This window comes from Halichoerus grypus, chromosome 6 (genome assembly GCF_964656455.1).
Source record: "Halichoerus grypus chromosome 6, mHalGry1.hap1.1, whole genome shotgun sequence".
Taxonomy (NCBI): Eukaryota; Metazoa; Chordata; class Mammalia; order Carnivora; family Phocidae; genus Halichoerus; species Halichoerus grypus.
The window spans coordinates 169,261,118-169,542,980 of NC_135717.1; the positions used below are offsets into that span (position 1 = coordinate 169,261,118).

Below are 281,863 nucleotides of genomic sequence, written 5' to 3' on the forward strand. Positions count from 1 at the left end.
CACATCATTGCAAATGGCAAGATTTCATTGTTTTTGATGGCTGAGTAATATTCCATTGTATATATATACATACATACACCACATCTTCTTTTTTTTCTTTTTTTAAAGATTTTATTTATTCATTTGACAGAGATAGATACAGTGAGAGAGGGAACACAAGCAGGGGGAGTTGGAGAGGGGGAAACAGGCTTCCCTCTGAGCAGGAAGCCTGATGTGGGGCTCGATCCCAGGACGCTGGGATCATGACCTGAGCCGAAGGCAGATGCTTAATAACTGAGCCACCCAGGCGCCCCACACCACATCTTCTTTATCCATTCATCTGTCAATGGACATCTGGGCTCTTTCCATATTTTGGCTACTGTGGACATCAAGCAACCTTATTCTAATTCCATATTCATCAAGCAACTTTAGCTTCATTTGAACTTGCTCACTGAGGCAATGGGTAGTGTAGGTCAATCTTGACATCTGATCAGCTTGCCATTATAGTCCATTCTTCAATATCACTGGCATTCTGGTATACTCTACTTGGCAGCTTGTGTGCTTAGTCAGAAGGAGCTATTTCTCTAGAAATTAATCAATACTGGAGAACTAAATACATTGAAGATGAAGGCTGAAGGCCTGACCCTAAGGCATGGAACATTCACCACCATATGAGACCTTTTGAGAAAATTCCAACTAGCTTTCCCAGGTTGAAACTCCTTTCTCTGTGTCTGCCTTTAGACTTACATAGTCTTAAAAATGTTATTTAAATCCTGTGTTGCTATTTAACTTTCTAATAGCTTGTGTCTCATGTTTCTGACCATACTGTAAGCTCTTGAAGATGAATTCGCCCTACCTACAAAGGCCCAACATAGTACCCTGTAGAATACTGTTACACTGATGGCTTCCAAGGAACCATAGCTCCTGGCATTCAAGCTCCTGTGTAGTCCCCTCCCACAATGACTCTGCGCTTGGTGCATGACTTGCTTTGGCCAATAGGACATTAGTAAGCATGAGACAAGTAGAAGCTTGATAAGCACTTGCCTTTCTGGAACGCAGGTACCATGTAGAAGCTCAGGCTAGACAACTGAATGATGACAGAGAGAAGTCCCACCCTTTCATCCATCCCTGCCATGACCCTAGACACATGGGTGAAGCCATCTTAGACCCTCCAGCCAACCCATGAGCTGAAGGCAGCTGTGTGACTGGGTTGTTTCCTTGCTCTTTTATCTAGATGTTGTCATATTAGGATGTGAAATAGAACCCTATAACCATCTTTTGACTATGAGGGGAGCTTTTGGAGAATGAACCAGCACTGAGGATGGGAAAGTGAAGAAACAGAAAGAACCTAGACCCTTGATGACATTACATAGTTGCTATTAACTTAAGTACTATATTAATTATATTAATGAACTGACTAGTTAATTAATTAAGGTCAACTTCTGGACTTTTAATTATATGAGAAGACATATTTCCTCACTGCTTAAGTTCCTTTGAGTTGGGTTTTCTGTTACTTGCTGCTGAAGGCATTCTTTTTTTTTTTTTTAAAGTACTCTCTACATCTGATGTGGGGCTCGAATTCACGACTCTGAGATCAAGGGTCTCATGCTCCACCCACTGAACCAGCCAGGTGCTCCACAGCTGAAGGCATTCTAACTGATATATTCCTCAACCAGCTCTACCGGTACAAATAGAAAACCCCTGAAATGCCCTGCATTGTATATAACAGACCTTCAATGAGTTTGTCTTTGCTGAGGAAGTAAAAGATTTTGTGGTAGAGACTGCTAGTTGCTTACCCAACAACTGTTCTCCCTTTCCCCCTTACTTACAGAACTCTCAGTTCTAGCTGGGCATATTGCTGTCTAGAACAAAAGAATAGTTCCCTACTTCTTTGTGTGTAGATATGGCTTTGTGACTGAGTTCAGGCCAATGCGATACAAGCAGAAGTGTGTGGGAGGGGTGCTTCACAGGGGCTGACTCGGCTGGAAGGAACCTTTTTTTTCTGCCCTTCTGCCTTTCATCTTTCTTCCCCCAGCTTGGTTTCACTGACAAGAGTTCCAAGCACTATCTTAGGCCATAAGGTGACCCTGAGGATGGAAACCAAGAGCAAGAATGGTCAAGCAGAAAGACAGAAGCCTGATGACAAAGTAGGGGTCCCTAGGACAAAGTAGAGGTACCATAACATCTCTGGACTGCCTGGCTTCAGATTACTTGTCAATGAGAGAAATATAAACCTTGATTTTGTTTAAGACACCGTTATTTTCAGTTTTTCTTTTATATTCGGCCAAGTAAAATCCCAAATTTCCTTTTTTTTTTTAAAGATTTTATTTATTTATCAGAGAGAGAGAGAGAGTGCACAAGCAGGATGAGTGGCAGGCAGAGGGAGAAGCAGGGTCCCCGCTGAGCAAGGAGCCCAATACAGGACTCGATCCCAGGACCCTAGGATCATGACCTGAGCCAAAGGCAGATGCTTAACCGACTGAGCCACCCGGGCATCCCCCAAATTTCCTTTTAATATATTAAAGACTGGGGCACCTGGGTGGCTCAGTAGGTTAAGTGTCTGACTTTTGACTTCAGCTCAGGTCTTGATCTCAGGGTCATGAGTTCAAGCCTTGCATGGTGCTCCACACTGTGCATGGAGCCTACTTAACAAAACAAAACAAAAAAGACTGGTATAGAAGAGTATATGAAGAGTATGAATAATGAGGAATCTCTCATCTGGGTGTTAAGCAAGCCCTTCCTGGCTTCTTTTTTCTCCATTTCCCTGAAGCAGCATTTGGGAATCACTTTCTCTGTGCCTTGGTTGGAGTTCTAGATTGCAAGTAGTATGTATAGTCCAACTCTGGCTAGCTGAAGCAAAGGAAAATTTGTCAGAAGGACATTAGGAGTCATTGAGTTGGCAGGAGGCTGGAAAACCACCCCAGGGATGGACAGGAGTTTGAACAACACTGCAGTTGAGGAGTCAGAAACCTGCAGTCTAGCAGCAGGAACAGACTGCCAGGTCACCGCCACTGCTGCTGGCTCGGCCACCCTGCTGTCACTGTACAAATGAGTGGCTTCTAACCCATGTTTCAATCCTTGCAACTATCACTCAGTATCCAATGTCTCAGGATAGACTACATGAATTGGGGAGAGAGAACTCTTTAAAAGAAAACCAGAGTGTTATTATAATAGAAAAATGGAAACTGTACAACCAAAAAACTATAAACATTCACTATATCCAAGCCAGAGTCAGGTGAAGAAGACTTGACCGGGTGCAGCTTGGTGTCCAAGGTCCCAATCCCTCTTTTCGCCATAAAAAGATATCCCTTCTCAGGTGTCTAGTCTATTGTATTCCCTATTTTTGGCTTGGCCACCCCATTCTAATCGGGCTTTCTATCCTTGTTTTTTTCTTTTCTGTTTAAGGAATGATTGAACAGGAAAGTTAGAAAGGAGTGGTAGAAATATTCTATTTCACCCTCTTCATTTTCTAAGTAGATACTAGGTTTCCCTAGATCTTGACTTACATGTTTCTGACTGTAGCCTGTATTGAGCACAGATTGTGTCTTGTGCATCCTGGTGTTTGTTAGGGGAGGTCGCTGAGAAGACATGAATGCCTGTTGACCTGTGAGCTAGACTCAGGCAATCGGAGCTCCTTACCCCCTCCCCCATCCTTAGAGTATGGGTTTCACTTGTCTTTCCCATTTTTCTAAGGATAGACTTGAGATAGTGTGGTGTTGAGAACACCCGTATGGTGTTCTTGGTCTTCTCAATGTGACTGAACCCAGTTAAGGCCTCTCCATAAACTTTTAAGATTTGGTGGGCGGGTGCAGGGATCCAAACTTGTCTTGCTGCTGCCTGAGACAAGCCTCATATGTAAGTTCCTTTTGCTTATTAAAATGGCCACCCACCAAGAGAGGGGTCTGCCTCTTTCTTCAGTCTCTCCCTATCCTCCACCCATGGGGGCAGATTTCAGATTACCTCTGGGAAGCTCTTTAGGAGGTTATGGGCCAACAATGTTTGACCCTTGACTTTACCTGATTCTTACTAACTGCTATGGTCCCTGTCCCCACTAAAATTCATACATTGAAGTCCTAACCCCTAATACCTCAGAATGTGACCTTATTTTGGAATAAGGTCATTATAGATGTAATTAGTTAAATTGAGGTCACACTAGAGTAGGGTGGGCATCTAATCCAACATGACTGGTATCCTTATAAAAGGGGGAAATTTGAACACAAAGACATACACATAGTAAGAATGTCATGTGAAGATGAAGGCAGAGATGGGGTGATTCTTCCACAAGCCAAGGAATGCTGAAGGTCACCAGAAAACCAGCAGAAGCTATGGAAGAGGCAGGGAACAGATTCTCCCGCATGGACCTCAGAAGGAACCAACCTTGACCTTGGACTTATAGCCTCCAGAACTGTGAGACAATAAAATTCTGTTGTTTAAGCCATCCAGTTTATGATATTTGGTTATGGCAGTCCTAGCAAACTAATACACAAACCTTCCCAGGTAAAAGCCCTAATCTCTATTAGCCACTTCCTCATTCCTGATCATGATACAAATATAATCTCCTTTCATAGGTTAGAGAACTTTGTCAATAGTCACCTGTGACTCTTCTTCTGTTTTTATTCAATCTCACACCAATTCTTAACCACCTTCTTGAAATGTCTATTTCACTGCTACTCCAGTCCCAGTATTTACCATCTCACAGTTTAATTTTTGTAACTGTTTCCTAAAATGTCTCCCTGATGCCAGTGTTATTTCCTTTATCCATTTTCTATGTCTCCATCAGATTAATCCTCCAGCTTCCCCATGCCAACAACTTCCAATCAGAACACATCTAAAGCCTTTCCTTCTTCTACTATAAAGCTTTCCCATTCCTCTGCCTGCCTTTGAGTCTCTACGAAAAGCAAATAGAGGTCACTGACTCTCTTGCTGTAGCAAACTCTGAGTAAATAACCTCTGTTCTCATTTGATAGTCTTTGTTTGTTTGTTTTTTTCCACAGAATGAATAATCTATGGAGGAAAAAGGCATGCTTTTTCTAGTGGGTTTTCTAACTTAGTGGGATGTAAGCCTAGAGCCTCAAGCAGCATCTTGGCTACTATGTGGGGAAAGCCTGTCTGCGAACAAGAGCAGCATGGAAATGATCAGAACCCGAAAAGGAGGCAGGTCCTGATGATGCTGTTTGAGATCTTGGCTCCATCTGTGGCTAAAGTCAGCACTACTTCTGGACTTTTCGGTTTCATGAGCCAATGAATTCCTATCTTCCATTTGCTACTTTGAGTTTCTGTGGCTTGCAACCAAAAGAGTCCTGACCAAAAAAAGCTCGTTTTTTAGCTTTTCTGTCCCTCTTAGAATAAGGAGTGAGAGCTGTTTCAGGAGTGAGAGGAGGGGGAGGACTGGAAAGCCCCAGCATACTGAACCCTGGCCTAGCAGAGTTCCATGGGCACCGCACAATCTGCTGTGCTGTCCCAAAGTTGGGCCCCAAGGTTACAGCTTCTTAGTTCACTGTTCCCAGCTACTGTTCTCCAAAGCAGGACACATAGAGTAGCTGGACCCAGAGAGGTTTCCGGCTTTAGCCACATGCCATATTATAACTAGCCTCCCCACGGAACTGTAGGCCCTTGGATTAGGCGCTGGTTTCCAAACCTACTGCCCACCTCTCGGTAAATTCTCATTGGTGAGGGGGTTACTCAATTTAATCCAGAAAATTTTTCTGAATCTCAAATCTTGGGACTTATATTTCCTTTCCTACCAAAAGGCTCCGGGCTCCTATATAAATTAGTCCATTGCCCTCTAGTGCTCTGCATACCAGGGAATCTTTAGCTGTTGCTCAGTTTTTATCAAGTAACAAAATCTTCCCTTCCCCAGGACAAAAAGTATGCATTTATATTTGTATACCAAAAGAAGTCATTTAAGTGACTTTGCTGAATACAGAAAATCTGCTCCTAGATGACTTATCTCTGCTTCTTCAGAAAGCAGCTTCTGTGGTATAAAAAAAGTAAAAACAAAAAAAAAGCTCTTATTTCCCAGTACCCCACACTGAACAATTTCTGCTTGTCAGGCTGGTCTCTGTTTCCAAATCCCAGCTTCTCTGCCTTTGCACATGCTGTCCCACAGCTTAACCTTTCCTCTCCCATTTTTGGAATCCTATAATCCAAGACCACACTACTGATAAATTAATTAAATAATCATTTGCTCTCTTTCATTCTTTCATAAATATTAGTATTTTCTCTTAACTAGTGTACACATTCTTTGGGGGCAGGAACCATACTTTCCTTGTCTATTTTTTAGCTCTAAGCGTTGCTGAGTGAATGAGAATGGATAATCAAATATCTTTTGTAACAAATGGTACTTTCAATACTTGCATTTTCATACAAGGTGATGCAACGTAAGAGATGAAATCTTTTTGAGGTCTATAAAGATTGTCATTATAAATATTATTAGTATTTTAATTTTGAAATACTTTTATCATACATTCATTCTGAAAACTAGATTTTATTTTTGTTTAACAGAAAAAAACTATATTCTTTTGCACATTTCTAAATTTAGTGTTCAGAAATTTTACATGTAAATTAACTTTAATATTTTTTAAAAAATATTTTGAATTCTCTACCCCAAACTTAAAATATAAAACTCATGCTACACTGATTACCCCAAACTGTAAATTTCCTAGTTACCTTCCTCTTTATCACCCCATAAAATATGTTTGAATCAGAAATACATTTTTTTAAAAGTAATTTCAACTTGTCAAAAAGTCAAATGGTTTAAAATTTAGTTTAATTTAATATTTCTTTTCCATTGCTATAGAGGTGAATGTACAGTTTGATGTTGTAAATAAAAAAAGCTTTTTTGTGTGTCCTGTAAATGGCTCCCCCTCTTTTGGAAGTGTGTCCACCCCTGTAAGTGTTCAAGGGGAAATGATAGGAGAATGGTGCATTTCTGGGCTCTTAGATTTTCTGTTTAGTGGCTGACTTTGGACAGCTAAAGTGATAGGATCAGGTACCCCTTCCCAATTAGTTTTCAATAGCTTTATTCATATATACACATGTATGAATATATATATATATATATATTTTTTTTTTTTTTCCTGAATTGACATACAATGTATAGTGATTATACATCAGGGACTTTTAGGATAAATATAAGATTTAAATTCCTTTTGTTGACTTTCCTGTAATAACATGTGAAAAAAACAAACTCTTACTTCAAGGTCTGAAATTTGAGACTGCTCTTCCATTTCTTCAGCTCCTAATAAGCACTAAGAAGCAATCTGCCTCAATTCGCCGCCTACTCCTTGGCATCCCCAATCCCTCCAGCAGTTATTGCGAAGGTGGCTTCATTTTCAGGCATCTCAGGGCTAACAGAATACAAGGGAACAGAAGTTTAAAAAAAGCTCTATTTCTATAAATACCATATTCATGTCACAGGCATCACACCCCTATCAGTCTGAGTCTCCAGAGACATTTCAGAGTTGCTACAGCTAAATGTGGACTATAGAATTTACCTACAAGGATTACCAACCCTCACAAACACCGAACAACTTGCATTTCTAAGGTTCTGAATGTCAAGAAAAATGACCCCAAACTTGGAAATAGGCAGAAGGAATAACTGGGTGTTCTTCCAGTATACTCTCAGGCAACAGTGTGGCAGGCCTTCAGGGGTCTGGGTCAAAAGGGGGGGGGGGGTGCATGTTTCTGCTGACTAGGCCAATGCAGGGCAAAATTGTGAAAGGCTCTGAAGTGAACTAAAAGATTGCCAAGTACCTTCAGTGGAAAAATAGGTTGCCCAGCACATCCTTCCAGGTTCCCCAATTCTGTGAGGACTCTGCTTTTCGTTGTCTTTGAGCTACTTGACAACTCTGCAAGTTGTAGGTAACCATGAGTAATACAAATTATTCTTGTCCATAGAAATGTAAATTGTATGAGGAGGAATGCAATTGATTCTTGTCCTATGGATATTGACCTGTTTTTGATCAATTTCTAATTCATTTTAGCATTCCTTATTTGGCTCCATATGTGTGTTAATTTGATTTTTTCTTTGATCTGATTATAAAATCTTATTAGTTCCTGCATTAATTAATGACTTAAATAAAATCTTTGACATTTTATATTTGTATGTGATTATATGATCTTTTAGGTTTCACCTTTTACTTTATTCTACAACACTGCAGGAGTAGAGGTTAATTTGTGGAAAACTGATAGCAATGCAGGTGATTCTTGTCTGAGGGTGATGCAGATGATTCCCGTCTATAGCACTGGAAATGAATTTCATTGTGTAGAGAAGCAATTGATTTCCCTCTAGTAGAAAAAACAACTTCAAATGTTACAATTTATTGCCTTATATTAACCAGTTTTTCATCTATTAACAAATTTATTTCAGCATTCCTTTGATTGACTAAATAAATCTCTTTCAAATTATCCTTTGAATCAGTTTCTTCATTACTTGAGTTGAATCAAGTTTTTGACACATGTTTATTTTATATTTATTTGCAAGAAAGTCATGTTTTCAACTTGTGAAAATCATATGTTAGTATGTACTAAACCCTACAGATTTCACAAAAATGGGACTGAGTCCCTACTCTCAAGAAGTCTAACAGGTGAACTATGTATGACGTATGACAAATATGCAAAGTAAGCTAAATTTCATAAAGTCAATATATATGTTACAGAACTCTAAAGAAAGGAGACATTAGGGGCGCCTGGGTGGCTCAGTCGTTAAGCGTGTGCCTTTGGCTCAGGTCATGATCCCAGGGTCCTGGGTTCGAGCCCCACATCGGGCTCCCTGCTCGGTGGGAAGCCTGCTTCTCCCTCTCCCACTCTCCCTGCTTGTGTTCCCTCTCTCGCTGTGTCTCTCTCTGTCAAATAAATAAATAAAATCTTAAAAAAAAAAAAGAAAAAAGAAAGGAGACATTATACCGGTGAGGTTGATTAGGAAAGGCCTCATGGATAATATTTGAAGAGACTTTTGAGGCAGAAATGGGGGCATTCTAGGCAGAGGGAATAGTATAAACAAAAACATGGGAATAGATACTTGTGTTATAGATAAGAAAGAGAAGAATAGGGGCATCTGGGTGGCTCAGTTGGTTGAGTGTCTGCCTTTGGCTCAGGTCATGATCTTGGGGTCCTGAGATCAAGCCTGCATCAGCCTCCCTGCTCAGTGGGGAGTCTGCTTCTCCCTCTCCCTCTGCCCCCCCACCACATTGTGCTCTCTCTCTTTTTCAAACAAATGAATAAGATCTAAAAAAAAAGAGAGAGAGAGAGAGAGAAGAAGAAAGTTAGGTTTAGGTATGTTGTGTTTGAAGTACCTGTGTGATAGTCCTGTAGAGGAGTTCTGCAAGTAGTTGGAAACGAATATCTAAAACTCAAGTAAAAGGCTAAACAAGAAATAAAAATTTGAAAATCATTGATGAGAGAAAGAGCTACTGCTATTTTGTGCTGTTATTATATCCAGGTTATGGTGATTGTTTAGTAACATTAATAGCTTTCATTTATTAAGTATTTACTAATTACTACATGTCGGTCTCCTTTATATTATTTTATTTTAACTTTATGAGAACTCTTGGGTCTATATTATTATCCCCATTTTACAGATGAGAAGATCGAGGTTCAGAGAGAAGTAATTTGCCCAAGGTCACAATTGCTGGTAAATGAAGATGCTGGATTAGAGACTAAGTTATTTGACTCCAAAGCTCAATGTTGTTGTTGTTCTTTTTTTTTTTTAAGATTTTATTTATTTTTTTTGTCAGAGAGAGAGAGAGAGAGAGAGAGAGAGCACAAGTAGGGGGAGCAGCAGGCAGAGGGAGAAGCAGGCTTACCACTGAGCCAGGAGCCCGATGCCAGACTTGATTCCAGCGGAACTTGATCCCAGGACCCTGGGACCACAATCTGAGCGGAAGGCAAACGCTTAACCGACTGAGCCGACCAGGCGCCCCCAAAGCTCATGTTCTTAACCACCAGACTTTATTGCCTCTCAAAGCTGGTTTTTGTTTTTTGATTTTGTTTGTTTGTTTTGTTTTATTAGAGGGGTGGAGATTAGGCACTATACTCTGAGCACACTATGGGTTAGGTTACGTCCCTTAGGAAATAGCAGCCCCCCCCCCCCCGCCGAGGATAGTAAATGGGCTATAAATAAGGCCGGTCTTGCTAAACTAAAACTAGAGCTGGATAAGAAGGCCTGAGCTGAATCAGAAAATAACCTTTTGGCTTTGATGGAAAATACTCAGTTGGCCACTTACAAATGGCAGGAAGCTAAGGAGATGAGAAAGAGGAGGACCAAGCAAGGTATCTGCAAAATTGAACTGGGATTTGTTTGCTTTTTTGGTTCTAGAAATAGAATCAAAAACAATTACTTCAGAAACTTGACCATTTGGGTGCCTTTTCAGTTCTTCTTTAATTATTTAAAATTTGTTTTTTCTTCGAATTCAGTAGAGTTCTTTGTTTTTAATGTCCACCAATCTCAGATATGCTAAGTGGAATAAAATAAATGGGGTTTTTCTTCACTCAAAAGTTTTAAAGAGAGCGGGGCGCCTGGGTGGCTCATTCGGTTGAGCAACTGCCTTCAGCTCAGGTCAAGATCCCAGGGTCCTGGGATTGAGCCCTGAGTCGGGCTCCCTGCTCAGTGGAGACCCTGCTTCTCCCTCTGCCTCTGCCTGCTGTTCTCCCTGCTTGTGCTCACTCTCTCTGTCAAATAAATAAATAAAATCTTTTTAAAAAAAGTTTTAAAGAGAGAAAAATGCAGACTGGGGGCCAGCTATAATTACTTAGGGAGGCTGTAACTATAGTGGGATCATGACCTGAGCCAAAAGCAGACGCTTAACCAACTGAGCCACCCAGGCGCCCCCTATAGTGACGTTCTAGGGAAAGAGCTTAGTTCATTTTTGTAGTCACTCTTGTATATCTGGGAATTCTTCCGATAACCTTTTTCTGCTCAATTCCTTGAGAATTTTGTGTTTTCTCTGAACAAGAAATGTTTTTCTCTTACATCTGTGTAAGTTAGTCGTTGAAGCCATGGCAGTAACTAGAGCAGATGTTATGACTGTCCAAAATAGAGCATCTTTAACAAACTGAGAAACAGTGTAATGATTAAAAGTGTTGGCCCTAGATTCAGACAGTACAGATTCTAATCCCAGTTCCATCTTTTATTGATTGTGTGATCTGGGCAAGGCCTTTCATTCATTCACTAAGAAAGTATTTATTGAGCACCTGCTAAATCTTTGTTGTAGGCACTTGAAATCTAGAAGTGAAAAAAATAGACAAAGATCCCTGTCCTTGTGGAACTTATATTTGGGGAGAAGAAGAAACAGATAATAAATAATGAACATAACAAATATATTATGTAATATGTTAGAAGATGATAAGTGTTATGGGGAAAGAAAAAAATAGAGCTGGGTGAGGGACAGTAGAAGTGTGGAAACTGGGAGGAGTTGCAATTTTAAATAGGGAGATCTAGACAGGTATTGTGGAGAAGGTCATATTTGATCAAAGATTGGAGGAGGGGAGATTGATAACCAGAATGAGGGCTACGTGGGGAAAGATGATTCTAGGCAAGTACAAGGCCCCTAAGGTAGAACTGTGCCTGGCACGTTTATAGAACGTCAAAGTGCCCACTGAAGTTGCAATGCTGTGAGAGGAGAGCAGGGGCAACAGGATAGGGACACACATGTAGTGCTAAGTAAACCACTATAGAGACTCGAGCTTTTATTCTGAGTTAAGATGGGGAGCCATTGGAGAGTTTTAAGCAGAAGATAGATATGATCTGACTCAATTTTACAAGGGATCACTCTGGCTTCTGTGTGTTTTTTTTTTTTGTTTGTTTGTTTTTTTAAGATTTTATTTATTTATTTAATTGACAGAAAGAGAGAGGCCCTTGCCTCTTGGGGACACCCTCTCCCTCCTGTTCCACAGCTTTGGGGGACTCCCTTTCCCCAGCCCATAATAAGTACTGTGATTCATAGCAAAAACCAGATTAAGAGCTTATGTGATTTCTTTTTGGTTGATTTTTCCTCCCTAGGGTAGAGTTATTATAAATCTGCCCTGTTGCTCAGGGTTGGCTAATCAGTCAATCACAAATATTGTACATCTATTATGTCTCAGGTACTGGGAATACAGCAGTGAGCAAGAGAATCATGTCCCTGTCCTCGGGGTATTTGCTGTCTAGCTGGATGGCATGCATTACATAAATCATTACCAGTAGAATATAAGCTCTATGAGAGCAGGGCCTTGTCTTTCTGTTTTAGTCACTACTCTATCTCCAGAACCTAGAACAGCTGGTGTGTAGTAGGTTTCTTGTAAAAATGTATTGTTTATAATTCTTATTAAATAAGTAAAGTACCGTGAGAGAATATAAATTATAATATAGGGTACAGCTTAGACTGAAGGGTTAGGGACAGGTTCCCTGTGGAAGTGATGTTTAAACTAAAACCTAAAAACAACAACAACAACAAACCCCAAAAAAACCCCAAAAAACAAACCTGGCAGAAGAAAGAAGAATATATCTCTACCATATTCTATACTTTCCCTGCACTGACCACACTTCAACTGGAATCATTCTTTTGCTATCTAGCTTCACTGTAAGCTTTGGAAGGTCAGGGACCAAGTCTATATGTCAACAGAATCCCTGAATCCCTAGAACCTAGTCCATAGTAGGGACTTCCCAATGGAGTGAATACTTTTTGAGAAGGAAATTCAGACATGTAGGATCTGCTAGCGGTATAATTACAGCCTCTCAGGAGAGGCAATTCTATTTAATGCCATATGCCCAAGAAACTGATTAAAAATAAGAAAATATTTACCTGTCATAAATCTTGGCAATTCTCAGTTCTCCTCTTCCTTTTCTCAAGCTTATTCTTGTTGTTGAAGCATGAGCCAGGATGTGTCCCCCGATGGGTTTTTTGGGGTCTGCCTGAAAACTGAATTAATAAAACACCTTTTTAGGTTTCATCATAGGGACTATATACAGTAAAACCTGCAATTATAAGGCAACTTTTCTGTGGAGCACAGCAGGAGATGGGGTAGGTGTGTGTTCTACGCAAGCATAGGCTCGTTCGTTAACTATGGAGTGGGGTATGGATTGGAGCTGCTCTATACCCCCTTGCCATCCTGTTTAGGCTTCTGAGAGTCCTATGATGTACAGTTCATGTTTTGATTGCTTTTTTAAAAGGAAAAAACACAAATAAAATGTTATTCATTGTCTTAGGATAATTCTTGGGGGTAAGAAATTTTTCTTCTTTACAAAATACAAAGACTGAATTTATTTATTCATTCATTCATTTATCAGAAATATTTACTGCTTTCTCTTTTTTGCCACCATCCTGCTCTGTGTGGCTGGCTGCTTCTCACCATGTCTTCTCACAAGACTTTCAGAATCAAGCGATTCCTGGCCAAGAAACAAAAGCAGAATCATCCCATTCCCCAGTGGATTCGGATGAAAACTGGTAATAAGATCAGGTACAACTCCAAGAGGAGGCACTGGAGAAGAACCAAGCTGGGTCTATAAGGCGTCACACATCATGAAATGACACACTTAATTGGCACACATATTTAATTAAGCTGCGTGAAGATCATGTGTTCTATCATTCCGTAAACATCCTTCCTACCTAGCCATAGACTTGTCTTATCATGGAAATGATTTTTCTCTGTGACTATGTCTCTGCACCAGTAGGCTGGTTCAGTAATAAATGTGAGACCTTTCGGCTCTACTGCTGTTGTGTTTCTGATTTGTGAAGGACTGAATTCCCCCACCTGTCAGATCATGCATAACACTGTCAGAACTTTCTGCAGTGATAGAAATGTCCCTTGACAACCAAGTATGTAAAGTGTGGCTAGGGGGCGCCTGGGTGGCTCAGTGCCTTAGGCCCAGGTCATGATCTCAGGGTCCTAGGATCGGGCTCCGCACTGAGCAGGGTATCTGCTTGCCCCTCCCCTGGCTCAAGTTCTCTCTTCTCAAATAAATAAATAAAATCTTAAAAAAAAAAAAAAGAAATATTTATTAATGGCCTACTATGGGGCACCTGGGTGGCTCAGTCGTTAAGCATCTGCCTTTGGCTCGGGTCATGATCCCGGGGTCCTGGGATCCAGTCCCACATTGAGCTCCCTGCTCAGCAGGAAGCCTGCTTCTCCTTCTCGCACTCCCCCTGCTTGTATTCCCTCTCTCACTGTCTCTCTGTCAAATAAATAAATAAAATCTTTTTTAAAAAATGGCCTACTGGGGCACCTGGGTGGCTCAGTCATTAAGTGTCTGCCTTTGGCTCAGGTCGTGATCCCAGGGTCCTGGGATCAAGCCCCGCATCGGGCTCCCTGCTCCGCGGGAAGCCTCCTTCTCCCTCTCTCTCTCCCCCTGCTTGTGTTCCCTCTCTCGCTGTCAAATAAATAAATAACTAAATCTTTTAAAAAATGGCCTACTATGTGCCAAGCACGATTTTAGTCTAATGAATAAGAAATGCCCAATTATCCCTATGAGGTCATGATGTAAATGAGAACAGATTGAGAACCTCCTTCTTGTTCAGTAACTGTATGTTGGAAGCCTTCAACTTCGCACTCGTTATGAATTTGCAGTGAGAATAATTTTGGAAATGGCTTTGTCTTTATCACTGATGCTCAAAGTTTATTCTTCTAAAGGAAGATACAGAAAAGATAAGTTTTTACTATGTCTGAATTCAAAAAATATATTATGATTGCAAGGTAGTTACAAATATTGTTGATACTCATCTTGAGAGATATATTCACTAGGGGACTAACACTCACTTGGCAAGAAGTGAAGTGTTCTTAATAACCCTAATAGTGAATCCTTTAAAAAAGCCTAGGAGCTTTAAAGCATCAACAAAATACCAGCAAACCAAATCTGGCAGCATATTAAAAGGATTATACATCATGACCAAGTAGGATTTATTTTAGAAATGCAAGAGTGGTTTAACAAAGGAAAATCATCAGTGTAATATACCAGATCAAAAGAATAAAGGGGAAAAACCCCCACATAATCGTCCCAGTTGATGCAGAAGAAAACCTAGGCTTTGAAATCATCAATAAAGGGAACTGAATATAAACTAACAGGTTAGGGGCGCCTGAGTGGCTCAGTCGTTAAGCGGCTGCCTTCGGCTCAGGTCATGATCCCAGGGTCCTGGAATTGAGCCCCGCATCGGGCTCCCTGCTCCGCGGAAAGCCTGCTTCTCCCTCTCCCCCTCCCCCTGCTTGTGTTCCCTCTCTCGCTGTCTCTCTCTGTCAAATAAATAAATGAAATCTTAAAAAAAAAAAAATTTTTAATAAAAAAATAAACTAAGAGATTATACTTGATCAAAATAAACTGTGACATAGCCTAATAACCTCAGCTCTGGGAGAATATGGTTACAAGTCAGTTTAAATTCTGCTTGTTCCTTGAAGGTGTTCAGGATTCTGGTTACTCTAAGTATGAGGCATGGTGTAGTAAGGATGTAACTGACTGGCATGAGGTTAAATAGATTGAAGGGTGGTGGGGGTAAGAAGCTGTCTGGTAAAGGAGTCTGCTGATAACAGCATGAGTCTGCTTATAAACTGCTGCTTGGTTAAATGGCTCAGGAGTTCGGACCAGAAGATCCCTGGCTGGGGCTGGATAGGATTCGTTAAGATTCAGCAGGTCCAACGTTGAAACAAACACAGAAAGTTAGTTTTGGAGTGAACCACTATCAAGAAAGTAGTAGCTGGGCAGTTGAGACTGACAGCAGTTAAGAAGTCAGAAGGCCATATACTACATCTTTATCCATTTATCAGTTGATGGACATTTGCACTCTTTCTATAATTTGGTTATTGTTGATAATGCTGCTATAAACATCGGGATGCATGAATCCCCTCGAATTAGTATTTTTGTATCCTTTGGGTAAATACCTAATAGTGCCATTTGCAATGACGTGTATGGAGCTAGACAGTATTATGCTAAGCAAAATAAGTCAGTCAGAGAAAGACAAATACCATATGATTTCACTCATATGTGGAATTTAAGAAACAAAACAAATGATCATAGCGGAAAAAAAGAGAGGCAAACCAAGAAACAGACTCTTAACTATAGAGAACAAACTGATGGTTACCAGAAGGGAGAGGTGGGGAATGGCTTAAATAGGTGATGTGGATTAAGGAGGGCACTTGTGATGAGCACCGGGTGATGTATGCACGTGTTGAATCACTAAATTGTACACCAGAAACTAATATTACACAGTATGTTAACTAAGTGGAATGTTAATAAAAAAAATAAGTCAGAAGGCTAGGTTGCTTTCTGCAGGCCGCTGAAGGGGTAAAGCAATAAAGTGATCTCAATTGGATGAAATAGCTAGAGTTGAGTTGTCTATGTAATGCTTACAATTCAACGCCACTCTTTTTAATGGAATGGCTCCAAATTTTCCAGGTGATCCTATGTTATCGGTGGTTCTTCAGGGTCTTAAAAGAATCCTATGCTCTATACAGATGTGCCCTGATGATATCAAACAGGGCTAGGACTCTGAACTTGCAAATACTATACTTACGCTTCCCTAATGTACGTTTCATATTGTGCCTTTAGTGCTATTATTATTCACCTTCTATATTTCCCTTCAATCTCTCTTCTATTAGCTGTCACTAAGCTCCTTAAGGGCAGACACAGTATTTAACAGTGTAGCAACCAGCTGTATTTAACTTTGTATTTAAACACTGTATTTAACTTTGTGGCAACGAGCTACACAGTGGGTGCTCAAAGATATTTTTGAACGTAAAATATGGATGTTATAAAAATATCAAGGAGAATACTGGACTGTAGAAAGACTGGTGCTTCCACAGAAGGTACACCAATTAGAAATTTCTATCAAGAGGAGACAAGAAGCTAAATGGGTGGAGAGAACTTTCAACAGCTATGTTACTGCTTCTCTCAGATGGTCTCTCAGTACTGCTTAGTAATTCTCCTACATGAGCATGGTTAGTCTCCTTAAGCCCCCTTTTCCATTCTTGTCCCTTCATCTTGGATGACAGAGCTTGCTTCTTTTTTTTTTTAAGATTTTATTTATTTTGGGGCGCCTGGGTGGCTCAGTTGTTAGGCGTCTGCCTTAGGCTCAGGTCACGATCCCGGGGTCCTGAGATTGAGCCCCGCGTAGGGCTCTCTGCTCAGCAGGAAGCCTGCTTCTCCCTCTCCCACTCCCCCTGCTTGTGTTCCCTCTCTCGCTGTCTCTCTCTGTCAAATAAATAAATAAAAATAATAATAAATAAAAATAAAGATTTTATTTATTTTTGCAAGAGAGGGGGTGCAGGCAGAGGGAGAAGCAGACTCGCCACTGAGCAGGGAGCCTGACCTGACATGAGACTAGATCCCAAGACCCTGAGATCATGACCCAAGCCAAAGGCAGATGCTTAACCGACTGAACCACCCAGGCGCCCTGACAAAGCTTGCTTCTTTGTGAAAAAGAAATGAGTGTTCTCAGGAAAAAGTTCCCTCAATTTCCCCTTCTTTCTATTTGCTGCTTATATACTTCTCTACAGTTGTAGTCATCCTTTCTTCTTCCCTCTCAAACTTTGCTTTTTCCTTCTTCCAACAAGTCCTCTTACACCTTGATGCCGTTGCACACACAATTCCCTGTAAATGAAAGCTCTTTTCCCACTGTGTTTGTTCATTTAGTTCCTACTCACCCATCCAGTGTCATCCCTCTTGGAAACCTTACTTGATCCTCTGAAACAGAGTACAGCCTTCTTGTCCGTGCTCTCATACCACCGTATATTCCTCTTTGAAAGCACACTACATTGTAATCTTTTTTTAATTAAGTAGGCTCCACACCCAATATGGGGCTTAAACTCATGACTCTGATATCAAGAGCCACATGCTCCACCAACTGAACCAGCCAGGCACCCCCACATTGTGATTTTTAATTTATAGTTCTCATTCCCCTACTATACTCTAAATCCTTATTCATCTTTGTAACTCCAGTGCCTAGAAAAGTGCCTATAATATAAAAGGCACTGTATAAATATTGGTGAATGAACAGAGGAGAGGACAATTTGGGTCTCCCTGATCTACATTCTTTTGGATACAGATTTGTATACACATCTTCAAAGAAGCTATAATTCAAGGAGCTTCTGACAGAAAGGCAAATGTAAAAGGAGAGAGAATTTCTCTTTAATTGAAGTAATCCTATTCCCACCCCATTGCTGATAATCTAAAGAAGAGCAGGAAGGTGGAGCTTTTAGATGTATAGCCATGATTTTTTTTAGCAAATTATTGTTTGCTGTGACCAATGTGGTACCTTGTGCACAAAAGAAAATAGGTGCTACTGCTTGTTACTGATTACTCTAGGTGAAGAGCCTGGATGTTAAGAATGTTATCTCAGGGGCGCCTTGGTGGCTCAGTCGTTAAGCGTCTGCCTTCGGCTCAGGTCATGATCCCGGGGTCCTGGGATCGAGCCCCACGTCGGGGCTCCCTGCTCTGCGGGAAGTCTGCTTCTCCCTCTCCCACTCCCCCTGCTTGTGTTCCCTCTCTCGCTGTGTCTCTCTCTGTCAAATAAATAAATAAAATCTTTAAAAAAAAAAAAAAAGAATGTTATCTCAAAAAAAAAAAGTTATCTCCAAAGGGAGATGATTTTGAATGAACTAAATGGGGAAATACATTATAGAATGTCCAAAAGTACTAAAAAAACATATAGGAAATATATTATTGGAAGAAAAATGTCCTCAAAAGTGACTCATAAAGAGGTTATACTTAATCAAAATTGATTACCACATTCTATAACAACCTTAGCTCTGGGAGAATATCAAGCCAATTCAAATTTTACTTGTTCCATCAAGGTGTTCATGATTCTGTGTAGAATTTATGGCTCTTAACCTTTCTTATAGGTCACTAATGCTTTGATAATTTAATAAAAGATACAGACCCTCCCCCAGAAAAATGCACATATGTATATACATGAACTTTTCATGTAAGTTTAGGGGATTCATGATTTCTCTCTCCTCTGATGCAGATGGGCATTAGTAATAATAACACCTAGGATTTATTGAGTCCTTACTCCATGGCAGATGCTCTTAACTCATCCAAATATTTCCTTTTGCTTCGATTCCATATTTAGTGAATAACTTTAGATTAAAACTTGAATTCCTATAAAGGTCTGCCTACAGGTAGAGAATGCACTGGTCAAGAAACTCAAATGTAGTTACATTTTTCATTGTCAGTAAACTGGCCCTCTGCTCTTTCACTGAGTCTCTTGAGCTTGATTAATGTGAATCTTCCCCTAAGAAATGGATTGGCTCTCAGTAGGTGACCAAATCAAATCTCTGCCTATAAGGCTGAGAGTCCTGAACTCTGGTCAATTCACCAGGGTAATGGATACATCCTGCAAAGTTTCTCAACAGCTTGCCAACCTCTCTCCAGGCATAGATGGCCTTGATGTACTGTGTGGTGTATGAGCTTTGGAGTTAGACCGGGTTCAAGTTTTGGCTTACCAGCCAGCCATGTGACTTCAGGAAAATTGCTTAAGCATTGTAAGTGTCTGTTTCTTTATTTTATTTTATTTTATTTTTTTAAAGATTTTTATTTATTTGACAGAGAGAGAGACAGCTAGAGAGGGAACACAAGTAGGGGGAATGGGAGAGGGAGAAGCAGGCTCCTTGCCGAGCAAGGAACCCGATGCGGGGCTCGATCCCAGAACCCTGGGATCATGACCTGAGCCAAAGGCAGACGCTTAACGACTGAGCCACCCAGGCGCCCCTGTTTCTTTATTTTAAATGGGGAGTAATAATGGTCCCTAACTGGTAGGGTATTTGTAAGAATAAAATGAAATAGTTTAAGTAAGGCATTAGCCCAGTGACCATAATTATCTGCTTTTCCAATCCTGACTCAAACATGTATGATCAATGTTACCTTGGGCTAGTTACTTACCTTTATGAACCTCGGTTTCTTTACCTATAACATGGGAACAAAAAGATCTCACCTCTTAGGGCTGTCATAAGGACTCAAGATATAGTTAATATAACTCATTGAGAGCCTACTACATGCCAGGAGCTGTGCCAGGTCATTTATGTACATTAGCTCTATCTTAACACTAATCTTGGCACATAAGAGATACTCAATAAATGGTAGCTATGGTTATTTAATTAAATGATTCAGTTAAAACAGCCACTCTTTCAGTGACATGTAGACCAAGAAATTTTCTTAAAGTTTCTTTGAACCTCGAGTATTCTAGCAATTATAACCAAGGCTTGAGGTAAAGTACAAGAAGATGTAGCATTCCGCATCCTTTTAGAGGGCTTTAATTTACTTCTATTTCTGACCTAGTAAAACAGCTTCAGAAAACCACCCACATTCCTCCTTCAGCCTATTCTTATTTACCCTTCTTTCATATTTTCTTCTCCTTTCCTCCTTTTCTCAGGGGATGGGAGAGTATGATGGGTAGGAGGAAGAGAGAGGCGTGGATATTAGGAATAAAGAGGGGCCAAGAGAGACTGTGTCATTTATCCCCATCTGATTGAACAGGACATAGTGTATTACATCGTTGAGGGTAAGACCCAGAGCAGCCTGACCTCCCAACTTCAAACCAGCATGCTGGGGTCATGAAGTACAAAATTATGGTGATGGTAGGGCAGGTGATATTTTCCTAGGAGTGGGATAGGGAGGGTAGCACAGCGAGGTTAAAAGAGCATTAACTCTGAAATCAAAGATACCTGGGTTCAAATCCTGGCTCCCGTTTTTATTTATTTATTTATTTAGTTAGTTAGTTAAATGTCCCAGACTTGGCCAGAGGGAGCCCCTTCATTTTTTATTTATTTTTTTTCAAAGATTTTATCTATCTACTTATTTGACAGAAAGAGAGGGAGTGGCAGACAGAGGAAGAAGCAGCCCCCCCCGCCCCCCCCCCCAGGAGCAAGGAGCCGGATGCCAAAGCGGAAGGCAGATGCCTAACCAACTGAGCCACCCAGGCACCCCCAGGCTCCCATTTTTAAACTGGATGATTGAGGGGTGCCTGGGTGGCTCAGTCGTTAAGCGTCTGCCTTCAGCTCAGGTCGTGATCCCAGGGTCCTGGGATCGAGCCCCGCATCGGGCTCCCTGCTCGGCAGGAAGCCTGCTTCTCCCTCTCCCACTCCCCCTGCTTGTTTTCCCTCTCTCGCTGTGTCGCTGTCAAATAAATAAATAAAATCTTTAAAAATAAACAAATAAACTGGATGATTGAGGAAGTAGATACTCTGAGCCTCTGTTTCGTCCTTTTCAAATTAGGAATAATAATAGTATCTACTTCAACTACTGGTTGGAGTGGGGACTTTCAGGGGCCCGCACAAAAATTGGTACTGTCCCTGAGGGACAGCTGGAACTCCTGGTACTTTGGACTTGCTGCAGGGTAAGCTTTTGGATGGAATTTTTGAGAACGGGTCTATTGAGGAGAGAAAGGCTGAGTGAACATGCCCAAGAATGAGGAAGATTCTTTGAGATTAGGGGAAGATAGGGAAAGAAGAGTACTGCAAAAAGAGAAAATTTGGGGGAAAGAAGAGACTTTTTTTTTTAATATTTTATTTTTAAGTAATCTCTACACCTAATGTAGGGCTTGAACTTATAACTCTGAGACCAAGAGTTGCATGCTCCATCAACTGAGCCAGCCAGGCGCCCCAAGAAGAGATGGTTTTTGAAAAGGGCTATGTTTAGGGACACTTGGGTGGCTCAGTCAGTTAAGTGTCTGACTCTTGATCTTAGCTCAGAGGTCTTGATCTCAGGGTCATGAGTTCAAGCCCTAAGAGTTCAAGCCCTGTATCGGGCTCCACACTGGGCATGGAGCCTACTTAAAAAAAAAAAAGTAAAAGAATAATAAGGGGTACGTTTAAGAAGTTTTGTTAAGTAATCTCCCCACCCTGCCATTTTCTCATAAAATATGCAGAAAAATTCTGGGGCTTGGGGGAGGGGCATAGAATGTAGCAACATTCTGAGACCGGCTTCATAGGAAGAACAGGGAGGCCCAAGGAGGCTGAGTTGGGGTGATGAGAGAATTATACAGATAAAGCATAAAAGCACCTGGCACATGGTAAGCAATCAATAAATAAAAGACCTCTTAATCTCTTAATGGAGTTCATATAGTTTATTTTTACTTACTTATTTTTAAAGTTTTTCTTTTATTTAAGTGGGGCTCAAACTCACAACCCCAAGATCAAGAGTCACATGCTCTTCTTTTTTTTTTTTTTAAAGATTTTATTTATTTATTTGAGAGAGAGAATGAGATAGAGAGAGAAAGCATGAGAGGGGGGAGGGTCAGAGGGAGAAGCAGACTCCCTGCTGAGCAGGGAGCCCGATGCAGGACTCGATCCCGGGACTCTAGGATCATGACCTGAGCTGAAGGCAGTCGCTTAACCAACTGAGCCACCCAGGCGCCCCGTGAGAGTCACATGCTCTTCTGACTGAGCCAGCCAGGTGCCCCTGAAGTTCAAACAGTTTAAATGACTTACTCAAGGTCACCACGCTGGTGAACTTGGCTTAATGTTTTTTCTTTAACCATACTGCTTCTTAATTTACGCAAATGATGTTGGATCAGTGGGTGACACCCTTAGAGAACAAACTGACTGCACATTTACAAGACTGCAAATGTTCTAAGATAACTTTTTGTTTTAGCTAAACAAATACACAAAGTAGGTGGCTACATCATGGTCTTATTTGTCACTCATATCATCTGCCCTGGTGTGGAGCTTCGCAGGCTGATACTTTTCACTTTTTATCTCCAGGCCTTCATCAGCTGGATCATTTTAGTTCTAAAATCTGTATCTGTAAGCCTCGTCTAGGAGCTAATGCTCTGCTGTATCATACAGCAGCTCCTCGCCTCTATAATTTTGTTCCTTTTTAATACGATGTGCCGTCAAGTATAATGCATGGGATATAAGCCTCAATTATTGTCAGCATACTCGGGGACTCATACCAATTACAGTGATATTTCTCTGACAGGTCCCAGGCAAGCTGCAGCTTGGAGTTCTTTAACACTGAGAAACAAAGATTTGCTTTATGGGAGGTTTTCTAATAGCATTTGAGAGTCTTTAGTTTAAAACTGTACTGTTTTTTATTTCTTTTTCATTTAGTTGCGGCAATCTGTGTGCTTTATATAAAGACATACATTTAATTTATATTGTTATAATTTAATATACTTTAGAATATACTAATCATAATTATAGTGAACCTTGATTCCTCACAATTTGGCTTGGTGGGGGAGATGAAGTTTCAAAGCAGAGTCACCCAACAAAAGTCCTAGCCTTTGCTATCTTGTCTGGCTCTCAGCTCACTTCACTATAAATCTCCCCTCTCCAGCTCCTACAATTGTTTCTTTCCATCATATCTCTATGTCTCCTTTCGTTGTTTTATTGGAGTCAATTCAAAATGGTTTTACTCTTTTTGAAATTTTCTACAAATATAAGAAAAAGAACCCCTATCTGACCTAATTTCCACAGATTTCCTTTGCCTTCTAACCCCAGATAGACAGTTTTGGCCTCTGCAGTGTTCCCTCCCCACACCTGAAGAAAGAACATTGCTCTTTAACTTGTACTGTTTTATTTGAATGCAACCCACTTCCTCCCTCTGAGCCAATGAGTCATTTTCTCTTTTTAAAGTGAGCCCTGAAAATCTTCCATTTCTCTTCAGTTTAAAATTATTCTCTTTGTGAAGTACTTTCTGTCCTGTGCATGAAAGACACCCTATAAAACGGAGAAGATTGCCTTAACTACTCAAGGACCACAGACAATACCTGACCTACCAAGTCCTCACAATTCTGAGTTAAACGGACATCATTTATTTTCTTCTTTATGTAGGCAAGGCACATAGTGTCTTTTGTGCACTAGTGAATTCCCAGAATCTTGATACATAGATTTTCAAAAAGTATTTATTGGATGAATAAATGATTGATTTCCCCCCCTCAGTCTTTTTAACTTGCTTAATACCATTCATGTAATTAATATTTTTCACATTGGAATCTCCTGTGATTAAGTAGAAAGTACTCATAAAAGGGTATTGAAAAGTGAGATATACATATTGCAGAAGATGCAGCAATACTCTTAGGGTTAGTGTAGAAAATGCCTGAAGTGGGGCGCCTGGCTTGTTCAGTCAGTGGAGCATATGATTCTTGATCTCAGGGTTGTGGGTTTGAGCCCCACACTGGGTAAAGAGGTTACTTAAAAATAAAATCTTTTAAAAAATAAAAAAATAGGGGTGCCTGGCTAGCTTGGTCAGTGGAGTGTGCAACGCTTGATCTCAGGGTTGTGGGTTCGAGCCCCACTTTGGGTGTAGAGATTACTTAAAAATAAAACCTAAAAAAAAAACAAAAACAAAGAAAATGCCTAAAGAGAGACATGTTCGTTTCAGTACGATTTACAAAATTTACATTGGCATATCAAATATCTTCAAACACATATGTCAATGACCCGTTTATCTGCTACTAAATGATGTATTGTCTTGGTTTTAAATAAAACTATATTGCAATCATTAGAGTAATAATTGATTTAAGCAAGAACCTTCAATGGATGCTAAAACCAATTGGTGCGAGCTTATTGCAGAACATGATATTTCCAGGTGTCTCAGATTACTCTTACATACCCCACAAATTACTTATTCATTATAAAGGTGAAAAGGTCTTTTACAATGGGGAAATCTTGTGAACACCATCTTAATCACATGATCAAACTTCACATCACTAATAATGGGACAAACCGCCATCGTATGCCTCCTGATATGATCTATGGAGAAGGCCATAATATTGCTTATGTAATTTTCCTGCCAAAAGTGTTTAACATTTTAAATCATGAGGAAAAATACCCTCCAAATTGAGGGACATTCTGAAAAACCGCTGGCCTGTGCTCTTCAAAACTGTCAGTGTCATAAAAGCTTAACAAACGCTGAAGAGCCGTTCTGATTAAAGGAGACTAAAGAGACAAGACAACCAACTCCATGCAGTGTTTGATACTCAATTAGTCCTGAATCAAAAACAAAATTAAAAAACCCCGGCAACTATAACAGACATTTTTGAGACAATTGGAGGTGCTGGAATATAAATGTATATTAGGTAACACTAGTGTGCCAGTGTTAAATTTCTTGACGGTGATAGTTATACTGTGGTTGTGTAGGAGAATGTTCTTGTTCTTTTTTTTTTTTTTTAAGATTTTATTTATTTGACACAGAGAGAGAGACATAGCAAGAGAGGGAACACAAGCAGGGGGCGTGGGAGAGGGAGAAGCAGGCTTCCCGCCGAGCAGGGAGCCGGATGCGGGGCTCGATCCCAGCACCCTGGGATCATGACTTGAGCCGAAGGCAGACGCTTAACGACTGAGCCACCCAGGCACCCCTAATGTTCTTGTTCTTACAAGAAATATGCTCAATTATTAAGAGGGGAAGTGTCATAATGTCTGTAAATAATCCTCAATGGTTCAGGTGGAAAACCTCTCAAATGGTTCACAAAAAATACACACATATATATTTGAGTATGTGTGTGTACGTACGGAGAAAGAGAGTTTACACACATGCACACACACGGACACACAAAACACGAGAGAGAAAAAATGTGGCAAATGTTTACAATAGAAAAACCTAGCTGAATGATATATGTATATTCGTTGTACTAATCTTGCAACTTTTCTCTGGTTAAACAATTTTCTAAATAAAAACTTGTTGGAAAGATTGACATCATGAATTCAGGGTTATTTTGATTGCTTATTCAGATACATAATGCTCAAAATGTTTGATGGTGGCAACTAATCTTTCTTTGAATTTTCTGTTTTCATCATCCTACTTTATTTAGCTCTCCTTGCCTTTCTGTTCACTGCCATCTGTCAAGCAGAGCCATCAATAAGTATGTGATGTGCACAAACACCTCAACAGATTCTGAACATGCCTAAGTGTGAACTGAAATTCTGTTTCTTCTAACAGGAGACTTCTCTCATAGGACCTCTTATAAATGTATCTCTTGTATATCCTGCAGAGAGCCTCCTTTTTTTGTTTTTAGGCTGGTAGTTTATCATACTGACTAGAAGCCATTCATGTATATGGAATATAAATTTTTATCGTTTTCTTTTTGCTCTCCAATATCTTTTCAGCCCTAGACAAAAGGGGAGCCCAAAGTATCTCTAAAAATGGTTAAACTATTGCTTTATTCTATAAAGAACTAGAGAAAAATAGACTCTGGATAACAAGTGATATTTGCAATTATGAAGTAATATTCACTGAGCAATAGAGTGATTTGTGATATATTTGTGCCCACATTGGGACTGATCATTTTGGAATTATTTTCTATTCTTCACTCTAACCCTTTTGATATTAACCTTTGTGAAATACAAAAGCAGAATATTGGAGCTTACGTCATAGTTGCTCCTGGATCAGCAGTCATTTGATTGGTCACAAACACAGCCACGTTATATTCTGCACCAAGAAATAAAAGTAAGAAACTAAGGGAATAGCAGTATAAAAAGTTCATTGCTTCGATTTCAGAGTTTAGGAATACTGTGCTACGAATTGATTTTATAAACAATATTACATTCCTATTTTTTCATTGATAACATAAATTAATTTATTTAAAGTTATTATTGTTATTACTATTTAGGTACTTATTGTATTAGAATTAGTATTTTGGTTTAAAAAAAAAAGAATTGCATTCCCATGAAGGTAATTTTATTTTTAAACATGTATTGCCTCCTGACATTATTCTGAGCTTCTCTGCAAAGCCTACTCAACAGTCACAGATGCTATTCCGATAGCACCACTTATTTTAAAAATCTACCTTCTGAGATTTTTTGGAGTCGTGACAACATCTGGGCCAATTTTTGCTGCCGTTCAGCCAACTCCCCACGACCGCTGAAATCCACTCGAAAAAGTGCCATTATTGAATCAATGATCTGCACAGGATTAATGTAAAAAGAAATATGGAAATGGAAAGAAGAAGTTAATTTGGATTGGAATCAATAGAAGAAAAATAATACGCTAAATAGCTGTGTGAGGGAGTGGTATTTAAAAGCTTGTACCAATAGCTTGAAGATGCCAGCTTCTTCATGGAACTTTGCTGCTACATAATCAAGTAGCTCCATCTGATGTTCACCTGGTGGGAAATGCAGTGAGAAAATGTTATAACAGCTAGAAGAAGCAGAGGCTAAGATCATTTATGTTCTTGGAGTCAAGGAAAGAGAGTCATAAGAGGATTTTCTTAATTGTTCATGGCTTTATTAAATATGATCTCACATTCTGCCTTAGCATGCATGCCAAATGCTACATTATCCAAAAAGAATGTTACTCTCCATTTCAAAGACAAGAACAAGAAATCAGTTGAGGACATTTTAGTATCTCAGGGCTTGCCAGATGATAAAATTTGTGGACTGACTAAATAAATTTGGAGGAAAGCAAAATGAAAAGAGAATAGAACAGCATCAAAATGTTGTAAGTATCACTCAAATAGCAAATCAGTGCTGCCAACCTTAAAACAGCCCAAGCATCCAATTACATGGGGCTCTTACTAGTATATGCACGTGCATAAAGGACATTGTCCAGTACTGCATCATGGTCTACGTTGAAGCGGTCAGCAATGTCCCGAAGGCGATCTGGACGGCTGGAGTATGCCAAGATTAAGGATCCAATAAATCAATTCCAAAAAAAGTTTAAAACAACTACAAAAAATAATACCTTAAGTAAGTAAACTAACAGAGAGGCAAACATCGTACCTGCAAAGGTATTCTGGAGGATGCTAATAATCACTTAAAATCTGTATCAGATTTTTCTTTTTCATAAGTGCCCAAATTAATAAATAACTTAGTTAGTGATAACAGTGATAGAAATGATGAGGCAGTGATGAATTTAAATACTAAATACTCTAATCCTTACAATAACTTTGGAAGCTAGTTGTTATGGCCTACATTACATTTTACAAATGAGGACACTGACAAACAGAGATTAGGCAAATGACTCAGGATTATGTAGCAAATCATTTACAAGAGAAAAACTAAAAAATAAGATTTGTGACTCTCTTTTGATCTCAGTTCTGTAAAAAATAGATCTATTCTAGGAAGATAATATCACTGAATTATAATTCAAGTCACTTCAAAGTGAACTAATTCACTCTCTTTAAACTCCTCGCTTGTTCGATATGAAGTAACTTAATATACTGTTAACCATGAGTTGCCAACAAATGATAAATTTGACTACATAAACCAAAGGAGCAATAAGTAATTTCAAGGATCACGGGGTGCCTGGCTCAGTCATTTGAGTGTGTGACTTTTTTTTAACAAATTTTTTTTTTTAAGATTTTTTATTTATTAATTTGACAGAGAGAGACACAGCGAGAGGGGGAACACAAGCAGGGGGAGTGGGAGAGGGAGAAGCAGGCTTCCCGTTGAGCAGGGAGCCCGATGCGGGGCTCGATCCCAGGACCTCGGGATCATGACCTGAGCCGAAGGCAGATGCTTAACGACTGAGCCACCCAGGCGCCCCTTGAGTGTGTGACTCTTGATCTTAAGGTTGTGAGTTCGAGCCCTACGTTGGGTGTAGAGATTACTTAAAAATAAAATCTTAAAAAAAAAAAGGAATCTCAAGGGTCAGAAGGAAATTATCAACCTATTGTTTTCGGTTTGTTTAGGGTTTAAAATCTCCCTTCTTCTAAAGGACTTGTGTTAGCTTTCTGAAATTAGTAAATTCATAGGGAGGCAAATTCAGAGTACCTGCAAAGGTATTTTTGAAGATGCTAATAATCACTTACATCCTATCTAAACTATAAAGGAGCAATCAACATTTTTTTTAGGTCTTTGGTGATTCCCAAATATGCCTACAGTATTCTCTGAAGTGAAGTGAGCTAAAATAAAATCCATGTCTGTGTTCTCATTTCACTTTGTTTACAGTGTTTATATAGTACTGATCACACTATAACTGTAAAATGAGGACAAATTACAATTTTATTTGTGACGTTTACAACTAGCTCCGTATGTGTAGAAGTGGATTGTCTTCACAATTCCCCAGCTGTCTATATCCTAATGCACTACATGTGTTCTTTCCTTCAGAGCTTCAGTGACAACCACTAAATCTTCCATTGCTACTGAGTATACCCAGTAGATGTTTTTGGTGAACAGGTCAAAGACGGCAAAGAATTGGAAGACACAGTAAAAATGCTTTTCAGTATTTCACTTTTTACAGAACCTGGTTACTATGTGACTGAAAGTGTAAAAGTTGGGCTTATGCTAAAGGGAAGTTCAAATCAATTTATAAATATTTGTTAACCGATTACTATATGGAATTGATTACCATTTTAACCAACTATCAATGCTTTGTGGAAGACATAAGGAGTCATAAAACAATCCACATTACAGGTAAATGTAAAACATAATTAAGAAGGCAAACTATAAACATATAAAAAGGAAAATATCAAGAAGAGAGCAGTGTACATGTAAGAGAAACTAAAGGGGGGGTGCCTGGGTGGCACAGTCAGTTAAGCAGCAAACTTTTGGTTTCAGCTCAGGTCATGATCTCAGGGTCCTGGGATCGAGCCCCACAATGGGCTCTGCACTCAGTGAGGAGTCTGCTGGAGATTTTTTCTCCCTCTCCCTCTGCCCCTCCCCCTGCTCATGCTCTCTTTCTCTAAATAAATAAAATATTTTTAAAAAAGAAAGAAACTAAAGGAATGAGAACATTCCATTGGGGCTCTTGAACGTCCTTGTCGTTCCCCCCCCCCACCGCCCCCGGCTGTCCTCCCTCCTCCTTCTTGCATAAGACTTGGCTCGTAACTGCTCCTCTCTACCATTCCTGATAAAATCCAAATTGCCCAAACAGTGGCTGCTCATCTGCAAGAACCATTCCTCCCTTTTCAAGAACCATTCTTAATCAACTATTTCTGAAATGAGCTGAACTCCAGCTGCGCTCCTCTTGCTACAGCCCTACGTGGCATTCCACCCTCCTTCCCCAAGTTTGGAGTCTCCTTCAGAGTCTTCTTATGACTGCTATTTCCAAATAAAGTCTTCTGCACATGGCTCTCTGTTGTTTTTTTTTTTTCCTTCTAAGACGGTATTTTAGGTAGTAAATTCTATAACAGATTAAGAAGGACAAGGTTTTTTACGTTGGGTAATTGGAGAAGATTAGAAAAGGCAGGCCTTCAAAGGAAAGCCTTAAAGGATTTGTATGATTCAGAAGGATAAGGATAGATAGTAGGGATAGACGGATCATATATCCAAGGAGGATAGAAATACACCATGCAAATTTCTCTGACTGGCCAGATTCACATTTAAGAGCGAGAGCAAAATAAAGGCATTTTCAGACATGCTAGGGCTCAAAGCTTACCACCCAGATTACTTTTCTGAAAGAATGACTTGAGTAGGTACTCCGATAAAACAAAGATATAGGAAATAAAATTAGGGATGCAAGAAATCATAATGACCAATTATAATGAATACCTTTATAGTTAAATCTAACTAATTGCTGATGTACAATGTTTTCATGTTTTAGAGACAATAATACTGGACTAGAACAGATTGTATCCCTTTGCCTCTAACAGTGGTAATAGTGAGGAAGGAGCTTGGAGAGCTAGGCTGGGGCTTCATTGTGACTGGCCTTACAAACTTGTGCAAGTCTTTTCTATTGTTAAAAACAATTTCCTCTGAACCTGATACCTCAAACTACTGTATTTCTTCTTCTATTTGTTAGTTAATAACACACTGGCTCCATTCTTTACTGTTTATTTGCAACAAGCTTCCATCATCTTCCTTTACTGCAAATGCTCTTGGATTCCTAATTTCAAACCTCAGTGATCTTTCTCAGTTTGTGCCTTCTTTCTCTCTTCGTGGAACAGTGCTGACTACACTTGTCTTCTTGAAACTTTCCTTTTGCTCAGCTTCTACAACCAGATTTTCTCCTACTTCCTCTGTCTCTATGGCATCCTCTTTTTTAGTCCCACTTCCTAAACTTAGGCACACTGGGAAGTTATGTTCTCAGTTCTCCTCTCTTCTAAGTTCTCTTGCCCTTCTGTTTATTCCATCTATATCTCTGGCCCTACCCCTTCTCAGACAGAGTCCAACATTTCCAACTGCCATGTGGATGTCCTCCTGTTCATATTTTAACACACTGAAATGAAACACACCTTTTGTCTGAAACATGATCTTCCCAATTCTGTCTTTAGAGTCATTATTCTCCCATTATAAGACAAAAAACCTGACAGTAGTTTCTCAAACCTCTCTTTCCTTTGTCTACCAAATATAGTCATCAAGTCCTATCAATTTTCCTCCCCAATATTTCTTGTCCCCTTTTTCTTTTTAAGATTCTTATTTTTAAGTAATCTCTACACCCAACATGGGGCTTGAACCTACAACCTTGAGGTCAAGAATCACATGCTCCATTGACTAAGCCAGCCAGGCGCCCCTTGTTCTTTTCTTTTTATTCCTCCCGCTTCCAGCCTAGCTCAAGCTCTCATTACTTGCCTAGAATATTGCAAAAGTATCAATTTATACCCATCATCTGATTTTAAAGCTCTTCATATCTAAGACCCAAATCAGCTTTCCAGCCTTAATTCTGAAACATCTTACATTTCAATTAAACTACAATTCTTTCTGTGACCCAGTAAGGTTCTGCCTTTTTCCTTTCTGTGCTTTTGTTCTCTTCTTTCCTTTCCCTTTATTTTGAACCATGACTTTGAGTGAGTCAACAATCTTCTTCCTAACTATTAAGTACCATCTTTGGAGAAGTAAGAGGATTAAAAACAAATAAAATAGGGGCACCTGAGTGGCTCAGTCGGTTGGGCGTCTGCCTTTGGCTCAGGTCATGATCCCAGAGTCCTGGGATCGATCCCCGCATCAGGCTCCCTGCTCAGCAAGGGAGCCCGCTTCTCCCTCTCCCTCTGCCTGCCGTTCCCCCTGCTTGTGCTCCCTCTCTCTCTCTCTCTCTGTCAAATAAATAAATAAAATCTTAAAAAAAAACAAATAAAATATAAGTTCCTCTCATGTATTCATTTGGTGAATTTTACACCAAACACATCTAGAGAAGTGAAACTTTTTAAATAAAAAGTGATTTGAAAACTTTACCAACAACTGATTTCCCTGTGGCTTTTCTCATTATTGCTGGTTTAGGGGATGATTATACAAATGATATATTTTACACTTTCTTTGTAGTAACATTACTACATCACACTATTATGCTAGCAACTTATTTAAATAAAAAGGTTACAAAGTATTTTCTGTATCAATGAAGATAATCTTTCCTCCTGAATAGCCACCTGCTCCTGGAAGTTGAGCTGTCACTAGGAAGCAATTAAAAAAATGAAATAATATTAATAGAAATGAATAAATTTTGTACAAGTAAATATATAAATTAACATAGGATTTATGTTGGTTGCAACTCTTTCGTCAATCTGGCAAAAAGTCATGATCCTTTAGTTTCTAAACAGCATATTATATTTTTATATTACTAACCAGTGGTAAAACCATAAGTATTCCACCAGCATGGTAATTCAACAAAGAATGTCAATATATCTCAAATTTTTAGTTCTCCTAAAGAATAGAATTTATTACTTTCTTCCTATAAGAAACAATCACAAATATAATTTATGCTTTATAACTCATTTAAGTAACCTTTCAATTAATGCATGTCAAATTTTAAAATGCATTTTCATTATAAGTATTATTAAATAACACTAAAGAATTTCTTTATATTAGGTTCATGTATTATTTCATTTATTTTTCAAAACAACCCTAAATTTGGCACTATCATTATTCCTATTTTACTGATGGGGAAAATTAGAAAGGTGAAGCAACTTGTCCAAGGTCATACAGTTATTAATAGTAGAGCCAAGACTGGAGCTAGGTATTTTGATTCCAGAATCTGCTTCTTAATTGCGTGCCCATGCTCCTTCTGCTTAGGTCAAAGAAATGCACAGTAACACCTTTGTACAAAAGGAGGTATTTTGTTTATTTTGTTTTAGAAAAATTTATTTTTAAATCTTTCTTAAGGCCAACTTTACTTCATGTAAAGTTAGAGATTCTAGGTCTCAACTGATTTTGTGACATTCTTGTCGATAGAATATAGAAAAGCTGGAATGGGTAAAATGGACAGTGAGGGCCTCTCCCCACCAACAACACAACACTACATTCATATACCCATTCACTTCCTCCTTGTTTCCATTCAGGTGTTCCGAGTGTAGCACATATAACATTACCTCAAGCATCACACATTCAAAGACTGGCTTTGGTATTTGTGTAACCATGGGCAGTTTAGTTTCCTTGTAAATTTCAGATTACATGAGATTATATAAAGTACCAAGTACAAAGTAAATTAGTAAGTGATTGCCATGATTATTATCGTTATTGTGGTTGTTATGTATCCTTACCACAGAGGGTATGAGAGAGCTGGGTTTTTCCAGTACGAAATTCTGTGAAATATAGAAAAAACCAAAGCCACATAGTTAATTTCTAGATATTTTCATAAAGAATGAAATATAGTCTCAGAGTATGATTTTCTTTCCAACTGTCAAATCTTACACATAAAGTACCACTGTGTCATGGATGGATCCTGCAATACAAATAACAGTAGTAAAAATAACTTTTTAAAGGTATCTGTTCACAGAACTGTCCTTCAGAAAAAATTTATTTAAACCAAGTTTTCCTTAGGAGTAGTCATTGTGAGATAATAGAAAAGAGGACATGGAGGCTCCACACCTCTTCCCTTATACCTTTTTCTACTCATCTTTTCCCGCTAAATGTTCATCTGTATCCTTTGTCATATCCTTTAATAAACTGGTAAACATGAGTAAGTGTTTCCCTGAGTCCTGTGAGCTGCTTTAACAAATCAATCAAACCCAAGGAAGGGGACATTGGAATTTTGGACCTACAGCCGGTTGGTCAGAAGCACTGGTAATAACCTGGGCTTGTAACTGGCATCTGAAGGCAGGGGACAGGTAGGGGGATTGTTATGGGACTGAGCCCTTACTTAGCCTGTGGAATCTGATGCTACCTCTGGGTATAGTGTCAGAATTGACTTGAATTCTTGGATACCCTGCAGGTGTCCAAGAATTGCTTGTTGTTGTGGGGGGAAACGTCCATATATTTGGTGACCAGAAGTGTCAGAAGTGAAGTGTTTGTGTGAGTAGTAAAAGAGACTCACAGGAAAAAAATATACAGTAGGAAAGAACTGGGTTTTCCTTTTATGGGGAAAAAAATACTGAGCTTTTTCATCTTAGTCATATAAATGAAAGTTTAAAACCCTACTACAAGGAAGGAGAGCCTAGGGTTGTCCCATTGCACTGAGATCCTCAAAGGAAAGCTGAAGTAGTCTCAGACTGGTGGCATGCCCTACCTCCCAACAAAAGCAAATTCTCTCTGGAGAAAAACTTCCCCATTCACCAGTTTAGGTCCAGTGAGCTCCCATAGATCAAAATCAGGCAATAAGCTCACAAATATCAATAAGTACACAAGAGAGTAAGCCACTAAGCCTGACAGTCAACAGAAATAATAAAAACCAGATTTATTTCTCTATGTCAACAGAAACATCAACAACAACAACAAAAAACAGACTAGTTCCCCAAGGATTGCAGATACTAGAATTGCAGGCACAGCATATAAAACAGCTATGAATGAATTGTTATGAAGAAAAACAGAGGGGTGCCTGGGTGGCTCAGTTGGTTGAGTGGCTGCCTTTGGCCCAGGTCATGGTCTCAGGGTAGTGGGATTGAGCCCCGCATTGGGTCGGGTTCCCTGCTCAGCGGGGTGCCTGCTTCTCCCTCTCCCTCTGCCACTCCCCCTACTTGTGCTCTCTCACCCTCTCTGTCAAATAAATAAATAAAATCTTAAAAAAAAAAAAAAAAGAAAAATAGAAGATAGAATCAGGGAAGAAAAAATCTACTATGTTTCATGGAACATGCATATCCTAGAAATAAGATTGGTCTCATTATCCAACTACCTTCTGAAGGAATGAGAAAAAGAAAATTCTCTTTTCTTCTATGGAAGTCAGAGATAAAAAGACGACAAATGCCAACAAGGCCTCTCTGTTAATGTTGGAATGTATTTTTTTTAAAGATTTTATTTATTTATTTAATAGAGAAACACAGTGAGAGAGGGAACATAAGCAGGGGGAGTGGGAGAGGGAGAAGCAGGCTTCCCGCTGAGCAGGGAGACCGATGCGGGGCTCGATCCCAGGATTCTGGGATCATGACCTGAGCCCAAGGCAGATGCTTAACGACTAAGCCACCCAGGCGCCCGTTGGAATGTATTTTAAGCCCAGAATGATCCTATATTATAATTGATATTTCAACATAAGTTTCAAAGTAGATATACAATGTACTATTGGTTGTTTTTTTATTATATATGTATGTGTGTATATATAATTTTTTTCATATAACAAAATATTAAGTTTCCACCTACCTCCAAAAGCTTCTGTGATTGCCATGCTTTCAATTCCACCTCCTAGCAACTTACTGGAAATAGAAAGTAAGCATTAGTAAAAGAAACAGAAATAGAGAGATCAAGAAAGGAGAAAGTGTACCATTTGTGGCATATCTATCTATCCACCATGAACAGGAATTCTTGGCAGAACAAATGACACTCTACCTCTTTAGACCACAGATTCTGCTGTATATGGGCAGGATGGATCAACAAAACAACATATAAACCCTGCTGTCCTTGCTCTTACTTCGGGGTACCAATAGGAAACGTGCTATATAGACTTAAGTCTCATTATTCTTTAGAACTGAATTGGAGCTTGAACAAATGGTCTTAGTTATTAACTGGGTTGTTCATGTTGTGCTTGGGACTATGTTTCTAAAAGTCAACTGAATATACATTCAGTGGGAGAATAGACAATGAACAGTAATAGGTAAGTAAATAAGTAAAATATGTAGTATGTCAGATATTATTAAATGGTATGAATAAAAATTAGATCCAGAAAGGAGATAAGAAGTGCAGAGGATGAAGGCAGGGAGTTTATTTATTTTATTTTATTTTATTATTGGGAGTTTAAATATTTAAATAAAGTGACCAGAGAAACCTCACTGAGAAGTGGACATTTTAGCAAAGATCTGAAAGAGATGACAGCAAGCCATGTAGATATAGGAGGAAAATGTGTTGCAGGCAGAGGAAATGGTAAGTGCAAAGGCCCTGAGGCAGGAGTGTATCTGGCATGTTCTAGGAATAGCAAAGAAGTCAGTGTGGTTGGTGCATAGCAAACTGAGAAAAGAATAAAGGATGAGATTAGATTAGAGAGGATTTTGGCTTTTGCTCTGAGATGATGAGTCATTAGAATAGTTTTGGGCAGAGAAATGTCATTATTTGACCTAAGTTTGTTGTTGTTTTTTCTTTTTCTAAGAGAGAGTGGGGGGAGGGGCAGAGGGAGAGAATCCCAAGCAGACTCCCCACTGAGCACGGAGCCTGAGAACAAGCTCAATCCCATTACCCAGAGATCATGACCTGGGCCAAAAACAAGAGTTGGATGCTCAACAAACTGAGCCACCCAGGGCCCCTGACCTAAGTTGTAAAGGGATCATTCTGGCTCCTGTGTGAAGAATAAACAGTAGGGGCAAGGTCTGAAAAAGAGAGAAGCTAGAAGTTATAATACTCCAGAGGAGATGTTAATAGGTAATTTAAATGAGTAAGGTAACAGTGGAGGAGGTAGTGGAGAATTAATTGAATTCATTATTTCCTCTTTTTTTTTCTAAACACACATATATACACACTTAGGAAAAATATATAAACATTATAGTGGAAAGTTTCGAACATAAACTAAAGTGGACAAAAACAGTATAATAATGAGCCATCATGTACCTCTCACTTAGCTTCAACAATTATCAACTATGAACTCATGGTCAATCTTTTTTCATATAAACCTCCAACTACTTCCCTCCCTTTTCATATTATTTTAAGCAGATGCTGGACAACATATCATTTCATCCTAAATATTTCAATAGGTATCCCTAGAAGATGAATACTCTTATTTTAAAGATAATCATATTATCATTATTACCTAAAAAAGTAGTAATTCCTTAATATCAACTATATAGTAAGTGTTCAATTTTCCAACTGTCTCATATATATCTTATTTTTTAATACTGTGCTTGAACCAGGATCCAAATAAAATCCACATATTGGGGATTAGGTAATATGTCTTTTAAATCTCTTTTAATCTCTAGGTCAACACTGACTTCATCTGTTTTTTGATTCCTAATAATTTATTTGTTGAAGAAACTGAGTGGTTTGTCGTTGATGGTAGAGCAGACAGGATTCCTTAATGAGTAAGAGTTAGGGTGTGAGAGGAAAAAAAACAAAGTGCCAAGATGACACCAAGGTTTTAGTTCTGAGGATCAGAAAAGAGGCAGATCTGAGATGAGGGACGCTTTGGGAGCTGCAGATCTGGGACAGATAACAGAAGTTTGGATTTGGACCTATGAAGTCTGAACTGCCTGATAGACATCCAATTGGATGCAATATTTGACTATGAAATCCTTTTTTCGTGGAATATCTTGTGAGGACAGGGTTTTGAGGACTATTTTGTGGAAATACTGCTTTTGTTCAAATTGCTCTTGGTCACTCATCTAACCTACAACTAGTAATTCTGCCTAGTAAGGTGGGGGGGGAACCCACAATTTAGACAACTTGCATTAGGAAGATGATAACTATGTCTCAGGAATCATGAGATAGTAAATAAAAAGGGAAGTTAAAGCTGCTCTTGCTAAAGAGCAAAAAAACCACTGGATTATTTCTTCTAAAATATTCAACCTAAATGACTGATTTTTAAGTAAAGCCAAAAGTGAAATGGAATTTCCTTTATCAACAAGAAGAAAAGGAAATGAAAAGTTAAACTGATTTTCAAGATGGTTTTTAAAATACAGGCTGATTCAGAAACTACTTATATTTTGGGTCTGAATTTTTTGTAACAAATTTAATCCTGCTTCTACAAATCGTCTGGAATTTGTTTGCTTCAGTAGACCTTCAGAAAGAAAAAAAACTACTACTTCAGAAAAAGAAGCTATTTCTAACAAACTCAAGAAAAGAGATACAATATTCCCAAGATTGTGTCTAGTGGTTGTAAAAAATATGAGATACACACTCAAATTCCTGGCTCCCAGTGGTGATATGGAAAACCATCTTTCTCTTCTCACTATACTCAAAGGCAGTCAAGAATCCTGGTTCCTACAGAAAGACAAAAGGAAAGGTTCAAAGGGGTGTAAGATGATGGTTTTATTTCAAATGCTGCCCAAAATTCTCTATTTGATTATTAGAGTCATCATTTGATATGAGCTACAGTTCATTTGTCTTTGAAGGCAGCACGAGATCATGGTTAAGAAAACAGGCTCTGGAGCTACCCTATCTAGGTTCAAAATAAGTCTGTAATCTACTTACTAGTCGTATGATTTGGGGTAAACTACTTAATCTTGCTGTACTTCAATTTCCTCTTTTGGGTCAAATCAGGATAAGAATAGTGTCTCTCTCGTAGGGTAGCTGTAAAGTTTAAATGAGGTATATTTATGGCATAAAGCAAAATGGTATTTTACCAAATGATTCCATCGATTTCATTGAACAGCATCACTTTCCCCTAGCTCTGGAAGTTTCAAGGAGCACAGAAATTCCAGTGTTTACTATTCATGAGACAATGTATTGCAATGGTAGAAATACTACTTATTTGACAAATCAATGAACTACAGCTGATGCAGTAGTATATCTAGTGAGAACAAGCCCTGATGTGCTCTAATGACATGGTCTAATGTATTTCCCTTAAAAAAAAAAAAAAAAAAGATTTTATTTGAGATAGAAAGAGAGAGCACATGAGCACGAACAGTGGGGAGGGACAGAGGAAGAGGGAGAAGCAGGCTCTCTACTGAGCAGGGAGCCTGATTTGGGACTCAATTCCAGGACCCTGGGATCATGACCTGAGCCAAAGGCAGATGCTTAACCAACTGAGCCACCTGGGTGCCCCTAATGTATTTCCCTTTTTGTTTTAAACTATGACAGTGGTTCTCAAACTTTGGAGAACTTGACAGGGGGTTAAGAAAGCCCAGGTGGGGGCACATGGGTGGCTCAGTCGGTTGAGTGACTCTTGATTTTGGCTCAGGTCATGATCTCCGGGTTGTGGGATCAAGCCCCATGTCGGGCTCCACGCTGGGCATGGAGCCTACTTGGGATTCTCTCTCTCCCTCTTCCTCTGCCCCTCCCCCATCCTCTAAAATAAATAAATAAATAAAATGTTTAAATTCAGAACTCTTAAGAAAAAAAAAAGAAACACCCCAGGCCCTATCCTATTTCAATGAGTCTGGGCCTATGTGCTCTTTATTAGCCACTCCAGGTCATTCTGATACACACCAATGTTTGGAACCACTGTACTATGAAATTAACCTCTATCTCTCTCTTTTTTCTCTTTCTCTCTCCCCCTCCATCCATCCCTCCCTCTCACTCTCTCTCAATCTCTTTCTAAGAATAAACAGCTTTACTTAAGAAAGGATGCAGACTCTGGGTATAGTAGTGGATGCTTGAGAAGGAGAGGGATTCTTTTCTTTGATAATGGGATTTAGTTTGCAAAGAAAATAAGACCAATGCCTATGAGCTATAAATTGGCAGTTTTGCAAACTCTGGGTACTTCTCTAGGGCAATTGTGGATTTGGCCTGTGAGTATATTGCCTGAGTTTACTCAGAAGTTAGAGCAACTGAGCTGGGTTCAGAGCAGTTCAGCGAGGTCCTCTCCAAGTTCAGGACCATACTGCCAATGTCATCACTCAACTGCTTCTGGGGAAGGAAATCAAATGGCTGTCAGTAAAGAGAGCTTCTAGGACTTGCTGGGAATGAGACCCTTACATACATATGTAGACATGGAGAGACTTGTTCTGCAAAGAGAGAGACTTGGTGCCTATCATTCTGCACATTACTGTTGCCAGAGCTAGTGCCTCCATTGGCCCCCAAAAGTTTAACACAAAAGCTTGAGTCAAAGGCATATGTTTTTGCTTGGAGCCTCTCAGCTGCATGGGCCACTCACAGTCTGTGGGCCAGCTACAAGGTGTGAGTTCAGCTCAGCTTTAGCGCATCTGCCTCAGTGAGCATATTCTTCGTCATATTTATCTCGACTGTACACATGTAGACCCACACTGTTAGTTTATTTCTTTTTTTTTAATTTTTTTTTTTAAAGATTTTATTTATTTATTTGCGAGAGAGAGAATGAGAGACAGAGAGCACGAGAGGGAGGAGGGTCAGAGGGAGAAGCAGACTCCCCGCTGAGCAGGGAGCCCGATGCGGGACTCGATCCCGGGACTCCAGGATCATGACCTGAGCCGAAGGCAGTCGCTTAACCGACTGAGCCACCCAGGCGCCCTTTTGGTTTATTTCTAACCCAATGCTCTCTTACCAATTGGCCTATACCAGGAGAGGGCAACTTCTTTGGTGCTGAGTGCTTTGCAACAACGAAAGATACAATATTTGAGGAGACAAAGCAAAAATAAGGAGGAGTTAAAGCAGAGAAACAGAAAGGGAGAAAAATTAATATAAAAGGAGACCAAAAAAAAGTTTTGGTAAAAATAATTACCTTTATAGTGTTCAAGTCTCTTAACACCTGTCTCAATCTGTCAGAAATTAATTGTTGTTGCTTTGAAACTGAAGTGATAAAAAGTTAACATGAGGATTATAACAGATTGTGATCTCTAGAAATTCAGAGTTCCCACAGTAGTTTCTGGTGTTCATGACAAGTCTCTAGCACTCAATGAGAAAGGCTACAGAGACTCATAGGGCCCTTCTAAGCTAAAACAACAAAGAATTGATTTTGCTTACAATAAGTTTGTTGGCTGCTTCTTTAATCTTGTCCACTTTTGCTTCTGAGAGCCCTTTGACATTGCACAGTGCTCTTCTCGTTGTCATCTGTATCCCTTTGATGGTACAGATTCCTACTGACTTCAGTTTCTTAATGTCAGCCACATTCTGTAAATAAAAGAATGGGTGCAGCAGATTGATAAAATGCCAGCCTGCAAGGCTCCCATACTATGTCATGTGCTTTTGTGTCCATCTCCTTCCACCACGATGCCAATTTTATACAAGCAGCCAGGTGGAACCCACCCACCATGTAGCCAAATGTTCTGGAAATATCTGAGTAGAACATACCCAGCACGCTGCCAAATGTTCTGGCTGTGCCCTGATTTCCCAAGAATGTTAGTGAGACCATGGCAATGTAACAAGGAATTCAAAAGAAAAGTCTGTTGGTGGAAAAGCTAGCAAATTTATCACACGTTCACCCCCTCAGTTCATCTCTTTCCTTCTAGAGAACTTCATTATGAATATGTTCTTTTAAAATTAAATTTTTTTCCCTCTACCCTTGGGGAATGCAAATAACTACATCACCAAAGGACCAGGATTTTCTCTTGCTCCTATTTTCTAAATCCAACCGAAAGAGATTAAATGTGAGGACTTCAAAAGATAATGTCAGAGAAGTTTTACTATCAGTGAACTGCTATTGAAAGTCATCTACTTACTCAAAGTCCAGTATCAGTCAACATCATTTACTCTAATCACCTGCCACAGAACTGAATTTTCTGTTGATGAAGACAGAGGTAGGTAGCTCTGAATACCTCAGTTGGACCAGTGGTTCTTGACTAGGGGCAGTTTTGCCCCCTTAGGACACTTGACAATGTCTGGAGAAATTTTTGGTTGTCATAACTAAGAGGGGTGCTACTGGCATATAATAAGTGGTCAGGAGCCAGGGATGCTGTTAAACACCCTACAAATCCACAGGACAGCCCCCCCCAACTAAGAATTGCCCAGTCCCAAATGTCAATAGGGTCAAGGCTGAGGAACCCTGAACTGAACAATTTCATACTGAAAAATTACTTACATTGAAAATTGAAAAAATACTTACAATTCCATGTTTTTGTAACAGGTCAATGTCTTGAAACAAAGATTCCTGAAGGAGATGGAACAGAAAAAAAATGGAGCTTTGATTCTTCATATCCAATTGTATCATATCTTTTAAAGAGTTAATTCAATATTATGAGTCACTCCAAAATGCCTCAAATTCCACTTCTCTAGACAGATCGAGTTATGATCAATAAAGTTTTTTCAAAAACATTGTTACAGAGCGCCTGGGTGGCTCAGTTGGTTGAGCGACTGCCTTCGGCTCAGGTCATGATCCTGGAGTCCCGGGATCGAGTCCCACATCGGGCTCCCTGCTCGGCGGGGAGTCTGCTTCTCCCTCTGACCCTCCCCCCTCTCATGTGCTCTCTCTCTCATTCTCTCTCTCTCTCAAATAAATAAATAAAATATTTAAAAAAAAACAAACAAAAACAAACAAACAAAAAAACATTGTTACATACTTAGAAGATGCACCAACACTGAAAGGGCTGGGAAGCCCAACATTTTTGTCATGTCCTGTCCAGATTTTTAAGACCTTAACCCAAAGGAGTGGAACAACATTTAACCTTTTAAAAAAATATGTTTTCTCAACTTTCTGCCCCACCAGACTTTGAACTCCTTCCTCTGCTATTCAGTACCAGCACGCATTGATACCATTACGGCTGTACCAGTTGTTAGGTTATTAAAATACTTTCATGCTAGTTGCTAAGTAGCTAATCTTAGCACCCCTTGCCAAACAAGTTGTTACATATTTGTAATATTGCCTCTCTCTAGAACTATGCTTTCTTTCCACTCTCAGTTTCTAAAAATAATAGCAAACAGAGAAGGAACTTCATTTTTGTGGAATGACTGAACGTCCACCCATATTTCAACATTCTAGCCGTACCTCTTCATCTTGGAATCCTGGTTCTTCCAGCACAACTTGATCCTCCTTCATCTTGAAAGGTGAGCAGCAGAAAAATAATCACTTCTGGGAAAATAAGAAATATTATTTAAGAAGTATAGATCATATAGTACAAAACCCTTTGCCCAGAGACTTCCTTGAGCAATTAGAGAAACATTTAGTTTAGAATGACTGAGCTGGCCTATCTTCTTTTTGCTGGGCACGGGACATTATTTCTTTCATGGGTGTATGTATGTGAGGGTGGGGACTTAGTTTCTATTCCTTTTCCTGAAAATTGGTTACCTTTTCTCATCTTTTGATTTCCTATAGCACAGATATCATGACTGTCTGTTTTCTTGGAATGCTATTTAGCATTGCATGTTGCAGTTTAACCTTTCATGTTTATGTTAACAACACCTCACGAATTTTGACGTCATGTCATTCTTCCTGCATCTTCCCTGGCTCCTAGAACTTAGTCTACCCTTAATCAATAGATTTTATTTTTCTCATATATGATGAATGCCTTCCTGCTTCCCAATTATGAATGGGCTCTCTTGCAACATATCTCTTTGTTTCATAAAACATTAGATCTATTTTGTTTTATAATATTTACTAGTCTCTAAATTTTTTTAAGGTTTAAAATTATGGTAGATACCCAATATTATGATAACATGAGGGCCAATAAGCAGATAAATGGAGCCTTTAACATTGTAGTAGTTGTTTTAAGATCTCAGGAATCCACAAGGCATGACTGTAGAATAAAATGTGGTCCAAGTTATCAGTTTTCTTGGTTTATTGACTTTTCTTGCTTCCTACCAAAGTCACGGTTGGGGCCTGGCAGAAGGGAACTAAGGTAGAGGTATGATTGCTATCACCTAATTCCGCTAAACAGCAAAATATCTGAGGCAAAGAGGAGACAATGTGAATGGGATCTTCGGGAATATTGTCCCCCAGACAGGTAATCATATATAGGACTACCTCAAATTCTACATTGACTGTTCTCATTGAAGAAAAAAATCGTTCATGTCTTCTCGCCTTGATAAAAAGAAAGATAGCCATGGATGGATGGAAGAGCTGGATCCTAAAGTAGGCTCCCTGACACCTCGGTTTCAGGGGTCGTCGCTGGGGAGCCTGGTCCATGTCCCCCGCGCCGCCATTGGCATTTTCGGACACCCGGTTCCCTCCTAACGAGGCCGAGGAGGCCGCATGAAGACTTAGGTCCGCCTTGCTTTAAAATAATGCTGCTGGAAGTCCCTCGGGATCACTGAGATTTCCTCCCGGGGGTGGGGACAGAACGCATAAAGTCACTAGCCCAGGGCCCAGCGACGACGACCAAGCACCACCCAAGAAAAGAACCCTTGGGTTTCCCCTCACATTCTTCACACGCTTGCCGTTTTTGCCACAAACCCCGCTCGTACCTACAGTCTCCCCGAGGTTTTCAAGGTGACTCCCTTCCGCCCCCCGCCCGGGGTTTCCCGTCCTCAGGGATTCTGACTCCGAACCAGAACGCTGAGACTGGCAGCCCTCGCGTCACTGACCAGGAGGTTTGGCGCCAACGGACAAGAGTTTGGGCGCGTATCCAGCGTGGGCGGGGCCGGGCGATGGCCGAGGGGGCGTGCCCGCAGGGGGCGGGGCGGAGAGTTAGTGGGCGTGTCCACGGGGGCAGGACAGGGTGGGGCTGAGACTAAGACCGGGCGGAGATAAGAGGGCGGGCCCACATTGGGCGGGGCATGGGGCGGGGCGGGGCCCCGGTGGGCGGGGCCTCGGTGGGGTAGGTATGGGGGAGGAGGAGCTAGGAGCAGAGTCTACACGAGCCTCGCGGGATGGCTCGCTGGGGTGAGGGAGGGAATCTGAGGCGGAGGAAATGGAGGAGGGGCTGTGATACCAGGGGAGGCTGGGGGCCTCCCTTGAGCTGAGGGAGATGCTGAAGTCGGGGAGAAGACTCCAAGGTGGGGGCACGGAGGAGAAGCGTGGAAATCAGGGGGCACTGAGGTGGGTGCTGAGGTGAAGACAGGCTGCTGTGAGAAAGAAGGCCCTAAGGTGGGGGTTGTTCCGAAATGGAGAGAGGCCGCTGGGAAAGGGTCATGAGGTGGAAAACCAAGGCGGGGAGGGGTGCTCAGTGGAGGTGGCTGACGTGGCGGCGGGTGCTGCGCAAAACGCTTATCTTGTTCGGCCCCCTCGGGTCGGGAGGTCGAATATGGGATCTTCGCTAACACCTCAGCGTTCCTAATTTCTCTCTTCTCTGTGACTCTCATACCATCAGCTGCTCTCTAGTCTGTGAGTGAGGCACCCAGGGCCCATTCAGGATGGAGAGTAATTTTTCTGCGTCTTAACTTGAAATTTTAAATAGGCAACAGAAGCCAAACATATTTTGGTCCAGCTTTTAAATAGAAATTTGGGGCCCGCCTTCTTGCCAGCACAGCCGTCTCTGGCAGCGTCATCTTGCTCCCCTTAAATGGAGACTGACTGTTGATGAGAGTCATGAAACATTTGAAAGAGCATCTGTTGAGGTGGAGGCTATGATGAGTGTCTGTGCAAACAGTTCTTTGAGTTCAAGACCTAGTACAGGACGACCCTTTTTCTTCAGTGTCTGAATCACTTTGCTGGAATAAATAGCAAAAAAAAAAAAAAAATCCCACAATAGCAGTTGGCATTTTGTAGGCCATTTTCCCCCCAGAGTGGATTGTTTAAAAAGCCAACAAATATCTGCTGTAGCTCCTTCAAAATTTTATTTTCCAGAAGCATCGTCTATCCTTTAAGTTTAAATGGAAATCAGTGCCCAGTCTGGGGATGAACTGGGTAGAGATGATAGGCCTTCACGTTGAGACCGCACCTAAAATAACTGTAGTAACTTCTTTTTTTTTTTTTTCCAAAGATTTTATTTATTTGACAGAGAGAGACAGTGAGAGAGGGAACACAAGCAGAGGGAGTAGGAGAGGAGAAGCAGGCTCCCTGCTGATCCCCAGGACCCTGGGATCATGACCTGAGCCAAAGGCAGATGCTTAACGACTGAGCCACTCAAGCGCCCCCTGTAGTAACTTCTGAGCAACTTGTGAGGTGAGGACATCAAGTGTATGAAGAGCTGCAAAGAGCACAGCAAGACGATTTAGGGAAATATAACATATGTAGTTTGGTGTAGTGACAGCTGGGAGAGAGAAATGTTCATAATATTTGAAGGTTGTGTGCACTACACTTAAAGAAACAGAAATGAGCTTGGTAACGACAAATTCATAAAATGAGGATAAAAATTGTTTGGATATGATATTGATGGTTATATGCAACTTAAAAAAATTTTTTTAAACCAAAAACTGGGGGTAGTTAAAAAGTATACTTGAAGACTTTTCCACTCAAATCAGGACCAAAAAAAAAAAGGACTAGTCTTTCATATCATAGAAAAATTTTGAATATGATGATGGTGGTATTTCAAATCAGTGGGAAAATGATGAATTCAGTAAATGGTGTTGGAACAACTAGGTAGCCATCTGGAAGAAAAATAAAATTGGAACCATACTTCACACCTTATACCAAGATAAATTCCAGATGGATCAAGAGATTAAATCTGAATGTAATAATAAAAGTGCTAGAAGAAAACGAGACAATTTTTCATTATCCCAGAATAAGAAAAATCTTTTTAAATATGACACAAAACTCAGAAGCCATAAGAGACTTATAAAAACGACTACATTAAAAAAAAAAAAACTGTGTTGCAAAATGCTACTTTCCTATTTTAGATAGAGAGTATGGGGAGCCAGAGCTTTTATATCAATTAGTAACTAATTAGTAATTATGTCAAATAGCTTTCCCAATTTCTCAAATTCTTCGGTGAGTCCACAAATTCTCTACAAAATTAAAAAAAAAAATTGTATCATTTTTATGGTATTCTAAAAACAACAAAACCAGGCAGTGGGATTACCTGATTTAAACCATTACACTTTACTGCCCCTCTGTGGACAACCACCTTATAATCAAGTAAAGGCATATGATCCCAACTGTCTGCAGTTGGGTTTCCTCAAACTGGTGCCTGTGGATACATATTCTTGGAGTTTCAAGAACTCAGATATGAAAAATGCTTTAGTACAGAACTTAAGAATGAAAGATCATCGGGCGCCTGAGTGGCTCAGTCGTTAAGCGTCTGCCTTCGGCTCAGGTCATGATCCCGGGGTCCTGGGATCCAGCCCCACATCGGGCTCCCTGCTCAGCAGGAAGCTTGCTTCTCCCTCTCCCACTCCCCCTGCTTGTGTTCCCTCTCTCGCTGTCTCTCTCTCTGTCAAATAAATAAAATCTTAAAAAAAAAAAAAAAAGCATGAATGAAAGATCATCACACAAAAAAGAATTTCACTGGGTATCTCCCCTTAAACATTTAATTCATTCAAAAGATGTTTACTGAATCCCTACTATTTGTCAGACACTGTGCTAGGTGTTAGGTACTAGGGATTCAACAACCAACAAGATACAAACCCTAATGGGGGCTGTAGATTGGTATGTATATAGGCAATTGCAGTGAGACACACACACACATACACACACACTCACCCCCCCCCCCCCACACACACACCAGTCATTTGGGGGCTTTCTCATTTATTTAGATTGCCAAATTTGAAAAATTTCTGACTTCAGCACATAGCTGCCCAGAGAGGCATGCCCCTGACAGGTTATTTAACCAACATTTACTAAATACAGCTTGATGGGTCAACTGGGTGGCTCAGGTCATAATCCCAGGGTCCTGGGATCAAGCCCCACATCAGGTTCCCTGCTTAGTGGGGAGTCTGCTTCTCTCCCACTCCTCCTGCTTGTGTTCTCTCTCTCTCAAATAAAATAAAACCTTTAAAAACAAACACAGCTTGATCCCAGCTCTCCGCTGGATAAGGACATGAAGAAAGGTCTCTGCCCTTCAGGAGCCATGAGTCTAGTAGGGAAGATAGACACCGAAACATAATCACAGAGGCTTATTTAGGGAACTGCAAGTGGTTCTGCTGGGGTGGAAGATGCTAAGGAGAAAGCAGCTCTCAGAAGTGCAGGAGAGAAGCTGAAGGTAACATCTGATGACAGCCAACAATTATAGCACTTCCTCCTTTCCACAGATTAATGGCAACCACTCATCACAAAGACACCATGAGATAGGAACTATTATTACCACTATTTACAGATGGGGGGACTGAGGGACCACAGGGTTAAGTAACTTGCTTGAGGCTCACAGTCTGGCTCCAGCATCCATGCTCTTAACCAATATACTAAACCAGTATACGGCAGACCCTGTATATTCATATGTGATTTTCTTTTCCATTTATAGAAGTATGGTTCCAGCACACATAGTGGCATCTAAACCAGGCTTCAGAGTACAGTTCAGCCAGTTACTAGCTGTGTTGTCTTGGAGAAATTATTTAACCTCTGTGCCTCAATTTCCTCATCTGGAAACCAATAATAATAGTACTGAGTTGTTGTGAGAATTAAATGGGTTAATACACACAAAGTATTTGGGCTGCTGTGTGAATAATGGGCTGAAGGAGGCAAGAGAGAGACCAAGGAGTAATCCTAGGAGAAAATTGTGTAAGTCAAAGCCAGGGGTGGCCTCAGCCAAGAGAGGCCTCTTGAAAATGGGGAAAATTGTACCTCACTCACAGAGCTATAGTGAGAAGACAATAAAATAATGTGCAAATATGCTTAAATGTGTTTAGTTCAGGGGCATCTGGCTACTTTCCTGGCTCAGTCGGTGGAGCGAGTGACTCTTGATCCTGGCTGTGAGTTCAAGCCCCACATTCGATGTAGAGATTTCTTAAAAATAAAATCTTAAAAAAAAAAAGTGTTTAGGGGCGCCTGGGTGGCTCAGTTGGTTAAGCGACTGCCTTCGGCTCAGGTCATGATCCTGGAGTCCCGGGATCGAGTCCCACATCAGGCTCCCTGCTTGGTAGGGAGTCTGCTTCTCCCTCTGACCCTCTCATGCTCTCTCTATCTCATTCTCTCTCTCAAATAAATAAATAAAATCTTAAAAAAAAAAAAAAGTGTTTAGTTCATAGTAAAAACCTTGAATTAGTTTATTATGCATAACTTCTAATATATACAAAAGTAATACAATATTTTCAGAACCCAGCTTCAACAACTTTCAACACATGGACAACCTTATTTCACTTATATCTCCATCCACTTACTCCTTCTCATATCATTTTGAAGCAAATTCCATACATCATATAATTCTGTGAATATTTCAGTATGTATCTCTAAAAGATAAGGACTCTTTTTAAAAACATAACCATAATGCCATTAGTACACTTAAAAATTAATAACTTTTAAAATCAAATATACAGGCAGCATTCAAATATTCAATTGTCTCATCAATGCCATCTATTTTTTTTTTTTTTAAGATTTTATTTATTTGACACAGAGAGAGCACACAAGCAGGAGGAGTGGGAGAGGGAGAAGCAGGCTCCCCATTGAGCAGGGAGCCCGACGTGGGGCTCTATCCCAGGACCCTGGGATCATGACCTGAGCCAAAGGCAGACGCTTAACCGACTGAGCCACCCAGGCGCCCCAATGCCATCTATTTTTTTAGTTTGTTTCAACTGGGATCAAAAAATGTCTACATGTAGCAACTGGTTGATGCTTTTTGACCCTCTTTTGAAAAATCTATAGATTTCCTTCTTTTTCCCTTGTGACTTATTTGTTTAAAAAAAATGGAGTCATTTTTTAAAAGATTTTATTTATTTGTTTGAGAGAGAGAGGGAAAATACCGGGGGGTGGGGGGGAGAACAGAGGGAGAAGCAGACTCCCCGCTGAGCAGGGAGCCTGACTCCACTCAGGGCTCATCCCAGGACTCTGGGATCATGACCTGAGCCAAAGGCAGATGCTTAACTGACTGAGCCATGCAGGCGCCCCAAAAATGGAGTCATTTTTCAAAATGGAGTTTTCCAGAGCCTGGATTTTGCTGACTCCATCCTGGTGTGATATGCTCTCTGTCCTCTATATTTCCTATTACTGTAGCTGGATGTAGAGTCTAGATCAGATCCGAGTTTGGTTATTAGGTAACGATTATTTTATAGGTGGTCTACCATTAGGAGGCATTTAATGACTTTTTATCTTTTGGGGATGTTAGCAGCTGCTACTGATCAACCTAGATTAGTTCATTAGGGGTCACAAAATAGTAATATTTTAATTCTATTGTTCCTTTTTAATTTATTAAGTGGAATACTTCTAAAAGAGAAACTTCCCCTCATCTACTGTTTACCTGGTAATAAGGTTTGTATGGAAATGGCATGATAAATGCTGATTTTTCCCTTTATTTACCAGGTTTCATAATAATGAATTGGTTCCCTAGTATCTTTCAATGGTGATGAGTTAATCTTTTCAAAGCAATAATATGGGCAACCCTCTAGGGTCCCCTCCCTCTTCGGGAGCCTTGTACTATCACTTTACCATCGCTCAATGAACCTTGCTTTGCTGCCCACCAAATAAATAAATAAATAAACAAACAAACAAATAAAGCGATAATATGAATGTATAAGTGAAAATGTATTTGATGTGCTTCAATCCATGGCAATTATTATTATTACAATGTTTAAATTGTCCCAACCTTTTTTTTTTTTTTTTTAAAGTAAGCTCCACGCCCAATGTGGGGTTTGAACTCATGACCCTGAGATCAAGAGTCGCATACTCTACTGCCTGAGCCAGCCAGGTACCCCTAAATTATCCCATCTTTAGCCAATGAGATCCCAAGTTGGCTCCTGACTTTTTCTGGCCGGACTCTATCTCTAGTAGCTTTTTTGTTGTCTAGTGTAGCAAGAGCCTGTGTGTTCATCTCATGACTTCCCTGCCCTAGACCACTAACCAGACATTTCTTCAAGGATCCCTGAATCCTTTTAGTGCAAATAGTATTTCAAGACACAGTCTGGGGCATTGCTACTGCAGTCTTTATTTCTAGGTCATTTCAATGGATGGACTTAGGAAATAGGTTTTTTGTTTCTGTTTTAAATAGCTTGAGGTGTAAGTAACATACAAGAGAGTGCACATACTTAAATGTGTCTACACCTGAGAACCTTTCATCACAATGAAGAGAGTGAACATATCCATCACCCCAAAAGTTTCTTCAGGCTTTTTTTTTTTTTTTTTTTTTTTTTTATAGATTTTATTTATATATTTGACAGAGAGAGACACAGCGAGAGAGGGAACACAAGCAGGGGGAATGCGAGAGGGAGAAGCAGGCTTCCTGACGAGCAGGGATCCCGATGTGGGGCTCGATCCCAGGACCCTGGGATCATGACCTGAGCCGAAGGCAGACGCTTAACGACTGAGCCACCCAGGCGCCCCATCTTCAGGCTTTTTTGTAACCCCTTCCATTCTCTCCTCCCCTCCCCTCTCTTGACATCCCTCCTCTCGGTTACTCAGGCAACTGGTTTTTTTTTAAACATAATACACATCCTTAATTCATCATCAGTTCAAAATCAGGACAGTAGGATTTTAACTTCATCTCTTCTAGTTTAATGTCTGAATTTCCTTTCTCCAATGGTGAGGATGCTGGTTCTCAGCAACACGGGGAATGACAGAATTGGAGTATTACACAATTATTTATTTGTTTTATCCATTATAGTAAATGCTTCTTAAATATTAGTTCCCTGCAGTGCTCTACCCCCTTCCCCTTATAAAGGGCAAAGTATTCTTCACCATAATTTTCCCTTCTAATATTTACAAAGCACAGAGATAGGTCTTTTCATCTTGAACTCCTGAGAGGCCTACGGTTAGGAGTCCTCAGTAATTTCTGGAAGGGGTCTGTGCAGAGATCCTGGCCCCAAGCTGTGCAAAGGATTTTCCTGAAAGACAGCAATGCAGTTTGCCCTGGGTCCAGAAAACCAGGAGACCTTCTTCTGGGTGGGGGCTAGTAGAAACAGATAGGTTGACAGGCCATTACATCCACTATGGTAACTGCCACCATGATGGAGGGGCATGAAAGGCTGTGGGAGCGTATAGGAGGGGTCCATGTGCCAACTTTGCTGGTGGTGTATCAGGGAAGGCTTCCTGACGGACAGGATGTCTATGTGGGGTCCTGAAGGAGCAGCAGGAATGAGTTGATGTTGGGATTTTTAGGTACAGAAGCAGCAACAGGCGAAAGGCCCAGAAATAGGAGAGAGTATGGCTCCTTAGAGAAAATGTAAATAAAGAGCTAACTGTAATTTGAATAGTGGGAAGGGAAGGCGTGAGAAAGCCCTGGTTATCTCATATGGCGCCTTGCACATGGCAAGTGCTCCGTACGTCCTGGTTTCAGGAGGAGTATATTTATTAACAGCAATGACAACAACAATAGCTGGTAGCAATGACCAAGTGAAATACCCTGTGCCAGGAACTTCGCATAAATTACCTCATTTAATGATCACAACACTACTGCTAGGCAGGCATTCCCTTTCTGCATTCAAGAAAACAAGTTCAGAAAAAGTTCAGCTACTAGGCCTAAAGTCATACAACTATTTTGAGGAAGGGTAGAGGCTCAAGCCCTGAATTTTCTGGGGCCAAAGCTTGAACTTCTTCCTTATCACCCTTCCCCCACCCCTTTCCCGGGACTATTCAAGTGAATATACATATCTGTGGGAGACACTGGAGATCCCAAGAATGCACTTATTTTCTTCTTGGTTCAGGCAAATAGCCATCTGCTTACTTTCTTCCCACTTGGCATTGCCAGGCAGACTGCTCTAACACAGACCAGGTCACTCCCTAGTGCCCTGAGGTCCGAGGGATAAAAGCCACCCCCATCAGCCCAGCTTCTTCCACATACTGGCCCCCATACCTCTGAGTCTCAGGGAAGCCACTTTCCATTTGGTTTTTCTTGGATTCCACACAGATTTCTAGCAAAGCATTAATGTATTTATTGGCGTCTACATCCTTTCCCCTCTTCCAGACTGTGTGCGCCTTGAGGCCAGGGACTGCGGCTTTGTTCATCTCTGTATCCTCAGGGACTGCTGCAGGCATGGTAGAAAATAGACATCTAGAAGGCTTGCTCAACCCCTCCAAGCCCCAGTGTCCTCCCAGGAGAAATGGAGGTGACAATACTCACCTTGTGGGGAGCCACTAGGAGGGTGAACCAAGATAATGTCTAAGCAGGACTTACCAGAGTACTCAGCACATCTGAAGTACTCAATAAACGTCTCAGAAGTACTCAATAAACGTCTCCTATGATTACGATTACCTGTTATATAATAATATGAAATCTTCCATAATATTACTACTAATAAGCCTATTTAAGGAAGAGGACAGAGCAATGAATACTTATTAAAGTGAAATTAATTAGTTGTTTTCTTCTTCCATTCTGAAATATTAGAATGTCAGAAACAATAGTATTTATAAGCCCCTCTTAACCTGAGAGATTCCATAGCCCAAACCAGTGGGGTGAAAACCATGCCGCTATATTCCAGTTTCAGTGGCTGTTTCTCTAATCAAAGGAAAAAATAAATTGATAAAACTTTTCTTCGTATTAAGTTTACTTCTTAACACTTCCCTTAAAAGTAGGCTGTAGGGCAGGCCCTAGAGTCTGGCTGCTGGTTTCAAATCCTGGCTTTTCTGTCTGCCGAAGGCGAGAGCTTGGCAGTAGTCATTAAACCTCTCTGAGCCTCAGCTGCCTCAGTTATAAAATGAGGACAACACCCCATATCTTACAGGAGTGCTGTGGGGATTAAGGCATACAAAGACCACGCTTAGAACAGAGTAAGGACCTGGCCAGCACGACTCTGTTAGGTGCCCTTGCTTAAAGTGATAAAACGAATGAATAAGTAAAAGTTCTAATGAAGAAAAAAAATTAATCTGTAAAAAGTTGTAATTTCTTAACATATTATATGTTACTTTAAGATACCAAAGTTTGCAGATATACTGAAGATCCATATTTTATGCTACTCAATAGTCCTTTATTTGGGTGCCAGAATTTAAAGCGGTGATATTTTTATGGGCTTCTGCAAAGAGCACCACGACTTCTGGATGTCTTGTCCCCAACACATGGGAGAATCAGGGCTCTGAGCTCAGGAAAACGCCTTGCCAGCCTCTTCCTCCACCCCAGAGCAGTAATCCTGTAAAACAATGGCTAGATGGTTTCTCCAAATTGGGTCTGCCCCAAACTTCCCAGTTCAGACTGGTCCAATGTACAGTTGACCTATAAGGAACCTGGGCCTCGACTCAAGCGAGCCTCAGCTGCCTCCTTTTAAAAACAGGAAAAATAAAATTTACCTAGACTTGAATGGAACAATGGAATATTCCTAGCCTAGGGCCAAGACGACTTCCCTCAATTCCCCTTCCAGCATTTGTAATAGGAGGAACAGGCCTGCTCTTCTTCAGGCTCTGAAAAGTCTGGGGTCGCCAGTCCTTAGTGATTTCTGAAAGAAGTGTCTGGGGAGACATTTTTGGATCCTGGCTGTGCCCTCTCTTAATGTGAAACTCATAGGGACGCCTGGGTGGCTCAGTCGGTTAATTGTCTGCCTTTGGCTCAGGTCATGATCCCGGGTTCCTGGGATGGAGTCCCACATCGGGCTCCCTGCTCAGCAGGGAGTCTGCTTCTCCCTCTGCCCCTCCCCCTGTTTGTGCTCTCTCTCTCTCCCTCTCAAATAAATAAATAAAATCTTTTTAAAAAATGTGAAACTCTTGGAGCTTGGAGGCTCTTCCCTACAGGTAAGAATTTGTGTGTTTTCTGGAGCTTCACCATTTCGGTGCCCGGTGGTGGCTATGTAGGGTAAGGACTGCCCTAAGAGGTAAGAACTCAGCTGGCCCAGGGCCCAGAAAACCCGGGAGTCCTTCTGGGCTGGCCTGGGCTAGGCCAGTGGTCTCAAACAGGCATGCTCAAAGATGTCCTGGATGAAGGAATGTAAGAAGCTTTATGAAACTGATACAGTGACTATTAATAACTACCAGGTTCTATGCCAGGCTCTTTATATGGGTTAGCTCTTCACACATAACAACCATCCACATTTCTTAGGGAAAAGGAAACAGGCTCAGAGAATGAAGGTACTTGACCCGGGGTCACAGAAGGAGCAGAACAAAAATTCAAAACCCCAGATCTTTTTAGAATAAAAGTCTACTGTACTTTCAGAGTCTGCTGCTTTATCTGCCATCAGGACTTTTAAAATCCAAATACTTTTAAAATCCACAACTCCCCAAGACTTAGAAAATAAAGTGCTTCATGGATATCCCTTCCTGAGTTGTTAAGGGATCTTCTCTGTGTTCACCTCTCCTGGAACCCCCTCACACAGTTTCTTGATCCCCGCCATGTTAATTCCTGCCTCTAAGCCTTTGCCTTTGCTGCTCCATCCGCCAAGAATGCCAGTCTCTTGCCTCATCCTCCTCCTTTGGCCTGGCAAACACCTTCTTATCTTTTCCAGATTCAGGTCAAGGAACACCACTTCTGTAAAGTGTTTCTGGGGGCGCTGGCTGGCTCAGTCAGAAGAGCGTACAACTCTTGAGCTCGGGGGTTGTGAGTTTGAGCCCCATGTTGGGTGTAGAGATTACTAAAAAAAATCTTTAAAAAAAAATGTTTCTGCATGGCTCCTGGGGTCCCCTCTGTCTAAAAGCACCTCCAGAGCTTAGAGTGTTTATTTGTTGATACATTTGCCTTCTCTCTACCAGACTATGAGCTCCTTGAAAATAAGGACTGTGTGTTAACTACGTTATTTTACCCAGTGTCTATTGCAGGGAACTTCTGAAACCTCTTCTTTTCTTCTTCTTTTATCTTATTCTATTTATTTATTTAGAGAGAGCAGGGGGAGGGGCAGAGGAAGAGGGAGAGAGGGAATCTCAAGCAGACTCCGCACTGAGCGCAGAGCCCAACACGTGGCTCCATCTCACAACCCTAAGATCATGACCTGAGCTGAAATCAAGAGTTGTACGCTTAACTGACTGAGCTGCCCAGGCGCCCCTGAAACCTCTTCTAACCTGGGCTTGCTGCTGTGTAAAATGCAGTGGGTATTCTGCATGGAGCACTGGGTGTTATGCACAAACAATGAATCATGGAACACTACATCAAAAACTAATGATGTATTGTATGGTGATGAACATAACAATAAAAGTAAAAAAAATGCAGTGGGTAATGTCTACCTCATATGGCTGTTATAAAGGTCAAAATGAGGTGATGTTTCTCATGCGTTCAGCTTACTTGTTTAGTTAACAACTAAAGCCATTATTATATTATCCTTTAATATTGTTAGTTTTAACATTTTAAATAAAATAATGGTAAAAGAGTAAATCCGTGAATAAATGTAGTGACCCAAACAAAAACCCCCACTCCTGCTTTTTGCTCAGCCTAGGAAAAACTATAATGGAATATTTCCCCTATCCTGGGAATAGCTATTTCTGTTTCTCAGTCTTTGGTCACAGTTTCCTTTTTCTCCTGTTGTTTTACCCTACCTGGTAGAAATATCAGGGCTCCTGCCAGAGCTTCCCAGTCCCAGGGGAGAGAATTAGTCAAGGTCTGAGAGTGACAAGAGAGAGCAGTCCAACTTCATTCTTGCTTCTCTTTCCCTCTCCTCCTTTTCCTTCCTGTGGGGGAAATAAAAAACACTTAACAAAAATTGGCTCAAAAATTCAGGGTGATTTCTTCAAAGGTGTCACTGGAATCTTGATAGATATTGAAAGGAAAAGTTTACAAAGGAACCAATAACGGCAACAGCAAATAACCAGAACAGAATGCTGAACACACTGCACGATCCCCTCATCTGTCTTCTAAGTACTGTTGGATGCCAGGCACTGGACTTGGCCCCGGGAAAAGAAGATCACCCAGGGCAAGATTCCTTGAGGCCAAATCTTCAATCTAGGGAGATGGACAAGCACGTCTATGATTGAGTAGGCTAAGATCTGTGGAGCACGATCAGGAAAGCACAGGGCACATAATGGGTTCCCTGAGTAAGCAAGTCAGGGGAGACTTCCAGGAGGTGATGCCTGAGCTGGGTTTTAAAGGTCAGCAAGGAGTTAGTAAGATTAAGAGGTATTTGGAAGACAGTCAAGTCTGAGGGAACAACAATAATATTGGTAAATTAAACTGCGTTGGCTTAGATTTCTGAGAATCTAAGGTGGATGTCAGAAAGATTGTTTCTGATAGATCAGTTGAGTCACCACTGATCCTATAAGATTCCATGGCTCAAACAGGTGGGTCTTAAGCTAAACTGCGATTATAAAAAAATTGTGGTCTTCTCGATCAAAGGAAAATTAAAATTGGAAGACTTAAGATTGGAAGGTTTCCTTGGGTAAATTTCTCAACTCATTAAGCTTTTCTTCTTCTCTAAAATGGAGACTGTAACACCATCTATCTGTGATGAGATGGTTAGTTACCAACCCACCATCTGCTCTCCCTTTTTCTTTAGCAATGGAGCCAGTTTTTGGTTAAGATGGCAATATGCCCAGAGTTTTTTTTAATTACATTTCCCAGCCTCCTTTGAAACTAACATCACCATGTGCCTAATATCCGACCCTTGAAATAAAGTGGCAATATGAAATGGTATTTCCAGGGAGGTTATTAAAAAGGGAGAGGGTAACAGGGATTGACTACAACTGAGCATAAGGGATCTTTCTGGGGTGATGAAAAAGTTCTAAAACTGGATTGCAGCAACTGTTGCCAAACTCTGTAAATTTGCTAAAATTAATTGAATTGTATACTTAAAATGAACAAATTTTATGGTAAATTACACCTCAATAATGTTATAAAGTAATAATAAGTATTATAAAACATCATTTAAAATGGGTTTTTTGGGTTTTTTTTAAAGGAATGTGTTTATTTTTTTTTTTTTAAAGATTTTATTTATTGGGGCACCTGGGTGGCTCAGTCATTAAGCGTCTGCCTTCGGCTCAAGTCATGATCCCAGGGTCCTGGGATTGAGCCTCGCATCGGGCTCCCTGCTCCGCGGGAAGCCTGCTTCTCCCTCTCCCACTCCCCCTGCTTGTGTTCCCTCTCTCGCTGTGTCTCTCTGTTAAATAAATAAATAAAATCTTTAAAAAAAAAAAAAAAGATTTTATTTATTTATTTGACACAGAGAGAGCATGAGCAGCAGGGAGGAACAAGGGGAGAGGGAGAAGCAGGCTCCCCGCTGAGCAGGGAGCCCAATATGGGGCTTGATCCCAGGATCCTGGGATTCTGACCTGAGCCGAAGGCAGACACTTAACTGATTGAGCCACCCAGGCTCCCCAATAAATATAATCTTTAAAAAAAAAAAAAAAAAAAAGAGGGTGGCTGGGTGATGGACATTGGGGAGGTATGTGTTGTGGTGAGTGCTGGGTGTTGTATAAGACTGATGATAACAGAGTGCATCGGGCTCCCTGTTCAGCGGGAAGTCTGCTTCTCCCTCTCCCACTCCCCCTGCTTGTGTTCCCACTCTTGCTGTCTCTCTGTCAAATAAATAAAAATCTTAAAAAAAAAAAAGGCTGATGAATCACAGACCTGTGCCCCTAAAACAAATAATACATTGTATGTTAATAAAATATAAATTAAGAATTCTGACAGGGGCGCCTGGGTGGCTCAGTCAGTTAAGCATCTGACTCTTGATCTCAGCTCAGGTCTTGATCCCAGGGTTGTGAGTTCAAGCCCCATGTTGTGCTCCACACCCAGTGTGGAGCCTACCTAAAAAAAAAAAAAAAAAGAAATTCTGACAGTGTTCATATTTCCAGTTTTCCATGGTCTTTGTCAGAACAAACCTGAAAAGAAACGCAGTCTCCCTCTCAAGACTTCCTCCAGATTTCTTGTCAGGGAATTCCTCAATGAAGGTTGAAGGTGGGATGAACATGTGGTTTGCCTTCTTTTTATCTAATGCTCTTTGATCGATATTCTTCACCTCTCTGTGGAGAAATCACAAAGGCACGTATGGAAAAATACTGAAAACTCAGCATGATCTTTTCACTCCTATTTTCATATGTAAAGAGAGACAAATATTTACAAAGTTATTCATTCAAGAGCAACTGACTGAAGTAGAGAGCTGACTACACAGCAGCTACTCAGTCCGGAGCCCCTGCTGTGTGCTAGGGGGCATATCAGTCCTTGGAGACACAGAGAGGAATAAGATGTGGTCCCCGAATTCAAGGAACATGTACTCAGATTAGGAGGACAGGAAAAGAAATCAACAATCTGAAAGAGGGGCCCCTGGGCGGCTCAGTCAGTTCAGCGTCTGCCTTCGGCTCAGGTCACAATCCCAGGGTCCTGGGATCGAGTCCCGCATCGGGCTCCCTGCTCAGCAGGGCAGTCCGCTTCTCCCTCTGCCTGCCACTCCCTCTGCTTGTGTGATCGCTCTCTGACAAATCAGTCAATCAATCAATCTTAAAAGCAAACAAACAAAAAAACAATCTGAAAAAAAGCTGAATTTTGAAGGCAAGCTGAATTCAAGTTGGGGATCTGCCGCTTACTGTCTGACTTTGGGCAAATTACTTAACCTCTCCCTGCCAGTGTATCACCACCAACTTGGTGATAATAGAACCTAGGGATGCAGTGAGGATTCATTGAGTTACCACAGGTCAGGTGCTTAGCGCAGTGTCTGGTACACAATAAATAAAGGAAGCGCTCTAGAAATGTCAGCAGCTGCTGCTGTTCTTATAGAAGACAGTTTTCAGCGGAGTGTGCTCAGGTAAGCATGGGGTACACAATGGGAATGCCGAACTGGGTGATATACCAGCGGACTTTTGAAATGTAAGTAGACATTTACTTGATGAAGAAGCAGGTTACGGACACTCAAGGTAGACAAAATAGCAATAAAAATGTATTTGTGTGAATTAAGATTCTGTCATATACTTCTCTGCTGATGGAGGAGAGATGCAGAAAGACCGGTATTAAAAGACCAGCATTGGGGCGCCTGGGTGGCTCAGTCGTTAAGCGTCCGCCTTCGGCTCAGGTCATGATCCCAGGATCCTGGGATCCAGCCCCGCGTCGGGCTCCCTGCTCAGCGGGAAGCCTGCTTCTCCCTCTCCCACTCCCCCTGCTTGTGTTCCCTCTCTCGCTGTGTCTCTCTGTCAAATAAATAAATAAAATCTTTAAAAAATAAAACAAAAAACCAGCATTGAACTGAGGTAGGGAAGCTGAAGGGACTCCATTTTATTTTATTATTTTATTTTATATATTTATTTTATTTTGTTTTGCTTTTTTTAAAGATTTTATTTATTTATTTGACAGAGAGAGAGAGGGAGAGAGAGCACAAGCAGGGGGAGCAGCAGAGGGCGAAGCAGGCTCCCCGCTGAGCAGGGAGCCCAATACGGGACTCAATCCCACGACCCTGGGATCATGACCTGGACCAAAGGCAGATGCTTAACCAACTGAGCCACCCAGGTGTCCCTATATATTTCTTTTAAAGATTTTATTTATTTATTTATTTATTTGAGAGAGTGTGAGCACATGTGCAAGTGGGGGGAAGAGTAGAGAGAGAGACAAGCAGACTCCATGCTGAGCATGGAGCGTAACGCAGGACTCGATCCCACGACCCCAAAATCACGACCTGACAGACAGACAACCGACTGAGCCACCCAGGCGGCCCTGAAGGGACACCATTTTAGAAAGGCTCCATCTCTGCTATTTTTCTGCTAGGCCCCATTTCAGAATAAGTCAAAGAAGCTATGTTCCCACTTTGAGGGGGAAGCAAGATAGTTAATCATTCTCTGAATTTTGTCCTAGGCCCCAAACACCTAATAATGTCTAAGAAGAGCCAGATCCCAAACATGTTCCAAGCTGACACTGGCAGCAATACCTCTACCTTCGGGAATTTACGGAATAACACCCGTTGTTCACCCACACGTACCTCTGATTGGGCCCTACCCTGGACTCCTGAGGGAACAAATACCCTAGGCCCCTTTCCAACAGAAACCCCTAACCTCAGGCAATGACAAGACTCCTTCTCCTTTCCTTTCCAAGTCTCCCAGACATTCTGTCTGCTATTCTCTACCTGTCATTTATACTCTTCAATAAACTCTGTTTTCACTTTCTCTCTTGCATTTGATTTCTTTTTCTTTTTTTTTTTTTTAAAGATTTTATTTATTTATTTGACAGAGAGAGACACAGCGAGAGAGGGAACACAAACAGGGGGAGTGTGAGAAGGAGAAGCAGGCCTCCTGCTGAGCAGGGAGCCCAATGAGGGGCTTGATTCCAGGACCCCAGGACCATGACCTGAGCCGAAGGCAGACGCCCAACAACTGAGCCACCCAGGCGCCCCTTGCATTTGATTTCTATCCTACGTAAAGCCAAGGACCCTCTTGGCTGGTCCTGGGGGAGCCTCCTCTGGATCCTCAGACTCAACCAGGCTGTATCAAAACCCATGGTTATTCCAACAATGGGCAACTTCTCCCAAGTCAAAGGAAGAAATTCTGTCGACACAATGTTCTTACTTTGGGATCTTCTGCCACAACTTATTCTTAACCCTGGGGAGCCTGCTTCTGCTTGCAACAAAGAGGGAAAGAACAGCAGCAGATTGCATTTGTCCTTGTTATGATCACATTTTCTTTTCTTTTTTTTAAGATTTTATTTATTTATTTGAGAGAGAGGAAGAGTGAGCAAGAGAGAACACAAGCAGGGGGAGGGGCAGAGGCAGAGGGAGAAGGAGGCTCCCCACTGAGCAGGGAGCCCAATGCAGGACTCGATCCCAGGACCCCAGGATCATGACCTGAGCCAAAGGTAGACATTCAATGAACTGAGACACCCAGGCACTCCAGACATGACTCTTAAAAAATGAGGTAACTACGGGGTGGGGTGGGAGGGATGGGGTGACTGGGTGATGGACACTGGGGAGGGTATGTGTTCTGGTAAGCGCTGTGAATTGTGCAAGACTGTTGAATCTCAGATCTGTACCTCTGAAACAAATAATGCAATATATGTTAAGAAAGAAAAAAAGAAGAAGAAGAATGTAGCAGGAGGGGAAGAATGAAGGGGGAGAAATCGGAGGGGGAGAAGAACCATGAGAGACGATGGACTCTGAAAAACAAACTGAGGGTTCTAGAGGGGAGGGGGGTGGGAGGATGGGTTAGCCTGGTGATGGGTATTGAGGAGGGCACGTTCTGCATGGAGCACTGGGTGTTATGCACAAACAATGAATCATGGAACACTACATCAAAAACTAATGATGTAATGTATGGGGATTAACATAACAATAAAAAAATAAAAAAAAAAGAGGCAACTACAAAACCATTATAATATCTATAAAGAAAAGGAATACACCAATATAAGGAGTTCCTTAATATGTTCCTTTGGAACATAGATACCAAAGAGTTCATAGACTCTAAATGTGCAGCTCAAGCAGTTTTTGTGGACTGAGCACACCCATGTAACCAGCACCCAGATCAAGAAACGGAACACTGCCCGCTCCCCAGAAGCCCCCTCATCCGTACCCTACTCAAACCCTACTCCCCTGAGGGTAGCCCTAATTTTGCTCCCTCTGCTTCCTAGTAGTCTCATGCACCCACAGGGAGCCACAGCTTCCCCCCAGTGTCCCAGGCTCTGGTGTCTAATGTCTAACAGCACAGATGTGGGTTTGGTTTTTTTTTAGATTATTTATTTTAGAGAGAGAGGGACAGTGAGAGGGCAGGGGGTCGGGGGAGGGGCAGGGGAGAGCGGGGAGAGAGAGAATCTCAAGCAGACTTCCCACCGAGCTTGGAGCCCAACGATGCAGGGCCCCATCCCAGGCCCCTGAGATCATGCCCTGAGCCAAAATCAAGAGTTAGATGCTTTACCCACTGAGCTACTCAGGTGCCCCTATCAGCACAGATGTGTTTCAAGGACACCATTTTCTTTCGTAGACAAAATTTTGAGAATCACTTTGTTAACAGAAGGCATCCTGAGCTTCTTGATAATGCCTTATCCAACAAAAAGTGGATATATTTAGCAATGAGATTGCTAACACATAATTATAGTTTCTACTGACTTAAAATACCTATACTGTAATTCACCTGATAAGGATGCCTTTATTAAACAAGGATGTCCTTATATATTTCTGAAATATATACGCGGTAGACTTAATCTTGAATAAATTTAATATTAGCCCTAAATTATTTTTGCCTTGCTCATGCCATAGCTAGGTATAACTATGGGGGCTAAGTTCTGGCCAATGGAATGAAAAATGGAAGTTTCACTTGTGACTCACAAGAGGTATGCATTTCTTTGGACTTCACCTTCCTTTTTCTTTTCTTTCTTTTTTTTTTTTTTAAGATTTTTATTTATTTGACAGAGAGAGACTCAGCAAGAGAGGGAACACAAGCAGAGGGAAAGGGAGAAGCAGGCTTCCTGCCGAGCAGGGAGCCCGATGTGGGGCTCGATCTCAGGACCCTGAGATCATGACCTGAGCTGAAGGTAGACGCTTAACGACTGAGCCACCCAGGTGCCCCTTCATCTTCCTTTCTATTGGCTGGAATATTGACCTGATGGCTGGAGCTTGACCAGCTATCTTAGATCATGAGGCGGAATCATGGGCGAAGGATTATGGAGAAGTAAGACAAAAGGGGCTTGGGTCCCTGACACTGTGACCTGCCATATCTCTTGGACTCCTTTTTAAATAATAAAAATAGATTTGCACCTTGTTTTAGCCACTATTTGGAGTTCTTCTGTCACTCGAAGCTAAACCTAATTCTAAGTGATAGAATTACCTACTATGGGCTTGGTCTTATAAACAGGCTTTATGTGCCTTATTTTACTTGATTGATACAACTCTCCAAAGTAGGAAATACTATCTTCATTTAACCAACAAAGAAATGGAAGCTCAGCAATATATGTGACTGGTCCAATGTCATAGAGCCAGTAAGTAAAAAACCCTAAGCCTCTGCCATTCCAAGGATCCCACCTTCAAGAATTGCTACAACTATTGGGAGAGACAGACATTACAAAACATCTATGTTATAAACAGAACATAATACCCGGTGCATAGAAGTTGCTGAAAATATTTGTTGGAACAATGAGTGAAATATAGAAAAAACAAAGCATAATGAACCACAGTAACAGAGGCAGAAACAAAGAGCCCTAAAGAACAATTCCTGCAAGGGCGCCTGGGTGGCTCAGTCAGTTAAGCATCTACGTTTGGCTCAGGTCATGATCTCAGGGTCCTGGGATCAGGCTCCCCATGTCAGGCTCCCTTCTCAGTGGAGCCCGCTTCTCCCTCTCCCTCTGCCCTTCCCCCTGCTTGTGCTCTCTCTCTCTCCCAAATAAATAAATTAAAAAAAAAAGAAAAAGAACGGTTCCTGGGTCCTCTCCCTTCCCCAGTCCTGACCCTCTCCTCCCTCACCTGCATCTCTCTGACCTCTCCCGCGTCACACAGGCTTGGGTCTTCCACTTTACATTGAAACGGCCCTGTTACTCACCATCCAATCTTGCCTTTTTTAGTTCAGAATTTTGCTCCTTCTGCTTCCTAGTAGTCTCATTCACCCATGGGGAGCCACAGCTTCCCCCTATTGTCCCGGGCTCTGGTATCTGACCTCAGCCCTGTTAAGACCGTTCTCTACCAACTCACCAAACCTGTCCCAGCCCCAGGCTTCTGCATCTGGCACCCCCACTGCTGATCCTTACTTCCCTTAGCCCTTTCTTCCCTCAGCTTCATGGTTGGTGTGCCTTTACATGCAGGCTCTCCTTTCCTTCTGGCCACTCTTTCTCCTTGGCCCCATTTGTCCTCCCCACATATGTGGTGGCCCTCTAAGTTTCTGTCCTTGACCTTGACTTCGGTAAATGGCGATAAATAACTGTGCCTCTTACACACACTATTTTATACCCTGATTTTTTTTTTTGTTTTGGTCCAGTAATATGTTGTGACCATCCCTCCTTATAAAATAAGAATACTAGATCAACATGGCCATTTTTCTTGGCTGCAGAGCATGCACATACAAGAGCTTATTAAACCGGGCGCCTGGGTGGCTCAGTTGGTTGGGCGACTGCCTTCAGCTCAGGTCATGATCCTGGAGTTCCGGGATCGAGTCCCGCATCGGGCTCCCCGCTCAGCGGGGAGTCTGCTTCTCCCTCTCCCGCTCCCCCCTCTCGTGCTCACTCTCTCTCTCTCTCTCAAATAAATAAATAAAATCTTTAAAAAAAAAAAAAAAAGAGCTTATTAAACCAATCACCTTTTTTTTTAAACATTTAAAAAAAATAGTTTATTTATTTATTTAAGAGAGACAGAATGAGAGAGAGAGAGAGAGCACAAGATGGGGGAAGGTCAGAGGGAGAAGCAGACTCCCTGCTGAGCAGGGAGCCCGATGCGGGACTCGATCCCAGGACTCCAGGATCATGACCTGAGCCGAAGGCAGTCGCTTAACCAACTGAGTCACCCAGGCGCCCCTCACTTTTTGATGAACATTTAGGCTAAACTGCATTTTTGTGGGGCTTGTTTTTGTGCGTGTGCGTGTGTGTGTGTGTGTATCATCATTTGGAAATAACTCAACTGTATCACTTTGCAAAATAAATCAGTTACCTATGTGTTCGTTGTTTCCTTTCTCTCTCCTATGATGGCAGATGCCAATGGCTGTCTAGCCAACAGCTATTCACCCTTTCTCCCCTGCTAACCGAATCCAGTGCTATTTTGGGTAATGAAGTGCCCAGCCAGTTCTGCTCTGGTCCAGGCACGGAAATCTCATTTCTCTTTGCCAGATATTTCCCGAGCTTCTTTTGCAGCCCAGATGTCCATGTAAGAGAGTTACGGGAGCAGGCAGAGAAGACATGAGAGAGATAAGGAGCAAACGAAGAAGGTGAGCTCTTCTCTAGAGAAAAAAGTGCCAGCTAATAAAGGGAGAATGGATGATGGAAATAGAAAATCACGATTTTGCAACCCCAACTATTATCATTGGTTCAGGCAAAGACCATCAAAGCGATGCTAAAACCGCTGGGCAAAGGTTTGGGGACAGCAGATTCATTCAGTCTCAGAGAATCACACCACTTATTACAGACTAACTACATAAAACCCCTGGGTCTTACAGTGGAGAGGTCTGGCAGAGACCATCTGTCTGACTGACCCGACACTGAGTGTCTCCTGATGCAGTGCAGTGTGCACACACAACATCATCTATGAGGTGTTCTTGGCGAAAGGATCTTCCCTGAAACTTATCAAGCATCTAGTATCACCCCAATGTCCAGTTTACAAGAAATATAGGGTATTTTGAAATAAGTTAAATGATACCCTGAAGAAATAGTCAGAAAAATCCAGAATGTGGCTTGAGCATTTCAAAAAAGTCTATGTCAGGGCGCCTGGGTGGCGCAGTTGGTTAAGCGACTGCCTTCGGCTGAGGTCGTGATCCTAGAATCCCGGGATCGAGTCCCGCATTGGGCTCCCTGGGGAGTCTGCTTCTCCCTCTGACCATCTCCCCTCTCATGCTCTCTCTATCTCATTCTCTCTCTCAAATAAATAAAATAAAATCTTAAAAAAAAAAAGTCTATGTCATTAAAAAAAAAATTAATAATGTAATCATTGCTTCAGGGCGTAATAACAAAGGTGGGGGCAGGGCACTGTTATCGATGAAAAGACACCAAAGAGATATAACAACAAAATCTAATTCCCAATCCTTGATTGGATCCTGGAGCAGCAAGTAAAACCAAAAAGGATATTTTGGGCACCACTGGGGAAATACGAATTTGACCTAATTACTAGGGAGAGAAAGAAAATACGGCAAAATGTGGATAATTGGTAAACGCAGTGCGGGCATATGGTGTTCACTGCACCATACTTTCAACATTTCTGGAAGGTCTGAAAATTTTGTAAATAAAATAAAAATATTGAAAAAGTCAGAAGGCACAGGAAAATATCCATAATATGCTAAGTGGGGAAACAAAGTCTAAAAACCAGATTGACGATATGACTCTACTACTTTTGTTTAAAGATACACCTCTGTGGGCCCAGGAGTAAAGACTGCAAGGATTTATAGAAAAATGTTGGCGGGGCGCCTGGGTGGCTCAGTCATTAAGCGTCTGCCTTCGGCTCAGGTCATGGTCCCAGGGTCCTGGGATCGAGTCCCACATTGGGCTCCCTGCTGGGCGGGAAGCCTGCTTCTCCCTCTCCCACTCCCCCTGCTTGTGTTCCTGCTCTGGCTATCTCTCTCTCTGTCAAATAAATAAATAAATAAATAAATCTTTAAAAAAAAAAAAAAAGAAAGAAAAATGTTGGCAATGTATACCTCCAGGTGCTTTTCCAGGTTGGTTTATTTGTCTTCACTGAACATAAATGTTTTTGTAGTTAGAAAAAAATAACTTTAAAAGAAAGATCTGATCTCTGTTATTGTGGAGTTTACATTCTGACCACAAGAAATGTGCTTAAGATAGTCCCAGGGCCAGGCCCCCAATTAAAAATTGTCATGTGCAGGGGCGCCAGGGTGGTGCAGTCGGTTAAGTGTCCGACTCTCGGTTTTGGCTCAGATACTCTTGATTTCGGCTCAGGTCGTGATCTCAGGGTCGTGAGACCCGCCCACATCATCCGGCTCCACACAGCGGGGAGTCTGTTCAAGATTCTCTCTCCCCCTCTCCCTCTGCACCTCCGCTCATGCTCTATCTCTCTAAAATAATAAAATCTTAAAAATAAAAAAAAAATTAGGGGCACCTGGGTGGCTCAGTCGTTAAGTGTCTGCCGTCAGCTCAGGTCATGATCCCAGGGTCCTGGGATCGAGCCCCACATCAGGCTCCCCGCTCAGCGGGAAGCCTGCTTCTCCCTCTCCCATTCCCCCTGCTTGTGTTCCCTCTCTCGCTATCGCTCTATCAAATAAATAAATAAAATCTTTTAAAAATAAATAAATAAATAAAAAATAAAATGCACATAAAAATGAAACTGTCATGTGCAGGGGCGCCTGGTCGGCCTAGTAAGTGGAGCGTGCAACTCTTGATCTTGAGGTTGTGAGTTCGAGCCCCACATTAGGTGTAGAGATTACTTAAAAATCTTAAAAAAATTTTTTTTTAAATTGTCATGTGCAACAATAGACAGACACTCAAACAATGCCCCTTCCCTAATGCCCCTTAAATACCTGAGGAAGTTTTCTTGCAGTCCCTTTAGGTACTCATCAAAATAATTCCATTCATTCCTGTGGAGCCAGCTCAGTTGGCGGAGGTTGTCCCTCCGCTTCTTCATGTTGCTCAGGGTCAGGTTGATGACCTCAGCATATGTCAGGACGGACTCAGTGGCATCAGCCGTCAAGGAAAAGCCCATACTCTCAGTTGGTATTGACTGAGCGTTACCAGCAGAACAGCCTACTGCATGGGGCGGGGGCTGGGGGAGGAGATGGCAGAGTGGGGGAAATGACCTCTTTCTGGACCAGGTCACTGAAATCTGGGCAGGAAAGGACTCCTGCTCTCTGGCCATGGCCTACTGGGGAAGGCAAGCGGATATCCTCCCCAATGGCCAGGCCATTCCCGGTCTTTTAACAAAGCCCTTCTCTCCTGCTAATGGAAGGGCTAGGAAATGCTCTTTTCAGACTGCTGTCTAAAATTCTCACTCCACTTATCATGGGAATCACTTCGTAATGTATAGAATTGTCATATCACTATGTCGTACACCTGAAACTAATAAGTTGTGAGTCAACTATACTTCAATAAAAAAATAAGCAAATAAATACAATTCTTACTCTATTATTACAGTGGTGAAGAGGAATGGATTTCAACTGTCAGTCTCAAGCTTCATTCCCAACATCATGGAAGTTGATAAAAGATATTGAGCTCCGAGGTTAAGCGGTGCACATGAGATCTTAAGGTCAGTGGGTTGCTGAGCTGGACTCAAATCTGGGGCTGTGTATTCCCAACCCAGGCTCCTTCCACTATACTACACAGTCTACAGAGCAGTGAGGTGATATATAGGAAAGTGCTATGAAATGTGAGCTGTTAGGCTTATAAATAAGTTTGGGGATATGAGCTCTATAGACAAGTGCTACCTAGTTCATTGGGAAAGCTCCTCCTGATGGGGAGCTATGTGCAGCCAGGTAACGTTTCAAGCACTTGTTACTTCTCAGGCTCAGCCAAGCCTTTATTGTTACTGTGCCAGTACTCTGCAATAACAGCCCTAGAAGGCAGGTGTTGCTATCCCATTTTGTAGATGAAAAAAATGAGGCTCAGAGAGAAGCTGAAATTTGTCTAAGATCACTCAGCTGGTCAACAGTTGAGTTGGTTCTTGAGTCCAGGAGGACTTGATTCCATATTCTGACCCCCTACAGTAAAGTGCTAGGACTTAGGACACCAACATGTCACATCTGTTTTCTTAAGATCTGCGTTGGTTACCAAATCTTTAAAATAAATGCCAGCAGGGCCAGAGATCTGCTGATGGATCTGGAGGAGGGGTGTGTGTGTGTGAGGAGGATGGTAGAAGAAACACACGTCTGGACCCCAAATCCTGATCAATACATACTCTGGGATCAATGAGCATCTGGGAGTCATTACTGAGCTGCAAAGCATGTTCGAGTACCTAGTTAGCATTCTCTCTGGTAGATAGGAAGAGATTTTGCACCCAGGGGAATTTGACTTGCCCAAGATCCCACGCAGCCAGTTCATGAGGCCGACTTGGAACTAAAACGTGCAAGATTCTGAGCCTTAGGCTCGTATCAATGGCTACCCTTGATGGGCACACGCTATGTGCCAGGCACCGGGTTAAGGACTGGGTGCCTTTCCACACCCTTGCTTCTGGGAGGAGGAAGCAGAGGCCTGGAATAATATGTGCCCTGCCCATGGTGGAAAGGATATGGGATGCTCTTGGTTCTTTCCCTCCTGACTATCAACACATCTTTGCCACAATGCTGCAGACAGGCGTAATTCTGGAGGAAGTACACAATCAGAGGGCTCTTCCCATAAAGGTTGAAGAAGTTTGAAATCAGCTCAGGGCTTTTGCAGGCTGGGTGAGACTGAGTAGGAAAGAGAGTGGAAAAAATTACAGATTGTCATTGTTACAACATGGATTAAGAAACGGAAAGGTAATAATGTTCTTTGTCCAGTAACTCCAATTTTAGGATACTACCCTAAGGAAATTACCCAAAGTAAAGAAAAAAGATTTAAGTACTAAGATGCTTGCTGCAGAGACACTGACTATAGCAGAAGATTAGAATAACCTGAATGTTCAAGAAGATACTGATATTTCTATCCCAAGGAATAGTTATGCTGCTATTAAAATGTTTATGAAGAGTTGGTCCTAAGAAATAGCTTCAGATCTAATAGTAGATTTAAAAATTGAGACGCAGGGGCACCTGGGTGGCTCAGTCAGTTAGGCATCTGTCTTCGGCTCAGATCATGATCTCAGGGGCCCGGGATTGAGCCCCATGTCTACCTCCCCGGTGAGCAATGAGTCTGCTTCTCTCTCTGACCCTCCCCACCCTCATGCTCTCTCTCTCTCTCACTCTCTCTCTCAAGTAAATAAATAAGTAAAATCTTAAAAAACAAAACAAAACAAATAGGGCACCTGCGTGGCTCAGTCGGTTAAGTGTCTGCCTTCTGCTCAGGTCATGATCCCGGAGTCCTGGGATCAAGCCCCGCATCGGGCTCCCTGCTCAGCAGAGAGCCTGCTTCTCCCTCTGCCCCTGCCCCCCACTCTTCTCTCACTCACTCTCTCAAATAAATAAGTAAAATATTAAAAATAAATGAAAAAATGAAAAAAATTGAGATGCAAAGTCGGGTAGATAGCATTATATATTCTCTATGAAACAAATCAGTTAAAAAGAAAGATAGGAGGGCGCCTGGGTGGCTCAGTTGGTTAAGCGACTGCCTTCGGCTCAGGTCATGATCCTGGAGTCCCGGGATCGAGTCCCACATCAGGCTCCCTGCTCGGTAGGGAGTCTGCTTCTCCCTCTGACCCTCTCATGCTCTCTCTATCTCATTCTCTCTCTCAAATAAATAAATAAAATCTTTAAAAAAAAAAAAAGAAAGAAAGAAAGATAGGAGACTGGAAGCATAGTTACCAAAATGTTAATGATTCATTCAGCAAATATTTATTGGGTCACTATCATGTATAAACAGTGTTCTAGGTGCTAGAGATTTAACCAAGAAGAGGACAAATTCCAGCCCCCATGCAGCTTGCATTACACTTGAGACAAAGACAATAAACAATTCAACAAATAGAGGAATAGCGTAACATTATGGAATAATAGGTGCTTCAAATAAGAATCAAGCAGGGTGGGGCGCCTGGGTGGCTCAGTCGGTTAAGCGACTGCCTTCGGCTCAGGTCATGATCCCGGGGTCCTGGGATCGAGCCCCGCATTGGGCTCCCTGCTCGGCAGGAAGCCTGCTTCTCCCTTTCCCACTCCCCCTGCTTCTGTTCCCCCTCTTGCTGTCTCTCTCTCTGTCAAATAAATAAATATAATCTTCAAAAAAAGAAAAAAGAATCAAGTAGGGCAAGGGGTGGAGGGTGGTGGGAAGGGAGACTGGGGAGGAGAGGAACCCTTTCCATGGGGTGGTCAGGGAGGGCCATGAGAAGGTAAGGAATGAGGATCTTTTCTAAGTGTGATGGAAGCCACTGGAAGGTTTGAGCTGGGGTTCAACAGATTGGATTAATTTCTCTCCCACTCCTTTTGACTGGTGTGTAGAGAAAGCAGCCGTGAAGAGTGGTCAAGAGGTCTCTGCAGGGGTGGGGGGTGCTGGGCTGGGGCTGAGCTGAGCAGTTGCAGAGAGGGGTTAGAAGCGATGGAATTGGCAATCTGCTATGAAAGCAGAATTGGCAGGATTTGCTGGAGGACTTGACGTTGAGTGTGAGGAGAGAAGTCAAGGATGACTCTAAAGATGTAGGTGCCAGTTGTTCGGGTGGGAGGATCCAGGAAGGAACAGGTTAGTGGGGCAGGAAAATCAAAAAGTCTGCTTCGGTCGTGCTATAGTTGAGAGGAAGTATCTCAGGAAAGAGAATGGGCTGGGGCCAAGAGTGACTTGTTTTCCTTGCTTATTATTCCTCTGCCTTTTTCCAACAATGTCAATAATGAGTATGTACTACTTTTGTATTTAAAGAAACAATACATTTTAAAGAAGCAGATATAATTTAACTAAAAAAGTCTGCCCCATGAATAAGGGCTGTGACAACACCTGAGTGCACTATTCTCTAGTACTTTCCATTTTAATTGCTTCATGAGATTTTTTTTTTTTCTATCTATAGCACCGTCTCTTAACCTCATCACTTTGACATGTTGGGCCAGATAATTCTTTGTGGCAGGAGCTGTCCTGTGCATAGTAGGATGTTGAGCAGCATCCCTGGTCTCTAGATGCTAGTAGGACTCTGTCTCCTCCTTCACCCCCAGTTGTGACGACCTGAATTGTCTCTAGGTGTGGCCAAGTCTCCTAGCAGGCAAACTCGCCTGCAGTGGAGAATTACTATTTAACAGCAAGATCCCACTGGGTTCACAGAAACTTGAGGCTAATAAGGAACCCTACCGCCAAACTGGGGGACGATCTGTGTTCACTGGTCTCCAGTGAATTGCGGGCAACAAGGAAAAAAAATATTGCAATAAATATGATATAGAGTACGATTATTCACTTTAAGGCCTTTCTTTTATTCTGAGATTACCTTTTCTCCTTTTTTGTGTTAATGACCTTTCTTCTATGAAACAATGGTGATGGTAGATAAGCAGTCATTTTGCTTTAATGAACTTTAGTTAAAATTTTTTTTTCAAAGTCTAGAAAATTCCAAAGTGAATCCAGGATCCACTGATTTAGTTCTACATTTATCCTAGAGTTATTCTTTTGGCTGCCCAGAATCCATCCTCCTTTCCTGACAGGCCCTGATTCTTGTGCTTGGGGGAGTTTACCTGCCCTCTACTGCATTTGGGTTTAAGGGGACTGTGAAGTCAAAAGTCCTGCTCCCCCATGAGGGCACTGGAGGGGTCCTCAGAGGCCTTCACAGGCTCTGCCAGGGCCTACCTCCACCTACCCAGCTAGAGCCAGGGCTCATGGAATCAGCTTTGGTCAGTCAAAACTCCTGCTCCTGGGATTTTGAATCTTGAGTGGGGTAAAATATAGACTGAAAACACATGGGGGTTCACCCATCCCAGGCATGTCACCTTGAAGAGATGGTTTGAGGGTTGAAACTGCCATGATTCTTCTCCTGGTGCCTGGACTCAATTTCAGACTTTCTAGCTTACTCAGTGTTCTTCCAGTTTTTGTTCAAGTTGGCCAAGGACAGAGTGGGAAACGTTCAGAGGAGAATCTCTCTTTAGTGCTTTGGAAGAAGGTGGGGAAAAAAGATACTTCTTTGACAATTCCTCAAACAGGCCTGATTTAGTGAAAATGAAGAGCAGGAACACATTCAAACTGTGAAGGGATCCAAAGGCTGTCCTGGGTCAGCAGTGAGCCCCTATCCTAGCTTCAATCCATCCTCAGATGTTGCTGCTTTGCATAATGTGGTAACAGTTAAAGGTGTGGATGAAGCAACCATCATTGACATTCTAACTAAGAGGAACAATGCACAGTCCTTGGCAGATCAAAGCAGCATATCTCCAGGAAAAAGGAAAGCCCCTGGATGAAGCTCTGAAGAAAGCCCTTTCTGCCTAGAGGAAGTTGTTTTGGCTCTATTAAAAACTCCAGCCCAGTTCGATGCTGGTGAACTTCGTGCTGCCACGAAAGGCCTTGGAACTGATGAAGACACTCTGGATGAAATTTTGGTATTGAGAACTAACAAAGAAATCAGAGAAATTAACAGAGTCTATAGAGAAGAACTAAAGAGAGATCTGGCTAAAGATATCACCTCGGACACATCTGGAGATTATTGGAATGCTCTGCTTTCTCTGGCTAAGGGTGACCTATCTGAGGATTTTGGCTTGAATGACAACTTGGCTGATATGGATGCTAGGGCTTTATATGAAGCAGAAGAAAGGAGAAAAGGGACAGATGTGAATGTGTTCATTACCATCCTTACCACTAGAACCTATCCCCATCTTCGCCAAGTGTTTCAGAAGTACAGCAAGTACAGTAAGCACGACATGAACAAAGTTCTGGACCTGGAGATGAAAGGTGACATTGACAAATGCCTCACGACTACCGTGAAGTGTACCACAAGCAAACCAATGTTCTTCGCCAAGAAGCTTCATCAGGCCATGAAGGGTTCTGGACCTCAGAATTATGGTTTCCCGCTCTGAAATCTACATGAATGACATCAAAGCATGCTACCAGAAATTGTATGGTGTCTCTCTCTGCCAAGCCATCCTAGATGAAACCAAAGGAGATTATGAAAAAATCCTGGTGGCTCTCTGTGGAGACTAACATTCCTTTGGTGATCACAAGCTTCTTGATCAGAAGACTTTTTAATCATATCTTTTCATTCTATATCATAGACTTAAACAGGAAAGTTTTCTCAGCAGAATTACAGTCTAGCTAAATGCTTTCTGAAAAATATAGCCTATAAATCATTTTTATATCACAACTCCATATAATAGAAGTTTTTTTAAAACTATATTTATCCCAAATTATAAAAACCTCATAAACAGGTTGTTCTAGTAACATTACCTGAGAAAGATGTTTGTGCAGTAGAAAATAAAATGATTTTGCAGGACAAAAAAAAAAAAGTTGGCCAAGGACAGATTTTGTTATTTATAAGCAAAGAATTCCAACTAATATACTTGTTTCGATAATATTCTCAACAGGTAATTGTCCATTTTGCTTCCCTAACTTTGAAATAAGAAACATACTACCTTCAGAAACATCCATGTTGGTAAGCATCTAATTTCTCCTCACAGGTGGGAGTCAGGGACGGGGCCTTGGGTACCGGGACCTGGGGATAGGAGCGGAAAGGGCTGGTTCCTAACCACAGCACTGGGCCAAGGCTGGCCAGTGTGCAAGACGAGAAGTTCTGAAACATCAGATCCAAGGGGCAGGAGGAAAGCAGAGTAGGAGCTAGAGTGAAGGGATGGCATCAGAGACCTGGCAGGAGGAAGGAGTTGGTTTGAGATCCAGAGACGGAACAAGACCAGCAGATGGTCTGCAGCAGAGCCAGGGGGTAAAGCTGGTTTAAAATGGCAACTTGGACCCTCAGGATGTTCCTTCTTAGCCTAGATAAAAATCTGACTCTCTAATTCCAACCCATCTTCCTCCAGAACCATGTGTTACAGAATGGTCCTTAAAATATTGGAGAGCCCTTGATGTTCTCTATATCTTGTCTTCTCCAACCTAAACATCCCTAGTGCTTTCAGTAATTACTGGACAGACAGACTCCAGCCAGGCCCCTCCCTCTGCACGCTTGTTCAGTGAAATGTTTTGAAATGGGACTGTCCTCTTTCTCGTTCTGGACCAACAGAACTTCCTTTTTAGAAGTTTTTTATTTTGACACTTAGAGATCATTTTTCTGATATCTCTGAGGATGAAAACCTCTATTACTTTTTTACACAATAAATTCATGTTCACCGTGAGAAATTCATATAATAATTTATTTTTTATTTATTTTTAAAAATTTTTTTTAGATATTTATTTATTTGACAGAGAGAGACACAGCGAGAGAGGGAACACAAGCAGGGGGAGTGGGAGAGGGAGAAGCAGGCTTCCCGCGGAGAAGGGAGCCCGATGCGGGGCTCGATCCCAGGACCCCAAGATCATGACCTGAGCAGAAGACAGACGCTTAACGACAACCACCCAGGCGCCCCCATATAATAATTTAAAAAGGTGAAAAGTAAAAGAGAAAAGTCTCCCTCATCCAGACTTGCAGCCCTAAGAATAAATACTATGAACACTTTTCTGGGTATCCTCCCAAACCTTCTTGTACGCACAGACCAATTTTATACCAAAAATATATTTCAAAAATAAAAATGGAATCATTCTCTACATAATGTCTTACCACTTTAATTTTTCATTCACCAGCACCTAAATACATTACCTGTAATATTCTCTTGATTTATGAACTTTAGATATTGTCAACTAACTTCTTTCATATTAGAAGTTATAAATCCAGGGGCGCCTGGGTGGCTCAGTGGGTTAAGCGTCTGCCTTCGGCTCAGGTCATGATCCCAGGGTCCTGGGATCGAGCCCCGCATCGGGCTCCCTGCTCGGCGGGGAGCCTGCTTCTCCCTCTCTCTCTGCTGCTCCCCCTGCTTGTGCTCTATCCCTCTCTCTCTCTCAAATAAATAATAAAATCTTAAAAAAAAAAATTAAAAAAAAAAAAAAGAAGTTATAAATCTGTCTCACTGGATTCATATATGTTGTCTACCTTGGATTTGGCTTCCTCTGCCCTTCAAAATTCCTATATATATAAATTCCCCAACTGACCAATGTTGACCCATAAGTAGGGACATCTCTATGCCCCTATCAGCAGGAAGAAGTTACAGAAGATAAGACTTTCCACCCTCGGCAACCTTAAAAGATTTAAAGATTTTATTTATTTATTTGACCGAGAGAGAGAGCACAAGTAGGCAGAGCGGCAGGCAGAGGGAGAGGGAAAAGCAGGCTCTCTGCTGAACAGGGAGCCTGACGTGGGGCTCGATCCCAGGACCCCCGGACCATGACCTGAGTCGAAGGCAGACGCTTAACCAACTGAGCCACCCAGGCGCCCTGGCAACCTTAAAAGATTTAAAGGTCAAAACTGGGGGCGCCTGGGTGGCTCAGTCATTAAGTGTCTGCTTTGGCTCAGGTCGTGATCCCAGGGTCCTGGGATCGAGCCCCGCATCGGGCTCCCTGCTCAGCAGGAAGCGTGCTTCTCCCTCTCCCACTCCCCCTGCTTGTGTTCCCTCTCTCCCTCTCTGTCAAGTAAATAAGTAGAACCTTAAAAAAAAAAAAAAGCAAAAAAAGCAAACAAACAAAAAAACCTGTTTCATTGTTTTTTTCTTTTATTATTATATTATGTTAATCACCATACTGTTTCATTGTTTTTAATAGCAGCAGCATCCATATTATGGACATTTCACAATTTATTTTTTTATCTATGGAAATTTAAGTTTTCTTCATTTTTTTTTCTAGTCCAGTTTAATGTAATGGATGGCCATGTATGAACCTTTCTACAGGATAAATTATCTGAAATGGAATTGCTAGGTCATAGGTGTATACATTTAAATTTTAATGGGACACTCTAAACTCATGATAAAACATCTAAAAAATGCTAGTAAATATTTTTAAAATCCTTTTCTTATTTTAAAAAGATTTTATTTATTTATTTATTTGACAGAGAGAGAGAGAACGCAAGCACAAGTAGGCAGAGCGCAAGCAGAGGGAGAGGGAGAAGCAGATTCCCTGCTGAGCAGAAAGACCGATGCATTTGACTTCTTTTTTTTTTTTTTTAAGATTTTATTTATTTATTTGACAGAGAGAGACACAGCGAGAGAGGGAACACAAGCAGGGGGAGTGGGAGAGGGAGAAGCGACACCCTGCCGAGCAGAGAGCCCAATGCGGGGCTCAATCCCAGGACCCTGGGATCATGACCTGAGCCAAAGACAGACGCCCAACCGACTGAACCACACAGGCGCCCCTTAAAATCCTTTTCAATGAATGGAGGAGCTTGCAAGAAAGTAAGGAAAATCCTTTGAGGTCTAGGGAAGTGAGGGAGCCCTGAAGTTGGATGTCTGGGTTGAGAACAACTTCAAAGGGAGGTAGAAATGAGAGTCATTTCCTTGTTCTTGGTGTTAAGCCAAAGGCTCTACTGTTCATTGTTCTGCAGGTTTTTTTATACTAATGTCTCTATCCAGTTACTGAGGCCCGCTTCCATTCCTCCTGTAGTGGGATGTAAAAAAATTGTCTTTGCTGGTACCAGAATTTACCACAGGGAGGGTGATGTAGAAAATGTTGGGGTTCAGAGCCTACAGCCAAGAAAGAATTCTTGGGACATCTTTGGTGCAAAAAGGTGGTTTTATGAAAGCAGGGGGATGGGACCCGTGGTCAGGAAAAGCTGTACTGGGGTCATGAGGAGTGGCCCATTATAGACTTTCAAGTTGGGAGGGGGTTAGGGATAGTGTAAGTCTCTAAAGGAATTTTGGAAGCAAGGTTTCCAGGACCTTAAGGGGCTAGCTGTTGTTAGGAAAAGGCCATTTATTACTGTCTAGTAAAACCCTAGTCATGAGACCCTTCAGACAGTGGGCCATATGCTTGGAGGATGATTGCTAACATCTATCTTGGGGGGTTTAGAGATAAAGGAAGTTTCCAAAGGAATTTTTATATGTTAAAGTAGACTCACAGGATCCTAAGATTGCCTCTGCCCTTAGCAAAGTGTCGACATCGAGGTAGCTGAGCTCCCAGAGGAAGATCACTCTGCCTGTCTCAAAGATTGGTCAATGGGCTGTAAACAGTAAGGAAATTTAATTTTGTTCTTTTGCCTTTGTTTCCCACATCAAGGGGACTGTCCTTGCTCAGGAACACACAGCAATTAGCTACTTGGTGAGAAGCTTAGAGCCAAAGGCAGAGTGAGGGTTAAGCTGCTCTGCATCAGAAATGAGCAGGAGTTGGAGATGGGAGAAACAGAAAGGAGGAAAGAGGAGAGGGCTGGGGATAGGGTCTAACAAGTGGAGCAACTATAGGGTTTGTAAGAAGGGTAACTCACATGACTGTTCTAAGCACCACCATAATAGGGTCCCCCTTCTTCCCACCTCTTTAAACCTAGTAATAATACCTTCTATCCATATAACACACACACAGGCCTGTGTGGGTGGTTTTGCAAAAATGAAGGGAAGAGTTGAGTTCCATATTTGGACTACTGTGGTATGTGCAGAGCACATCTGGGACAGAAGAGGAGCTCAGTGCCAGGAAAAACATAAACCCCCAGAGTTCACAGACACGTGGGGAGAGGACTGGGCTTCAAACATATCATATAGCAAATACTTGAGCCAATCTTTAGCTAAATTCAAAGGAGCAGAGTGACCCCCTGGTGACATCTGGTTATGTGAGTAAAGATTTGCATTGTGAATAGGTGATAATATAAAAATACTGCGGAAAAAGTTGGGAGAATATTTCATATAATATTAGAGCGGTAAAGATCTTTCTTAGTAAGAAATGAAATCGAGAAGCCATAAGAGAGAAGACCAATCAATATGACTGTAAAAAAAATTACAATTTTCTCACAGAAAATACCATAAAGTAAAACGATTAAATAGTAAACGTTTTTGCCAAACATATGACTAAGAATGGAGCTTCTACAAATGAATAATGAGCAAAAGACTAAAAACCTTAACCTCAGAAGTAGAAATATTTCTACTTAGAAAAAAACTAAAAACAAAAGACTAAGGCATTTCACAGAAATATAAGTTCCAAAGCATTATATATATAGAAAAATGGGAGGGTGGCTCAGTTGGTTAAATGGCGCCTTCAGCTCAGGTTGTGATCTCAGGGTCCTGTGATTGAGCCCCGCAGGCTCCCTGTCCTACCTCCCCCGCTTGTGCTCTCTCTCTCAAACAAATAAAATCTTTTAAAAAATAGACTTAACTTCACTCATAATTAAAGCATTAATATTGAAACAATAAAAAGTACCACTTCCCCCTCATGAGAACAGCAACAAGTAATTTGATAATGCATGACATTGGCAAAGGTACATGGAAGGTCTCTCATATGCTGCTGGTGGGAATATAAATTGGCACGACTTCACTGGAGAGCAATTTAAGATGTATTTTGATTTAGCAATTCTCCTTCCTACATGTGTATTTTTAGGAATACAAATGTTTCCTACATGTGTATTTGTACATGTGAGCCTAGGAATGTTTCCTACTTTTTTTTTTTTTTTTTTAAGATTTTATTTATTTATTTGAAGAGAGAGACACAGCGAGAGAGGGAACACAAGCAGGGGGAGTGGGAGAGGGAGAAGCAGGCTTCCCGCGGAACAGGGAGCCTGATGCGGGGCTCGATCCCAGGATCCTGGGATCATGACCTGAGCTGAAGGCAGACGCTTCACCAACTGAGCCACCCAGGTGCCCTTATTTTCCCCATTTTATAGAATAAGGTCAGAAAAGTTAAACAACCCGCTTAAGTAACACAGTTGATGAGATGCAACACTGAGATTTGAACCCATGTCTGTCTGTCTTTTTTATCATGTCCTGCTACTTCTCAAAATTTCATTCCTAAATACTGAGGGGAAATAGGCAGCGGTAAAATATGGAGAAATGAAGAAGGTTCAAGAACTCCGAAGGTGCCATTGATGTAAACGACCATCTGCAGAGTTTTATGGGGAAGTGTTAGGGGAGGGGAGGAGAAGAGGAAAGAACACACATTAATCCAGGGCCTTTCAAGTTCTGGGGACTTTGCTAATGGCAAAGCTCATAGATGAAAAGCTCAGGCTCAGAGTCAGACAGATCTGCATGCAAGACTTGGCTTTATCTATTTACTTGCTTTGTGAATTTGGACAATGCTCTGAGCATCACTTCCCTCACTAATAAACTAAAGAGCAGGAGTAATTATCTCAGAGAACTGTGAAAGTAAAAAAACATACTGCACGTACAGGTTTAGTTTAATATCTGACATATAGTAAGTGTTCATTACATGAACACTATCATCACTACCTCAGGTAAAACCTCATAAGAACACCATGACCTAGGAATTGTCATCCCCATTTTCTAGAGTAGAAAACTGAGGCTCAGGGCTCTCTTTCCATTATGCCAAGGCTCCTGAATTCCAAGCAGTTAACTTAAATCCCTGGAGAAATCCAGATGAAACGTTCATTCAACTAAATGGTACCTACCTCACCCAGGAATTACCCTTGGGAGATTTCCTGACTGTATCACCCTAGTCTATAATCAGAAATACCCCAGTTCTTACCCTGACATCCTCACAGTGCTGGCTTTTCTCACCAGATCTCCTAGCCCCTCTTAAATCATCTCTACTATTAAATTTCCAATCATGTGCTCACCTGCTTGGGAAGCATATTCTCAAGTTCTCTTGCTTCTGATATCCTCTTGACTAGTTTTGCAGCTTTCCTCAAGACCAGAGTCTGACCATGATGCTCTGTCAATGCAATGTTAAAAAGAAGAGGATCATTAGAGCTTTTCAGCTGTGATGAGAAAGTGTGTATTGCACAAGATGTGGTATATATATGTACAATGGAATACTATTCAGCCATCAAAAAAATGAAATCTTGCCATTTGCAACGACATGAATGGAACTAGAGGGTATTGTGCTAAGCGAAATAAGTCAATCAGAGAAAGACAATTATATGATCTCACTGATATGTGGGATTTAAGAAACAAAGGGAGGATCATAGGGGAAGAGAGGAAAAAATAAAAAAGAAGAAATCAGAGAGGGAGACAAACCATAAGAGACTCCTAATATAGGAAACAAACTGAGGGTTGCTGGAGGAGAAAGGGGTGGGGGGGATGTGGTAATTGGGTGATGGACATTAACGAGGGCACATGATGTAATGAGCACTGGGTATTATATAAGACTGATGTATCACTGACCTCTACCTCTGAAACTAATATTATATGTTAATTAATTGAATTTTAACTTAAAAAATTTTAAAAAAAAGAAATTATCCAATTTGTGTTGTATTTTCTGATACCACATGTGTGGTTCTTCCACACCAATTCTCCAATTCTCTGATATAAACTGGGTCTCCAACAATTCAACTGAGTTCCAAATCTACCCAGAGTTAGTCTCAGATCCGACAAGTTAAAGAACTCAGTCTGACAAAACTGTCTCCACTTCAGGCACCAGGTCTCAAATGGGATGCCCAGTTACCCACATTTCTATCCAGTCTATTACAAATTTCAGGGTTCATATGACCCACTCTCAAGTTTGATAATTCACTAGGATGACTCACAGAACTCAGGAAAGTGCTATATTTACTATTACAGATTTATTATAAAAAATGCAGCTCAGAGGGATGCCTGGGTGGCTCAGTTGGTTAAGCATCTGCCTTTGGCTCAGGTCATGATCCCGGTGGGGTCCTGGGATTGAGCCCCACGTCAGGCTCCCTGCGGAGCCTGCTTCTCCCTCACCCTCTGCCACTCCCCCTGCTTGTGCTCTTTCTCTCTCTCAAATAAATAAATAAATAAAATCTTTTTTTTTTAAAAAGGCAGCTCAGAAAGATGGAAGAGATACACAGGACAAGGTATGGGTGTGGAAGCTCTATACTCTCTTCAGCATACCACATTCCCAGCACACTGATGTGCCCAGCAACCTGGAAGTTCACCAAACAACACTGTTCAAGAGTTTTTATAACTCAATCTCCAGTCCTTCTCTTTACCCTGGAGGTTGGAGAGGGTGGGGCTGAAAGTTCCCATCCTCTACTCATGTTTGGTCTTTCTGGTAATGAGAGGCCATCCTGAAGCCCACTGGAGCCCCAACCTGAGTCATTTTATTAGCATATACTCAGGTGTGGTTGAAAAGATGTTCATTATGAATAACAAAAGACACTCCCATCACTTGGGAAACTCTAAGGGTTTTAGGAACTCTGTGTCAGGATCTGGGGATAAAGACCAAACCTGTATTTTTATTATACCACACATTCTGAACAATGTGGAGACAAAAGACTGGAAAAAATGAACAGGGCCTCAGGGACCTATGGGACAATATCAACAGGTATAACATCTGTGTCATCAAAGTCCCATAAAGGAAGGACGAAGAGTATGGTACAAAAAAAATTATTCCAAGAAATAATGTCTGAAAACTTTTCCAAATTTGGCAAAAGACAGAAACTTACAGGTTGAAGAAGGTCTACAAACCCCAAACAAGTTAAATAGAAAGAAACCCACGCCCATACACACTGTAATCAACCAGCTGAAAGACCAAGACAAAGAAAGTATCTTGAGGGCAGCCAGAGAAAAATGCATTACACAAAAGGAGGACTATGTAAATGCCTGGATCTTCTCATCAGACCATTAAGGCCAGATGGCTGTGGAACATTTTAAAGGGCTGAAAGAAAAGAACTGCCGACCCAGAATATTGAGAAAAAATACCCTTCAAGAATGAAGGGGCGCCTGGGTGGCTCAGTCGTTAAGCGCCTGCCTTCGGCTCAGGTCATGATTCCAGGGTCCTGGGATCGAGCCCTGCATCGGGCTCCCTGCTCAGCAGGAAGCCTGCTTCTCCCTTTCCCACTCCCCCTGCTTGTGTTCCCTCTCTAGCTGTCTCTCTCTCTGTCAAATAAATAAATAAAATCTTAAAAAAAAAAAAAATGAATGAAGGTGAAGGGAAGCCTGGGTGGCTCAGTCGGTTAAGCGTCTGCCTTCAGCTCAGGTCATGATCCCAGGGTCCTGGGATGGAGATACGCATGGGGCAGGGAGCTTGCTTCTCCCTCTGCTTGTGCTCACTCTCTCTCTGACAAATAAATAAATTTAAAAAAATAATAAAACCTTAAAAAAAAAAAGAATGATGGTGAAATAAAGACATTCTCAGATGAAAGAAAACAAAGGGGATTCACTGCCAACAGGCCTATTGTAAGCGCTTTTGTTTTTTGGGTTTTTTTTTCACATAGAAGGAAAATGGTCCCAAAGGAAAACTTGGAACTTCAAGAATAATGAAAAAAATGGGTGCCTGGCTGGCTCAGTTGGTAGAGCATGTGACTCCTGAGCTCAAGGTTGTGAGTTTGAGCCCCACATTGGGGGTTGAGATTACTTAAAAATAAAAATCTTAAGGGAAAAAAAAAGAATGGGAAAAAAATAGAAATTATAAATATTTAGTTACATAAATATATAATATACATAGTAAATATATAATATATATAGTATATATATATATATATATATGTGGTTATATATGGTACATATAATAGACTATTTTTCTCCTCTTACATGGTTCAAACCGTGTATGATGATCACTTTGGAGGATAGTTTGGCAGTTCCTCAAAATGTCATCATATGACCTGGCAATTGCACCCCTTGGTTCACATATACCCAAGAGAAATGAAAACATATGGCACACAAAATCTTGTACATGGATGCCCACAGCAGCATTCTTCATAATAGCTACAAAGTGGAAACAATCTGAACTGAATAAAAATTAAAAGACCATATCCAAAACATTTGTGAAACGCCTCAGTGTGCAGAGAGAAAGCTATAGCATTAACTGCTCATGTTAGAAAAAAGGTCTCGTTTTCATTCAGTTCAAAATATTTTCTAAGTCTCTTTGATACTTCCTCTTTGACTCATGGGTCTTCATGAATTGATTATATAATTGGCCTTTGTCGTTTTTTTGTTTTTTTAAGTAGGCTCCACATCCAGCATGGAGGCCAATGTGGGGCTTGAACTCACAGCCCTGAGATCAAGACCTGAGCTAAGATTGAGAGTTGGATGCTTAACTGACTGAGCCACCCAGGTGCCCCTCCTTATAACTTCCTTAATAGCATTTTCTTTTTTTCTAGCTTACATTATTATAAGAACACAGCATGCAGGGCGCCTGGGTGGCTCAGTTGGTTAAGCGACTGCCTTCGGCTCAGGTCATGATCCTGGAGTCCCGGGATCGAGTCCCACATCGGGCTCCCTGCTCAGCAGGGAGTCTGCTTCTCTCTCTGACCCTCCCCGCTCTCATGCTCTCTCTATCTCATTCTCTCTCTCAAATAAATAAATAAAATCTTTAAAAAAAAATTAAAAAAAGAACACAGCATGCAATACATGTAACATACAAAATATGTGTTAATCAACTGTGTATGTGGTTGGTGAGGCTTCTAGTCAACAGTAAGCTATTAGTGGTTAAGTTTTGCAGGGAGTCAAAAGTTATACATGGATTTTTGACTGAGTGGTGGGATCAGCATCCCTAACCCCTGTGTTGTTCAAGAGTCAACTGCATGTTTATGTTTTGCAAGGTCTCCTACAAATATACCTCTGTTTGGAATCTGGCTATATCTCTCTGGTGGTTCCCAAGTTGTTGTTGTTGTTTTAATAACAGTTTGATTGAAATATAATTCACATACTCTGAGCCTTCATTTCTCCATCAAGAAAACGGATTGTTTAATTTTTTGGAATAATGATGACATGTATGCAATTGTCTAGAATGATTTAAGAGTTCCTGTTCTTTGTTTTCTTAGGTTCTGTATTTGCCTATTTGGCGTTCAGTAGTTACAGGGCAAAACTAATGACCAGAGTTGTTCATGTCTCCCCTGTGACCCAGAGCCCATGCTCTGAGCCACCCACTTCTCTAACTCTCCCACACCAAGGCAGTTTTCCCCCTGCCCTAAATCACCCCGAGCTCAGGTGCCGGACAACTAGGGACAGCCCCTATGCCCCAGAGCCCACCAGAATCATTCAAACTAGCTAACCCTAACCTGTTTACCCTTACATGCCTAATCTTTTGTAAAGAAATCCCAGTAAAGGCCGTGGCCTATGCCTTCCCCTTGCTCCATTCTGCCTCCTGACGGACCCTGGTGCTTCCTCCCATGGCCCTGTATGACACACTCGGCCTCTGTTTCTAGGAGAACTGTGAGTAGCAAACCTTTATTTCAAAGGCATTGGCCTCTCTGTGTAGTCACTCAGTCTCCTTCATAAATTAACACCTAGACAGAAATCAACTCCTACCTCAATAAATGCTGGTTTCTGATGGGGCTGTGGGGGGTGGGGTGGAGCAGGCCATAATCATGTCTTAGGTTTTTTCTTCCATTGCTAACAATCTCTCTTCCCCACAGATATTAGCACTGTGCTGAACTCATCATCATCAAAGTGGAACTTAATCAGTGCTTGTTGAGCTGAAAAATAAATCTTTTTTTTTTTTAAGATTTTATTTATTTACCTATTCATAAGAGACAGAGAGAGCGGCAGGGAGAGGGAGAGGGAGAAGAAGGCTCCGCACAGAGCAGGGAGCCCCAACGTGGGACTTGATCCCAGGACTCTGGGATCAGGACCTGAGCCGAAGGCAGATGCTCAACTGACTGAGCCACCGAGGCACCTCCTGAAAAATAATTCTGTTCTCTCCTCAATTATTACTTGGTGCCAAGGCCCAGGCTAGAACTACAGGTGTAAACTAGGGTGGCAAATTATGTTTGAACAAACCCAATCAACTAGCGCTTGGGAGATCATAATGAAGTCAAACGCCTACATGTCCCTTTTAGGTAGTTAATGTACCTTTTGGGGCATTCTGTGTTTGTGATCTATCTGCTGAATTCTTGGCCGAAGAGTCTTTTTCAATGGTTGAATTTATACCAGGAGACTACAGGGGAGGAAAAAAAAAAAAAAAGAATAAATTTAGTAAAAGTGGTTGTGAGAGGAATACGAACAGCGTACATGACATTCCCTAGACATTTCTCATTGTTCTTAGAGACAGAACATGCGGAGGGAGACCGTTCATTACAGCCCTAGCACTCAGCCCTCCAACCCAGGAGCATGGCCAAGAGGTGGCAGATGTGGAAAATGCAGGTGCTGGGGATGGAGCAGGCCAGGGTGCCAGTCCCAGTCATGTCCCTCAAAATAGCTGCTAATCTTGGACAAGTCCCTGAACCTCTTGGTGGTCTTGGTTTCCTCCTAGGTCCTTAGGAGGATTAAGTCAGCATGTGCGTGCAAATCGCATGCGTGGCAGCTCATGGAAAGTGTTCTGTGAGCATCACTGCCATTGTTCACACGCTCACTCACCGAACCCCCCTCAGGGGACATCTCCCTGAGCAGCTACCTCGGTGTCTGCCAGTGGGCACACCCTGGAACCTAGGCCCTAACCAGAGGAGCTCCCAGTCGAGCTGCGGGAGAGAGCAGGAAATAGACAGTTACGCTAAGGGGTGGAAAATCTCACCTATTTCTTAGAGAGGTAATGTAAGTTGGGGTGAGTGACAGCGACTCAGAATGACAGTGGTTCCAATTAGGTAGAAATTTCCCTCCCACATAATAGTCTGAAGTTGGGCACTTAGGGCTACTATGGTATTTCTGCTGTGATAAATCCTTAGGGACTCTGACTTCTTCCAGCTTGTGATTACAACATTCCTAAAACAGGAGCCTTGTTCTTAGGGTCCAAGATGGCAGCTAGAATTCTCAGATATTGGGGGACAACTACTAGTCTGCCGCAAGCTGTGCAAGCAGAGTACCATCGGAAGCCAGGGTGGGGAACGCCTGATTCTGTCTGGGGGAGAGCTGGAGGGCTTCCAAGGAGAGAAGACACTTCTGTTCTGTCTTTAAGGATGAGGAGGAGTTGCGCAACGTTGAACAGATGGCCCACCACGCGGCAGACAAGCAGTCCACCAGCCGCAACAACTACTTCGCTTTTATATAAATACGATATTGGAATGGGAAGCACACTGAAAGGACTTCTCGTGTCCCGTGCAGCTGGCTGTCCAACAGCTACTGATTTTTATAGCGTAGAAATGGGTCCTGGGATGTGTTAGAGAGAAAACGCTCCCGGCTCGATGAAGCATCACAGCTCCTTGTTAACCGGCCTCACAGACATCTGTAGTCCAGCAGAGAATAAATGCACTTCACTAGACTCCAATCCTGGGCGTAAGTCCTGGGCGGTGTAGAAGGAGCTCAGACTGACCACATCCAGATGTCAGCTGAGGTCAGCTCTGTGGCCTGGGTTACGTTGTTCGCCTCTTAGTCTATTGCTTCCTTTGTCAAATAAAGATAATTTCAACACCTGCCTTGCAAGGGTGTTGGAAGGCCTAGAGAGGACACATCCCCATTTAGTCTCTTGGGTTGTGACCAGTGACCACGTCCGAGCTGTGAGGCAAGGCGACTATCGTGCGGGTGGGGGGTAAGCTAAGACTGCTCTGGGATCCCCTCCCCACCATGGCCCAGAGGAGATGGAACCCTTCTGCCCCACGTGCTCACCCTGCTGCTCAGATTCCCCGTGCTGAGGGTTCAGCTGTGATGGGACAGGGCGGCCAGGGAGGCCAGGGAGCCTAGGGAGCCTTTTTTGAGCCAATGTGGGATGCAATCTGGGACTGCCCAGAAGTGTCTGGGAGGGCATTGGGCTTTGCAGATCTGGTATTAGCAGGTACGGGCATTAGCTAGAGGGGTTGGGGTCATTACTGTTAATGACCCTTACTGTACCCATGCTCTGGAACTTGGGAAATCTCTGATTAAAATGAGTAGATATTCCAATAGGACGCGACTGAACAATCTCAGGCATTTCCTGTCCTTGGACTGAATCTGCAAGAATGAGTATCATTTGTGATGTTCATTTTGCAGGTAAGAACAGAGAGGCTCGGTTTTGATGAAAGCTGTGCGGTTGAGAGGTGGCATCAGCTGGAGGGAACTTTAGATCTTCCAGAACCAAGCTAATGTGTTTTCCTGCCTTTACCTACGGCTCCATGGTGGTCTTTCACTCCTGGATCCCATATTGTGTCACAGATATGGACAACTTGGGTAGGACTTGTTCTTTCTTTAGCCCAGACCTCTCCTCCAAAGCCTAGTCCTGTAGATGGAACTACCTAAGTGACATCTGCATCCGTACTTCTCACAGGTCTGTTAAAGGTAACAAGTTCAAAGCTGAACTCTTGGTATCTTTCCCCTATCTCAAAAGGCTCCACTCTTCCTCTGAATAAATGGTACCATTCAGATGCTTAAGCCACACAGCAGGCAAGCCTCCTTGGCTCCTTCCTTCCTTTCCCTACCCCCTTCCCCATTCCCAAAGCCAGTTGGTTAGCACCTGCTGAAAGATCTGGCTCCAAAACACACTTCAGGTCTCCACCTCCCACCACCTGCTGTCACTTTCTCTTCCTGAGACAACCACAAAAGCCTCCTAACTGGTCGTCTGTCCCCTTCTGTTACATTCTCCATATTCAGAAGACAGTGGGCTCTTGTAAAAATATAAATCAGAGGGTGTCATCTCCCTGTTTTAACGGATTCCCGCAGCACTTAAATTATATCTATATTCCTTACTGTGACCCTCCCAACTGTACAGGACCTGGCCGCTGCTACTTCCCCAGCCTTGACTCCTGCCCCTCTTTCCCACATGGGCTGGGTGACAGTATCATTGGCCTTCTCTCTGCTCCTTGAATATCTCATTTTTTTGTTTTTGTTTTTTTGCCTCAGGGCCTTTGCACACACTGTTCCCTTTTTCTGGAAGGTTCTTCCATTCATTCTTTTAATGGCTGACTCCTCAGCCTTTGGTTCTCAGCCCAAATGGCTCTTTCTGGTGGTGTTATCTGTCACATGTGTACCCTTCTTTCTCCATATACACAAGACCCATGCCCCAATGTGAAAGACTTAAGCTGCTCCCCCCAGCTTCTTTTGTGGCTGGGATGCAGACATTTCACCTACAGTCTACCCTTTAGACGTGCTGCACCTGCCCAACACTTCAAAGTGTAAATGACCAACATGATGAGGCAGCGCCACGCAGACTCCAGTTTCAGGAAGACTGCTGACAGGAAAGCAAAGCGGACCTCCCAGTCCCCAGGAACACTGGTCAGGGCACAGCCGTGTCCCTTTGCAGAGGTGGGATGGCCTGGGCATTGTTCTTGGTGGCATGGCCTCTGGGGCCCTCCCTGGGGAGTGGTGCACCACTGTTTTCCCTGAATACGTTTCTTCCTGGAGCAGATTCCATTGTTTGCAGGTAAGAATTCTGATGATGATTCATATATATATATATATATATATATATATACACACATTTTAAAGATTTTATTTATGTGAGAGAGAGAGAGAGAGAGAGAGCACAAGAAGTGGGAGGGGCAGAGGGAGGGGGAGACGCAGACTCCCCACTGAGCAGGGAGCCTGATGCTGGGCTTGATCCCAGGACCCTGAGGTGGTGACCTGAGCCAAAGGCAGTCGCTCAACTGACTGAGCCACCCAGGCGCCCCAATGATTCCTCCTTATAAAGACCTTTGATATCTTCTCTACTATTTGTTAAATGAATGAATGACCCCGCCTTTAAAAGGTAGGAGCCCTTATTTATAGCTGAGCCTCAAAGCAGAAGCAGATAGACCGTTAGATGCTTTTTCATTCCCACTGGGGCAAACCCCTAACACTAGGGAAGAGAAGGGCAGACCACAGACTTAAAGCCACTGAACTGCGGACTCTTAGACAGATTGTTGCCATTGAAAAACATATTTTGAACACAGACAGCTATTTCTGTGAGCAAATGGGAGAGTGTGTCTGCTAAAAACAAGGGAGAGGCTCTGTCCTCACCATGGAATTCCACCAGTCCATCCTGGTTCACCCAGTAAGACTTCAGCTGCTTTCACTGTTGGAAAGCATTTGATTATTTCTATTTCTGGGGCAGAAAATGGAATCTTTAGCTGGGTTTCTGAAATAACTGTCAGGAGATTTTATGTATTTCGGTACAAAGAAAATACATTTTGTTTTACACAGTGACAGGCAGTGCAGAAACATTAAATAATGTGATCTTGGCCTCCGAGGGACCGCTATCCGTCTACAAGGCCCGCTTGTCTCCACTTCTTGGGGACGGACACTTGCAGAGAGAGCACCATTATCTGCTAAGCGCGGGACCAAGACGTCACACAGATGGCCCCGTTCCTAGGAGCTGGAGAGAGAAGAGTGAGAAAAGGGGCCCTGGCCTCCTGGAGTTGACATTCTACTAGAGGGAGCCAGACAGTGAACAATCCTAAGTCCCCGGAGAAGAGAGCAGCCCATGAGAAGCGCCATGCAGAGCATTAAAGCAGCCCTGTGATGAGAGAGTAGCTGGGCGGTCAGGACCGGCTTCACTGGGACGAGGTCTGGCGCCGAGGGAGTGAAAGGATGCGAGGAGTCTGGGCAGAGAGGTAGCAGCCGGATTCTGCAGGGCAGTCCGTGGCAGGCTAAGGAGGCTGGACTGGCCGCCAAGTGCACTGGAGAAGCCGCTGGAGGTTTTAAGCGGAGAAGAGTCTCATCTGGTGTACGTGTGTGACAAGGTCACTCTGGGCTGGGGCCAAGGGTAAAAGGGAGGAGCCCAGGCGGAGGCCGCAGCCCTCACACTGGTTGCTGGAAATCAGGAACCTCCTCCCCCCCAGCCATGCCGATGATCAGGGAGAAGGCGGCTAGCTGACGACAAAGCACAAGCTGACACTCTGCAAACCAACGCCCCCAACTCCTGGGTGGGACATGTGTGACATTCCTCCAGGAAACTTCCAACTATCTAAAGGTTAATGCCTTGCTGGAGGGGAAAACAACCTTAATTTGACAATGGCAAAGCCTCCAGTATCTGGTAGGTCCTTGTTAGCATATGAAAGTTCTTTTGAGGGCGCCTGGGTGGCTCAGTCGTTAAGCGTCTGCCTTCGGCTCAGGTCATGATCCCGGGGTCCTGGGATCGAGCCCCACATCGGGCTCCCTGCTCGATGGGGAGCCTGCTTCTCCCTCTCCCACTCCCACTGCTTGTGTTCCTGCTCTGTCTCTGTCTCTGTCAAATAAATAAATAAAATCTTTAAAAAAAAAAAAAAAGTTCTTTTGAAAACCTCCCTTAATCCTTACCTCCCCCAACCCCATCGTATATAACCAATTGCTCCTTATAACCCCGGAGCAGCTCTTTCTGCCCCCAGGGCCTGTCCCCGTGCTTTAATAAAACCACCTTTTTGTACCAAAGACGTCTCAAGAATTCTTTCTTGGCCGGAGGCTCCGCACCCCACCCCACCGAAACTCACCAATATTCCAAAACGTCATCATTGAGATAGCCCCCTGGTGAGGCCCAGGGGGCAGTTGGATACACGAGGGTGGGGAGGGCGATCTGGGCGTTACTGGCATATGGGTGGCATTTAAAGTCAGAGTGATGAGGGAGCAGAAGGCTCGATGAAGACAAAGCACAAGGTGACACCCTGCAACCTCCCCCGACCCCCACTCCTGGGTGGGACAGGTGTAACATTCTTCCAGGACGCTCCCAACTATCTTAATGTTAATGCCTTGCTAGGAGGTGTAAACATTCTTAACTTAACAATGGCAAGGCCTCCATTATCCTGTAGGTCCTCTTTAGCATATGAAAGTAATTTTGAGACCTCCCTTTTCCTTACTTCCCTACTTCCCCCAACTCCCCAGTATATAACCAGCCACTCCTCAAGACCCCCCGGGGCAGCAGCTCTTCCTGCCCACGGGTCCTGTCCCTGTGCTTTAATAAAACCACCATTTTGCACCAAAGACATCTCAAGAATTCTTTCTTGGTCATCGGCTCCGAACCTCACCCCACCAAACCTCACCTATATTCCAGAACCACAAAAGAGGACCAGATGAGACCACTCAGGAAGAATATGTAGGTAGAGGGGAAGGGGCCAGGACAGACTGCCTGACGGAAGGAAGGCACTCGCAAAACTGGCAACATAGAAGCCAAGAGAAAAAAAGCCTCTCAAGAAGGTGGGAGCAGCCAACCATGTGACGTGGACTAGAGTGTGAGCAGACTAGGGTTGGGGCCCCGGAGGCAGGAGCAGCTGCTTGGCTGCACTGAAGGCAGGATCCGTGGGTGCGGATGAGGCTTTGGGAAGGGTGGCAGGAAATGGGGGTGCAGAGGCAAAGTTTTGAGGTGCCAGAGCAGGACTGTTCCACGATGGCACGACCCAACAGAGCAGAAGATGATGATGCAAGACGGCGGGGGGGGGGTTGTGCCCGCCGCAGGGGGCAAGGTCCAGACCCAAGTGCGGCAGGGCCCCTCCTCCGTAGGCACAGGGGGCTGGCGGACGGTCAGGGTACAGATGGGGGCAATCGTCTCGGGGTAGGGAGGTGAGGGCTTTCCAGCTGGCTGCTTCTAGCGGAGGGCCAGTGGGAAAGCGTGCTCGCGGTGCGAGACTTCTGGAAAGGGAGACCAAGTGAAATAAGGGTTGGGGGGAGGGGAGCCCGGACGTGCGGAGGGCCCAGCTGGGACGTGTGGCCGCGGAGTGACAGGGAGCCCGGCCACCCCGGTGCGTGTGCTGCAGTCTTCAGCAGCTCAGGGAGAAGGCCCTGCTGCAGCTGTACTCATCCCACACTTGTAGAAAGCAAGTCCTGGGGAGCTTGAGCTTGTCGGAGGCCGCGCGGCTGCGGTCTGAACCCGGGAGAGTGTACTGTGTGCACGGAGGTTTCTGGGATGTGTCCCGCATATCTGCAGGCAGGCTAAGGCGGGTTTGCGAGACCCGTGCTGGATGAGTGACCGTGGGAGCCTGATTCGTTGACATTAGCTGACCTCCAGGTCACAACGGGCCCTCCTGGTTTGGACGCCAAGAGCTATCCATTTTGCCTTGCATCGCCTCCGGCTCCAGGCTGGGCTGGGCCCCTGGAACAGAATCCGGAGGGGAGGCGAGCACATCTAACCCAGGCTCCCTGAAGACGGAAAGCCATCATAACATAGAAATGCAGCTCTCCAAACTGCAGGTAGGCAAGCAACGTTTAACTTCAGACCCCCGTCATGTGCCCTATAAATAGTCATTTGCCCTAGAAACACGCCCGTACGGGGATGGTCAGTTGGAAGTCTTCGCCTGAAGGGAGGATGCTCCACCCAGGCCTCTCTATTGGGACTCCAGCCGGGGCTGTCTCCACCGCAGGCAGCCGGTGAGAGGCTGGATGTTATAAGTACCCGATTTGATTGAACTTTGTCTTATTCTCCTTTACTGCTTACTATTGTCCTCACCTATGCATGGATTTCCCTTTTCTTTCTGTTTCCATTAGATTTTTATAATATCAGTAAAGTGGTTTTTTTCCCCTTTGAAACTGAAGAGGACGGGGTATGCCATGAATCTTTTCTTCAGAACAGATAGCAGGGTTTTAACCAGAGACCTTCAACCCCTGTGGGGCCACAGAGACTTTCCAAGGAATACTGGGATGGTCAGTTGGAAGAACATCCATTTCCAGATCCCCAAGTGTCCTCACATCCTGTTTTCTTGAAAGTGGTCATCCTGCAGCCTTTATCCCACTTTACAAAAGAAAGGCACAACTTTCACCCATTCCAAACACTGGGTGAACATTTCAGGGTGGAAACACCCCCAACTCTGCACCAAACAAAGGGGAAAGGCTGGTCTGACAATGAATCAAGCCTCATAGGCTACTTAATAAGGACAAAACAGGGTATTAGAAATGAGGATGGCGGTCTACAGCTTAAAGGTTAGTGGGAGAGACAATCATGATCAGTGAATGACCCAGTAATTCCCTAGCTCGGAAGGAGAGGGCTCTGAGTGGGGAGTGGGTAGAACAAGAATGCGGACCTGGGTGGAGACTGCGGACTCTGAGGGCTTCAGCTGAGACAGAAGGATGAATGCGGCTCCTTCTGCAAAGAGCCAGAGGGTAAATGTTTTCAGCTTTGCAGGCCATAAAGTCTGCATCACAACTACTCAACTCTACAAAGATAGTCAAAGGTGGTAGTCAACGAGTGACCTCGGCTGGGGGCCAGTGAGGTATTACTTATAAAAAACAGGCAGCAGAAGTCCTCATTCATGGTTTTCCCAGGCATTTATTTTTTTTCCAGCTGTCTGGAAAAAGTATGCCTTGCTGGTAAGTGTTTGGCAGGTTTCATGTTACCAATGGGAAGAGATGCTGACCATGTGGGTGGCAGTGGGGGGAGGGACCAGAGGGATGGTAGGTACAGAGGCCAAGGTGAAGTTTGGGAGGTATTTTTCATTTGGGCTGGGGGAGGGTGTTTGGGATGGGGGAGTAGGCTGGGGCCCAGGGGTGACATCATAACATAATTAGATCTGCATTTTGAAAAGATTGCAGGGGTTCTGGGGAGGCTGAGGGAGCCAGGAGCCTACTGCATTGGTGAAGGGGCTCAAACTGGACTGTAGGGAGGGGAGGGGAGAGGTGAAGTGGGGTGGTGTTGGAGCTACCTAGGAGGAACATCACAGGGCAAGGCAGAGAGGGGCAAGCTGGTGTGAGAGTGATGTGGGAAACAAAGGCAGGAGAAAAATTAAATTCCCTGACTCCCTACAGCCCACTGACTTGAAGCAGGCAGTTGATCTTCCTCCATGTTACTACTTTGCAAAGGGCAAAAGGCAATCTTAGCCCGACCCCCAGGATCCTATGAGTCTACTTTAACATATAAAAATTTCTTTGGAAACTTCCTTTATCTCTACTCCTCCAAGATACATGTTGGCAATCACCCCCCAAGCATAACACCCACTGATACACCTCTGAAGGGCCTCGTGACTAAGGTTTTACTAGACAGTAAAATGACCTTTTCCCAACAATAGCTAGCCCTCTCAAGATCCTGGAAACCTTGCTTCCAAAATTCCTTAGACACTTATGCTATCCCTAACCCTCCCAACTTGAAAGTATATCATGGGCCACTCCTTACGACCCCTCCTCTTTCTGCCCACGGGCCCTGTCCCTGTGCCTTTTTGCACCAAAGACGTCTCAAGAATTCTTTCACAAGAAAGCCGGCGGCTTTGAACCCTAAGATCATTCCTGCTTCAGATATGACAGCCAGATGTGGGTTTATGATGAGTGATAGGGAGGAAAAGCTATGAAAACACTTTGGAGCTGAGCCTACACTGAGAAACTGCTTCTATCCCCTCTACCCCCCAATCACTGCATTTCTGTGGTGTCCCTTTGGTGCTCTGCTCATGCCCGCAGATCTAGAGGACCACCAGGACCCCTCCCAAGATGATGGACAGGGAGTGCAGAGATGTGGAACCAACTAGAAGTCATTGAAGCTTCTGGGGATGCAAGGGGGTCTGGGTCTGTGCCCCTCTACTCACCTTAGGGCAGGGAACTTTCTTGTTCTGGCGAGGCCCCTGGGAGATACATCTCTTAGAAGTGAACAAAGAAAACTCTCTTTCTAGGGAAGAGAAAAATGGGCTTCAGTCCCTTCTTGTCCGGAGGTGACGCTGCCGACCAGGAGTTCTGACACAGCCCCCTCCCTGGAGGCAACAGCAACAGTAGGACAATGGACCTCAGGCAAACCAGAGCCCCTCTGTCATTCCCTCTGCTGAGTGACCTTGGGCAGGTCACCTAACCTCTCTGATCCTGTTAAAGGTTTGAATACTAAACTACTTTGCGGGGCTGCTGAACCAATTAAAGTAAATAATGTATGCAGAGGGCAGCATACAGGGCAAGCGCTCGACCCATATGAAAAAAAAAAAGTACTGGCTTCAAAAGAAAAACAAAAAACTCAAAACCCTGAAACATCAAAATGAATAAATGTTGGATTAAACACTTAAAGTAACAATCTATCAGCCTCAGGGAGTGTCATTATAGTTGAAGACAGTTTACAGGTTATAGTTTTTTCCCTTTGAAACTTCTGTGTGTCCATGGTGATTGCTGGGAAAGCAAACATATTGAGTGGGTCAGTGAACGTACATGCTTAGAAAAGCAGCAATGAAAGTGCCTGGCTCTGAGGAAGTATTGCTATGAGCATATCCACCCAATAAGTACAATCATGCTCTTCTCTGAGGACTGCCTTCCCTGTGCCCTGGGCCAGTGCTTTGCAAACTGGACGGCGCTCATAGATCATGGGGTGGTCAGCCCATCCAGAGATGCTGACGCTGCTCGTTCTAGGCAGCATGTGGGAGGCTCTGCCAGCGCCCCTCCAGGGTCAGTAAGCTCACCATGGTGTGGACCGTACCGCCTCTCGGGAGGCCCCCCCATCCTGCTGAGTGGCCTCACTTTCCCTAAGGGAGGTAGACTGAGGGGGGGAGACCCCTGTCACTGGCCAGAGAGGCCACCAGCTAACAAGAGCAGGTTGATTAGCCCATCTGAGCAAAACCCTGGCCCCCAACTGTGCCGGGAAACCCTGGGCACAAAAACCTCTCTGCACCTTATCCTGCTATAAGATCAGGGTAACAGCCTCGCTCATAAGGTTTGGGTGAGGAGGACACAAAAGAACCCAAACTGTGGCTGGTGCAAAGAATGGGAGTCAGTGTGCAATAGCATTATTTTTATTGCTAACCAGGGTAGAGCTTTGGCTCAGACTCATTCTTCACAGCATGGGCTGTTTTCAGCATATTTAAGAAAAAAATAATTTTCTCACTCCTGTCTTCCACTTCCAAAGGGTCCTGGGTTGTTAAAGGACTTCATTAGTGAATGATGTCTGCCCCCTGGGTCCTATTGACCTATTAAAGATGGGGCTTCGCTGCATCCCTGGGGTGCCCCCATGAAAAGGGTAGACATCACCCCCTGGAGGAAACATCCGCCTAACCCAGCATTGTGTCTCTCTGGCTTTGCAGTCCTCAGTTTGATCCTGGCTTGGTCACCCACGGGCTGGTTACCCATTACAGTCCTCTCCCGGCTGCCATGAGGAATGCCTCTGGGTCTTATCACACTCTGTTCCCTCCACCTGGAACAGTAATTCTTCCCTTCACTTGCCTAAAATACACATCCTTCAAATCTCAGCTTACGTGCCACTTACTGACCCTCTCAGGGCTGGACTGAGGACCTCCCGCCACCCCCCTCAGCCTGTATGCCCCACCACTGCGCCTAATCCACGGGAGCGTGGCTGCCTGGTGCACAGAGCCCTTTACGTGTCTGTTGCCGCAGTAAGAAAGTAGGCCTTGGGCAACTTGCTTCTCTGAACTCTACTCTCCTTATCTGTGAAATGGATTTAGTGTGTCTTTGAGCTGGTTGTTGTGAGGATTAAATAAAAGGATAAAGAGGCCAGCATGGAGCCTGACCCAGAGCAGATACCTAGTCTCTGGCGTCCATGGGTATAATATCAGCTTCCACCCCTACATCCCAGCAATTATGTTGTGCTGACTCTTAACTATAATTTCTAAGCAATAGCATTTCAGTCATTTTGGTGGCTAGTGTGGGGGAGCGTGAGAGGGAACCTGGCCTGAGTACTTCAATACCAAGGCTCTGCCCTGTCCCAACTGGATGGCGGCTGGGTGTGGCAGGGGCGCAGGGGGGCCAAGTGCACAAGGGGTAGCTTACTCTTTAACAGTCTTCTCTGCAAAATTAATTTTTCTCTGCGGAATCTCTCTGGATCCAGTTCTGAATAGTCCCAGCTGTTATAGCTCTGTAGGCAAGGGTAGATACCTAACAGAGAATGAAGAGTGATCATGAAAACTTCCATAAAAGAGAAAGGAGGCAGAAAACAGAAGACAGAGCCCCGCCCCCTGCCCCCCCCTGCTGGTCCTGGGGCGGGGGGAGCTTCTAGCATTCGCCTCACCCTACGGTGGCCCTGTGGCCTTGACGGAGCCACTTCCCCTGTGGGAGGCTTTGGTGCCTTCCTCTGCAGAAGAGATGGTGAGGTTCGCCCTACCCCCCAACAGCATGGGTCTGACGACTGGATCACACCAGGGCACCTGACCCCGTGCTGTACAGATACGAAGGCATTGTAATCATTCCTTTTCCTGCTTATCTCCTCTGCTGTCGCTGAACTGTGAGCTCCCTGAGCGCAGGACCTGGATCATACTCACTTTTGCACCTCAGGGGCTTAGCACTGGACCCAGCACGTGATAAATAGGAGCTTAGTAAGTATTTGCTCAACATATTATCACACTTAGCTATCCAGAAACTGGCTCTCCCTAAATATTTGATGGTGATGTTAATGGGGCTAATGCTTTTCTTGTAAAGCAAACCATGCGTTTCAGAGTCTTGGCTTCTTGGAACCTGAATCCTCAGATGTTAGAAGGACTCCACTGTCTCCCTCAGTTTTTTGGTTTAGAAAGGAAAAGACCAAGGATTACTTGAGAAATTTTGAACTCTTATGTAAAGATGCTGTCTCCATTGGACAAAATAAGTGGACAGGAAGTTTAGGGAAGGAGGTACAGCCTTGGACAAAAAGGGGAATAGGAAGGAGGAACAGAAAGAAAAGTGTCAGAGAATGAGAGGCAGGATGGCATAGTGGTCAAAGACCTAACTTTGCAGTGGGACAGCCTGGATCTGAATGCCTGCTCTCCCATTTGTTTGCTGCTGGACCTCTTTGATTCTGCATATGTTAAGAGGATTAAATGGGTGTGCCAAAAAGACTTAGCAGGCCCAGGCTGCTATCCTTGGAAAATCTTGCTTGCGAGGTTGGCCTTTGGCCAGCATCTGCAAGTTGGCTGGTAAACATTTCCTTACACTGATACCGCTTTCCCTAATACCTAGAAGTGGATACATTCCTAGAAGTGGATACATTCCTAGAAGTGTACAAACTACCAAGACCGAATCATGAAGACATATAAAATTTGAACAGACCAATAATGAGTTAGGGGGTTGAATCAGTGATCAAAAACCTCCCAAACGAAGAACAGCTCAGGACCAGATGGCTTCACAGGCAAATTCTACCAAATATTTAAAGAATGAACTCCAATCTTTCTCAAACTCTTTCAAAACATTGAAGAGGAGGGAACACTTCCAAACTCATGAGGCCAGCTTTACCCTGATACCAAAGCCAGATAAGGACACTACAAGAAAAGAGAACTACAGGCCACTATCCCCGGTGCATATAGACATAAAAATTCTCAGGAAAATACTAGCGAACTGAATTCAAGAGCACATTAGGAGGATTGCACACCATGATCAAGTGGGATGGATCCCTGGGATGCAAAGATGGTTGAACATCCACAAATCAATGTGATACACCATATTAATAAAAGGAAAGATAAAAATCACATGCTCATCTCAGTAGATGTAGGAAAAGCATTTGACACAATTCAACATCCTTTCATGGTAAAAACTCTCAACAAAGTGAGTACAAAGGGAACACACTTCAATGTAATAAGGGCCACATATAACAAGCCCACAGCTAATATCATACTCAATGATGAAAAAAGTTTTTCTTCTAAGACCAGGAAAGAGACAAGAATATCCACTCTAACCACTCTCACCACCCAGAATAATTAGATGGAAAAAAATAAATAAATAAGAGAGAGGGGGAGAGAAAGGAAAAAGAGAAAGAAAGAAAAAAAAGAAAGAAAAAAAATGGCATCCAAATCAGAATGGAAGAAGTAAATTTGTCTCCGTTTGCTGATGACATGATCTTGTATAAGAAAAACCTAGAGTCCACCAAAAAAACTGTTAGAATTAATAAACAGTATCAGTAAATTGTCAGGATACAAAATCAACATATGAAAGTCAGTTGGGTTTCTATACACTGACAAAGAGCTATATGAAAAAAAATAAAGAAAACAACCCACTCACAATAACATCGAAAATAATAAAATACTTGGGAATAAATTTAACCAAGGAAGTGGAAAATCTATACATTGAAAACTATAAGACACTGATGAAAGAAATTGAGGAATGGGCACCTGGGTGGCTCAGTTGGTTAAGCGACTGCCTTCGGCTCAGGTCATGATCCTGGAGTCCTGGGATCGAGTCCCGCATCGGGCTCCCTGCTTCTCCCTCTGACCCTCCCCCCTCTCATGTATTCTCTCTCATTCTCGCTCTCTCAAATAAATAAATAAATCTTTAAAAAAAAAAAAAGAAAGAAAGAAATTGAGGAAGACACAAATCAATGGAAAGATATGCTGTGTAATGGATCAAAAGAATTAATATTGTGAAAATATCCATATTACCCAAAGCCATCTATAGATTCAATGCAATCTCTATCAAAATTCAAAAAAAAAGGAAAAATTCCAATGGTATTTTTCACAGAAGTAGAGAAAACCATCTTAAAATTCGTGTGGATCCACAAAAGACCCTGAAAGCCAAAGCAATCCTGAAAATAAGCAAAGCTTATTGAGAGTAGACCTTAAGTCTTCTCACCATAACAACAAAATGGTAATTATGTGTGAAGGATGTGCTAACTAACCTTATCATGGTTAACATTCCCCAATATGTACATGCATCGAATCATCACTTTGTGCATCTTAGACTTACACAATGTTATATGTCAATTATAACAATATAGCTGGGAGGAAATTTTCCCGATTAGAATGGCTCACTGGGCCTAGACCATCTGTAAAACGATGTGGCTTCGGCTGAACACCTGCTTTCCTGGAATTTTGGTATATGATAGACAGGTGTCTACGTGACCGGCCCCCAATATAAACCTTGGGTGCTGTGTCTCTAGTAGGCTTCCCCGGGCAGAAACATCACATGTGTTGCTACATCTTTGCTGCAGAGGGATGAGAGTGCTCTGCCCAAGTCCTCATGGAAGGGAAAGAGCAGAAGGAAGCCTGCACATGAGTTCCTCCAGACTCTGTCTTTTCCCCTAAGAGTATTCCCTGGCTGGGTATCCTCACTACACTGCTATAATCTTAGCCGTGAATATAACTACATGCTGAGACTGTGAGTTCTCCCAGCAAATATCCTAATGCTGGACTGAACTTGGAGACCCCCAAGACAGTAGGAAATGTAAAGAAGTGCTTACTTAGCACAGTACTTAGTACACAGGAACCTCTCAATAGGTAGTAGATGTTAATAACCTTATAAAATAGCTAAGTCGAGAAGAGGGGAGTAGGGAACGGGAGTGAAAAGTAGTTAAAAGCAAACATCAGCCTTGCACAGTGTGTGGCAGGGACAAGGGGACCATGGTTAGGCCACATGGGGTCACCGGGGAGTAGAAGGGTGGAATCATCCAACCAGCATCTGCTTTTGGGCTCCTGAGCCTCTGGGTCCATCAGTCCACAGCACATGGCCAACTAACCTCTGCTGAAACCTGCTTCCTGCAGATCACTGGGCACAAAGAGGGGGCTAGGAATGTCTCAGAACTGTTTTTGTTTTTGTTTTTGTTTTTGTTTTGTGGAAGCAGGGTAATCAGTACTCCTGGAGGCTCTAACCGCACACCTTCCCTTCTTTGATGTCAGCAAGAAAAAAGGACAAATGCCTCAGTGAAGGATGTGATGGCAAACCACACACCTAGGCTCAGGCAGAAAAGTGTTTCCAGAATCGCTTTCCCCAGGATGAAGCAGCCCCCTCTTACCTGAAATCCACAGGCTCATCGTGTTACAGATGCTCGATTTGAATTCGTGCGTGTTGAACCAGGATTGCGGGAAGCAGCAACAGAAGCTGGTGTACACAGCTTTACTCAGCAGCGATGGCAACTTCTGGGGGTGGGAGGGAGCAGGGGAGCAGAGCTCAGGCAACATTCTGGACATCTCCACACCCAGAAAAGAGCTCCTGACTGCAGAAAGGATCTGTGATAAAACTCTCTGATATCGCGCTGCCTTCCATTCATGGGCGGGGGCAATTTCCATCTGCTGCTGGCCCACACCTTGGTGGACTCCTTACCCTACCTGAGAACCACACCTCAAACCTCATGAGATGCTTGATCAGCAACCTCCCTCCCCACCCCCCACCCCCGCCCCCAGCTCCTCTGCTCATGGTCGGTGGCTCAGCCCCTTCTGCCACCCAGCCAAAGAGTAGCCCAGAGGACAAGATACATTTGACCTGCCCATCTTGCTACCTCCCAGAGATAACAGGAAGTACTACTACTGTTATTTTTTTTCCCTATGCATAGGTGGTACTGTTGTTCCTTCTTAACTATGGTTGATCGCAAATTAGACATTTATATCTGGCCTTATTCATTTAACAATATAGTATAAGCACTTCCTCGGGTTGTTATCAACTCTTGGGAATTTTTTTTCCCCAAGAATGACCTTCATAATATTGGGCTGAGTAGGCATACCAAAATTTCCTTCTACATCCCCCATCAATGAATGTTGTCTCGTTTCTAAGACTTTACATTACAAATTATGTGGAATAATTATTTTTATTTGTTAATCTACCTCTGTGGCACCTAGCAGGCAGTCAAAAATTCGTGTAAAGCATGAGGGAAAGCAGCTTTTCCTGAGTATTCGATTATGACCTCCAGAAGATGGAATCATGGTAGTAATTATAGTGGCTATGATGCGCTGGGGGCTTCTCAGGTGCTGGGGATATGTGAAGTGCCTTACAAATATCATCTCATTTAATCCTTAGGACAACTCAGTGAGCGAGGCAGTATTATCCCCATTTTATGGATGATGAAACTGAGGCACGGAAAATCTAATTGACTTGGTAGGCGGACACTTAACTAGTGTAAGCACCTGGTAGCAAAAATGTATCAAGTCACTTCTCAGACTGTCAGAGTGCCATTTCCCTAGATCCTTCACAACCCCGGGAATCACTCTTTTTAATCCATGCAATCTAGCAGGTAAAAAGGGGTACCAAATGATTATTGTTTTAATTGGTACATTTGACTATTGTTAAGGGTGAACTTTTTCTCCCCATCTGTATTTCTTCCCTGGTGAATTTCTGGTTTATGTACTTTGTCAATTGGTCTATGGGTTGTTGCATTTTTTTCTTATTGATTTGTATAAGTTCTTTTTTTTTTTTAAGTTTTTATTTACTTAAGTAATCTCCACACCCAAGGTGGGGCTCGAACTCACATCCCCGAGATCAAGAGTCAAATGCGCCGCTGACTGAGCCAGCCAGGCGCACCAATTTGTAAGAGTTCTTTACATTGTGTGATGTATGTGCCACGTGATTTCTGCGGTTTCTCCTTTGCCTTTTAAGTCTGACTGTGGTAATTTAAATAATTTATGTAGTTAAATCGGTCTTTGTGAATATATATATATTCATACTTTTAAAATTACATGCTTATTTAAATACCAAAGAAATATATAAAATAGAAAAGGAAGTCTCTTACAACCTCATTCCCCAGAGATAACCATTGCTAAGAGTTTGGTACGTATTTTTCCAGGTTTTTTTTTTCTATTCATAGGCACACATATATACATACACATAGACATTTTTAAACACAGAGTTCTATAAATTGCTCTGCTTTTCACTTAAAATATACCATATACAGATCTACTTTATTTATTGTAACTGCTGCATTACAAGTCAGTGTATGGATATAGCACAACTTACTACTTACTGCCTCACAGAAGGAACGTTAAGGGCATTCTATTGGCATTAGAAGTGAAGAGATACCTAGTGTGATTTTTTTTCCTCCAAATGGTGCTTGATGCTCACTTTTAAGAGCGCCTCTTCATAGTGGGACTTGGATTCATTCAACAAGAGAAAGGCGTAGTTTTGGGCTATCCGGTCAAATAGCTTATTCTGGATCTCCTTGTTGGGCTACCAGGAATAAAAGTGCAGAAGGAGTTACTAGAGCCCCTGGTTTTAACGGGCAACGGCTGAAATGCTGAAATAGCTACTTCTCTCGTGTTTAGGAATATTATTCTTGAGATGTTTAACCTCATGTTATTTATGAAATAGTACACTAATTTTTAGATTTATAAAATAGATTTATGCGTAGAGCAGACTGTTGAAGCAAGCGCCCAAACTCTGGGCAGGGAGGTCTTGACTCTGCTCCCGGCCTTGTGGATGACCAGCCACGTGACAGGGACCAGTTCCTGACACTCCGGGGCTACAAAACATTGTGCAGTGGCTGAAGCACAGGATGTATGGGCCAGGCGGGGGAGGGAGGAGGCAGATGGGGCTCCAGTGGGGGGGTCCACAGAATCAGAGAGGCTTCCAGCCCACATTAAAGAGGTTAGGGTTTGTTCCACAGAAAAATAACTTGAGCAAGGGACAGAAGTGATCAGATTTGCATTTACCTGGTACCTCTCATGAAAGATCCACCAGAAGCTATCCAGCCATATGGCTCTTGGAGAAGGAGAAGAGAGAAACTTCTCTAATTCTCTATCTGAACAGAAAGACTTGAAGAAAAAAAAATTCACATTATTATTGCTGTTGTTTTTGAAAAAAAACAAAACAAAACATTTTTTCACCTGGAGCCACAGGCCGATTCATAATCCTCTCCGTCCAAGACCCTCCTTTCCTCCTATGTTCCACAGCTTGTTACTATTACTAATCACACCATCTTCCCGCCAGTCACCTTTGGAATTAACAGACTTTGGTGTCAACTTAAAAACAACACTTACCCTTTATTTTTTTATTTTTATTTTTTTTTAAGATTTTATTTATTTGCGGGCGCCTGGGTGGCTCAGATGGTTAAGCGTCTGCCTTCGGCTCAGGTCATGATCCCAGCGTCCTGGGATCGAGTCCCGCATCGGGCTCCCTGCTCCTTGGGAGCCTGCTTCTCCCTCTGCCTCTCTCTCTCTCTCTCTCTCTGTCTCTCATGAATAAATAAATAAAATCTTTAAAAAAAAAAAGATTTCATTTATTTGCGAGAGAGGGAATGAGAGACAGAGAGCATGAGAGGGAGGAGGGTCAGAGGGAGAAACAGACTCCCTGCTGAGCAGGGAGCCCGATGTGGGACTCAATCCCGGGACTCCAGGATCATGACCCGAGCCAAAGGCAGTCACTCAACCAACTGAGCCACCCAGGCGCCCCCAACACTTACCCTTTAAAGAGAGTGCAGGGGCACCTGGGTGGCTCAGTCGTTAAGCGTCTGCCTTTGGCTCAGGTCATGATCCCAGGGTCCTGGGATCAAGCCCCACATCAGGCTCCCTGCTCCGCGGGAGGCCTGCTTCTCCCTCTCCCACTCCCCCTGCTTGCGTTCCCTCTCTCACTGTGTCTCTCTCTGTCAAATAAATAAATAAAATCTTTAAAAAATAATAAAATAAAATAAAGAGAGTGCAGACTATTTGCCTTTCCAGCTGTTTTTACATGCTCTCATTTAACCACTATAATAATCTCCATTTTACAGATGAGGATACTGAGGGCAAAAGAGCTGAAGTCACTTGCCCAAAGTAATACAGCCAGGAAGTGGCAGAGCTAGGATTGAAACCTCTAACTCCAGGCCCCTGCCCCAAGCTCTCACCTACTTCAATCAGCAGCGATCAGCAAATACAGATACTATACAAATGCAAATCACTGCACCAAGAGATTCTGCTGGGTTCCTAGTAAGCCTAAAATTAGAATAGAATTATCAGTGAACTCAGAGGGGCAGAAAATTCAGACTTCGTTGTGATGCAACATGGTCTTGAACCTTACTCTGATTCCAAAGCTACTGTCTTAATAATATAATAATATGTTAAGCGGCTGCTTTCAGCTTAGGTATGATCCCAGGGTCCTGGGATGGAGCCCCACATCAGGCTCCCTGCTCAGCTGGGAGCCTGCTTCTCCCTCTCCTCCCTGCTTGTGCTCTCTGTCTCTGTCTCTCTCTCAAATAAGATCTTTAAAAAATATATATATGATGAGGGAACAGAAGGCAAGCTGAGGACAAAGCAGAAGCTGACACCTCACACCCCCCATGGGATATTTGTGACACTCCTCAGGCACTCCTGGCTGCCTTAAAGCTAAGGAGAGGAAAAACAATTTACAGAGATCACAATCCTGCAAGACTTGAGCCTCACTCAGTTTACAAATGGCTTAGCGATCTACAAGAACAAAGCATTTCTATCAATAACCTAGCTTCCAGAAGGAAATGTAGATACAATTAAATGCCCTTATAACCTGCAACCCACTGATGGCAAAATGCAATGTTCCTCCGGGAAGTTCCCAACTATCTTAATGTTAATGCCTTAACTTGACAATGGCAAGGCCTCCAGTATCTTGTAGGTCCTCTTTAACGTATGAAAATCCTTTTGAAAACCTCCCTTTTCCTTACCTCCCCCAACTCCTGAGTATATATAATCAGCTACCCCTCACAACCCTGTGCAGCAGCTCTTTCTGCCCACGGGTCCTGTCCCCGTGCTTTAATAAACCACCAAGGAACTGGTGAAGAAACCATCAAGAATTCCTTCTTGGTCTTCGGCTCCAGACCTTACCTCACTGATATCCCAAAACCACATCATTCATATATATATATATATGAATGAATATATATATATATTCATATATTTGTTGAATGCTTACCGTGTGTTGGGCATTGGGCTATGCACATTCCCTCCTTATCTCACTTCATTTTCCACAATCTATGTGGTAGATACCACAGGTATCCCCGGTTTATAGAAGAGGGATTTTGGATCGAAAGGTTAAGATTCTTGCCTAAGCTCACATGGCCCGGGAGGCTCTGAAGCAGGCAGCTTGACCCCAGAAACACCACACAGGCTGCCCCTTAGCATTATGAAGAGCAAAGAGATCCCACTCCTGCCCCCCTCCTGGATGCAAAGGGAGAGACCCCTGGTCTCCCCTTGGGCCCACGGAAACGGAGGGCATGGTGCATTGATAAGCAAGCCTCCCTCATTAGCAGGGAGCTCTCTGAGCCCTGCACTTTGCTTTGTCTTTTTCACCATTCCTCCCGTTTCCTTAGAGAAAAAGTAGAGTTGGAGCAGTTAAAGAGCACCGACTCATACCAGACTGCCTGGATTCAAATCCAGCTCTTACACTTAAAAGCTGTGTGACCTTGAGCAACGTTCTTGAACCTGTATACGCTCAGTTTCCCCATCCAGATGAGATAGGGAAACTGAAAGACTCCATAGAAAATCTGCTTTTTGCTCCTTTTCCTGCTTCTATTCTTGCTAGGACGTGCACTGCCCACTTTACACAAGCCTCATAACACAAACAGTGTCCTCCTTGCAAAGGACAAGGAGTTGATGATTTCTCTAGAACAGACGACATCTAAGGAAGGACCAGGTAAGAATGACTGGACATGCCATTATATGCGTGTTCCAGACCACTGGAATTCCCGGCTCCAAGGAATAACATCTGGGCCTTTGTCACTGTTCAAACCAGTTCCTGGCTGCCTGCAAGGACACATACACCAGACCGCCACCCTCAACAAAAACCCCAGACCCTGAACATAGACAAGACTCATACCCCCTTTCCTTTCTGAGTCTCCCAGGCATTCTGTCTCCACCTGCACTCTCTTAATACCTCCAACAAACTCTGCTTTCACTTCCTGCTGGCTTGGGTTTGATTTCTAGCCTGTGAGCAGCCAGGGCCCCTCTTGGCTGGACCCGTGGGACCCCCTCTGGGTCCTGGGAGGCAGCCTGCTGACATCACAGGGAATGGAGAGTGATAGTCCCCACCTCAAGGACTGATAAGATGATTCAATGAGCAAGTGACACATACAAAGTGCTTGGAACAGTGCCAGGCACGGAAACACTCGCTAAGGGTGTGCTAGTTCTTATTTACTCATACTCCTGTTTCCTTTCTTTTTTTTTTTTTTAAGATTTTATTTATTTATTTGACAGAGAGAGACACAGCGAGAGAGGGAACACAAGCCGGGGGAGTGGGAGAGGAAGAAGCAGGCTTCCCGCTGAGCAGGGAGCCCGATGTGGGGCTCGATCCCAGAACCCCGGGATCATGACCTGAGCCGAAGGCAGATGCTTAATGACTGAGCTACCCAGGTGCCCCTACTGTTTCCTTTCAAAAAGGATTTCATTTCAGCCCTTCAACAGTTATTTATTGAACACCTACTAGGTGCTTGGATGGTGATGGAGAGTCCCTGCCCTGGAGATGTTCCCAGCTGAGCAGACATTTATAATCTAGTGTGATGGGTGCCCTGAAAGAAGGAATCCAGGGGGATATGGAGCCCAGCGGGGCAGCTAACCTGTGCTTGGGGTACCGGGAGAGGTTCTGAGAGTAAAAACGACTGCTGAAGAAGGGAGAGCTGAGAGCTGCACAGACAGGAGAAAGCATGTGCTGAGTTGGGAAACAACAGGACACATTTGGGGAACTTCAAGGGGTTTCTGTGCCGTGGAAGGCACTGGGTGTGGGCGCTGGGAGGCCAGGCAGGAGTCAGGCTATGAGGCACCTGGGGGCTGGGACTAAGGGTTTGTTCTGCCACTGGACAGGGGGCAGGGGGACAGCCAGCACTGAAGAATTTTCAATAGGGCATGACCACCATGAAATTGTAGTTCTAGAAAGATCCCTGGAGGCAGCACAGAAGGTGCATCAGAAGGAATTGAGATGGTAAGGTCGATGGCATGCTGAGCAGCAGGTGCAGTGATCCCGACGGGAAAGTGTGGGGCCTGAACTTGGCAGTGGCAGTGGGAAGAGGAGGAGGTAGAGTAAAGGTAGTAGCTGAGTCTCAGTGATGGATCGGATGCAGGGGCGCGGGCCAGGGAGGAGACTGGCTGATGCTCCGGCGGAAGGCTGTGGTTTTCAAGACAGGAGGAGAAGCAGGTCTGATGAGTCTGAGAAGTCAGAGCCAGCAGGGCCGGTGGTGGAGGAATATGGGAGTCGGGAGCACAGCTCAGAATATGGGAGTTGGGAGCACGGTGGGGAGCCTTGTGTGGGGAGAAGATGACTCCTGTCCACCCTCCACTGTCCCCATGAGTCTGTGCAGAGGGAGAAGACAGAGCAGAGGCAGGGGTCCTAAAGAACGTGGGCTTGGAAGACCCAAGTGTGCTGCTTGAGTAGATGGAGGAGCTACCACAGAAACCAAGGAAGGACAGAACTTCTGAGTGCAGGGAGTCGTCCTCTGGGTCAGTTCCACAGAGAGGTCGTCTAAAGTAACGACAGAACACACCCTTTGGATTTGGCCCTGTGAGAGCGAAGGGTGGATGGACTCGGGCCACGTCCAGGGACAGGAACGGGGCAGGCTGCAGCAGCACTGAAAGAGGGCGGCAGTGAGAAGTGAGGGCAGCAAGCGTGGGCAGCTCTTCACGTCCCAGGTGAGGCTCAGTGCCAGGCTGGCGCCCACCACTGAACAAGGGAGACAGGCCTTTGATCCTCGTGGAGCTCATGGTCTAGCGATGGCCTCCAGATTCTCTGAAGCAGAGGCAATTGGGCTGCCAAGAGAGGGGGAGAAGGTGACAGAGGAGAGGGTGTGAGGAGGCAGGGAAGGGCTTGTGATGGCCCTGAGCAGGATGGAAGAGGGTCCTTTTAAAGGTACGACACAGGGGCACCCGGCTGGCTCAGTCAGTGGAGCGTGAGACTCTTGGTCTCGGGGTTGTGAGTTGGAGCCCCCATGTTGGGTGTAGAGATTCCTTCAATAAATAAAACTTTAAAGAAACAATAAAATAAAATCTTTAAAAAATAAAAATAAAAATAACTGTAAGACACAAATTGCCTTGAGTTTCCTGGGAGCTGAAGAAAAGCATTAGTTAGAAGCATTAGTTATAAGACGAAAAGCATGCCAGGAGATGCACAGGTTTTCTGGGGGATTAAGGTCTAAGGAGAACATTCCTCATGGGCCCTCCAAAATGGGACATTAAATAACAGTGGTCACTGTCCTTGGGGCTAGCCACCTTGCAGATGGAACATGAGTGCGTGTGGTTGTGCCAGGGGGCAGGACGGTCATGCAGGGACAGCAGATCCATGAAACATACAATCTATTTGTTCTCAAGTCTTTCTTCTATTTATTTCTTTATTTTAAAAGTTTGTTATTTATTTAAGTAATCTCTACGCCCCTTGTGGGATTTGAACTCACGACCCCAAGATCAAGACTCGCATGCTCTTCTGACTGAGCCAGCCGGGCGCCCCTTTCTTCTTTTTAAAGTACAGAAAAAGGAGGAAGAAAAAGCTATAGCCTTATCACTCAGCGAACATTGGTAATATCTATGTATGGTTTCATCCCCAGATTTTCCCGTGTGTGTACTTATGGAATATCATATTGTAGAGTTTTATATACTGATATTTTTCATTTAACATCACAGCATAGCAAAATGCACTTTTTATAAACACTCGTTTCAATGGCTAAGTAGTCCACGATATATGTACCCAAAATGACTGAGCTGGCCTTCTATTAATCATCCTTAAACTATTTCTAAAAATGCTGATAATAGGGCGCCTGGGTGGCTCAGTTGGTTAAGCAACTGCCTTCAGCTCAGGTCATGATCCTGGAGTCCCTGGATCGAGTCCTGCATCGGGCTCCCTGCTCGGCAGGGAGTCTGCTTCTCCCTCTGACCCTCCCCCCTCTCATGTGCTCTCTCTCATTCTCTCTCTCAAATAAATAAATAAAATCTTTAAAAAAATAAAATAAAATAAAATAAAATAAAATAAAAATGCTGATAATAGACACTACCATTTTTTGAGAACTCATGACTTACTAAGCACTGTGCCAAGTGCTTTTCATTTTTTAAAAAGATTTATTTATTTATTTTAGAGAGAGTGTGTGTGTGCGCGCTTGTGAGCGGGGCGGGGGGTGAGGCACGCAGAGGGACAAGCAGACTCCAGCTGAGCGTGGAGCCCGACAAGGGGCTCCATCCCGGGACCCAGAGATCAAGACCTGAGCCGAAACCAAGAGTTGGACGATTAATCGACAGAGCCACCCTGGTGCCCACTAAGTGCTTTTTATACACTTAAATAAGATCCTTATGGTATTTAATTTTACAATAACACCTCTAGGTAGAGACTACTCGAATCCGTATTTTATAGAAGAAACTAGAGCCCAGAGAGCTACTTTCCAGGTCCTTGCTATCATACATGACCATGCAAGGAACATCTTTTTACATTGTCTGGGGCAAATGTGATGCTCTGAGTGCCGGCCACTCCTCCACCTCCACGCTGGCTGAGGACAGCAGGGGATCAGGTACCCGACCCCAGAGCCACCACTGCCTGGTCAAAGGCAGCTGTCCACTTGCTGACTGCAGCCCACGCTGGACCCAGGCACTGGAACTCCAGCAAACACCATCACCATGCTGGGCAGTGACTGGCCTGAACAGATCATCACTCTTAGGAAGTCTGAATGCCAGACACCGAGGAAAGAGACAGATGGGACTGACTTAGAGGCAGCGCTGGAGAGAAGGCAGCAGGGAGAACAGGTGAAGAAGAGAGGAGGGGGTGAAGGAAGGGGCGGGGAGAGAAAAGGAGGGAGGGAAAGGGACAGAGGGACAGAGGGAGGGAGAGGAGGAGAGAGAGAGAGATGGGGGAGTGAGGGGTTTGAAGCAGCAGTGGGAAGCGCAGGTAGTTAAGACTAAGAAGCTGGGGCCCGGGAACAGTGGGGTGACTAGTTAGGAGCCAAGGGGACACACCAGTTAGTGAACAATCGTGAAGGGCACTGAGGCACAGCTGTAGGGTTACAGATCCCATTTCCCGGGCTTCCTCCCCTCCCCACACCTCCTTACACTCGTCCCCACCCCCAGTGGCCAGTGCTGTCTCACACCTGTTCTGGGCCTCCGAATGCCCCCACCCTGCTTCCTAAGGAACCCAGTGCACTGCGCTCCAAGTGGTAATTCACCCCAAGGGGTACCAAGGGGTGTGGGAGGAAAATTCTAATTAATGTCTAATTTATTTACTTTCTTTTTTTTATAAAGATTTTATTTATTTATTTGACACACAGAGAGATAGAGAACACAAGCACGGGGGAGCGGCAGGCAGAGGGAGAGGGAGAAGTAGGCTCCCCGCTGAGCAGGGAGCCCGATGCGGGGCTCGATCCCAGGACCCTGGAATCATGACCTGAGCCGATGGCAGATGCTTAACCGACTGAGCCACCCAGGTGCCCCTAATTAATGTCTAATTTAAAAAAACCAAGAAATTAAGATTATTAACATACGACGTAGCTATTGACGACAGAGCATGTATATCATATATAAAGAAACATACATCCTCAGGGCGCATGCTCAAAATTTCTTGCTGCTAGGATACCTGATCAAGACAGTCTGGAAACCAGGGGCGCCTGGCTGGCTCAGTCGTTAAACGTCTGCCTTCAGCTCAGGTCATGATCCCGGGGTCCTGGGATCGAGCCCCGCATCGGGCTCCCTGCTCCGCGGGAGGCCTGCTTCTCCCTCTCCCACTCCCCCTGCTTGTGTTCCTGCTCTCACTGTGTCTCTCTCTGTCAAATAAATAAACAAAATCTTTAAAAAAAAAAAAAAAAAAAAAAGACAGTCTGGAAACCAGTCCTCTGTGAGGAAGAATCTAGGTTTCGGAGGTAACGTGTGGGCTTGGGTTCTAATCTTGGTTCAGTCACTTGCAAACTGTGTGGCCTTGGGTGACGTACGTAGTGACGCTGGCTCCGTTTCTTGGGGTATAAAACAGGGACGGGGCGCCTGGGTGGCTCAGTCGTTAAGCGTCTGCCTTCGGCTCAGGTCATGGTCCCAGGGTCCTGGGATCGAGCCCCGCATCGGGCTCCCTGCTCAGCGGGAAGCCTGCTTCTCCCTCTCGCTCTGCCCCTGCTTGTGTTCCCTCTCTCACGTTCTCTCTCTGTGTCAAATAAATAAAATAAAATCTTTAAAAAAAACCAAAAAAAACAGGGACAGTGCGTGTGCCTGCCACACGGGTTGCTACAAAGCCGGGCCCACGGCGGGCCTCACGGAGCTGGGCGTACCAGTGAACTGCCCACTGTCTTTCCTCACCTTGCCACTAAGGGGGTTTCTCTCAGCCCGGACCACGTTGCCCACCATGTCACAGAAGTTCACCCCGTTTGGAAGCCTGTTTGGTGCAGGGCTGTTAGACGGCGTGTACTGGTATAGCTCCGCCAGCAGATCTTTATGGGCTATTTTCTGAAACAAAAAGCAGAGTATGGAAACGAGGTCCGTCATTTGACAGTTTAAAACTAATACTAGGATATCTTCCCTTTTCCATCACGAAGACGATATAAACATCTTCGAAAACACCGAAGAAAAAAAATGGGGGTGCATTCATGACCCCAGCACCTCTTCCCAAATTCCTGTTTGTGTTATTTCTATCTTCCATTTTAGGCTTTGAGCACCTGTATATAAATAGGTATGTGCAACTTCACTCACTTTACAAAACATAAACACACACACACACACTCTTTAGGCCCTGCTTTCTCCACTTTAGATTTTCCACATTGCTACACTGTCTTCAAATTTATCGCTTCGGATAATAGAGCCTGTTAAGGAGATGTGCTATCATTTAATTAACTACTCACTGATGACCTCCAAATAATATTACCATTATTAATGATTTGGAGCATATAGTTTCTTCCCTTTTAGGCTTATTTATTTAGAAATAATTTCAGAAAGAGGCAATATAATAACTATCAAAAATGTGAAAATACAGAAAATTGGAAAGAGGAAACCGATCACCATCACCCAAGGCACCTACTGGAAAGGTTCTGAGGGACTGAGCGACTTTCTAACAGGGCTATGGCCTTGGCATCGGCAGAACTCCCTGATGAACTGCTCTGACCCTGACTCAGACAACCTGGGCCCGAGGTCAGCGCCACCACTGACTAGCTGGGCCACCTTGGGCAGGGCATTCACATCTGCTCGGCCCCCAACAGAGGTAGTCTGGCACTTCTGACCCACTCTCGAGCATCGGGCTTTGTGCTGCGTGGAAATTTCCTAGGCTGAGAAGTGAAAACGTAACAATAACAGATGGTTTTGTGTGCTCTGGCATTTAAAGGTTTGAATATATATGACCTGGGTAGTTGAAAGAGCCAGCTTGGGAGAATCTTCACTGGGTGGCTTCGAGGTGGGGCCAGATTGCTGCTGCAGAGGCAGAAGCCAGCCTGGCCATGGGCGGCTGGCGGGGGCTCTGCCCATCAGCCAGGTGCACGATGCTGGACAGGCCATTGACCTACTCCTGACTGTCAGCTTCCTGCGGCATCCAAGTGACGGACATACGTGCACCACGGTGTGAACGGGTCTCTTGGAGCGGGGCAGCACCAGGGCTCACATGAGCCCACTCTGAACTTACTGTTTCTAAGAGGAACCACCTTTGAACGCTCTACAAATAAACAGACAAATGGCCTCTGGAACACCCCTCATTCTACCCCTTTGAGGGTGGTATGAGAAATTCCTGCATTATTAAGATACCTTAAGATCCTCTAAAAAGGGGCACCCTGAGGTTTTCCTGCACCATCACCAGGCAGGTGCCAAGCGTGCCCCCCCAGGACTAAAATATAATTTCGTGCCCAGCAGAAACCAGTCAGAAAGAGACCCTGCAATAGATCCCTTACCCTTTTAAAAATGAAAGATCTGACATTCCTGGATTCTGAGCCTCTGCAAGTATACTCTGATTTGCTTTGACTCTTGTCTGCAGAAGAATGGAAGAGAAACAGGATGTGAGTAACTGTGGGGTCTGTCCCCTGCTGTGCGGTAATTATAGCTGTGGTTTTTCACTGGGCCTGAGCTGCCAGATGCCGGCCACACTGGTAGGCTCACCGGACCCCACCTGCTGCTGACTCACTAAGATTCCCCTCCTGATGGGTTAGACTCCTTGCCCCAGCAGGAGCAGACAGAGCCTGGGCTGTGAAGGCAGGCTGGGACCCGAATCCAGGACCCACTGCAGACAAGCTGTTCCTTCATCTGTAAACTGGATTCAGTGGCACATAGCCCACAGGTGGGGACATTAGGAAGATCTAACAAGGGAGTCCGAGTTAAGAGCTGTGGAGCAGTGCGCCACATAGCAGGCCGTCTCTAAGTGTGCTGTCCTCTCCTCCTAACTTGCCCAATGCTAGCAACTCAGACATGAGGCTCCTTCAGAGGAGGACAAAAACATCCCCAGCTGAAACGCTGGATTCCTGCTTAACTGCATTTGAGAAACTAACGAAAGCCGAACCCCGCAAAAACACCAGCAAGGCTATGAGAAAGGATTTTTGCCTCTGTCTCCTGGGCCGTCGTGACTTTTCTCTCTCAAAGCCTTCTTCTCCAACTCGAATCTCTCAATTGCCTTCAAAAACCAAAAAGAAAAGGGGCATTAAGGATTCATTAGATCTTGGAGGGGAATGGGGGGTCAGAGACCAGGCCACTTCTCCTGTTGGTGTGCAAAAGGCCTGGAGAAAAGTCGGTGGCACATCTTGCTGTCTTCCCCGTAGGTGCTAGGGCCTCAGTGATCGTTGGTGTCACTGACCTCACCCCCCCACCCCCCAGTGTCACCACCAATACACTCCCCCACCCCTGCCCTCTCTCACGCTGCCCCTCTTCCTGGCTATGCCCCCTCTTATCTACACCTCTGAGGGGTACAGGATTTGGAATGGGGTTCCAATCAAGCTCCGCAGGTTAAAAGCTATTGTTCAGACTCTCTGTAGGGGGGCAATGATACCTACCTTCTCGGGTCCTTGTAAGGATCAGATATAAAGTGTTGAATGCATCTTAAAACTCTAGCACAGAGGCTGCTATCAGATAGGAGCTGCTCAATAAAGGGTAATTATTATTATTATTAATCACCATACCCTTGACTTCTCAAGAGATTTCTCTTGATCTCTGACTCCCCCCACCCCTAATCCCTTCTTGAGGAAAGACAAGGAAAGAAAAAATGAATGTCAGTGACCCAACAAGTTATACTGATTATCAACCATGAGCCCAGCACTGTTCTTGGATAATAAAGTTAAGGAAGAATTAGGACTCTGCGCTCTTGCCCTTAGGAATTTACAATCTATTTGGACAGTCACATCAGCATACATGGGCCAATTAAGTCCTAAACTGCTGCGTTTGGGATTCGAACAAATGAGAGTAGTGTAAGTTGGAGCAGTCTCAGAGGACTGCCCAGAAGAGGTGGGACATGAGTGTTGGGGGACATGATGAGGCATCTGTCTGTTGCACTTGATACACTGTGAAATGCCCCTCCAGCTTCCCATCACCGTATCTGAAATCGGCATGTGTGCGGGTGTATGTAGATGGGGAAAGGGGTCACATTGGTAAGGCTGTCAACGCTGTTACTCCAAAAAAAGTAGTCCAAGAGAAAGCATGATGAATGAATTGGATGGATATACACCAATGTAGCAAACAGCAATGTCTCTGAGCCTTATCAGGATGCCACCGTGGCCAATATTGTGTGGGCCTTGGAAGGATGGACAAGATTTGCACACAGAGCAGGCAGGATAGATGAACACCGGAAGAAAAGCAAGTTTTAGGGGGAAATGAGGAGACCAGCACGGGGCTGTTTGCATTTGCGATGACAGCAGTACCTACAAGTGGGAAGTCAACTCCCAAACCTGGCTGATGACCAGCATGGCTGGGGAATTATTCAGATAGACCAGTTCATTAGAGAAGCTCATTCCTGACATCTGCCTTGGGTCATGAACTGTTTATTTACCAAGGCTCCTGAATAGTTCTCTATTTAAATTTTAAAAACAAGTAAATATTTTACAAGGTACAAAATCAAATAGTAGAGTCAAAAGTCTCCCGCCTAACCCCCCTGGCCCCCCAACACCCTTAGTTCTTGCATAGCCTTCCAGAGAAATCCTGTTCAAATGAGAGCGCACAAAACACATAGTCCTGTGTGATGCTCTTTTCACTTTTAGTTTTTTGTTTGTTTGTTTTTTTAAAGATTTTATTTATTCATTTGAGACACAGAGATACAGAGACAGAGAGAGAGAATGAGTAGGGAGAGAGGCAGAGGGAGAGGGAGAAGCAGGCTCCTTGCTGAGCCAGGAGCCCGATGTGGGGCTCGATCCCAGGACCCTGGGATTATGACCTGAGCCGAAGGCAGACGCTTAACCAACTGAACCACCCAGGCGCCCCACTTTTAGTTTTTTTTTTTAATTTTATTTGAGAGAATGAGAGAGAGAGAGGGAGCATGAGTAGGGCGGAGGGCAGAGGAAGAGGGAGAAGCAGACTCCCCGCTGAGCAGGGAGCCCAACGCAGGACTTGATCCCAGGACCCCAAGATCATGACCCGAGCTAAAGGCAGATGCTTAACCGACTGAGCCACCAAGGCACCCGTCACTTTTAGTTTTTAAAAACCTCCCAGGGGAGTCTGATGATCAGTTAGGTCTCAGTGTCATTGCTCCAGGTAGCTGGGACTATGAGGCTGAAGTACAGGAGAGAAGCTAGAATTTGCAACCATTATCATTCATTCCACAAGTATTTCCTGAGCACCTGCTAAAGGCCAACGCCACGCCCATGTCAAGGATGCAGCGGTGAGCAGTGAATGCCATCCCTGCCTTCCAAGGGCTCGAGGATTAGTGGGGAGAAGCCAGTGATTATGAGGTGATGGGTGCTGCCGTGGGGAGGGACAGGATGCCAGACGTGTGCCCAGGAGAAGCACCTACGCTAGTCCTGGGGTGGAGGATGCGGGGAAGGCCTTTCCACAGTAATGAGCTACAGGCAGAGAGCAGAAGGGAGGAAGGCTGGAAAGGAGAGCTAAGCAAGGTTCATGGCCAGAGATGAGGGAAACCCACACTTAGGGCATGGAAGAGGGAACAGAAATAGGACATGGTCATGTGGGATGCGGGGAGGAGGATTTGGGGCTTACTCATTTATTAGTATGCATTATAAAGTACTTCTTAAGCACCAGGCTCCGTGCTAGATGCCAGCCGGCAGGGCAGCATGGAGGCTGGAGAAACCAGTCTGGCCAAGGTGCTGACTCAGGAGAAGTGGTCACGCCTGGTGAATAGAGGGCAGGGTGAACTGTAGCCAACAGAGATTGGGCAGGGTAGCCTGGGATGGGCTCCAGGGGCAGAAGGCAGACCCGACAGAGCTGACCAGCTGCTTGGGCAGAGAACAGGAAGGACAGGCAAGGGGTCCCTTCCTCCAGGTCATAGGAGGACCCGAGGTTGCTCGGGCCAGTCCCTTCCTGGTTCTGACTAGCAATGGAGAGCACCTGAGGAGATATGCCAAGGCTGGGCAATCTTGAAAAGCCACCGGATCCTGCTTCTGGGAGCAAAACATTCTCTTTCCTGCTTTTTAAAATTATTAAAAAAAACAAAAAACACAGAATTGACATACAAATACATTTCTGTTGTAAAATACCCAAACACTACAGAAGTATTTAGAGTAAAAAACGGTTTTACTCGTCCATCCCACCCCCCTTTCCAGACCTGACCCCATTGACTGTGTGTATCCTTCCAGACTTTTCTCCTACACGTTTGTACATATAGAATGTCCCTCCTGTGAGCCAGGCACTCTTCTCTGCCCTGATTTAAGGGTCTTTGTGAGTTTTAACTCCTCTAATTCTTCCAACAGCCCCGTGAGGGAGATACTTTATGACTCTTATCCTCATTTTCTAGAAAACAGAGATTCACAAAGGTTAAATAATTTGCCTAATGTCACAAGGCGAGAAAACAACAGAGCAGGAATTTAAAGTTGGACAATCTCACTCTGGAGCCTATGCCTCTAGGGCTCTGCCCTCTCCCACAGATACGCGCACATGCACACACAAGGTTGCTTAATGTCCACGCAATCACTCCAAATAGCGGGTGTGTGTGTGTTTTTTGCCTTTACTCACAATTCAATTGCTGGGGGAGGGCGACTGAAACTAGTGGTCTCATTGCTGCAGGAGTAAACAACAGCTTAACCTCTGGGAAAGACAATTTGACTATTTACCAAAATCTGAAATTTCAATTCTAGGACTCTACCTGCAGAAATACTTGCAAATGAACCCCAAGATACATATACAGAAATATTCACATGTTCACTCTGATGAAAATACCACTCAAATATTTATCAAAATGGAATAGTTGAATTAATTATGCCACATCCAACGTATAGAATATTATGCAGCCACAAAAAGAATGGGGCAGGTCAACAGTACTGACTTTGAAGAATCTCCAAGAGATATTTATGCTAAAAGTAAATGAATAAGAAAAAAAAACCAAAGCAGGTTAAAAAACAGTATTTATGGTATGACCCTACTCACATTAAAAAAAGAAAACAATAACCCTAAATATATGTGTTCTACATTTTTAAATGTATAAAAAAACTTCTGGAAGGATACACACCAAGCAATTAATTATGGTCACCTCTAAGGAGGAAAATAGGGCTAGGAGTGAAATGACTTGCACAGTTTACTTATATACTCGTAGATGGTTTGAGTTATTTATTTATCTATTTATTTATTTAAAAAGTATTTATTTTTTGGGGGGTGCCTGGGTGGCTCAGTCGTTAAGCGTCTGCCTTCGGCTCGGGTCATGATCCCAGGGTCCTGGGATCGAGCCCCGCATCGGGCTCCCTGCTCAGCGGGAAGCCTGCTTCTCCCTCTCCCACTCCCCCTGCTTGTGTTCCCTCTCTCGCGGTATCTCTCTCTCTGTCAAATAAATAAATAAAAATCTTTAAAAATAAATAAATAAACAAAAATTATTTTTTATTTTTTAGAGAAAGAGAGCGCGTGAGCAGGGGGTAGGGGTGCAGGAAGAGGGAGAGAGAGAGAGAGAGAGAATCCCAAACAGACTCCACGCTGAGCGCCAAGCTCAATGTGGGGCTCAATCACACGACCCTGAGATCATGACCTGGACCTTGGACATTCAACCAACTGAGCCATCCAGGCGCCCCAGTTTGAGTATTTTAGAATAAACATGCATCCCTTGCCATTTAAATTAAAACAAAACAAAACAAAACAAAACAAAACAAAAAGATGGACTCAAGAGATGAACTGACCCCTAAAGTCAGCGCTAGAAAAGTTGGGGGAGAGGGTGAAGCTGAAACCTGTGGAGACAATCACCAGCTCAGGGCCCCGGGGACAGAGGAACTTGGTGGAAAGCAAGCTGCCGAGGGGGGTGGGGTTAGGAGATTTAATCGGAGTGAACTGGCAGAAAATATTTGCAAAAGACACATCTGGTAAAGGGCTGTTCCCCCAAATATGCAAAGAATTCTTAAAACCCAACCATAAGAAAACAAACAACTCAATCAAAAAATGGGGCAAAGACTTGCACCCCTCCTAAGAAGATTGACAGATGGTAAGCAGGCATATGAAAAGATGTTCAATAGCACATGTCATTAGAGAATTGCAAATTCAAACGACAAGGAGATATCGCTATATACTGATTAGAATGGCCAAGATCCAGCATGCTGACAACACCAAATGCTGGTGAGGATGGGGAGCAACAGGAGCTCTTATTCGTGGCTGCTGGGAATGCAAAGTGGTGCAGCCACTTTGGGAGACAGTTTGGTGGTTTCTTACAAAACTCAACATACTCTTACCAGATGGTCCGGGAATCGCGCTCCTCATTATTTACCCAAATGAACTGAAAATATATGTCCACACAAAACCCTGCACATAGATGTTCACAGCAGCCTTGTGTATAATTGCCAAAACTTGGAAGCAAACAAGAGGTGAACAGGTAAATAAACTGTGGTGCATCCAGAGAAAGGAATATTATTCAGTGCCAAAAAGAAATGAGCTATCAAGCCATGAAAAGACATGGCGGAACCTTAAATGCCTATTACTAAGTGAAAGAAGCCAGCGTACTGTAGGGTTCTAACTCTAGGTCATTCTGAAAAGGTAAAACTATGGAGACAGCAGAAAGTTCAGGTGTGGTGAGGAGTCGGCGGGGGTGAAGAGGAGGAGCACAGAGGATTTTTAGGGCAGTGAGACTCTTCTGTACGATACTACAAAGGTGAATATATGTCATTACACATTTCTCCACACAGAATGTACAGCACCAAGAGAGAACCCTAATGTAAATGACGACTTTCGGGTGATAATGATGTGTCCATGCAGGTTCATCAATTGTAACAAATGTACCACTGTGGTGATGGGGATCTTGCCCATGCGTTGGGACAGGGGTATGTGGGAACTCTGTACTTTCAGCTCAATTTTGCTGTGGACCTAAAACTGCTCCAAAAAAATTAAGTTGGCTAAGTAATAAAATATCTTTGAGATCTCTATTGTGCAAATGTGCTTTCAAATAAATGGGGGAGCCCCCAGAGCCCTTCCTGCCGGGAAGCCTCGTCTCAGCACCCATAACTCACCAGGCTGTTGGCCAACAGGCTGGGACTCAGATCGAGCTCAGCAATCCTTTGGTTCACCCGGTGTATGGAGCCAATAAGGCAGCCTGGGAGGGGGGTCTGCTAAGGAAACACTCTGGGTACTGATCACATAGGCATGGGGCAGGCTAGCCTAGCTCACTCTCTTTCTGAGCTGTCTCTCTACTTAACTATTTTCTTTACAAACATTCACACTTCTTTTATCGTTTTAAATGAGTTGCTTTATGAATTCTAAATGAAAATTAACCATATCCTAGACACCTTAGAAAATATAAAAGGAATCATCCATTATGCTACCACACTAACAACTTCTGTTAGGATTTGGGGAGATTTCCTTCCAGTATTTTTTATATACATACCTTTTTACATAATTATCGTCTCAGTGAATGTCTACTTTAGGACTCTGACTTCTCTTCCACTCGTTATTATGATCATTTTCCATAAAGCTAAATAATCCTAATAATATTTTATATATTTATTTTTTTTTAAAGATTGTATTTATTTATTTGACAGAGAGACACACGAGAGAGGGAACACAAGCAGGGGGAGTAGGAGAGGGAGAAGCAGGCCTCCCGCCCAGCAGGGAGCCCAATGCGGGGCTTGATCCCAGGACCCTGGGATCATGACCTGAGCCAAAGGCAGACGCTTAACTACTGAGCCACCCAGGCGCCCCAATCCTCGTAATATTTTAAATGGCATTATGAATGCATTTAGAGAATGCACCTTAACGCACTTAACTGCTCATGGCTATTGAATATTTCAGTTGTTCATAATTTCTTACAATTAAAAATAATGCCGTGATGCACATAGTCAGAGAGCTGTTTCCGTATTTTGGATAATTCCTTCAAGGGAGATTTTCAGGTGAGGGATGACTGGGTCAGAGGGTATCTCGACCTTGTTTATCACTGTTGAAGTCTCTGCTCAGCTCAAGGGCCCCTCTTGTTACCCTCTCTGTGCTTGCGTTTCTTTCTGTCTTGGCCTCAATTAGTCTAGGATATATCTTTTGTAGAAGCCCCATAATCCTATCACTCCTCACTGCCTCCACATAAAGCAGGGTTCACTCTTATTTCCATTACCCTCAAGAGTTCTTACAGATGGAGGATACTTGACAAATGAAGATGCCAAGGAGGGACATGACAAATCACAGGAAGTGAAATGGGTTAGTTAGGTTGAGATGAGTGAGGGATTAAGAAGAAAGAGGGGACATTAGAAAAAGGCCTGGGAAAGTGAGTCCCTGAAGCAGATCCTGATGGGATCGCTTGTGCTCATCTCGAGAAGGGTCCCTGAGAGGTGCAGAAGAGGAGGCGATGTAGAGGGACACATGCAGCAGCAGGACTCGAAGGTCAATGAGCTCTTGATGAGACGAGACGACCTGGGGTTATTTATAACCCGAGAGGGTTATTTGCCGGATGAGCTCTAAGGTCCTCCAGAGATGGGCTTCTGAGGGTCCCTGGCAGAGAGTTCAGAGTCAGAAGTGAGATGTGGATCAATGAAGGCAGGGCTAGAGAAGTCAGATGCTGGAAGAGCCCGGGGCGGGGGCGGGGGGGCAGATGCCAGAAAGGGCAAACTCTGAGCCCAAGCAGAAGGTGGGGCAGGTGATGAGAAGAGGCGAGGTCAGCTGGAGTGAGAACACCAACAACTAAGTTGGGTCTTCAGCTCACTTACCTGGGGGCAGAGCGCTACACCGGGACTTCTTAGTTGCTATCTATAATTCTTTGGAAGACAGAAGAGAAAGAATGAGACAATGGAAAAAAAAATGAGCTTTTTTTTTTCATCTTCTTCCCCATTCTTTCAACAAATGTTTCCCGTACTTCTTCCTCTGGGGCCCTGATTATCCTAGAAAAATAAACTCAAATCAAACAATCTGTCACAGTCTCACAGGTTCTTTTAGAGGATAGGTAGGGCTCAACTAACTGAAAAAACTTAACGAGCACAGAAGGAAAGGAGCTGATCGTGCGAGTCACAGACGCAGGCGCTGGTTACCCCTCTGTGGCAGGTGCACTTGGCCTGGATTGTAGACGGCACCAAAGAAGGATACAGGGTGGGTTGTCCTCCAGACTCTTCCTCAGGGCATTTTTCACCGCATCCCGTGTCCCAAGGGAGACAGTCAGGTGCTCATCCACGGGCACCACTGGCAAGGCAGTGACATTGATGACATCCATGTTCCTGAAATAAGCCATTGTCCAGTTTCTTGTAAAAGGACAAAACAGTAAGTTTCCACTTAAGAGCCTCCCATTTCCTACTCCAATCTTGTTCTCTGTTCCACCAGCCTCCTGGAAATCACAGATAACATAGAACGTCTTAGAAAACACAACCACGGGGCGCCTGGGTGGCTCAGTCGTTAAGCGTCTGCCTTCGGCTCAGGTCCTGATCCCAGGGTTCTGGGGTCGAGCCCTGCATCGGGCTCCCTGCTCCGCGGGAAGCCTGTTCTCCCTCTCCCACTCCCCCTGCTTGTGTTCCTTCTCTCGCTGTGTCTCTCTCTGTCAAATAAATAAATAAAATCTTTAAAAAAAAAAAAAGAAAACACAACCACGTTCACCTGGTAAAGCGGGGCTGATGGCAAGGCACATGCTGCGTGCCCCGTGGGGAACGGAGGCCATCGTCTGACAAGCCCTTCTGAGGAATTTCAGACATATACACTTTTCCTTTCCTGTTGATGCTCCCCCTGCCCCGCCCTGTTTCCCATGAAAATTGTTCTAGTTTTTAAAATAAGGAGACGAGAGTGATGAAAAGGCCAGGGCTCCAGGCCGCCCAGCAAACCAGTTTCCAAGTTAGAAAGGAAACCAAATCCCCATCTCTCTGAGACTCATCTGCCAAGTCAGAGATCTGGATTAGATTCCTAACACCCTTTTCAGCTCTCAGATGCTAGGACTCTGCGACTCTGGGTCTATCTCCTCAGCATGAGGCTCCTGATCTACCTGAGGCTTCCTACTCCATCCCAGAAAACTGGCCTCCTCACTCCTCTTCCTCCTGGCTTTGGAACACTCTGGCTGGACTGCTCTCCTGGGTCCTTGCTTATTGGCAAGGAGTTCATACTACCATCTGTGGCTCTTCCATGGATGGAGCCCGGGGGCACAGGCCTGGTTCTAATGAAGTAAGACTCAGATCGGCCCTCAATAAGCTCATATGTAATGGAAGGAGAGGGAAAAGGTAGTTTAGTGGGAAAATTACCCCAGGGGCTCACCACATTGTCTTTTCCTCTTCTTGTGCTCGTGCCTTCTGCTCTGGCTCTTCTCCCCGGCCATACATCCTGTAGGCCTGCCTGCCTGAACTTCCTCCTGGTCCTTGCTCTGCTATGCTCCGTGCCTCTATGCCTTTTCACATGCTGTTCCCTCTATTCCACGCTCATCCCACGTGATATATCTTTTGGGGAAAACCTTCTTTTATAAACAGTTTTTTTGTTTTTAAGTAGGTACCACGTCTAGCATGGAACCCAACCCAGGGCTTGAACTTGGGCCCCCGAGATCAAGACCTGAGCTGGATCAAGAGTCAGACGCTTAACCAACTGAGCCACCCGGACACCCCTCTTTTGGAAAACCTTTTTTTTTTTTAATATTTTATTTATTTATTTGACAGAGAAGAGACAGAGAGAGAGGGAACACAAGCAGAGGGAGTGGGAGAGGGAGAAGCATGCTTCCTGCAGAGCAGAGAGCCCGATGAGGGGCTCGTATCTGGGACTCCGGGATCATGACCTGAGCCGAAGGCAGACGCTTAACCGACTGAGCCACCCAGGCGCCCCTGGAAAACCTTCTTGAATTACTCCAGGCCGTTAGTTACTGCCCCTCCCCTGGGAAGTTCGGGATTCTGCTTTCATCTCTCCATTACTGCACTTATAATTCTGAACTGGAATTATTTGCTTCCACATCTTTCTCCATTAGGCAAGTTAATTCGCAGGGATTAGGTACACTCACTAATATTTGATTCCATCTTAGACTCACTCACCGTACTTCTTTCTAGTCTGAAGAAGCTTGGGGCTGTCCCAAGTCAGCTGGATTGCAGGAAAGGCTGTCCCAGGCCCAGGTCAGTACTATTTCCTCCTTCTAGCTCCTAGCCTTTTGCTATGTAGGCAAGGGGGAGAGGGTAAGGAGGAGGCAGGTGCATTGCAGGGCTTCTCACTTTCCTCTCACCCACTCCCCAGCATGACTATGGCATGTTCTCTGAGAAGCAGGCTTAGGCCGACTCTGTCAAGAAGCCTCTTTTTTTTTAAGATTTTTATTTATTTATTTGACAGAGAGAGACATAGAGAGAGAGGGAACACAAGCAGAGGGATTGAGAGAAGGAGAAGCAGGCTTCCCGCCGAGCAGGGAGCCCGAGGACCCTGGGACCATGACCTGAGCCGAAGGCAGACGCTTAATGACTGAGCCACCCAGGGGCCCCTGTCAAGAAGCCTCTTGCTTTAGCTTAACATTCTTACTCATGCCGAATGGAAGAATTGGCTATCATTATGGTTCTTAAAAGAAATGTTTAAAATACACACTCTGTTCTCTTCGGAATTTTTCATCATACCCTTTTAGGTATTCTCTGAAACATGATAAGCCTTTACCGTCACTCCTTGGGGAGGGAAAAAGGATGGGGGACAAAACGAACTTCACTGACTCTCTACCCTGTGGACCTCACTGTGCTGTGTTGGGGGCAGACAAGTGGAAGAATAACAAACATTCCGCCCTTGTGTTGCACATATTCTGACACCTGGGATTTGAATGTCCCCTGTTTAAAGTTAACACGTTAAACAATTTTAATGTTTAAATAAATTAAAACGATGCTGATTTTGGAATCAGACTTTTGTTCAGTTTAAACTTCAGCCACTCAGTGACGATTTACTGAGTGCCCAACACAAGCCAGCAGTGTGCTCTTACTGGGGACAGGGTGGTGAGCTAAGCCAGACTTGATCCCTTCCTTAATGGAGCTTATGTCTACCAGGGGAGACATGCAATAATCAAATGACTATATAAATAATTGTGAATTATTTGCAGTACTGTGAGATAAGCTGGTATTAGGTATGGATCTAGTCAAGGTTTGAAGGAAGAGCAGGAGTTAATTAGATAAAGGGGGACGGGGGAAATACCATCCAAGAAGAGGGGAGCGAGTGTAGACAGGTAGGAAAAGGCTAGATCTGTGTGTCACAGTAGCCACTAACCACATGTGAAATTGAGCCCTTGGAATCTGGTTAGTGTGCCTGAAGAACTGAAATTTTAATTTTAATTAATTTAAACTTAAAAACTGAAGCAGTTGATTATATGTTGAAATGATTATATGTTAACATTGATTATATGTTGAAATGATAATATTTGGAACATATGAGTTAAATAAAAGGCTCAAATTAATATAACCTTATTTTTTTTAATCTTTAAAATATGGCTACTAGAAAATTCTAAATGACACATGTGGCCCCTGTATGTTTCCATTGGATAGTGCTGGGTTAGACCGTGCAGTTTGGTTCTAGGACATAGAATTCTCCCCTTTTCAATGCACTGAGGTGTAGTTGGAAGAAAATTGCACTTGCAGCCAGAGACCCATGGGGTCTGGCTCTCATTGGATGGATGACCTGGTGCACTCACTAGGCACCCAATAAACATCCCTTGAATGGCTCTGAGTTTCTTATTTTTTCAAATGGAACCAATAATACACAGTCAGGACTTCAGGAGATCTGGCGTTGATCCTAGAGTAGTTCCCTGCCCTTGCTCACTGTGCCACTTGAAGTGGTCCCTGGGCCTCAGTTTCTCCTGCTTGTAAAAGCCGATCAGTGTCGGGACGTGGGGAGGTGGCAGTGTGCGGAAGAGGGCAGGGAGGGTCATCGTCTGTCTGTACGTCTTACCTGAAGACACAGGCGGAATCTGACGAACTTGGGGCCGTCTCCGCCACGGGTCGTTCAGCGGACCCCGCAAAGTCCTGGATGGGACATCCGACACCTGTTGCCCCCACATGCACCAGGAAGGGGTGCCCTTTGCTTTGTGGTCGGGGAGGAGGAAGAAGAGGAGGAGGGGCGTCGGGGAGAGGCCCATTTTGCTACTGTGAGTCCTGGCGTTCTCAAGGCAACGCCAGGCGCTGTCACCACTTCCACCTTTCCCACAACAATGGAACCGTGGTGAGCCCCGGCGGCGCCCGCGAGACGCCGTTACCACGGTGACGGCCCCAGGCGGCTGGAGAGACCAGACCAATGGGTTTGTGGTTCCTCTTCCCAGTCTGTGGCACGGGGAATGTAAGTGACTCCAGGAGACATCCCCTCCGGAGTCTCTTTAATATACCGAGGGCAGTCCTCAAGCGTTTCTGGTGCCTCGCGTAGGCTCCCGTTGTGCACCCCACCACGCCGGGCACCCCCGCCTCCCGCGATGGTAGAGTCCGGGGCGGGGTTGCGCATGCGCACACAGGCGGAGGGGGGCGGAGCAGCGCCGGAGCCGTGGTCGAGGTGACGCGCACCCCTGCAGGCAGTTTCCGGCAAGTATTGGTGTGCGTTTGGACCCGGGCTTCTGGGATGCGCTAGGTCTAAGCACAGCGTCGCCCCAGGGCCGGAGGAGGGGTGGGACGCCCGGGCGTTTCCCAGGGGACCCAGGGCTTCCCAGCCGCTGGAGCGGCCCGAGGGCGCGGGATAGGGGGCGGTGGCTGGGTTCACCCCAGGCCGGTCACCGCCCTTCTCGCCTCGATTATAAACTGGGTTGGTAATTCCTCCGGGTAAATCGGCTGCGAAGAGGCTTCAAGGGCGTGCGTGTGAACGTTTGTTCTCTACCGTTAGTTGAGTCCAGCGGCCCGGGGTGGCAGCGTATCTGCGCGGCGCGTACTGGGCTAGCTCTGAACTCTTTTGAGAATCCAGTGAAAGCCAAAAACTACTCCCTCACCTTCTTGTTAGATTAAAACAGGATAATGTATTTTATGGCCCATTGCAAACTGTAAAGCACTGCGCAGTGATGAAGTGATTATTACCAGCGCAGAGGAGTAGACCTTATTTGAAGCCCAATTCCACTACCTTCCCACCGTGTGACTGGGGACAAGTTACTTAACTTTTTAAAGCCTCAGTTGTCTGATCTGTTGCCTGGGACATACTTACCTCGATCTGTTTCTCAGGGTTGTTGTGAGCATCAAATGCCACCGATTTTTATAAACACTATAACAACCTGTAAGTGGGTACTGTTGTTATCCCAGTTTATAAATAAGCCTGAGGCCCAGAGAAGATAAGTCCTGGGGTCCCAGTGGGGCTGCGCGGCAGAGCCATGATTGGAACCCAGATACTCTCCCTTCTCTTTCTTAGAGCTGAGCCCTCTCTCTCCAGGGAGTTTCACTAGAGAGACAGCTGCCTTGGGCCAAGGGGCTCAGCTGGGGCCTCAGGGTCCACACAGTGTTCCAGGATCTTAGGGTCTCAGTCAAAGTTGTTTGTGGATTATTGGGTATGACTTAAAAGGCATCTCGTCCAGACACTTCCTTTTCCTCACCTGTAATATATTGATGATAGTTCTCTGTTTAAGGGTTATGAGAATTAATGAGGTCACAAGGGAAGTGCCCCTGTTAAAACCCTGAGAAAGAAAGTAATTTGGCCAGGGTTTAGCATGCAATTGAGGGGCAGAGCCAGACCTGGTACTTGGTCTGTTGTGTCCAAGTGATAGGCTTAGGCGTAGTACTCTTAGCACAATTGCAGGCTTTGCAAGAACAACTTGGCCAAGTATTTTTCCTTCTTCAGATGTCTCCAGGTTTTTGGAAGGGGAGGGGCTGCTTTTTAGTTGTTTTTTGTTCATTTGTTTTGTTTTTTCATAATTAACATATTATCATTGTAGTAATTTATTAAATCCAAAAGTATATTTCTTTTTGTTAATTTTTTAAATGACTTTATTTATTTGAGAGAGAGAGAGCACAAGCAAGGGGTCGACAGGCAGAGGAAGAAGCAGGCAGAGGGAGAAGCAGGCTGCTGAGCAAGGAGGCCAATGTGGGGCTTGATCCCAGGTCCTGGGAGGGTCCTGGGATCATGACCAGAACGGAAGGCAACCGCTTTACCGACTGAGCCACCCAGGCATCCCAGTATATTTCTTTTTTAAAAGAACGCTCGCACGAGTAGGGGGAGGGGCAGAGGGAGAAGCAGAGTCCCTGCTGAGCAGGGAGCCCGACATGGGGCTTGATCCCAGGACCCAGAGATCATGACCAGAGCCAAAGGCAACTGCTTAACTGACTGAGCCACCCAGGCGCCCCCAGAAGTATATTTATTTAATATAATTCGATATTTAAAAAAAAAATTTTTTTTAAAGATTTTATTTATTTATTTGAGACAGAGAGAGCACGAGCAGGGGGAGGAGCAGAGGGAGAGGGAGAAGCAGGCTCCCCGCTGAGCAGAGAGCCTGATGCGGGACTCCATCCCAGGACGCTGAGATCATGACCTGAGCCGAAGGCAGACGCTTCACCGACTGAGCCACCCAGGCGCCCAGTATAATTCGATATTATTAGAGCATATGAAATTGCTACCACTTGACCACCACTTTTTACCTATAAAAAGATGATTTCACTAAAGCCACCATCCTACTCCCCTTCCCACATTTAACCACAGTGAGCAGTTTGGTGTATCTTTCCAGATTTTTTTCTATTTTTTAATGTACACACCTATATTCTTGCCTTTTTTTTTCTTTCTGTCTTCTCTTACGGCATTATAGTATACACATTGTTCTGCATCTTGCTTTCTTAATGTTTAAAGTGTGTTGGAGGTCTTTCCAGGTCAGTCCATACACAGCTGCCTCATTGTTTTTACTTGTCCTGTTGCATTCCGTTAGAATAATGTGCTACAATGTATTTGGCTATACCAACCATTGGTAGACATTTGGGATTGTTTTTTATTTTTCACTGTTACCAACAGTAGGGAACATATGTATATACATGTCCAATTCTTTCTGGAGGATAAATTTTTAGATTTGGCGGCCAAAAAGTATGCACATTTATTTTATTTTTTTTTTTTTTAAGATTTTATTTATTTATTTGACAGAGACACAGCAAGAGAGGGACACAAGCAGGGGGAGTGGGAGAGGGAGAAGCAGGCTTCCCGCTGAGCAGAGAGCCTGATGTGGGGCTCGATCCCAGGACCCTGGGATCATGACCTGAGCCGAAGGCGACGCTTAATGACTGAGCCACCCAGGCGCCCCAAGTATGCACGTTTAAAATTTTGCTAGGTTTTGCCTAACTGGGAAAATTACAGCATCTTATGTTTCCACCTAAAGAAAACTAAAGTGTCTTTTTATCCACACCCTCACGAGCATTGTATATTTTTCATCTTTTAAGTTTTGCCAATATGGTGGATGAAAATGCTTCTTTTTATGATGTACCCCACTAGTTATTAATATGAGAGTAATTTGATATATACCTTTAGCCAGCTGACCATGGCTGTGGACCCTGGGAAAATTGGCTAACTTCTCCACGCCCTAGTTTTCTCACCTCTGATATGGATAGGAAAACACCTACCTAATGGGGTTGCTGCAAGGAATAAAAGAAATCTATGAAGTGTGCTCAGCATTGGGCCCAACCCATGGTGGCTAGGCAGAAAGTGATACTAGTTTATGTTACTGTGCTCTTTTCTTTTTGGAGTTAAACAATTTCTTCCCAGATATTCTCGTTTCAGTCTTGTTCTGCCCTCTACAGACATCAGATTAATTGTCTTCTCTCTTCCACCCTTTTACTTTTCTCCAGAGAAACAATGCCAGAGCCTTCCACTGGTCTGGATGACACGGTAGCGCAGCTTCAATCTCTCTCAGCATCTTGGTCCCCACTGCTGTCCCATCCACCACCAAGCTGGAAGCATTCTGCTTTGTCCAAGTACTCATATTATGCCCAGGCTCAAATGCCATCCCCTAGGTTGTGGATCTACTGCTGTTTTTAATCATAAATACACACCTACCAATGAAACTCTCATGAGTACACCTGCTCCAAATATCTTTATTTTTATTTATTTATAAATCATACAGACATGAACTTCTGTATTATATAGTAATACCTCCAAAGAACCTTCTAGACTTTTATCATTAATCTTAGTGACATTAATTTCTACATCACTGAAAACAGCACAGTTTTTCGTCACGTTCTCATTGAGGGCGTGTCTTCGTAATTGTGATGGATTCATACAATGAGTTATCTTTTAATGATAGTTGATATAAACCTTGTTTCACATGGTCTTCAGAAGTTCTCTCTTTTTATGGCCAGCTTTTTGTCAGATGTGATTAATTCATTACTGTTTTGGGTTTTTTTAGGATTTTATTTATTTGAGAGAGACAGAGAGAGAGTGCGTGCACACGCACAAGTAGGGGGAGGGGCAGAGGGAGAAACAGACTCCCTGCTGAGCAGGGAGCCTGATGCCAGGCTTGATCCCCCGACCCTGAGATCATGACCTGAGCTGAAGGCAGATGCTTACCTGACTGGGCCACCCAGGCACTCAATTCATTACTGTTTTTATCTCATAATGTGGCGGAGGAAGATTTTATACATAGGAGTAGGAAAATCAAGAGCTCTGTGTCCTTCTGTTCATTTGTGCTTTTGTTATGGTTATTTTCAGTCTACAGTTTCTTAGAAGGAATCTTTTTAAACTACTTGTGTATTATAAATTAAAATTGGGTAATATCTGGGAAGAAATGAACCTTGACCTCTGTCTCACACCTTGTACAAAAATTAATTCCAGATGAATCATAGTCCTAAATGTGAAAGCTAAAACAATAAAATTTGCAGAAGGTTATATATATGAAAATATGACCTTGGAATGGTAAAAAAAAAAAAATATGACCTTGGAGTAGGCAAAAATTTCTTTTTTTTTTTTTTTTTTTTTTTAAAGATTTTATTTATCCAGGGCACCTGGGTGGCTCAGTCGTTAAGCATCTGCCTTCGGCTCAGGTCATGATCCCAGGGTCCTGGGATCGAGTCCCACATCGGGCTCCCTGCTCGGCAGGAAGCCTGCTTCTCCCTCTCCCACTCCCCCTGCTTGTGTTTCTGCTCTCGCTATCTCTCTCTCTGTCAAATAAATAAATAAAATCTAAAAAACTAAATAAATAAATAAAGATTTTATTTATCCATTTGACAGAGAGAGAGAGAGAATGAGCACAAGCAGGGGGAGTGGCAGGCAGAGGCAGAGGGAGAAGCAGGCTCCCCACAGAGAAGGGGGAGCCCGATGTGGGACTCGATCCCAGGACTCCAGGATCATGACCTGAGCCGAAGGCAGTCGCTTAACCAACAGAGCCACCCAGGCGCCCTAGGCAATAATTTCTTAAGTAGGATACAAAACACTAATCATTAAATAAAATTGATAGAGGGGTGCCTGGGTGGCTCAGTCGTTAAGCGTCTGCCTTTTGCTCAGGTCATGATCCCGGGGTCCTGGGATCCAGCCCCTCATCGGGCTCCCGCTCAGCGGAAAGCCTGCTTCTCCCTCTCCCACTCCCCCTGCTTGCGTTCCCTCTCTCGCTATGTCTCTCCCTGTCAAATAAATAAATAAAATCTTTAAAAAATATAAATAAATAAATAAATAAATAAATTGATAGATTCCATTAAAGTTAAGAACTTCTTTAATCAAAAAGAAGCCAATAAGAAAGCAGGAAGACAAGTCCCAGATTGGGAGAAGATATTTTCAGTATTCTCTCTCTACAATAAAGGACTTAAAGTCAGCATATATAGAGAGCCATTACAAATCAATAAGAAAATGGTAGAAAGCCCAGTAGAAAAGTGGCAAAAGACTTGAACAAGCATGTCACAAAAGAGGGTATCTAAATGTCCGATGAGTATATGAAAAGGTGCTCCATTTAAATACTTATTGGGGAAAAGCAATTTAAGCACTCAATGCAGTACAACTACATAACTACCAGAATAGATAAATGAAAAAGATAGGAAATGCCTAAAGTTCAAAAGTTCATACACTGTTAGTAGGACATATAAATTGGCTCAACCACTTTGGAAAACCATTTAGCAGTATCTACTACAGCGAATATATGAATACTCGACAACTCCACAATTCCACCCCCGGGTATAGAATCAGAGAAGTATACTTACTTGTACAGAAGTACATGTCCACGTATGTTCTTAGCATTACTGTTTCTAATTGACAAAAACAAAACAATCCAAATGTCCACTTACTCAGAATATTTTACTGCAATGTGAATGAACAAACTCTAACTACACAGAACACAGACAAGTCTCACAAACATGATATCGAGTGAAAAAAACCAAACACAGAAGAAGACATAGTGCATGAATCCCTGGATATAAAGCTGCTGGGCGAGGTAGGCAGGGTGATGAAATGTTCTGTGTCCTGATCTGGAGGGTGGCTACACAGGAGTCGGGGCGGTGTGTGTGTGTAGTAAAAATTCATGAAGCCATACATTTACAATCTGTATACTTTTCTGTGTTACACATAAATATACAAAAATATTTACCCCACCTCCCCACCCCCAAAAGGGGCAGTGTCAGTAAATCCACTTCACTGGGCCTGTGTGAATTGCAGTAGGTTGCAATGTGCTGAAAGCAAATGTGCGGTGTTGTCAGCCCTGCCATGTGGTGGGCCTCCTCCTTCCACTGGACACCTCACCTGCCACACAGGACAGGTGGCCTTCTGACATAGGACTGAGTGAGGGACGCCATTCTCATGGAGCCTGTGGGGCGCCTGGATGGCTCAGTCGTTAAGCGTCTGCCTTTAGCTCAGGTCATGGTCCCAGGGTCCTGGGATCGAGCCCCACATCGGGCTCCCTGCTCAGCGGGAAGCCTGTTTCTCCCTCTCCCACTCCCCCTGCTTGTGTTCCCTCTCTTACTGTGTCTCTCTCTGTCAAATAAATAAATAAAATCTTTAAAAAAATAAAAATAAAAAGTGGAGTCTGTGCAGGGGCTCTTGCCCTACATGTGATTCTCACGAGCGTCCAGGAACGAGCAAGATTGCATTCCTTGTGCTAGACTGTAAATCTGGTGATGTCACCTCATGACAAAACTTGAAACAGGCAAGTTAGGCATTTGCCCGTGGTGACTAAACTGTAGAGCCCCACAGTCCTGCACTGAAATTCTAGTGACCACTTAGGGCCTTAGTCTTTCTAAACCTCATCTGTTCAATGGGGATAACAAGGGGAGTAAACAAAGCGTGGTTGTGAGAATTGAGGTGTTTCATGCAAGGGGTTCATTGAGCATTCTCCCTAGTGAGCTCTCAACACATGTGCACCATCACCAGGATTGTTAAGAGCCACGTGGTAAGATGTATGTTTTCATGATTTGAGGACGGTGGCGTAAGGTCATTGACCCATCTGTTTGTATCTGTGACTTTTTCTGACGGTAGGAGAAGGGAGCATCGACCTTTCCTTCATCAGGTCCAAGATGCCTCTCTTTGGGAATACGTTCAGTCCCAAGAAGACGCCCCCTCGGAAGTCCGCTTCTCTCTCCAACCTGCATAATGTGAGTATCACTGCTGGGGCCCATCCCAGTGTGCAGGGACTGGAGCATCAAGCCTGGTCTCTGATGGAAAGTGTGGTTCTCCAGAGGCATCCTTGTAAGGAGGACATCCTTCTAATTCATATTATTGCTATTGCTAAAGACATTTTTAACTCCTGGGGCACCTGGCTGGCTCAGTCGGAAAAGCATGCAACTCTTGATCTTGCGGTCATGAGTTTGAGCCCCATGTTGGGTATAGAGATTACGTAAATAAGTAAACTTAAAAAAAAATTTTTTTTTTTTTTTTAAATTTTATTTATTTATTTGACAGAGAGAGACACAGCGAGAGAGGGAACACAAGCAGGGGGAGTGGGAGAGGGAGAAGCAGGCTTCCCGAGGAGCAGGGAGCCCAACATGGGGCTCGATCTCAGGACCCTGGGATCATGACCTGAGCTGAAGGTAGACGCTTAACGACTGAGCCACCCAGGCGCCCCCCCCGAAAAAAAATTTTTTTTTAAAAGATTTTATTTATTTATTTGAGAGAGCGAGAGAGAGAGAGAGTACACGAGCAGGGGCAGAGGGACAGGGAGAAACAGACTGCCCTGCTGAGCAGGGAGCCCGATGTGGGACTTGATCCCAGGACCCTGGGATCATGACCTGAGCTGAAGGCAGACGCTTAACCGACTGAGCCACCCAGGCACCCCCCACAAAAAACCATTTTAAACTCCTGTTTGGAAGTCATCATCAGAGCATGTTCAAGAACCTAGTAAGACGGTCAATCGCAGGATGATTTTTGGCTCCAAATGGTATTATCCAGCTAGCTTTCACTTTATTCCCAAGACCTGGCCAGGAATTGATTTTAATTGTGTCTGAGAATCAAATTCCTTCTCAAAGGATGATGTTTTGCCACCATTAATGGCATTCAAGGGTGTGTTGAAGCTCCAGATGCAGCTCCTAGAGCGCAGGGCTGGTTGTGCTCATCCCGGAATGCCCAGTCCTAGTCCCGGTGCCCCGTGGCTGCTGAGTGAGTTGTAGAAACTCAAAACCACATTACAGACCAGCTACAACTATGGATCGGGAGTTAGCATTTCACGCTTTTTCTATGACCTGTGGAGCTCCATGGTAAGCAACGGATAACGGAGGGGCTTATTACCTCTAAAAAGGATTTTCTACTTTATTAAAAATTTGTAGTAAGATTTCTTAAACTGGGGGCGCCTGGGTGGCTCAGTCGTTAAGCGTCTGCCTTCGGCTCAGGTCATGATCCCGGGGTCCTGGGATCGAGCCCCGCATCGGGCTCCCTGCTCAGCGGGAAGCCTGCTTCTCCCTCTCCCACTCCCCCTGCTTGTGTTCCCTCTCTCGCTGTGTCTCTCTCTGTCAAAAAAATAAAATCTTAAAAAAAAAAAAAAGATTTCTTAAACTGTGAAGTGCCCAGCAGATGTCAAATAATTCAAATTTCAGCATATATAGTTTTTCTGGAAAACATGTATCGTATAATAAAGTGGGAGGTTTCTTCTTATAGTGTAAAAGTTTTTGTTGTACCTTATTTGATTTTCTGACTTTGAACAAAAGTGAGAAAATGTGCTCGGTGATGATTAGAGGAAAGAATGAGTTGCCGGGGTCACACGATTAGTGGGACTGTCTTGTCCACAGCTGGATCGGTCAACCCGGGAGGTGGAGCTGGGCCTCGACTACGGAACCCCCACCATGAACCTGGCGGGACAAAGCCTGAAGTTTGAAAACGGCCAGTGGATAGCAGGTGGGCTGATCTCCTGCCGTGGTGTCCACGGAGAGTGTGGAAGCAAAAGCCCCTGTGTAACTGCCCGTTCTGTCCTTCCCCCAGAGGCGGGGATTAATGGCGGTGTGGACAGGAGGGAGGCCCAGCGCCTCCGCAGGCGGAACCAGCAGTTGGAGGAAGAGAACAATCTCTTGCGCCTAAAGGTGGACATCCTGCTGGACATGGTGAGGAGGGCGATGGGAAGGGACGCCTAGGCTTTTTTTTTTTTTTTTAAGATTTTATTTATTTATTTGACAGAGAGACAGCAAGAGAGGGAACACAAGCAGGGGGAGCCAGAGAGGGAGAAGCAGGCCTCCCGCTGAGCAGGGAGCCCAATGCGGGGCTCGATCCCAGGACCCTGGGATCATGACCTGAGCCGAAGGCAGACGCTTAACCGACTGAGCTACCCAGGCGTCCCTGCCTGGGCTTTTCTTGTGGGGAGGCTCCATCGCGAGTCATTCCATCCAAGCCCGGGTACGGTGCTTTGAATCTAAAGATCCAGATCAGACAGCGCCCCTGCTCTCAAGGGCTCACAGTCTAGCAGGGAGGTGGGCAGTAGGCACACACAGCGACAGGGCCTCATGGTGAGGGCAACGGTTGGAGTCTGCATTGGGCCGGGTGTCAGCACAGGAGGGAGAACAAGTCATTCTGTCGAGTCAGGAGGGTGTCGGAGGAAGGGATACTTGAGCTGAATGTGGAAGGATAAAGGGAGGAATGGAGGATGGGATGAAGGCATTCCAGGAAGAAGGACCGTCTGCCCATGGCTTGGAGGTGTCCCTTATCACGCGGGCTCAGACTTGCCGAGGAGCACGCTCTGTGCTGCTCTCGGTTCCTTGTGGCTGCGAAAGACCCAGCGGGCGGCTGGGCCTGGGGCTGCAGGTGAGAGGAGACTGGGACGCAGGAGAGCCCTTGCTGTCACGCGTTCGGGAGCCAACCCGCCTGGTTCCTTGTGCAGCGCCGCCATTGGTTTTGTGACTTCAGCCAATTATTTCAAGGTGCCATGTGTCGAAACTTAGTGTCTTCATCAGTGAAATAGGCACCAAAAGAGGATCTGCCTCATACTGAGTTAATAGTCCAAGTAAAGCACTTGGAATAGGGAATTGCTCAGAAGTGTAGCTTTTTCCCCCCGCAGTCAGCTGACCTCTACTTTGGAGAGTAAAGTTTCTGTCCCTGTCCTGAGTATCTTCCACTTTCTACTCTAAAGTCCATTGAAAGATCCTAATGAGGAAAGTGGCATTCTTTTTCAAGGATTTTTTCCCCTAATCACCATTATGTGAGCTACGGCTCAGAAACAATTCAGACCCTAATTCTTTAGCCTTAGGATGGCCCATTGTCTGCCTTTTTCATCCTGAGGCCTGCTGTCTTTAAGTCAGCGAATGCCAAGCAATCCTAGGTGACCAGAATGTTGCGAGGGTGGATTGTGGCTGTTCTTTGTGTACTGGAGGCCCTGGGAGTTCCCCAAGGGGTTCCCTCGGTGGAGGGCATCAGTGGTGTGAGAGAGAGGCCGGGGGGTCTTTCCCCAGTGCACGGAGCTGCCCTTGCGAACATGACACAGCCCAGAAGGGTCCTGCTTTTTTTCTTTCTTTTTTTTAAAGATTTTATTTATTTATTTGACAGAGAGAGACACAGCGAGAGAGGGAACACAAGCAGTGGGAGTGGGAGAGGGAGAGCAGGCCTCCTGCCGAGGAGGGAGCCCGATGCGGGGCTCGATCCCAGTACCCTGGGATCATGACCTGAGCCGAAGGCAGACGCTTAACGACTGAGCCACCAGGCGCCCAGGGTCCTGCTTTCTAACAGTCTCTTGCCTTCATTTCAGCTGTCTGAGACCACCGCTGAGTCCCACTTAATGGAGAAGGAATTGGAGGAGCTGAAGAGCGTCAGCCGCAGGAGGAAATGAGCCCCTGAAGATACTCGTTAGGAGAAAAGGACATTCGTTAGGAGAAGTCCACCGACCAGAGGAGTGGGATGTGGCTGAGGGTTTTTTGTAGCCTAACTAGGGGATTAGGTACTGGGAGAGAGGGTCATATAATGGGGCGAAAGGCCCCCCTCAGGTTGGCAGCAGGAAGGTACACCATTGCTGGCAGAAACCAGGACCCCGGGCCAGGGCAGTGAGCAGGAACGAGCCCTGGGGGGCTGCCAGTGGTCACTTCATGTACGAATGTGCCTTCCCAGGTTCCGCCTCGCTGGACTGATGCCGCTGGCCGAAGCAGCTGGACTTCATTGCCTCACCGCTCACGCTGGTGTTTGGGGTGTGGCACGAGCACTTCTAAACAGCTCTGTGTTGGGGTCCTCCGATGAACAGCCCTCCTGGTTCTCTGCCCGCCCCCCCCCCCCCCGGGCTACTCCCTCTGTCCTTTAAAGAATACTTGTTCGCCGAATCCACCCCCCTCTTCTGGCTTCAGCTTCTCAGTGGCGAGCCCCAGCCTTCCACGGCAACACTCTATTTTTGTGCTACTTTTCTGTTTAGTTTCTCAAAATTAAATGATGGTACATAATCTGTCTGTGGCCAAAGTGACTGAGAAATGAAAGTAGCAGTTCTTGAAGAAGTCAGTGGACCCTGGAGTCTAAGCTTCTGTTTGGCTGTCCAGAGACAGAGTTTTTAAGTTGTGGGGAAACGTCACCCCTGCAGGAGAAGCATTCCAGCTTCCTGGGCATCCGCCGAGGCTGACTGGAAACAGAACAGTCTCTCTGCCCAGATTCCTCTGCTGTCCTTCAGAGATTTGGGACTAGCCTGGACCTGACAGGGACCGAGTCGTCGGGCAGTCTTGTCGAGCGGTCGGGGTGGGGGGCTGCATTCCTAGAGAGGGAATTTGCGCCTAAGCCTGTGTGAGCCGAGCTGCTGTGGCTGGAGGAGGGAGTCAGTAAGAGGGAACCCAGCTCCCAAAGTTAAGGGGGAGGGCACTGAGATGGGGACAGAGCCCAGAGCTTTAGCCTGGTGATGGCTACGATGGTCAGCAGTTTCTGAAAGCCTGTGACTTGCGTGGAACAGACCTCAGCACCTTGCCCTCCTACTCTTGTCTCCCGCAGCTTAGCCCTGTGAATGGGGGACTGGCAGCAGGTGTCCTCAGAGGTAAGGAACCAGGTTCCAGGAAGTTCAGAAGCACGTCCAGGATCATACAGAAGTGTGAGAGTCTGCTGACTCCCAGCTCCTGGTGAAAGGGAGGAGCTGGTAGGGGACGGCCTCCAATGGACCAGCTCTAGGGGAGATGGATAGAGGCTCCACCCCATAAGCTCACCTTCTGATATAGGAGAGAATAACTCAGAAGAAATCGGAGGATACAAATGTAAACAGGATGTAAATGCTCCAGCTAATGGCAGCAGTTGAGAGTTGGCTTATTCCTGGCCCCACATCAGGAGCAACCATTTACTGAGTGCCTTCGATGCCAGACACCTATTGTTGAATCTCATAGAATTCAGGTTTGTTATCGTCGCCTGCTTTTAGATGAAACGAGCTCCCTCAAGGTGACACAGCTGGGAGGGGTGGAGCCTGGACCTAAACCCTGGGAATCATGAGGGGCAGGTTTGGTTGTCACAGTGATGTGGGTCCCCGCATCACCCTGCCACCAGAGAGCCCTGGAGCCATTACGTGGGACAGTTCTGCAGTAAAGAAGGACTTCTACTTTGAGTGATAAGGGAAATAAGCTGTCGGTGAGTTTGAGCAGAGGAGTGCTATGATCAATTTTTTTTAAAGATTTATTTATTTTAGAGCGTGTACAGCAGGGAGGGGCAGAGGGAGAGGGGAGAGAACCTCCAGCAGACTCCCAATGCGGGACTCGATCTCATGACCCTGAGATCATTACTTGAGCTGAAATCAAGAATCAGAGGCTCAGGGCGCCTGGGTGGCTCAGTTGTTAAGTGTCTGCCTTTGGCTCGGGTCATGATCCCAGGGTCCTGGGATCGAGCCCCGCACCGGGCTCCCTGCTCGGCGGGAAGCCTGCTTCTCCCTCTCCCTCTCCCCCTGCTTGTGTTCCCTCTCTCGCTGTGTCTCTCTGTCAAATAAAAAAAAAAAAAAAAAAAAAAAAAAAGAATCAGAGGCTCAAGTGACAACCATCCAGGTGCCCCGATCAATTTGTGTTTGCTGATGGATATGAGGAAAAGAGGAAGGTGGCTACATCTCACCACCACTACCTTTGTGTTTTTACTGGGGAGATGCTATCTACTTTCAAGTTTTGTTTTTTTTTTTTTAATTTTATTTATTTGACAGAGACAGAGCAAGAGAGGGAACACAAGCAGGGGAGTGGGGGAGGGAGAAGCAGGCTTCCCACGGAGCAGGGAGCCCGATGTGGGGCTCGATCCCAGGACCCTGGGATCATGATCTGAGCCGAAGGCAGATGCTTAACAACTGAGCCACCGAGGCACCCCTACTTTCAAGTTCTTACCTTTCTAGTCAGATACATCCTTCAGGTTCTGGTTAAAATTCTTCCTCCTTCAAAGACTTTATGAGCCAAATCTGCTACAGATGGGCCACCCAAGTAAATAGTGCTATCTAATTGACGCTATCTCTTGTGCTACTACAACAATTTTGGGAATTTCTGCACTGCGGGTCAAGTTACGGGGCACTGTTATGGGGGAGCTGCACGGAAGCTCTGGGGGCATCAGGGAGGGAGTCCTACAGGCCTCGCAAGGGGATCCGCCTGCACAATTGTGCAGATATAGGCTAATGTGTGTTTTTATGGGAGGGGCTTACAGCTTTTCTAAGATTCTCAAAGGGATCTGTGCCTGCCCACTGAGCCACATCAAGAACCGCTGTATCACCAATTTCAAATTCTGACAGGACAGAAACAGGAAAGGTGAAATCATGGACTCGCGGGATGGGTAGGAGAAGAGCCAGAGGCTGGGGTTCCAGAACACCCCATCTCCATCCAAATGGCAAAGTTAGCTGTGCACCTGCCTGGGCATCCACACTCACTTGTTAGCACCTTTATTTGTCTCCTTACCCTTCCACAGTGCCCCCTGGCCGGGCATCATTCTTGCCTTGCGTCTTCTCTGCTGCCTCTCGGCATTTCTCCTTGCCTTTGTCTTAGTACATTGGCACTGTTCACTTGACCTTTTCCCAAAAGACCAATAAACCTCCAAATATCTAACTCCTACCAAATAACACACCCCTCGGGGAAATGAGACTGGATTAGTGTTTGTCTCAGTGTGGCCCCTGGGAGCTTATTAAAATGCAGATTTCTGGGCCCACCCTAAACCGAAGAGAATGACTACCGCGGAAGGACCGCGACTCTGTACCTGGATCAGATTTCCCAGGTGTTTCTTACTTGGCAGAAAGCCGAAGTCCGCCGGCCAGAAGGCGTCGTTCTTCCGCAGCACTTCAGCCTCCGGCTCCCGGAAGAGGACCTCTGTCCGCCAGAGGTGCTGCACTTGCCTCCTCTCTTCCGCTTCCGGTGTCTCCCTGCAGCCATGGCCGCCGCCGCCGCCGCTGGCGGTCCTGGGGCGCCTCTGTCTCCGGACGAATTGCTTCCGAAAGGCGATTCCGAGAAGACTGAGGAGGAGCTGGAGGAGGAAGACGACGAGGAGGTACTGGGGCCCTGCGGTGTGGGGCGGGGTGCGAAGTTACGGGCGGGGAGCGACCGGCTCGGGGGTGTGAGCTCCGCGTGCTGCGGGATTCGGACGAAGGCGCGTCGCGGAGCCCGGAGAGGTCGGGGGGAGGTGTCTCCTCCGGGAGGCGGGGTTAGGGCCCCCACTGGGCCGCGGCCGGGTGCCCTAGCCCCAGGGGGTGGTTGCCGTTGCTTCGGTCAAGACCCGCGCCGCCTCCACCACAGCTAGATGAGACCCTGTCGGAGAGACTGTGGGGTCTGACGGAGATGTTCCCAGAGAGGGTCCGGTCCGCGGCTGGAGCGACTTTTGATCTCTCCCTCTTTGTGGCTCAGAAAATGTACAGGTAAGGGACGAGGGCGAAGACATTGGGGCGTGCCTGGGGTGACTGAAGTGCCGCGAATGAGCATGGGATTTGGAAGTAGCAGACGGGGGTTGGAGACCAGCCCGCCACCTAGACCACTGAGTGACCTTGGGCTGGTGGGTACCTTAACCTTTCTTGGTCTCCATTTCCTTTCCCTAAAGTGGCAGTTCTTACGGGTCGGGTTGTTGGGAGGATCGTTTCACATTATGTGAGGTAATCAATGTGCTGTATAAGTAGCTTTGTAAGAACTCAGGAGAATGTTGGAACTGCTGGCACGAGATAAACGGCCGGCAGAACTGCTCGTCCTGTTTCTGGTGGGAGTATGGTGCAAGGGTTGGGTAGAAACACGCCTGTCAAAAACACGGGCGCGTGAGAGGTTTGGTTACTGGTTCCTTGGTGAAGCGGGCCCGTTTTTGTGTCTCGCTTTCATGCTCACACTCCCTCTGCAGGTTTTCCAGGGCAGCCTTGTGGATTGGGACCACTTCCTTCATGATCCTGGTTCTTCCTGTTGTCTTTGAGACCGAGAAGTTGCAAATGGAGCAGCAACAGCAACTGCAGCAGCGGCAGGTGAGCCCAGCCCCTGGGCCTGTTGCCAGTGGTGGAGAGGCAGGTTGTTGATTTCCCAGCACCTGCAGAGACCAGCAGTTACTTGTGGGTAGAGATTGGGCTCCAGCCCATGCTTTTTTAGGTACCTGACTGTGCTCAGCAGTTTGTGTAGACCTTGTCGGCCCAGTCAGTTAAGTGGAAATGTGATCCCTAGGCTTGTGTGATGCCTTATACCCCTCCTTTTCTTTTCCAGATACTTCTAGGGCCTAACACAGGGCTCTCAGGAGGAATGCCAGGGGCTCTACCTTCACTTCCTGGAAAGATCTAGATTGCTACTGCTATATGACTTGTCTCGGTGGGACAAGTTTGAAAATTCAATAGTGTTTGAACTGCTGATTATTTGGATTTTTTTTTTTTTTTAAACTTTGGCACATTGATCTATCTAAACCTGGTGGGGAGAATTCTCCCCAGTGTCTCACGGAGACTCCCAACTTGCAACCGTGCCCTCCACGCTGTCCCATTTCTTCTCTTCTCACTCTGATACGAGTTCAGGAATGCAGACGGTTACTCCAGCTCTGGCCATCCCACCCCTTTCACTAAGTCACTCATGACCGGAAGATCTCACTATCCCATTGTGGCATAGGAACTGATGCCACTGGGAAGGATGTACCCCTGACCATTTTCGTTTTTAAGCATGGAGATGTTGGGAAGGGACATGCACACGATATGAAATACACAATGCATTACAGCCGTAGTGTAACACAGCCACTGTGAATTCCTATGTTGGAAAGGAGGGAGGGCCGGGCAGCAGTTTCAACCATAGGATGGACAGAGTAGGAGCTCATTTCCTCTGCCCATTTTGGCTATGAGAGACCTGTGTGTCTGTCTAAAAAAAAAGAAAAGTAAGTGCTCACTTTTTGTATTTAAATATTAAAAACGATTCCAATGGAAAGTGTCATCTATGTACTTGTGATACACATCTCGAAATCACTAGACTGCCCCTCACATTTCCTCTCAGCTCAGCTAGCCACCGCCATTTAACACTGTTTGACCCCTCAGGTCCAAGTTAGTTAAACTTCCAAAGTGAAAAAGATGTTTATTTCTGGCCAAGAACCTCTTAATAGTAATCTTTGCCCTGAATTCAGGCAATCATTTTCAGATCCACCAACAAAGGACTAGGTCCATGTACTTGCACAGTCTACAGTGACATAAAGGATTTATAGGGAATAACATAATACTGATTTCTGGTCTAGGGAGGGAAGGGTGGCAAATAGAACTTTTTTGGTTTGTTCTTTTAAAAATAATTGCTGAGATGAGCTGATTATGAATCCAACTGTAGCCTTGTCTTTGAACTTCGCAGTTTTTCCATTTAACAAATTTTTATTAGCACTGTGCTATTAACAGTACTGAGCCTTTTATGTGTATCATATTTATCAGAATAATACTATACAGTTTAGGGTGTCGTACTATTCCTATTTTACAGAGGAGGAAACAGTCACAGAAAGGTTAAGTAATCTACCAGACTGCATAGGAAATGCTGGATCCAGTACGGCCTCTGCTATGTGATTTTGACCTTGTTAACCAGAGAAAAACACTGGTCACCTGTCAGGGCTGGTAAAGAAAACCTGTACTTAAGATTAGGATTCCTCAGATTGTTGAGCCTAGTTTTTGTAAACTGAAAAATGTCTCAGGCTTTTGAACCAAATCCTACTTAGTGAATATCTTGTCTGGATTTTTGAGGCTTGAGAGGTTTGACCAAAGCACAAAATAGGTCTAAAAAATGGTTTAGAATGGTAGTGAGTTTTTCTTCTAAAGCACTGTTATACTGAAGTTTACTTTTTTCCCCCTCCACATACGTAATTACAGAACTCAGGCAGACAGATGAGATTTATGTATGGAGTTTTCCATTTTTAATATTTGGTTAAACAAAATACATCTTTTGTAAACAAACCCAGCACAAGGCCAACAACAAAAAAAAGGAATAAAAGCAAGAAAAACAAAAAGCCTAGGGTTGCCCCTTATTGGGCATCAGGGTCAGGCCTGCCCCCTTCCTTAAAGGAAGTGGGGCTTTTTGCCCTTGGGCATCAGCATGGGTCCCTGTTCCTAAGCACCAAAATTGGATATGAACAGAGAAACCAGCCCTGAAATGTTTAAGCGTCTTTGCATATCCCATTGGCTCATGGACTCCAAGTGCACGGGGACTCCTCTGAAGTGCCATTTGCACAGGCCCAAGCAGATTGGTGGAGAGGAGTTCCCTGTCCTCCCAGGAGATGGCTTACTATCACTGACAGTGCCCATGGACCCAAGGTCCTGCTTGTGACAATCAGGTTGGCTGTAACTTCTGGCTGGTGGTGGTTGGAATGTCATTGTGCAGGGGTAAAGAGCTCCCTGTGGTGCCAAGCAGGTCTGGTGTGGAAAATGGTGCAGAAGAGACTGCAGCCAGTTGCCGAGAGGGTGTGATGCAGTAGCCGCTTGGTGGCCTGTTATTCAGCATAAAAAACGGCCTTGTTGGATTGAAGATACATGTGCAGAAAAAGTGCTGGTGTAAACATGCACTCCAGTCACAGTGGGGAGAAAGCCTCAGCTTCATCCTGTTAAGCTTGCTCAGGCTTGACATGCAAGCCCCAGGCTGGCTTTGCTGCTGGAGAGACGTCTGGCCAGTGGGGCAGCTCTCAGACCCGCCAAGACCACCGAACTGTAAGGGGTAGACAGGCCGTCTATCCACCTGTCTTGAGGCAACCACAACCACTTTGGTGACACACAGTGTGGTAGGATACTTCCCTTCCTTCTCTTTTGTTTTCCAAAGTTACAGGAGAAAAGTGGCCTACAACTATTTAAAGAGGTAGGGGGTAGATCAATTCTCGTTGATTTGTAAAGGAAACTAAAGAAAGATGACAAATCCAGGTCCTATAACATAATGCACGTAAACACCCTACTTGAGGGTTCTGATTCTTGTCACTATAGTGACTCCGAGCCTAGGACTTCTACCAATTCTAGCTGCTCTTACTCTCTGAGTAGCTTATCTTCACAATACTTTTCCTCACTCAACTTTCTCAAACTAGTGGAATTTGATATCGAAAGCAGACTTGTTTCCTGATTTTGCCGGAGTGTGTCAACTGGAAAAACTGCCCTCTGGCCTGTCTTGTGCCCCAGAGCCTCTGAAATCAATGTAGTGAAGTGGCAGGGACAATGATGGAGTGAGGCCGACAGGCCATCCGTGCCTGCCCCAGTCTGCCTTCTGCCATGTCCTCTTAGGTATCTAGCTCACCCTGTCACACTAGAATATTGCAGGAGTCAACCACCCGGCATGGAATACTAGAGAATGTTTCATTAGAAAACTCCAAGGATGGCCATAAACCACCCTCAAAATGGGGGTAATGGGTGGCATTGGTTGGAGATGGCATGCTGTACCACTGCTGGGGTTTGGGAGATGGTTTCCTGAGAGGCCCTTATGCTCTGGGTCCGTCAAGCCAGTCACATGGGCTGTGCATGTACTATGTCTTCAGACCCACTGGTTGCCAGGAAAGGGGAAGTGGAGGCAGCATCTCCAGGTGAGTCACAGCAGCAGTGTCCTCCAGCAGAGCCTCTGTCAAGTCCTCGTAGGCATGGGGAAAGTAAGATCGGACCCACCTTTCTTCCTCCTCTCTCAAAGAAAACAAGGGTCTTCCACAGCTCCGCCCTAAGCACACAGAGCTCCTACCTTCCTGTCCCAGGAATGAGTAACGCTGGGTGGTGGTTCTTGTAACCGTCCACACATCTGTCTGTCCTATTGCACTGTCAAATCGGAGGGGAAACCCAATGAGATGTTTGGGGGAGTGGCAAGGGCAGACCCGCTGGATAGGCCACAACACATGACAGAGGACTTGGGGGGCCGAAGGGAGGGAAGGTTGGGTAGAACTGCATTACACGTCAGCCCTCCAACTCTGACGGGCCTCCACCTCTTCTGGCACCACCAGCAGGAGTTCACAGTTCTTTCCTCGCAAGTGATGTTTGAGAAATTTCCTATGGGAACAAAGGGTAGATGAGAGAAAATGAAATGCTGGTAAAACTGCAAACTCCAGCCTCGGGGCCGCGTGCTCCCCAGTGACCTCATCATTTATGCCCTTGGCAGTCCTAAAGACACTCTCGGAGGGATCTGTTCTTGCAGGGTTCCACATCTGGCGACCCCTTCAACCTGTCCAGCTCATTGCCAACCTGAATTTTTATACATCCTCATAACTGCCAACAGCATCTAGTTCTGTGAGGAACAGAGCCAGCCCAAAGTACTCAAGTAAGGGCCTTGTCATTGTTTAAAAAAAAAAAAAAGTTTCTTCTTTGGTCTCAGGGAAATTTAGCCCTTTCTGGTCTAAATGTCTGTCTTCCTTCTTCTGAACTGGCAGCTGTACCATCCCATTTGTCTAAGCGTAGAGAATGTTACGATGCTGGTCCTACCAGACCAGGCGGCCAGCATTCTGGCTGCTGGAACTTCTCTACCAAAGGGACTTCACATCCTCAGGGGCCATCAAAGATACAGGTCTTTCAAGTCTGAGACCATGATTCTAAGCAGGGCGGGGAGAGGATCCAAGTCGCTAGGGATTTCATCTCCTTCGTCAAATAACCAAAGATGGGCTCAACTTCCCCAACACACCAAAGGAAGGAGCCCGGCCCATTCACAACAGGTACCTGAGCTCGCTCTCGCCTCCAATCCACTCGGGCATCTTCAGTTTGGAGTCGAGGTTGTAGTAGGCACCTCCCACCTCTCGAACACAGATCCAGTGCTGCCTTTTGAGAGGCAACTTCAGTGGACCCCAGCACAGGCTGGAGGGCAGATTCATGATGAAGCCCATGACGTTCGTGAGAGCAATGGCACTGACATCCCTGCAGAAGAGAAAAGGCGTCAACTCCCCAAGGTTCCCAGCGGGAACACCTCCCCACTCGGGCCCAGGCCCGAGTGCCTGTTCTCACCAAGTCAAGCCTGGTTCAGATTACCTGCGCTTGTCCCACCAGACAGCTTCATAGCCTTTGGTTTGAAGTGCCGCCATAATGACGTTCACATCGTAGTTCCCATTTCCTAGCATGCTCTTCTTGTGGGGGGTCACCATGGTGTTTGGAGACAACCTACAAATGTAAAAGGAGGAGGGCTGAGACGTGTGGGCTGTCCAACTCCTCCTGCCTGCCACCCCACAGACACCTTCCACCACTGCCCCTGGAAGCTTCTTTTCCCCCATTCAGTACAAGGTAACCACTTTTTACCCAAGTATTTTATAGTCTGGACTCCTACTGCCCTAGGGATTACCTCTCCTTTTATGCAAAACATTAATTCCATAGTGGTGGGGCCTACTTGGCTGTCATTCAGAAAGTCAATGGACCCAAACCATGTTCCACAAGAGGTCTCATTTGTGAAACCCTCAGCCTACCTATTTCTGCAGTCTTCTTCCTTGCTGATCTTCCTGCCTTAATAGAGCCATTTTTCTTAAACATTACCATGGGTAGTATCTGTCGCTACTCTTGTTTTCTTTTATAGTTTTTAAATTTTTATTTAAATTCAACTAATTAACACATAACATTATTACTGTCAAAGGTAGAGTTCAGTGATTCATCGGTCTTATATAGTACCCAGTGCTCATTACATCACGTGCCCTCCTTAATGCCCATCACCCAGTTATCCCATCCCCCAACCCCCTCCCCTCCAGCAACCCTCAGTCCACTTCCCATGATCAAGAGTCTCTTATGGTTTGTCTCCCTCTCTGATTTCGTCGTTTCATTTTTTCCTCTCTTCCCCTATGATCCTCCCTTTTGTTTCTTAAATCCCACATGAGGGAGATCATATAACTGTCTTTCTCTGATTGCCTTATTTCGCTTAGCATAATACCCTGTAGTTCCATCCATGTCATTGCAAGTGGCAAGATTTCATTTTTTTTTTTTTTTTGATGGCTGAGTAGTATTCCATGGTATACAGAAACCACATCTTCTTTATCCATTCATCTGTTGAAAGACACCTGGGCTCTTTACATAGTTTGGCTATTGTGGACATTGCTGCTATAAACATTGGGGTGCAGGTACCCCTTCAGATCACTACGTTTGTATCTTTGGGGTAAAAACCCAAGTAGTGCAATTGCTGAGTCGTAGGGTAGCTCTACTTTCAACTTTTTGAGGAACGTCCATACTGTTTTCCAGAGTGGCGGCACCAGCTTGCATTCCCACCAACAGTGTCGGAAGGTTCCCCTTTCTCCGCATCCCCGCCAACATCTCTCGTTTCCTGACTTTAATTTTAGCCATTCTGACTGGTGTGAGGTGGTATCTCATTGAGGTTTTGATTTGTATTTCCCTGATGCTGAATGATGTTGAGCATTTTTTCATGTGTCTGTTGTCCATTTGTATGTCTTCTTTGGAGAAATATCTGTTCATGTCTTCTGCCCATTTCTTGATTGGATTCTTTGTTCTTTGGGTGTTGAGTTTGAAAAGTTCTTTAAAGATTTTGGATACTAGCCCTTTATCCGATAAGACATTTGCAATTATCTTCTCCCATTCTGTCGGTTGCCTTTTGGTTTTGTCAACTGTTTCCTTTGCTGTGCAAAAAGCTTTTTACCTTTAAGAAGTCCCAATAGTCATTTCTGCCTTTGTTTTCCTTGCCTTTGAAGACGTGTCTAGCAAGAAGTTGCTGTGGCCGAGGTCACAGGGTTTGCTGCCTGTGTTCTCCTCTAGGATTTTGAGGGACTCCTGTCTCACATTTAGGTCTTTCATCCATTCTGAGTCTGTTTTTGTGTGTGGCATGAGGAAATGGTCCAGTTTCATTCTTCTGCATGTGGCTGTCCAATTTTCCCAACACCATTTGTTGAAGAGACTGTCTTTTTTCCATTGGATATTCTTTCCTGCTTTGTCAAAGATTAGTTGACCATAGAGTTGAGGGTCCATTTCTGGGTTCTCTATTCTGTTCCATTGATCTATGTGTCTTTTTCTGTGCCAGTACCATACTGTCTTGATGATGACAGCTTTGTTATAGAGCTTGAAGTCCGGCATTGTGAAGCCACCAGCTTTGGTTTTCTTTTTCAACATTCCTTTGGCTATGTGGGTCTTTTCTGGTTCCATACAAATTTTAGGATTATTTGTTCCAGCTCTGTGAAAAAAGTTGATGGTATTTTGATAGGGATTGCACTGAATGTATAGATGGCTCTAGATAGCATAGCCATTTTAACAATATTTGTCCTTCCAATCCATGAGCATGGAACGTTTTTCCATTTCTTTTGTGTCTTCCTCAATTTCTTTCATGAGTGTTTATAGTTTTCTGAATACAGCTCCTTTGCCTATTTTGTTAGGTTTATTCCTAGGTATCTTATGGTTTTGGATGCAATTGTAAATGGGATCAACTCCTTAATTTCTTTCTTCTGTCTCGTTGGTGTATAGAAATGCAACTGATTTCTGTGCACTGATTTTATATCCTGCCACTTTGCTTAATTCTTGTATGAGTTCTAGCAATTTTGGGGTTGAGTCTTTTGGGTTTTCCACACAGAGTATCACGTCATCTGCAAAGAGTGAGAGTTTGACTTCTTCTCTGTCAATTTGGATGCCTTTTGTTGTCTGATTGCCGAGGCTAGGACTTCTACCACTATGTTGAACAGCAGTGGTGATAGTGGACATCCCTGCCGTGTTCCTGACCTTAGGGGAAAAGCTCTGTTTTTCCCCACTGAGAATGATATTCGTTGTGGGTTTTTCATAGATGGCTTTTATGATATTGAGGTATTTACCCTCTATCCCTACACTGTGAAGCGTTTGAATCAAGAAAGGATGCTGTGCTTTGTCAAATGCTTTTTCTGCATCTATTGAGAGGATCATATTGTTCTTGTTCTTTCTTTTATTTATGTAGTGTATCACACTGATTTGTGGATGCTGAACCAACCTTGCAGCCCAGGAATAAATCCCACCTAGTCGTGGTGAATAATCCTTTTAATTTACTGTTGGATCCTATTGGCTAGTATTTTGGTGAGAATTTTTGCATCCATGTTCATCAGGGATATTGGTCTGTAATTCTCCTTTTTGGTGGGGTCCTCATCTGGTTTTGGGATCAAGGTAATGCTGGCCTCATAGAAAGAGTTTGGAAGTTTTCCTTCCATTTCGATTTTCTGAAACAGCTTCAGAAGAATAGGTATTAATTCTTTAAATGTTTGGTAGAACTCCCCTGGGAAGCCATCTGGCCCCTGGGCTCTTGTTTTTTGGGAGAGTTTTGACTAGTGCTTCGATTTCCTTGCTGGTTATGGGTCTGTTCAGGTTTTCTACTTCATCCTGGTTCAGTTTTGATACTTTATACATCTCCAGGAATGCATCCATTTCTTCCAGATTGCCTAATTTGTTGGCATATAGTTGCTCATAATATGTTCTGATAATTGTTTGTATTCCTTCGGTGTTGGTTGTGATCTCTCCTTTTTCATTCATGTTTTTTTTTTTTTTTTAAAGATTTTATTTATTTATTTGACAGAGAGAAACACAGCGAGAGAGGGAACACAAGCAGAGGGAGTGGGAGAGGGAGAAGCAGGCTCCCCGCTGAGCAGGGAGCCCGATGCGGGGCTCGATCCCAGGACCCTGAGATCATGACCCGAGCCGAAGGCAGACACTTAACGACTGAGCCACCCAGGCGCCCCTCATTCATGGTTTTATTTATTTGGGTCCTTTCTCTTTTTGATAAGTTTGGCCAGGGGGTTATCAATCTTATTATGTCAAAGAACAAGCTCCTAGTTTTGTTGATCTGTTCTACTTTCTTTTGGTTTCTATTTCATTGATTTCTGCTCTAATCTTTATTCCCTTATCCTGCTGGGTTTAGGCTTTATTTACTGTTCTTTCTCCAACTACTTTAGGTGTAAGGTTAGGTTGCGTTTGTTTCTTGAGAAAGGCTTGTGTTGCTGTATACCTCCCTCTTAGGACTGCCTTTGCTGCATCCCAAAGGTTTTCAACAGTTGTATTTTCATTTTCATTTATTTCCGTGAGTTTTAAAAATTCTTCTTTAATTTCCTGGTTGACCCATTCATTCTTTAGTACGATGCTCTTTAGCCTTTATGTATTTGAGTTCTTTCCAAATTTCCTCTTGTGTTTGAGTTTGAGTTTCAAAGCATTGTGGTCCAAAAATATGCAAGGAATGATCCCAATCTTTTGGTACCAGTTGAGACTGATTTGTGACCCAGTATGTGATCTGCTCTGGAGAATGTTCCACGTACACTCCTGAAGAATGTGTATTCTGTTGTTTTAGGATGGAATGCTCTGAATATACCTGTGAAGTCCATATGGTCCAGTGTGTCATTCAAAACCCTTGTTTTCTTGTTGATCTTCTGCTTAGATGATCTCTCTGTTGCAGTGAGTGGAGTGTTAAAGTCCCCGACTATTATTGTATTATTATCAATGTGTTTCTTTAATTTTGTTATTAATTGGTTTATATAATTGGCTGCTCCCATGTTAGGGGCATAAATATTTACAATTGTTAGATCTTCTTGTTGGATAGACCCTTTAAGTATGATATAGTGTCCTTCCTCATCTCTTATTACAGTCTCTGGTTTAAAATCTAATTTGTCTGATAAAAGGATTGCTACCCCAGCTTTCTTTTGATGTCCATTAGCATGATAAATGGATTTCTACCCCCTCACTTTCAATCTGGAGGTGTGTGGGTCTAAAATGAGTCTCTTATTTAAGACAGCATATTGATGAATCTTGCTTTTTTATCCAATCTGATACCCTTTGTCTTTTGATTGGAGCATTTAGCCCATTTATATTCAGAGTAACTACTGAAAGATGAATTTTGTGCAGTTGTATTACCCGTAAAGTCACTGTTTCTATATATTGCCTCTGTTCCTTTCTGGTCTATGTTACCTTTGGGCTCTCTCTTAAGGGATCCCCTTTAATTAATTTCTTGGAGGGCTGGTTTAGTGATCACAAATTCTTTTAGTTTCTGTTTGTCCTGAAAGCTTTTTCTCTCTCCTTCTATTTGAATGATAGCCATTCTATTTTGAATGAACGGAGTAAGTATTCTTGGCTGCGTATTTAGCACCCTGAATATATCATGCCAGTCCTTTCAGGCCTGCCAGGTCTCTGAGGATAGGTCTGCTCCCAGCCTATGTTTCTACTCTTGTAGGTTACAGACCTCTTGCCCCGAGCTTTCAGGATTTTCTCTTTGTCTCTGAGATTTGCAAGTTTCACTATTATATGTCGGGGTGTTGACCTATTGTTATTGATTTTGGGGGGGGTTCTCTGTGCCTCCTGGACTTGAATGCCTATTTCCTTCCCCAGATTAGGGAAGTTCTCCAGTATAATTTGCTCCAATATACTTTCTGCTCCCCCCTTTCCTCTTCTTCTGGGATCCCAATTATTCTAATATTGTTTCACTTTATGGTATCACTTATCTCTCGAATTCTACCCTCGTGATCCAGTAGTTATGTTTTTCTCAGCTTCTTTATTCTCTATCATTTTGTCTTCTATATCACTAATTCTCTCTTCTGCCTTATTTATCCTAGCAGTTAGGGCCTTCATATTTGATTGCATCTCATTAATAGCCTTTTTGATTTTGACTTGACTAGATTTTAGTTCTTTTATTTCTCCAGAAAGGGGTTCTGTACTGTCTTCTATGCTTTTTTCAAGCCCAGCTAGTATCTTTATAATCGTTATTCTAACTCTAGTTCCCACATCTTACTTATATCCAAACTGATTACGTCCCTGGCAGTCGATACTGCCTCTTGTTCTCTTTTTTGAGATGAGTTTTTCTGTCTTTGTCATTCTGTCCAGAGAAGAAAAGATGAATGAGAGAACAAAATACTAAAATGGCAACAATGACAGCAGAGAAATATACACTAAACAAATCAGAAGAGACTAAAAACCAAAAAAATAAAAATAAAATAAAATAAATAAAGAAGAGAGAGAATATAATCAGACAGGTGAACTGAACAGAGCAATACACAGGATCCTGTGTGTATTTTGGTCTGTTTGTTAGAAAACTAGATCCCAAAATTGTAAAGAAAAAAAACATACGTACAATATGTACAAAGGTAAAGTTAAATGAAAGAATAGAATATAACCATAAAAATGAAAATTAAAAGACAAAAGAAAAAAGAAAAAAAAAAGGAATATGAACAGACAGGTGAACAGAACAAAGCAATATACGATGTCCTGAGTATATTTTGGTCAGTTTGCTGGAAAAACTACATCTCAAAATTGTAAAAAAAAAAAAAAAAAAAAAATATATATATATATATATATAATTAAATACATTGAAAAGATAGAATGCAACTGTGAAGATCAAAATTTAAAAAGCCTAAGCAAAAGAAAAAAGAAATAAAAAAGAACATGATCAGATAGGTGAAGAGAACAGAGCCATACACTAGATTCTGGGTGCAATTTGGTCTGTTTGTTAGAAGAAACTGTATCCGAAAATTGTAAAGAACGAAAAACATATATAAACAAAAATAAAATTAAATACAATGAAAGGATAAAATGTAACTGTAAAAATGAAAATTAAAAAAGATTAAAAAAAGATTTTATAAAAGAGTTGATAAAATAAGAAATTGGTTGAAAAAGGAAAGGGAAAAAAATTAAAATTGAAAGACAAAAGAATCATGAGAAAAACCCATGAATTCTATATATTATTTTCCCCAGCACTGGAGTTTTGCAGTTCTGTGTGATCAGTAAACTTGGTCTTAGGCAGATGTTCTTGCTGATTTTCTTGGGGTGGGGCCAGTTGCACTGATTCTCAGGTGTCTACCCTGGGTGGAACTGCACCACCCTTGCCTGGGGCCAGGCTAAGTAAGTGGCTCTGGACTGCTCTTTTATTCCCTGAAGGCTTTCCACGTGGCTTTAGAGGATGAGAATGAAATTGGTGGCCTCCCAATCTTCAGCCCGAGCTGAGAGCTCAGGGCCTCATTCCTCAGTGAGCCCTCAGGGAAAAGCAGTCAATCACTCCTGTCTCCCTGGTCTTTGTCTGCACTGCATGCTCACCCAGTCTGTGACCAGACATTTCTGTCTCAGGTACACAACCCGTTTTGAGTCTCCAAACCCTGCAGACTCCTGCAGTGCGCACCTGCACCCCTCCTCCCCAGGGGAGGGGGGAGGGTCTCGCTGAGGTTCTGCTGCTTGCTGGGCCCCTGCTCAGAGAGCGGTCACCCAACCATACTGTGGTTCATGGTATATGGCAACCCCGGCCTGAGAGTCCACTCCTGGGCTTGCTGACTGCAGCCACGGTGCATGGTTTATGGCATCCCTGAGCTGAGAGTCCACTCCTGGGCTCGCTGATTGCAGCCAGCTTCCCCGCTCCGATGTCTGGGAGTTCTGCCATACTCAGGCACTCCTGGTCTTCCTGTGACCTCTCAGATCCTGAGACCACACTGTCCCACCTAGGATTCCACCTCGCCTTGCCACCTGAGCACCTTTCAGGCAAGGACATCCCTCACCGGAGCAGACTTCTCAAAGTTCTGATTCTGTGCTCTGCTGCTCACTTTCCCGGGCCGGCTTACAGAGGCTCCCACCCCTTGCGTTTTATCTTCTGATATATCACTTCGGATTCACTTCTCCGCACCTCCTAACTTGCAGAAGGTGGTCGCTTTTCTATTTGTAGAGCTGCAGCTACTCTTTTCTTAGATCTTCAGTTGAGTTTGCAGGTGTTCAGAATCATTTGATAGCTATCTAGCTGAATTCCTAGGACCAGACGAAACTCAGGTCTCCTACTCCTCCACCATCTTGGACTCTCTTTTTTTTTTTTTTTTTTTTTTTTTACAGTTGAAATGCTTTCTATTTAACGCTTGCACACTTGGTAATCATTAATCCTTAAATACTCCAAGGCATACAGACACGCAGGTAACATAAATGTATGAACTGGGGCCAAATGTAAAGCAGTAAGAAGTAGTAAGGCCTATACTGAACTGGAATGCATGAACCACCTAAAGTATTTCAAATATACGTGTGTGTGTAAAATAACTAAATAAAAAATTTTAAAAAATTAAAGCACAATGAATCAACTGAAAAAAATGAATGTGCCAAACAAAACTAAACTTGCCCACCGAGCTTTAAGTCATTTTTGGCCAGGCCTTATTAGCCACTCCTTCATCCAAGGCAAGGATAGCAGCTCTAAAGGTGTTTCCAGTCCTACGATTTTGCTTTCACAGGCTTGTCAGGCCAGGACCTGAGGAAAGGCCATCTTGAAGGAACGGGTAGATTACTTCCACCTTGTTGTGAAGGGGAAGAAGGGAAATGGGGTGAGTTTCTCAGGAATAAAATTGGAAGGCAGATGTCCAGGAGGCTGCTAAGGGCCATCTCTAGAAGAGAATCATGACTTTAGGTCAACTCCAAACACTCAAGAAATCTTACAAAAAGTTGTTTTTGTTTTTTTTAAACTTCTCTGTACACAGCAACTATACGATATTTTTTTAACATAAAACATTCCTTCCACTATTTAAACCCTCCAATGGCTCCCAAAGCACTTAAATACAGTCTAAATTACTTCCTCTCCCTGCAAAGCCCTCAGAACACTGCTGACCTCATCCCCACCTCTTTTAACACACACACCTGCTCCCTACTAAACACACAAAACTCCTTCTCACCTGAGGGCCTTTGCACACACTGTTTCAGCCGTCTGTAATGTTCTTCCCCTGGATCTACACTTGGTTTGCTCCTTATTATTTGGGTCCCAAGTGTTAGTACCTTAGCGGCCTTTTCTGACCACCCAATCTTCAGTTTCTTCCAGGCACCAGCTCTTACTCCACCTGCTTTAATTACAGCCCTTGTTACAACCAGACATGTGTTTTCCACACTAGAATGACAGCAAGGGCCTTCTCTATCCTGTTAGGACTACATCACCAGGACCCAAGAGTGCCTGGCACATGACAGGTGCTCAAGAAATGTTTACTGACATGTTCGCCATGTTTATTTTGCTACCCTATCTCTTTCTTTGTAAACATTGGTGGCAGACCCTTAAAAAGAGGTTGTGTGTTTGTCTCCAGAGCTGGCAAAGAAGGGGATCAGAGGACACAAAACTTCACTCTGCAACCAAATTGCATTTTACTGTAACAATAACTACCATTTATTGAAAAATTCCATGCCACATTCAATGCAAGATGCTTTTATGTGTATCTCATTTAATTTCCAAAATAAAGCTATGAAGCTATAAATTATTTCCATTTTATAGGCTTAAAAAACTGAAGTTTGATGATTTAAAATGGTGACTTGCCTGTGATCATTTATCTCACAAATGACAGAACTAGGATTCATACTCAGGTTTGTCTGACTCCAATGTTGTGCTTGCTGTCTTATGGTGAGGACCCAAGAACCAAAATGGGTGGTGGTAGTTGGGTGAGAAGAGGAAAGGCCAGAGGACTCCCTGGGGCCTGGACCTAAAATGCAGCTTCAAAGGACAAAGGCTCTCAGTGGGCTCTTGTATTAAATAAGAAAGTATATGAAAGCAAGCCTAGCTCAAGGTATATCAAGTTCCTTCCCCTTCACCAACTTTTCAATAGCTTCTCCTTACTTTCAGTGAAGTCTCTAGCTAGGAGATGCATGAAGGCTCCAACAAAGAAACTTCTGGGTCTTCTACCTTGTTCACCATTTAACTCCTTATCACGCTCAAAACTTGGAGCCTCGCGGGGCACCTGGGTGGCTCGGTCAGTTAAGCAACTGCCTTCGGCTCAGGTCATGATCCCAGGGTCCTGGGATCGAGCCCCACATCGGGCTCCCTGCTCAGCGGGAAGCCTGCTTCTCCCTCTCCCACTCCCCCTGCTTGTGGTCCCTCTCTCACTGTGTCTCTGTCAAATAAATAAATAAAATCTTAAAAAAAAAAAACCAACAACTCGGAGCCTCGCTTTCCTGAGTGTGTTCCCAGATGATCACAGGTGTTCAACACATTAATGGCTGAATGAATCGAGTAAAAAGTTTTCCTGCAGGAATCTGTGGAGTCCCTAATATGCTAATGTTCACCTTGAGTCTTTTTTTTTTTCTTCACCTTGAGTCTTGAGACAGGGTAGATTTCAGATCCCAAACATATATGACCAAATATTTTTTTTGAGGTACACCTTACAGGAGTGTTCCCAGGGTCTCCTCTCCATGTCCCACATCTTCTATCTCAGATTCCAACCCTCTCCTGTCTATTCCCATTTGCTCTCCCCGAGCTGGAGCTTCCTTGCCCCATATCTGGGCTTTTGAAACAGGTTGCTCAAGTGATCTCCTTGGGGCACCTGGGTGGCTCAGTTGTTAAGCGTCTGCCTTCAGCTCAGGTCATGATCTCAGGGTCCTAGGATCAAGCCCCGCATCGGGCTCTCTGCTCAGCAGGAAGCCTTCTTCTCCCTCTCCCACTGCCCCTGCTTGTGTTCCCTCTCTCACTCTGTCTCTCTCTGTCAAATAAATAAATAAAATCTTTAAAAAATAAATAAATAAAATAAAGTGATCTTCTTGTTCCCAAACTCCCCTTCCACCAAGTCACCTAAATGTTCCTGCCACATTCACCAAGTTATCATTTCACTCTCTCATATAAGAATTGCCACTGGAGCCAACTGCCCACTGGCTAACTTCAACCCTCCTGGCCCTACTGGGCCTGCCGTTCCCCCCTCCTTGGGCTTTAGTGCACTTCGTTTTTTTAAGATTTTATTTATTTATTTGACAGAGAGAGACACAGTGAGAGAAAGAACACAAGCAGGGGGAGTGGGAGAGGGAGAAGCAGGCTTCCCGCGGAGCAGGGAGCCCGATGCAGGGCTCGATCCCAGGACCTTGGGATCATGACCTGAGCCGAAGGCAGATGCTTAACGACTGAGCCACCCAGGCGCCCCTTTTAGTGCACTTCAGACACCACGACCATGTGGGCCTCTATTCTTTCATCCTGTTTCCTGTTCCAAGCCAAATCCTAAACCTTCTTCAAGGTCAATGTCACATCCTACTCCTTCCATGGACCCTTTCCTGGCTTCTGTGTAGAAAACACAAGGAGATGGGGAGGACCACACAGTATCCCAGCAAGCAGCAGCAACACTAACTGTGTGATTTACTCTCCGGGCCTGCGGGCTTATCTGCAACAATGGGAATAATCCCCATCTTACAAGACCATTAAAGAATTCCATTATCTTATACGTGTCCAACCAAATAGCAAATTCCTGAAGCACAGGGGATGGCTCTTCTACTCTGCAGCCCTCACGGCAAAGCAGTGGCAACTGAATAAACATGCGTTGGCCTAGATGATATCACTACAGGGAATGCAGAGAATGGCCTCCATCTCATTCCTAGAGTGGTCATTTGAATAAGTGGGGTCCGCCCAGTGGGCCATTATACCAGTACTCGTTTCTATTTAACCCTAACCAGGTGCCCACTGTGTTAGCTACTCTTACGAGCTTTATCTCTTAATCCTTCCAACAGTCTTAAGACAGAACTTAATCCCACAGTGTTAATAAGGAAGCTGAGATGCAGCGTGGCCACGGTGACTTGCACAGCCCTGTGCAGCTGGTGAGGGCTACAGAGCTAGGATCCAACCCCTACACCTAATACACTCAATGGTCTCCCAGACAGTTTGACACACGGGTCCCACTGAACTCCATGGCATCCTGTTCTGTGATTCTTTTCCTGAGACTCCTTGGCAAACTCCTGTTCAGGACGGTCTTCATGATTTGGATAGAAGGTCTGGACTAGAAAGCAAGCCTCTCACTTCTGTTGTCACAGCCACAGGTTAGAGCCATGGGATCTGAAGTGATCTCCAAGTGAGAAAATGGGCTCTAGCCAGGTCTCACTAATGCCTATACCCTGAGGTGAGTTCCTGGTCCTCCCTGGTGGTTATTCCTGTGTCCGGCTACGGTGAGGATTTCAGATTTTAACAAAAAGGAGATGTGGAGACATTCACCAAGATTCCTTTTCTCAGGGCGCCTGGGTGGCTCAGTCATTAAGCGTCTGCCTTTGGCTCGGGTCATGATCCCAAGGTCCTGGGATTGAGCCCCATGTCGGGCTCCCTGCTCAGTGGAAAGCCTGTTTCTCCCTCTCCCACTCCCCCTACTTGTGTTCTCTCTCTCGCTATATCTCTCTGTCAAATAAATAAATAAAATCTTAAAAAAAAAAAAAAGATTCCTTTTCTCTCCTAATTTTCCTTTTTATCACATCTGAAGAAATGTGACCTTAGAAAATATGTCTCAGAACTTCATGATGTGTCTTTAAATTATTAAATATATAAAGCACAGATCACAGGGCCAGGCACATCGATGAACTCTTAAGTACTGGCAATGATGATGATGTGTTTGCCTGGCCCTTGGACAAAATGATTTAAATCTCTAGAGGCTAACACTCTATACCTTTTAGCAATTTACCAACACCACACCTTTAAATGTGGCTCCTTTCACTTGCTCAGGGACCTTTTAATGGGGAGGTTAGACTTCTCCTCTGTGGTAGAAGAATGCTGGTTGTTCACCAATGTCTAAAATCTCTTTGTCCTGTCCAGCTTGCATTAGAGTTTTCGAGTGGTACCAACCTAGTTTTCATCTATTTATATTTTAATAGCTATTTTTTTTTTTTGCAGGGGGGTGCATACCCAGCTGCGAGAACATTTAATCACTGAACAATTGAGATGAGTCTGTGAAAATGGTTTGAGGCTGAGGATTTTCCAAACAACTCAGCAAAGCTGCTACTACATCATTTGACGTCTAAATCCTTCCTTTTTCAAAGCACAGGCACATATATGATGAGATGTACGAGATCAGATATCCACATCTGTGTATGTGCACGATGACAGCTGCCCAGTTTCTGAGCTTTTCTCTAATTTCACACACATGTTGAAAACTGATCCTTTTCAAACCAGTGACCTCTTCTGCCATCACTGTGGTTCTTACCACTATGTTCAAATCCTGGACTGAGACTCTGCCACCTTGACTCCTCTCTTCCCTATCGCCATGCTGCTGGGCCACTGGCTTTAGTTTTTTCTTAGTCTCTACTCATTTCTGTTCCAAACATGAGTCATCTTATATCCACAACTACTCAAACTCCACCCTGCTTTTGTATTTCTCCTTTTTTATCTGGCTAAAATTCAACTGCTAGGATGAACTTCCTCTCAACAAACAGCATTCATCAAAATTTTTCTCCCATTTCTCCCATTCATCAGCCCCATCTTCCAAAGAGCATAAAACTTTGTATCTGAGAATTTAAAATTATCTAGTTTAACCTGCCAACATTACTATTCTTTCCATTAAGATCCAAACAGATCATCTTTTCCCTTTCAAACGGCTCTAAATTCCAAGGTTCTAACTTCACTTAAGTTTATTCTCAGGTCTGGTCAATGTAGAGCCTGGGATGTACTTAGCAGCTGAGTCCTGTTCAACTTGTTTCCTCTACAGTGCCTAGCAGTGCTTGGCACATGGCAAGCCGCTAGTAAATGTTTGTTTATAAAATTCCCTCTTCTCTCTTTCCTCTGATCCCTTTCATGCTTGTTTCTATCCACACTGAATCTTTCCATACAAAATGCTCTACACAGAATTCTGCCTCTGGAGTGGAAGCTGAGTGTATTTGCTATTGCTATTACTTTGAGATGGATCTTTACCTTGTGCTGACAGGAAACTGGGGAGCGTAGTACAAATTTTCTAGAGCTTTAGTAGCCAGGAATAGAACTCTGGTTCCATGTGAGTGTTTAGCAAATATTTAGCATTCTTTCATTCAGGGGAAACAGAACTAACTGAAACGGTTATCCGCAAACAGCAATTATCCACAAACAGCTTATAATCATAGTCCGTATCTTTAGACCCAGGCCCAACTTACTAGCAGCGTGAACGGGTACTGATCATACCATTGCTCTGACATGCCTTTCCAATACTCAGGAAGTAGCAGAGCAGACGAGTTGCTGTGTCCATCCAGACACTGCAGAACTAATTCTCAAACGCTTTGATAAAAGAATTTTAGAACATCAAAGTAGAGAGAGAAAAGGCTGAACTTCTATCAACCTGTCAGGTAGCATTTAGCAAAGTGGGTATAAAAGGCCATCGAGAATGAAGTAGAAAGGAGAAGAGATCTAGAGTCAGCTTCAAATCATAGCTTTGCTACTTAGAAGCTATTTGGGCAAACTACCTGACCTTTCTGTCTGTTGCTCTATCAGTAAAGACAGTAAAATAACTGCTGGGGAGGGCTATACAAAGCAACCTATGAAAAGCACCACGGCCAGCACATGGCTGCATAGAAAAACTGAGCACTGCGTATAGCTGAGCACCTTCCTTATAAAACCCACAGCATTCCACCTCTGAGGAGAGGTGACTGAGTGTGTACAGCTCTCGTCCCCCTTCGGGACTGTAACCGCTTGGGGGCAGGACTTGAGAGGCATTACAGCCTAGTGGTCAACAGCACAGATACAAACCTGAATTCAAACTCGGCTCCATCTCTTGTCATGTTACCTCAGGCAAATTACTTCTCTGAGCCCTGCCTATGTCCATAAAATGGAAATAACACATATTCCATGGGATCGTTGAGGGCATCACACAACTGAGGCTTTTAGCACTGTGCCTTATCTATATAGTAAGTGCTCAATCAACGAGGGTGATTATTTTTCCCATCTCTGCGTCCCTTATAACTGCTAACATCTAGCTAATAATACCTGTTGGTTTGAAGGTTTATGTAGCTGAGACACTGCCCCACCCACAGAAATTCATAAATAGCAAACAGTGTAAAAATGCCAAGGAGAAGGTCCCCTACCTCTGGAAAATCTCTTGCAGCGTTTCCCGGGTGAAAGCATTGCTGTCCTGGAAGACGTTATTGAGGGCATGCAGGGCACAAAGCTCCCTGCGCTGTTTCTCATGGTAGATTTGTGGGGGTGCTGCCTGAGGCAGCTCCAAAGATTCAGATTTGGCCTTGTCTCCTTTCCATGGCACGCAACTCATGTTTTCGTTTTAGGTTCCAGAGAGGGCTAAAAACACCCCACCCTTCCCTCCAGAGGAAGAATGTAAGCTTCTCAGTCTTTTCAGGATTCCTGAGGTCCACCTTATTTTCTGGTCTCCATGATTTATGCTTTGTCACGGGGAGAAAGGTTGGAATCAAAAGGAAAAAAAAAAATCCACCTCCATCAACAGAAAGATCACTTTCGGATTAGTGTATTTCGCCACCACTGTCAAAGTGCAGAATTTTAAAAAAATCATAGACGATCTAAGACCTTGTTTCCCTTCTCCCACCCTCCCCTCCAAAAAAAAAAAAAAAAAAAAAACCAACAAAAAAAAAAAACCCCCACGATTTTCTTGCCGTATTTTCCTCTCTGCAAATGCCAACCAGACCTCAAAGCAGGAGGACCGAACGGAATTGGTCACATCGCTCCTTTTCTTCCATTTCTTTCAAACCGCAACGCCACTGACTCAGGAGACAAGGCCTAGGTGGTGGGTAAAATGCAAAATTCGAGCCGCTAGCGAGGGCCGGCCAGCGTGGGATCGCGGGCCGAGCCGGGGCCTCGGGGGCGGCTCTCCATCCCCTCTGGTGCGGTGGGGCCCCGCAGGACACTGGCCGAGGCGGGGGCGGCTCCCTCGGAACGCGCGGACTCTCACCCTCTCGCCGCGGCCCTGCGGAGGAAACAACCCCGGTCAGCTCCGGCGGTCAAGCGGACCGCCGCTGAGAACCAGGCTGGCGGGGGGGCGGGGCGGGCCCGGCCCCAGCCCGAGGGAAGGTCCTGCGCAGCGACTGGCAGGCCCGCGAGGGGTGGGGTCGGGCCCACCCGGCTCGCCTCGCCGCCCACACCCCAACCTGCCCGCCCGTCACGTGAGTGCAAGCCGACACGCCCTCCCGCCGCTGCCCCCACCCACGCCGCGGGTCGCCCCCTCACCGCTGCAGGCCACCACCTGGCGCTGCGGGCCGCCACCTGGGCCGCGCTCGGGCGGGCGGGCAAGCGCGCGCACCTGAGCCCGACGTCAGCCGCCCTCGCCGGGCGCGTGCTCCGGAAACGCCCTCCTGCGCCGTCCCCGCTCCCGCCCGCCGCGGCGTCACGTATGACGTCAGCCTGTCGTCAGGCGGCGCCGGCTTTAAGGCCGGGGCTGCCACCCGTCGGTTGAGTGGGTGTGGGTGGCCTTGAGGGGAGGCGGCCGGGGGCTGTGGGCTGTGAGCCGTAGAGCGTGGCGGAGGCGGCGGCCGCTAGAGCTGGTGCCCGGCTCCTGGGTTCGGTTCTTTCCGGGGCTGGGTAGGGCGTGGCGGCCGGCGGGAGTCTCGCCTCGACGCCCGCCGCTCCCCACCCCTCCCCGGGCATCGGCGCCGTTCCGGGGCGGCGACCCGGCCTGCGGCTGCACTTCGCCGTCCTCCCCTCCCTTTTCCCTCTGTGGGCCGGGCTTCTCGAGCGGAGTGCTTTCGAGAACCTGGATTAGCTACTCCTTCGTTGACTGTTTTCTGTCTGTCTGGCGCGCTGTTCACCAGGTGACCTGATGCGGCCGGGAGTAAATTGTCTTGGTTAGCGGGCCCGGCCGCCTCGCACTTGCCTGGGAGCGCCGAGGGTAAGTGCCTCGCCTGGAGTCAGATTTCAAGTGGAATGGAGAGTCCTGTTTCAGTGGTGTCGAATTCTGTGCACTACCCACTGACGACTGTCCTCTTGCCCTCGGGCTCCCACCTCACGGTGGCTGACACAGAACTTTACTCCCTGGATTTTTTCAAGGTGTTATCGTGTGTCAGGAAGGTAAACACCCAGTTCCGTGTAGACTTTTTTCCCTTTACCTACTTCTAGGTCATGTGGAAGGCATTATCTACCCTAGCCGCCCTTCTTTGGGATTTTTGTGCAGAGAATTGAAAAAACAGGTTACACAATTCAGGCATTTCTTTAACCTTGCTATACAACACGACTCTCCTAACACCATGACACTCACGACAGTTGCCCCTTTTTTTTTTGTTTATGATTTTATTTATTTGCGAGAGAGAGAGAATGAGAGACAGAGAGCATGAGAGGGAGGAGGGTCAGAGGGAGAAGCAGACTCCCCGCTGAGCAGGGAGCCCGATGCGGGACTCGATCCCGGGACTCCAGGATCATGACCTGAGCCGAAGGCAGTTGCTTAACCAACTGAGCCACCCAGGCGCCCGACAGTTACCCCTTTTAACACACGCCTGAGTGCTTACCATATGGTTGGGAGTCCTGCCCTAATCCAGACAACTTTTGAATTACCTTAAATTTTTGTAATTTGTAAGCCACCTAAGGGTTGCAGTTATATTTTCATAAGATTAGGCTTACAACACAGGTTTGTAAGACAGTGTTGCAAGCACTGTTTATTTATTTATAGCTAACTATGCAGCTGCTTTTTTTTTTTTTTTTTTTTTTCCCAGAGTAGACAACTGAACCTCAGAGTTAATTAACTTGTTTCAGGTCACACAGCTAGTAAGTAGTGGGCCCAGAGTTGGAACCTGAACTCTAGAACGTCTTCAGAAAGAGGATGTAAAAATGGGTAGGGAATTCCCTTCCCAAAATGTAATTTTAGATTTCTCTGTTTAAGAAGCACCTACTCTTTTTTTTTTTTGTTTTTTGTTTTTTTTTTAAAGATTTTATTTATTTATTTGACAGAGAGAGACACAGTGAGAGAGGAAACACAGCAGGGGGAGTGGGAGAGGGAGAAGCAGACTTCCCGCTGAGCAGGGAGCCCGATGCGGGGCTTGATCCCAGGACTCTGGGACCATGACCTGAGCTGAAGGCAGACGCTTAACGACTGAGCCACCCAGGCGCCCCAAGAAGCACCTACTCTTGACAGTGTTTTTTTATGGGCAAGCCCTATAGTGAGAACGACATGGTTTTTTTTAGTCTACCGATAGGTGTCAGCACATTCTGAACTTAAGCTCTTTCTGGAAGAGCCAATCGGTAAGATGGTAAATACCAATTATTATTCTAGAGTACTAAGGCTTGATATTTGGCTTTTCTGCCAAATCAAGATTTTAATGTTTTTAACTACCTCATAGAGGCATATATAGGATAGTGGTGAGCAATTTAGGCAGAAAAAGAAAAAAAAAAAGCATTCGAAGAGCTATTATCAAGACCTTTGGAATTGAATGACTTCTTGTCCCAGATTCCCAGCTGTGTTTGTGCACATAAAACTTGATTGTATAAAAAAAAAAATTGTTGAAAACAGGAGCAAGCAGAGGTTGCCTTTTTTTTCAGGTGTATCCCTGGAACTGAAAGCCATTTTGAACCCTGACTCTTACTAAATCCTGTGTTCCAAACCCTAAATCTTGGCTATGTTACCATCTCAATGGCTGCTCTTTCTTGATTGCTGCCTGGGACGAGTGGCCAAGGCCAGCATTATGCGAATGTTAGCTAATCCCTCATTTTATCAAGCTTTTCAGACTTTATTTTTTTAAGATTATTTATTTATTTGACACAGAGAGAGAGGGCACAAGTAGGTAGAGTGAGAAGGAGAAGCAGGCTCCTCACTGAGCAACGAGCCTGATGTGGGACTTGATCCCAGGACCCTGGAGTCATGACCTGAGCCAAAGGCAGACGCTCAACTGACTGAGCAACCCAGGCGTCCCGCTTTTCAGACTTTTGAGACAGGGAAAGACACCTAAAACTTGTGCTGATGGTATTGCAGATTGGGACTTTCCACAACTGATGATACTCTGGAAAAATTATCCATAGGAAACTACCCTAACAGACCCTAGATCTCAGCTTCACAGTTCACAAATGTGGCGAGGTACTTTGGGCTTGTGTTTTAGCTGATTGCCTCTTTTTGGCCCTGTAATTGCTCTCTCCGCAGAGGCGGTGAATGGAGAATTCTCCCTAAGGTCAGCGTTTAATTAATTGCCTCGCTTTGGCTGCTATAGTATTCCAAGCATCGATCCTTCTTTTTAAAATTGTCTGGAGGTTGCCAGCACGTCCGACCTCGGTCTTCCAGGGACTGCCGGGAGTCACTGAGAGGAGGGAGGCGCCTTGTGCAGTTTACTATCTCGGTGGGCGGTGGCCCGAGGCGCGGGACCGATCGGGTGACTAGATTGGGCCTTGCCCCTGTCCATCATCGGAAGGCTCTCCGCGGTGACTGTTTTGCAGTAAGATTTGGAAACTGAACACCGCCTATGGAAAAGAGGGAGGTGAGGGTAAACGTTGTGCGTATTTCCCCATTCATTGGATGGCTGCTGTGTCAGTCATACTCTGCCCAGTCTCGTTGGCTGGAAGGCTCCAGGCAGGTAGCGTGGACGCGGTGCTGCCCCCTCCTGAGCTGCGAACTAGGCGCGTGACGTCTCAGACATTTGTTGTTGGGGTTTGGGCCTCATTAATTATTCATCAGGTACTTGAAAGGGCTGCAGTGATTGGTAGCTGAGAGGCCTGGTCGATTGTTTCTTAGCTAGAGATACGTGTCACCCTCTACGCGGCTGGAGAAGTTTCGCATAAATTATCCGATGAGGGGCGGGGCGGGGCCACGCATACATTAGGCAAATACGCCGAGGAGGGAGGGGAGGCCGGCTACGAATTAGCCTAAGTTATTAAAGATGGCGGCGGAGCGGAGTCGCTCCCCGATGGACTCGCCGGTCCCGGCCTCTATGTTCGCCCCCGAACCCAGCTCCCCGGGGGCGGCCAGGGCCGCGGCGGTTGCCGCCCGGCTCCACGGCGGCTTCGACTCGGACTGCAGCGAAGACGGCGAGGCGCTCAACGGCGAGCCGGAGCTGGACCTCACCAGCAAGGTAGGCCCGGGCGCCGGCGGCGGCGCTGAGGGGACCGGGCGGGCGCTGAGGGGACCGGGCGGCGGGCCGAGCCGTCTCCGGGGCGACGGCGACGGCGACGGCGCCGGTGGGGGCGGGAGGGGCCGCGCCGAGCCCGCCCACCTCCCGGTGCGGGAAGCGTTTGGGGCTCCCGGGCGAGGGGCGGCCCCCGAGGGCCGCGCACCGCCGTCCTCTCCCGGCGGCGCCTACCCGGCCTCCCGCCGTCCGGCTCCCGCCGAGATCACAACCCCTCGGCTCCGCCACGTGGAACGGGGGCGCCCGACGCCCGGAGCGCCCCGCGCGGTCGCCGTCCCCGGGCAATGCCGACTCCCCCGAGACTGAGGGGTTGGTCCTCTCCCTGCACTGGCCACGCCGCGGAGAGTCGGAGGTGGCTGAGGCAGGGGGAGCGGAGGCGCGGGAGGATCAGGCAACCCCGCGGGGAGCAGGAAGGCCGCCGGGGCTCTTCCTGGTCTCGGAAGAGGAGACGGAAAGTAGTTGCTCAGTCGCGGAGAGGGTTGTCTGAGGAATTCAAAACTGAAAGATGGGCAGGACCCATAATCTCGCCATACTGGGAGTGGAACCTCATCTTGTATGAATGGAATAATGAAGGACCTTTTAAATCGGGGCTTCTGAGCTTGTGAGAAGGTAGGCAGGAATTAAGGGCTCAGCTTCTGCTTGGCATTGTGAGGATGAAAAAGTAAGTATAGGATGTGACTGGTGTTTTGAAGGTGCTTAAAACATCGCTAAAGGAAAGAACGCCAACTTGGGAGTCAGACTGGGCTGGGTTCCCTTTCCTGCCCTGCCACTTAAAAAGGCTCTGTGACCTTGGGAAAGTTTCTTAACCTCTCGCTTTTCCAGCTCCATCTTTTTTAAAGTACAGATGTGTTGTAAAAATGAGAAATGTATATGACATTTAAGAAAACAAAAACAAAAACCAACAGGCCCAAGATGGGGTCATTTGCCCCCTGGACTACAGACCAGTACTTAGTTGCAGCTTCACCCTCTCCCAGGAGTGAAATTTCCTGGTCAGCACTAGCGAGGTAATCTGCCTGATAAAACCCCCTGCCTTTCCTAAAGGGAAGGTAACCGTGCCTGAAATGACCTTTTCTTTTCTTTCCCTAATAACCTTGTCTCACCCCCTTTCTGCCTTAAAATCTTTGGTTTTGGTACAGCTACTTGGAACTGCTTTCTCCTTGCTCAGTAGGGTGCTGCCTGATTCATGAATTTAGAATAAAGCCAGTTAGATCTTGAAATGTACTGGATTGAGTTTCGTTTTCTGTCCGACACCTAGTGCAGTGCCTGATACGTACTACTGAGTAAATGTTTAACGTGAACCAAATAACTGGTAATTCCCTGTGCAGATTCAATAGCAGCCGAGGAAGGGAGAACACCAACGCCGCCTCCTACCTGTTGTTGGATAGTTACAATAAAAAGACGTTTATAGAGCGTTGAAAACATTTGCGAGTTTTCAAGGTCTGTGGTGGCAAAACTGCATGAAACTTGACCCAAACTGGAGAGAAGTTCCCTTGCAACCTAGGCAGCCAAATTTCAACTCTTCTCTCTCCCTCTAGTCGCAGTTGCCTACTAAGAAACCAGCTATCTGCCTTATTACAATTTTCCTGTCTGATGTCTCTACTGCCACAATGAGAATGGCCAAGCTCAGAGGGGGGGGATGATCAGAGGAAGTGTGTGAGGTGATGTGACATGATGCAAAAGACCCAGACAGCACCCAGGTTACAAGTATAAGCCCTAATGAGTCAACTCAGGAAATTGTAAGAAATGCACTTGATTCAAAAGCAGATGAGTTGGATGTCAATTCATGGTCAAGGTGCTGAAGAATCCTGAAAACACAGTGGGAAATTGCAAGGCAAAGTTGCAAAGAGAGTAGTACCTTCATCTCCTGACCAACTTATTTAGCGTTCTGGGATAGGGAAGTGTTACTTCATCACAGAGCTGGGGAAGTCCTCCTCACTGTTTTAAAGTTGAGAAGCTATATGTATATAAATTTTGATGATATTGAAAAGAAAAACTGAGAATGTGGAGGGGGAGAAGTGATGTGTTGAATAGATTGATTCCTGAGGAGAAGCCTAGAAGCTATAAGTTTATACACTTGCTACAATTAGCTGTGGAGACGGAAAGTTCTGAGAGCTCTCAAAGGGAGAAACAATTAGAGGACTGTAGCGGCTAGTTTCATCCAAGAAGGTTTTTCTAGGAATGATTGGGTGAAGGAAACTAATTACCACTTACTGAGGTGTGGACTAGATGCTTTGCATGTTATCTTACTTGGTCTGTACAGTGTGTTTAGGATGCAGGTAGTATAATCTCTATTTGTAGATTGAAAAACTGAGACTCAGAGAGGTTAAGTTCTTTGTCCAAGGTCACACACTAGTAGTCAGAAGATGGAATTGGCCCCCCCAAATAAATAGTTCATGTTTTAATGTTATTGGCAGAAATTTGCAAAATGATGGTGCTGATACCCATCTTAGTGGTAATGGTGTTTTGTTGATGAAGATGAGTCTTGCAGCAGTTTTAACTGTTGATTCCTAAATAATCAAGTTAGCCAAGGCAAGGTGGAACAGAATTCTTTCGTTACTGTAAGAACCATTGGCCTTGGGGGGAGGGCATGGCAGTGTATGAGATCTCTGTCCTGTGAACTGAAAGCTGCAAGGTGGAAGACTGACATGTAGGTAATAAAGCACTGCTCATCAGTTTCTGTCCACAGTCCAGATTCTCAGTTATTGTGGGTCCTGCCCCTCCTGTTAAGCAGCAGGAAGCCGGCTCCTCTCACCCTCTTTTCTGTGGGTTGTGGTTCAGACATACTCATTTTAGTATATCATGTAACTTAACTCATAGAAGGCTTAGGCTCAAAGTCTATTTCAGGAGAGGCAGAGAGGGCATGAGGGGGCTGCGTAGCTATTTTAGATCAGGGTGCTGTGGGGGTTCAGTCAGGGTCTTTGGTCAGGCTCTTGATCTGCTTTGGCTGTGGTGCTCTTCTAGTAAGTGTGGTCTTAAGGCTGTTGGTTTCTCTTCTAGCTGGTTCTAGTGAGCCCTACATCAGAGCAGTATGACAGCCTACTTCGGCAGATGTGGGAGAGGATGGACGAGGGATGCGGAGAGACCATATATGTCATTGGGCAGGGATCAGGTGAGCATAGTTTTCCTTTCGCTTTATTTTTAAAAAATTATTTAGAGCACATTTTCCCTCTTTTATTGACTTCCTGTTCGTGTGTCTCAGTTGCAGTGATTCTTTAGTATCTGCAGAACTGTTTGGGAGGACATTAAAGTACAAAATGATAATGCTAATTCCCACGTTAGTGGTCATAATATGTTTGACTTCAAAGATTCACTTTCCAGGCGGTTTTACAGATGCTTCTTTTCTACCTCCAGTACTCTCAATTTGTATAAAGGGAAAGCACAAAGCAAGGAAACTTCTTATCTCAGGTAATAGAGCAAATCACAGTTAGGTATACAAAAAAGCCTCCCTTGCAAAGCTCTAGGTCTTCCCTCTCCAGGCCCGGTTTACAGATCCCATTGCTACTTATTGCCTGCTTCACAGAGAACCTTTGTGATTCTTCTTGACGTCCGCAAGAAAGGGACACCCAGAATTCCTCTCTTCAGCAAGGCTACCTTGCCTCAGACCACAGTGACCATTCTGTGTGGATAGTTGTGATAACAGAAGTCCTCTTTTCGTCTCTGTGAGATCCTGTCAGATATGTAGCCTTGTTACCATTCTGGAAGGGGCCGATTAATGTCCTCCAGCCTACTTATTCCATTGTAATGGGGTCCACTGTTTTAGAGGAAGGCAGTCCCCATTGCAGATTGTATCTTGGGCTTTTGTTTTTTTGGGTTTGGGGTTTTTTTTTGGTTGTTCCTAGTTTATAACCTCGATACAAGGCCTACTTACCCTTACTTCATTACGGCATTATCTTTGCTGAAGTGGCAGCTGGGCTTGTTAACAATTATGAATTTAGCTCGTACCAGAACTTGTCTCTGTCATCTTTGCAGGATGCAGGAAGCCTTGATGGGCCTTGATGCATCAGTAAAGGAACAGTTCTTTGCTGAATGTAGGCTTTGTGAAGGCAGGTAATAATTCCTTTTAGTCTAAGATGGAGAAAAATCTCAAAATCATTCTTTAACTGTTTGACAGATATCTATTAAGTATCTTCCAAGGGCTTGATACTGTTGCAAAGTATTTTTGGATACTTATAATCTGGTCTCTGTCCCAGAAAGATGGCATATACATAGATAACTTCAGTAGAAAATAATATTTGGAAATGCTGCAAGATTGACACATGGAAGAAAGGTTTGATCTCCAAATACTGCTGTGCCTTCCTTTGAAATGTCTCTCCTATCTATCCCTTTCATTCCATCCTTGCTGCCACCTTCCTGTTTGGGTCTTATCACTTTAAAGAAAGCATGGTCAGAGAGATAGGCAAACTGAGAGGTTGCCTGTCAAAAAAGGGAGGAAATTGGTCAGCATTGTCAAGTGCTAGAGACAGCAAGGAGAGTCAGGTTCAGAAAAAGCCATTCTGTTTGGTGGCTAGGGCATTGTTGGTAGCCTTTTGAAAGCTTTTGTTCAGGTGCACATCTGGCCCGCTGGTAATAGGATGAACCACTCCAAGGCCACTTCATGCTTGTAGAATTGAAGAAACCACATCTAGATCAATTTTGACAAGTGTTGGGACTGTTCTTTGATGATCTAAATTCTTAAGACCCCACCCTTTCCCACTTATTCTTTAATGTAGACTCTTAGTGAATTTTACCATGCCTTGGCAACTCACAACTAATTAACCGTCCAATGGCAAAGCATAAGAAAATGTCAGATATTCATTATCACATCTCCTGTACACCCAGGCATTATCTTTGCATCTACCAATTGGATGCTATTACATTCACAGTGACTCCTTCCTGCTGGAATTCTTTAGAGGGAGAAAGAGATCATAACTAGTTAAACAAGTTGAACATCAGAGGACTAAACCAGGTGCAAGGCCCCCAGGGATCAGCTTCATTACTGACTTCCTGTGCTTGGTGCCTCACCTCTGTTTGTCTCTTCCTTCATTTGTAAAATGGGGATAATGACATACTTACCCACCCTACCTCAGAGAGATTTTGTATGGATAAGTTAGGTGTTAAAAAATTCTAAGCAGAATGGAGCACTGGGTGTTATGCACAAACAATGAATCATGGAACACTATATCTAAAACTAATGATGTAATGTATGGGGATTAATATAACAACAAAAAAATTAAAAAAAAAAAATTCTAAACAGAGTAATGTGCTCTTTAAGTATACATTCCTAATTTTAAAAAGAGGCAGTGTGGCCTGATAGTTCAGGGTCTGGAGCCTGGTAGGTCTGCATTTGCCTGTTGGCTCTTTTCCTTGTCTGAAAATGGGGTTAATAATAGAATCTATCCCATGGTGTCATGGTGAAGATTAATACTTGACATACAGTAAGCATTATATAAATGTTACTTAGTGTTAGTAATTGCAGTAATAATTTTTTTTTTAAGATTTTTTTTTTTTTTTTTTTTTTGACAGAGACAGCAAGAGAGGGAACACAAGCAGGGGTGGTGGGAGAGGGAGAAGCAGGCTTCCCGCTAAGCAGGAGCCCGATGCAGGGCTCGATGCCAGGACCCTGGGATCATGACCTGAGCCGAAGGCAGATGCTTAACGACTGAGCCACCCAGGCGCCCTGCAGTAATAATTTTTTAAGGATTCCAGGTTATAGTTGATTTACCATGAGATTTCTTTCAAGAGCCACTTTGTTCATTTTTCATATTAAGTCATGGCTTACAAGAGCCAGCTACTGTATTAAAAGTTCAGGGAACATAGGAGGAGTGTTAGGCCTTTGTGGGGGAGTCAGGAAGGGCTTCAAAAGACGAGGTGCCCCTTGAATTGATACTAAAGGGTGAATAGGAGTTTTCCAGGTAAATAGAGGCAGTAGTGAGTGAGCAGAGAAAGCCACATGCACAAAGGCACAGAGACATTGGTGATTGTGGAATATTTGGTGGACCAAAAGTGATTCTGTTAAAAATTTATCTTAGAGTGTGTGCTTGCATGGGAGTGGGTTGGGGGAGAGGCAGAGGGAGAGGGAAAGAGAATCTCAAGCAGACTCCCTGTGCTGAGTGCAGAGCCCAATGCAGGGTTCGATCTCACGACCCTGAGATCATGACCTGAGCCGAAATCAGGAGTTGGACACTTAACCTACTGAGCCACCCAAGTGCCCCCAAAAGTGATTCTGTGAAGTGGGAGTATAGAATGTGAGGTTTGGAGTGTCAGGAGAGTAGGCTGGACAGGTCACAGGGCCCAGATCTTGATGGTTTTTGAATACCATATCAAAGAGTTAAGACTTTTATCCTAAAAGCATGTTGAGCAGGAGAGTACGTACAGAAAAGGTAAGTCAGATGGCAGGACAGAAATCTGATTAGGTTTGGACGTGGCTGAATATGTGGCCTTGGGTAATTGGACCTCTGCAGCTTTTCTCCTTGACCTTTGTCTCCACTCCTACAGAGTGAGGAATGCAGTGCATGCTGGAGAAGGGTAATGTGACTGGGAGCATTTTCTGGGAGCTCTAGATAGACAAGGTAACACTCATGATTGCCCCCTGGCACGGAACAGGACCTGAAAGCATTTTGTTGTACCAGAAACTGGGAAGTTGGATAGAATTTGGGGACCTGGAAAGAATGGCAAGATTAGCAGACTTCCTCTTAGGAACACTTTTTTTTTTTTTTTTTTTAAGATTTTATTTATTTATTTGGCAGAGAGACAGCGAGAGCAGGAACACAAGCAGGGGGAGTGGGAGAGGGAGAAGCAGGCTTCCCGCGGAGCAGGGAGCCCAATGTGTGGCTCAATCCCAGGACCCTGGGACCATGACCTGAGGTGAAGGTAGATGCTTAACAACTGAGCCACCCAGGCGCCCCTTTGGAACACTTTCAACAAGCCCTTCTCTAATCTAGAAGAATTCCAGAGCTCAGTTGGCCATGTATTCCTCAGCCCAGCTGCTCCCACTTTGTTCATTTGTTTTGCATTTTGCAAACATTAGAGGACTTGATGGAGGAAAAGCACCCTCATGGGGCATCCAGGGAATGTTTGAGATATACCCTATCCTCAAGATGCCTATGTATAGTGGGGGAATACATGCATCCAAAACACTGTTCCACAAGGGGTAGTATGTGGTGCACTGATGGGCTTTCTAGGATAGGAAATACATAAGCAAAGGTATAGAGCTGAAGAAGTGCAGGGAACATGGGGGATGGCAACTGGGCCACTTGCATTGGGACAAAACTGAGGAGGGGCTGTGGGATAAATGGGGGAGGCCTTTAAGGAATTGGAACTGGATGCTGATGGGTTGGGGGAGCCATTCCAAGGCTTTGAGTTAGAAGTGAAAACATCAGAGCTGTGCCTGGATTAGGAGCTTAAGCTTGTGTGTATGTAGGATGGGCTGCAGGGAATAGAGCCCGGGTATGCTAAGACCAGCTAGGGGTCTTGCAGTGATTCAGGTAGAACGGGGCCTGAGTCAGGCTGGTTTCACTGGATTGGCAACAAGAGAGCAGGGACAAGGACAGAAGAGCCAGGTCTAAAGCTAGAATCTGCAGGACTGGAGGGATGAGTGTTGAGCTTGGGTGACTGGGAGGGGAGGGTGGTGGTGTCATCAGAAGTAAGGAAGGCAAGGGAGGAACTAGTTGGGCACAAAGAGGAACCCTTGCCAGAGGAAAAGCCTCTAGGTTTGGAATCAGAAGACCCAAGCTCACACAGCCCCTTGGCTCTTTACCAACTCTGAGACCTCTTCTGGGTTCTTTTTATCCCACTGCTAAATGGGAACAGTAATGCTTACTCCTTAGGATTGCAGGGAGGTCTAAAATGCTTTGTTAGTGGTGTTAGTTTTTGTGCTGTTGTTTAAAAGGGGGGTGGAGTGGTTGAGGTTAGATGCCATGCTTCTAAGAGTTATCAAACAGGCAATTGGAAATTCAGTCTGGAGCTCTGCAAAGAGGACAGTGCTAGAAATGAATGTTTCTGTAATTTACAAAACTACAGTTTGAACCATGGAATGAGATGGCCAAGGGAAATGTTTAGAGGCTAGAGAAAAGGGCCACTGACTGATTACTGGAAAAAACTGGCATATAGGGGACAGGAGCAGGAAGAGCCAGCAGAGGAAACAGAGAAGAAGGAACCAGAGGGTAGAGAGATGAATCAGGAGAGTTCAGGCAATAAGCAAGCAGAGTGGGAGGGGAGGTACTTCAGGAAGCAAAGGTAGGATCGCCAGCAGTGTCAAATGCTGTCGGGGTCAAGAAAAAGGCATTAGATGAGTGGTTAAAGTCCATTAATGCCTTGAAAATTAGTTTCTTCTGCAGTCATCAGAAATATAGTCAGCAGGTGCAATCACTTTTTTGAGATGCTTGGTGATGAAAGGAGGAACAGGGGAGATGGTAGCTTAGTAAGCAGGGGCAAAGGAAGAGGGGGTGGGTTTCCTTTTTGTGGTTTAAGAATGAGCTTGTTTGTAAGGGGAAGCATGGAAGGAGGGAAGAGAAGGTGAGAAAAGGTACTGCAAGGTCTTTGGGAGGGAATAAAAGAGAAGAAAGGTTGGGCACATGCTGGGGGATCAGCCTAGGGAAGGAGCGGAGATGTTCTGTGAGACACAGAGGCTGGAGGAAAAGCTGAGGGAACTGTTGTGGGCATTGAATGACATCATGTGGAAGGCACCTTGCAGGGATTGCCTTACATTAGGCACTCAAGTGATTGGTTGACTGGTCCGTTGTCTTTCCTTTGGACACCCTTCCTCATCCTGAGCTCAGACTCATTTTTTTCAGCCACTTGCTGGATATTTCACCTGAGTTACCTCAGTTAAAAAAATCTATCTCTGAAATCATTCTGAAATTCTCTCCCCATTTTCCTTTGACTCCTGTCCTCATTATCTCTTGCCTGGATTATTAGAATTATTTCCTAACTGGGCTCCCCCTTTCTGGTCTCTCGCTTGCCAGTGCACACTTTATATTGCTGCTCAAGATATCTTTCTAACCTACAGTGATCTGATCATGTTATTCCCCTGCCTAAACCCCCAAGGCTTCCCACCGCCTGGTACATAATTGTGTTTTGCTGCTCTCTGACGTCTCTGCTTAACAGCTCCCACCTCTTGTGTGGTCTCTCACCACTTGACATCCTGCTCCCCAACATACCGAGCTGCTTACTGGTCCCTGAATGTGCCATGATCTGCCATGCTCCATGCTTTGTTCCTCTGCTTAGGATGTTTTTACTCCTTTCTCTGTAGGTCCATTTTCCACACTTGGAGACCCAGCTTGGAGTCAATACCCTGCAAAGCTGTCCTCAGCTTCCCCAGGCAATGCCAGTTGCTCACGCTTTACATTCTTTTTGTACAGTAATATAGTAAAGCACTCAAGCTGTATTACAATTAATTAATTTTCTGTCTCTCCCGCTGGGCTGTGAGCTCACCAAGGGCACCTGTATTCCCAGTACCCAGCATGCGGCTTGGCATAAAACCTCGGAGAGTCTTAGTGATTACTGTTGAATGAATTAATGAATACCCTGCTTAAAGGGGAAGCCCGTGGCACTGTTATTTATTAACTCCGTGTGTGCTCAAGTTTTTGAAAAGTGTCAGGTAGAGAGAGCCGTGTTCTTCTCCAGTGCCTAGGGTGGGGCCTTTGGTAGGGGTGGTTGACCGGCTGGCTTGTTGGCAGGCTGATGTCTGGGCTCTTGTCACCAGATGGGACTGAGTATGGGCTGAGTGAAGCTGATATGGAGGCCTCCTACGCTACAGTGAAGAGCATGGCGGAACAGATAGAGGCTGATGTCATCCTCCTGCGGGAACGTCAAGAAGCTGGGGGCCGTGTGCGTGATTACCTGGTCCGGAAACGAGTAGGAGACAATGACTTCCTGGAGGTCAGGTGAGGAGGCCTCAGAACAGTTCAGGGGTTCTCTGCAGCATGACCTTGTGGTCTAGGGCTTCGCAGAGAATGGTGATTGAGCCTTTGGCACCTGGCATGTCAGCTTCACTCCTTCCCCTTCTGAGGCATGGAAAGAGTGTCCAGAGATATGATAGCTCCATTTTCTATTTCTGTACTTCCCTATCCCTAAATATTTCCATTTGGTAAGAGTGGGAGGCTAGCCATACATTTGTGGCCATTGTGTGGGCTGTGTTTTCTTTACCTATCAGCCTGTGAGGCTAAAAACCAGGGTCTTGGAGGAGAGCGTTTTGTGCCTCTCTCGGTTTTCGGGCTCCTATCTGGCAGCTTTGAGGAGGCTTATGGAAGTTAAGAGAGAAAGCCATCATGACAGGAGCCTAGTTCCTCCTGAATAATTCTTTCTATTCTTGGGTGTACCTCCAGGGTCATTCCCAATGTGCTCAGCCATGAATGGGAGGAGCGATGAGCTGGAGAGGCTCAGGGGCAAGTCTGTCCTTACAGTTCCAGTTACTCGGGTTCACTTTGCTTTCCTGCTGTCTCTCACAAGGATGTTTGGGTTCACGTACACGCAGGGTAGCAGTAGTAGGCAACGTGGATGCTGGCAAAAGCACGCTCCTGGGGGTCCTGACACATGGGGAGCTGGACAATGGCCGAGGCTTTGCCCGTCAGAAGCTCTTCCGCCACAAACACGAGATTGAATCTGGTCGCACCAGCAGCGTGGGCAACGACATTCTGGGCTTTGACAGTGAAGGCAATGTGGTGAACAAGCCGGACAGCCATGGTGGCAGCCTGGAATGGACAAAGATTTGTGAGAAATCCACTAAGGTGATTACCTTCATTGACTTGGCTGGCCATGAAAAATACCTGAAGACCACTGTCTTTGGCATGACAGGTCATTTGCCTGACTTCTGCATGCTCATGGTAAGTGTGAGGCAGTCCTCAGGAGGGGAGGCTTCAGCTGGGCTGTTTGGGGGGGGTTGCTTATGTGCAAGTGTTAGAAATTGTTCTGTGGCAGAGGCCTGTCGGTTTGGGGCTCTGAGGGTTTAGGAGGGTAAGGATGACACATTTTACAGGGATACCTACTCCTCTGAGCGCTGTGGCCTTCTCGAGGGCTGTACCTTGATCTCTGTCCCTGGTACCATTTGTGGACCTCTTTTATTTTCCAGAGAGGCACAGAGGAGGGTTTCTCCTGGGGCTTACTTACTACCTTCAGAAATGTTTCTCCTGGGGTTAGGCTACTCTGCAGAGGTGGCACCCCCAGAGAAGGGGAGGCCTGGGAAGAAATGGTGGAGAGCACAGACAGCAATCAAGAGGGGCCTGGGAGGTGGCCTCTCTCAAAGCCTGGGAGGAGTGTCAGCCAGTCCAAGGTACTTGTGGAGCGGCTGCTGGGTGCCTGGCACCATGCTGGACCTGAAGATACAGCAGTTGAGTCCAGTGAGAGGAGACTTTTCAGCAGCTAATCCTGTAGATCACCTGAGAAGGGAAGGGAGCAGAGGCTTCTGTGTTGGATCATGTTGCAAAGCTTCCATTTGGGTCCCACTGATCTTCTCTGGACAGAGAATGGGAGTCTGTGGGATCCACAGCCTTGCACACAGCTTCACAGCTTTCACAGAGAGCACAAGTGAGCAAGTTTCCCTTTGGCAAGTCCTTCTCTGAGCCCTTCCCCATTTCCCAGTTCCTCCAGCTGCCTGTATTAATAAGTGTAGTAAACACAGGCATCTGTTGAGAGCGTAATTGATCAAGTTGCCCCACAAACACAGGTTCTCAGGCAAATTCTCCCCAAACTGGAGAGTAAAGAGGCAGAGCATATGTGTGAACACTCTTGTCGGCTCTCTGCCCAAGGTTCTTGGGATCTCAGCATGATTTCATTTCCCGTATCCTTGAACATTTCAAGGGGCCATCACCAACTCAACTGGGCTAAGAAGAGCTGTTCTACAAGAAGGGATTTCAGAGGAGGAGCCATAGGGCATATCGGGGGGAGTTGTTGGGTTTATATTAAGAAAGGTATAGAAACCGGTCTAAAATGAGCATTTTTTTCAACTAAGCTATAGTGAACAAGGCCAATTAAAGGAAATACCTTCACCCTAGATGAAGTGTCATATGTTATCTGAGTTTTAGGTTATAAATATTATTATTTTAATATTTTATTAAATATTCAAATTTTTCTATAGAAAACACTGAAATAATTATTGCCCCATGACAATCAATTTCCAGGAAAAAAAACTTTAAAATATATAGACAACAGAGTGATAGAGCATTCTCTTATCCCAGTTGGGAAGAACAAAAGCAAGTCTGGGATGGATAGGAAAGGTGGTTGGAAGAAATGGGAAGAATCAGAAGGCAGAAAGAGGAGGTATCTTGGTGTGGGCAGAAGGGAATATGCAGGGGACATCGGTGTTGGGGGGATGGCAGCTCACCTGTGACCTGGGATCAAATGAGAACATCGTTTGAAAACCTTCTGGAATGTATTAAACACTATATAAATGTGTCGTGGCAACTTTAATTTAATTTTGTTTTTGTAAGTAATGCATTCATGTGGTACAAAAACAAAAAGATAACCAAAGGGCTTATAGTGAAAAGTCTTCTTCCTCTGTCCAGTTTCCTCTCAGGGGCAACCAGTATTTCCAGTTTCTTAGTTATTCTGAGAGAGATTTTGTAATCATACCAGCAAATGGGGATATATTCTCTCCCTCCAGTTTCAAAACAGTCAGAAAAGTTGAAAGAATAATACAATGAATCCCATAGACCCACCACTCAGATTCAACAATCATTAACGTTTGCTCTGTTCATCTTTATATGTCGTGGATGAGTATGTGTATTTTTTGTTGTTGTCTTGGCTGAATCATTTGAAAGTAGATTATAGGCATTGTGACTCTTGACACCCAAATCCTTCAGCACACAGCTCCTAAAAGTGAGAACGGTCTCTTGCTATTACAGCAGCCGGGAAGATGAACAGGAGTTCCCTAATATCTCGGCTGTGTTTATGTGATCTCAGATGTTCCCCAGATGTCTTCCAGCTCTTACAGCTGCTTTTTTCAAACAATGATCCATTCTACACCCTTTTAATGGTAGCATGCAATATACACCTTGCTTTTTTTCCTCTCTTAAAAACATACATTAGGGGGGCGCCTGGGTGGCTCAGTCGGTTAAGCGGCTGCCTTCGGCTCGGGTCGTGATCCCAGGGTACTGGGATCGAGCCCCGCATCGGGCTCCCTGCTCGGCGGAGAGCCTGCTTCTCCCTCTCCCTCTGTCTGCCGCTCTGCCTACTTGTGCTCTCTCTCTCTGTTAAATAAATAAAAATCTTGAAAAAAAAAAAAAAAAAAAAAACATACATTAGGGATTATCCCATGTCAGTAGATAAGAGTTTCCTCTTTCTTGTCTATAGAACATTTGGTACATTTTGTATGGCACACTTGGACACGTGCCTTCATTTAGCCAACCTTTATGGTGATATTTAAAACCTTTATTGTTACGGGAAGGAATAGTAACAGTAATAAGAGCTGCCATTCCTTGAACACCTAATTCATGCTAGTTGTGTATGGGATCTCTGACATACTTTATGACAGTTAAATCTCAAGAGACCTCTAAAGGGGATGTTACTATCTCTCCATTTTACAGACGAGGAAACTGGGGACCAGTGATGTTAGACTGAATATACCTTGACGACACTAGACAGTTGTTTCCCCGGACTGTCTGGGTTTGTCTTTTTTTATTGTTTCCAAGTCTCTTCAGATTTTGACAGCCCACATAGTTAAATCAGAGGTTAAAGCCGTCTGTGCCCAGCCCAGCTTTCATCTACAGCTCTTTTGTTTCTGGCCTAAGACTTCTGCCCCACGTGTCCTGTTCTGATGGGGGCCTCAGAGGAGAGCTCTCTCTTAACCCAGCCTTCTTTGAGCCCCTGTGCCCACCCAGCAACAACTTCTGTCTCCCTTGTCCTGACCTTTCTTTCTGTGTTGGGGCAGGTGGGCAGCAATGCTGGCATCGTGGGGATGACTAAGGAACATCTGGGCTTGGCATTGGCACTCAATGTGCCTGTCTTTGTGGTGGTCACCAAGATTGACATGTGTCCTGCCAACATCCTGCAAGGTAAGTGAAGCCTGTGTCTAGTAGCAGGGGCTGTCACCCACTGTGGCTCCTTAGTGGTGCTGCCACGGCTTCAGCCCAGAATCTTCTGCTTTTTTGTCTTGTGCTCAGACCTTGGTCTGAATTTCCATCAAGCCTGAATCTTCTGCTTCCTCCTTTATTTAGCTCTTGGTCTAAGCACACCCTAGAATTATCCCTTACTCTTTGTTCCTTCTGGTTCCAAATATAGGATCCTTGAGATTCCTAATCTGGTACCTCTTTTCAGATGGCCCCGGGGCCAGGGGGTTGGGTCTTACCATCTGAACAGGATACATATGGAGGCATTTGGGCAGAGGGTCTGATTGCCTTCTACCACCAAAGGTTTCAGAATAGCCTTGTATTTCTCCCTCATTGCTGCAGATGGTAGAAGAGAAGTGAAGAGGTGTTCTTTTGGAATGCCTCATAAGGGCTTCTGCAGAGGTGTAAATGTCATAGAGACCCTTTGTCAGATGAATTTTTATCCAGGAAGCAAAGCATTCTGAGAACATTGCCTTTCCCATGGACCCCCAAGTCACTTACTTATAGGATGTGGGTCTTTTAGAGACTCTGGAAAAATTCAACAGGTTTCAGATTCGTAACCTTACCAGACAGGTCTTATATGTCTTCCTTTTACTCTAGCAAGCACATACCCACCCCAAGTTTTGATCCTCCTTTTGCTTCTCCAGGCATGGCATTTAACACTGGTCCATCTGTCTCCTGCTTCTCTCAGTAAGGAGTGGACCAGTCTTGCCCTGGAAGCCTGGCCAGAGAGAAAGCTGTGTCCCCCTAATTGTGTTCCATTTCAACCTTTAAGAAACCCTGAAGCTGTTACAGCGCTTGCTGAAGTCCCCAGGCTGCCGGAAGATCCCTGTGTTGGTACAGAGCAAGGATGATGTGATCGTTACGGCCTCCAACTTCAGCTCTGAGAGGTAATGGGGTAGGGAGCACTCACTGCTGGGCTGGCACAGAGATTGGATGGAATAGAAGATTCTGGTCTCAGTACAAGCTCTCCCAGGCCGGCAGTGTTGCCTGGGAGCGATATCAGGCAACCCAGATTCTGAGGTGCTGGCCTTGCTGAGGTTGGATCCCAGCTGAGGCTTCAGTGTCTCTACTTGTGAAATGGGAATAATATTCCCTTCCCCATGGTGGCCTCGTAAGTGTTAGAAATGATGTATGTAAAGCACTTGGCACTGTGTCTGGATGCTGTGTGATACAGACACAGCCCTTTTTATAACTGTTACTAGGAAGTTTTTATACTGTTGTCTCTCAAAAACTCTCTAATCACAGATTAGCATTTGGCTTTTAGTCATTAATGTTTCCTTTGATTCCATAAATATTTGTTGGATGTTCTGTACCAGGCTCCTCATCTAGGCATTGAGGATTCAGAGTTGACTCAGGTATAATCCTTGTCCTCAAGGTGGTCACCTCCTTGGTCAGAGATACTCTCTTGATAATAGTGAACTTTGTTAAGTTTGCCCCTTTTCCCAGAGTCTTGGGGCTGCTTAGGAGCCATCTGCCTCCTGGCTTGGTCAGTATACAGCACCCGGAGCAGGCTGGCGTTTTGGCTGGTGGCTGTGTCCCAGTGCTGCCTTCAGTACCATCAGGCGGCCAGCAGAGGGGGTACATTTCAGCCGGCCCCTTTTCCATGCATTCCTCGTGCCTGTTCTGTGCAGGTGCTACTCTGGGAGCAATGGGGAATATATAATTCCTGATCTTGAAGAGTATGATTAACCCTGGATAGGAGACATAGAGGCTGTTGTGATGACTGACGGAAAATCAGGTGTAATCACGTGTAACAGAGATGCAAAAAGTGCTCCCTAGATCTGGGAGGAGTCAGGAGTGCCCATGTGAGAAGAGTTTCCTGGAAAAATCTGCATTGGAGATGGGCCCTGAAGGAGGAGAGGATTTGTTAGTTGGGTAAGAGGGTAGGAATCCAGGCAGCAGGATCAGAATGAAGAAATACATGGGGAGCAAAAAAAGTAATAGCTTTTGGGAGAAGAGAAGGTTCTGTAGTCTGGCTGGCAGAGAGGAATTTGAGAGAAATAAACCTGCAGAGATGTTGGGAAGAGGGAATTCTGTCTGTCTTCTCTGCAGTGGAAAGACAGGCAAGAATTTTAGGCAAGAATGTGTGTGCTTTAGGAAGAAGAGGCAGTCATACGAGCCCAAAATACGGCAATGGTAGAGGGACAGAGACAAGGGGACAGATTTCAGAGATAAAACTGAATGAAAGAAGAAGGCATTGGAGCAGGTGTGGCCAGCACGTGGAAAGCTGGGGCAGGGGGTAGGCAGTTGGAAGGCTGGAGCAGGCTGGTGAGGGGGCAGCGGGGCCCTTAGCAGCAGCACATGTTCCAGAAGCTCTCCTGTTCCTACTCTGTCACCCGGGAGCTGGCCACCTGAGCTCCTTTATCTTTCTTCACCCTCCACTTAGGATGTGCCCGATATTCCAGATCTCCAACGTTACAGGTGAGAACCTAGATCTGCTGAAGATGTTCCTCAACCTCCTCTCCCCCCGCACCAGCTACCGGGAGGAAGAGCCTGCTGAGTTTCAGATTGACGACACCTACTCTGTCCCAGTGAGTGGCTTCTGGTGGACTGAACAGGATGGGAGGCTGGGTGGGCCCTTCCTACAGGGGCATCAGGGCAAGTATATGGTAGGGAGGACGTAAGTGGGATCGACTTACTGGACCCTGGCCTTCTTTGCAGGGTGTGGGGACAGTGGTGTCGGGGACAACACTGAGAGGCCTGATCAAGCTGAATGACACACTGCTGCTTGGCCCAGATCCCCTGGGTAACTTCCTGTCTATTGCTGTCAAATCAATCCACCGCAAGCGCATGCCTGTCAAGGAGGTGCGGGGGGGCCAGACAGCCTCTTTTGCACTGAAGAAGGTGAGTGCCGAGAATACGAAGAACTCCCCTTGGGTTCGTTACGCTGGGCTCTGGGCCATCTCCAGTCGTCCTGGCTGCTTTGTAAGGCAGGGATTACTGACCTCACTTTTATAGGTCAGAAAACTCAGGCTCAGAGAGCCCAAGTGACTTGTCCAGGAACACACAGTTAGTAAGTTCTAGAGCCAGGACTTGAGCCCAGGCCTGCCTGCCTGCTTCCTAAGCTCTTTTCCTCCTTCTAGTGCCTGAGGTGGGTGCCCCAAGCTCAGTGGTAAGGTCAGAAAGATACCTCCCTCTTGTGCAGTTGGTCCCTCTATATAGGGTCCTTGGGGTCCATGCCAAATCCTCCTCCCAGTCAGCCTTCTGTCCCTCAGGGATTGGGATAAGTGCTAGCTCTAGGGTCACCTACCTCCCTGCCAACCAAATTAACCAGCAGAGTGGGAATTTCCTTATTCCCTCCAACAGTCCCATCGTGCTCGCCCTGTCCCTTCCACTTGAAAGCTTGCCTACCTCTGCCCTCTCACCACCATCCTTCAAGGCCTAGCTGAAAATGCCAATTCCTGCTAAAGGCTTTCCTGACCCCCAGTGGCAGTGTTTAGGCTTCCCACATAGCCCTCAAGTTGGCCCTGTATTGTCCACCCGAGAAGGCCTGTGGTCTAGTACAGTAAGAGGGTAAGGCTGAGTTGGGGTAGTCTCCATTCCCAGAAAGGACTCCTGGTCCTCTGGGACCGGGGGGAAGAACCCCTGGGCATTATTGCCTCTGAGGTCTGGGATTCCCTCTTTCTTTCAGATCAAGCGCTCGTCCATCCGCAAGGGCATGGTGATGGTTTCCCCACGCTTGAATCCCCAAGCATCCTGGGAATTTGAGGCCGAGATCCTTGTCCTCCACCACCCCACCACGATTAGCCCACGCTACCAGGCCATGGGTAGGTGTCTAAGGGCACTGCCAGCCTAGGAGGCCCTCTGCTGTAGCTACCCCAACAAAGTGCTCCAGCTACCCAAACCCCAAGGTTTCAGCTGCAGCCAAGAGTCAGGTCTCCATGCTATGTAGTGATGCCCCCTCTATTCTGCCCATAAGCCTCAGTGTTTATTCAGTTCTGCAAACATTAACCGAGTGCCGCCTCTGTGCTGGGCTCTGGAGACCCAGACTTGCCCTCAAGAACCTCATACTCATTGCTTCAGCAAACGTCTTCTGAATGCTGCTGTGTGCCGCCTGGTGTTGCCAAGGTGCTGGGGACACAGTGCTGGGCAGGGGCTCTGCCGTCAAGAAGCCAGCAGTCTAGAGAAGGCCCACATGCAGACAGAGTGCCCTGTATTTAGGAACCAGGGCCGTGGGTGCAGGGACAGGTGGGGTCTGAGTGTGTGTGACAGGATCAGACCTGAGAGTGGACCTCCAGCTCACTTTACCACACACGGCCCCCTGAGGCCTTTAGCTGACCACAGCTCCAGCATATTCCATGTTCTCACTCCTGCCTCTCCTGCCCAGAGGCCACTGGGCAGCTCAGTCTTGTGGTGACCCCCTGGCTCTCTTGGCAGTGCACTGTGGGAGCATCAGGCAGACGGCTACCATTCTGAGCATGGACAAGGACTGCCTGCGCACGGGGGACAAGGCCACTGTGCACTTCCGCTTCATCAAGACCCCTGAGTACCTGCACATAGACCAGCGGCTGGTGTTTCGAGAAGGCCGCACCAAGGCCGTGGGCACCATCACCAAGGTATGGCCAGGCAGCCCCCCTTTCCCAGCCCCAGGAAGCATGGGGGCCACTCCAGTTTCAGCCTGTGAGCACAACAGCAGAAGCCCTGCAGAATCCCCCTGACTGCCAGGGACAGAGGCTCTAGTTCCCGCCCTGGGAGAGCTGGAACAGTGCTGAAGTGCGGCCTCAGTGCCATTTTCTCTCTTCCCCCTGAGAGGTCTCCCTGGGCTTTGGTGGTGACCATGGAGGAGAGCAGGTGGGGTTGAGGCCTAGCTGTCGTACATAGGAAACAGTGGTAGGAGAGTGTTTGGGCCTTGGTCAGCCTCCGAGATGCCAGGCGCAGGCTCCAGCGGCCTGGCTGGGGTGGCACCCTTAACAGCAGTGGGTCAGGTTAGAGTGAATGTTGGACAGCTAGGGGTCCTAGGCTTGAGTTCCCTTGGGGCTTGAGCCGTCTGTGTGTCCTGGAGCCCACTTCATGCCCTCTGCAGACTTCACCCATGGCCTTGGGTAGGGGCACTTGATGAGTGATTTGACTCTTGCTCTAAGCAGCCTGTGTGAGATCTTGGGGCCACCCTTAGGCTGGCCTTGCCTCCAGAACGGCCTTCCTCAGGCCCATCCATGCAGACCTGATCATGTCCTTGAAGGCCACTTGCCTCTGGGACTGGCTGAGAGTGGCAGAAGCTACCAGCACATGCTGTAGTGCCCTTGGGGGTATGGCAGTCCTCCCGTCTGCTTTGAGATTGAACTTGGGCCACAGGGGAAGGCTCTAAATCAGTCCCTCCTGGGTGGTAGCTCTTAAGATCCCCGATAGCCAGACTCTCAGTGTTTCCAGATGCTGAACACTCACTTGGTCTCTTTGGGAGGCCTGAAGTTAAAACTTGCCCCGGACTGTTATAGGGGCAGTAGGAGAGATGCAGTTGATGCTCTGATGAGTTTCAGCTAAGCTTAGCAAGAACGAGAGCCTCAAGTTCGATACAAGGTTCTGGGCAGGCCAGACTCCAGCCTAGGAGCTAGGCCAGGTGGGGGATAGCCAAGATGCACAGGCTGTCTGTGGGAAGAGCAGCTGGGGCAGGGACTAGGATGGAGCTGGGCTGAGGCAGCTAGGGTAGGGGCAGCCTTGAGACACTGAATGGGGATGACAACGTCTCTCCAGCCCGCTGCCCCTGTCGTGGCCCCCTTGCCGTCCACCTCACTCAGGACCAGCCAGGCCAGGGAGTCCCTGGGGGTGGGGGCACGGGGCCTGGGCAGCTGAGCCGACGTCCCTGCCTGCAGCTCCAGCCTCATCCCCAACTCCTTGGCTCCTGCAGCTCCTCCAGACCACCAACAACTCCCCGATGAATTCAAAGCCCCAGCAAATTAAAATGCAGTCAACAAAAAAGGGTCCCCTGACCAAACGAGAAGAAGGAGGCCCCTCTGGAGGGCCAGCGGTAGGGGCGCCCCCCACTGGAGATGAAGCTTGCTCTCCAGGGGCTGTGCAGCCAGCTTTGTCCAGCAGTCTCCAGCCACAGGTGAGTGTGCTGCTCAGGCTGGTCTGGTCCCCTGACCACCTCAGGGTGGGAGTGGGAGGGTGACTGTTACTCTAGTTGGTGGAGGTGACAGGAGAGCTTTAGGCAGCCTGTGTCTAGCTCCCATGTCTGTATTCATAGGAGATGTCTCCCCCAATTCTTGGCACATAAGTGCTAAGTGTTGTGCTGTTTGTCTCTTAGGGCAGTATTTTCCAGTCTTTGAGCTATGGCCTGCTTAAAGCTGATTTAGTTGGTCCTGATTAGCATTTGGTATTAATGAAGCAAAAGAAAAATGTCAGGGTTTCCATCTCCCAAGTAAGAGCGCGTGCGGTCTGTGGGAGTGGGATGTGTGTGTGGCAGTCCAGAAGGTTGTTGGAAAGATGCTGCCTTAGTGGGTCCTCCTGGGTGGGCATTGGTGGCCTTGGACCCCGTATCAGTGTGGTTCTCACTCAGCATCTCCCTTTAGCTCTGTCCCCTGGTTCTGTCCTGGCACCCCCTCATGTTGCTCCTTCCAGGGTCTTCTCCATCTGACCCCTCTTGGGAGAAGGAAATTTCTGTCTGGACCTGTCCTTTCTGTTCTCTCTCCCACATTGAGCCTTTCTCTTTCTACCTATCCGTGGGGGCAGATGTTGGTTCCTGCTCTCCTTGTGCTTCTCGGAACGGCTCTGTCTCACACCATCACGTGTGCCCCACTTGCTAGGATGGGTGCTGGCTCCATCTGACAGAGGGGGAATGCCATGCTCCAAGTAGTAGATGACTGCTCAGGCTAGGCTGGGACCGTCCTGCCTGCTCGCTTTTCTCCTACCCCTTTTCCTGCCACCTTGCCCCTCTGCTGTCCTACCCTGCTCCCAGTGGGCCACTACTTCTCAAGCTCCTTCTTTCTCCCTTTCAGCCCAAGCCCAGCAGCGGGGGCCGGCGACGGGGGGGCCAGCGTCACAAAGTGAAGTCCCAGGGGGCCTGCGTGACTCCTGCCAGCGGCTGCTGAATCTCCCCGGCCCACCCCCACCACCCAAGGGATCCTTGTACTCTGGCCACTGTTCTACCACGTGGGCCAGAGCAGCTCTGACCACCACCCGCCCTCCCCCAGGCCACAGCGGAGCCTCATCATTCCCCACCCTCCGCCCCCATTTTCCAGGGGGGTTGTAATTTATAAGCTGAGGAAGGTGGCCAGACTTCTGGAGGACTGACCATCATCCACCTTCTTCCCTGCCTTCTTCCTTACTCACATTTTTTGTACATCTGGGCCCTTAGTTTTTATTCTTTTTATTACCTCTCTCTCTCTCTTTAGTGTGTGTGTGTGTATACGTGTGGGTGCGCGCACGTGCGTGCGTGCGTGTGTGTGTGTGTGTCGTGCAGAAGTGTAGCCGGTCAGGGCCCTGGCAGTCTTTCTCCTTTTTTCCTCTGTGGCTGGCCACCAGCCTCCAGGAGCTGGCTGCCTGCCCATCTGTCTATCCGTCTGTGTGTCTGACAACCTTTAGGGGTTTTCAGGAGCTGAAGAGCACCCTCCTCCCCTGTGCTCACCCTCCTCCCCTGTGCTCACTCCTCTGCACCCAGAGCCCTCCACAGAGCCGAACTCGGGGCTTAGGGGCTTCGTAAGTGCTGCTGCCAGAGCAGGGAGCCTTCCTTCTGGGACTGGGGGGCTTTTAGCAGAGTGGAGAGTGGTGGCCTCCTTTTCTCTCTCTCCTCCTCCCCCCCACTTAAGCCCCAAAACAGGTAATGCCAAAATCTCTTAAGTTGTAGCCTGTAGATGTGTGGAGGGGAGTGGCACTTGGATTGTAGGAACCTCCCTGCCCCTAACTCTGACCCTTGCCACTGACCCAAAGACAAATGGTGGTTTTCCTTTCCCCTTGGAGACAATCCTGTGTTTGCCTGGCCAGGCCAGGGCAACTCCCATTGTGCTGATTTTGAGCTGGGGGCTCTGGCCCTTGAACTTTCTATGAATCTTATTGGGCCTTGGGGCACTGATGACCTGGACTGGGATTGGCTTGCTCTGGGTCCCGCTCACCAGCACCTCCTGTTGGTGGGGGTATGAGGTGTTCCTCTGAGCCAGGCCAGGACTGGAACCCCTTCTTCCCCACTACAGCCCCACCATGTTGCCCCAGCATGGCTGCTACAGGGGCACAACAGGGAAGGGCCTGAGCCCCAGTTTCGGAAGCCCCATTTGGGGTGTGGGGAGGGCAGGTAAGGGTAGTGAAAAAGATTCTTCTAGGCCCAGCACAGAACATTAATCCCTCTGGAAGATTCACTGCCTGGGGTGGGGGTGGGGTCAGGGTCACTCAGGCCAGCGACGGCAATGTGGGGCCCACACCAGCCTGACCCGAGCTGTGGCCAGAAGCCCTGGGTTTAGGGTGGACTGGTGGGTGGAGATGTGTTCTTTCTAGCCAGGGCAGACACCCAGCTGGCTGGGTCCTTCCTCAGCCTTGCCTCCCTCCCATCCCCAACCGTCCTCCATTCTTCCTGCTTCTGGACTGCTGGTCCCCTCACCTCCCCTCCTTCCAGCTATTTCCAGTTACCACTGACCCATGGCCATGGACTGACCAGACCAGCACAAAAAATAAAAGTTTGTTCCAAGTTGACAGTGTCCTGTTCCCTGCCCCGGCCCCCCAGGTGGAGGTGCCACCACGGGGAGCGCTGGCTGTGCCTGCCCCCTGAGCCCCCAGCTGCGGCGCAGGGCAGGGGCGGGAGGAGCCCAGCTTCTCTCAGACATGCGTGGCTTCAAAATGCAGGCTCCTCTGGCATGTGACACGGGACAAGTTGCCAGTCTTCCCTGAACCTATTTCCTCATTTAGAGCGAGAGGTAAACAAATGCCTGTGTCGTGGTGGTTGTGAGGGTTCAGCGAGAGAGCGTGTGGTGAGGCTCTGATGTGCCAGCCTGTGGGAGGCGCCGCGGACTGGTCCCCGTGCTGCTGCCCCCCGCGCCGGCTCCCAGGTCCTCGGGGCAGTGGGCAGGCGTGCAGGGAGAAAGGGGGCGTTGACATGTGTCTGTGCTGGGTGTCTCCCTCACTTAGGCGCTTTGATTTTGAAGCTGTCATCTAGGAGAGAGGTGGCAGTCCCTTTTTCTAGTTAAGGCAACTGAAGCTCGGAGGAGCAGCGCCACCATTGGGCATGTTCCTGCCCGCACCAGCCCTCAGCCCCAGCCGTCAGTAGGCGGCCGCTCTGCCCAGTGGCCTTGGGCCCCTGCCTGTCCTTTGTGTGCTAGTTCCTTCTTGCTTTTTGACTCTGGTCCTGCTTATAGGGGCTGTTGCCCACTGGTACCTTCGCAAGAGGAAGGCTGCAGCATGGAGCACCCCTCTGCTCTCTGTCCCCATGGCAGGTGCTGGGGAGCCCGTGTTTCCACAGGACTTCACTAGGGTGGGACCTTGTTTGAACTCTTTTGCCCCTAAGAGCATAACCACTTTCTTTACCTTTGGAAGCTGTGGTCTCCACCCTGGCCTCTGCCCTCAGACGCGCAGGAGGTTGGTTTGGATCTCCGTGGTCACCAGACCCACGCCTGCTAGCAGGGGCTGACTGAATACAGTGTTTTACTGTCATTAACAGGGACTCCACAGGTCCTCTACGGGTCTCAGCCCTACCGACTCTCACTTTGGAACAAAACACCAGCCCTTTTATAGCTGATAAAGAATAAAGTTGTTAATCATCTCGAACGACCGATCCTGACCCTTCTGTATGCACAGCTAGCATTTGTGGCGTCTAGTTCGGTTAGGACCCCTGTTCTGGCTTATTGGCCTCCCTGGCCCAGAATAAGGGAATGGGACTATGCCATGGTGCAGGGGGAAACACAGGTTTGGGAGCATGGGGCATGGAGAAAATGGGGTGAGAGCTGTGCCTTGAGGGGTCAGGAGGATTTGAACATGTGCAGATGGGCAGAGGGTACATGTCTGGCCTGGAGGGCACAACCAGGGGCACTGAGCCCTGACTGTGGTAAGTTCCAGGCACTCATTTAGTGGTGCAGCTGGGGGATAGCTCCTTTGTTGAGAGACGTTCTAGATGCAGAGCAGGTGTTGAGTGAAGTAGGGAAAATGGAGTGGTCACTGGGGGTGAGCCATAGGACCAGCTCTTTCCTGGCATAGAGGGGTGAGGGGTTAACTGGCCCAAGGCCTCAGGGCTGGATTTACACTGCACCTGGTACCCTCTCTTGTGGCAGTTTATCCCTGACCCCTCCCCTCCTGACCCATCCCAGCCTCTGTTTTCTCAGATGTGGTGGGGACCAGCCCTGGGTCAGGTGCCATGGTCAGGAGCAGAGTATGTTGGAAAGCGTGTTTGTGGAACCACCCCTGGCCCTTCAAGCAGCTTATTGGAGGCACTGAATCTGGGGACATATTGGCAGGGAAGGGCCAGGACCTGTTCCTCTGAGCTGGCAGGTTCTGGCTCTTCAGGGGACCCTTCTCTTTGTGCTATCCTAGCATAGGTACAAGGGACAAATGTCCAGTTCCCACTGTGGAGTCCAGTCCCACACTGAAGGCAGACGTCAGTAGTGAAACAGGTAGATTCGTCTACCTTCTGCTCAAGTGACACCGAGAGGCAGGCAAAGCTGCCCACTTCCTACTGGGATGTCTAGGAGGGCTAATAAAGCCACCCCCCTTCTTTCTTCGTCTCCCTTTCTCTCCCCTGAGCCCAGAATCCCAGAGCAGGGCCAGCCTTAAGCCCCGTTCTTCATCCCAGCTGGGTTTTAGTGGAGAAGCCTGGGTTTCTGAAGTTCAGGGGTAAGTCTTTGGGGCATTGTTTTGGTTCAGAGTTCATGCTCTTGTTTTCCCAAGAGCAGAGTCCCTGTGCCAGGGCCAGATAAAAAACTACACACGCCATGAATCCTGGGCATAATTTATTTTTTTTGCATAGGCATAAATTAGAATCTGGAGATAAAAAATTCAGAACCAATAGTGCAGCATTTGTGACAGGAGAGCGCAAAACGAAACCTGGTTGTCTGGGATGGGGCCACTGCCAGAGGACCAGAGGTGGCCTTGGGCCTCCTCTTCCTTCCAGCTTCCTCCCCTACGAGCCCATCTGGGGCTCAGCCCTGCTCCTGGGGCACCTGCCTCCACAGCAGCCCCTCACGGCAGCTGGGTTACAAGGAACTGAAATCAGTCAGTGCCCCACAGAACGGGGCTAGGAATCAAGCCCAAAGCTTTTCAGTTAAAAATCAGACCTTGAAAAATATATACATAATACAGCAGGCCTGCTTGGGTCTAAAAGCCCTATCTCCCCGCTGCCCACCACCCCTGAATGCCACCCCCCATAGAAAATGAGCCAGAAAGGAAACAATCTGAGCAAGAGCTTGAAAGAGTCCCAAGGGGGTAGCTGAGGATCAGGGCCCTTATAGTCAGGGGCCTGACTAGGATGGGGGCCCACAGTAGACAGACCTCTTCCCACCATGACACCTTGAATGTTACCATCATACTCTTTGGACCACCCCAAGAGCCTAGGGAATACCCTGCTCCTCACCCTTTTAAGCTTACCCCAGCTGCTTATGGCCTCAAACTGGTCTAGGCTCCCTTCACCCTGGGGGAATGTGACAAGCTTGCTCTGGGGCACAGGTAGGCCCTAGCAGGAATGGGGAGCAGAATGGGCCCTGGTCCCAGCATCAGGAGAGCGAGAGAAAGCAACTAGCCCCAGCAGAGTGGGAATCCTACAGTTTGGCCCCCTGGCCCCTCAGAGGCTCACAGGAGCCAGACCCTCAAGGGCATGGGAAGCCCAACGGCCCACTGTGACCCAGACCAAATACACTGTAGCGAGGCCTTTGGGGGACCTCATGGGTCAAGCTCCCTCAGGTTGATGGCACTAGACTTCTAGAAGAGCCTGGCTGCCCTGTACAAGGAGCTTCCTGACTGGGGCTCAGTCCCAACCTGCACCACAAGCACTTTCCTCCCAGAGGACCTCACTTCCCTGCCTGCGGATGAGGGCAGCTCACTTGCCCCAGGCCCTCACTTATAGCCCACCCACGGCTTTGGCACCTGCTTCATTCACACACCTACCATCAGCAGCTCCCTGGGTGCCAGCCCCCATCCTGTTTAAGGGGCAGACAGGTTTCACCCACCTTTGCTGGAAGATGTCCACTCATTGCCTCTCTCCCTGTCTTTTAGTCCCCCACAATATGCTACATATATACACCATCCCAAGAGGGTGAAGTAGACACCCCATGCCTGGCACAAGGAGGACAAAGAAAAGGGACACTGGAGCTTGCTGTCCACCTTGAGCTGTCCCGCTGCTAGGAAAGCCCTATATGTTCTCAGCTCCATCAGGCCAGGGGTTCTTGCTCCTGGAAGTCCGTGCGCTGGTCAAGCATGTGGGGAAGTGGCAGGGTGCTGCTCTCCCACTCCCAGAGAAGGGGGCACGTGCTGAGAGAGGCTGGACTCCCAGCTGGCTGGCCGCAGTACAGAAAAGGCCTAGTGGGTGGGTTCCCCATGCACCCGGAAGCGGTAGATGCAGGTATACTCGGGATGGCCCCAGTTAGTCAAGATCCGTAGCTCTACCACCTGGTATGTGGCCATTTTAGTGTCCTGGGTAGAGAAAGGAGAGGTTAGGAGTGGCCAAGTCCTCAAACTCCACTGACAGGAGGGCAGGAAGGGAGACAGCCACCCCCAGGGTCAGATGCCCCCCGCCCCCCCCCCCCCCCCCCCCGTCCATCGGCCTCTACAGAGAAGTGGGCTTCCAAGCTCCTGTCATCAGACCATGAAGCAGTTTCCAGCCTATGAGCCAAGGAGCTCCAGGGGCTTCAGAGGTCCTCCAGGGGCCACTGACCCACAGCCACATACAAATGGCCGTGTAGCTGAGGACCAGCGAAATTCATCCCAAACTGACAGATTCATAGGAGCTATTACTGTCAGTGGACTGAATTACCTTTGTGGAGGGTTTGATAGATGTTGACACTGGAAAAGAATCTTTTTACTCTGAATTAGGCAGAATTATTCTCTCTCAAGTTCTCATCAGGCCTCTGGTTTTGTTTTTTGTTTTTTTTTTTTTTAAGATTTTATTTATTTATTTGACAGAGAGAGACACAGCGAGAGAGGGAACACAAGCAGGGGGAGTGGGAGAGGGAGAAGCAGGCTTCTCGCTGAGCAGGGAGCCCGATGCGGGGCTCGATCCCAGGACCCTGGGATCATGACCTGAGCCGAAGGCAGATGCTTAACCACTGAGCCACCCAGGCGCCCCAGGCCTCTGGTTCTCTTTGCTCAAAAAGCCACAATTTTTGAGTGAGCTTTTGGAGCAAATTTGCCCTGGTTTGATGCCAGTAGGCACAGTGCTTTCCTATTCTTCCTGTCTCCTTCTGGCCTTCCACACAGCCTCTTGTCCTCTACCTTCTCCTAAAGGCTCAGTCTACACCCATCCCTGAGCACTCCGCTGGTTCAGTTACCACCCTGGAGCTGACCGCTCAGTCTTTGTGTCTAGTTCCCCTGATCCCTCCACTGGACCATCCCACAGGTGCCTCAGACTTGGTGGCCAAACCCCCCTGCATTAGCCTGCCTCTTGGCACCTCTGGAAGCCATCCCCTTCTTCCCCCTTCCCCACTTCTGTCCAGCCTGACCCTTGGCCTCCCAACTGTGTATCCACCTCTCCCTCCTCACACCCTCTCTCTGCAGCCACTTCCTGACTGGTCTTGTCCCCTAAATTCACCATTTCCGCATGGTCACAGTGATCTTACAATAAGGTATTGTCACTTCTCTGCCGAAAACATGGCAGTGCCCATCAGGGCCAGAAGTCTTTGGCCTGGTAGCCAGGCCTGCCTCTCTCCAGCCTCCCTTCCCCCCACTGTCCCTTTGCCACCTCATCCAATTCTTCACCCCTGGTGTAGCTCTCAAGCCCCCTGCACAGCAGTCATCTGGGCTGCTTGTTAGAATATTGATTCCTGGGGCGCCTGGGTGGCTCAGTCGGTTAAGCAGCTGCCTTTGGATACAGGTCACGATCCCGGGGTCCTGGGATTGAGCCCTGCATTGAGTTCCCTGCTCAGTGGGGAGTCTGTTTCTCCCTCTTCTTGCCCTCCCCCCCGCCACTCATGTGCACTCTCTCTCAAATAAAATTTTTTTTTTTTAAGGTTTTATTTATTTATTTGACAGAGAGCGACACAGCGAGAGAGGGAATACAAGCAGGGGGAGTGGGAGAGGGAGAAGCAGGCTCCCTGCAGAGCAGGGAGCCTGATGCGGGGCTCGATCCCAGGACCCTGGGATCATGACCTGAGCCGAAGGCAGACGCTTAACAACTGAGCCACCCAGGCGCCCTCAAATAAAGTCTTAAAAAAAAAAGAAAAGAACATTGATTCCTTAGGGCTGTTGGAACCGGGGAGCCTATCTCCTGGGGTGGAGACTGGGAATCTGCATTTCTAACAAGGGCCTGGGAGACTGATGCCCACTCAGGTTGAGGCAAGCGCCCTCCCTGCGTGCCCTAGCCATGCTGTACCGCCTGAGGCCCAGCTGGATCACCCTCAGACAACTGCCCTTTCCGGGCAGCCTTTTCCATGCTCCCTGTCTGGGATGGGACCCTCCCCTGTGCTGACATCTAGGTGGTGCCTCTCCCGTCCCACTTGGACAGCTGTCCCTGTTCCCTACCTTGAGCTCTCGGAAGGCAGGGGTTGCACTTTTTCTTGCCCTGAGCCCCCAGTGCCCGGCCCAGGGTGAGTGCTCAGAAACTGTCTACTGAGTGGTTGGGGAAGTGAGTACACCACGTCTGCTAGCATAGCAGAGTCTTGTACCTGAAAATAGAAGGTCTGAATGGGCTCCCCATCCTGGTCGTAGGTGAACTGGCCAAGAAGTGTCCCCTCTTGCTGCAGGTCTTCATCAAACCCCTGAAAAGAGAACAAGGGATGGAGGGAAGATCTTGCACTAGACAAGTGCCCCAGCCCCCCCAGGGAGGAATGTTCTCCCTTCCTGTTCCCATACTGGTCCCTTCCCACACTAGCAGATCAGGCAGCAGCCTTAGTGAGACTGTAGGGGGCCTGAGCCCTGGACCCGGTTTCTTCCAGTGCAGCCTAAGATAACTGGGACTGAGGTACCATTTCCCACCCTGCTGCTCTCTCTTCCAAATATGCTCCTTTCTTCCCAGCCAAAGAACAGATCCCAGCTTGGTCCTCGTAGAGGCTCACAGGGTCCTGTAGCCCCCCTAGCCCCCCACAGGTACTCACAAAGATGGAGAAGTCCTTGGGGGCACTGGAGATGGTGCTGTTGGGCGACAAGGACTTGGGGACATGCTCTAAGGTGACAGCAGTGGGGCGGATGCGGGCAGAGAGGCGAACCACGGCAAAGCCCTGGGGCCCCTGGAAGGCCCAGCAGTTGCCTGGGTGCACGTCTGGCTGGAGGGGAAGGAAGCTGGGTCAGCGTAGGGCTGGTGACAAAGATAGCCCACCCTGAGCACAGCTTTTGCTGACCCCAGGATGGGAGTCCCCCAGCTACACAGGTGACTGCTCGGGGCCCCTGCTGCTGCCCTCTTTGGGTGCCTACCTGGAGAATGACTCGGGGTGACTGTGAGTGGTACCACAGGGGGATGCCGAAGAGGCTGAGGAGGGCCGTCTTGGTCTCATAGGTCTCGGAACACCGGGTGCTGATAACACTAGCCCCTAAGACAGGAAAGCAAGGCAGTGTGGGCACCTGGAGCTGGACCCCAGCAGGGGAGGGAGGGTGGGCAACCCAGACACCAGTGCATCTCACCAGCCCAGGGAACCCAGGTGGGGACGGCTATTGCCATGTCCTCTCTGAGGATGGAGGGCAGATGCCCCGGGCCTAGTCTGTGTACCTCAACTATATCCAACTACAGAATAACTGTAAACGTCAGCCTCTCCCTGGCCAACAGTGGTGTTCAGTTCATCCAGACTTCTCCTAAGCTTCTTCACTTGCCTTCGTTGTGAGTGATGTGTGCTGATCTCAAGCTCCACTCGCCTAGCAACATGGCTGCCCCGGCCAATGCCAGAGGGCCGGCCAGGACGGGGACCTGGCCAGCAGCAGGACAAAGGCTCTGCAAAGGGGGGAGAGTGCACACACACCTCCTGATTCCAGAGCGTAGTCCACCATCCCGATGCGGTCCTCACTGTAGCGCTTCAGGGCCTGGTTTACAATGCGCTGCACCTGCTAAAAGAAGTGCCCAGGGCGGCTGCCAGGAGAAGGAGACTTGCCCACCCTTAAGCCCCTACTACTGGGGGCCCCCCCTATCCTGCACCACACACTGGCATCCAGCCACACACGCCACTTCCCTAGGTGTCCCCCCACTCCCACCCCCACCAGCCCCAAAGCCAACATCAGAGCCTCTTGCATGTTGAGAGGTAAGGTAGATATCCCTTAGGCCTTGAACACACCAGGAAGCCAGCAGAGTTGGGACTGTGCAGGTCTATGGCTCCCAGGAAAGAGAACACTGTGTCAGGGGGTGGGGCTGTTCCAGGGGCCACACAGTCCTTACCTCCTCTGTCACCCCGATCACGCCTTCCTTCTGCAGCGTCAGCCCCAGGCTGGCCGCGGCCTCCCTCGCTGACTTGCCCTGCATCTCGGCCACGTGGGCAAGGATCTTGCTCTCCAGCTCCTGCAGCTGAGCTTGCATCTCCTCTCGCTGAAGGAGCCCCGTGCGGGTTCCTCCACCTCGGAGAAGGAACTGACTGACCCAGGCGGGGAACTGAGACTCCACCTGGGTACCGAAAAAAGGTCTCTGAGAGGCTCACAGGGACAGTGTTGCTCTGGTGGCCCAGGCCAGGGCAGGGTGGTGCCTGGCTTGAGTAGAAGGGGTAGGGAAGGAGCACAAGCCTGGGAGGGGAGGGCCGGGCCAGCAAATCCTGCTAACCCACACGGAAGAAAGAGTTATGCACAACCCTCCACGTTATTGAAAACAAAACCGGAAGAGCTCTGGTCAAAGAAAGCCAACATCTGTGCCAAGTCCCAAGCAGGGGCCGGTTGGGCAAATAGGCTCTTTGCCATATGGGCTCCTAGGACAGATGCCCTCCGAGGACAGGCTGTTCAGCAGGGGACTTGGGTGGTTCCAACTTACGTCATCCCTCACGGCCTGCAGCTGCTGGGGCAGGAGGCCCACTTGGTCTGCCACAGAGCTCTGCTTGAGGCTCAGGGCTGCCAGCTGGCCCTCCAGCCGCCCCAGCTCCTTCATGGAGTTCTCTCGGACGGCCTCTTGGGTCATCCTACTCCCGAAGAGAGGAGAAAAGTGTAAGCCTTGGCTCCCTGGTGAGGGGTGAGGCCGTGCTGAGGAACACAAGAGGATCCCCTCGTTGGCTCCCAATAGAAGTGTGTGCTCATCACCCGCAGGTGCACGCAAGGCCTACACCTGGGGACCCTGGCCTGGGGACCACAGCCCCGGCGCCTACGAACTGGTTTGCTTATCCCAAGGAATAAATTCTTACCCTGTTCCCTTTCTAACCCCAGATCCATAATTCACTCTGCCTCAGCCTCTCCCACCCTCCACACATACGCATGTCTGGGGTATGGGAAGGCAGCCTACGTGAGTGTGGACAGAAAAAATGGCATGTCTACACCCAAACCCACAAATCCCAGTTCTCCTGCATTGCCTCCTATACCCAACCTCTCTCGCATCTTAAGGACAGACTCTAAGCAGGTGTTCCTGAGCTAGGTTTCAGCCATCCCCTCTCTGCTCTGGGGCTCTGCTCCCCAGGCCTGCCTGGGTGTGGGGGGAAGGGGCAGGGAGGAGCAGGCCTAGGCCAGATGGCAGTGCCCATTACCTCTGCCACTCAGACTTCAGCTGCTGGAGTCGAGCCTCAGACTCCTGTAGCGAGAAGAAGGCACAGATACAACAAATGCCAAGCTCACAGCAACCGGTCTCCCGGAGCAGGATCTGTTCCCTTTGGAGTCTTTGTTTCACTACAGCCCCACCCTGGCAAACCTTAAACACCTCCTGGTCAAGGTCCCCAAGAGAGTCTCCCTGCTGGCACACTTCGGCATTCATTCATTCACTCATTCATTCACTCGGCATGTTATACCCAGCACAACAGACCTCCTGAAAGCCCCCCTTCCTCAAGCGTGCCCCAGCGCGTCCCTGCAAAGCATTCCAGGGCCCGTGGGTTCGGCCCTCAGCAGAAGTCAGGGGACTCTACCCCCACCCCATCTGGTGTCTAAGCAGGCCCTTCGGGAGATCTACGCTGTCTCAGCCCAAGAGCAGATGTTGAACTGGATAAGGGCCCCACCGACCTGGGAAGCCTGGACAATTTTCTTAAAGAGGTCTTCGGAGTCTTGTTGATGCTCTGCTCTCAGGGTGACCAGTTCTTCCTGTCAGAGGAGAGAGGCTGAGGACTTTCCGGAGTTACAGGCAGAGGGAACTTAGCCAGTATGGGGTCGGATGGGAACTTGAACCAGGCCTGTCTGACTGCGAACTTCAGCTCCTGGCCTTTCTTCTCCAGTGCTCCTTGGGAACATGCAAGACTCCCTGGATCTAACTGCACACCTCTTGTGCCAGGCACTCTACAGTCTTGTGCTCGCACGACTGGGTGGGGGTGCAAGGGTAAACACGAGAGCCTCCATTTTACAGGGAACGAAGGCTTAGAGAAGGTAACTGCCAAGTGACACACTGCTGTCTCTGTCATGTCAGGGTGCGCAGGGCCTTGCCCCTCCATCCCATACACCCACCGCGCCACCCAAACGCCACTCCGCTCCCGCTCAGAGACCTGGATTCGAGCGGCAGTGTCCCTGCGGAAGTCCTCCTTCAGGGCAGCCTCACGGCGGCTCACCAGCCCCTCCAGAAGCGCCAGGGTGTCGTCCTGGCTCAGGCCCACGTGGCCTCCCCCACCAGCGGCTCCCTGCCGCAGCTCCAGCCGCTCCAGCCGAATAGCCTCCTTCTGCCAGTTGGAGGAAAATTCAGCAGCGAGAGCTTCCAGACGCCGCTCCAGAGAGTGGACCCGGGACAAGATGCGCTGCTCAGCCTGGCGGGGTGGGGAGGGAAAAGCCATGGAGGTGAGTGACAGAGGACGCTCTGTGCCCCACAGGTAGGGGAGGACGCCAGCAGGGAACCCGGGTGCCCTAAGGCTGCTGACATGTGGTGACCGTGCGGCACAGGACGCTGGACATACGTGGCCCGGAAGGGTCTGATCCCCAAGGAGGAGTGGGTGTGGGCCAGGTGAGCGGGGACATAGCAAGGAGGGAGCTGCAGGGGACTGCTGGGCTGACCCCAGCCCCCTTCCCTCTGCTACATGGGTGCGCATGCCAGAAAGTGAGGGGCCGAGGGGTTCAGCTGCTGACTTCAGCAGCTCCCACTAAGTCTGTCCAAGAGAACTAGGGCTAAAAGACAAAATAATTTGAAAAGGCTTTCTTTTCTTCTCTTTAATTGGAGGGCCCACAGAGAAAATAGAAGTCATTTGGACTTGAGGGTTGCACCTGATAGCATGCTATGAATTTTTAGAAACTTGCTGGCTTAAAAACAAAAATCTTTGCCAAGGGAAGATATAATCTGTCAACTGTCAGTTAAAGACAGGAACCTCCTAAGCGCAGAAGTTGCTTCTGATTTTTAAAATTTTTTAAATAGGCCGTACATTTGCAGGACTCAAAAAGCAAACAGTAAGTTATTCTAACCTGTGTCCCTATCCACCTGGTGCTCTCAACCACCACCTGCTCCCAAACCAAGCAACGATTCTCATTCATGTCTTTATGCAAATGTAAGCAAGTACAAAGATATACTCCCCCTTTGCACAGAAAAGGTGATCCTGAAATTGTATTTAACATCTTTACTAATGATTACAAAAAGGAAAGTTATAATGCCAAAATAGGTTATTATTTTATGAAATGATAACATGATGGTGAGGAAAGTAATATCCACCAACATAAATGGTTAAAAATGTGTTAGCCAATTAGATTCAGCAAGATGCAAGAAAAATTCAAATATATTTAGGGAGTAAAGAATTTTAAATTTTCATTGTCACACGCACACATTCTGGTTATCTGGGCACTTGTCACCCCCACTGGACTGCAGGCTCCTTGAGGACACAGCCTGGGCTGCAAAACTGGCCCCCGTTCTACCCTCTGCCCTGTATTCGCACCCTCCGCAGTGTGGGCTTGCAGGTGCTCCCATCAAGAGGTGGCGTCTATGTCCCCCTCTTGGAATGTAGCCTGGCTTTGAGACTGCCTTCGGCCTAGAATGTGGTGGAAGGGACAGTTCTGAATGTAGGCCTGATTCTGCTCTCACGGAACCATGGTCAGCTGCTATGAGAACAAGCTCAGGCTAGCCTGCTGGACGAGAAAAGCAGGTGTGGTGCACAGCCAGCTGCAGACACACGAGGGAGCCCAGGCTAGATCAGCCGGTCCTTGCTTAGCCCAGAGAAGCCACCCAGAGGAGCCCCAGACTCGTGAGCTAATCAAATGCTTGTAGTTTTAAGGCACTGATTTTAGGAGTGATTTACTTGTAGTAATTGGTAACTGACGAACATATCACCTTATTCGTAGAAGATGCTTAGTAAATATTTATGAAATTATATTACAAAGGAACAAAAGTAGACAAAACGATTGGTCTCATTCTTTTTCCTTCGGTTTTCTGTGCTTAAGACGGCAACTAACTTTGGGACAGTTTGAAGTCCTATTTAAGCACAAGCAAACTGCTTCCCCCAGTACCTGCACCCCAAACCGTATAGAAAGGGGTGTCCTGGGAGACAAGGCAGTTTATCAGCGAGGACGACGCCTCTTCTCAGCCCTGTATGTAAGGTGTAAGGGCAGGGAAATCAACTACAAACAGGCAGAGCGAGGACCCGCGACCCTCAGATCCTCACCTGGAAGTGGGACGAGTCTCTGGACTCGCACACGTCCTGCTGTCTGCCGCTGCTCTTCGCTGCCCACCAGGAAACCACAGCAGGGTGGAATGTCTGCAGCCCATACGGGTAGAAATACCAAGCGCCTGTCCACAGAGGAGAGGGGGTTATCCAGGCCAGTGGCCAAGAGCAGGAAGGCATAAGCTGCTGAAGAGGGCAGCCTAATCAACACGGGTTATTAGCAGCCTGTCTCATTCCCGTGAGCTGCGTTTCTTCTGGAAGGGATGGAGGGGTGGTGGAATGGAGGTTCCCATCATTCTCTGAGGCGGTAACTTCCACCCGACAGTCCCAGAGTATATGCGTTCTCACATCTCTCAGGAACCCTCATCTTTCTCTGGATGGCAAAACTCAGAGAACATGGCTCTAATAAGCTAGGGATGATCCAGCGGTAGAACCAGAGGCCACTCCCGAATGTCCATCAGAATCACCCAGGAAGCTTTTAAAATACCCAGTATCTGGCCCCACTCTCTAGAGCATGAATTCACTGGTCTGGGGGATCCTTCTGTAGGTGAGGTGAAAGATTTTACTTACTTACTTTAGAGAAAGAGAGTTGGGGGAGGAGCAGAGGGAGAGGGAGAGAGGCGCGGAGCCTGATGCGGGGCTTGATCCCACGAGCCCAAGATCATGACCTAAGCCGAAACCAAGAGTTGGATGCCCAACCGAGCCACCGCACTGTCCCTGTAGGTGAGTCTTAAAAGCTCCTCAGGAGGGGCCCCTGGGTGGCTCAGTTGGTTAAGTGTCTGACTCTTGATCTCAGGGTCATGAGTTCAAGCCCACCATGCTGGGCATGGAGCCTACTTATAAAAAAGAAAAACACAAGCTCCCCAGGTAACTCTCATGGACTACTGTGATTGAGAATCACTAAAACAAGACACCTGCTAAGAGAGGGTGCTACAGCCACAGGGACACTTGCATCTTGCTTTAGGGGTCATCTGCTTGTGATGCGTTTACTCCTGAGCTGGGCACATGCATGTGTGTGTGGGGATGAGGGCACCTGAAAAGCTGCATGCGTCTCCATCCGGGTAGGACCACACCTGCCACTCAGTCATTGGCTGGGAGCAAGTGCAGCGGGAATCACACGCCCCCCAGGCTTTCAGTCAGTCCCTCTGGACACGCCTCACTTCATGCACTCCCCTCCCGAAGCGGGCCACTCCCCCCGCCTTTCAGACTCTCCACACGCATCTCGCATCTCTTCGTGAGAGATGCCGCTGGGACATCAACTCCATCAACCCCACAAGGCTGCGGTGAAACTCAAATTATCGGAGGTAACTCATGAACAAAGCTATACAACTGTAAAGGATCATTCTTATTTTAAGGGTGATGCCCAGTTTCCACTGGACATGAACAAGCTGTTCTTGTAACAGGAAACAAAAAGGAAATCAACACTTGGAAAAATTTTCTACCTTGCTATTCAGTAAATACAAGTTGAGTAGATGCTAAACCTATAAAACCAACTCCAGGGGCGCCTGGGTGGCTCAGCCCATTAAGCATCTGCTTTCGGCTCAGGTTATGATCTCAGGGTCCTGGGATCGAGCCCCACCTTGGGCTCCCTGCTCATCGGGGAGTCTGCTTGTCCCTCTCCTCCCCACTCAATCTGTGTCTCTCTCTCAAATAAATAAATAAAAACTTAAAAAAATCAACTCTAAAAAAAATAAGGCATGGTCTCTATCAATTAATTGTAGATTGGTACAATCATTAAAACAGGCTGGGGGCCATAGAGGCAACTCCTATGGAATTGTGAGACTCCTATGATACTGTCAGATTACAAGCTGAACACAAAATATATACACATAATTATTACAACTACGTAAAACACACAAAATAGTCCTAGGATAGAGACTGGAACAATGTCAAGCACCTTATAAATGAGCTATATTAGTATAAAAGAGCATGCTTCTCTTTACTACTTTGTTTCGATCTCAAAGATAGTTAAAGATTGAACTTGACGTCGTAAGAATTCACTCACCCAGAAGATGTCCTGCTTTCAAATGGAGGGAAAAGGACTACTACTAACAGTGTCAAGATCCTGGCTTTTACCCCAGTGCTGCTGTATTAGGGCATGTCCTGAGCCAGGTGGCTCCAAGAATGCTCTAGATATGCCAGGCAGTCCAGAGCAGGCCCCCAAACAGGACCAGGTCAGTGGACTGGGGCATATCCCCTCTCACCCACTGGGCACCCTGAGAATGCTGCATGGGTCAGTGAGGACCCAGGAGAGCCAGACAGGACTGGCCTGGGGCTTGGGAGCTGCCCAGGCTCAGTCTGATCCCACTCATCCTGCCTCCTTCCCTTTCCTGTAGGTCATCACGGTCCCTGTGGTTTTCACATCTCTGCTCAGCGCCAGCCCCCACCCACACCCTGCCCTGCCCCTCTGGCACGCCAGCGCCATTTCGGCCCGGCATGCTCATCCTACCCCTCCCCTGCAGCCCCGGGCAAGCTCACCATAGGTCAGGCCGGTCATGAGCAGCAGCAGCAAGAGGAACCACAGGAATGTCTTCACAGATGAGAAGCGCCTGGACCACAGGAGGGGACAGTGGGGGGGGGGGGGGTGCGGCGGAGGTGTCAAGAGGGCATTCGGGCCTCTTTATCCCCACGGGGAGTCTGCAGAGGCTTTTCCTGAGTGCTAAACTAGAGTTGGAGTGGGGTGCCCTGAAGTGTCTCATCTCCCCAGGGCCGGACACTTTAGAGCTTTACCTGTAGGTCTTGGAATAATGGGGAGAATTCGGACTCTCTGAATTTTATTGATGTTACTTAAAAAACATGGGGTCTTGAAAAACCTGAAATTTTCATATACAGAGGTCCTCTAAGCAAGCAATTCTAGGAAAAAAAAAAAATACAGAACTCCTTAAACAATGTTTTCTTTTAGAAAAATGAGGAACCTTCTTCTGGTGATACAGGTCCATCCTTGCCCCTCTCAGCACAGCTGGCCGACCACCCAGCCAGGACTACGGCCGGAGGACCCGGACTTCCTGGCTCAGTCTTCTTTCCTGGCTCTGCTGGCTCAGGGGCTTGGGAAAGAAACCCACAGCATCCTCACGCAGCACCTATTCCTGGCTTCTGAACATGCCTCGGAGAACACTGGGTTCTAGACTGCCACGGGGCCAAGAGGGAAACCGAACTTTCTTGGCAACACCACTTGTTGGCCGGAGCCTAAAACCTGACCAGCAGGAGGAAGGCCAGGCTCGGCAGACACAGAAGTGGCCAGATGGGGCTGGCATTTAGCAGGAAGAATCTAAGAAACAGGAACCCGTAATTCCAGAACACTCCCTGAAGAGAGCTATTGGTTTGGAAAACACCTGACTCAGTCCCATCATCTGTCAGGCAAAGAGGGGCTCTGGGGAGTCTGCTCACTGATAAAAGCTACCCGTGAACTGGGACAACCACCTTCAGAGAGATGACATCTAGGGGTTTAGGAGCTTTATGGGTCCCTTCCGTCCCAGGGCTTCCGGATTCATTGTCAAAGTGGGGGTCTCGCTCACCTGGTTAAAACGAAGACATCGAGAAGAGAGGCAGCTGTCGTCAGGCGATACCAGGTGGTGCCAACCCACCAGTAGAGGAGGCCAAAGAGCCGGCCTACAAGAGGGACCGGCAAGGCCTAAGTGTCACCCTGAGCCAGAGGCCTGCAGGTCATGGTTCAGAGCACCGCTCTGTCCACCTGCCGCCCCCACCCCCAAGCCTGAGCTGCCAGAGCACCTCTGTCCTGTCCGAGGCCGCCCCGTTCCTCTGATCCCACCTGCCTAGTCTGCCAACATCCTCCATCCGGCTCCGCAGCTGCTCCTGCCCCTCCACCCAAGAATGCTAGAATGTTACTATGGCTCCTGGTCTCCAGTGATTATTCTAGAATGAGCTTTCCCTGATGGTCCTATGGTCTCTTGGTGGGCTGCCCAACCACAGGGAGAAGCGGGGAGAAGGGGCTGCTGTAGAGAATGGAAATAATCATGCACAGAATAGCCAGCACCCACCTGGAGAAGTGACAAGCGTCCAGAAACAAGAGGCTGCCCAGGAGACGGCGTTCCTTAACCGTGAACCTGAATCACGGTGGTCAGTCTCCGAGTATCCTGCAGGGACAGAGAGGCCACACTCAGTCTGTCCTCACTTTTACGGGCCCAGGGATATGGAGACTGCCTATTAGTTGTCTCCTTCGACTGTGAGCTGAGACCACCTATCACTCTCCTTTGCATCGCACAGGCTGGCCCCCAGCAGGTCAGTAAACGTCTGTCAAAGGAATGAAGTGGTAGGCTTCTGACATTTTGTTTGCTTTGAGCTTCTCGTCTGCATCCCTCTCCTCACCAGCAGTCCTTCAAACCATCGTTCAGAACTAGACTAAAGGGGTCAAGCCCCTCCTCTATGTGAAGCCCCATGTTAAGTACTGGCTGGAAACAAGTCAAACACAATGGGGTTGACCACAGGCTGCTCAGACTGATGGGGACAGGGCAGTTAAGGTGTGTTAAGGGCCCCCCAGGCCTGGTTCAGGGTGCCATGGTGGCACGGGGGTGGGGGGGATGCCCGGCTGGTCTGTGGAGAGGCCCGCCGGATACTGTGCTCTCTCAGGCGGTCAGGGGGTCACCTTCCCTGGGCCTCCCCCATCACCGCCCCAGCAGTCCCAGGAGCTGCTGGAGTGTATCCCCGAGGCGTCACCTACCTGCGAAGTCATCCTCAGAAGAGTAGCCCGAGGAAGAGCCCAGGAAGTCCTCGGAGCTCTTGTTCTCAGCAAGCCCGTTGAGTTTGCTGCTCTCCGTGCCGCCCGTGCCCCTCCTCCTCCTCACCCGCAAGTCCTCACCTGCGGAGGGAAGAACGCGGGGTTCTCCGGGGGCCGAGAGCTGCTCCCAGGAGGCTATGCCACACGGCCTCATGGGGACACCTTGAGGAGCATCTGATAGACAGATGGGACTGCCCTCCGCTTCTCCCGAGCTCCCTGGGTCCACAGGAGGGTCTCTGGGCCTGGAGCAGCTCCATGACCACTTCGTTGTCTGACGTGGCCTGCGAGTTCAGACACTCGGCTCCCCTTCTAAGGGTTTCTGAAGATGGGGAGCCCCTCCTCTGGCCCAGCAGTGCTTACGAAACCACTCAGGGGGAGGTTTTGGACCTTAAGTTTCCACTGGAAGCAGAGGAAGCAAAGCCCCAGGTGAAAGGTCTCAGATACTCACTCCAGTAGGAGTCACCATGCAGGTGGTCGTCGAGGATGGAGCTCCTGGCCAGGGAGGAGGCCCGGGGGCTGCCAAAGTAGGACTCCCTGACCACCGACTCGCTGTAGTAGGAGGTGTGTGCGTCGGAGGAGGGGCCCAGCTGGGGCGCTGGGGAGAGGCGCTTCATGTTGCTGGATTTCCTCTTCAAGGTCCTGTGGGAGGTCAGCCAGGAGGGGAGAGGCCGGGAACAGGCAGGTGAGCCCAGCCAGGAATAGGGAAGCAAGCCGCTCTGCCCGCCTCTAGTGAGTGGGTCAGCCCTGTTGCTAGGCAACCAACAGCTTTCAGGCTCCTGCAGGTGCTAACCACAGGTGCTCTCTTGGCTCCCATTAGCTCTAAATCTCACCAGCAGTTAAGTGATGGAGTCAGGATTCAAATCCAGGTCCCTAACTTCAAAGCCAAACTTTGTGCAAATGGGGTTCACATTTGCACAGGCTCCCCACGGCCTGTCCTCCTAACTTCTTCTCGTGCTGCTTAAAGCAGTACCAATTTCTACCGCCCACTGAAAACCCGGACCAACCCGACCTGGCCTCCTAGGACTAGCCAAAGCCTCGTGAGCTGCTCTCTGGGCCTCATATCTGCCAGCCGGGCAGGATGAGGCAGGCACCTGCTTCAGCTCATTTGCTGTGCCGCTCAGACTTGGTCCTCCCCTGGGCGGCTTCGCTGGCCCGGCTGAAGCCCTACAGACAGTACACATGGGTCAGGGGCGGAGGGTCAGAAGGGCACACCTATCCATAGCAGAAGGGGCTCCTGTGAACCCCATTTGCACTTTGGGGGGTTCTGGCCTGGCTTGTTCTTGAAGCTGCCTCTCCCCACGGCCTGTCCTCCGAACATGAGGACAACAGCCTGGCCTGCAACAGGGGGAGAAGAAGCGGCAGTGCTGGGTCCTGGCATCCTCAAAGGTGTGAAGGTTCCCCCTCGACCGGATGGGCATCTGATCTCTGCCCGCTGAGGTGGCAACAGGAAGACCTGCCCGAGCCCTCTGCGATCCATGGTAATCCCCTACCTGAGAGGACTGTCTTTAAACAGGGTGCTCTGGCTCCCCATCACCGAACTCCCTCCGCTGCTGCTGCCGCCATCATCGTCACCCTGGGAGTAGCGCGTGAGGCGCTGGCTTCGGCGGGACATGACGACGTAGGATGGGGACCCTCCCCCTGGAGAGACTCTTGGGAGAGAAAGGAGGACATGTGAGGCCTGCGGTTGTTCTCAGCTCATCTCTGGGGACCTGGCTCCCAGGGAACAGTCCACCCCCTGTGCATTCAACCCAGCCTGAGAGGTGGAGACGTGGGGCATTTATTAAGCATCTGCCGGCACCCACCCCGCCGCAGTCCCTGCCCGGCGTCGGGCTCACTTAGTACCCGGGTGGCCTCTCTGGGTGCTTTCCACAGGCTTTTCTAGTTTTCAGTTAACCTGATGCCGAGCTGCCTGAGAGGCAGACCCGGACCTTCTGCAACCTTCGGCACGGAGCAGAGCACGTCGAACACGACAGGCACCCGACAGATGCTGACTGAATGCCTCTGATCACTGCTGCCTCGCCCAGACGCTCCAGTCCAGCCATCCCACCATGCTGCCCTCCCCCTAGAGGTGTGCGTGCGCTCATTCCAACTGTTTCTCTTCGAGGGGACACACTTTCTTTTCCTTGTGGCTGTACTCATTGATTCACAGCGCCAATCCAACTTGGACTGGAGAAAACCTTTTTCCTGGTAAGCCCCACCTCCATCCTGAAGGGGTCTGTATGCTGTGTCCCCTCAGTGATTAGCGTGCAGCAACAGCAGTGCATCCCGGTAGGATGGTGATGGTGAGGACAGAATACTTTGTTAAATGCCTCCTAGGTAACCGGCTCCTTACACAGCCATCTCTGATCCTTGTGAACATGGGAAGTACCATTCCTGCCATTGTACAAGGGAGGACCCTGGGACACGGAGGTGATGGGTGACCTTGCCCACAGTCACCTAGCCTATGAATGACAGACTCAGGATTTGAGCGTAGATCTGACAGGTGTGGGATTTCGGTCAGTCTCTGCCAGAGGGAACAAGTCAGCACATGGGGTGAGAAATCAAGGCTCTGGAATTGATATCGAGGACTCAAAGGAGGCCAAGGTGAGGAGACCAGGCAAAAGACAGCGTTTGATAACCAGAGGAGGATTAATAAGCCTTCCAGATATAAAAACCCAAATTCAAAATCTCAGATGACCAATGTGAGGAGTCTCAACGTGGCGCCTTTGCCTGCCCATGTTACAAAGTCTTTGTTATACTTAGACCCACTCAAGAGTCCCCAGTACTTTTGACTTATTATCACTTCTAATATTCCTGGGTGATCTTTACACTGTTAGGTCCCTATGTTGTACAAAGGGCATAGACTAATATTTCCCAACTCAAGGATGTGGAAACCAGAAGTTCTGGTTAGTCCAGCTGGAGAATTCTAGAAAGTCCTCTTCTGAAAAACAAGCAGCCTCACGTCTTGGTCTTACTGGCGTCTTCCCAGGTAGGATGCCCACCTAGCATCCCTCCGTGGTTTTAGGCCTGTGTTGGTAAAGGGACCAATTGGTAGTAGCCAAAGCAGGAAGTTGGCCTGGGTCCTCTTCTATATTCCACTCCTTATAAGGTAATTCCACCCCCTCGACTGCCCTCCCCACCTGAAAGCTCCAGAGGCCCATATAGGCTCCTCCTCTTAACCCCTGCCTGCTGAAGGGAGGGAAGCCTTCACCCTGGGGCAGAAACAAAACAATGTTTCTGCCAACTCAAGCCGCTCTTGGCAAGAATATAAATATTCAGAGGGAGGTGTGTGGGGTGGGGGGTGGAAGGGGGTGGTGAAAACTGTCAGCAGTCCCCTCCTCCGCCCTCCCAGTCTTTCCTGTAGTCCTGGTATCACAAAACAGTTTGCAACTGAGTCTGGGTTTCAGAAGATGCGAAAGGTCAAGGCCTGAATCCTCCAAAACAAAACAAGGGCCTCTAGGAGCTCAAATCTTTTGCATATCAGAATAGACCCCACCCTCACCAACACACACACACCAGTTAAGAAACCCTCAAACACCACATCCCTCCCCACTTCTGGGCTGAACCACATCCTCTCAACTCCACCTTTCCCCACACCCCCCTCCACAAACTTATATGGCAGTAACCAGCCAGTCTTCAGACTTAACCTAGATCTCGGGCGTCTTCCACGGGGCCTTTTCACACTACTTTCCCTCGTGGGACCTGTAAAACGCTCCAGGTGCTAACTCCCTTCTCCCCTCATTTTCCCTCCGGGCTGAACGTGCAGACATTTGATTTTTTTTTTTTTTTTTTAACCAACCACGCGCCTTCCCTGCCACTCTGTTCTAAGTCACACTCCCGCCTCCTATTTGTTTGGTTTCTTTTTTTTAAGAACGGAACAAAATGGGCCTTCCTCCCATTCCCAGAGTCTGATAGGCAGAGGCAGGGAACTGCCTGTCCCTGGAAGCCGCCTGCCTGGCACGAAAACAGGCACTCCCCTGGGCCGGTCGGAGGTGGCCGGGCTCTCGCTCCCCTCCTCTCGGGGAGGTCGTGCCCGGGGAAGTCCCGCCTGGAGACATCCGCCCTCCCGGCTGGCCAGTGGGCGGGCTGCGGAGATGAGTCAGGGCGGCTGGCCCCCGGCACCGCGCTGGCCCTTCCCGACCGGCCCAGGGGCGTGCGCCGGGCGGGGCTGCAGCCCGGCCCAGCTTGGCCCGGAGAGGAAGAACCAGGCCTGGGCAGCTCGGCCCTGGCCGGAGCGGCCCGACGATGACCCCGGGAGTCGGCGGCCCGCGGGGAGGCGGGCGAGGCCGGCCCACATACCCTTGCCCCGCACGTCCACCCGCCCGAGGCCCACGGCCGGCGGTTACCTGCTGCTGCCGCGGCGGCTCCGTGCGGGGCCGGCGGCGTCCGAGGCCCGCTGCGCCGCCCGGGCGCGCCCCCTTCCCGCGTCGGAATCCCGCGAGCGGTGCTCGGTGAGGGGCCCCGGGCGCGCGGGCAGCGGCGGCGCGGGACGAGGCCAGCGGGCGGGACGGCGCGGCAGACAATGCGACCCGCGCACAACCGCGCTGCGCGAGTGGGGCCGGCTGGCGCGCGCGTGGCCGAGTGTGTATGTGTGCGCCTGCCAATCAGCGCTGACAGGCCGCGGCCCATTGGCCAGGCCCCGCCCGCGTCACCGCCCACTGCCACCGCCCATTGGGCGGTTTGAACACAAAGGCCCCGGTTCGCTCCTCCCACCGCGTGGGCCGTGGCGGAGGGGGGTGGCCCGGCGCGCCTTGCCCGGAGTCCGCGCGTGGGAGGCGCGGGGGCGGCGGCGGGCCGCTGGAGGACGCTGCTGCAGCCCGCGGGTGGGGGCCCGGCCGGGCCTGACTGCGCACTTGACTCCCGGCCTGGCGGCTCAAAACACCTGATCCCGCTCCGAGCGCGGCCTCGTGCGCCTCACCCCACCCGTGGCCTTCCGGCCGCGGCGTCCCAGCGCCCCGCAAGCCGACTCCGCAAGCCCGGGTGCCGGGGCCTTAAAGGCATCGGGTGACTGGGGAGACACAGCCTCTCTGAGGATGGCCCAAGGAAGTGGGGAGCAAGGAGAGTAGAAGACCCCTGACCTCAGGCCCACCTGGAGGGGTAGCGATAGTTAGCCCTTAGTGGATTGTTAGTGGATTGTTGAAGGCTTGCTAAACGCCTGGCGCATGCGTAATTGTCCCTTTAGCCAGGCATTTCTACAACCATTTTAGAGATTAGGAAACAGGTTCATAGAGGTTTTAAGGGATTTGCTTAAAGTCACAGCTAGAAAGAGGCAGAATTGAGATTAGGAGATTCTTTTCACGTCCAAGTCTGATTTTTCCGCTTTAGGGTTGATTTTGGGATTCCAGACATGGCAGAAGGCTCCGTCACTTCCCCGTCTGCTCCCAGGGCCCCCAAGTTTCACTGCAGAAGTTTTTCTCCACTTTAAGGAGGCAGTTTGCTACATTTGATACTGAGAAGGCAAGGCTGGTTACCTCTTCCTCTCCCTCACTCAGATTCGTGTGATAGATAGATACTGAGCGGGTCAAATGCTGCCAGACTCCAGCAGCCCGCCTCCCGCCAACTTTACAGATGCACAAGTGCACAGCTCGGGAGGAGTCATTTCCTGTGCAAGTTCTTCAAGGGGTAACTGGTTATTTCACTTTTAAAGCACCAAGAGGAAGAGACAAGAAATTACAAAATCACTGAGACAGGACAGGAAGGTGCGGTGGGGGGGGGGGAGGTAGAGGCTTGAGGAAGAGTGAAACCCTTGGGCTAACAATTTAGCACTCCAGACAAAAACGACCCACCTTCCTGGGCCTCTACTGCTCCCCCTGGAAAAGAGGGGGCCCTCACCTGCACTTGCAGCATCCTGAAGACAAGGGTTAGACCCTGAGGACAGGGCTGACTCTCCAGGACCCCGCACGGGGCCTGGCTCACGTCTGAGTATCTGCTGCCCGTGGAATGAGTGAAATGAGAACGCAAATCAGATGTAGGGCCAGCTTCCCAGGGGCCTCTCTTGACCCCTTCTCACCTGGGCGCTTAACTCCCCAGTCCTGTCCTCGTCAGTTCCAGCGCAGTGTCCATATCTCACCCTCGCCCCTGCAGGCCTGTTTCACTCTCCGAGGATCCTGGCAGAAGGACCCTTTCCTGGGGCGTGCCTTCTGCCGGCTGGAGGCAGGTCCCTCTTGAACCATCTTGCCTCTCTGGGCCAGCAGAAGGTGAATAATGGCCCCAAGGATATTAGGTCCTAATCCCGGGAGACTGTGCATGTGAGTGAAAGTGGTGAATCTTTGCAGACGCCATTAAATGAAGGCTTTTGAGATAGGGAGATTATCTTGCATTATTAAGGTGGCGCTACATGTAATTACAAGTGTTCTTCAAGAGAGAGGGAGAGAAGAGGAGAGGGCAGCGGGACCCCGGAGGCAGAGATTGGAGCGATGTTGTCATGGGATAAGCGATGCTGGCCGCTCCCAGAAGCTGGAAGAGGCAAGGACCCCATTCTCCCCTAAAGCCTCGGGAGGGAGCACGGCTTTGCTGACACCTGGATTTCGGTCCAGTGATTTTGATTTCGGACTTCTGGTCTTCTGAACTGTGAGAGAATACGTTTCTGTTGCTTCTAAGTCACTCAATTTGTGCCAACTTGTTACCACAGCCACAGGGAAGTAGTGAGAGCCAGGAGAAATTCTTGGCCTCACTGTTCGGGTGTCCCGTGTTTGTGCCGTGCCACCCATCACACGCAGACCCGTCTCCCCCTCTCTCGGCCCCTCACCTATCTCCCCCGGCTCCCTCAGCAACTCTCCCTCCCTCGGGGCTCTTCCCTGCGTGGCTGCCATTCATGTGGCCAGTCTTCTCCTCTTGGCCTCCGCCCCGTTCTTGCTCCTCCTTCTCTCCTCATCATTTCATACCCAGTGGCGGGGCAGGAGGCGGACCCCTTCGTCCCCTGGAACAAGATCTCAGTGGCTGACCATGCAGCCCCTGCAGTGGGGGCCACGTGATGGCTTTCTTTGTCACCAGGCCCTTTTGCCTTGGCAGCCCCTTCCTTTATTAAAAAAAAAAATATTTAAACATATATGTTAGGACCACGTTGGCAGAAAGATGACTGCAATCTAGGCTTGATTCATTCGTAAATATTATTATGATTGTACGGAGTTTTTCTTCTGATGTTAAAAGGATGAAAATGAAACCATTTCCGTATCGTGGGCCCTGGGCGCCCTGCCTGCTCTGCTGGAGATGTGAGAAACAGACGGCTCAGCCAGGGGAGCCAAAATGGGCTCCTGCCCCAGCCCCGGCCTGCGGGGGGCCCCCCCGGACCACTGAGCACTCTTCTGCTCTCACCCAGAGCAGCCATAGGAAGTCTCACGTCCGTGTAGGGATGATAAAAAGCAAAGTGGGACCCGCAGCTCTGGCTCCAGGCCACGTGCCCCGCTTGCTTGCCCCGTGATCCTGGGGTGGCCCCTTGACCTCTCGGAGCCATTTTCCTCACGTGAATAATTACAACTGTCCTGTGCGTCACCTTGGACAAGTCAGCAAGGCCCTCTGGCCTCTGTTTCCTCGTGTGTGAGGTCAAGTGAGGAGAGAAACTGCTTCAACACAAAGGGCTTTTGCCGCCGGAGATCTTTGGGAAGTCGAGGAGGTTGGGCTGTTGGTCTGTCCTGGACTCATGGTCACGCTGGGGAGACGTGACCGTCCCACATGGAGGTGGGATGACTTGTGTACCTGTCTGCTTGCCCTAGCTCCAGACTCGTGTGCCAGGGACTCAATGTGCCCGTGTCAGAGGAACATGAAAGCGACAGCAGAGCCTCTAGTCACCTCACTGCTGCCAAGGCCACCTCTACTTCTCCCTCCCTGCTGTCAGCATGGGTCAGCAGACAGGGTGTTGGCGTCTCTCATTTAATCACCCCAAGCAGTGTCCTTGCTGGGGGCGGGATGGGGAGGACTTTAATGTCAGGCTTCCTGGCAGCAGGAACACGTTTGGCAGCTGTGGAGGGGGGTAATGTCAGAGGATCCTAGTGCCCTCCCACCCCCCAGGGGCTGTTTCTCTATCCTGTCAGGGATCTGATGTGGGCTCCCAACTCCACCCTGCCCCGGCTGGCGACAGGGCTCCATATTTACGGGATCTTTCATCCCAAGACCTCAAAGAGCTCTGTCATCTGGTGACAAGCCCAGTAAAACCTGTTTTATGGAAGGGGAAGGCCAGTCCGAGGAAGGAAAGGTGCTGGGTCCAGGTTAGTAAGCGGGCCAGCCAGGCTCTTATGGGTGAGCGTGCCTGAAGTCATCTCGGTCCCCTCACGCCTATTACAGAGCCAGGCTCCTAAGAACTGCTCAATAAACACGCATCAACTAACTGCCTCACTGCAGCTCCCCGATCTTCAAACACCCCACTCCCTAGGGTGGTGGCCGCAGAGCCCTGAGCGCCCCACTTGCGCTCCCCAGAGCTGAGCCCTCCTCGGCCTCACCCAGGGCCCCTCCCACTCCCACACCTTTGCTCGGGCTGTGTGTTAGCCTAGAATGCCCTTTCCCCATTTTTCTGCCTGATGAGATACTACGAAGCTTTCAAGGATGGGCTCAGATAGCACTTCTCCCATGGAGGCTTCCTTCCCTGTCTCCAAGTTCCCAAGGCAGAAAGAATGGCTCCTGCACCATGTTCCCACGTTCCCCATCCCCTCTATGCAGGCACGTCCCACGCTGTGTTCTGGAATGGGACTAACAGTCACCCACGGCCCCTACAGATAGCACGAGCCCTCAGTGTAAGCTTCGATGAGTCACTCATTGGCCCCCGCACAGCACCTGGGTGCCTGGAGGAATGGCTTGCCGCGCCTCCGGGGTCAGAAGGAGAATCAGGGGTAGCGCTGGAGCCTCCACGGGTCATGACTCATGGGCTCATCTAGAGGGACTGGCCCAATATCCCCATGAGGTTGTCTCTCCTGGAAAGGACTCTCAGCCCCTTGACACCCCCACTGCTGCTCTACCTGCTGTGGGGACATCGCTGGGCCAGTGGTTCCCAGCGCAGGCTTGACACTCAGACGCTCCAGGTGAACAGCGCGGGCCATTTAGGCTTTCTCAGCCTCAATGTTCTCATCTGTAAAATGGGGATGACATTGATGTGTCTACTTCCTAGAAGTCTAGCCCAGTGCCTGGCACAGAGTGAGTGCTCCATCAGTGTTAACTACTTTTTAATTTACAAGCATCTATGTATTCTAGGCCTGCTGCATCCCTGCTTTGCCAGGGAGTAGGACCCGGCCCTGCTGGAGAAGGGCGTGAGGAAGCAGGTCACACAGTGGGGCCCCAGGAGGGACACAGGCCTCTAGGGGCCCCCATGATCAAGGCCTCAGTATCACTTTCATGGGCCCCTTCCTCCATAAAAATATCTTTTTTTTTTTGGAGAGACAGCCTCTTTTTTTTTTTTTTTTTTTTAAGATTATTTATTTATTTATTTGACCTCCATAAAAATATTAAAAATTCTATTTTGTGGCTGTGTTGGTATAAAGGAGAACATAATCCAGGCTGGATTGTACTCATTTTTTTTTTCCTTCTGATTGAAAAAATAATGAAGGCATTTCCATGGGCCCGAAGTGTGTTGCGGGCCCTGGCACTGTGCCTGCTGCGTGTAAGGGAGGGACGGGCTGTACTCCCCTTGCCCAGATTTGGGGAGTCAGGGAAGCTGCCAGAGACAGTGACCTGAATCAGGGCGAGAGGAGTAGCCAGGGGACAGAGGGGGCACCAGGGCGAGCACTCGGCTCAGGGGACATGGCCGGACCCACCAGGCACACTGTGTGGGGACAGCCTCTGCCCCCTCCCAGCCATCACTGGACTCTTTGCCCGTGTCCCCTGGGCTAACGTGAGAAGCCTCAGCAGCACCCCAGCCCCTCCCCAACGTCAACAAATCCTCCGCCACTCACCCCTCACCGGGCCCCCTCCTCCAGGGCTGCAGCCCCCGGCAGGCCTGCTCCGCGGGGCAGGGGGAGGGACTGCCGTCCTGCCCTGCCCTCCAGGTGGCTGTGACGAGGCTGGGCTGAGCTGCACGGGGACCCCGGGGCAGCCGTCCTCACGGCGGTGCTATTCTTGGTGTGGCCAGCATGGCTTTCCCACGCAGGGACAGACCTCAGAAGGGCCCTCCTCATGCGGCCCTGGCTGTCAGCAGGGCAGCTTGCTCAGGGAGGAACATTCCGTCCTCGTGAGTCACTCGGTGTGGTTCCCAGAGAGGGTGCGGGACTTGGGAGCCTCTGCCCATGGCCGAGGGCATTTCAATCTGGGGACCCCAGTTCGTTCAGCTCCCCTGTGCCCTTCCCCCTGCCCCCACGGCCCCTGCTTCCTGGAGGTCTGTACTTGCCCAGGTGTGGGGGGATCCGGCTGGCTGACTCTGGTGGCACACAGGTGGGGCGGGGCCCGCAGGGCCCACACGTGGTCCTCTGCCCGGCTCAGTCCTACCAGCCGGTAGCTTCTCTGCCAACACCCCCAAGGGCCCCGGTCCATGCGCCTGGACCCCGTGTCCAGCCCAGCCTGCAGCCACGGCTCCCTGGGGGTCAGGACATTTGACTTCTTGATGCTAAAGAAGGGTGGGGGGAAGCAGAGAGGGATGGGGTCCAGAAGACTCGCCTCTAGCAGCTGGGGGCGAGTGTGCGTGGAGCGCGTGTGCACGTGCCCGCGTGCGTACAGCACGGACAGCCGTCTTGGGCTGTCACTTGGGGATGACATGATGGCCTCAGGCAAGCCTCAGCGTGCTCCTGTGGCCGCGGCAGGGGTCCGTTCCAGAGTCCATCCCCGGCTCAGCCGTCCTGGCTGGCAGTGGCTGCCCCCCCTCCCGTTTGTACCCCGGCCACCCCAGCCCGAACCTGTCCAGCCCCCAGGACGGGCAGTGAGTTACCTGTCTGCGCACCCGGTCCGGTGCCCGCCACACGGGGACAGCGCACACGGGGTGTCAGGGTGGGGGGCGCTGACCTGAGCCTGCTCTAGCCTCCCTCCTCTCTCTCCCCCTGACTGGCTCCCCAGCTCTTGCCACACAGGCTCTGAGGGTCCTGCAGGTCACATCTCTTTCTCCTTTGTGTCTGGAATGCTCCAAACTTTCCTGTTTTCTCCCCCGCCTTCCTGTTCCAGCCCCCACTTCTCTTCTCTGTTAATCCATCCTTCTCCTGTATTGGCAGCTTTCCTCCTGGGGACAAGGTGGCTGTGGTTATTTGAAATTCAGGCAGTTTCTCGGTCTTCCTCTTCCAGCCCCTCCCCAGCTGTCACCCTCATCCCAGACCCTTCAGAACTGGGTCCCTGCCCCACCCCACACCTCACCCCTAACTGCCAGCCTCCCTCCCAGGACCCGCCCCTTGGATCCTGCACCCCCTTCTGCTCCCCTCCCTAGGCTCCAACCTCTCCCCTTGGGACCCCTCAGTGTGGTGCCCCCCTCCCCCACCTGACAGTCCCTCTGCCCCTTAAGGCCTGTCATGCTGTCATCGTCCCCTAAGAATCCCGGTTCCAGAACTGGATTCTGAATGATTTCTGCAGCTTCCCAGCTTCCCCCCACCCCACACTTTCCCTCTGGCCTCCACAAAGCTTCCAGAACAATCTTTCTTAAGCACAGGCTGTACGTTGTCAGCTGCCTCTAGCTTACCACCCGTCCCTGGCTCCATCAAGCCCTGGGTCAAGTCCAGCCTGGCCTAGAAGGCCCCCATGGTGTGGCCTCTGTCCTCCCCCCGGCCTCATAGTCTCCCCTCCCCACCTTACCCAGAAAAGAATGAACACAGCAGGCTTGCGACAAAGGCCTGCTTTCAAGACTGGCCCTTGGCTGGCATCTGGAAACTTGGATTTCTGGAAGGTGCCCACCATTGCCTAATAAGAGCGACTCACTGTGCTACTTCCCCGGTGCCTAGCATCGTAGGTGCTCAGCAAATACCATTTGAATGAATGAAAAACAACCATCCCTGGTGGGCATTGCTGTCTCCATTTTACAGATGAAAAAGCTGATGTGTTTGTGCTCAGAGATGTAGTTGGTCTGTCCAAGGTCACATAGCCACTGACTGATAAAACCAGAGCTTTCTGGATCCAGAGCACATTTCTCTTTTCCTTGGGCCTGCCTGGGAGCTCACAGGAGCCACGTGCACCATGAGGGGGAGGCCTGGCAGACACCCGGTGCCCGTGGCCTTGACCAGAGCTCTTCTAGATGAGAGGTGTGTCCCCGCTCACTTGGCCTTCTGGCTCTCGCAGCAGGAGCAGCTCCGGGGCGGCACCACGTACATTTGGCCGGACAGGTTTGGGCACAGATGTCTGGGGCTCCCGCTCAGCCTGGGCTCCGTACTGGAGTCGGAGGCGCATGCGGCCCAGGCCTGGGAAAGGCTGCCCGGCTCCTGTCCCTTACCGGCCTCGGCCCACTCAAGCGCTGGGGATGGGGAGTGGCAGAAGGACCTCCGCCCCCGCATTCTGCCATAAAGCAGTGACTCCCTTGGGCTCTGACCGTACATGTACCACCCCTGATTTCTGCCACTTTCCCCAGATCCCAGCTACACCTGGGCCCAGATTCTGTTGACCTGACCCCTCTCTGTAGCTGGCCAGGGGCCGGTGAACCTCTGTTTCCTGGCCTGTAAGATGGACATAGTGACCTTACTTGGGGTGGCTGAGGGGAGGAAAGGACCATCACAGTAAAGTGACTAATCAATCGTTCTTTCTCATCGCCCACCCCAGGGATCAGCAAACTTATCCGTCCCTGACAGCAGCCCAGCCTGGATTCCGAGGGCTATGGGTTCCCGACTCGCCCTCACTGAGCTCCCTGCCTTCTGGGGTAGCCCCGTAGCCCCCAGTGAGATGCCCACCCCCAGCCCTGGTGGCGCGTGCCCAGACTGTCACCTGTGGGTGGATGCAATGGCCTCACATGACCCCCCACCTCCTCCTGCATCTGGTTCTGTGCCTACGCCCCCCTCCCTCAGCTGTGCTCTCCTCCCCCCGCAGGGCACCACCAGCCTAGGTCCCTCACCTTGGCCTCAGCAGGGAGGGAGGTCCTGCAACACAGGGAAGGGGACTCACAGCCGTGAGCACCTCTTATGGGCCTCAGCACACAGGTCTTCCTGTCTCCACTTCAGCCGTAAGGACACGGAGACCCAGCAAGTACACAACATGAGCAGCCGGTCTGGGCTCCTGCTGGTAAGTGGGGCGCCAGGGTTTGGACCCGGCCGGCCAGCGGCAGAGCGTGAACCCTTTGGTGCTGCAGGGGACCGGAGCCCAGGCATCGGAGGGCTGGAGTCAGCTCGGGCCTCCTGCGTGTCCTGGAAGAAGCTGAGGGACAGGGCAACACCCGGATGGCCCACAGAGCACGTGATCCCTTTCAGCCCCGGAACGATGGCCTGCCAGCCAGCTCCCACGGCCCCCGGGGCTCACTGTCCAGGGCACAAGTGAACACAGGGCAGGACACATTTAGCTGGGAGGCAAGATTAGGGGACCCGCCCCTTGGACCAACTCAGGCCAACAAGCCCCACCCAGAGCCTCCTCCCCGAGCCCTGTCCCCAGTCTGCTCCTTTCTGTCCTCAGTTTCCAGTGACAGCCTGGCAACTTGCCTCCGATTCCCGCACCCCTCGTGCTGCTTCCAGCCTCCACACCCTTGTGACCTCTACCTGGAGGCCCATCTCACTTTTCCTGCTAACACTCCACTAACTCACATGCACACTCTTTTTTTTTTTTTTAAAGATTTTATTTATTTATTTGACAGAGAGACAGCGAGAGAGGGAACACAAGCAGGCGGAGTGGGAGAGGGAGAAGCAGACTCCCTGCTGAGCAGGGAGCCCGATGCGGGGCTCGATCCCAGGACCCTGGGATCATGACCTGAGCCGAAGGCAGATGCTTAACGACTGAGCCACCCAGGCGCCCCTCACATGCACACTCTTAAATCCTTCAAATCCTAGGGGCACCTGGGTGGCTCAGTCATTAAGCGTCTGCCTTCGGCTCAGGTCATGGTCCCAGGGTCCTGGAATTGAGCCCCACATCGGGCTCCCTGCTCGGCGGGAAGCCTGCTTCTCCCTCTCCCACTCCCCCTGCTTGTGTTCCCTCTCTCGCTGTGTCTCTGTCAAATAAATAAAATCTTAAAAAAAAAAAATCCTTCAAATCCTAGTGACAATGGCATCTCCTCCAGGAAGCCCCCCCCCACCCCGGATGCGAGGGTGGGCTGTGTGTCCCTTCATGGGACCCTGTGCCCTCTGCAGCCTTCGTCACTGGCACTGTCCCCTGTCCCCCACCAGAGACGGGCCAGTGTGTGAGGCTCCGGCTGGGGCTGGCACGGGGAATCCCGGCTCACAGCGGGTGCAGTCTGTGTCCACTTCGGACACAGGATTCCTCGGGAGGGAGAGGGGGATGCAGTCCATGTGGACGACAGTGTGGGGGGAAGGCCTCAGGGGGCGGCTCAGATGAGGAGGACTCTTGATTCACTGCCTCCACAGGCCAGGGGCCCTGGTGAGGTGGGCCCACTCACTTGGGGGTGTGAAGAAGATTCTGCACGGGTACCTGGGTGGCTCAGTTGGTTAAGTGACTGCCTTCGGCTCAGGTCATGATCCCGGAGTCCTGGGATTGAGTCCCGCATCGGGCTCCCTGCTCAGCGGGGGATCTGCCTCTGCCTCTGACCCTCCCCCCTCTTGTGCTCTCTCTCTCAAATAAATACAATAACATCTTTAAAAAAAAAAGAAAGATTCTGCAGAACTTTCTGTCAGTAGGGCCACCTCACATCACCTTGAGGATACTCAGCCTTCGGCCCATGGCTGAGAGAACCCTCCAGAATTCCAGGATTCTGTCCCAGGAGAAAGGGAAAGAAGGATGCACACGGGTCAGGCCCTAGGCACTTTCCTAATCCCTGTTAGCTCAGTGAAATCTCTGAAACATGAGACGTAAGCTGATCATCACCTTTATAGGAAGCTGGGCTTGGAGAAATTGAGTGGCTTGTCCAAGGTAAGCGGCTGGTGAATGGCGAGGCTAGAGGGTCTGAAAGCAGATGCCCTTTCTACCTGCCAGGTGGCCCCCTCGGAGCCAAGTGCCAGGGCGGAATCTACCCCTGGGAAGCCGGGTGGAGGCGGGGAAACCCAGGGGCAGGGTGAGCTCAAGGAGACCTGCCGGCTGGGCTACGCTCTGGGGACCCCCGGGCTGCCAGAGATCTGGCTGCAGAACCTCACCTACAGGGGAAAAGCCACCCTTTCAAACTGTGTTGCTCAAAGTCAGAGAAGTAGGAGAGGCGGGCAGGGGCCTCCTGACCCTGGGCCAGCCCGAGACGAGACAGAAAGGCCCTTTGCTCACTCCTTACCTGGCCCTCTGCCTGGAGCTCAGCGGCTGGAAGCCTCATGCGAGGCCAGAGACCTGCTGGTCCTGCGGTCGGGGTGTCTTGGCATCTTGCCCATAGCACCAGAGACAGAATCCTGCACCTGTGAGAGAGCTGGGTGGCTGGGGGGTGGGGTGTAGCTTTGCCTCCCTGGGCCTCTGTTTCCTCATCTTAACGACACGGTGCGGATGGAATGATAAGGTGGCCCAGAGCCTTGCCCTTAGAGGCCAGCTCCCTTCCCTCCTCCGGCTTCCATCCAAAAATGGTCCGCAGGACCTTTTGAAAGTCAAGAGAGATGGTCCAGTGAAAAGGGCCTGGGGTCTCTGAAGAACACTGCACTTACAGTCTGCTCTGGATCCACCCCTCTGCTCAGCTCCCAGTGGCTGTGTGACCCCGGGCAGGGTACTTAACCTCTCTGTGCCTCAGTGTCTTCACTCTGCCTCTCCAGGGGCAATCACAGATGTGTGAGTGGCGGAACATGGAGCATGGCAAATGTCCCTTCCCAGGGTGACTGAGGCTCGGGGTTGGGGGGGGGGTCTCTGCTCTGGAGGTGACACTCCCAGCCACGGAATGGAGACGTGCGAGGGTCTCCTTTCTTGCTCTCTAGGCAGGCTCCCTGGGGGCTGGGAGGGACAGGCCCTGCCTGCATTTTCCTCTGCGCCCAGGTCCTCTGGCCTGTGTTGGCTAGGGGGTTGGCAGAGGGACTCAGCACTGCCCTGCTTCGAGTAAACCCTCTAAGCAGAAAATCCAAAGGGGCCTCAAAGACAAATTTTAGAGTGCCCCCTCGCTCTATGAAAGGATCCTTATTTTTAAAAAAGCTTCCTAGTCAAATGCTATTAATTTGGCCCCTTCCCTGGAGGGTAAAGTGAGAGCACTAACGTGATCTCCCAGAAGAGGCATGCCAGCGTGGGGGGGAGGTGCTTGGGGGTCTAGGTGGAAGCTCTTGGAATAGCCCTCTGGACAAAGGGGCGGTGGAGTGCGGGGGTGCGGATGGGTGGAGGAGGAGGTGGGTGGGGATCTGCTGCGTCTCTGCTGTCTGCCCTGGGCCAGGTCCCCCCCGCCCCCGCACCTCCATCCTCACGGCAGCCCTGCCAGGTGGGGATTGTTGAGCAGGCAAGTTTCCAGGAGGAGGTATGGGGCTCAGAGATCGAAGTGGAGGTGCTGGGGCCTGGCTGGACCCTAACTTCAGTGAGGATGGGGACCTGCCTGTTCTGTTAGTTTGCTGCCCCAGCACCCACACAGGCAGGGCATACAGTAGATGCTTAATAAATGTCTGTGAATGAAGATCAGAAGGCAGTTGGGTCTGACTCAACGCCACCGCACCTTTTCCCACTTGGGCCTGATGAACCTGAAGAGGGGGCCTGGCTGGGCCTTGGAGAAGAGCAGGGTGTAGGCAGAGCGCAGCCTGCCCTCCCAGCGCCCTCGTGCGGGCCCCGGCGGGGACAGGCGCTGCAGAGCCATGTTATGCCCGCGTGTGGCCACAGGAGGTCGCCGCGCACCGCCAGCCGCAGGGAGGACAGCCTCCCAGAGGGCTCCTAGCGGCAGAGCACAGCACGCGTCTTGGAGAAATAGGACCGCACGGGGGGTGGACGGGGTGGACAGGAGTGGACAGGAGCGGGGCTGAATTACTATGTGGGAGATCAGCTCTTGGCCACAGAGGAGGAGATGGGCCCAGAGAGGGGGTGGCCGCCCCCAGGGACACATAGCCTGCTCGTGGCAGAGCTGAGAGGTCCCCTCGCCGGTCCCACTTCATGGGTTTGAAGATCGTACACCATTGTTGGTGCACATTGCGGTTAGCTTCAGCTGGGATCCCCGAGACTTCCAGACGGCAAGGAGGAGATAGCATTGGGGAGGGCAGGGCTGCGGGATGGGGAGTGTGGGGCAGGGGGGCATGCAGGTGGATTTGACCACACTCAAGGCCACGATCTTCTGGGTAGCCACCTCCTCCAACAGGGAGAGCCCGGCAGGTCATGCTGGGGTGTAGCTCATCTTGGTACGTGTGGAGGCATCGCCACGGGGTGGGTGCCCCCGGGGTCTGGCTTGGCAGCTCTGCCAACCTGAGGGTCAGGGCTGGCCCTGGCTGTCAAGGCAGCTGGACCCTGCCGCCAGGCAGTGAGGTCGGGCCACACTGGGCCTGGCAGGCCAGGGCGAGGAGCTGGGCTTTATCCTGGGGCAGTGGGGAAACTGTCAGGTGGGGGAAAGCTAGGGCGCAGTGCGGTCCTTCTGGTTCCTTTGAGGAGAGCGAGATGGGGGTGGGGGCTGGATTAGGAGGCCCGGCAGCATAGCCATGGCCCAGCTCCATCCTTGACTAGCAGAGCAGGTTACTGGCTCCTGGCTGCCTCTCCCAAGCCCTAGTTGCCTCCCGGCTCTACGGCGTCATGATCAGGCAAGGATCCCCCCAGCCCCACCCCACTGACCCAGCCCTAGCTTCAGCTCCGTCCGCTCCCACCCCCAGCTTCTTCAGCGACAATGCCTGACTCCTCCTCACCTCCCTGGGGCCTATAGAAATCCCTTCTAGGTTAAGCGCAAATGCCCCTTCCTCCAAGAAGCCCTCTGGGCCAGTCTGGGTATGGAGGCTTCTCCCTGGCACCCCCAGCTTGTGGGAGCTCAGCACTCACCAATTAGCGAGGTTTGTGGCCAAGGCCCCGATGGGTAGGGAACAGGGCTTAATGGCAGGCACTGGGCGTTACCGGGGTCCCAGGGCCCAGCAGCAGATGGAACAGTCAGCAAGAGGGATGAGGAAGAGAGCAAAGAAGGGAGCCTGAGACAGAGAGAGCAGCCCCCATCCCGGAGTCTGAGCTGTGCAGGCCCCGCAGAGACCTCCTTCCTTCTCACCCAGCCGCGGAGGTGGCAGAGGCTTGGTCTCTGGCTGGGGCACACAGCATCGCCAGGAGCTGGACCGCCTCCGTTCGGCACTCTTGCTGTTTGTCAGCGAGAAGTTCTTCCTGGGGTGGCCTGGAGGAGCTTGTCCTCCCCCCAGCACAGGCGCGGGTGTTATATAGGGGGTCTGCCCTTGGCCACCTGGAAGGCTGTGGCCCCTGGTTTCTGTTGGGCAGCCTCCTCTCCCAGGGTCCTGTTGAAGTCCCACAGCTCCGGAAGCCTCCACGGCTCCTGGCCGAGGGCCTCCAGGGGCTCCTGAGCCGGGGGGGGGGGGGGGGGCGGGCAGGCATGGGTTGTCCTGAATGTGACAAGGCCACCTGAAGGGGCCCAAGAGAAAGGAGCCAAGTGCAGCCGCAGGGCCACTGAGACCCAGCAGCCGGAGGTGGGATCATCACCACTATGGAAACAGTGGGAGGGCCATGGAGCTGGGTCTGACAGCCTGGAAGGGGGCGCTGAGGCCCTGAGGATAGAGAGAGGTGACATCTGCGGGAGTCAGCCGGTTGGGGGCCGGAGCGGGGGGAGGGGGTCATCTCCCAGATGGGTCTCCAGAGGTGAAGTCCAGGGAGTGCCCAAGGCCCCGGGAATGCAGTGGAGGCCGGGGTCGGCGGGGGGGGAGGCCTGGCCAGGTGGTGGGGGGTCAGTTATCAGTGCTGATAAGGGCCCGCAAGTTAAGGGGCCCAGGGGAAGGCAGGGCTGGCCTCCAGATGATTCAGTGACAGAATGTTTACCCCCCTGCCCCAGCCCTGGACAAACCTCCTAAGATGCTGGTCTGTCCCCAGGGTGGTGCTGCCCCTTCCAGCTCCACGGGGACACTGAGCTGGGGTGGCGGGGAGAGCCAGGACCACCCCTCAAAGACTGAGGTACGCCTCCCCACACCGGCATTCCCAGCACGTGATGAGTGGCCACACATTGTCGCCTCCCCCAATTCGGCCCCCTCTCTCCATCCTGGTGTAGGCCTTCCCCCCACCCCCCAGCCTGACCTCTCTGGGGCAGATGGACTCCGCCATGTGGATGCCGCTACGGCCTCCGTGACCACCTGCTTCCCGCCCTCATCTCAGCGAGTGAGGCCCACCTCTCCAGAACCATCTCTCCCCTCCTGCCCCCCGCCCCGTGCTCTGTGCCCCCCGACCCCCGCTCTGCCTGCGGTGCCCGTGCACACGTGCCCTCCCAGCCCTCCCTCTCAGCCCCTTCTCTGTGGGTTGAACCCCAAGCCCAGTTCAGTTCAAGGTCCAGCTCAAATGTCCCTCCTCTGGTCTTTGCGCCCCTCCTGGGCACTCCCGTGCCCCAGGATGGCACTTTGCACAGGCAGCTGTCCCCAGTGGCTCTCAGGTCCGCCTCACTGCAAGCTCTGAAAGGTGGCAAGCATGTCACACTGTCCTGTGTCCCCAGCCCCAGAGGAACCTGGCACAACAAATGTGCTGAAAGATTTGACAAATGAATAAATGGACAAGGGCGTTCACGTAATAAGCATTTACTGAGCACCAGCTGTGTACACAACCCCATGCTAAGCCCGGTAGGGGGATACATAACGCAGAGCCCATTGGCTCCCACAAGTGCCCTGGCCTATGAGTGCTCAAGGGGGAGGCCCTGCCCCCACCAGGGTGATCCGGAAGGCTCGGGCGAAGCTTCCCAGGGGTCCTGGAACACACTGGTCCTGAACATCCACTGGCTTACCCACGGCTCTGCCTGCACACGCTTCCCCAGGAAGCCCCTTTAGAGTCTGTGTCCCCCTGGAGGCAGGAACCCCTGTGGACGGCCATTTCCTCTGCCAGGGGCCCAGCGCCTCCCCAGAGCTCATCAAATATTTGCTGAGCGATGATTGGAAAGACCACCAGGACGGCAGGTGAGGTTGAAAGTGGTCCTCAAAGGCCAATCCAGGGCGTAGGAGCCAAGCCGATGTTGCACTTGTGAATGACAACCCTCTGGCAGAGGCTTTGACAATAGTAGCTACCTAGTGACCCCCCCTTTTTTTTTTTTTTAAGATTTTAGTTATTTGACAGAGACACAGCGAGAGAGGGAACACAAGCAGGGGGAGTGGGAGAGGGGGAAGCAGGCTCCCCGCTGAGCAGGGAGCCCGATGCGGGGCTCAATCCCAGGACCCTGGGATCAGGACCTGAGCCGAAGGCAGACGCTTAACGACTGAGCCACCTGGGCGCCCCTTGTGACCCCCTTTCAATTGTGGCTCCATACCCTCCATCCTCCCAGTGACCTCTGGGTAGGAGGGCAAGGACTTCTCCCCATTTTACACGAGAATGGGGCTCAGGAGATGAAGGGACTCACTCAAGGCCACGCAGCTTGCAAGTGGTGGAGCCGGCACTGGTTTTCAGGTCTAATTGCAAACCCAGCACCCTCTTCCTGCTTTGCAATGCTCTTCCATCCTTTAGCAATGCTCTTCCACCCATGGGAATCCACTCATGCTGCTTCTGGATTTTACATGTTTCTTGGGAACCAGGCCAAAGGGGAGTGACTTTGTGAGTCCCAAACAAACCTGAGGCCTTCTGTGAGGGGCCTGGAAATTTGGCAGAGGGTATCAGAACTCAAGGGACAAGGTTGAGCCCCTGACTCGGTCATGGCTGATATGCTCGCCTTGTGTGCCTGCTGCTCTAAGTTTCCCGGGACTTTTCCACTCATCCATCATCCACCATCCATCCACCCATCACCCATCTATCCATCACCCATCCATCAGCACCCACTTATCACCCATTCACCTATCCACCCATCCATTCATCATCCATCCACTCATCACCCGTCCATCCATCTGTCCATCCAACCATACACCCATCACCCATCCTCCATCACCCATCTATCAGCACCCACTTATCACCCATTCACCTATCCACCCATCCATTCATCATCCATCCACTCATCACCTGTCCATCCATCCATCTATCCATATACCCATCACCCATCCACCCACCTTCCATCACCCATCCATCAGCACCCACTTATCACCCACTTATCACCCATTCATCTATCCACCTATCCATTCATCATCCATCCACCCATCACCTGTCCATCTGTCCATCCACCCATCACCTGTCCATCTGTCCATCCATCCATCCAACCTTTCACTCCCTCACTCATCACGATGCATCTTCAATACGTATCAGGCCCTGTGCTAGAGAGAGAAGACAGTCCCTGCCATCAAGTCGATAAAATCCAGCAGGTGTAGATACCATGACAGATGTGGCACACTGGGGACACAGAGCGAAAGTCTAGAAGGGGGTTCCGGAGGGTGCAGTGGGGAAGGTGTCCTGGGGGAGTTGTCACTCTCACCATGTCTCCGAGGCTGTGGGTGTGCAGTAGGGAAACCTGAGCCCAGGGCCAGTCCCCATGGCAGGCGTGTCACAAGTTCTCTGTGAAGCCATTTCCCCACCGATGGTGGTGGGGACCCCACTTCACTGGGCCATTTTAAGGCTGGAGGGACAGACGTGGTTCCGGGTAGCCCTCACAGGCACTTGTCAAGGAGATTGTCTTCCCTGGCTCAGGGTGGAGGGGTGTCTAGTCCAGCTCTTTGGGGTCCTTGGTCACTGAAGTGTGTGTGGATGCACTCGCGCGCACGTGCCGTCCCCCTGCCATTCACGCTCCAGCACTGTGGGCCAATGCATCCCGGGACCAGGAGGCCCTAGGGTGCAGGATGGCACCCCAGACCGGCCCTGGCCCAAATCCTGGATTAGCCCTTCCCACCTGAAAGCACTTCCATGTCCATGGCCAGCATCTGCCGAGTGCCACAGTCATCCCGGGAAGGAGGCAGGGCAGGGGCTGGGAACCCTACTTTGCAGGCGAGGAGACAGCGGGCAGACTGCTAGAGAGCTTTAGATGCGGGGGCTCTGGTGTCCCCGGCCTACGGTGAAGCCCGGCTCTGCCTCCGCCTCCCACCGTGACCTGGAGCTTCACCTCTCTGCACTTCGATGCCCCACGTGGAGAGAGGGACGTGGACAGTACCTCCTCAGAGTGGTGGCCGAATTCAATGAGCTTGAGTCTGGAAAATGCTCAGGGAAGTGCGTGGCACGCTTGGTAGTTTGGGAATTTTTTTTTTTTTTAAAGATTTTATTCATTTATTTGACAGAGACACAGCGAGAGAGGGAACACAAGCAGGGGGAGTGGGAGAGGGAGAAGCAGGCTTCCCGCTGAGCAGGGAGCCCGATGCGGGGCTCGATCCCAGGACCCTGGGATCACGACCTGAGCCGAAGGCAGACGCCTAACGACTGAGCCACCCAGGCGCCCCCGGTAGTTTGGGAATATTATTAATACGAATTCAGCTCTCCTGCCTCCTAAGCGTGCTCTTCCCCCCCCCCACTCCCCCACCCTGGGCCTTTCCAAGGATTGAAGACAGCAGCTGGTAGTGGGAGGTGGTTGCTTTAAATATGAGATGAGAAGAACAAAAGGAAAATAGAACAGGGTGGCGATTGTGGCTAAACTTTCCCAATCCCCCTCCCAAACGGGGGAGGGTCCACAGGGTGCACTCAGATGTTGCCTGCTTCTCTCCTGAAGGAGCTGAAAGCTGCTTCCCAGCTCAGTCACTCCTGCTTGGGGTGGGGGGGCACTGGTTTGCGCTGGGACCCCACAACCCAAGGGGACAAGCCCTGCCTGCCTGTTCTCCAGAGAGGCAGGAAGTAGGTTAAGTGGGATCCTGGAGCTTCTCGGCTTCCCTTCTAAGACGACATTAAATATTCACCGGATTTCTCCTGAGGCCACACGGAGCCCTTCAAAAGCAGCCTGCCCCTTGGTGGCACGCAGCGACAGTCGACAGTCGAAGGTCCACTGTCGTACCAGGTCCTCCCCCTTCACCTTCTCCCACTAACCGCCCCAGTGTCGGCGGGGGGCAGTTTCCTTTGGCCAGCACTCACTGCTCTCCCAGGCAGAGGGACGGAGCCCTGTGCGCCAGCCTCTAAGGGGGGCTGCCAGCATCTACCACCCTGGCTCCGGCGGGGTCTGGCCACAGGGACGGAGGTGTGAGCGGGTGAGCCATTGCTCCTGCACACAGTGTGCAGGGACAGGCCGGCCGGGCTGCAGGCCTGCGGCCCCGATCTGCTAAGTCAATGCCTGGGGGCTGCTTGGTGTGAGAGGAGGGCCCGGTGGCGGCCAGGGGCCAGTGGGAGTACGCCGCCAGGAGCCGGATGGACCGAGGCACTGACAGACCGGGGCGACCCCAGCCCTATGCCGCGTGTGGGGCGCACAGAAGGCCGGCGAATAGAGCCGGTGCAGAGACGAGCAGGGCCAGGGAAGGCCCGCAGGCCGAGGCTCAGGTTCTGGCTAGTGGCTTCCCCGCTGGACCCTGGGCAAGACAGCTCATCCTCCCAACCTCAGATTCCTCATCTGTAAACGGGGACAGTGACTACCGCCTGGGAGGTCTGCTGAGGACACAAGACATCGTGGTCATGAGGGAGGGAGCCCGGTGCCTGCCAAGTGGGACACACTCAACAGACGGCATTTTCTTCCTTCTCAACCCCAGCACAGCCTTCACCTTCAGCCCACTCCCTTCCCCTCTTGCCCTTTGGTCAACTCCAGTCCAACTGCCCCACTTCCCAGAGCATCTCAGCGGTGTCCTCGGGCCCCCGTGTAGCTACACGCTGCTCCCTCAGCCGATGGCACCTTCCCCCTGCCTCCCCACCCCTGGAAAATGCCAGGGCCTAGCTCAATGCCACCTACTCTGGAAGCTTCCCCACCCCGTGCCCTGGGCAGTGAGTTGCTCCTTTTCTGAACCTCGTATTTCCGTGAACCCTGCCCCCTCTCTCCTCCTTGTGGATGACTTCAAAGCATCTGCTTTTCTCTTCTGGGTCTGTCCTCCTCAACAGACCTCAAGCCATTCACTGCCAAGGATGGTGTGTCCTTCATTATCTCCCTCTCCTCTTCAGCTCCTGTCTGCGGATGCTTGTTGAACCACTGGCCAGGAGTGGGGAGGGCCCTGTGGGGAAGGTCGGGGTGACCATGCTGGCGGAGACACAGCTGCCATGGTGCCCGGTCACCTGACCTGGCCCGACAGTGACTAGACCTTCTGTGGGAGCGGGAGCGGGGTGGCAAGCGGGGAGGGGGTCCTCTGCCTGGACCCAAGGAGCACCACTGTATCACAGGCCTGTGCAGGCCAGCCCCTTACTAGCCCCATCTCGCCGAGGCTCCACCCCATCCTGAAGGGCTGGGTGTCAGCTGGGAAGACACTAACAGCGCAGCCCTGGGGCATCACCTGCTCCAGAGGCAGGCCCGGAGACCCCCAACGACCTCCGGAGCCTGGTGCTTCTTATTCCCATTCTGCAGACAAAGCAACCGAGGCACAGAGAGGTTAGGAAGAGCAGGGCCAGGCCTGAGCCAGATCGGAGGACCTCAGAAGCCCACGCTCCCAGATGCCGCCCCCGCCACCTCGCCTGCAGGCTGAGCCAGCCTCCCTGTTTGGCAGCCTCGGGTGGCAGATTAAAGGAGAGAACAGACGCAAAGCAGGCGGTTAATAAACCATAGCTATTCCAGGCCTCGGTGCCCCCTCTCCTGTCACTCCTCTCTGTGTGCCCCCAGTCTCTCCAGCCTTGAGTCGGCCTTTGGGGGGACCTCGACTTCCAGTTCTTGTGCGCCCCACTGCACTCAGGTCAGGACCCCGCAGGGCACCAACTCAGCAAGCACTTACGTCCACGACGGACCCGACGGCGCCAGTCTCCCTGCGCAGGCGCACTGGTCTTTGAGCGCACCCGAGCGGCCTGAAGCCACGCCATCCAGGACACCTGTTGACACATCTGGTTACAACTGGACTCAGCCTTGGAAGGGCGCGGCTGGGCCAGGCGCCGAGATTCCGCGGCCTGAGTGTCCTAGGTGGGCCATCTCAGGAAGGCCCCGTGGGCAGGGGGCACATAGGCTGCAGGGAAGGACAGACTGCCCCAGCTCTGCCCAGCATTTTAGGGTCTGAGACTTGAATTGAGGGGCCAGCCCCTGAGCAGAAGGGGCTTCACAGTCACACAGTGTGCCCCCCTCATCCTCAACTCACTTCTGCCTCCTGAGTCTTTACTCCCACCGCCTCTTGGCCTGGGGCAGCCCCTCCCCCAGGGAAGCCCCTCCCCATTCAAGAGCTGCTTTCAGGCCTCAGCCATCAGAGGCCCCCCCCCCATTCCCCCGGCTGGGCATGGAGGCACCCCTTCCTCCTCCTGGAGGGCCCTGGCCTATCTTTGGTCACATTACTTTTCCTGTCCAGCTGAAACAACTGGGGTCAAATGTTCCTCTGCACCAGACCTCACCAGACCGTGAGCGCACGAAGGGCAGGGTCTGTGGCTTTTCCATCTTTGTGTCCCTGCTCCTGGGGCCTGGCCCTCAACAGCCGTTGAATGAGCACCTTCGAACTAAAACTCCATTATGTGAGGCTGAAAGCATCTTTATAGCTATGGCAGCTCAGTCTGGCCACCGAGGGTGTCTCAATCGGTGTCCGTGTGGCCCCAGCAACGGCCTGCAGCCCCTCCCCGGGACGCACTGGTGAGGGGGCAGGGCCCGGGCGAGCGGGGCTGTGCCTGGGCACAGGTTCCAGGAGCCTTGCCATTCAGCCAGAAGACTCCCTGGGCTCCGGGACCCACCACAGCCTGGGGATCCTGAGCCCATCCCCCCCTCCCCCCCGCCCCCCCCCGAAACCTCAAGAGGCTGTAGATCGAGGTCCGTTTTTGGTCACTTTAATTGTAAAAACCAAGACATTTATATAAATAAGACCGCTGTGTAAAATAGGATTCACCCTTCTACTAAAACCCTTCTCCCCACGCTCAAAAAAGAATATAGAAAACCCAGCAGAGATAAGAAGTACAAATTAGCATGCGGTCCCTGATGAGCAGTGGCCGGCAGGCCAGGATTCCCTGCCGAAACAGGCCTCATGGTGAGTGCACTCCTGGCCCGGGAGCCTCGCCGGAGGCTCAGTGATGCCCACCCCCTCTGCCCGGGGTACTGAGTGCGCGGGGTGGAGGCGGTACAAAAGGTTCATGTGGCCAGAGGTTGCGGGGGTGGGGGGAAGGCTGCAGGGTCCTCACGCCAAAGCCGGGGACTAGGGAGCGATTGGCCCAATGAGATGCAGTGGTTTGTTCAGCCTGGGATCCGATTGGGGAAGGGGCTTCCGGAGGGGGCCACCACTTCTCCAGAGGACAAGGGGAGACGCTGCCAGTGTCCCCTGAGAGGACAGGCTCCTCGTGGGGCCATCTGCCTACGGCCACTGAAGACCAGGACAGCGGACCCCTGCCAGCAGTGCTGGGGGTGGTCGGGCAGGGGGCTCCCGGGAGGCAAGGGGACAGCAGCCTTGGGGCTGGCATGTCCTGGGGAGAAGAACACCACCTTCCCGCCCGCCTACCCTGTCACATTTCCCACCCCTCCCCTGCATCGAGACCACAGCCTGACCCGTTCACACGCTGGGGGCCTGGGGAAGACGGGTCCACACGCTCACACACTGGGCGTGGCTCAGAGACTCGTAGGAAAGGGCCAAAGGAAAGACCCCAGACTCTCCTCTGACACACCACGAGCTGCCTGGGGCTGCTCCCCAGCCCCGAGGGGCGGCAGGAGGAGGCCCTGCGGGGCCGGGGGCCGGGGTGGGGACGGCGTCAGGAGCACTTCCAGACACACACAGCCAGGGTCCCCCCGAAGTACAGGTATAGGAGGTTCTTCACCTCATGTGTGATCTCAAACCCAAAGCCCTCGCCGATGACCACGTGCCAGGAGGAGCCGAACTTCTTATCCATTGTCTCCTTGATCATCTTGGCAGCGCTCTGGGAAGAAGAGGACGCTCGTCAGGTGGGGAGAGAGGGCGCACGAGTCAACCCCCTCTCCGGGAATCTTGGCAAGAGAGGAGCCTGTTGCCCTCCTGTTGTTCTCCTGCTCCCGGAACCTTCAGGAAGGGTTTCCACACTGCCCCCCACCCCTGCGCTGCCAGGGGACTAGTACACAGGGACGGAAGGACAGACGTGACCCCAGCCGTCCAGAAGATACCGACGGGGGAGGGGAAGCAGACCCGGGTCCGAGCTCTGGCCCTGCCACTTAGCGTGTCTCTGGCGCTCGCAGCGCCAGGCGGTGCTCGGGCCGCAGTGACGCGCAGCGACGCGCCCGACAGCAGTCCGCAGACCCTACGCGGTTATCCTCACTGCGAGCTGTCAGCTTTATCTTCAGGGGACAGAAAGCCTTTTCCCTAATGGGTTTGGGGGGCTCCCGGAAGAGAAGCTGGACTGCTTCCCTCAGTTAGGGCAACAGCCCCCACTCCTTCCTGTGCTGGCTTTTTCGAAGAAGTCTAGGGAGGGGCAGGGGACCCAGCCTTGGAGGGTGAGTCCCACACGCAGGTGCGTGCCGAGCACCACGAGCGTGCCAGGCGGCTGGCCCGGACCGCCTCAGCACACACGTCCTCACCAGTGCCCAGCGAGGACGCAGCACCTGACTCCCCACTACAGACTGGGACACCGGGGCTCCGAGATGGGAAATGGCTTGTCCAAGGTTAAAGAGCTAGGAAGGGCTGGAGACAGCATTTGAACTTGGGTCTCGCTGGCCCAAAGCCCAGGCTCTCGCCGGCCAGGGTCTGCCTCCCCACTGGCTGCCACATTACTGACTCTCTCCCTCGTCACCAGACTGATGAACGACGTTCCTGCGTCAGTGCCTAATGGCCGCGGCCCCAGCACCTAGAACAGCGACTGGCCCGAGAGATGGCATTTCACATCTTTTCTGAATGGATGAGTGGATACATGAATGAATGCCTGGCCCGGCCCTGTTCTCCCCTGGGATGGAGCCAAGGGGAAAGGTAGCCTATTGGGCAGGCCACCTGAGACAGGGAACAGAGGCAGCGGTGGCACGGAGGGCCCTCCAGGGCTGGGCGCGACCAGCAGACCAGTGCCCGGAGACAGCACCAGCCCCTTCCCTTCCTGGCCTTCCTCGGGCTTCGAACGCTTCCAAGGAAGGCGCTAGTCGTCCCAGCAGGACTCTCTGGAGCTGGATGTGGGGATGGAGGCCACCTGGTTCACCCACGGGGGTCACCAAAGGCACAAGAGGCCACCTGTACCGATGACAATACCTCGTTGTTGTTGGAGAATTTCTCACAGGCCGTGACGCATAGCTCCATGGTCTCCACTCGCATCTCCTCTGGCATGTCCGAGTGCTAGAGACAGGGCAGGGGGACAAACAGAGAGAGGCTTAGCCCGTGACCTGGCCTTCTGGGCTGGCCTCTCTGTCCCAAGCTTAAGGCACGGACACTGGGGAGCTGCTCTGGTGCAGCCCAGAGAGGTGACTCATCTCCGGACTCGGGGCGTGGAATCCAGTGGAACCAAGCAGGCTCTCACACCCGGGCCCCCCTGCAAGGGCACGAAGCTTCATCAGCATCGCGTTCCAGCCAGCAGCCCCGGGGAAGCAGGCTGGCCCGGGCAGGAGAGGATGCCGGTTACGGAAACAGTTTAGAAGCGGCCGCAGAACACAGCTGGATGTCACCCCAAAAGCCTGGAGAGACAGCTCAGCCGCTCTCGATGGCTCCTGGCTTTTCCCGTCTCTGGCTGCTCTTTCTCGTCCACTTTGCTGGCAAACCCCCCCCAGCCCCCCCGACTGCAGGGTGGTCCTGGGCTTCGTCTCCGCCCTCTGGCTTCTCCAGCAATCTCCTCTCCAGCAGATCCCAGCCCGTCCTGTGGATCTGTCTATCTTCTACACAGGGAGGGCTCCCACATTTTCATTCCCAGTTATAACCTCTTCTGGGGGCTCCAGACTCCTACATGCAACCGTCTACTTGACAAGCTCACTGAGATGTCCAAAAGATAACTCGACTTTCCCCACAAGCCTGCTCTTCCTCCAACTTCCTTCCATTTTCTCTCCTAAGTTCTGGAAAAAACCAACCCTGGGAGTTATCTTGACTATCGTGTGCCCTTGTACCTGGCACCCAAGGCACCAGTGAGTTCTACTGTCTTGACCTTCAAGATCTGTCCTGAGTGTGACCATGTCTACCTCCATGGCATGACCTGGACCCAGCCACCCCTTCATCTCTCTGGGCCCCTGAAGTAGCATCCTCATTGGTCTCCCCACTTCCACTCTGGTCCCCTAAAATCCATTCTCCTTACAACAGCTGGAGTGAGCTTTTAGAAACATCAAATGGATCACAGTACTCCTCTGTTTAAAACATCCACTGTTTGCCTTTGAACTCAGGACAGAATCCTTGTCTGTCACCATGTCTGTCGGGGTGGCTGGCCCGCCTGTGAGGTCTGGCCGGCTGTCACTCTGGCCCTCACGTCCCGCCACCCATGTCCGCACTCCGATCTTTCTGTTCCTCCAAAACTCGGAGCTCACTCCCACCTCGGGTTTTCTGTGCTTGCCATTTCCCCTGCTTCAAATGTTCTTCCCCAGACATCCACAAGGCTATCTCCCCAACTTTATTCAAGTCAGAGATCAGAGAACTCTTTCCAGAAGCTAACCTCTCCTCTCTAGCCCCATACACCTGCTTTATTTTTCTTTATAGCACTAATTACCTGAGTTCTGTTCCTTAAGCCTCTCTTTCATGTGGCCTGGGCCTCTGTTGTTCACTGCTATGTCCACAGTGCCTAGAACAGTGCCCAACACGTAGTAGGTGGCCTAAGGAAAGACTCGTCGAATGAAAGAATGGATGATGGACTGAAGCGCTGTCGACTCCCAGACCTCTAGATCTGAGCCCGCAGAGCCCCTCACTTCCTCCTTCTGCTGTCCTGCAGGGAACGAGCTCCTGCGGGCCGCCCTGCCTCCCTCCCCTGCGGCTTACCCTGACCAGAGGGAAGGTCTGCAGTCGCTTATAATCAGCCTCCTCTTTCTTCCCTTCTGTTTCTCCCATGATCCTTCCACTGTGGCCACTGGAGGGAGAGAGTGGGGCCTTCAGGAGTGAAGACACCCCGGGAGATTTAGGAAGCAGTCCCTGCCAGCTGGGTGGGAGCAGAAAATGTCTTTCCTCAAGGGGTGCTGTAGAAAACAGGAAAAACCAGGAGAAAGAGTTGGCTTTAAACCTATACATCACAAATTAGAAATGTCTCACTGACAGTGTGACACCTCCCCGTCTTAACTCCTCCACATCCTTTTCCAAATGGCCAGCAAGTCTACAGACGGGAGGATGAGTCAACACGAGCTGCTGGGACCGGGAAGAACACACTGTGTGCTGCTGTAAGCTCACACTGTCATTATCAAGACAAATAGCGACGGCGGGCCAGGCCGAGGGTGGAGCTTGAGCCGGCAATTAACAAACGCAGCAACCCTGCAGGAACACTAATGTGCGTGGCCCTTACTTCCCCGCACACGTGGCTAGAAAGTTAAATGTCAAGGTCAAGATTGCTAATCCTGGGCTTATGGACAAGCAAGTACCTCCTTCCACAGGTCCCTGATCTATGGAAGGAACGGGAGCAGTGATGCTCCGTGTCCTCCCGGGCGTGCCCGGCTCCCAGCTTCGACCTCCCTGTCCCATCTGGCTGGTCAGAGGGTGTAAGGCCTGGGCATTAGTGCTGGTTCTACTGTTCACCAGCAGCGTGGCCTTGGGCCTCAGATGCCTCATCAGTAACACGGGGGGGAAGTCCCATCTATCTCTTGGGGCTGTAAGAGATCAGATGAGACAATGTATGTAAAGCGGCTAACACAGGGCCCGGCACGTGGCCACATACATGAGAGAATGTGCGTGCATATGAACAGAAAGGTATAAAGCCTAATACATATGTTTGGATTTTTTTCTTTTCAGGTCTAGTTATATATAACAGATGGGACTTTTCCTAAAGAGATGAGCCTGGATCCTAAATGTCTGGGAGCATTGCTAGAAATCCTGGTGTCTCTCGTTATTCTACAATTCAATTTATCCTGTAATTCAAAGGACTTTTTCATCTCAGAAGAAGTACTGATCTAGGGCACCTGGGTGGCTCAGTCCGTTAAGCATCTGCCTTCGGCCCAGGTCATGATCCCAGGGTCCCGGGATCGAGTCCCACATCGGGCTCCCTGCTCAGTGGGGAGTCTGCTTCTCCCTCTGCCTGTCCCCCTGGCTCCTGCTCAAGTGCTCTCTCTCTCAAAAATAAATTTAAAAAAAAGAAGTGCTGATCTAAATGCATACAAACCACCGTGCTATGAACCCTGTTTAACCATCCATGCTAGACAAATACAACCCGATAACGTTCCTCCAGCATGTCTCACAGTTCCAAAAAGGTTTGTTTCATGGCACAGCCACCAAAGCCGGAAGATGCCTGGCAGAGTAACTAACGGGCAGTGACGATAGGTGCCATCTGCTAGGTTTCCGGTCCCTAGGGCCCTGCTGCTGCAGCGACCCCGTGGGGAGGCCTGAAGCCGTTACTTCGTTGGCCCGAGGCCTCAGCTGGTGAGCAGCAGGGCTGGTGTCCGGCGTGGGCCCTCCTCACAGCGCCCACGCACGGGAGGCTCCCACGAAACCGGCCTCCAGCCAGCCGCCACCAGTGAAGTACACGTCTGACGTCTGGCCTGTCGTGACCACCGTTCCAACGTGAGCTCAACCCCCGTGTGGCCGAGCGCTGAGCTTTCTGTGCACTTTTTCCGGGTCGTGCCCTCCATTTTCTCCCTCTCTCTGATGTCTCAGAAGCCTTCCGCACCCCCCCCGCCCGCATTTGGTGGGCTCCCTCGCACAAGGCTGGAGCCTGCCCCCGACTCTACCACCTGATTTCTACACAGCTCCTCTTAGCTCATCAAGTCTGGGCATCTGGAGCACTCGGATATTAGCGATTTTTGTCTCTATGTGGAAGCTGGCAAACGACCAGGCACCACCTCATTGTACTTTCTGCTCGTGTTTCTTCTTTCACAAAATCCAGTGAATCCTTTGGTCTTTGCTCATTAATGTGAAGGCCAATCTCCAATTCCATCCTGTCCTCCCGGTTTTCACCAAGGCCACTTGCTTGCCGCCCCCTCCACATCACCCAGGTGTGATGATCAAAGGCTAAGGGCTCTAAGGTTTGTTGACCTCCCAAGATTTTCAGCTGAAAATGCTGAACACTGGGTCCTCAGCAGCTGCTGGGGCCTCTTCCTCCTAAATATTTCAATTCGATCCAATTCCTCCTCGGGGCTCACAAGTGCTGGCCTGGAGTGGCCTGGAAGAGAATCCAGAGGCGAGCGTGTACATGCCTGCCCTGGGGGAGGGCAGGGGCTGTGGCTGCTCAGAGTCTGTGGACCCGAGAATATGGAATCCTGATGAAACAGGACTCAAGAGGCCACAGGTATTACCAAAGTCCATCCTTCAGGAACAAAGGGGGAAGAGCCACGGGGACAGGTATTTTTTGGAGGGGGGGTTGTGGAGACCCATGAGGCAGAGTATTTAGGCTTGAATGCCTGTTCTATAACCAAAGTGAATTCTACTCTCTCCCTTGCTTTGTAGCCTTGGGCAAGTAATTGCACCTGAGCCTTGGTTTCCTCCTCTGTGAAATGGGAGAAACCCATCTTCTCGTTCTTAGAGATCCACCGCGAGCACCAATTAGAGGCCTGTGAGCATTTGGAAATGGCAAAACCCTGCACACAGTTCTCACTGCGCTGCCGCCTGCCACTAGCCAGGGCTTCAACATTACTCAAGCATGCTGATTAAGGACCACAAGTGCAAATGGCTCTTCCTAACCACTACCTGTACTTCTGGGGATCCAAAAGGGATGAGACTTAGAGAATAAAAAGGAACAGTTATAGATGATGTGCTTCCAAATACAGAAAGGCAGGAGAATCTTTTATGATGCTGTATCGTTACAGTCCAGCTATAGTCATTCAGCCGTGATTTAGAACCCGGCTGGAAGAACGCTACCAAAAATAGCAGACCCAGAGGTTTTAATAACCTTATCAATCTTCCATGCAAATGAGCGTGTGCCTGATAGCTCCAGGCCAGAAAGAAGTCCCATTAGGCCTAAAAGAGAGCCCTTTAATAATGCAAGTGTGCCCACGACCAGGATCGTTGAATCTCTTGGGTACCAGTCCCAGGGTGTCCTGGTGCACCAAGCTGGTGGCAGCCGCGCCCTCTCTCCGCCCAAGGGCGCCTCCGCGAGCTTTACCCAGCCTCGCCTGTGTCCGCTGCGAGGCTTCCCCCAGGCAACAGGGGGCACAGACAGGGCTCTTCCTGTCCTCGCCTTGGAACAGCCAGTGCCCCTGTCCTGCTATCTGGGCCTTGTTCTTCTGGGACACTGACCTCAGTCACAAGGTATTGTTTTGCTTCTGAAGCATTTCGGAAGAATCCTGAAGAGGGCTAGAGGATGGGGGAGAAATGAAGGAATTCTGGGAAATAAGGCCCAAAGTGCCTGCCAGTCCTCTGGGGGTGCCCCCAGCCACTCAATGCCCAGAACCCTCCTGGCCTGTGGACCTCGGGGCGCCCCTGGTAACCACCCCCAGGATCCGAGAGATGGGAGGACACACTCAGAGCAGGACGGGGCGGTGGTCGGGTGCAGGCTCCACGGGCAGGTCCAAATTCACATCTCAAGTCTCAGACAAGTGTTTCTCTCTCTAAGCCTTAGTTTTCTCATCTGGAAATTGGGATAGAGCATAGACTACCTCACAGTAAATGTCAGCTCTTGTTACTGGTGCACTCGGAGGGGGACCTGCAATGTCTTTCTTCATATGCCAGCTCACTAAACATCTAAACATTCAGCCAGACAAACCAATACTTACTGAGTTGTCACTCTGCAAACCACGGTATTAGCATGGATATCCACAAGGATAAGCCACAAGGAAATTCTGTAGACCAAGTTGGGGCCAGCGCTAGTGGTGTGGGTACACTGGCTTTTCACCTTCGTTGTTTCATCTCACCCCATAACAACCTGTGGGGGCAGCATCCACTCCCCGTTCTCAGATTAGGCACCTGGGGCTCAGAGAGGTTTTGGGGCTCGCCCAAAGGTACACAGCCAGCAATGAGAGAGCCGGGATCCAAACCCATACCTACTCTTCTAATTCTACCTTCTATGCCTTTTTCCCAGTCACAAGCAAGTAGGAGACAGACAGAAATGCAAATAGCTTCAATTCTCAGCATCTCCCAGTCCAGCCACCTTCCAGGCACACCGGCTTCCAGCCATGTCCAGGATACACACTTGTGTACCTCGGTCATCCTCCCACCTTTCCCGGCCACGTCTACCCTCTGCCTTCTGGCAAACACAGAGCAAAGCTGGCAAGGGGAGGAGAGAGGAACCTAAGGGCCTGGGGCCATTCATCCAAGATGGTGGTGAGGTCAGGAAACACCACGGAAGATCTGGATTTCACAGATCAGCTTGGAAAGGGGGAAGCAAACGCAGGACTGCGTTTTTAAATTATGCTGAGCAAGAGCATTAAACACATTATCTATTATAAAGGAAGGTTTTAATAGTTAGAAGGAGATGGTTGCAGAATAAAAGACAGTCCTCGGAAAAGACTGTTACCTTTCACACACGCATGCATGCATGCGCGCACACACACACACACACACACAGGAAGTTGCTGCTGTTGGTGGTGTTTTTAACACTGCCCTTATTTTTTTCTCATTTTACTGAGGTCCAGTGAACACTTTTGCTGTGCCTTAGACTAAGCAGAGGGAGGGAAGACAAAGGAGGAAGAGAGATGGACAGATGAAGAGATCAAGACATTTTCTTTATGTGTAACCTGATATAATAAACAATATTGACTCACGTGGTACCCCCTCACCAACATACCCAAATTTGGATGAAATACCAAACATTTTTGTCAAGCTACAAAGTACAGCAAAAAGTCATAACCATCACAGCTATTAGCTCTACACAGGAACAGATGCTTCCCACAGACAGTGAATTACGCAGTTTCCCACCCCCCCTTTCCCACTCAAGAGAACAGATTTGAACGTAAGGGACTAAGAATGACATTATTACAGAAATAAATTGGAGTTAGCACTGATTATGTTTTTTATCATTCACAATTGCTAATTACTGGTGACATCTCATAACCAGTCACGACTTAGCAGTGTGTCGTGAGTCCAGCCTAGCAATCACCTGAGGCTGAAGGACTTAACTATTCTCCTGTAGATGCCCCAGAGCGCAAAGACCAGTGTCTGGCACATGGCAGAAGCCCATCAGATATCTATATTGTGGTTAAATTATATTTCATTTGCCCCCTGGGAAGGGAGAGGACCTATCAAATCCATTCAATATTTATTGAACACTGACCTTGAGCAAGGCAACAGGATGGGTGTCCTACATATAGGATCTTATTTACTGTCCACCACCCCCAGTAACTCTGTCAGACAGGTGCTATTATCCTTAATTTTCTGATGACCATGATGGCTGAGAAAAGGAAAGTGACATTCTACCCAGCTAACAAATGGAGGAGCTAGGATTCCCTCAGGTACATAGGACTTCAAGATTATGCCTTTTTTTTTTTAAAATATTTTATTTATTTATTTGACAGAGAGACACAGCGAGAGAGGGAACACAAGCAGGGGGAGTGGGAGAGGGAGAAGCAGGCTTCCCGCTGAGCAGGGAGCCAGATGCGGGGCTCGATCCCAGGACCCTGGGATCATGACCTGAGCCGAAGGCAGACGCTTAACAACTGAGCCACCCAGGCGCCCAAGATTATGCCTTTTCAACGACTCCACTATAAGCAAGAGACAGTCTCTGCTTTCAAGGAGCTTACAGTCTTAAAGACCAAGACACATACACAAGGAACTAACTATGGATCATGGCAGAACGCAGTACGTGCCACAAGGCAGATGCAGACAGAGGGAGGAGGAGAATTCTGGAAGGGGCAGGGGAGAGGACAGCAAGAAAAGGTTGGTGGTAGGGGCAGAATCTGAGTGGGAATCCTGGCAAGTGGACTAGGTGAGGAAGACCTACTGGACAGAGAGATGAACAAACACAGTGATATCCAAGCAGAAAGCTCAAAGCATTTTCTGGGAAAGTCCAACGGTCCAATTTGGCTAAAGGACAGAACCTGGCACAGGAGAAGGGAAAGAGAAGGCTGGGAAAAAATGCTGGGGTTTGGGCTGTGGAAGTACAGAAGGGCTCTAAAATCTAGGCTTGAGAAGTGTGGATATTTTTAGTGGGAAATGAGAAGCCCTTGGGAGGTCTCTTGGGGGTTGGTGACATTGCATTGTTTTCAGATAATTATTCTGGTGGGCTGGGTAAACAGAAAAGACTGGAGGTTGGGACACCAGTTAGGAAGCTAGAGCACTGGCTCAGGTGACAGGCATTAAAGACTTAAAGACTTGAGCCAAGATGGTAGCTTCAGGAATGGAGCAGATGTGAGGTCCTCAAGGAGGCAGAATCAAAGGAAAGTGACAACCGCCTGAGTGCGAGGGGCATGGCAGAGCGAGGGAGGATGGCCACGCCACTGAGAAAGACAGGGCAAGTCAGGTAGAACGGATGGACAGGTAAAGACGTGAGCCAGTTTGATTTTAGAACTACTGAGTTTAAGTGGCTGGTGAGACATGCAAATGGAGGTGTCTTGGGGCACCTGGGTGGCTCAGTCGTTAAGCGTCTGCCTTCACCTCAGGTCATGATCCCAGGGTCCTGGGATCGAGCCCCGCATTGGGCTCCCTGCTCCATGGGAAGCCTGCTTCTCCCTCTCCCACTCCCCCTGCTTGTGTTCCCTCTCTCGCTGTGTCTCTGTCAAATAAATAAAAATCTTAAAAAAAAAAAAATGGAGGTGTCTTGTCAGGAGGAGGTCATCACCAAATCATGATCATTGGGCACAGACGGGAAGCTATTGAGTCCAACCACCACAGCAATAATAACTCATGCTACCCTCACCCCCACCCCAAAGCATCCCTAACCGTGGAAGCCCAGGAGAAAGATCAGAGCAGGAGATCTGGATTTGAGGGTCACATGAAGAAATGACGGCTGACACTAAAGGCACTGGTGACACTTCTCAGAGGGGGAGAGTGTGGGGAAGTAAGAGACAGAGGAAGTGCAGTAACAAATACTAAATCCACACTTAACTAGACTCTTCATACTTCAATTCCTATTATCCTCAGCATTCCCCCAAGGAGATGCCCTATTGTATCCTGATTTCATATACAGTCAGACTGGAGCCCAGGGAGGTTAGATAACTTGCTAAGGTCCCGTAATTGAGAATCCAAATTAGGTTTGCCAAGTTCTTTTCACTACACCCGGGAACTCCCACGGGTACATCCTCAGGGAAGCCTATAGCTGGGTCAAAGAATCACATCCTAGAACGGCAGAGTCGAAGAGGCCTTAGAGATTATTCAACCCAACTTCTATTTACAGATGGGGAAACTGAGGCCCAAAGAAGGAACTGACCAGCTTGGAATCCTAGCACGTCACCAACTGTCCAAGTCAAGCGGTTTGGGCCAAGGCGATGGCGACCACCCGTCCAGCCGCGGGAGTGGGGAATTACTCCGCGAAACGTTGCGGGGAGGGGGGTAATCAAGGTCCTGGGGGGAGTCGGGTCGAGGAGGATGGGGGACCGCGCAGCGGGACGGGTGTGTGCGGGAAGGAGCAGCCCGCAGAGTCGCCACCGCTAATCTGTCACGGCCGAGTTCGCAGGTCCCCGAAGTGTGGGGGTTGGGAGGACCTGGGGCTGGGGACCAGCACGCAGGAGACGAGGTGGGGCCTCCGCGTTGGGCGAGGCCCCACCCGCCCTGCGACGCCTCTCGGCCCCGCTTCGGGCCGGCCCTCCCCGCCCGGCTGCCCGCCGCACCCCGGGGCCTCACCTGCTCCCGCGGGGGCCGGAGCCGGGGCCGCAGCTAGCGCACCCCCGCCAGGGTTGTCAAGGAGCGAAACAAGAGTGTCTTAGCAACAACAAGGAAGTCCTGCCCCCTCACCGGACGTTAACGGGAATTTCACTTTTTATTGGTGAATAAAAGTGTCAATCAATTTTAAAGGCCCCCTACAACGCAAGGCTTGTAAGGAAAAGGGCGTGGCTAGAGGCTAGGGAGGCGGAGCTTCAGTTATAGTCGTCTTAAGTGGGCCTGAGGAGCCCGGGGGGTAGGAAGTTTGCGTTTTAGAGAAATAAACTTTGAAGGGCGGTATTACCTTGGGCGCTTCTTCTAGCCATTTGAAATTACATATGCAATTTGTTGGTGTCCTGCCACTGAGATACTACTTCATTAGGATCTCAGAAGCCTAATAACAACTAGCATTACAAAAACTAGGCTTTGCAAGGAGTATTTCACTAGATTCTCACCATTTTTTGGGATAGTGGTATTCGTAACCCCATCTGCACTAAGGTTCAGAGAGGTTAAGAAACGTGTTAAAGGAAAGAATCAAAGCAAAACTCCCTGAGATGGAACCACGTGCTCTTTGCACTGTAGCACATCCTCATAGGACTTCCTGGTCCGTAGGAGATGTTGTACCATCTAATTTAAAGACACAGTTGTCCAGAGCCCGCCTTTTCTTACATTTAGGAGGGAAAATTAATCCGAAAGTATTAGTACAGCTAGGGAAAAGGGAAAGGGGGGAAGAGAGAAGAACCTGCAGATTCAATTACTTGATTGGTGGATCAAAGGGTCAGTGGGTTGACTTCATAATTTCAACATTGACATTATCATGATGAAACCCCACTTCACATTCACTGGCACTTACTGGGAACTCAGCCCTGGCCAGATGCTGGTCATTCAGAGAAGAGTAAGATGACCTTGGTTCCAGAGAAGACACAGTCCAGTGAGGGTACAGCTGTGTCAGCAAATAGTTAAGAAGTCTTTATTCTACCCGTACTCTGGTACAGGTGTGAGCAAGGTGCTGGTTCTTTCCAAGGAGGGAGTAACTAACTCTCAGAGGAGGCGGTATTTGAGTTTGCTGTGTCTAAGACGACTAGTAGGCTAATGAGGGTGGGAGAGCACAGTTAACTGGGGAACTGCCAGTGACTCCATGAAGCCTGGGTTCAAGGTGAATGTGATACAGTGGGAGGCGACAGTGAAGAGGGTTGGGGGGTGAAGATGCAGAGGGAAGGAGGGATCACCAGAGTCAGAAGGGTTTTGAATGCCAAGGTCAGGTACTTGGGTATTCCCTGGGAGTGTTTCCTGTTCTCTTGGGTGAGAGTGGGGAAAGTAGCTGTTGGACAGTTTCAAGTAGGGCAGAAAGATAGTCAGATCTGAGTCATGGAAAGATCACTTGGGCGGTGAATATGGTGGAACGCACTTGGAGTGGGTAGACAGAAGGAGGGCACAGTGGGTTTGGTTTTGCAATTTGGCAGCTTGAGGTGTGCTCGGCCCTTGCCGATTCCCAAATTGCCTTCCTGGTGCGTTCTGAAGGTCCATGGAATGTCTGACTCAGCCTCCAGATTTCCCCAATCCTCTTTGCCAAGTTTCTCCAGGAGATGGAAGTTGGCCTTTGAGGGGGCTGAAGCTCTCGCCTCCGCCTCTCATCCAAACTTCTAAAAGGGGTCTACGTTTGCTGTCTTCTATTTCTCACCTCCCATTCAGTCTTCAGCCCACTGCAATCTGGCTTCCACACCCACGCTGCCACCACCGAAATTACCTCTTCCATGGTTACCGGTGACCTCCTGAAGAGCAGAATCCAACAGCTCTTTGTCTTGCTGGATCCATCACCTCTGCTGGTGTAAGCCTGTCAACCACACCTGTCTTCGTGAAATTCTCTACTCCAGAAATAGTGCCTGCAGAACTCTTTACAATGTGGATTCTAGGGCCCCATGGCATCAGAATAGAGAAGGGCAGGAATCTGTATTTGTCACAAGTGCCCCTGGTGCACACTCACAGTTGAGAGTCACTGCTCTATCATCCGGGGCACCTCATTCTCCTGGATCTCCTCAAACCTCTCTTCCTTTCTGGCTCCTTTTTCCTTTGCTCTCTGTGCCCACCTTGACTCTATTTTCTTCTTACCAAGGGTCTCAAATTTCTTCGTACCCTAGGTCACATCCTCATCAGCAAGAGTTTCCCTTGGTCACACTTCCTAGGGTATTTATTGAAATTGAAGGTTGGTGCTTTGGGAAAGCCCCTCTGGTGATTCCAAACCCTCCCAGGGAGTTATGCCACCCCATGCATATCTTGTTGAGAATTGCTGCCTTAAGTCTTGTCCTTTGGGGATCTCATCTACTCCCACGGTTCCATTGTCAATGTCCTAGATTCTGATGGCTCTTGTGTTTCTCTCTCCAGATTAGGCTTCTCACTGGACCTCCAGACCTAAATATCCAATTGCTCCTGACCATCTCCACCGGAATGTCCCACAAGCCCTTCAATGTCGATGTGTCCCAAACTGAATTGATCATCTCCCTCCAACTTGCTTTCCCTGTATCCCCCATCTCAATAAATGGCACCACCAAGTTGCTTCCATCAGAAACCAGAGAATTGTGTCCTTCATACTTATTTCCCCCTGTTATCGCCCACCTCAAGTCAACCAAAAGCCTCCTGATTCTGATTCTTATGTCCTGATTACAGACCTCTGTGCTCCCATCTCCTCTGGTGCCTACTCCTGTCATTGCTCTTCTCTATTACCCCTTCTGGCTGTCTTCATGGCACTCCCCATGTGTACAGCACTATGATCCAATCTGTATTATTGCAACAGCTTTCTAAAAGGACTCCCTGACTGCAGTCTTGCCCTTCTCCAATCCATTCTCCATGTCACAGTCAATGTGATGTGTCTAAAACCCAAATTTCACCACTGCATTCCTCTCTTTAACAACTCCTTGCATTTCTCCACAGTTCCCCATAACCTGCCAGGTGACATCCAGATGCTATGACCTGCCATTTGAGGCTTCCCCATGGTGTGGCCCATGGGCACCTCCATCTCTTCTTGCTGCTCCTTCCCCTGTGCTCTGCACCCCAGCTACACCAGCTCTCATGGCTCTCCACACCCTCCAAGCTGCTTCTCACCTTGCCTTTGCTCACATACCCTCTTGGCCGCATTCTCTCTCTGGCCTTCCTCCTTTTGGCTATATGAGCCCATACACATTTGGTCTAAGTTGTACACACTGGGATTCCAACACTGGCAACCAAAAGAGACCTCTGTGCTCCCATCTCCTCTGGTGCCTACTCCTGTCATTGCTCTTCTCCGTGGTTTAATTCTCTGTCTTCCCCTGTGAGCTCCTGGAGAGCAAGAACCTTGTCCTAGTCATCTCTACAGCTCTGTGTTACATACAGGATCTAGCAGAGAGTAGGTGCTTAGTAAATGTTTCATGAATGAATGAAGTGGATAGGATCTCACCCTACTTCTTCAGACTTAGCTCCTGTCAATCCTCAAGATTCAGCCAATATTCCAGCTGCACCCTTTCATGTTCTGCTCCTGCTCCTGCTGTTTAACATGGCTGATGGGGACACCCTGGAATCAGTTAGCAATTGGATCAGCTGCAAGTAACAAAGATTGGAAAAATAGTGACTTTCAACAACATAAATTTATTATCTTTTTTTTTTAAAGTAGGCTCCACGCCCAGTGCGGAGCCCAATGCAGGGTGTGAGCTCACAACCCTGAGATCAAGACCTGAGCTGAGATCAAGAGTTGGACGCTTAACTGACTGAGCCACCCAGATGCCCCATAAATTTACCTTATAGTTCTGGAGTCAGAAGTCTGACATGATGGGTCTCACCAGGCTAAAAGCAAAGTGTTCCCAGGGCTGCATTCTTCCTGAGGCTATAGGTGAGACTGTTTCTTTCCCTTTTCCAGCTTCTAGAGACTTTCTGTATTCCTCTGACCCTAGCTCTTCAATCTCCCTTTCACATCTAGGGAATCTTGTGATTACATTGGGTCCATCCAGATAATCCAGGTTAATCTCCTTATCTCCTGGTCATATGATTAGCAGCCTTAATTCCATCTGCGATCTTATTTCCCCTTGCCATGTGATATAACATATTTACAGGTTCTGGGGATCAGAATATAGACATATTTGGGGGACCATTATTCTACCTCCTGTGGTCAGTTTGGGTAAATTTCCCCCCATGTAATTGAAAAGAATATCTATTCTGTAGTTGCTCTGTTAGGTCAAGTTTGTTAATCATTTTGTACAAATTTTCTATACTCATACTGAACTTTTTGTCTGCTAGCTTTATAAATTATTGAGAGAAGTGTGTTAAAATATCCCACTACAATTGTGGATTTGTCAAATTCACCTTTTGGCTCTGTCAATTTTTACTTTATATATTATGAAGCTGTGTTAATACATATTTTTCTATCTTTTAAATTTCAACCTGTCATATAACCAGTTTGACAAGATTAATATTTTTATTAGCATATTTCTCTTTTAATATTTAATGTAATAACCCACTTACATTACATTTAGGTTTAAAGCAATCAACACACTATTCATTTTCTATTTATTCTACCCTTTTTGTGTTCCTTTTTTCTTTCCTTGTTAAGCCTTCTTTTGAATTGTTTTTATTATTCTATTTTTTCTTCTATTGAACTTGTTAGTTACATAATCTTTTACAATCCTTTTAGCAGTTACCCCAGGAAAATAAAATGTTGACCCTAGACATATTAAAGTCTAATATAAAATGAATACTTTTAGTACATTCAGGACAATGCAAGGAAATTAGAACATTTTAACTGCATTTACCTCTTCCCACCTTTTATTCTGTTGTTATGAATTTTAAACCTCACAGGAGATAATTGTTATTATTATTATTTTTTTGCTTGTTATTAACTTAGATTTATCCACATGCATGCCCTTTCTGTTGTGAATTTCCATGCTTCCTCTCAGGACCATTTCCCCTTTTCCTAAACAATTTCCTTTAGTCTGTCCTCCAGAGAAGCTCTGTTGGTAACAAAACCCATTGGTGATGAATATGCTCTTTTTTCTTTGTCTGAAAACATCTTTACACCATCTTTATTTTTGAAGTTTTCCATGAATAGGGAATTCTAGAATGGTGGTTATTTCAACACTTTGAAGCTATCATCATTCTATTGTCCTCCTTTTTCCATTCCTTCTATTGAGAAGGTAGTTGTTATTCTGGCCTTGGAAGGTAATGCATCACTTTTCTGTGGGACCTTGGAAGATTTTTCTTTTTGTCTTTTATTTTACATCTGTTTCACCATCAAAGTCCTAGTTGTGGCTTTCTTTGCATTTTTCATGCTTGGTGTTCCCTGAGATTCTTAAATCTGTGGCTTCATGTCTTTCAACGGTTTTGGGCAAATCTTCAGATGTTAATTCAAATACTCTTTCTGCCTTATTTACTCTCTCCCCTTCTGGGACTCCTTACTTGTAAGACTTTTTCACCATGTCCCTTATTAATCTTATGCTTTCCGTCCCCCCACCCCCACCCCAGTACTTTCTATTCTTTTCCCTCAGTTTTTACTCTGGCTTATTTCTTTTGAGATCTCTATTAATAGAATTCACAATGCCTTCTTCAGGCATGTCTAACCTGCTGTTAGACTTATTTATTGAGTTCATGAATTCAGTTCATGTCTTTTTCAGTTCTGGGATCTTCATTTCATTATTTTTCATAGTTTACAGTTCTTTGTTGAAATTCTATTTGTCATCTAAATCCTTAAATATATTAACCATAATTATTTTCAGGTCTATGTTTCACAACTCCACCATATGGATTTCCTAAAGAGATCTTTTCAAAATTAGACTTTTAATTTTGAGATAATTATAGATTCACATTCTGTTGTAAGAAGTAATACAGAGAGATCTTATGCATCCTTTATCCATATACCACCAATGGTAGCATCCTGCAAAACTATAGGAGAATATCACAACCAGGATATTGACATTGATGCAATCATATTCAGATTTCCCATTTTACTTGTACTCGAGTGTGTGTGTGTATTTAGTTTCATGCAATTTCATCATATGCGTAGGTCTATTGGCCTTTAAAAAATTTTTTTCCCTCTTGATTTTTAGTCATTCAGTTTTGTTTCCAGATATGTCTGATGATGCCAAACCTTGTGTATCAAAAATGTAATGTGAGTTTGGATGATGTTGTTATCCTTCCTCCAGAGAGAATTTAGTTTTGCTTTTGGCAAGATGTTGGTGAAAGAGCAGACACCTTAATTCAATCAGTGAATGAGAGGATTGGAAGCTGGGATTCCATCTTTGGAGGGCTGGAATATTTCCAATTTACCCTTCTCTCAGAGTGTAACCTTTTAGGGTCTCGCTGAGAGTCTGGGTCATTTACCTAGAGCCCCTTATTTTGAACTCCAATTTTTAGCTGGAATCTTTACCTTTATTTGTCATACAATTTCTTGAACCTATTAACCAGCTGCTCAACTATTGCTCTCTGCTCAACTTAGGCATTTGTTGTAAGTGGGCAGGTGCCTCAAGAGGAAAACTGTAGCCCCCAAAGTCAGGCTCACTTCTCTGAGCTTCTGTTCTCCATAGGATCTGGTTAACTTATCTCTCACCTCTCTTGATGCTTCTCTGATGCCTGGAAGTTTCAGATGTGGTGTTTGGTTTTCTTAGCTTTTCGCAGGGGAAGAATTAATCTGCAACAGAAATCTCCTACATCAGCCTTTGTTTCTCAAACCAGTGTTTGATATCCCTGAGGAGCTAAGGAGAATCCAAAATCACAGATCATATAGTGCAGCCATTGAGTGATTATTCTGGAGGCAGGAGGGATTAATATCTCAGTGTTGCCACTTCCCAGGTGGATGACCTTGGACAAGCACTTCATCTTTCTGTGCCTATTTTCTAGCAGTACTTCCTTCCCAGGGTTAAATAAACTAGTATGTGTCAAGAGATCAGAGCAGCAAATGTCTGGTGCATAGTAAGCACTTAATATAGATCAGTTATTAGTATTCAGCGAATACATAGTAATCCCTACTCTGCCAGATGCTGGATACACGCTGTGGTGGGAAAGACAAATACAGTCCCTTCTCTCACGGGGCTGACACTCTGGGTGATCCACAATTAAAAGTAAGTAAACAAGATCATTATCAAAAAGAGTACGTGCTGTGGAAAGGGTTAAAGAGGATGATAGAGCAGGTGACCCTGACAGACTTGGGTCCAGGATGAGTTGGTAGGGCTCAGCTGCCAATTCTGGGGTCACGGAGGAGAGGACTGAGCAAGTGGTGGAGAGTGACCAGGCAGCGACTTAAGGCTGAGGGGTCAGCAAAACATCTGCGATTGTTCATGACAAGCTGAGACCTGAATGACAGGAAGGAGCATGTCCCCTGAGAACTAGGGGATGGTGCCTTCCAGCTGAGGGAACATATGCAGTCTCCCCAGATCTGGCAGGCTGGGGGAACAGAGGGAGGCCTGTGCGTCCCAGAGCATAATGGGAGAAAGGGAGAGAGGTAATGCATGAGACCCGAGAGGTGGGAGGGGGTCAGATCACACAGGGCTTTGTAAATCAGGGTGAGGGTATGGATTTCATTCTAAGTGTATTGGCACGCTTCGGAGAGTTCTGTGAAGGGGAAGACATATTTTGATTGCAACACGATCACTCTGGGTATTGTATAGAGAATGGATTTTGAGAGAGGCTGTTGCAGGAGTACAATTCAGAGACGATGGTGGTTTGGACAGAGCGGTAGCAGAAGTGGAGAGGAGTGAGCAGGCTGGAGATCCGCATTAGTGGTGGAGTCAGAAGACAGATAATGCAAGAGAAAGAGGGAAATCAATGATAATTCTTGCATTTCTGATTTGAACAACTGGTGGATCATGAGCCTGTTTATTAAATGGAAGGGTGGGGCAGAAGTCGAGGGGGATCAGGAGTTTTGGATATATTAATACTGAGACTCCTATCAGGCAAATAGTCATGGTTTGAAAATCATCAGATGATAGCTAAAGCCATGAGCCTGGATGAGATTTCCTAGGGAGAGTGTCTAAATACAAAGAATAAAGGGAAGCAGGGCTGTGGCCTGGGGTCCTGCAGATTTAGAGGTTGGGGAGATAAGGAGGAATTGGAAGGAGCCTGAGAAGGAGCAGCCGGTGAAGTCAAGCAGTGGTTCTCAAAGTATGGTCCCAGGGACCAGGGGCCACAGCCATCACCGAGCACTTGTTAGAAACGCTGAATGTCAGGCCACACCCCAGCCCTGCTGTCTCAGACGCCAGGGGTGAGGCCCAGACATCAGTGCTTTGATTGTGCTACAAGCCAAACCATTGAAATGGAAGGAAAACTGGGGAAGCTGTGTTTTGAAAGGCAAGAGAAGGAAATCTGAAGAGAAGGAAGGGGTGGTTAACTAGGTGTCAGTGCAGCTGGGAGCTCAACTCAGATGAGTACTGGGGCCTGGCCACGAAGTTTCATAATGAATGTGGAGGTCACTCTTGGCCTTGACGAGAGTGATCTCGGCAAGCCGTGGGCGCCATGGCAGAGTGGGAACTGGAGAAGAAGTGAATGAGAGAGGGAGGGTGTGGCAAAGACTCTGGACCCCTTGTGCAGTAAAGGGTTAACTCAGCCGGCTTAGGGTGGTCAAACCCTGCCCATTCCAAAGAAGGGACTGGGCCTTGACCGGTGGTTGGTAGATAACTTCTGAGCCCTTCAAATATCCTGCCTGATAAGGGTGTCTTTGTATACCTTGGGCCATATCAGAGAATTTATGTTAACAAAGTGACTTATGGAAAACACCTGCTTTTTTTTTTTTTTTGCCTGAGGCCCTGGGTCACCCTGTGTCAGTTTGACCTCTGGGTGTCGGGGCTGGAGACTGAGTAGTTAAGGCCCACACAGGTGCTTCATGCCTACGTGACTGACCCTGTGACAAGCCCAGGACACCAAGGCTCAGGTACGCTTCCCTGGATGACGATTTTCTGCACAGGTGTCACACATCCCTGCTGGGAGAATGAAGCATTGTCCATGACTCCCCCCACCCCAGAAGGGACACCTGGAATCTCGCTCCTGGTCTCTCCTGGACTCTGCCCTGTGTGCCTTTTTCCTCTGTGTCTGTTCGCCGTAACAAACCGTGACCATGAGAAGAACTTTTCGGAGTCCTGTGAGTCCTTCCAGTGACTCATCAAACCTGAGGGTGGTCTTGGGGACCCTGCCACACCTGCTTTTTCAAGAAGTCTTGCAGTGATAGGAGCAGAGAAAGAGTGAGGCCTTGAGGCGTGTATTGGCTTGGGGTGGGGGGATTTGGTGTGAGGAGATACAAGGGCATCATCGCAAGCCTGTTGGAATGATAAAGTTGACAAGGAGAAGTTGGTGACTCGGGAGAGATGTTCTTGGGGAGGTGGGGGGATGGGGTCCAGTACACAAGGTCCTCTGGTAGGAGCAGGGACGGTTTGCGCTGAGTGGCTGGAGGGCAGCTGGAGAATGTGCAGGTTTGTAGACAAACTTGGTGAGGCGATGATCGTTTTGTTTCCTCAATGGACTGTGGGGTAAGGTCACCCTTGAGGGTGTGGGAAGGGGGGTGGAGAGGCTCTAGGAGGTCTGAAGAGGGAGAGGGTCTGATTTTTAGCTATTTGGAGAGCAAGCCCTCATACAAGGCAAGTGCTAAGATTGTAGGGCAGGCAGAAATGCCCCTTGGAGATCTCTGGCCATGAATTTGAAATGAGAGTCAACACACATCAGAGCCTTGTGCTCTTCTGCATCAGGGTTCAGCTGGGCAGGTGCTGACATGAAGCGGGTGGATGGTAGGGATTAAACCAGGGTTGGACATTGCCAGCTGATGGGACAGAGGGAGAGGGTGTTTGTAAGTAAATCAGTGCGAGAGAGGATAAACAAAGTGAATTGCCTGCAGCTTAATTTTGCTCTGTGTTAAGTAATCAAAGGCAATATTTTAAAACAAATCTGGGTTCATTTTGGAGAAGGAAGAAAGCACACGAAGTTTTCGGATAACTCAGTAGACTTCAGATATGGTTTTCTTGTTTCAAGTGCTGCTTCCAGCTAGCTATACCCCCTGATCTTCATGGGGTGAGTTCACTTAGGTGGGAAGTTTGGGAAGCTTTGGAAAATTCTGGAAGGCCTGTCCTACAGGTGTGACCCCCTGACCCGCGGGCCCCCTGGCCTTTTCATAGGGGCTGTCTGTGAAAGTTGGACACGGTCCAACTACGAGCAGTAACAGTATTGATGGGATGGCAGAGGATGTGCCCCTAAGATGGTGTGGACAGGGAGGACCGGGGACCAGATCAAGACCTCCCGGGGGTGGGGCAGGTGCTGCAGGGGTGGGTGGGGGTAGCAGACCCTGACACTGTCAAAGAGTCCAGCCTAGAGGCCAAACAAGTCAGAGGGGTCCAGGTTGACTGTGGAGCAGGGACAGGTTGAAATACAACAGTGTCCCTCCCTCTCTCCTACCCCATCGCCTCTAGGGCCCAAGGGAGGCGACACTCTGGGGGTCCAGGCAAGTGACTCAGGCAGACTGGGTCTCAGGGAACAAGTCAAGGACCTGGTTCCCAGAACTGGGGCACGAGGTGGGGATGGGGTGTTGGGAATGAGGCCAAAACCCAGTTATCAGAACTGGGACACTTTCCATGTGGGACTTGTGTTCTTTACATCCTTCCTGCATAAATCCTGGGGAATGGGGTATGTCTGCGCCTGGGAGCTGGCAGAACAATCAGCTGAGAGGCCAAAGTGGTGAGGCTACGGGGCACCAAGCGGCGCCTCCTGTCTTTTTCTGCTGCCCTGCCCTAGGTAGCCGTCCCCTTCCTGCCCCGCACCCCCCAGGCTAACTTCACCCTTGCAAGAAGAGCCTCAGAGTAAACATTGTTTATTTTGAACATTCAAATTTAAAAAAACAAAAAAGTAACAAAACCCAGGACATATCTCATACACATACACACACACGTTGCATCTCATGTCACTTTATGTACAAAATTAGGCGGGGGGGGGGCGGGTGCACTAATTTCACAGTGTCAGACAGCTGGACGTGCTCACTCACTGCTCAGCCTGGGCCCACGAGAGCCCCTTCCCCACCCAGCAGGGGTGAGGTGGGGTTTGGGGTGGCAGGCAGCTGGGACAGAGGGGAAAAGAATGATCGCATCTTTGGGAGGGGACCCTTTCTCCAGTCTGCTCCGGGCAAGGTGCTGGGAAATGGAGAGGAGCCAGGGACCCAGTTCTTGGTGGCGGGTAGGGACCACTGCGTTGTGGAGAGTCAGAAAGCTGAGATCAGGTCTCCAGGTGTCCTGGCTGGGTGGCCCCAAGGGCCACTCACCCTCCTGGGGCCCCGGCATCCTCCTCTATAAAATGAGACTTCAGGAGGGCCTCCTGAAGAAACCTTCCTGCCCAAAGCTGTGGTCCTAGGTCATGCACGATTGTGGCAAGGTGATCTGTCCCCTTGGGATGTTGACTGGGGATACAGAATGCCACAAAGGGGGGCAAAATCTGGCAGATAAGAGCTGTGAAGCACCTGGAGCAGGGCTTGACCCAAAGCAGAAGTTTGAGAAAGATCCTCTCCCCCATTCCCTGCCTGGGACTCTTGGGAGACCGTCCAGCTTCCTCTTACCTTTGAGTTCTGGAAACGAGAGCCAGTTGAAGGGCTGAGGTGGCGGGCACACTGCAGAGACCCCTCCCATGGCCTCACCCAAGGTGACCCTGGCCCTGGGGCCAGCCCATCCCGGGCCTTTTCCTCCATCACCAACCCTGTGAGGGTAGTGAATGGGGTCAGGCACATCTCTTTAGGGAAAAACCCATCGGGAGCAATGATGCTCAAGTCCCACTCCACAGAGAGTAGGGCTGCCAGTCCCTTTGGTCCTGGCTGTAACCTGCCTTGGTTTGAAGTCTGGACTCCAGCAACTGCCAATTGATGGACACTGGGCAGGTTACTTAACCTCTCTGTGCCCCAGTTCCCTCCCTTGTATCATGGGGCTAAGAACAGTCCCAGCTTACGACTGTGTTGTGAGGATAAATGAGATGTGAGGTGCTCAGCACAGTGCCTGACATTTAAAAAAGATGGAACAAACAGGCTCCATCATCACCGTTAGCCAGAGCAGCTCAGGGACACAAGCGAGCGCCATTTCCAGCTCCTCTTTCCCCGTCTTCTTGGCTGTGCCCAGGAGCAGCTAGACGACCAGAGCTGGCATCCAAACAGCAGGCATTCGGCAAAGGTGAAGAGCGATCAGTGGATGAAGGAGGGGTGGGGACTTTCGGGCTTTCACCTTCCTGGAATGGAAATGGGCACCCAGGCCACTCACCAATGGCCCAGACTCACAGCCTGCACCTCAACGCCTCTAATTTGTTCCTATGCGCTCTGGAGGGCTGACCAGGGTGACTCAGCATGGGACCAAGGTCAGATGTCTCATCTTTGTCACCATGACAAAGCATAAAGGACTTGGGATGATGCCTCTGGGTAGGCTAAGTTCTGTCAGTTCCCTCCTAGACCCTTTCTTTCCCCAAGGCCTCCACAAAAGCTGCTTCCTTAAAACCAGTAACAGAAACCCAATAAAGCCCAGTGTCCCGGGAATCTGGGTCCTGAATCTGCTGTCACCCCAGCAACAGCATATGTCATTAAGAGACGCTTGACCCAGCACTTAGGCTGATGTCATCGGCTGTTACCAGGGCAACCTTGGTCTCAGCAGTTCTGGCTGAAGCACGCCATCGCTGCTTCTTCTAGGGGGAGTTGGGCCCGTGGTGCTGAACGGTCTATTTGTGCTCTTGAACTGGCAACAAGGGAGGGAACTGGGGGCTGAGGCAACAAGTCTTGGAGAAGCCTCCATGGCAATGGGCCCCACAGCCTGCAGCTCTTGCATCTTGCCTCAGGTTAAGTGGTGGTGGGGAGCAGAGACAGGGAACAGAAAGCGGGGCAAAAGGCACCGGTTCCCGCTTGAGTCAGGCAGCCTGCAGCTGCCCAGACACCTGGTAGGTGACTGGCAGAGGGAACGCCTGCCTTCCATTCCTGCCAGAGTGCCTGGGGATCACCCCTCTCCTCCCCCTACTTCCTGTGGTGGGGGGGGGTCTCGATGCCAAGATGTTTGTGTGTTTCATGAAGGAAGATGTTCATGTTGGAAAACATTCTGACCTCTTTAAAATGTCTGTCCTCTAAGGTGAGGGCTGGACTCAAAGACACTCATGGGCAGGCAGTATGGTGTAGGGGGGAAGAGCACTGAAGAGGGTGTCAGAAGCCCTGGGTTCTAGTCTTGGTTCTGCCACATTGTGCTGTGTGGTCCTGTGTAAGTCACTTGACCTCTCGGAGCTCTTCCCCATCTACACAAGCAAGAAGTCAGACTGGGTATTTTCATTCTTTTACATTATAGCTTTTACATTCTTCCACTATCTTGGGGGAGCTGGTGAGGACTCAGGGTGGGGAGCTGGAAGCCTTCAGCCCTCTCAGATGGGCAAGGGTGCCAGGCTGGGGGGGGGGGCGTGATCCAGAAAAGCTGGTTTTTACAATCTGTGTATGAGGTTGGTCTGCCTTGCCCCTTGCCCTTGCCCCTGACTCTCTGGAGGCAGCTGCTGACCCTGACCCATGCCCAGCCAGATCCCATCTGCTGCCTACTCTCAGGATCTGCCCCTGGTTCCTAGGCAGCGTCAGGCTTGCCCCACCCGACCCACTTGGAATCACAGACCACCTCACGTTTGATCTGGAGAAATGACCAAAGCAAGGGCCTCAGCTCACGAATGAGGAAGGCCAAGCCAGAGAAGAAGGCCACACGGCAGGTGAGCAGCCGGGCTGGCTAGGAACCATGGGCTCCTTCTCATCCAGTGCTCTGTACACCACTCTGTGCTTCTCCCCTCTTTGCCCACTCGGTTTCTCCCTTCTTTCCCCAGAGGCTTCGGGGCCATGCAGAGGGATTAGGTAATGTGGCTATGCCATAACCTGGGTCCCCTGGGCACATGCCTCTGTCACAAGCTGCTCCCAGCCCAGGCTGAAGTGGCCCAGGCCCTGTCCTGGGCACGGAGGAGGAGAGGTGACCTGCCAGTTAGCACACATGTGGGTGGGCAGAAGGGGTGACTATGGCCTTTTGGCCTCCCAGGGTCTTTGTCCCTCAGGCTGGAGCCAGGAAGGAGATGTCCTGGGAATTGAGGTGGGGGTGGGCCAGGCATGGAACCAACATTCAAACCACTGCACACAAAGAAACGAGGAAAGAGGAGGAAGAGAGAGGGTGCAGGAGGCTCCATCAAGATCCCCTTGCCCTTCACTGGCAACGGGTGGAAAGATGGAGGAGGGGTGAGTCTGAGTCTCCTATGTCTCTGTCATCCCTTTCTCAGCTGAGGGGACAGCTCTAGAGCTTGTTGTGGCCCTGAAGGGGAAGGGGCCAGGCCTGGTGCATGGGGAACAGGGGGGCAGACAGCCACGCCTGCCCCTGAGATAGTGGGCCCTTCCTCCATACATGACCCCATGGGACATGCTGTTGAGATCAGTGGCATCAGACGTGGTGGATGGGCCAGGGTGGGTGGGGGTAAGAGACTGCTCCAGTGTGATGCCGAGAGGGTGGACAGTGCTGTGGGCACTGCTATCACCCCCCACCAGGCCCTGGACTCACCCCAGGCTTGACCTGTTGGCTTGAGCTGCTTGTCCCCATCCAAGTGGGGTTAGGGGACAGCCACTGCAGGGCAGGGCATTCTGGAGGTGTGGGTATAGGTGGGGGAAACAGGAGGCATGGCCAGGAGCAGGGCAGGAGGGAAGGCCAGTGTGTGGGTAGGCTGAGGAGGGAACGTGTGCCCCCACCGTAAGGTCCCCAAAATGGCAGGCAAGGGAGGGACCCTGGATGAGGTGGCCCCTCATGCTTTGGCCCTCCCCTTGCAGACATCAAAGGTGGTCTTTTTTGCACCCCCGAAGGCCTCCACCAGCTTGTCTTCCCAGGGGAGGACGTTGCCCAGCAGCGGCCCGGTACAGTTGGCAATGCCCAGGACTTGGGCAGGTGTCAGGGCGTGGTCCCACAGGTTAAACTGGGCGATGTCACCCACGAAGGCCTGGGTGGCATCAAACCGACCGCCCAGGGTGTCCTGGGCCAAGAGAGCAGCAGAGAAAGGAGAGAGAGAGACATGGAGTGAGCCATCGGAAAAGACAGGCAGACAGACTCAATCAGGCCCCAGGTCCTGCTGAAGCCCCGCCCCTTAAAGTTCTAGCCCCGCCCCAAGCTTCCCCCTCTGTCCCCAAGTTTCCAGCCCCTTGGGCTGGTCACGGCTCAGTCTGAGTCTCAGTTTGCCCATCTGCAGAATGGCTGGGTCAGACTGATCACTGCTGTGCTTCCAGGGTCCCTTTACCTAACCCCTCCCTCCCAGGGGCCCTGGGTGAGTGTGATACCTACTCAGGCTTCAAGCCCCCATACCACCCTGAGCCTTACCTGCTCTTGGCCCAGGATAAGGATCCCATGAGGCTTGATGGGGTGCCAGGCGGCCAGGTTCTCGCCGGAGCCCTGCAGCTCCCCGTCCTGGTAGGCAGACCACAGGCCATCCCTTGTGGTCCAGGCAATGCAGATGTGGTGCCAGCCATTGTCCTTCAGGCTCAGAGGCAGCTGGGCCACCTGGACATAGGTCCCGCAACCCCAGGTCAGAGGTGCCACAAGCCCCAAGGCTGGACCAGCGCGGTGGGGCCCAGAAGACCCATGTCCTTTCCAGGGACTGAGCCAAGGTTTACCCTCCCCTTCCTCTCAACCCCATGTCTTTCTGAGCACTTTTTCCTCTTTCCCCACAACTTAACCAGGCAGCTTCTCTCAGATCACAAGGGACTATTCAGAATTGGTTTTCGAGTGTTTCCAGGTTCCTTATTCACCCCCTCACAGGCCTGTAAGGTCGTGTGGGGCGGGAGCCACATTTCACAGCCTCTGAACACCTCACACAGCGCCTGGCACACGGTTGGGCTCAAGGAGTACAAGCAGCCTTGGACTCAGAGGCTGGGCACTGGCGTCCAGCCCTGGCTCTGCCAACCAACCTCCTGTGGGACCTTGGGGAGGCTGCTCTTTCCTCCCTGGGCCTCAGTTCCTCATGCAAAGGATGCTAATGGTCAGGCAAAGGATGGCAAATACATAGCCACCTCTGCCTCGTCTACCCAAGGTGGACATGGCTAATCAATCGTGAACCCAGGCTCAGCCCCGGGATCTTTCCTAAAACAGTGCTCTGGGAAGCTGCTGGTGATTGATTAGCGTTGGCCTGTGAGATGAAATGTACTTGCTGCCTGTGGATTTGGGACTCCCGAAGGGCTCATTCATCTCCAGAGTTCTGTGAGATCACACTTTAACACAACATTCTCTGAGGCCCACTTAGTGCCAGGCTTGTTCTGGACACTGGGGATGCGGATCTGGTCCTAGCTATAAATGAGCTGAGTCTGCAGGGGAGGGAAGTACTTCAGGGACAATATTATAAGGCAAAATAACAGGGGCCATTTGGGAGGTCCAGAGGAAGAGGCAGGTGTGGGACAGCAGACATGGTATTCAAACACCTCTGGAAGGACAGTGGATCTGACTGTTCCACTGCAAGTCAAAGCAAGGTGGGGGCACAGCAGGAGCAAAGGCTAAGAGGCTGGAATAAAAGGGGAACTGAGTAACCTGTGAGGCTGACGTTTAAAAAGACGCTAGAGTTCCTGGAATAGGGCCGTGCTGTGCCCTGTCCAGGGTGCTGAATCCTTTCTGCTGAGAGCGGAGTGCTGAGCTTGGGCAGGGCCAAGGATGGCAGCCAGGGGGTGTGTGAAGGGGACATGGCAGCAGGATCTAGATGTACTCCAGCTACCCCAGCCTTCTTAGGACCTACTGGGCTACAAGAGAAACTCACTGTCCCCAAGGCCCATCTCCTTCCTCCTCCTCCTCCTCCAGGACACCCATGAAAGACACCTCCTGCTGAGCTTGCTTCTGATGGGTGACAGTCACTTCCTAGCAGCTCTAAGTGGCTGTGGGCTGGTCATAGGTGGGTGTGATACGGGGTGACTGCATCTCCGGGGGGGAGGTCTCAAAAGACCACCATGCCTGCAAATCCCAACGCAATATGGCAGGTAGAGGAGGATACTGGGGAGAATGAGGATGATAAAACACTCCTCTTCTCCTGCTCAATCACATGCCACTCCCACACCACTCCCCCATATCCTTGTCCGGATGTCACCAATGACAAGGTGAGTGGGGGCGGGCGGCCCAGGCATGGGGAAGATGGGTGGCCCAAGGGCAGAACAAGGGCACCAGTCTACTCTCCAGGTGAGGGGAGGGGCAGAGGGGCTGGCCGCAGGGGAGGAGGTGGGGCGAGGAGTCCACCAGCGCTCCCTCCCTAGGTAGGTCCCTGGGCCTCATTTGCTTCTCCTCTTCTCCAGGAGAGTGAGCAGGGCCCTGGGACAAACCCTTCCAGCCCTGCTCCCGCAGCTGGGTCACTGGGGAAGCCCCCCGGGCCTCCTCTGTAAATGGAAACGCCATCACTGACAGCCTCTCTTGGATACAAGCCCCTCTTCAGCCAGCCCCAGGTCTGGCTTGTCTTTGTATCCCCAGAACCCAGCCTGGCACCCAGTAGGCATTTCCTGTGTCCTGAAGCTGCCAAGCAGGGGAATGGAAAGGGCCCACATGCTTGGGACCCAGCCCAGTGCAGGTGTTCCTGGAAGGGTAACCCTGTCCCCCACTTTCTTCCCACTCCGCCCAGCCCCCACTCACCTTGTCATTGATCAGCAGTTCCATGGGGTCGTGGCCCGCCTCCAGCAGCACAATCTCATTGGCCTGCCCGGGCACCGAGTAGGAGAAGGGCGTGCCCTGGCCACTGCCCCCCGACCTGGAGCGCAGCCACATGCAGACGGTGAAGGCGTAGAGCTCAGGCAGTGCCTTCCGCACACGGGCGTACATGTAGTTGTTGCGGATGGGGATGCTGATCTTGAAGGCATCTGGGGGGCTGTAGGCTGAGGACCCTGAGGGGAGTGGGCAAGGTGGACATGGTGGGGGTCAGTGGGCACTGATGGAGGGGCAGGGCAGACTCTAGGATGAAGGCTCCTATTCCCTGGGCATCTGCCATGTGCCAGGTGCCTTCATGGACCTCTCTACCCTGCCTCTGTGTTGATGGGTGTGGTTAAAGCACAAGGGCTCTGGACCTGAGACGTCCTGAGTTCAAATCCTGCCTCCACACTTTCCAGCCACGTGACATCCCACAAGTTCAATGTCACCTCTCCAGCCCGGGTTTGCTCAGTTAAATGACATAAATAAGATTTCCTCCCTCCCAGGCTTGTGTGAGGGCCGAGCGGGACAAACTACATAAAGGGCCTGGCCTATAATAAATGCTCAACAAACCTGAGCTGTGGCAATGATCATTTTTCTGAGTTCTTTGCCTATTTATTTAATAACCACTACACAGAACCTTCTACCTGGCAGGCACTGTTCTAAAGACTTTCACATCATTCTTGTGACAACCCCATGAGGTAGCCACTATTATAATCCTCATTTCACAGATGAGGAAGCCTTGGTGCAGAGATTAAGTCATATTCTCAAGGCCACAAAGCTGGTCAGCGGCAGAGCTGCCATCCGAACAAGATCATCTTGGGACTCCTTGGTGTCCAGGGTGCCTTCCTGTGCAGAGTTTCAGGGATTCTATGTCTTGAGTATCAGAGGGCTTTCTGCAGGGGTAGACTAGAGAGTCACCTCTCCCAAGGCCAGGGGGAACACCTACCACACCCACCTCTAGGGTAGGAGGCCCCCTTCTCTAGCTGCTTGTTGAGGGCTGGGGTTAGGGGGTTAGGGCTGGGGTTAGGGGGTTGGGGCTGGAAATGGTGGACCTGGGTTCCCAGGTCTGGTTGGGGCTTGGGGTGAAGGCTGATGTGCTGATGCAACATGGTAAGAGAGGAAGGGACTCAGTGCCCCTTGAAACCCCTTTCATAGATGAGGAAGTTGAGTCCCAAGAAGGGACACAACTTGCTCACAGGCACACAGACATCCAGCCTAGCTGTCTGCCTCCTCTCTGCTCTGCAGCTTCTGGAGGGGTGTGTCCCCCAATCCCTTAGAATATGCAGTACAGGGGGCCAGTGGCAGGACCGAGGAGGGGTGAGTTTGCCTTTCTTATCTCTGTGCTCCAGCCAGGATGTGAGCCCTGAAACCCACCGGGCCGTGCCTTGCCTCCTGCCTTGCCCCTGCTCTGGCCCCTCCACTCCAAAACTGACTGGCTCTCTCCCTCTGCCTTCAACGACTAGGCTGAGGCTCGCCTCCTTCAGGAAGCCTCTTGGATTTCCTTCTCCTGAACTCACGTCCCACATCTAAGCCAGTCGCTGATTATTGCTCATGATTTCCCCATAACTTGTCTGTAAGCCTCTTAAGGGTGGTCCTCACAAGGTTTCAAAGATGAAAGGTCCCTGAGAGCTCAGGAGTCCTAGATCCCCACATTTCAGATGAGAAAAATGAGGCCTGGGGAAAGGAAGCAAAATTCCAAAGTGAGCCAGTGACAGCTGTGGAGCCGGGAGCCAGGGCTCCTGATGCTCAGACCTGAGCGCTGTCCATGACAGCACGTTTCTCTGACTCCTGGCACTGCAAGGCCCAGTTGCTAAGCAAGGAGCAAAATTCTGATTCATAGATTTTGTGGGGTTGTTAAATGCATGGACTTTGGAAAAGTCCAAACCTCAGACCTGGTTTGAGGTCCAGATCCACTACTCACTGGCTGTGTGACGCTGGGCCTCAGTCGCTTGACCTCTCTGAGCCTCAGTGTCCTCATCTGTGAAATGGGACTAACAGTACCAGCCCCATGTGGTTTGTGAAGATTAAACCAGCTGACATGTCAAGTCCTTAGCCCACTCCCAGAACGTAAGGCCCAGAAAATGTTAACTGTTAAGAAAAATAATGATATTCCCCAATTATTCTCTCCCTCTTGGGTTTTGCAGCCCCCTCTCCACTGTCCCATCTAGCTTTAGCCTCTGGAGAGCGCAAAAATATTTTCGAGTGAATCTGCCTCCTTGAAGACCCATCTGGGAAAGTGCCCTCTGCTGGGCCCTGGACCCACCATGTTCCAGTCCAGCCACGCGGTCCTGCAGCGCATCCAGCTCCTTCTCCACCTGCTGCCGCTGCCGCTGGCTGTTGTGACTGAGAGCCACTCGCTCCTTCTCCAGGGCCAGTACCTTGGCCAGCAGCTGCCCCTCTAGTTCGTCCATCTTGGTGTTCAGGGCAGTGGGCACCGCGGGTGCAGGGGCTGGGGCCGCTGAGAAGTTCACACGGGCTGGGAGCTCCTGCTGCTTACAGGGCAGAAGAAGGGGCATGTGAGGTCACTTGGAGGGTGGAAGGAAAGAGACACAGGGCTCAGAGATGCCCACCACCCCGTCGGGTGACCCCAGGTGAGCCTCAGCTTCCCCAAAGGCAAATGGGGATGGCGATATCAAATTCAGGCAACACATGTTCAACGAAAGAGCAGGCTCTTTCCACTGCCGATGTCTGATGGTAAGCTGAAAGCAGGCTGGGTCTACCCTCAAGAACATCTCAGCCTATGGTGGGGTGGAGGTGGGGTGCTGGCAGTGGAGAGCTCTAGAAGCTCCCCTGGGTGGTTCTCACATCGCAGTCAGGGTTGAGAGCCACGGCTGAGTCCTTCATAACTGAAAGCTGTATGCTGACAGGTTCTTGAAGGGGTGGATTGCCTTAGTCTTCACTCATTCGCTCGCCAGGCTTCTCAAAATGGTGCAAGGCTCTGTGTGGGCACTGGGCAGATGCAGAGGCACAAACCAGGGGCTTCTGGAATAGGGCTGCAATGGTGCCTTAGTCAGAAAACCCAGGGCTCAAATCCAGCTCCAGAATCAATCTGCTGTGTGACCCTGGGCAAATGCCTCCACTTCTCTGAACCCGTTTCCTCACATGCAACAGGGTACAACTGTACCTATTTAGAAGGGGGGTTGGGGGATGGCTAAGTAGTAAATGCCAATGAACAGAGCCTGGTTATTGCAATTACTGCCCAGGGCAGAGTGATCCAAGCTGGTCTCTGACACCCTCATCCTGCCCAGGATTTTTTAGAGCGTCCCTTTTGCTGCCTTATGACCCCAGCGGGCAGAAGAATTGGAGCAGGGTCCCAGGGAGGGGGGCTCTCCTCCCCCTCTCCTGCTGGAAGAAGCCCTTCTGGGGTGGAAGAAGGCAGGCGAGGCCACAAGTCCAGACTCTGGGAGGGGGTAGTCTCTGGCAGACATTAATAATTCATTGAGCTTCTAGGAGCCAAATTAGACCTTCCCTATCTCCTTGGCTTCCTCCACACTCCCCAAGGGCCCAAGCAGCTCCTGCTCAGTCAGCCCTGGGCCTTGCCTGCAGCCTTAGCCCCAGGCCTGAGCTCACTGAATTCTTACAATACCTTCACCGAGCAAGGAATAATCAGGGAGCACCTACTATGGGTTGGGCCCTGCACCCAGGGCTGAAGATACTGCCGAGGGCAAAACAGAAAACCAAGAGCACGGCCTAACATTTCCTGAGTGCCCTGTGCCTTGCAGGATGGTCCCTCGGCTTGGAGCGAGTACAGGATACCCCTCCCGAGCCTCATTGGCCCAGCCCTGGCCCTGTGGTCATTTGCTGGGTGAGACTGGGCAGATTCCTTCGCCTCGAGGTGCGTGTCTTCTAGCTGTGTGATGAGCAGATAAATGGATGTCCTGCCTCAAAGTGCTGGAGGGTGGGGCGGGGAGGCCAGCGCCTGAGAGAAGCTGCCATGACCTCATGCTGGGGAGTTGGAGGGACTGACACTCCCTCTTGGGAGTGGGAGCAGGGGGGCTAACTTCTTTGGTGTCATTTTTCCTCATCTACAAAATGAGGGCTTGGAATGCCCAGCTTGCAGACCTGTGGTCAGGATTAAATGGTGGTGTGCAGGACAAGAGCCCGGACAAAAGCTGGACCACAGCGGGCCACTTTTTTTTTTTTTTTTTTAACATTTATTTATTTATTTCGAGAGAGAGAGAGAGAGAGAGGGCATGAGCAGGAGGGGCAGAGGGAGAGGGAGAGAGAATCTCAAGCAGACTCCCCGCTGAGCATGGAGCCTGATGCAGGGCTCGATCTCATGACCCTGAGATCACGACCTGAGCTAAAGCCAAGAGTTGGATGTTTCATCAACTGAGCCACCCAGACGCCCCCACAGCGGGCCACCTTTATCCCCCACCACATCCCACCTAAGAGGGCACAGCCACCCATCCATGCAACCGCCTGCTTGGCCCCCCAGGCTGGGGTGCAGGCCAAGTGTGGTGGGTGGGGCATGGACTAATGAGCAGCTCTGGACAGCTGGCCCCACCCCTGTTACACTAACCTCCGATACCCTATCGGAGGGCTCCTTCTAACTCCCTGGGTGCCTATGAATCCTAACTCTGGCTAAACACAAAGCCTCAGTTTCCTCTTCTGTGAAACAGGGACAACAGGTCCTGCTCTGTCCATCCCCAGGACAGATGTAAGGATGGAAGAGTTGAAGTAACAGGCCCTCCTGGACAATAAAAGCAGAATGCAAACTGTGAGCCTTGAACCCATCAGCCAACGAAGAGCTGGCTACCTCCAGAATCTTCCCTTGGCCACGAAAGTCCATGGAGTACCCACTGCACTTAAAGTGGCTGAACGTTCAGTAAATCTTGGGCTGAGGCAATTAGCTCATAGAATGCATCCTGTCTCAGTGCCAGCAGGGCCACGGCTGGGTCTCCTGGGCTCCGGCACCCTTTATCCTCCGTTTCCCTCTTTGCACGGGGCCAAGCTTGACAGGAGGGCCACACGTCTGAATGAGACAGGGTGCCAGGCCCGTCCTTGGCCCTGCACATGTATTTACTCACCAATCCTCACAGCCGCTCATTTTGCTTGGTACTCTTAGTGCTCCCATTTCACAGATGGGGGAACTGAGGCAGAAGCCCTTTTGAATTTCCTACAGCAATGGGGCTGGGCAAAGCTGACACCTCTGGAGCTCTCGAGCAAAGCGTCCTCCTCCCTCAGAGGAGGAACAGGACGTCTAGTGCTATTTACACAGACGCCGTGGTGAGGAGAAGCCATGCACGCTGAGCGAGGCGGGCGTGCAAGCTGTTCTTTTGTCGGAGCCACCAGCTCTGTTGCCGGCAGGAGGGCCAGGGAGGAGGTGGGCTCTGCAGATCGTGTGTGGCCCCCTCCCCACCCCAGTGTCTGAATCAGAAGAACATGACTCCCCCCCCCACTTTCCCATCTGCTGCGGGCGCAGGCTGTGCGGCGTGGGCTCCTGGCTGATGCCAACCGGGCCCCTAGCCCAAGATGGGGGGAGGGGTGATGATGCCATCACCCCCACTCAGGTCCCGACGAGGCAGGGAGAGGGGGGCTCCGAACCCACAGACTCTTGTGCTGGGAGTCTGGGTGGGGTTCGGCGTGAGTATACGGGCCCTGAGCCAGAGCCCGGGGTCCTAGCCCGGCTCAGCGCGAACGTGCTGGGCTCATTAGCCCTCAGTAACAAGAATACGACAGCGGCTCCTGTCCTCATCGTCGCGTACCACATGCCAGGTCCTGCACCGGGGAAGTCTGTGCGCACATTTCACAACCCCTCTCGACGATCGGGGGAGGTGAGGGGGCCCACTTTACAGATGAGGGAACTGAGGCGGTGAGCTGAAGTTTCAGGAACCCCAGCCCAGGCCCTTCGGGTTCTAGAAGCTGTTCGCCTTCTTCCGTCCTTCCCTCACAGTGTGGGTCTCATTCTGCCAAGTGGGCAGAGTGCTGGCTGCCCTGCCTGCCTGGGGGGCCAGTGGAAGAGGTTCCGGTGGCCATGAAGAGGCTGGGAGGGTGCGGTGGGCTGTCACACTGCAGTGGGGGGGGGGCGGCCTCACTGAGGGACCCGGAGAGCAGGGACCTGCCTAGGGAGGGTGGCTCAGAGGCTGGGAGGATGTGGGGAGGACCCAACCACCTCGTCCCCAGGTGGGGTCTGCTCCTTTCCTTCGGGGAGCAGAGGGAGGGTGCCGGACCTCAGCACCCAGCTCACCCCCCGCCCCCGGGACAGCACAGGGCCCAACTCTGGGGGTGGTGAGCAGGGTGGAGGAAGAGAGGCTTCATGGCGGCACTGTGGGTGCGGTCTCCTCACCTCCCCATCTGACCACCCCCAAGTCCAGTGGGAATTTGCTGGGCTCACATCTGGGTTCCACCCGCCTAGTGACCTCGTGTACAGCTGCGGTGCCTCAGTTTCCCCAGAGAAAAGGGTGCAGCAATATCTCATCACACTGTAGTGAGAAGTGAGTTATATACTGTCCTGAGGGTGGAGCAGGCCCGGGAGGCGCTTGGTGTCCGTTCTTATTGCCACTACTTATAGCTCTTGAAGGAGCCCATCCTTCTTCAACTCCAACCATAAACCTTTTTGTTTAATCATTATATGGAGAGAAAAAGCAGATTACAGAAGAACAGTTGGATACCATTTGTATAAAGTTGCAAAGATTCAAAACTAGATCATGTATTTGTAAAAAGCAGGAAGAAACACACGGGGAGAGATGAATACAAATTCGGGGCAGTGGTGACCCTCTCTTGAGGGCTGGTGGAGCTGGGAGGCTCTGAAGGGCACGAGCTGATTGCAAACGTTCTGGGTCTTGAGTCTGGGTCCCCACCCGGATGGCATTCTTCATACCTTTGTGTATGTCTGAGATACTCCGCAATGACTTTCTTTAAAAAAACAGGGAATGGGCGCCTGGGTGGCTCAGTTGGTTAAGCGACTGCCTTCGGCTCAGGTCATGATCCTGGAGTCCCTGGATCGAGTCCCGCATCGGGCTCCCTGCTCGGCAGGGAGTCTGCTTTGCCCTCTGACGCTATCCCCTCTCATGTGTTCTCTCTCATTCTCTCTCTCTCAAATAAATAAATAAAATCTTAAAAAAAAAAAAATAAAAATAAAAAAATAAAAAAATAAAAAAACAGGGAAAAATCTAAAAGCAGAGTTTCTGAGGGTAGAATCTAAACCTGAATCTTAATGGTAGCCTCACTTGGGTCCTCTGGGCCTCCCTAGTCCAGGCCCCGGTCACCTGGGCCCCTACACTGGCCCTTCTCCACCGGGCAGCCAGGGGCAGCTGCCTAACTGCTAAACCAACCGCCTTGCTTAAAATCCTTCAATAGCTCCCCTCCCCCACCCATAAAATCCCAGCCCCTCTGATCTCAGCCGTCACTACCCACCCCTGCAAGCTACACTTCTTTTCCACCTAAAGTCCCCAACTGCCCCCGGCTCCCTTCTCCCAGGGCCTCCGTACATGCTGTTCCTTCTGCTAAGAACACACTTCCTGCTCCAGCCTCACCTCCCCTGGCCAATGCCGGCTCCCCCTCCAGATGGCAGCTTTCCCGACCCCTGATCTAAGATGCTCCGAAGGGAGAGGAGAGAGGGCTTCTTCCCTCGGTCCCTCCCTCCCTCATTCATCCTCGCGTCCGCGTCCACACAGGCTGCGACAACTCGATGTCGCGAGTTCAGGCACGACTCTCACATCAGACAGGTCCGCGTCATTTCCAGGGTCCCGACTTCCTAGGTCTGTGCACGCATTTCACAACCCCTCTCGACAATCTGGGGAAGTGAGGAGGCCCACCTTACAGATGAGGGAACTGAGGCGGCGAGCTGAAGTTTCAGGAGCCCCAGCAAGCTGCTCAACTCCTGGGACCGTTGGTTTCCTCAACTGTAAAATGGGGATAATAATGGTCTCTACGTTTTGGAATATAATTAATGACCAAACGAAGGAATGTGTGTGAGGGCTGGCATACGCTGATAAATAGGTATAACCAGGAGTAGCATTCGCGTCTACTGAGGGGCGGGAGGGCACAGGGAGTGGTAACCGTGCGGGCGGCGGAGGCCAGCCTGATCCTTGGTCCTGGGCCCGCAAGGCCGATTTGGAACTGTAACCAAAAGTTTGTCTAAATGGGTGTCCGTGCAGCTGGGGTGCCAGGTCAGGGCGCTCCGTGTGTGGCGAGGCAAGGAGAAGGCTCTCTGAGCATCTGTCCATCCTCCCTCTTGGGCTCAGAGGCCCCAGAGTAAGTGACAGGATACCCCAAGCCCCGGGCCCCCTTGCCTCTCCCTTCAAGTATTCCCCATCCAGCTGCCGCACTGAGGCGGCCACAGAATTCCCTCTAAGGTCCTGCTTGCCCACATACTTCCGGGCCCTAGCCAAAAATCTGCAGCAAAGACTGCCCTCTACCCCTCTACCCCACAGCCCATTTTTATAGAAAATCCTGGCTGTGAGCTTAGCTCAGCTTCTGCTGTACTGTGTGACCTCGGGCAAGTTACTCAGCCTCTCTGAGCCTCAGCTTCCCCTGGAGTCAAATGAGGGGTATGTGGGGGGCACAGAAGTGCTTCCACTTTGGGTTGGTTGTCTCAGTCCCTGTCCCCAGAGTTCTATGGGGACCATGGGCCCTAGACTGTCCTTGGGAAACCCCACCACATTTTCACTTGGTGAGGAGCACCAACCCCTGACCTCTTTCCACCTCCCACAGGCAAGGACTTCACAAAATGGCCAATGAACATAAGAAAAGGTGCTCCAAAGCATGAGTCATCAGAGACATACAAATTAAAACCACAGTGAGTTCACTACACGCCCACCAGAACGGGGAGGGTTTTAAAAATAACCGTACCAAGGCTGGCAAGCTTCACACACAGGTGGGCATGCCGACGCTTACTGCCACTTTGGAAAAGTGTTTGGCATCACCTCCTAACGCTAAATAAATGTCTCTCCCGGGACCCAGACACCCACTCCTGGGGATGCAGCCAGGAGAAATGAGGGCTTATCGCCACCAAAAGATGTCACAAGAATGTTCGCGGCAGCCTTATTTGTAATAACGCCAAGCCAGAAACAACACAAATGTCCATCCATAGAGGAAGGGTAAGTAAACTTAGGCATATCCATATGTTGAAACACTACACAGTGTGGAAAAATAACCCATCCCCGATACATGCCCCGCGATCAAATGTCAGACAAACAAAACAAACACAGACACGACAGGGTGCGGCTGTCTGAGAACGGTCGTGTGAAGTTCAAACCCAGACCACATCTGTGGTGACAGAAGCTGGGAGAGTGGTGCCTCTGGGGAAGAAGGGACTTTAGGGGTCACAAAGGAGCCTTTGGGGGGGCACTGGGAATGTCCTCTTCTTGATCTGGGTGGTGCTCTCATGCATGTATCCATACGCGAATTTTCACTGAACTGTACACTTAAGATTTATGTGTTTTATACGCAAGATATATGAGCTCTTACATATCTGGAATGTAAGATATACCTCAAAAAAAGAAAATCCCCCAGGTAAGGCCCTGACTTCTCCCAAGCAGGCTTGGAAGGGCAGGACGGGCCTCTCTTGGGGGAAGGACTGCCAGAGATGAGAGGCCCAGTGCCCAGGATGACAGGACAAGAGGGACCCTCCCGGGGTCCTGCCCCTCCCCTTCCCCACCTGTCAGACAGGTAAGTGGGGGTTAAGGGCTTCCCAGTATGTGCGCCCCCCCCCCCCCCGGAGATGGGGCGAGGCCAGCCACAGCGTCTGCAGGTGGCTGGTGGGCACTGAGGTTCCACATCCTCAACGGGCAGAACCTCTCTCATTGCACCCTGCCAGCCCCCTCCACAGCCAAAGAGGCAGGGTGAGGGGAACCAGCCCCCACCAAGCAGAAGCTGCCAGAATGCGCAGCAATGGAGGAGAAAAGCAAAAGCAACCAACAGACTTTAGAAAAGGCACCAGGAGCTTCTCTACGCCACTGTGTTTATCTGTAGATTTCCCTCAGAAACTGGAGGTGTGGGAGTGGGTGGCTGGGGGCCCGGCTGGGGCCACGCACACATGTAACCCCGCCCCCCCCCCCACAATTCCTAAGCAGGACGCATCTGCCCAAGAACTCCCAATTTAGAGCCCAAAGGGCCAGGACCAAATCCAGCCCCTTCTTGCACCCATTTTACAGATAAGAAAACAGAAAAAAAACTGAGGGAGGTGAAGAGCTTAAAATCACAAGAACTCCACTTTATGCCACCAGCCAGCCTATTTCAGAGAATATTTAGAACTGGAAGGTGTTTAGAGAACATCTGGCTCACCATATCATTTTATGGAGTGGAAACCGAAGCCAGGGGTGGGGGTGGGGTGGTGTGCCTGGCCCTGGTTCCTCTAGAGTCTCTGGTCCTCCATGTCCTTATCCGGAAGATGCAGACGCATACAGCCCACTTCCCAGGGCTGAAGACCGATAAGCTAATAAATACTATTTGTTATCTATTACCAGCAAAGCTCCCACGTGAGCCTTCTGATGATCCTGCCAGCCAGCAGGACAAGCCTTTGAGGACTGGCCCTCATCATTCTTGCTCCGGGTGCGCAGAGGCAGAAATGGCCCAGGACCACATCCAGCACCAGGCACTGCCCTCATCTGTCTTTCTCACTCTCCTGAAGGTAGGTGAGGTCTGACCTTTCCAGGTGGCTCTAGAGAAAATAATGGAGCACAAGGAAGGACTCTGGAGCCAGACACACCGACAGGGTCAAATCCAGGCCCCATTGCTGTGTGACCTTGGGCCAATGTCTTAACCCCTTTGAATGTTGGGTCTTTTTCATCTGTAAAAGGGGAATAAAATCGTTACCTCCCTCATGGAGATTTTATGAGGATTAAATGAGAGAACGCGCAGTGCTCGGTGAGTGTGAGCTATAATTGTTATCAAGCCCAGGGTCCCCTGTGACCATCATCAGAGTGTTCCTTACCCCTGTCTTCCCACTCCAAGATGGGGGTAGGCAACCAGCTTGCCAGGCCGGGTTAGGGATGTGGTTTCAGTCAAAGAACTTCTGATTAAATCAATCTTAAAGTTTCATTTTACACATTATTAAATTAATGCAAAAATGGAACACTGGAACATGCATATACGGCTGGTTGCCATATAAATGGTTCAACCCTTTTGGAAAGTGGTTCTTGGCCACAGCCATAAAAGATCAATATCCTCTGACCCAGTAATACCACTCCTGGGACTCCAGCCTAAAGAAATAATTCAAGAGACTTAAAAAGAAAAAAAGAAAAAAAAACCCAAACAACTATCTGCATGAAATTGATCCTGCAATGAGCATCTAGAAGAAAAATAATTAGGAACAACCTACATCTCCAGTAACAAGAGACGATCGGAGGATTGATGGATGATAGAGTCAGAGATGGATTCCAGTGTATTATGGCCATCATTAAAATGGTAATTACCAGCAACCAGTAACTCTGGAACAATGTCTACCTCTGGAGAAAGGACCGAGAGGGGCCAAAAACAAAACAAAACAAAACAAAACGGATACAATGGTGGGATTAAATGCGATTTCTCCTCCCCAAAACACCTTTTGACTTTTTTCAATTAACAGCAACAACAATAACAAAAATGAAAACACAGGAAGGAAGACAATTTCTCCTAAGCCCACAAGTGTGGCTCTCACTTGAGGCCTCAGGGAGAGGCCTGGGCCAGTGTGAACTTCCCTCCCCTTTGGTGGAAGGCCGATGGGGTGAGGGAGGAGGTAATGCAGAGATGTGCCAAGTGGAGACAGGCAGGGATGTGCCCAGGGTTATGGGAGCAGGATTGGGGCTAGGAAAAAGACAGTGTGTGATTAGGGAGGGCCTCTGGGAGGTGGCGTCCTCAGAGCAGACTCCTAGATGAGAAGTATGGATACTCTGGGGGTAATCTGGGCAGAGGCAAGAAGGAACTGGGAGTTGGGCCAGCTCTGAAAAGACAGCCTGGGAGCAGGCTGGGGAGTCTGCACCACAAGGAAGCCCCATGATGGGTTTAAGGAATATCCCTGGGGCTGCCTGGAGGAAGACGGGTGGAGGGGTGTGTCTGGTGGGTTGAGGAGGCTGCTGCAAGCATCCAGAGAGATGAGGTCGACTGGAAGGAGGGTAGGGGAGGAGCTTCTCAGAACACACATGAAAAGCAGGTTGGCGGAGGACCTGAGTTCAGGTTGGGGCACCATGAGGGCAGGGGGCTGGTGCGATGTCCAGAGGGATGTGCTCAGGAAGCAGTTGGATCTGTCGGTCTGGAGCTCGGGAGAGAAACCTGGGCTGGACTAAGTTGGTTGGGGCATCACAGTAGAATATGTGTTGGAAGCTGCAGGGTATGGCTGAGTTCACCGAGGGAAAGTGAAAGGAGAGCCAGGCGGGCGCAACCATTAAAGGAGGAGGACCCCAAAAGGGGACACAGAAGCAGAGGGGGAGAAGGAGCAGGTAAGAGGTGTCTAGAAGCCAAGGGCATGGAGGTCTGTAGGAGGGAGGGAGGGATGGGGTCAGATGTTGGAGAGGCATTCAGCAAGATAAGGACTGAATTATTCCTGTTCAGTTGATCAACTCCGGTGACGTCCCCAGAGCACGTTCAGTGTGCCATAAAGGGACAGAGGGAGGGACGAGGAAACAGACCTTGGGAATCCGGGGGCTTCCTTTTGAGGATATTGGATGAAAAGAGAGGGGAGGAAGTAGGTAGTGGCTATAGGACGCACGCAGTCCCGCGGAGATCAGTAGTCTGACCGCCCGACTGGACTGTCAGGGTCCAGACCCCAGCTGCTGCGAGGCTCAGAAGGCAGACCTGGTGGGCAAGCAGAGCCCCGCCCTTCTCCCTCCTGGTCCACTGCGCTCAGAAAGCAGGAGGGCTATGTGCAGGGAAGCCAGGGCTCTCCCAACCCGGGAGGCCGATCTGGTGCCAAATGCCAGCCGCCAGGATCCCCGCCCCGTCCCCCAACCTCAGCAGGCTACCTGGAGGGGAGCCCACCCTGCCGAATGCACAGGTGCTGGGGAACAGGTCCAGGGCAAGCCCAGCTCTGCCAACCGCAGACGTGGGAGGAACTACAGGTGCCATCTGGGTGTGGAGGCAGGGGCTAGGGCAGGCAAGAGGAAGTCTACTGAAAACCACAACTTTTTTTTTTTTTTTACGTTAATAAACTCTTTTTCCTAAAAGAGGGGGGTTTGTTCCCATTTTTATTTCTGGCTACTTAAAAAATTAGCAGTATTGGGCGCCTGGGTGGCTCAGTTGGTTAAGCGACTGCCTTCGGCTCAGGTCATGATCCTGGAGTCCCTGGATCGAGTCCCGCATCAGGCTCCCTGCTCGGCAGGGAGCCTGCTTCTCCCTCTGACCCTCCCCCCTCTCATGTGTTCTCTCTCATTCTCTCTCTCTCAAATAAATAAATAAAATCTTTAAAAAAAAAAAAAAATTAGCAGTATTATAGCTTAACGACAAAAATAGCAACCACTCACACTGACGGAGCACATCGCTGCCGGACGCTGTTCTGGGCCATTCGCAAAGACTAACTCACTCAGTCTTCCCAACAGCCCAACGAGGTAGGTGTTGTTATTGTCCCCATTTCACAGGTGAGGAAACTGAGGCTCCCCTGCACTGTTGAATTTCAGCGTTCCCCTGATTATCTTCCTGCTCTTGGCTCTCTCATCCTAGAAATGCCCCAGAGCCGAAGTAGGAAAAGGGGATGCTGCTGGCCTGGCAGACAAGCCTCCTGGGCGTTCCTCCTGCAGCTGCCACTCACCTAGGAGGGCCCTGAGCCCCCGGTTTCTCACAGATAAGGTGAGAAGGTCGGCTGTGATGATGGCCTGGCTGCACTCTGACCCCGGGGCGGGGGGGGGGGGGGTGCTGACACCAGCACAGACTTTCTGGAAGGCTGCTGGGCCATGGCCATGGCCAACCTTCCCCACAGGCCTTGTCTCTGCTGTCAGGCCAGAGGTTGATCTGAGGGAGCCATGAGGAGGGGGAGTCCCTACATTTCCTTTCCTCCAGGCTCTCCTCCCTCTGCCTTTGCCAGCTCTGCTAGGTTGGGGGAAAATATGAAAATATGAAAGGGGGCTTTGGCCTCTCTCTCTCCCCCACCTCTTTCCACAGACTCAGTTTTGTTGCTAACCCCCTTCCCTGCCATCTGGAAATCATGGATGGCTACGGGTGGTCAGTGTCTTGCAGACATCCGTCCTTCCAAGTCTGCCCAGCTCCCCCAGGGAGGTAGGGGTCTGGCAACCTCAAAGGAGAAATTGGCCAGGGACCACACCACAGCCAATAGCAGACTCCCCCTCTTAGACCCCCTGTGTTTGACCTGAGCCAGGGACGTCCGAAGAAGGTGTCCACCCGCGGGAGGCCCTATTCTCCAGTCAGTCCCCACCCAGAGCTGCTGGCTTCCACGTACTGGGGGCTGGGCCAGCACCATCTAAGCTGCTGCCCTGGGGTCCGTGGTCTGAGGTCGAGTGGGAGACATGGAGATGGGCAGCGCTGAGGGGCACCCGGATTTGGCTTATGGGACATTCTGTTCCCTGCTCTTCAGCAGGACAGCAGATTCCCGAGTCCCTTGGACAGCGCCTCCTTTCTCCCTCCCGACCTTAGGAAGCGAGTGGGACTGGTGCTGCTTTGGGGGTGTCTGGAAGAAACGAATGAAACGGACATTTAACGAGGTCCTAGTACGTGCCAACCATTTTCACATACCTACATTTTGGGAAATCCTCACTACGCGTGGACACTGGGACGCCCGTTTCACAGATGCGGAAACTGGGGCTTGTCACAGAGGCGCCTGGAGGGGACGGCGAGGGCAACGAGCCTTTCCCGCGCGCCCCCCGGGCCAGCGTCTCGGTGGCGGCAGGCCCCGGCCTCCCCTTTCCTCCCGGGGCCCCCCGCCGGCCGCCCCCCCACACCCCCGGCCCGCGCCCGACGGCGCGCGGCGCTCACCTCGATGCGGTCCAGGCGGTCCCGGAGGGCGCGCACGGCGTCCTCCAGCTCCAGGATGAGCGCCGGCGAGTCCCAGGGCCCGTCGGCCATGGCGTCGCGGCGGGGCCCGGCGTCCTGGAGGCCGCGCGGCAGGCCGCTCTCGCAGCGGCCCAGCTTGCCGGTGAGCTCGCGGATGGTGTCCTGGTCGGCGCGGATGCGCGCCTCCTGCTGCAGCGCCGTCTGGCGCAGCTGCTCGGCCGTGCTCTGCAGCAGCAGCAGCTCCTCGCGCTCGCCGCCCGCCGCGTCGCCCTGCTCGGCCCCCGACGGGCAGGCGGCCGCCAGCGGCGTGCAGAGGAAGCGGCTGAAGAGGGGCGCGGGCGGCAGCGGGTGCGCGCTGGCCGCCGGCGCCCCGGGCAGCGCGGGGGGCCCGGCCGAGCCGCCAGCGCCGTGCAGCGCGCTCAGACTGCGCTGCGGGCCCGGGGACGCGGCGGCGGCGGCGGCGGCCGAGGCGGCCGAGGCGGCCGAGGCGTTATCGGCGCCGCCGGGCAGCGCCCGCGCCGGGCTGGCCGCCAGGGGCACGCTGGCGATGATGCAGATGACGGCACCGAGGAACGCCAGCATGCCCGCGGCCAGCAGCACGGCCAGGAACTTCAGCGTGAGGCGGGCGGCGGGGGCGCCCGAGGCCCCCCGGCAGGCGCGGCGGCGGGGTCGGGGCGCGGGGCCCGGGCGCGCGGGGCCGAGCGGGGCCGAGCGGGGCCGAGCGGGAGCGGGAGCCGGAGCCGGAGCTGTTGCCGCCGCCGCTGCTGCCGCCGCTCTGAGCCCGGGCGGCGCGAGGAGGAGAAGTTGGCGGGCGGCGGGGAGGGGGAGCGGGCGCGGCGGCCCCGCCCCGCCCGCTCCCCCCGGGGCCGGCCCTGGCCCAGCCCCGCACCCGTTCCGTGCCGGGCGCCGAGGCCAGGGCGCCGCCGAGAGCGCGATCCCACCGCCCGCACAGCGCCGGTGGGGGGTGGGGGGCGGGCGGCGACCCGGTGGCCGCGCGGCGGGACTCCCGGGGGACCCCCGCCGCACCCCTCCTGGGCTCTAGCCCCCTCCCCGAACCCGCAATGCCGACAGCTACCTGGCGGGGAGCTTGTCTCCGTGTCCGGCTCAGTGCCGAGCGAGCTACAAGCTCGGGCTCAATTAAGCCTCACGGGGGACACGCTCACCGGGGAAATGAGAAGCCTGGGGCCCACCGAGGCCAGGTCGCTGTCCAAGGTCACGTAGCTAGAATGCGTTGGAGCAGCGTTTGAGTTCAGGTGCCTCTGAGGGGACTCAGGTTGTAGGGTTGAGCTGGGGTGGGCGTGGGTAGAAAAAAAGAGGTTAGTATTGGGGGCAGGGGACTGGAGATTTTGAGGCAACCACCAGCCTGTCGCTCCCCACCTCCGACCTCCTGAAGGAACAGGGTTCACTCCCCTCCACCCCCATAAAAAAAAAAAAAAAACCCAAAAACCAGAAACCCAGAACACACACACACACACACACACACAGCAGAAAAACAAAGAAACAAAAACTTCCTGTGATCTCAGAGGGTAGCAGAATCCCTAAGGGCATGAAACATCCCGGGTCCCAGAGAAGACCCCTCTCCCCACCACAGTCTACATTAGGAAGGTAAAACCCTGCTGGGCATGTGGACCAGGCACTGGAAGGAACCAGAAGGAATGGGAGTGAGCTATGGTGTGGGGGTGGTTGAGGAGACTTTTACTTTCTCCTTTCAAAAATGTCTATATATGTATTTTGTTGCAAATTGACTTTGCAATTAAAAACTTAAAAAAAAAAAAAAAACTTCCTACCATCCTCCACAATTCAGGTCCAGCTCCAGTTTTCCACGAGGTGTTTTCTGACCAACCTGGGTTCCCAGTGCTGGAAGGACACTGAGAAGGCTGCGGATGTTCGGCTGTTTTGCAGCGAAGGGTGGAGGAGAGGGGCTGTGGCTCCTGGGAGTACTGGCCAAGGCCACACCCAGGTCAGTCCTGAGCCTAGGCCACACCCAGGCCTGTCTCCCTTCCTAGCCTGCATTCTTGACTTGAGACTGGGGCTCAAGTCACAAACCGGGGCTCTGAACCACCATGGCTACAGTATGGTCTCTGCATAGTGCTGGTGGCAGGAAGAGACCAGAACATTTCTCAGAAGGCCACTGCCCTGGGGCATGCTCTTTGACCACTGGGATCCTGCCCAGTGGTCCCTGAGCACATGCTTCTCACACCCCACCCCTCCCCCAGCCCCAGGATGATGCCTGCCCTGCTCACCAGATCTCTCTGGGTGTCAAGGATCATGAGCTATAAAGTGGGAGCCAAGCTCTATATGATGAACCTCAGAGCCCTATGCACGCGTGGATGTGAGTTAGTGCTCATTGGAGCGGTGACCTGGAAACCCCGCCAGGTGGCACAGCTTGGGGGAAGCATCTCCCTGATGCAGAGGTGAGCCAGGCTCTCTGAAGACAGACGCAGGCAGAATGGGGCCCATGAAGTCCCGCAGGTGCATGAGGCATCGGGACTCCAGGTGCGTCTACGTGTGTTCTGTGAAGACAGAAACACACACCTAAAATCCCCAGGAGAAACTGTTACAGAAAATCCAGGGAAGCACAGGGGAGGCCGGGAGAGGGGGCTGCTGCCAAGGGCAAGGGAGCCACTGCGGCTTGGGCACCAAATGGTGCCACTTTTATGTGAGCTGCCCCATGAGATTTGGGGACAATTGGATAAATGGGTCCAGAGGCTTGAGTCAAATCTTGTTAAATTGGTCTGTTTAGCCCCTAGATTGGCTTTTTAGACCTGTGATAGGAACATGCCACTCTCCTGCTTCTAAGCTCCCTGTCCCTTATGGAATAAATTCCAAACCCCTTAAGAGGCAGTACTGCCCAGTGGCCAAGGGCATGGATTCTCTTAGAGCCAGAAAGCCTCATTCTCACCCTGCCTGCCCCTGTTATCAGTTGTGCGACATAGTTTGCAAGGAGGGTAAAGTCTTAGGCCTTTCCCAATTCCTGACACTCTCTCTGCACCTCAGTTTTCCAAATTATAAAATGGGGGAATAACAGTAATACATGGAAAGCCTCAGTAAATGCCAGGCCTTATGATGCTAGCTTCTCTTGGTTTGTAAGACTGTTGGTAATCTGGACCCCGCTCACCCTTCCAGCCTCATCTCCTATTCCTCACTGTCCGGAGGAGTATCAAACTGTGCATAATTCCCCAAACACACCAGAATGACCCCCCTCTCTGCCTTTGCTCATGCTGCAGCTGCCTGGACTGCCGCTCCTCTCCTTCTTTGGCTCATCTCCATCCCCACCATCCAGCAGGGTAGCTTCTTGGTAAGTGTTTGCAGACCTAGTTCCCCCAACACTGCCTGCTGCTGGAGGTCCTGAAACCCATTTCTCCTGGACTGTGGGAGAGACTGCCCCCACCACCAATCCCAACACAGAATCCCTCCAGAGATGGCCAGAAAAGCAGATTCTCAGGGGGAACTCCCCTCAGACTTGAACTGTCCCCACATTTTCCCTCTAAAGTCTCGCACCTCTAGGCTTTTTATTGCTTCACTTATATTCCATTCTTAGGGTAAGGGAATTCTGCCCTAAATGAACAAGTATCTTTGTTCATTCAAAATATATGTTTTGAGACCGACTTTGTGCCAGGCATAATGCCAGGCACTGGAGAGAGCTGGAAATAAGACAAACTCACAGTTTATAATCTAGTGGGGAGGCAAGCAGTAAACAAATGAATAATTAAATAAATGCGTTAATTTATAATCGTCATGAGAACTACAAAGAAAATTTAAAAAGTAATATTATAGAAAGTCGTAGGTGGTGTGTCTGTGTGTTGGGGGGGTGGACTTGGGAGATTGGCATTATTTATAAGGTTGTCAGAAAGGTCCTGCACGTGAGCTGAGACCTGAATGACCTGAGAAACCAGCTGTGCAGAAATCTGGGGAAAGACTGAAACTTGGAGGTTGGATGACCGAGAGAATTGGATGGGTCGTTTTAGAGGTAGAGTTTGCCACGTGGGTCCTCCAGGAAGCAGGCACTGAGATGGGGTTGGATATGCAAGTGGTTGATTGGGGGCTAAGGCCTGTGCGAGCCTCAGACCCCAGTGCAGATCTGACAAAGTCTTGGCCAACCCAACAGGGAGCTCCAGGGTCAAGACTGACCATTGGGGAAGTCTTGCATTGGGCAGAAATGCCCAATCCCTAATACCCTTTTCGTGCTTGGTCATTAGTTGGGAGCTGCCCCAGAAGAAGGTGGCTTCAGCTCAGAAGCTGGGGTGATGTGCACAGAAAAGCCTGCACATGGATGTTTATAGGAACTTTATACATAATTGCCAAAACTTGAAGCAACCAAGATGTCCTTCAGTAGGTGAACGGATAAATAAACTGGTATATCCAGACAACGGAATCTTATTCAGCAATAAAAAGAAAGGAGCTCTCAAGCCATGAAAAGACATGGAGGAAACTTAAATGCATATGACTAAGTGAAATTAGCCAGTCTGGAAAGGCCATATGCTATATGATTCCACCTCTATGACATTCTGGAGAAGTAAAAACTATAAGGACTGTAAAAAGATCCGTGGTTGCCAGGGGTTATGGGGAAGGGAGGGATGAATCGATGGAGCACAGAGGATTTTTAGGGCAGGGAGACTATTCTCCAGGATACCATAATGGTGGGTACGTATCATTATACATTTATCCAAATCCATAGAATGTACAACACCAAGAGTGAAGCCCAGTGTAAATGAGGGACTTGGGGTGATAACATGTGTCAATGTAGGTTCATTCCTTGCAACAAATGCACCACTCTGGTGGGGGACATTGATAGTGGGGGAGCCTATGCATGTGTGGGGCAGGGGGTGTACGGGAAATCTTTGTATCGTCTGCTCAATATTTCTATGAACCTAAAATGGCTCTAATGAACGAACAAACAAAAGGGGATGGCTCCAGAAAGCAAGGCAGCTGGAGGGTGTCTGCTAAATGCACCAGGTGCAGCCCCATGCAGATTCATTCTTAAAGGGGGAGCTGAGTGCTAAATGCACCAGGTGCAGCCCCATGCAGATTCATTCTTAGAGGGGGAGCTGAGTGCTAAATGCACCAGGTGCAGCCCCATGCAGATTCATTCTTAGAGGGGGAGCTGAGTGCTAAATGCACCAGGTGCAGCCCCATGCAGATTAATTCTTAAAGGCGGAGCTGAGAAGTGCCCCTCCGTGGCTGCCACAGCCCACCCCTTGCGCTGTGAAGATCCACTTCTCCACACAGGTCAGGAAGCAGCTCCTCCAAGCCCCCCCCCCCAACCCCCGGTCTCTCTTCCTGAGGGGACATTTAGAAGTGGGGGTTGGTGGGATGAACCACGGCCTCAATCACTGCGGTTGGTCTCAGGGCCCCAAGAGGTATCCACTGTCTCCCTCCTCCACTACCCATCGAAAATTCCCCTTGCCCTCTTATTACCTCTGCTGAGAAAAGGTGGGATGGATATTCTTTCCTTCCCCTAAACCAGCGAAGTCCATGGTATGATACATCTGCTCAATACATGTTTCTTGAACCGAGATATGTTTTTGTAAAGTAGGGGAGGGAGGAAGAACAATGGGTAGGGAAAACCTTCAGGCTACAACAAAGTCACGTCTAAAAGCATGGGAGAACGCTGCTGGTTTGGTACCTCGTAGTTTCTGTCTGCCACAGGCACGTGGTAGACTCAGACCTTGAACTCGGGGCTTCGGGTGACCAACTCATTTCAGT

At 48.3% G+C, this 281,863-nt stretch overlaps 9 protein-coding genes and 2 pseudogenes across 16 annotated transcripts; 5 read left to right on the top strand and 6 right to left on the bottom strand.

Moving 5' to 3' along the window:
* Positions 1-7,043: 7,043 nt before the first annotated feature.
* Positions 7,044-44,948, bottom strand: DMC1 (DNA meiotic recombinase 1). 3 transcript variants are annotated; one of them, XM_078076631.1, is made up of 14 exons: positions 44,760-44,948; positions 42,596-42,682; positions 41,717-41,761; positions 40,639-40,785; positions 37,937-38,019; positions 35,260-35,312; positions 33,231-33,272; positions 32,072-32,138; positions 27,394-27,485; positions 26,908-26,981; positions 26,667-26,781; positions 26,248-26,308; positions 12,762-12,878; positions 7,044-7,328 (listed from the first exon to the last, which is right to left on the bottom strand). In XM_078076631.1, the coding sequence occupies exons 2-14, from the start codon at positions 42,644-42,646 to the stop codon at positions 7,259-7,261; spliced, it is 1,017 nt and encodes a 338-aa protein (XP_077932757.1). In that variant the 5' UTR covers positions 42,647-42,682; positions 44,760-44,948; the 3' UTR covers positions 7,044-7,258. The 3 variants fall into 3 exon arrangements, with proteins under 3 accessions (XP_077932757.1, XP_077932756.1, XP_077932758.1); XM_078076630.1 differs by having other exon boundaries at positions 32,072-32,144; XM_078076632.1 differs by lacking the exons at positions 27,394-27,485; positions 32,072-32,138; positions 33,231-33,272.
* On the top strand, positions 13,259-13,623 carry LOC118542247 (large ribosomal subunit protein eL39 pseudogene; annotated as a pseudogene).
* An 8,507-nt stretch (positions 44,949-53,455) lies between the features above and the next one.
* FAM227A (family with sequence similarity 227 member A) lies at positions 53,456-126,600 on the bottom strand. The gene is made up of 18 exons (XM_078076635.1): positions 126,103-126,600; positions 122,326-122,560; positions 120,273-120,355; positions 114,244-114,313; positions 113,601-113,677; positions 112,030-112,176; positions 103,498-103,599; positions 102,911-103,015; positions 100,875-100,998; positions 96,953-97,057; positions 94,783-94,862; positions 85,343-85,427; positions 80,203-80,297; positions 69,177-69,334; positions 67,475-67,627; positions 58,229-58,369; positions 55,952-56,083; positions 53,456-53,628 (listed from the first exon to the last, which is right to left on the bottom strand). The coding sequence occupies exons 2-17, from the start codon at positions 122,465-122,467 to the stop codon at positions 56,005-56,007; spliced, it is 1,746 nt and encodes a 581-aa protein (XP_077932761.1). The 5' UTR covers positions 122,468-122,560; positions 126,103-126,600; the 3' UTR covers positions 53,456-53,628; positions 55,952-56,004.
* Positions 70,889-73,963, top strand: LOC118542199 (annexin A1 pseudogene; annotated as a pseudogene).
* Positions 126,601-126,660: 60 nt separating the features above from the next.
* On the top strand, positions 126,661-137,903 carry CBY1 (chibby 1, beta catenin antagonist). Of its 2 annotated transcripts, none has more exons than XM_078076641.1 (5): positions 126,661-126,722; positions 133,543-133,658; positions 135,285-135,390; positions 135,475-135,593; positions 137,225-137,903. In XM_078076641.1, the coding sequence occupies exons 2-5, from the start codon at positions 133,581-133,583 to the stop codon at positions 137,303-137,305; spliced, it is 384 nt and encodes a 127-aa protein (XP_077932767.1). In that variant the 5' UTR covers positions 126,661-126,722; positions 133,543-133,580; the 3' UTR covers positions 137,306-137,903. The 2 variants fall into 2 exon arrangements, with proteins under 2 accessions (XP_077932767.1, XP_077932768.1); XM_078076642.1 differs by having other exon boundaries at positions 126,662-126,732.
* A 2,859-nt stretch (positions 137,904-140,762) lies between these two features.
* On the top strand, positions 140,763-142,808 carry TOMM22 (translocase of outer mitochondrial membrane 22). Its single transcript, XM_036102262.2, has 4 exons — positions 140,763-140,928; positions 141,174-141,292; positions 141,760-141,877; positions 142,110-142,808. The coding sequence occupies exons 1-4, from the start codon at positions 140,812-140,814 to the stop codon at positions 142,182-142,184; spliced, it is 429 nt and encodes a 142-aa protein (XP_035958155.1). The 5' UTR covers positions 140,763-140,811; the 3' UTR covers positions 142,185-142,808.
* A 930-nt stretch (positions 142,809-143,738) lies between these two features.
* Positions 143,739-162,742, bottom strand: JOSD1 (Josephin domain containing 1). 4 transcript variants are annotated; one of them, XM_078076637.1, is made up of 6 exons: positions 162,600-162,742; positions 161,489-162,339; positions 152,505-152,588; positions 146,825-146,953; positions 146,519-146,713; positions 143,739-145,858 (listed from the first exon to the last, which is right to left on the bottom strand). In XM_078076637.1, exons 2-6 carry the CDS (start codon positions 161,671-161,673, stop codon positions 145,759-145,761), a joined length of 693 nt encoding a protein of 230 aa, XP_077932763.1. In that variant the 5' UTR covers positions 161,674-162,339; positions 162,600-162,742; the 3' UTR covers positions 143,739-145,758. The 4 variants fall into 4 exon arrangements, with proteins under 4 accessions (XP_077932763.1, XP_077932766.1, XP_077932764.1 ...); XM_078076640.1 differs by having other exon boundaries at positions 162,061-162,339; positions 162,600-162,741; XM_078076638.1 differs by having other exon boundaries at positions 162,616-162,692.
* Positions 162,743-166,193: 3,451 nt separating this feature from the next.
* Positions 166,194-189,103, top strand: GTPBP1 (GTP binding protein 1). Of its 2 annotated transcripts, XM_036078613.2 has the most exons (12): positions 166,195-166,414; positions 169,466-169,577; positions 176,151-176,331; positions 176,922-177,270; positions 180,312-180,435; positions 181,265-181,379; positions 182,879-183,023; positions 183,154-183,336; positions 184,124-184,259; positions 184,870-185,048; positions 186,335-186,535; positions 187,425-189,103. In XM_036078613.2, exons 1-12 carry the CDS (start codon positions 166,223-166,225, stop codon positions 187,515-187,517), a joined length of 2,010 nt encoding a protein of 669 aa, XP_035934506.2. In that variant the 5' UTR covers positions 166,195-166,222; the 3' UTR covers positions 187,518-189,103. The 2 variants fall into 2 exon arrangements, with proteins under 2 accessions (XP_035934507.2, XP_035934506.2); XM_036078614.2 differs by lacking the exon at positions 186,335-186,535 and having other exon boundaries at positions 166,194-166,414.
* Positions 189,104-191,338: 2,235 nt separating this feature from the next.
* SUN2 (Sad1 and UNC84 domain containing 2) lies at positions 191,339-210,513 on the bottom strand. The gene is made up of 18 exons (XM_036078610.2): positions 210,273-210,513; positions 207,438-207,596; positions 206,396-206,586; positions 205,891-206,028; positions 205,211-205,306; positions 204,728-204,821; positions 203,691-203,761; positions 201,213-201,337; positions 199,125-199,379; positions 198,652-198,729; positions 198,186-198,229; positions 197,486-197,630; positions 196,907-197,128; positions 196,497-196,581; positions 195,958-196,073; positions 195,642-195,809; positions 195,213-195,305; positions 191,339-193,026 (listed from the first exon to the last, which is right to left on the bottom strand). Exons 2-18 carry the CDS (start codon positions 207,557-207,559, stop codon positions 192,913-192,915), a joined length of 2,157 nt encoding a protein of 718 aa, XP_035934503.2. The 5' UTR covers positions 207,560-207,596; positions 210,273-210,513; the 3' UTR covers positions 191,339-192,912.
* Positions 210,514-231,683: 21,170 nt separating this feature from the next.
* On the bottom strand, positions 231,684-243,742 carry DNAL4 (dynein axonemal light chain 4). Its single transcript, XM_036078609.2, has 4 exons — positions 243,627-243,742; positions 235,758-235,951; positions 234,060-234,143; positions 231,684-232,773 (listed from the first exon to the last, which is right to left on the bottom strand). The coding sequence occupies exons 2-4, from the start codon at positions 235,824-235,826 to the stop codon at positions 232,609-232,611; spliced, it is 318 nt and encodes a 105-aa protein (XP_035934502.1). The 5' UTR covers positions 235,827-235,951; positions 243,627-243,742; the 3' UTR covers positions 231,684-232,608.
* Positions 243,743-254,428: 10,686 nt separating this feature from the next.
* On the bottom strand, positions 254,429-276,827 carry NPTXR (neuronal pentraxin receptor). The gene is made up of 5 exons (XM_078076643.1): positions 276,140-276,827; positions 263,559-263,787; positions 261,242-261,489; positions 258,962-259,141; positions 254,429-258,620 (listed from the first exon to the last, which is right to left on the bottom strand). The coding sequence occupies exons 1-5, from the start codon at positions 276,737-276,739 to the stop codon at positions 258,396-258,398; spliced, it is 1,482 nt and encodes a 493-aa protein (XP_077932769.1). The 5' UTR covers positions 276,740-276,827; the 3' UTR covers positions 254,429-258,395.
* Positions 276,828-281,863: the final 5,036 nt, after the last annotated feature.

Excerpts from the sequence above, each read along its gene's own strand:
- DMC1 (XM_078076630.1), bottom strand. The coding sequence starts at position 42,646 with ATGAAGGAGGATCAAGTTGTGCTGGAAGAACCAGGATTCCAAGATGAA. Across the intron at positions 41,762-42,595 it reads CAGGATTCCAAGATGAAGAG|GAATCTTTGTTTCAAGACAT; the intron begins GTACGGCTAGAA and ends CATCTCCTTCAG. Across the intron at positions 7,329-12,761 it reads ATTGCCAAGATTTATGACAG|CCCTGAGATGCCTGAAAATG; the intron begins GTAAATATTTTC and ends GTATTCTGTTAG.
- TOMM22 (XM_036102262.2), top strand. The coding sequence starts at position 140,812 with ATGGCCGCCGCCGCCGCCGCTGGCGGTCCTGGGGCGCCTCTGTCTCCG. Across the intron at positions 140,929-141,173 it reads AGGAGGAAGACGACGAGGAG|CTAGATGAGACCCTGTCGGA; the intron begins GTACTGGGGCCC and ends CCTCCACCACAG. Across the intron at positions 141,878-142,109 it reads AGCAACTGCAGCAGCGGCAG|ATACTTCTAGGGCCTAACAC; the intron begins GTGAGCCCAGCC and ends TTTCTTTTCCAG.
- JOSD1 (XM_078076637.1), bottom strand. The coding sequence starts at position 161,673 with ATGAGTTGCGTGCCATGGAAAGGAGACAAGGCCAAATCTGAATCTTTG. Across the intron at positions 152,589-161,488 it reads CTGCAAGAGATTTTCCAGAG|AATGACAAAGACAGAAAAAC; the intron begins GTAGGGGACCTT and ends TTCTCTGGACAG. Across the intron at positions 146,714-146,824 it reads GTCTGGTGGGACAAGCGCAG|GGATGTCAGTGCCATTGCTC; the intron begins GTAATCTGAACC and ends TCTCTTCTGCAG.
- FAM227A (XM_078076635.1), bottom strand. The coding sequence starts at position 122,467 with ATGGCTTATTTCAGGAACATGGATGTCATCAATGTCACTGCCTTGCCA. Across the intron at positions 114,314-120,272 it reads GCCTGTTGGCCAACAGCCTG|GCAATTGAGAGATTCGAGTT; the intron begins GTGAGTTATGGG and ends TGGTTTTTGAAG. Across the intron at positions 103,016-103,497 it reads TCTTTCATGAGAGGTACCAG|CCCAACAAGGAGATCCAGAA; the intron begins GTAAATGCAAAT and ends TATTCCTGGTAG.
- CBY1 (XM_078076641.1), top strand. The coding sequence starts at position 133,581 with ATGCCTCTCTTTGGGAATACGTTCAGTCCCAAGAAGACGCCCCCTCGG. Across the intron at positions 133,659-135,284 it reads CTCTCTCCAACCTGCATAAT|CTGGATCGGTCAACCCGGGA; the intron begins GTGAGTATCACT and ends TCTTGTCCACAG. Across the intron at positions 135,391-135,474 it reads AAACGGCCAGTGGATAGCAG|AGGCGGGGATTAATGGCGGT; the intron begins GTGGGCTGATCT and ends TCCTTCCCCCAG.
- NPTXR (XM_078076643.1), bottom strand. The coding sequence starts at position 276,739 with ATGCTGGCGTTCCTCGGTGCCGTCATCTGCATCATCGCCAGCGTGCCC. Across the intron at positions 261,490-263,558 it reads CGTGGCTGGACTGGAACATG|GGTCCTCAGCCTACAGCCCC; the intron begins GTGGGTCCAGGG and ends CACTCCCCTCAG. Across the intron at positions 259,142-261,241 it reads AACTGCTGATCAATGACAAG|GTGGCCCAGCTGCCTCTGAG; the intron begins GTGAGTGGGGGC and ends ACCTATGTCCAG.
- GTPBP1 (XM_036078613.2), top strand. The coding sequence starts at position 166,223 with ATGGCGGCGGAGCGGAGTCGCTCCCCGATGGACTCGCCGGTCCCGGCC. Across the intron at positions 169,578-176,150 it reads TGTCATTGGGCAGGGATCAG|ATGGGACTGAGTATGGGCTG; the intron begins GTGAGCATAGTT and ends TCTTGTCACCAG. Across the intron at positions 176,332-176,921 it reads AATGACTTCCTGGAGGTCAG|GGTAGCAGTAGTAGGCAACG; the intron begins GTGAGGAGGCCT and ends ACGTACACGCAG.
- SUN2 (XM_036078610.2), bottom strand. The coding sequence starts at position 207,559 with ATGTCCCGCCGAAGCCAGCGCCTCACGCGCTACTCCCAGGGTGACGAT. Across the intron at positions 206,029-206,395 it reads GCATGGTGACTCCTACTGGA|GTGAGGACTTGCGGGTGAGG; the intron begins GTGAGTATCTGA and ends TTCCCTCCGCAG. Across the intron at positions 198,730-199,124 it reads ACACTGCCGCTCGAATCCAG|GAAGAACTGGTCACCCTGAG; the intron begins GTCTCTGAGCGG and ends CTCCTCTGACAG.
- DNAL4 (XM_036078609.2), bottom strand. The coding sequence starts at position 235,826 with ATGGGAGAAACAGAAGGGAAGAAAGAGGAGGCTGATTATAAGCGACTG. Across the intron at positions 234,144-235,757 it reads AGACCTTCCCTCTGGTCAGG|CACTCGGACATGCCAGAGGA; the intron begins GTAAGCCGCAGG and ends CCCTGTCTCTAG. Across the intron at positions 232,774-234,059 it reads AATTCTCCAACAACAACGAG|AGCGCTGCCAAGATGATCAA; the intron begins GTATTGTCATCG and ends TCTTCTTCCCAG.